This window comes from Strix aluco, chromosome 20 (assembly GCF_031877795.1).
Source record: "Strix aluco isolate bStrAlu1 chromosome 20, bStrAlu1.hap1, whole genome shotgun sequence".
Classification (NCBI taxonomy): Eukaryota; Metazoa; Chordata; class Aves; order Strigiformes; family Strigidae; genus Strix; species Strix aluco.
The window spans coordinates 8,800,926-9,051,283 of record NC_133950.1 but is presented as its reverse complement, the minus strand read 5'-3'; the positions used below and the strand labels follow the sequence as shown (position 1 = coordinate 9,051,283).

At 43.5% G+C, this 250,358-nt stretch overlaps 2 protein-coding genes and 1 long non-coding RNA gene across 4 annotated transcripts; 2 read left to right on the top strand and 1 right to left on the bottom strand.

Moving 5' to 3' along the window:
- The first annotated feature begins 7,963 nt into the window (after positions 1–7,963).
- MEGF9 (multiple EGF like domains 9) lies at positions 7,964–64,692 on the top strand. The gene is made up of 7 exons (XM_074846241.1): positions 7,964–7,968; positions 8,452–8,624; positions 37,893–38,094; positions 50,699–50,838; positions 54,371–54,514; positions 55,384–55,656; positions 59,636–64,692. The coding sequence occupies exons 1-7, from the start codon at positions 7,964–7,966 to the stop codon at positions 60,088–60,090; spliced, it is 1,392 nt and encodes a 463-aa protein (XP_074702342.1). The 3' UTR covers positions 60,091–64,692.
- Positions 64,693–68,056: 3,364 nt separating this feature from the next.
- CDK5RAP2 (CDK5 regulatory subunit associated protein 2) lies at positions 68,057–153,348 on the top strand. The gene is given in 40 exon segments (XM_074845868.1): positions 68,057–68,125; positions 68,128–68,363; positions 68,540–68,601; positions 70,369–70,436; positions 74,986–75,096; positions 76,411–76,487; positions 77,830–77,953; positions 80,330–80,481; positions 82,570–82,732; positions 84,126–84,179; positions 84,593–84,712; positions 85,331–85,423; positions 87,134–87,352; positions 92,988–93,158; positions 93,929–94,102; positions 100,536–100,633; positions 103,680–103,810; positions 105,395–105,510; positions 107,013–107,141; positions 111,822–111,917; positions 112,635–112,682; positions 113,309–113,496; positions 117,769–118,234; positions 121,393–121,660; positions 123,102–123,218; positions 125,379–125,979; positions 127,977–128,209; positions 130,895–130,943; positions 131,719–131,903; positions 133,040–133,165; positions 137,501–137,617; positions 139,485–139,674; positions 139,888–140,009; positions 141,413–141,661; positions 143,310–143,393; positions 143,519–143,778; positions 146,120–146,266; positions 148,275–148,413; positions 151,756–151,802; positions 152,687–153,348. Coding segments are annotated over 40 exon segments (6,141 nt in total). The 5' UTR covers positions 68,057–68,074; the 3' UTR covers positions 152,747–153,348.
- Positions 143,717–155,508, bottom strand: LOC141932383 (uncharacterized). Of its 2 annotated transcripts, XR_012625819.1 has the most exons (4): positions 155,216–155,508; positions 154,715–154,823; positions 154,067–154,214; positions 143,717–143,767 (listed from the first exon to the last, which is right to left on the bottom strand). It is a non-coding gene; the product is annotated as an uncharacterized LOC141932383 (long non-coding RNA). The 2 variants fall into 2 exon arrangements; XR_012625818.1 differs by having other exon boundaries at positions 154,715–155,508.
- Positions 155,509–250,358: the final 94,850 nt, after the last annotated feature.

Sequence of the window (250,358 nt, the reverse complement as noted above, 5' to 3'; positions counted from 1 at the left end):
GGCTGGTTTGGTTCTCTATAAGGACTCAAGGGGGGTTGTAGTGGAGCACCAGATCAATGGAAGCTTCCTGGCAATGTGTGATGGTTTAGCCAAAAGGCTGAACAAGATTCTTGGATGTGTGAGAGGGGAAACAGTGAGTAGGAGCTGGGAGAGGATTTTACCTTTTTATGGGACTGGGGAGACTGATTTGGGAATTTTGCATCCAATTCAGGTGTCTGCATTTAAGAGAGGGTGTTGGGGAGTGTTGAAAAGAGCTACAAAAATGATTGAAGGACTGGAGAAACGGCCTTACGGGAGGGGGAACTTAAAGACCTCCATCTGTTTGCATTATTAAAAAAAGAGGTTGAGAGGTGACTTGATGACAGTGTATAAATACCTTCACAGGGAGAAAAGAGCGGACATTGCAGGTTCTGTAATCTAGCAGGGGGGAAAAAACACAAACGGATGGCTGGAAGCAAGAGCCAGATGTAGTCAAACTGGATATTAATCACCTTCATTGTTTAAAAAAACCCCAACAGGTCCAATATTTTGGAACAAATCCAAAGGAAAACTGTTTTTTTCATTCTTGGTGTCTTGAAATGAAGACTGGTGTTTTTTCTGAAAGACCTGTGTTAGCTAAGGCACAAGCTAACATTTAATAGCTAGGGCTTAATGTGGAGATCATTGGGTTAAAATTAGTGTATGGATACACTCAGCGTTGCAGTGGCATGCAAAAGGATGCATTAGCACATATGTTTGGGCTTATCCACCAGGCTTCTGAGCAGGGCTAATGAAGAATGTTAACTCTGGAACAAGGATGTAGTCAAGAAAAGAAAGGAAAAAAAATCCATCATGGATTATATTTTGCTTATTGGCTTTTGAGAAAAAAAAAAAAATCATAGACAAGCAAAAGCAACTCCCTTGACACAAACATCTACAGGTGTGGAGCGGCTGGCCAGGGTACGGCCAGTCAGAATAACTCACTGTAAGTGGGTGGACGAGTAGCTGTCCTGAATTAATGAAATCTGTTGAAGAAGGGGTTTAGCTGTGCTGGTGTAGAACATACTCATAATGACAGCCTTGAGGCCCTTCCGAGTGGAAATGCCAGATCTGGCTTTCAGAGGGTGGGATTTTCTCTACCCTGGGCGCACATCTGGTCTTTTGTTCTGGACAATAGGAAGGCCCCTTCCTCTGCGCTCCCGCTCTCGCTGCCACGCCTGGCCCTGTTCCCACCTGCTCAGCAGATCCCGCTGCCTGCTCCCAGGTCCTTACATCCACCCGCTCGCCTGCGTCCCTCGTTCCTGGCAGCTGAGAGCTGTTGGGCACAGTTGGGTTTTGGGATGTGGTGGTGCCTGGTTGTGGCTTCTCCTTGTAGCAATGAAGCTCAGTCCCAAGGACTTGAGGGAGAAGCAGAAATAAGAGGTTTGCTTTGTCAGATGATGGATGGTCCAGAGTTAGAGCAGAAATGGCCACTAAACGTCCCACCTGCACGTCTCGTGACTACTGAGGACCTTCTGTCCTGCATTCACACCAAGACTTCCCTAAATCCTGCAGGGGATGCAGGATTTGGCAGCTGAAGTGGTCAAACGCTGATGGTGTCTCATCCCAAATGCTGCGCTTAGTTGGGCTTTGGTCCAGCCTGATCCCAACTCCAGCCGCATCCCCCAGCCCCGCTCCTTGTGCAGTGCTGCAGCACAGGTCCCTGCCGCGAGCTGGGACGAGCCCCAGCCAGGACGGAGCCTCCTGGGGATTCATTAAAACAAACATGTGAAAACAGTCAAATACCAAAATTGGCCTTGAGTGTTCTGGGAGGGAGCTTGGGCTCTGGGGAGAGCACGTGGCTCAGTGTGGCCAGTCCCCTGCATTAGGTAATGTAGGAATAGCTGTTTAATTTGGACAGGCCCCTCAATCCCTTATCCCCTCCCACCCCACGTCCCAGGCAATAATGCGCTTTCAATATTCAACGAAAAAAACCCGAGCCCTGGAGTGAAAGGCAAAATGTATGTCTGTGGCAGAAAGCAGGAGAGATTGAAAGTGTTACCAGTGCTTTAGGGTGGGTAATAACGGGAGATTTGCTAAAGGGATCTGGCCCTTTTTCAAAGGAACTGTATAATCCCTAGTAGCTCAGTGTCTCACGCTCAAGGACTTGCCTCTGCGATCGCCCGTCAAATGACGAGAGGATTTTCTGCTCTCTTCTGTGGATGTGCACTATAGAAACTCTTCCCACACCGCTTTTCTAAATCTTACTTGAAGGGATGCTCCTCTGCTCCTACCAAGTGTCAGGGTTGTCTCTGTTTTGTGCCCCACATTTGCAGAATAGTTAGAAATAGAAAGGGGATCAGAAAGCACCTGCTATGGAGTGATGCCCCTCGAAGTCATGAGTGCAGCATCCCCGGAGCCAGGGACTGGGGAGAGGGGTCCAGGGCGATGCTGGGGGCTACAGGGGCTGCATCGGAGACAAAATATCCAGAGGCTTGTTTCAGGCTTTGTTGGAGGGATGAAAAAACATCTGTGTGTGAGACAAGGCGTGCATGGTGAAGAGGGAATTGGTTGTGGTGTGCAACAAAGACAGCCTGTCTGTGTGTGTCTGGTGTGGGAAAATGTGCGTGTGGGGGGCTGCCTGTCCCGCCTTGGGATGGAGACTGGGTGTGTGAGAGAGGGGAGGGGGTGTGCACACGTGTGTGCTCATGAGAGGTGTGTGCAAGAGGGGAAAGGGAAGGAAAATCTGTGTGTGGGAGCCCGGAGCAGCTGCACGCGGGTGTGACTGCAGCCGTACCCAGCTTCCCCGGGACTGTGTCTGGGGGGTGCACCCGGGCCAGCACCCCCAGGGACAGACTAGCCCCAGGGATCTTGCCCCCATTTGCAGCTCCGCAGGAAGCTTGGCTACAGGCAAAGCTCTTCTGGCAGCAGGAAGGCTAGAAAGGGTTTCGGTGGAAGTGATTGTTATTGGCGAGCGCAGTTTTGCTGCAATCAAACCATTTTGTGGGAACACGTAGGAAATTATTGACAGGGAAAAAAATCTGCACCATTCGTTTTGACCTTCAGAGGATAATTTTTTTCCAAAGCATTTCATTTCAACAAATTGCTCAGTTTAGTTTTGATGTTACCACTCAGATTGATATCATTTCAATCTTCCACGTGTGTGAACTGCTGGTTCCCACATTGCACCCTGGCAGGGCAACGCTGCGCCCCAGCTGCACCCCCGGCACCCAACTCTGCTGCTGGGTTTCAATTAACACGGCAAATGCAGCCCTTCCCAATCAGTGCTTATGAAAACCTTCTCCAGGTAACTTGGCATCGACGATAGGATTTGGAGAAGAAAACATGTTTGAAAGTGCCACAATTGCCCATGGAAGAGAAATTGTAGTTTCTGAGTGATCAGAGTCAGCAACGCAGAGCGTGTGCAGCCCTTTCCATCCAACCTCTCGGAGAGCAGTGATAAACATACACACTAGCCAATTTATTCACTCTTTTGCATTTGTAGGACATGTTTTGTGTGAAAAGGAGCTTAGCTTTACATTTGCATGACCTTGGTGTGCTTAAAGTTAAGCCGCTCTTTAAGAGTGTGCAGAAATGGGACCTATTAGCAGTGCACGTACCACCACCGCGTCCCGCTCCCTGCTGCCAGCGTTCACCCCCTGCAAGAGAGGGATGTCTGGCTGCTAATTGCATTTATTTGAAATGACGACAGACCTGTGCTAACGCAGGGTTTGTTTATGCTCACGGTAGGAGCAGTGGCCGCTGTGGCATGCGGCGTTTTGCAGCCCCGTTGTCCGGGGATGTGACTTTTGCTGCTGTCTGGGAAGTTGCAAGCAAGACGCCAGACGTTTGTTATTTCATTGCTGCAGTTGCTTTACGCAAATCAAAAAGGTGTGGGAGGCCTGTGGAGGCTGCAGGGTGGCTCATGGCCGGGGCAAAGGGATGCCCCTTCCTCGCTGCGCCCAGGAGCTGGGGATGAGGAGGGAGGGGTGCTCAGCACTGGGTGACAGGGCTACCGGAGCCTCATGCCCAGAGCAGTCAGCCAAAGGCACTTTTAAAGCAACATCAGTATTTCAGAGACATGTACGAAGGTAAATTCCCCATGAGAACAGCGTTAAGAGGCAACTGGACCCCACAGAAGGAGGAATTTGTCACCTCACAGAGGCTCGGTGATGCTGCAGATGCTCTTCCCGCGCACCGAGATGTGGCTCCTGGCCTCTGCCCACCGAGCCCCTCCACCACCAGCCACGCGCCTGCAGAGATGACTCTCCAGGCTCTGTTTTTAATTCGTTCACTTTCATTTATATTCAAATCAGAGGATAAATGTAGGCAAGGCGTACATTTCAGCTAAGGCAAGGCTGCCATTTCAGAACAACCACATAGAAGGTGTTTTATTTTTAAAATACGTGGAGAAAGGGATGAAGACACTGAGCTCTGCACTCTGTCATCTTCTTGTTGCTAGTGTTGGCCTGGTCATGAAAACAGAAAGATTTTAGAAAATTATTTGCTTCCCAACACACATGCTGTTTCCTCCAACAGTGAAAATAAAGCCATGACTTCTTGTGTTTTAAGTCAGTCCCTACATCTTGTGCACAGGTTTGCAGGGATGCTCCTGCGGCTTTTGACTAAACCACTCTTTATTTGATAATTTAAACAAATGATAAATATGCATGTGGAATAATGAAAAAGTTCACTGAGGAAGTGCAGCCTAAAGAATATGCTGATCTCCCCTAAATCAGGGCAATGCTTGACAGAGCTCTGCAACGGGAGTGGAGGGTACTCTCCTCAGGGTCCTGTAAACTCCCACTGGGTCGGGCTCTTAAATGAAAGTGGAAAAGTTTCCAGCATCATGTGCAGCTCAGACTCACAGGCTGTGTGCCCTGATAAAGCACATGGGGTCTCATGAATAACCCTTTGCATTTAGAGCATAATTTTGCCTCAAAAGATGATCCTGACATGCTTAAAACCATCAGTGCCCTTTTGCAGCGTGCTTTTTAAGCAGCCCTATGCTAACACCTACACGCACTGGCCAGGCTGTGACTTTCGCTTTGCTCCTCGGTCCCCGTGGCAGATTTGTGCAGCCCCGTTGTTTCTGGGCTCTGCCTACCCCAGAGCACACAGGATTATCAGAAACCACTTAATACGTGTTGACTTAATGGGAGTTGTGCAGAAAAATGCTGCTGGGTGCTTTGAAAACTAAGTCTGAGGAGAGGATTCGTTACTCCTGCATTGCAAGTAATGATAATTAAGAAAAAAAAGAAATTTTTGTATTGTGAGTTATTCTGGTTGTCACAATTAACATCTCATCGAATTATCAAAGCTTTCAAGCAGTGGGTGGTGGAGAGAGTGGCTTGGGGCTTGCAAATAGGTCAGAGAAAGAGCTGGTTGCTAAATATCTGATAGAAACTTTCCACTGGGGAAGAAAATCTTGCTGATTTGATGGAATAGGAACAATTCTGGGGAGGATGTTCATACCCTTAAAACCTACAAAGAAAGCAGGCACAGAGGCTGGGCTGCCTGCTCACAACCTGGGCTCTGTGTCAGCCCTCCTCCTTCCCCGAGGATCCATCCTGCTCAGACGTGCATTTCGCACCTTCTTACTGCAAAATGAAAACATAAAAAGAAGAGAAGCACGGAAATTTTGGTGGCGCGGTGCCAGCACAGGTCTGCTCTGCGCCCTTGGCATCCCCAGCTCAATGCCCTTGAAAGCAGCAGGCGGCTTTTTGGGCGCTTGTTTTTTTCGGGGTCTGGCTGGGGATGGTTTGGGTGCTCAGGGCTGTGGGGCACTTGCAACTATATTTGACATCAACAGGGGGAGCGGTGAGTCCTGCTGAAGCTGTCCCTGTGCAGGGCCTGGGACATGACACCCGCATCCTCCATCCCCTTCGCCCAGCATCTTCCATGGCCTTTCTCCAGCCTTTGTCCCAGCCTTTGCCCGGCCCTTGCCGCACCGACTGGCAGCTTTGGGGGCTGGCGGTGGTTTCCACCAACATGCGAATTCACCCCTTGGGGTTTCTACCCCTGCTGCCACCCAGATGTGGTGTTACCACGACGGCTCTGCGTTGTGTGTACCACTGATGTGGCAGAGACAGTCCATTTTATTTTTGCAGCTCTTTATAATGATTCTCATGATAAGTCAGCGCTGAAATAAGCCAGCTGGGCAGAAGGCAGAGACTCCTTCTGGCATGTGATCCCATCTCCAAGGGGTGGCCAGTCCTCTTTCATGGATCCTGTGGGGACAAGGCTGCCCCAAGGACATCTGACCCAGGCGGGATCTTCCTGTCTCCCTCCTGTGCCGAGGTGACAGCACGGGGCTGCCTGAGCATAAAGAGGTGAAAGGTTGTGACATGCTTCACTGCTGCTCCCAAGCAGAAAGGGAGAATATGATATTTTGGAAATCAGATGAGCAGATCTGTCAGCCTGCACTGTGCGGGCTCTCGTGCCTCTGTGGGGAGCAGCCCTGAGCTGGGAGATGGGCTCAGGGTCCATCCCTTTGGCTGCTGAGGCTGCGCAGCTTTTATTTAAAACCAAGGAATTTCTTTGTTCCAGGTAACTCTTTCCTTAGCAATCGTTGCTCCGCTTGACTTCTTCCTTCCTGTTCTCGTAGACAATAACCTTGTGTGAATTGCTGGCGGAGAGGCTTGATCAGCAAACCATCCTCCCTCTCTGCCAGCTGTATTCCCCCTGGTCGGAGGGACTCTTCGGTCCCGGTGGGGAATGACAGGCTGACGACGATTATAAAAAACAAATCTCAGGAGTGTTTGTCTCAGTGGGGGAAATGGTGCAGCATAGCTGCTGGGGAATAATAATTATATTATTACGCAGGAATAAGGTCCCATTTATTTCTGAGAAGGGGATGGATATGGGGGAAGAGTAATGAGTTATTGCAGAATAATTAGCCCACAGCAGCTATGTCAGGCAGCGTTTCCCTTGTAGACGACCCCTAAATACTGTGCTAGAGAAGAACTTGCAGCCTGGAGCATGCGGTGGGTGAAGGTGGGGCTGTCTAATACCGAAGAGACACTTGTCAGCATCCGCTGGCTCCTGCAGGAACCAGAGATGATGCCAACACTCGCCTGGCAGTGGCACCCACCTACGGGCAGGGTGTCCCCGGCGCTCTGCACCATCCCGCCCCGCACCTTCCCGTGGTGGGATGCAGAGGGACGGCTGCTCCCATACGGCTCCCTGCGGCCCACCCGGCTGCTCCGGCACACCCCGGCGTGCAGCCACGTGCCTTTGTGTTGCTCCGAGCAGCTTTTCCCCACCGCACAGGGCCGGCGGCGCACACCCGCGTCTTGCTTCAACGCGTGAACCAGCGATCGCTGGTTGGTACCGTGAATAATTAATATATGTGTCACTGTGCTTCCTCCCAGCGCTGCCGATCGCTCCTCTGGGACAGGGGGATTTGGCCAAGGTCACAACCAGTGTCCGGCCCCAGCAGCACCGGGGGTGGGGGGCAGCCTGGATGCTCCCCCCAGGTTTCATTGTCCTTATGGCTGGTCCCCGGGTTGCATCGTGCTGGGTGGGAAAGAGCTCCCAGCCGCGAAGATGAGCAGCACAAAGGGGAACGGCATCGCTGCGGGCGTGGGGACGGGACGTGGAGGTGCTGGAGGTGGGCGAGGGGGGGATGGATAGAGGGGGCTGAGGGGGGGGGTCGTGCCGAGGGGGCGGTGACCCCCTCCAGAGCCCTGCAGCGGGGGGTGGAGGGAGGGTCGCTCCGGCAGGGATGGACCCGGCTGCCGACCCGCTTTGTGTCCCGCTGCGCAGCCCGGCGCCTTCCTCATTGTTTTGCAAAATTGAGGCGGGGGGGGGTAGAAAGGCGGATTTAATTAAAAATTAGAAAAATAAAAAAATTAAAAATAAAAATATTAAAAATAATAAAAATATAAATTTTTCGAAATTGTATATTAAAAAATAGAGGCTCTACCTAGACACATAAAAAAAGGAAGGCGGGGACCGCCCCCCCCGGCGGGGGCGGTGCCCCCCCGCTGCCCCCGCCCTCACAATGCCGCACCGCCCCGCCCCGGCCCCGCCCCCGGCGCTTCGCCCCGCCCCTCCGCCCGCCCCCGGCGGCCGCCGATTGGCTGCGCCGCGCCCAGCGCGCTCCGAAGCGGCCGCTGGGGGGGGCGTGCGCGGCGCTGATTGGCGGCGGCAGGCGCGGGGCGGGGCGGGGCGCTGTCAGCCGGGCCGGGGCGCGGCGGGAGCCGCCTGCGGGGCGCTGGGAGCGGCAGCGGCGCGGCATGGCCGGCTGAGGCGGCGGGAGGGAGCCGCCGCCGCCCGGCGCCGCTCGCCGGCCCCTCTCGGTGGGTGAATGAATGAATGAGGAGTGGATGGCGGAGCGCCGCGCCGCAGCATGAGGCGCCGGCCGAGGACCGCGCCCGGGCTCGCCCTGCTCTGCCTCGCCGCCCTCCTGGCCGCCGCCGCCGGGCTGCCCTCCAGCGCCGCGCCGCCCCCCGAGCCCGGCAGCGGCAGCGGCGGCCCCGCTGAGGGCAGCCCCGGCCCCGCACCGCCCGCCCGGTCCCGCGCCACCGCCGCGCCCGCCCGGGGCAGCGCTCAGCCGCCGCCACCGCCGCCCCCCGAGGAGGAGGAGGAGGAGGAGGAGGTGGCGGCGGCGGTGGAGGAGGAAGAAGAAGAGGAGGAGGCGGCCGCGGGCAGCGGCCCCGCAGGTGAGCGGCCCACGCGTGTCCATGACGGGGGGACGTCGGCAGCGGGGCCGGCGGCTGTGGCGGGGAGCGGGATGGGGCTGCCCCCCCCCCCTCCCTCCGCCGGGCGGACAAAGGCGAGGCCGGGGGTGGCTTCGCAGGGGGCGGCGGCTCCCCGGGTCCTCTCCGGCTGCAGCGACCTCCGTGCGGGGCAGGAGCGGGGCGACCCCCGCGGCGTGGGACCCCCGGGAGCATCTCACCAGCCCCATGTGCCCGGCGCTGGGCTGGGGCTTGGAGGCGGGGGGCAGTGACCCCCACTCAGGGCTCGGGTGGGGGGCTGGGGGGCAGTGCAGGGGTGCCCAGGCGGTGTCGGTGCTGTTACAGGGTTACTGGTGGTTCTGGGGAGCGGCGGGGTGGGTGCTGGCCTTGGCTCCCCAAAGCATCCTTCACGGCAGCCGCCCCCGGCGTGCCCCGAGCTCCCCACGGAGGAGGTGAAGGCGCCTCCTTCCCATCACCGGTGCATCGGGACAGGGTCCGACAAGGTGACACTGGCCTCGAGCAGCACCGGGTGGTACCTTGGCGGCAGAGTTGCTCTGTGAGCATCAAAGCTTTCCCTGGTGTCCCACCGCCACGTGCCGGCAGCAGAACAGGGACAGCAGTAACTGGTTGCTGGAGCCCATGTCCTCACCGGTATCTGGAGGCAGGTTTGCAGCTCGGCGGGTGTTGGGAAGAGCCCACGCTAGTGTGGGACCCAACGGGTGCGCGAGGGGAGAAGAGAGCCGTGGGCTTTTCCTATTCTGGGAAACAGGCGTCTGGGTGCAGCCCACTTGAGGCCTGATGCTGCCCCTGTCGCAGCTGGGGGGCTTGTACCGAGCTGAGGACCCGTTATGGCAATGGGAATAAATGGAATTATCCATCAAGAGCGTGAGGAGGGAAGAGGTGAAGGGCAGGCTGGAGGGCTGTGCTTTCAGGTGAAGCTTTCGCTGGGTGTAGTGCTGAGTGACGGTGCCAGGAGATGAAAACACTGATGGTCTTCGAAGCTGAGACTCCAGTTTACTTAATATATAAGTAGACAAAACTCTGCTGGAGTCCGTGGATGGAGCTTTGTCCACTTATTGTACTGGAGCACTCCGCTTTGCTCTCCAAAGCTTTATGTTCAGACACACACAAATGCTATAGCACTGATTCGTTCCTTTTTTTTTTTTGTATTTATTTTTTCTCCTTGCCTGGAAGGTGTTTGGTTTAAGTGTGTTGAGCTTCTTCTAATGTGAAAGGGATATATTCTGCTGTTCTGGTAGCTTTAGCAGTCTGAACAAGTGGATTAATCAACCTGTTTTATTTGGCTAGAAATATAATCAGCTGAAGATCTGAAGTCTCTTGTTTTCAGACTTTAATTCCTTTTTTCCATTGAGGTTTCTGTCTTTACTTTCTCCGGAAGAGACAGAATGGTTTAAGATTAGGAATTGCTGATAAAGATAGGAGGGGTTCAGTTTTCTTAAAGCAAAAGCAATTTTCTCTATCGTGCCACGAGCAGACTTCATCGGCTCAGCCACTCGCCTGGCGTGGGCAGCGTGGTGTGACCCTCTGGGTGCCAAATGGGGGATGCACGTACCTGCTCTGAGTTGTGTGGAGCACATATTTTCCCTGTCTGACCTTGTGTGTTGTGTTTTTTTCTGTCGGTGTCAGAAGGCATCACCTCTCCCATCTTGGGCTCCAAGGGTTTCATCAAGAGCATCCCTCTCATAGGGGCCAAGTGACACATGTCATGCGAGGGTATTGCAAGGCATGAGGTGTGACTGGTTTAGCAGCGGCTTTGGGATGCTCTCGGATGTCCAGTATGAGCTCACATAACGTCCTTTATGTCTGCTGCCACAGGAGGTGTCAGGGGTGCAAGTCGGGAGGTTTTGTGTCGAATCCCAGCGCCACCATGGATCCCCCCACGGGCTGCCCTCACCTCTGCGTTTTGGGTCTCACTTGGGAAATGGGAGCGCCGATGATGAGAACTCTTCCCCACCATCCCTGGGTGTGCTGCGTTGTTATTGTGGAGGCTAGCATCACCCTTTGAAGTTTTAAAGTGCTAATTATTAATGGCCACAGCCGCTTGATCTCAAAATTGCTCTCTGGTGCCTTTACTCTGCGGTGATGGGCAGGGTAGGAAGGCATAGGCAGATTATGTCTCCTCAAATGGCTAATTTGCTATTCGTTAGTGTGGCAGGTTGAGATTAACCCTGGCTGAGGGGGGATTGCTGGCGTGCTCGTGGGTCAGGTGGGGTTTAGGATGTCTGGGAGGGATGAGGTGGCAGCGGGAGGAGATGCTGGGCTCGGCAGCATCCCCCTGAGTGACGTGGGAGCTTGCGGGGGGGGGGGGCACGGGTGGGTGGTACAGCTGTGGTCTGCGTGGGAGCTGGTCTCTGTGGGTGTTGTGGGGGCCTTTTCTGTGTTGCTCTGTCTGCCGAGTGTCACTGGAGTCTTGCACAGAGGTTTGCTCTCAAAGGGCATTAAACACTGAAGGCACAGTAAATCTAGTGGGTGCCATGGGTTTAGCTGAAACTCTCCTTTTGCTTTAATTCAATCATGTTTTCAACATTACTTTTTCAATTCAAAAGGTAATTAATTCATTATATGCTTTATTGCATAAAACAAATGGGCCTTTTCTCATGCATGCTATTAGATAGGCTTCCTTTAATGCTGATGGCATTCCTAGTGATAAGAAATTGGTGTGAGAATCTTCACATCCAGTGTTTGTTCAGCACTACCAAGATTTAAATTCCAACTTCAATGTGTTTTTCTCATTCTGATTTAAGAAGCACTTCAGCTACCACTGAGCTGCCTGCTTGCTCCACTCGCATTCTCTTCCCTTTCCCAGTTTCACGATGTTTATTTTTCTTTCCAAGGCTGTGATCATGTTAAAATCCCCGATTTTGTTTTTAGGAGAAGTAAATTGCTAATCCTCATGTTTGTGGAGACAAGCTTAGAAGTATCCCCTGCCTTATCACCAAATCCTCTAACACCCGCCATGGAGACTCTGCCTCTTCCTTTTTTATGCAATAGTCTGTTTTTAAAGCAAATCTGGAGCTTTGCTGGGGAAGCTGACTTGGGGACAGCTGCTGTTTGGTTGGATGCTCGATGTTGGAGCAGAGATGTGGCTGCTGTGGCCAGCGTAGTCCTGGCTGGACTTTCCCTGCCTAAAGAACAAAACTCCTCTGTTCCACCCATTTCTGTAGGGTGGTGTTGAACAATATGGGTCTCTTTGAAGGACATTTTATTCTGACTCTCCTCCAGCCCCATTCGCTGCAGGTGGGTGGGCTTAAAAGCCCAAACCTCCTTGCACAGCCTTGCTGTCCCCATGCCGTGGCTGGGTCAGCAGAAGAGCTGTACCCAAACTCTGGAGGCCTTTTTAGACTGTACTAAGTGTTTCAGATCTTGAAAGCTGTTGCCTTCTCTCCTCCCCACCGTTTCTGTAGTGTTCCATCTGGCTTCCTGGGTTGCCAAGTCCCAGATGTGACCCTGAGTCTGGCTCCTCACCTCTGCACCTCCTGGGAGGGGACAACAAGCAACTTCTGCTGCAACCACAGGGCAGGAAATGCAGGTGGCCCGGTGGCTCGGAGCAGTTAACCACGGGAAGGTGTCCCGTGATGCTATGGAAATGGGTGAAAGCTGAGTCAGGGTGTGCAATGATGTTTGATGGGCCCTAAGCCTCTGGCATGGGGCCATCTCTTGCTGGGGTGCTCGCAGCCCAGATGGAGGAGGTGTAGCCAGAGCACCCCAATGGGTGGTGGCTCGGCTTTGGGTGGGATTAGCTGATGGGTTTAGCTTATAAAGAGGAGCCTGGCAAATCCCCGGGGCAATGGGGGTGGCCTGACTATTTGGCTGAGTGCAGGGGAGGCAGCAGGGCAAGGAGTGGACCTGGTCGTGAGCACTGACTTCATTTCTTCTTCATCCAGCTGGAGAGGTGGAGGGTTTTGCTTTTGCATAGGGTGTGTGGAGAAAGGTCTGCACACCCTGTGTGTGCAAGAGGTACTATGAGGACAGGTCTTGGAGGGGTCCCTACAACACTGGCAGTATTGTAGGGCAAAAACTTTGGTCCAAGGCATGGAGCTGTCAACACCCAGACCCTGCCACACTGGGGCTGTGGTCCTTGGGGGGTTGGGAGCTCTCAAATCCTGGTGGGACAGAAAATGCCAAGTTGCTGAAGGCAGTTTTGGGACATCTTGGCAGGACTGGTCCCTTTTTCAGCTCTGGGTGACTCCATCCCTCTTCCCGTCCAGCCATTACACCCTTCCGTAGAGGTCTTCCCAGTCAGGTTTGCCTGTCATCAGCTTTTCCCCCGTGCTCAGCGTGACACAGGACTCTTTACAGGGATGCACATAAATGTTTAACGCCCGTGCAGCTGGTTGGGTTTCCAAGGCTGGGGCTGAGCAGTAGGTGTGAATAAATGTTTGCAAGGGACCTCTGCAGCCTTAAAACCCTCCGTCTCTTCAGGTGCAAGTGCAGGTCCTGCCCTTCGGCACTGAGCTTGTACGCAGGCACCTGCCTGAATGCCCCTGCCCTGCCTCTGACCCAACGTGGGGGGAGCCGGGGAGGGTGAGCTGGGGCTGTCCTACAGCTCAGCACTTGGGGAGGCATCTTAAGCTTTCCTCGTTTGAGGGCTTGGGATTGTGTTCAATGTGGTTACCGAGATAGCTTGCTTTCAGGATGTCAGCGGGATTTAAATTTTTTAAAGAAATGGAAATTTCTTTCCTGGCAATGTGCGCTCGAAGCCAAGAAAGCCAACTGTACCCTGGGCTGCATCCAGAGCAGTGTGGCCAGCAGGTCGGGGGGGGGGATTCCCCCCCTCTGCTCTTGTGAGACCCCCCTGCAGTGTGTGTCCAGCTCTGGGGGCACCAACGTCAGAAGGACACGGACCTGCTGGAGCGAGGCCAGAGGAGGCCACGGAGATGGTCAGGGGCTGGAGCACCCCCCTGTGAGGACAGGCTGAGAGAGTTGGGGGGGTTCAGCTGGAGAAGAGAAGGCTCCGGGGAGACCTTAGAGCGGCCTCCCAGGACTTAAAGGGGCTACAGGAAAGGGGGGAGGGACCCTTGATCAGTGGGGTGTAGGGATAGGACGAGGGGTAATGGTTTTACACTGACAGAGGGCAGATTTAGATTAGATATAAGGAAGAAATTCTTCCCTGTGAGGGTGGTGAGGCCCTGGCACAGGTTGCCCAGAGAAGCTGTGGCTGCCCCCTCCCTGGAAGGGTTCAAGGCCGGGTTGGACGGGGCTTTGGGCAACCTGGGCTAGTGGAAGGTGTCCCTGCCCACGGCAGGGGGGTGGAACCGGATGATCTTTAAGGGCCCTCCCAACCCAAACCCTTCTGTGATTCTATGGAATTCTCAGCCTTCACATCTGTAACTCAATAAGGAGGATGATCTTGTTAGTTGGGATGAGAAAGAGAGCAGCCAGGGCAGAGAGAGCCCTTTTTCAATCAAGTAATAAATTGTGGGGTTTGTATCTTTGAGCTTAAAATAAAGGGATGTTGTCCACAGCGGAAAATGTCATTCCCTTGCCTTCCTCCCTGCCTCCACGCTCCCGTCTGAGTCATTCTTGAATCAGATGCATCCAACTGTCCTGACTCAAGATTTTGAGAGTCTTGGACTTAGTGATGCTCATGAAAATCGGGATATTTCTGGGAGGATCTACACAGCATCCAAGGTCTTGTTTGTAGCTTCCCTCCGCAGGGGAACGGTGCTGGGGTTTTGCTTTTTTTTTTTTAAATGATAGCTGAGATTTGGAAATCATCACATCACTGAGCTGCTAGTGGAAAATACTTTATGTAAAATAGGACAACTACTGTGTGGTGTGTTGAAGTTATTTATCTGTCTTGGTATTACCCAAACACCAGCCTGCGGGGAGGCAAAGTTGCTGAAACACTGAATAAAGTGGCTTGCCTGCAGCTCTGTGGTGGGCAGGCGGTGTCCTGGCCCCGCTCGCCGAGCCAGTGGCCCGCCGCATTCTGCAAGGGTGGTGGTGGTCCCCAGGGGCAGCACCCAGCGGTCAGGGTGCCTGAATGTGACCGGGGGGGACAACTCTTGCAACACAGACTGGGGTTTGCATGGGGTGCAAGGGTTGTGGCTGTCTGAACAGCTGGGAAATGTGTGGGTCAGCGTGGGTTTCCCAGCCAGTGGCTGGTTTTGCCCCTGGAGCATCCTCCCAGGGCTGCCTGATCCTGGAGAGGCACCTTGGCCTTGATCCTGTCCTCAGCCTGGTGTGCACTGGGCTGTGCCAGAGGGGAAGGTACTACTGCAAGTAAGGAGCAATGGTGCTGGGCTGGCAGCAGAGCTCAGCTCATGGGCTATGCCAAGGTGTAACCTCGAGGGGTGAGTAACTCCATCCTGGAGGGGACTGTGGTCCTTGTGCTACTCCAGTGCAGCCTTGGAGGTGGCTGCAGCATCTTGGGCTCTACTCAGATGGGTGGTGGTGACAGTGGGCATCTGTACCCGAGTCTGTCCCCACCAGCTGTGTGCGGGTGAGCAGCACGAGGACAGGGGCATCCAGGACTTCCCACACCCCGTGGCTGTGGGCAGAGAAGCACAGAACAAGCTGTCCTCAAGGAACAGAGGCCCCGGACGTGAGTCTGCTGAAGTCAGGGGAAAGATTTCAGAGTTTTTTTTGACAAGAGCCCATGGCCTATAAATATGCAGGGCTAAGTCATTGTGCTGCTGCTAATATTTGCAGAGCTAAGTCCAGCTGACTGTCAGGAAGTGCTGTTGCAGATCCGAGGTGCTCGCTGGTGCTTCCAAGAAGCATCCAATGTCTTAGCAGTGGCATGATGCATCTGCTATCATTAGAAATAAACTCATGCCTATGCTGGGTGCTGAAGGCAGGGATTTCTCTTGCAGCCGTCTGGCTGGAAGGGAAGGCTCCTTCTGCTTTACCTCTGACAAGCACTTGAAATAAAACCAAAAAAAAAATGTGAAGGAGCTGGGTTGCTGTGCAGCATGTAGACTGCACCTGAGACATCACTGAGCTTTTAAATGAAGTTGCAGCAAGGGCTCGGACTTGCTTCAGAGGTCCTGGAAACCCACCGGCTTTGCTGCCCCGGCTTGTGCTGCGTGTCTGAGCTCAACAGAGCTGCCTGGAGCAGCGCGGCACCGCTTGGTGGGAGCAGGGGGCTGGGGGGGCAGAGTCTGGCACTTTATAATTGGTTGGGGATATTAATATGTTTTATGAGCTAAAGGCTAGATTGCAATCTAGCCATCTGTCCTGCCTTGGGGGGTCGTGTGTCTCCACCACCCCAGGAAAACAGAACCAGTTGCAATTCAGTCTCATTAAACTGGCTGAAAACCAGGATTTCTGGTTCACAGGAAATTATTTGCTTTTTTTAATTTGACTTTTGGGTTGGGTCAGACTGTAATGGAATAGTTGTTCTTGCTCTGCTTCTGCTTATGTGTCTAGTGAGCTCGAGGGTCCTGAGCCTTGAGGCTGTCCCATAAAATTGATGACCTCGTTGTGCTTGGGGCTAAATCCATCCCCAGTGTTGAGTTGGGGACTGCTGGGTGTCTGCTGGGGGGAAACGCTCCCAAAATCCTGGCAGGGCTTGTCTGGAAGGGTCTTTTATTGCATTAAAGCTTGTCAGTCTGGAAGCATTTTGAACAAGACATTCTGGACTTGGAATAATTGAACCTCATTTGTTTAGACAGAACTTTTTTTCCCCCCTAATTCGATAGGAACTTCCCAACAGTGCTGGTCCTGGCTCCTCCTCAGCCTCCTCTCCCAGAGGAGCGGTGGAGGATGTCGCCTCTTTTGATGGGGTCACTCACACCCCCATGGCTCCTCTCCCTGCTGCTTCACAGCCAGGGATACTGGAAAAGTGGTCCAGCTTCTCCTACATCCCAAGAGGCTGGGGTCCCGCGGCTGAGTGGGTCGGGGACAGCCTGGCTGTCTCCCCTTGTTTTCACCAGCTATTTAATAAAGGCCCTGCGTGCAGAGGAGGGGTGCTCGGTTCATGTGGTTTTTCTGGATTGCGCCTAGCTGCCTGCGAAGAATAGACCGTCTAAACATGCTGCTGGAGCGCTAATCGGCCGGGGATGCTTTGAGCTGCCCAGAGTGGCTCTTTTGTTGGAGGCTGAATTCCTCCTCTGGCTGATGCTCATCCGGATCTTCCCATGCAAAATTCCTATCGCCCTTTGTCACACAAAACAGTGGGGTCGTGATGCTGGACAGGCTGCCAGCTCTCATATTTGGCAATAGTTCTGCTCAACCTGCTTCAGGACTTCTATTCCCCCCTCCTCTAGAACAGATTTTTGGGGTCTCTGGCTCTGTTTCATACACACATGGGCCCTATTTCAGTAAATGAGGAGCTTCCCTGGAGCTGCATGAACTAATGTGAAGCCTTAGTTTGGTCTTGTGCTGCTTAAAGTAGGATTTTTTTTTTTTTTCTCTGAACACCTGCTGTATGAATTAAAATTTGCCTTGTAAATGTAACCGATTCAGAGTCTGAGCATGAGAGATGGGCGTTTGCTTTTTGCCAGAAAAAAGGAAAAAGCAAAACCTCGAAGGTTTTTCTATTCAGGCAGCTTCGCCTTGAAACCAGAGAGAAGCCCAAGTCACTCTTTTTACCATTTTTAATTCAGTTGCCCACTGTCCTTATAGATAAGCCTCCAGAAACATGACGAGGCAAGCATCTCTGCTATTTATAGCTCACACTGCTCCACATGCCTGTTTTAAAAATCAGCCAGCTAAATGGCTCTGCAGCCTTTCAGCAAAAGGCTTAATGACACAGGCATTTATATGCATGGATAGATGTGTGTATATTTACAGGCTGCTGGTGGTGAGCCTTCACCCCGAGCAGGCCGGATGGTTTCTGCAGCTGGGATATTTCTCCTGGGCAAAGGGGAGCCCCCGGCGCTGCCCTGACTCCGGGGAAGGGGCTCTGGTTTAGTCTGCACCCCAACGCTCGCCCCTGCTCCAGCCATCACCAGCCAGCCCTGACATGGGACTGGTGCCACTGGGGACATTCCCAGTGGGGTCAGTCCTCCCACCTCTTCCCTGCACCTTGGCTGTTCAGGGGGCTTATAACTAGACAAGATATACATTGATACTCTCCAAGCTTTTACAAGAAAAAAAAATAATTTTTTTGAAGCTGCATTAACCCTTTCTTTCCTTTTTTTTTTTTTTTTTTCCTTTTGTGGCATCACCTCTGTATAATTAAGAGGCTGCCGGTAACCTTTACCCGTTTAACTGGTCATGCCACTTCTCAGATGAATCTGCTTTATTCCTGGCAAATTATACTGCTGCAGTTTTCAGGCAGCTTTACTCTATTTTGACTGACTAGCTGACTATATTAACTGATAGTGCTGCTTGGGCTGCTTTGATCCTGTATTATTTATGGAAATGATGGCATATAACTCTGCGTAGCTGATTAATGCTGCATGTATTTTTAATGTGCTAGTTCTGCTGTTTGATCTGTGCTAAATGATTATTCCCTGATGTGCTCCTGGGTTCATTTCGGTGCCTTATGAAAAGGATATTGAAATGGACTGTTTGTTTTGTTGCTTTTTTTTCCCCAGTGGTCTCATCTTGTGCTGGTTTTTAAGCTTTCGCAGATCGTTTTCCCAAGCATGGCTCTGCCGCTATCACGTGGAGCATTTACACTTTATTGCTATTAATTTGAGCGTTTCATTGGTGGCATTACTCTAAATTCATTGCTGTGTGTGTTGTTGTTTGAAGTTTTGCGGAGATATGAGGTGGAAAAACAACCATTTAGGTGATGCTCAATCCTTCCTCCTGTGCAATTGCTGAATCCCAGCTTGGCTGTGATTCAGGTCCAGCGACACTTGAATGAGAAAGAAACCGGTCTAAATTGGAGGGGGTATAATTAATATTTTCTGTGGCCTGTCACAGGATGGCTGGGACCGGTCGATATTAAGAAAATGACTTTAATTGCTGGGGAGGTGTGTGCTTGACCCGCAGCTTCCTCCTCTGCGGCGTGAGATGTGGTCGTGGTTGGGGAGGGACCGGTGGGTGAAGGCGAGGTTTCATCCCGGGCAATACCCACCGCATCCTGTGGCACATCCTGTGGCGTGCGCGGCATGTGCAGTGCTCCTGGTACTGCTGCTGGGGAGGGAGTCTGATGTCCTTCATCTCCAAAATCCTGCCCCATCACCAGATGTGGCCAACAGGGTGGAAACCAGGAGGTTGTTCCAGGAGGACCATCTGTGAGCTGGAGGATCAGCATTTCCCCTCCCCGGGGGCAGAACAGAGTGAGGGGAAGTTGATTTTTGTAAAATACGTTTTTTTCCCCCCCACCTTTTATAGCACCTGCTCATTTTCATGGCACAGGCAAGAGCTGTCTCCAAACCCCTGCCCGCACCCAGCGTGTGGCCAGACACACCTTCTCCCTGGGCACACCATGCTCCAGCAATAACAGGTTTGCGAGGATGCTTTCATGAACAGCACTGTAAGGGTACAAAGCAATGCTAGTTGAAAACCTTTGAAGAGAGGTTTTTTTCCCTCCTCTGAACAGGGCTTTTTGTCAAAATCAGCAAAATGGGTATCCTTCTGCAAAAGGTCCCTTTTGCTTTAATGGACTTTTCCATTGAAAACAGTTTAAACTTGACATTTTGTTCCCTCCCTCCAAATTTTTCAAAGCTCCTTGGTCTATTAGAAATTTCAGTAATTCTGTTTTCCTGCTGTCTTCTATTTCAAATAAGTTGTATATAAATATGCATATATATTATATATAATATTTTTAATATATTTTTATATCAGCTATAACTCTTGCCTTTTGTCACTGGGAACAAAGCAGTTCCTCCCCTGCCCCAAGATGGAGATGTGCTAACCTGAGCACTGCAACGAGCCAGTTATCTAGGGGGTAAATCAGGAGGATTGAACTGCATCAGGCACTGAGGGAACAGGCCGGATTTTTGGATACGGCTCCTACAAACCGCGTTGCTTCCCTGAAACATGTCTCGATTGCAGACGCGTGAGTAATGGGGCAGAGGCACCCACACCTTCATGGTGCTGTTGGATGGGGAAAGAGGGCACAGTGCCTTGCGCAATGCCCGCAGCTGGCAGAGCCTGCGGAGGGGGGGGTCATGTCCATGCGCCCCTTCCTACCCCAAACTGCAGCCCGAGGGGTGTGGGGAGCTGGGCTGGGCTCCAGTGAGGACCCCAGGACATCCAGAGAAGGTGGAGAATCTGCTCCAGGTTGTTTTATCAAAACAAAAAGGTTATTTGAATTGAAGTGGAGCACGCTGACCTGTTGGCTCTTGCCTGGGCTGGGTGTTTGTTCACTTTGTGCCAATACAGGAGATGTCTTCACTGGAGACTCCCCAGCTCGTGCTCTGCCCTTCCCTGCTGTGACCAGTTGGGTTTCTTCCTGGTCCCAGTGCTTGAGGAAGGATTTGGGGGGATTTGCCTTGTTTTTAAGCTCCCCGGGTGGTTTGGACACGAGCGCAGCCATGCCATCTCCCAGCACTCCCCTCCCCGTGAACCACTGCGTCGTGTTAAGATCTGTCTTGCTGGGTTTTCCAGCAATGCCCCCGAATTCCCGGGCAAGGCTGGGGGAGCAGTTTGGGTTCAGGGGGAGCCGGTGGGCTGTGTGGCATCGCCGCGTCTTGCACAAACAACGTCCCCTCTGCCGCGGGGCCAGCTGGCGCAGGGAGCAGATGGGGAGGTGGAGCCGGGCTGCTCGGCCGGGTTTCAGGCTACGATAAAGCGAAGTGACGTAGAGAACTAAATACCTGTTATCGGACAAAAGCAAACAGAGCCTCCACCTGCCTCTAGCCTTTCTCCCTTCAAGGGCAGGCTGCACGCCCGGCGTGTAGCTCCCTGTAAAAGATGTTTTATTATTAACATGCTTGCTTTGGCTTGGCTGTGGTTGAGAAATCCAAGCTTGACTCCAGATAATGAATGACAAACATTTATCAGTACTTAACTATTTTATTCTGAGCATTTTTTTTTCCTCCTGGAAGTTTACAGTAAGTTGTCAACAGCGTGCCCTTTGACGCGGATTAGCGCTGACGCCTCGCAGTTGGATCTTCCCATCCTTTTCACATCTTGGTTGTTTCTTTTTGAGGGAGGCTTCTGTGCCTGTCTAATCCATTTAAAATGAAAAATAAACAAGAAATGGACTGATCTCTGAAAGAGCAGTTGGGTACGAGGGTGATGCAGGCTTCCTTGCAGAAGGTGGTGAGCTTTGGGGTGGGATGGATGGAGCAGTGGTCCTGCTGTGCCCAGGAGAGGGCCGTTCCCCCCAGCACTCCAGTTTGGCATCAGGGGGTTCCTGGAGCCATGGCTGTCACTGTTTTTTGGTTTACAAACCTCTTAAAAGCTTTCCATTAGGTGTATAGATGTGTGTTCAAGCTTGTGGACTGGGGAATCGATGCTTTCCTCTCTCTGCTCCACCACCCTCACTTGGTGATCTCTCTTAGGGACCTCCCGTGTGTCCATTGTCATGTATGTACGTGCCTAGATGGCCTTTGCCTTAGAGCTGATACCTCTCCCATCTATATATACATGTAATACCGGGTAATATCTTTAACAGTGTGTGCATATTGGCCCTGTTGAACTAGAGCCTCCCTGTGCATTGCCAGGGTTGTGTCGGGTACCCGCCGCTCCCCTGGATTTGGTAGGATTTTGGATGCCCCTTTGTGGGTGGGACTGGGCTGCTCCTTTTGCAGAGTTTCTCTTTGGCTGCAGAGCCTGTGGAAGAGGAGGCCCCGCTCTTCCTCCTGCAGTGCCAAAACAGTCACTATAAAGCCCTCAAAAACTGGGAAATGGTCAAGATTGAAATATCAACAAACCTCTTCTAGCTGACCCACTGGCTACAGAGGAAGCTCTGTGGTTTTGAGCATCTCTTTGACTTGGGATCAGGCTTGTTTTTGCCAATGCAAAACTGAGCGTGGTGCCTTTGCCAAGGGTGATTCTCCCTTGGTGATGCCATCCCAGTTGTAAGACATGAGTGGTGTGGTGCTGCTGGGGGGCTCGGCTCTGACCCTGCAAATCAGCAGTTTGGGTTTGGATCTTGGCTCAGACTTAGTCTTAGCTTAGGACCTGTGGGTGAGATGGGGAGCGCTGCACAGGATGCCTGAAACCCTTGTGCCTGGCTGCCCCCATCCTTCCCGTCATGGTTTTAACGGTTTTGCCTATTTAAAGAGGATTTGCGTGTTCTGTGGGACAGGGTTGTTGCCTGTTGTGCTCCACTGGATGGCCTGGTATTTATTGTGGAGGTTTCAGAGAATTGGCTTAGACTTTAAGTCATTGTTTATGGTTGCTGAACTTCTGCTGTTTAATGGAAACATTTTCCTTTTGAAGGTGAGCTGTTGCTAGAAATAAATACAGGCAATACCTTGTGGCTGAGGCAGGGGCCAGGACTGGATGGAGCTACAGCGTCCGTCAGTGTCGGCAGCAGCACGGTGACTGAGGAGAGAGAAATTAAAAGCTGGTGTGCAGCCCTGATTGAAGTCGTTAATCTGCTGCAGGGCTCAGGGGTTTAAAGCAAAGGTGAGCGGGAGGCAGGGGCTGGCAGCTGCCCTCAGAAACTCCCTGTGAGTGGACTCTGCCCCTGCTCTGTGCGGGGGGGGATTTATGCTCTCTAAATTTCTGCTGTCACTGCAGTTGATGGAGAAAGGTCTGGAGTACAGCTTAGATGCACTGAGATGTCCCCTGCCGCTGTCTGCTCCCGCTCAGCAGGTCCCCAGCAGCTGACAGCAGATCTGCTGCAGTTCCCCATTTCCAGTGATAAAGTGACAGCTTTCTCCATCCAGGTGTCTTTTTCCATGACGTACCCTGGCCCCTATCAGTTCCCTCTTTGAAAGGTCAACTTCTCCTCCGTGGATTTGCCAGCAAATTTTGTCTCACGACCAGATCTGTAACCCAGTTTGGCTGGTGCTAGATGAAAGCAAAGGTGAATCAAGTTCTCAAAGAGGGAGTTAAGTCACCTGATGTAAGCTGGAGGTAAATACATCACTGTGTCCTGTGCAAAGTGTAGCAGGGCAAGCACAAGGCTGCATTAGAAAATAAGGGAATAAAACACAGGGCAGGAAACCTCTCTTCCCAGCAGCTCTCCCTGCTTGCAGCACGTTATAACTTACAACTCCTTGTCTGGCAAGAGTTACGGTAACTCCAATTTAGCCCGTAGCACTATGTCATCATAACCTTGAAACCGGACCCAAATGGCAAAACCTGCTTGAAACCAGTTGTGATGACTCATGCTTCGTGCTATCCCTCTGCCCCGCTGGAGTTTCTACTATGGTAATTCTGCTTATTAAGCAAGGAGACAAAATACCTTTATTAAGCTTGGAACCAAGCTCGGGAGCAATGAGAGCATTGGGACCCGCTGGCTTCAGACTCCCAAAAGGTTTTCTTCTCTTCAAGTCCCCTCTCCCTTCTTCTGCACGGTCTTTAAAGTGAATGAGAGAGGAAGAAAGATACTTTGCTGTTTGTGATGAATAAAAGTCTGCATTTAAATATGTTTATTTAGAGTAGGAGAAAAATTAGGGAAGCGTATTGGGAATGAAACCTGTGATGCTGGGGCTTTACTTCATCTCCAAGCTTGAAAATGCAATGAGCTGAGATGGATGGGGGTCTTAGCTCAGGCTCTGTAAAGCTTCTTTTTATTAACACTTTCAGTAAGTGTTTATTAACACGGTGGATAAAAGAAGCCTTTGTTAACGGGTCTGTCCTTTTGCTCCTCCAGTGGAGGAGCTGAATTTTAAAAGGAACTGCCCTGGGCACCTGCTGGAGTTACTGATGAAAGTTTTCATTCCAGATTTTCTCCACAGGCTTAAACATAAAATAGCCTAAAACCCTCTAAAGCAAGTCTGCCCTCTCTTCCTCCTTAAAAAAAGCAAAAAAAGTTGTAAAAATGCCTCTTGCTGCCTGCGTGCAGAGCTGTGCGCGGTGGCCCCCTGCCCTGTATCTGCGGAGAGCATCACTTTATGCTAAAACAGCTGAGAAAATGTGCAATTTTGTCTTGAAAGGATTTCAAGAGTTGCTTCCACCGTTGTTGGCTTTTGTTCATCTTAACTGCCATGGGAGGGACGTCCGCTCTGGAGGAGCGGGGCGCTGGGCAGAGAGGGGGTGTTGTGGTCCACCATGGAAGTGCCCGTGCAGCTGGGGGTTATCTGGTGACACGGAGCAGACATGTCTGCCTGGTCCTGTCGTCCATGGGGTGTGTTGGAGAGGTGGGTCCTGCCCTGAGGTGGGGCTCAGGGTCTGACCTTGCTTCTTGTCTTAAGCAGCGTGAACCCCCTTGGTCCGTCTTCCACTTCTCGTGGATGTCCAAAGTCTCCCTTTGAATGTGTCTCTCATCTTGGGGAGTTATTAGCAGTTCAAAAAGTGCTTCTCTCGCTCGGAGAGAAACCTGGGCGTGATACTTGTGCTGCCCCAAAAGGTGAAGGCCTTCTCCAGAGGTCGTGTGTGCCCCAGAGCTGGCGGGGTGGCCGTGGCAGCCATCCGAGGGAGCATCTGCTGCTTCCAGGAGTTGCAGAGCGCTTCTCGCCTCTCGCCAACGCCTCGCCGGGGGAGGACGCGGTTCCCAGCATTTTCATGTTGAATTCTGGTTTGATTGCACACCTGTGCCGTTGATGTTAGCATCTCCACGCTGTTGTTCTGTCTTCCCTCCCAGTATAAGAGTGACTGCTTTAAATGAGAGAGAAGGAAAGGATGACTTCTTACCACACCCATCCTACCTCGGACTGAGCTTTGGTAGCTCTGCCGGGTGTCGGTGGTGAGGGAAAGCTGCAGCTCCCTCTACTATGTCCATGAAGCACCCGGTTACACCATGGCTACATCTGGTGTAAAGAAATTGGGTTATGTCTTTGCTATCAAAAAAAGATGCATTTTGCAGTGAGATCAGCCATGTGTGTTTGCAGCCTCACCGGGAAGCCTCCCCAGAGCTCCAAGCTCTGCAGCTCGTACCGTGTTGTACCTACGTGGAAGGATGTAGGCAGTGACGGTCCCCAGCAGCTCACCTCCCATGGATGCAGCTGATGGTGCTGAAGCAGATGCATTATCACCTATTCTATGATTTCTGTACTAAGCAAAAAGTGGCTTTACAGCAGCCTGAACTTGGCCGTTCTCTTCTCAAAGGCAGTGTGAGAACACCTGTGGACCTGGGGCAGCGATGGCCCTGCTCGCCTGCACCCACGCAGCTCTTGGGCTGGGTAGTTTGGTGGATGCTTGGTGCTGAGCTGGGTCCAGGGTGGTCTGGAAGGAGGAGGTTGGAGGTCGCATCCCTTCCCGCTGAAGCTGAATTTGACACTGAGAGCATGAGGAGTTAATTGCGGTGACTTGGGAGAAGAGGAGCTATTGCATCTGCAGAGCTGTCAGCAGGCAAGGTCCAGAGGAGAAAAGGCTCTGGAAGGCTGCACGCCCTGCAAGCAGTGTATTTTGGTTTTAAGTAACTTAATTGTGTCAGACAAATGTGCAGGCAGGAGGCAGCTCCTGTAGCTGGGCAGATTATTTCCTTGCAAGCCAGATGAAGTCCCTGCTTTGCAGCCTGCGCTGCTTCCTTGGGAGCGGAGCCCTGGCAGCGTGGGCAGTCTGGGGTGGGATGAACAAGCAACAACCACTGTGTTTGTGCAAAAAAGCTCTTGGATAAGGTGGGGTTGGCAAGCCCTGGCTTCCTTAGTGGAGCAAAGGAGTCCTCCTCTATGTGCTGAGGTTTTGGGGTTGAAGAAGATTTGCCCTTTTTGCCTTTCAGTTTGTAACCATCTTAGTAAGAGACATGGAGAGTGCACGTCTCTGGTGATTCCTTTCTTAATTGCTATATATTTAAGGTATCTAGTGGCTGTAATCTGCATCTTCTTGGAATTCCTTGTGAGGAAGTTTTTATTTGTTAATTCAAGCAAGGAGAAATAATTTGTATTGTTTAACATCCCAGCACACACCTCTCCTGCCAGCAGGATGCTGCCTTAATGTGTCTTGATGTTCACTGGGTGATGGTCAGAGCTGGTAACATGAAGGGGAAGAAGGTGATAAAGTCAGGCCAGGAGTTGTGTCCCAGCCTCGGAGGAGTGGGATGATCTTGTTGGCATGGCGGGTGTGCAGGGAAAAGGCAGAAGCGTCCAGCAAGGACTCACTGTCAACGTGGCTCATCTAGCTACAATGCTGCTGTTGTGTGGAGCTGCCTTGTTTGCAGTGGTAACTGCTTTTAAAAAAAGAAAAAAATCAAAATAAACAAATGCTACATGTTCTATGAATCTGTGAGGTGAACATCCCCGTGTCCAGCTGGGGAAGGACAGCCTTGTTTCACACTGTCGGTGGGGTTTCTGTGGGTGATGGCAGCCGCAGTGTGGTGAGTGGCTGCTGTGCCAGGGGAGCTGGGAGGAGCCGCTGGTGGTGAGCTGGTCCGTTATAAGGGGTTGATCATTGTCTTGGAGGAGTCAGGAAGGAGGAGCAAGGCAGCAGCCCACGGTATGAGTCTCCAGACTGGGCTCTTCACCCCTGCACTGGTACCATCTCCATACCATGGCTGGTGGGTGAGCCTTGTCCTGACATAAACGAGCAAAGGCAGAGAACGCAGCCTTCAGATCTTCTATATTGCTGCTCAGATGGTCAAAACTCATATCCCGGTTCCTGTGTGGCCACCTGCATGAAGATTTACCTTCGTTGATGGTTCTTGGTAGGAAAGTCCTCCCCTCTACAGGAGTCATCTAGAGCAAGACCAGCTGTGATGGTTTAAGAAGTTACCACTGCCCGTTCTCCATCCTCTGCTGGAGGTCCCTGCTTCTCAGCAGGAGACCTGTTCAGTGCTGTGGGGTGAGGCCAGTGGCTTCACCCACCATCCTGGGTGGGCAGGTGATGGATGGGAACTTGTTAGGATGCTTTTAATAAGACAGAGCCCTTGGGAGCCTTGGCTGAGGACACCTGAGTGCTTTGCGCTCGTTCGTACCAGCATCAACAGTGTCTGAATCAGTCACAGTAAATTAATGCCAGAAGAAGGTGGCTCGAGGATGAAGCTCTCCTGTACAGACCCGGCAGCATCACAGGGCTTTCGGCAGGGTCAGGCGGGTCCTGCTGGTTCAGCAGTTAGTGTAGCTGGGCACGAAGGCTAGCGCGGCGTGCCAAACGCTGAGCTGAGCTTTCCGGCGTATTTGGCCGGGCAGCGATCAGATGGTTTCGTGCAGAGTGGTGGAAGATGGGTGTTGCAGAACTGATTTCCCTTTCCCCCCCTCCCGCCAGCTTGCTGGCTTTTGCATTTTATATCCCGCTCTTTGCTTTTATATTTCTTTCCCGTTAACTTTGCCTTGTTCAGCTGCTTTATCCCCCACTGCTCGCCTTGCAGCAGCACCAGTTGCAATGCTGGAGGGGCCACCCCGTTGCCCCAGTGTAGCACCTTGTGACCCCTTTTTAGTGGTGTGTGAGCCCGATTCTGCAGGTCCAGGACCAGCACCAATGGATTGGGTCAACTAATCCCTAGGGAAGGGGACAGAGGGGGGTGTCTTAAACTCCACACCTGGCTGTTCCCACTGCCTGACCTTGGGAGCCTGCAAAAGGTGTTGGGGGAGTGCTGATGCTGTTGGGGTGTGAATTGATCAGGAGAGACATCTGCAACAGCTTTTCTGGGGGGGAGGAGGAGGAGGGTGGCTGTGCAGGCAGGGTTGTCCTGTTGGAGCATCTATCTGCTCTCGGCTGGGTGGCTGCAAAGGAGGATCGGTGGCTGGTGCCAGGGCTGCCTCCGGCCGCAGCTGGGCAAGTAGATGCTGTTGAGTGCGTCAGGAACAGAAAGTTTTGCTTATCTCTACTGCGACAAGCTTGAGTAGCGAACCCAACTGTTATTTAAACAAAAGGCTTTACCGTACCCTCTCCGAGATGTCACCCGGAGGAGTCTGCAGCTTGTCGCTGCGTGAGCAGGATGCACAAATCCTTTTCTGTGCTTAACTTACGGTGATGCGGCGTTTCCCCCTGGGATGTCACGGCACATCAGCACATCTCAGGGCTGTAGGGAGGCAGCTCTTGAAAGGTTTGGACATTCAATGCAGAGAAGCATCTAAACATTTCTGGCTTTTGAAAACTGAGGAAGGAATTGAGTACGTCCCCAGGGCCAGGGCAAACCTCCTTCTGCATGGCTCTGAGCCTGGGCTGGTGTCACCTGCCCGTTTTATCTCAGCATGAGCACTGTGTTGGGCTTTAGCTGATTTATAGCAGCGTTGAGGAAAAGAAAATAGATTAATTCTTTTAATATAGAAAGTTGCAGGCTTAAAAAGGCTTTATTAGCCTTCTATTCAAAGATCTAATGTCGTGGTAGTGTCTTGGCTTGTGCACTGCTGATCTGCTTGAAATGCAAACGTACCTGGGGGGTTTCCTCCTTCTTTTGCTCCAGCCACATCTGGGCCAAAAATAAGGAGCGAGGGACTTCTCCTCATCAGGGTGATTTCTCTCTGGGCTCTCCTGCAGAGTAGGGTCAGTGATGGGGAGGGCCTGGCTCCCCCGTTTCTCTCAGCTGTAGAAGTGGGAATAAGGGGTGGTCATTGCTGTCATCTCCAGATGGGTGGGTGTGGTGGCTTGGGAGATGCTCCCCTGGATGACCCTGCAGACCTGTGGCTTCCCAGACTGCTGAGCAGCAAGGGCAGAGTTTCCCCATCATATCCAATTAACGCTCCTAAATCCTGCCCTGCAGGGTCCGCCCTGGGGGGCGTCTGCCCTGCAGTTGTCTTTCTTCAGTAGGAAAGCAGCAGCAGCGAAGGCAAAGTAACTTGGGTTTTCACGTATGTGCAAGCCCATGCAGGAGCCTGGAGCTGGGCTGGAGGAGCCAGCCCGAGCCATAACCCGACCCCTTCCCTCGCCCAGGCAAGTACCAGCCCTGGCTGCGTGCTGGGAGCCTCGCTGGGCAGGGCGGGAGGTGATAAAAGTGGGGTTCATCTGAGCTCCTCCTCCAACTCATCTCCTAACCCCTGTTTTCTTGCTGGTTATTCATGCAACACAACTTTATAGCCCAAATATAAACAGTTGAAAGGACGATTCTCGCTCAGGGTTTTTCTCCATAGCGCCTTTAAAGCTCCTGTATAAATTAACGTGTTCGTTCATTAGCTGCAATTCCCCAAAGCACGGAGCAAAGTTTGTGATTTTAATTACTTTTTGCAGGGATCTGAGCACATGGAGACTTCAACAGATGATTATAGTTCATATTATTCATGCAGCTTTTTTTAATCCCTTTCTCTGCTAGGGCATGGTCGATAGATACTAAAATTGAAGTCTGCTAATAAATTCCCAGCCCTGTCCCGTGTGAGGTGTCTTGATCTTCGAACGAAAGCATTTTGCTGACAAAATGATTAAATTTCCTGAGAGGTGCTGCAGAAAGTACGTCTGTAAGGAGGGTACGAGCTGCCAGGGCTGCTGTGTGCTGTTGTGGAGGTATTTGCCAAAGTTACATTTCATCCTGTTTATCTCTAAACCCCGAGTTGGGCTGGCTGTGTCACACGCTGGGTGGTAAAAAATACGGAGATTTTCAAACAGAAACAAGGAATATTTATATGGTTGCAGACGTTTGTGGAAATATTAGTGGGAAAATCTAACCAACTAAAGTAAAACGCCAACAAAACTATTTTCAAATTAATTAAAAGGCTTGGATCCATTTTTTAACTGTTGAAATTTTAATCCTCAAGCATTTACTTGGTCTATTTGAAGTTACTGTAGCTTCTTGTATCATAAACATTTTAGGGCCACATTTTTCTTTATATGCAGTCTGCTTAGTAAGAGACTCAGAGGGTTTGTCTGCATATGGAAACTTATTGTTATATAGGAATAATTCTTCAGTGCAGCTGTGTAATCCCTCCTGCACAGCTTTCTGCATTATAACCTGGTTCTTAATAACTACTGGACCACTCCTGCTTCTCCTGACATCTTCTTGTCTCGCTGATGGGAGATTTTACCTCGGGTATTTTGCCCTGCTGTCAGTCCCGGTGGTGCCATGAGCTGGAGGTCTCCCAGTGCCAGAGGAATAAGAGGTTGATGAGAATCTGTGTTTTACTCTTTTTTGCTTATGTTTACGGTGTTTGATCCTTTAGTCTCCCAAGACAGCTTTACACCTGTGAGTCTGACTTCTTTGACGCACTTTTCCTGGGGAATGAGCTGATTCAAAGCTTGCTGCGCAGGTTGCTAACTTGTTTAGCATCAAAAAGGAAGGGAAAGCAACAAAATTTTTTGGTGCAACATGGAAGAGCTTTCAGGAACTCCTCAGAAACTAAAAGCCTGTATGTTTGATTGCAGGTGCAGGGAAGAAATAAAAATAACTAATCCCAGGAGTAAGCAGCCTTTGCATTTGTTGAAGGTCTGAGAGTCCTGGCTGTGGTTAGCCAAAGGAGCAGGGCGGTGGCTTTGCTCGTGGCTGGTAGGGTGGGAGGGCTGTGAACCAAAGTGGGGAGTGATGCTGCATCCCTTTGAAAATGCAAAGAAAAGGCAGAGGGGTGACATGTTCAGGGCTGAGCTAGAGTTTGGCTGAAACCCCAAGTCTGCCTGCTTCGTGCTGATCAAAAGTGCTGGTGTGGCTGCTGGTGACCCCGAGAGTTGGGGCCTTGGCTTTGTACTTCTTTCGAAGTGATAAGAGAGACTTAATCTGATTTATTTCTCCTCAACAAATTTGTTTAATCTTTTAATGATATTACAAGTGATGTATAAGCATTGAGAAATCCGTGTCTTTTCCTGCCTGTTGACCCATACAGTCCTTTTATGGAAGAACACAAGTGACTCGTGTAAAGCTTTAACAGCATTAATGTGAGCGATGATGTTCTCTTCACCAGCAGCATGCACGACTCTGCAGCACCCTGAGCTTGATGGAGTCCGTAAGTGCCCTGAACCTGAGGCACTCAGTAATAAAGTGAATGCAAAATAACAAGACATATATATGTATATAAATTTTTTGGGGGTAGGCAAAGATCCTCTTCCTACCACTTTGGCTTTGCATTGTAGCCTCAAGTGAGAGTGAATTACAGGTCTGAGTGCTTTAATGCACCTTCTATTACTTTGTGCTGAGTGCTGCCTAGATGCAAATGGAGCCTAGGACTTGGCAGCACACCTCTCTTTAAGAAGTTACAGAGCATCAGCTCATCTCTGATCCTGTTCTTACAGGAGCTTTTAGTTCATGGCAGATGTTCCTCAGCTCCCTGCAGGAGAGCTCAACCAGCCCGTACCCTTTCAGATCAGCCCCAAGCCATGGGCTGAAGGTGTGTTGCCTGCAGTGGTTGGAGCCAAAAGCATCCTTACTTTGGAGTAATATCTACTGCATTCATGGTGTCAGTTTGGTTGCACCCAGCTACCCAAGTGAGGAGTGATGGAGTTGAATGCAAAAACCAGTTTTGGTCAAAAAGAGTTGATGCATTGAGGTGGTGGCATTGGAGATGTGGAGGGGACGAGCTGGAGCTCAGTAAATTGCTTTACAAGGGCTGAGTTAAACAGGACCTTCTCTTTTAACAGACAGCAGCTTGTGGTGAGGCTCACTGATGCTCTCGTTATCCTGTGCTGGGACCCCCTGTCCTGACCCTTGTCCAGCTGCTGGGGGAGGTTTAGCACACGGGTGAATTGTACCGAGGGGATGAAATATCTTCTTGGGGGTAAGGGAAAGAGAGGTGAGGGGGAAGGAACAGCGGTACAGCACAGCTGTGCCTTTGGCTGTAATAAGAAAAAAATCCCACTGGAAATAGCTGTGCCTGACTCTTTAAGGGGGATTTGTGTTTGAGGGGAGGACTGGAGCTGCAGCCGTCCCTGAGCATGGAAACAAGGAGAAAATCAAAACTACCAGGCTGGGTCAGAGCAAAGCTTCACCCATCCGAGACTGGCCAGACGAAGATGCCGGGAGGACAGGACATAATCCTGATTTTTTGCAGCCAGTGTTTCAGGGACTTTCCCATCAGGATGCTTCCTCCAGATCCCTGTGTTTAACAACTACCAGTGGACCTGTCCTCCATGAGCTTATCCAGTCCTCCTTTGAAGCCATAGGTATTTCTGGCTCCTAGAACATCCCCTGACGATGAGTTCCACAATTTAATTACAAGGGGAAAGGAAATGGCCTTGGATAGATTTTTAAACCTGCTGCCTGATCCCTTTATTCCTGTGTTGTCAGAAATGGTGCCTTGAGAGGGATTGAGAAGGGGAAATGAGGGAGAAGGGAAAGAAGATAGGGCTTGAATTTGGGAATAAAATATTCCCAAATGGGGGGGGGAGGTGGTGTGATGTGTGTACAAACTGCTAAATTAATACCAAAATGGAGTCTTTCCAGGAATGGGATGCTGTTGTGTGTGGGGAACATACTAGCTTCATCCTCTCTGTGGGAGGATGGGATATTGAGTCGGTGCTGTTTTATATTTGGGAGGGCAGACTGGTGTGAAATGGGATTACGTTGGTATAAACCCAGTGTAACTACAAGCATTTGGTAATCAAGAAGCCAGTGCCTCTAGCCTTGAACTGGGTGAGCTTTTGGGCTGCTCACCCCGAGCCACAGGTGCAGGGGCAGGAATTAGGGTGCAGATGATGCAAGGGAGGGGGTGAGGACATCTGGCTTTGCCTCTACCATCAAACGGCAGGAGATGCTGCCAGCCTGGCGTTGTTACTGCTGTTTTAAATCCTGCAGGATACCTGATGGGGTATTTGGGAGGTGAGGTTCTCACTGAGCTGTGTTTGCATGGTTCACGTGGGACTGTTGGCTTCAGCCCTGCAGCACTGGGCTGTACCTCTGGCTCTCGGCACTGTCAGGCCAGTACTAGCACCCAAAAACCTAACTACCTCCAGGTTATATATATATTTTTTTTTTTTTCTCTCCTTCATTTAGTCTATAGAATAGAAAATGGTTGTCTCCCTGGGGATGCTTCTGAATCAGGACAATAAATAGCATCTCTGACTTCACAGCTTGCTCTTTCAGCTGTGCGTTCTTCTAACAAAAAAATGCGCATCTTGGATTTTCCATGCTGCTTCCCAGTGAGTAGGTGGCTTCATTCAGGATTTGCACTGTTTCGGGATGTCCCCAGCAAATACGGTTTCATATAGACATCTTTGTGTGTTTCACAGTGTTTTCTTTTTTTGCCATTTGTAAATATTTCACCTGTTTTTAAATCATTCACTAAGTGGCTTGAATGGGAAAAGGAATCATGCTTAAAATACGTGCAAAGACTTAAAACACCATAGGTCTGAAAGGATGTGAAAAAATAATCGAGAAATTATTTTTACACCAGAACGAGCCCTACTTAAGGACTAGGAGGGGATGGGAGGTGAAGGGACGCGGTGTCACACCAGACCTGGCTCAGGCTGGGATGTGGCTGGGGTTTGCAGGGTAGGGCTTTGCATCGGGCTGGGATTTGGGGAATGAGATCCCCGCCGGGGGTGTGGGCTGGAGGGGCTGGTGCTGCTGAGCCGGGGAGCCGGTGGCCGTGCCGAGGGGTCGCAGGGCACCGCGCTCCCTGGGTCCTGCAAACCAGGCACGTTCTTGGTTGTATTTGTGCCACTTCCATCCGCGGCCTGTAGCCAATATAATAAAAAATAGAAATAACTATTCTCCAGTTTATTAGTAACCCATGACTGTTGCATAATAATTAATCAATTCAGGGTTGCAGCGAACTGAAATTATGTGTTAAATCTGCCCATACAGCAGCATGTCCCTTGCTGTAGCAAACTGTAAACCTTTTCTCTTACTCTACCTGACTCTAAGCAATGAAAAGTAAAGGTTAAAATGCTGCTCATGAAGGGAGTGGTGGTTTGTTTTTTTTTTTCTTGAAGGAGTAACATGTGGCAGTGATATGCACTTTTATAGTGCCTCTATTCCGGCTTCTCAAAACGTCATCGGGCTGTTAATTAATTAAAGCCTGTCAACACCGTCACGAGCAAAGGTGGTGGTTTTTATCACTGACACCCAAGTGCTTTGAGCAGTTGCATGGTGCTTTATGGGGAAGGAAGGGAAACCTCGATGTTTTGGAAATGGGAAGCAGATGCAGAGATGAGCAGGGCTCAGAGGCCTTGGGGGGTGGGTGGACACCCTGTGGGTGGGGAAACTAAGGCAGAGCAAAGGTGAGTGACTACAGCAAGTTGGGGAGAGCCAGGAGTCGAAGCCTGGGTCAGTGCCCCATCCCTGCGAGGTTTTTTGCCCTTGGCTTCCATTGCTGATGGTGTCATCCCAACCTCAACACAGTATCTCCAATCACAGCTGAGCAGCCCAGCACGGGGCAGCTCTGGGGTTCATCCACCTGTGTTTGTTCCTTTGCGCTTGCAAAAGCTCTCAGTAAGGTGTTTTTGAAGGTTACCTTCAAAAGCAAAACATTTGCTTGAGAAAACTGAATAAAGGCTCCAAAAACCCAGGCTCTGGCCAGGAGCCAGGATAATGTTCCCTAATCTTCTTCTGTAGTGCTCATCATCTTTGCTGTGTTCCCAGAGCCTGAGGTAGATGTTCATTATCGCTTTCCTTTTCTGACTGTGGACTATGCTCACCTTCTCCAACCCGGCTGCCATCGGGACAACAAAGTGTCTTTTAAATTAAGCCTCAGGTTTTCATAGTCTGGTACTTCATCACGTCAAGCCTTGATGCTGTGCTGGGCAGTGGATTTTAATGCTGCTGTCGGTTCTCCTCCGCTGCCCAACCAAAGGGGCTTTAGGGTGTTTTCAGGTTGCATCAGCCAGGCAAATGTGCGAGCCGAGCTGGGTGTAATAAGGGTGGCTTGGGGGTGCATAGGGGGGACCATGCTCCCCTGAAGTGGGCCACCATGTCTCCCCAAAAATCTCTGGGGTGGTCTACAGGAGGCAGGGCCTACAAGTAAAGGACCCTTTTGGGAGATGTCTTCTGTATCTGCCCTGTTGTGCCTTATCGTGCCCTTGGAGGTGATTTCGTCGCTCCCTCAGCAGCCAGGCTCAGCTCTGCACCCCCACCGGCAGCAGAACCAGCCTCCCCCGTCACTGCCGAGGCAGCTGGAGCCGGCGCTCCACCAGCCTGTGAACAAAAAGCTGCTTTTTGCCTGTGTTATTTTGGATTATTGAAGTATTTCTTGCTCTCCCGGGGAACCGGTGTGTGCAGAGCTGGTGGGGTTTGCGTTGCCACTGAGTTTGGCTGTTGAGGCTGATCCACCTCCAGGTTTTGACCTGACTTTGTGCAATTTTGATGGGCAAAGACCTGGGGAGGGGGGGCGGGGGGGAGGCATTGGGAAGTGTCTGTGTGTGTTTTTGGAAAGCATACATCTTTCCAAAAGCGTCTCAGTGCACAAATGGTACTGCTGCTGGAAGGAAAACCCAGTTTGATAGCTGGTACCATTGCCAAGATCAACCCAAAGTCAGCTGCTTTTTGCAGCAAGGCTGTTCATGTTTGCATCCCTCAGATAAGGCAGCAGGGTCCGGACGGATCCTGTCTTCACCTCCCGTTGCTGCCCGGCGTGTGTGGGGCTCCTGTAAGCTGTGATGATGTTCCCAATGAGCTGCACCACGGTTTGGCAATGGCCGGACCCTTTTGTTGGATGATTGAGGCCCTTCGATAAAGGACAAAAGAAGCGTGGGCTCTTGCCAATATACGCAGCTCTTCTCTGACTTCTGGTTTTTCCTTTTTTGCCATGGCTGATTTTCTTGGAAGGTGGTATGCTGTCAACATCAGTTCTCCCCTCTCCTGTCAGTATAATATATTTGGGGACAGCCCTCCTTTTTCCCTTAGTGCAAGCATGGCCACAAAACCCAAGTTCATCAGTCAAGTTCATCAAACCTGCTACAGCACAGCCCTGCCTCACTAAGGGCCTTTCAGGCTCTTGCGGTGCATAAGGCTACTTAATTTTCACAGCAATGTGTCCAGGTACTGGCTGTGCCCCTGTGCCCTTTTGGGCTCTGATGGCTCCTGGCGAGCCACATCCATCAGTGCTGGCTGGCTGGAGAGGGCAGGAGCGGGGCAGTGCTTGTGGATGGTCCCCATCGGTGTGGAGGGACTCTCTCCCATCGCATGTGTGCAGCAGGATGGCAGCATTTTGAATGGGAATTTGACTTGTAGCACCCATCACTTTCCAGCCAAAGAAGTTCAGCTCTCGGCTGATGCTGCTGGAGCGTCGGGATGGACTCAGCGTGCAGCCGGTGGTGGCTCTGGCTGTGATGTTCCTGGAGCACAAGGGTGGTCTCTGTGCAGAGCAGCTCGTTGCTGCGGTGCTGGACCTGCCCTCAGCGCCTCACGTCGCCGTTAGAACTGATACCATGCTTGTTTTCTTTTCTTAATCAAGTCTAGCAAGTTTAACGGCACTACGTGTAATGAGCTTTGAAAGGTAAATTTGTTTTGAAGCGTGTTTGACAAACTCCGAAGTACTTTTGTTCAACAAGTTTTCACAGCTCCTGCTGGCTGGGAGAAGCCCAAGTGCCCAAATCGATAAGGTTCCGCTTGGATAATTGAGATGGGAATTTGGTTCATTATGTGAAGTGGCTGCTGAAGTAGATAATTGCAGATCTTGAGGTGTTTGTCCTATTTGCTAGTTTAGATTGAAGAAAATTTAAGTGCAATTTCACAGGTGTATAGGTACAAAATGACTTCTGTGGGGATACTGTGCATGTACTGATAGAGTAACAAAGATAAATAACTGATACTTCTTTGTGTGTTGGAAGAAAGCAGGTGAGAAGTAAAAGCGCTGGGGGCTATTGAAGAGCCGGGTGCTGCAGCCTGGCTGGCTGTTGGTTAGAGAGGTCCTGCGGCGTCTGTAGGGTCCCTTTTTGGGGAGAGGGCGATCTTTCCTCCCACTTGGCTTGTAGCGTGCCTTGGAAAGTCAACCTATAATGGTGGTTTTATGTTCATTTAATGTGTTTTTGGCAAACTGCTCTATAATCTGCCTCCCCGTTCTGCTGCAGCCCACCGGCGAATGTGCCCAGGGCGAGGGCTGCTCCCCGGGAAGGGCGGACACCGGGGAGCCTTTACAATGCTGCTGTGACGCAGGGGACCTTATGGCTTGTGTTTCCAAAGATGCTCTGAGGTCTTCAGTGTGGTCTGACTTCAGCAGATTACTGACGTATTCAGAAATTAATCTTTATTCAGTCACTGGGTTTTAAGCGTGGTTCTATCCAGGCACCTGCTGAGGTCCTTTCTATTGGATTGGGGCACGAGTGTGCAATATAAACGTTAAATAATCATGTGAAATATTCCTGCTGTCTTAGAGCATTAGTGTTGGATCTTCTTGATGTGATTTGAGCTTTAAGTCAAGTTTTCTTGGGATGGGGACCTGGCCCCACCCCTCTCATGAAGTGCCCTGAATACCGGCTTTTCTCAGGGAATAACAAATACCAGCGGTTGCGTAAAGCCCCCAATGCTTTATGCACTATTTCTGCAAATAATCCTTGTTTATAATTCACTCTTGGAAAAAAAATACTTTAAATTATTAAGGCACTAAATATTTTGCAATGAAGGAACAGAGATAAAGCTCTTGGCAGAAACAAATTGCCGGGGAGAGGTTGTTCTCTTCCGTGCATTTGGTGCTTTAAAATATTATGAGAAATAATGTGCGAGGGGACTGGGAATTCATCACTTGATCAAAAGATTTGCTTCACTCTTACAAAGGTGTCTGCTCAGTGCATGCTTTCCATAACCCCTGTAAATGAGTGTCCCCAAGCACACATGTGGGTCCTGGGGGGGAGTGTGAAGGTGGCCTGTTGTGGTTTAGGTGGTGAAGGGCAGCAGGCAGGTCTCCATCCTGCCCCCAGCCCCGCCGCCCCAGTTTTTAAAGCAGCTTTCACATGGTCAGTGCTCCCCTGAGGGCAGATTTTCAGGGGAGCTTGGGCTGCTGCAGCGGGGACCTCTGCCATCGGCCCGAATGCCTGGAGCAACCCTGGCTCCTGGTCAGGGCATTCTGTGTCTGTTCTCCAGGAGCATCTCATCGTCACGTAGGTGTGTATTGTGTATGTCCTGTGTTGTAACAACCAGCCTGTTGGTAAATCAGGGCTGTTCCAATGGTGTGAAATGGAGGATCTTATAATTAGTGATTTTGCCACCTGTTGCTGAGTTTATCCTAATTACAACAGCTAGCACTTGTCAGCTCCTGGAGTCACATAACCATGTGTGTGTGTATATAATACGTACAGGCATTATATACAGCTACATATATATGTATTTAAGTAGTTAAACCCATAATCTTCTAGCTCTTTTTTGGAGAGAAATTTGAAACATGAAGCATGAAGTATTCAAACCCCAGGGTGCTCCCAACATTTTCTTTACCACCTCAATATTTTAAAGCAAATACCATCCTTTCAGCGATGCTATTTCCAACATGGGGTTAGCAAAGGGGGGGCAGCCGTGCTGCGACAGTGACGCTGGCCCCACTCGGGGTCTTGCTCGGTGCCGTGCCCCCCAGCACAACTGGTTTCAGCTTCTCTTTCTCCTTGCAGGAGTCCTGTGCAACTGCAGCGCCGTGGGGAGCACCAGCGCGGCCGAATGCAACAGCACGACGGGGCAGTGCCCCTGCCTCGATGGCTACGTGGGGCTGCGGTGCGAGAGCTGCGCCCAGGGCTTCTACCCGGAGCAGAGGAGCCAGCGGTGCCGTCCCTGCGGCTGCAGCCCCGCCGGCTCCAGCAGCGCCCAGTGTGATGAGTGAGTAAAGGCGGCGTTTTGCTGAGCCTCCCTGGGGTGGGGACTGTGTGCACGACATTGGGATCTGGGGGTATTTCAGGATTTGGGATGCAGATCAGGCAAGAGTGGATCTTGTCATCTGGTGCTAGTATTAAAAAAAATAAAATAAAAGAAAAGAAAAAGCAGGAAGGAAGCTGGCCTTATAAAAATTCATGAAGCATATTCTTCCTCTCTTTCAAGATCTGGATTGTAAAAATATCCGTAGCTGTGGCAAAAGCCCCAGCAGCCCACAAGGGAGTTAACTTGTATTTGTGAGTTGTATGGAAGCAGAACCTCTCCTCTAAGTCCCTATCAGACGGGACTGCCTTCACGCTTGAGTTCAGGAGGGGAGCAGAGGAGCTTTGCAGAGGTTTGTTTTCCAAAGGGATATTTGTTACACCAGAGGCAAGCGAAGCTTTGTGCTCTGCCCTTGCCGAGCGGCTCCTGCCTCGCCTGGTGTTTAACCCTGCTGCCTCCTCTCCTTCGCTGTGTTAAAAAAGTCACCGTAGCTGATGCTTTGAGGTCTTGTATAATGAATGTGTTCCTCTTCATTTCACCTTACCCACCCTCACATCTTGCCTTTTATAAGCCAGGCACAATTATTTTTTTTCCAGCCAGCGATCCGTCAGTCATTAGAGCTGTGTTGCTGAGTTGAGGGTGTCTGTATTCCTGCAAAGAACGGTCTGAGCAGCAGCCTGACCCTTTGGCTCCCCTTCTCGTGCTCACAGGGCAGTGAGTTGCAAGGTCTCTCCTTGGAGGATACCCCCCAACAAATCACCCTGCAACGACTTCCAGCCCTCCCGGGTTCCCTGCTCCTGCTGCCACCAGAAAGGAGCAGCAAAGGCTCTCCCGGAGCCCCTGACCCTTCTCCAGGGCCCCGCAAGGGAAGCGGTACCTGCGTGCGGGTGTGTTGGGCTTCTGCTGCACTGGCTGCCTTGTGCTGGCATCAGCCTTGTTGTCTTTTAGGGTTTGGTCCAGGCTCGGCGTGAGTCGAGCACCTGCACTTTCCTGCCAAGGCTGGGGCTGAGTCAGAATCGAAATGTTCTGCAGAGACATGCTGTTTGTAATTATTTTATAATTATTTTTTTTTCCAAACACCGAAATTCTCTGTTTATGTCCTTCCTTTTTGTTTCAATGCTGTGTTTTTCTGCTTGCATAAGCTCTGAAAAATCAGAACCTAAAAGCAATGCTCCAGTTGATTAGAGTGACCTTCTTACTAAAAAAGGTGATTCTTGGGGGTGGAGAGTGAGAGTTTTTCACTTTTTTTAGTGGCTGTTATAGGTATGGGAAGATGTGCCTGGAAGCATCAGGGTTTGCCACAGACTAGAAAATCTGAGTTAGGTCAGATCTACAGGAAATGCAAATTGGGCAGAAAGGCAGATGGGGCAAATCTTATCATTAAGGGCTGGGAGAGGAGGGAGACAGTGCTGGAGCAACTGGGTTAACTGGGAGGGAGTGTTCTCGCCCCGACTGAGTCACCAGGCAGCAGGCAAAGCGTGGACGTGGGTGACGTCTCCCCACGTCTCGCTGCGTGGAGCGAGCCAAGAAACGCCCTTGGGAACTTCAGGTGAGATGCTCCAAGTCATGAAGGAGAATGAGGTGGAGTTCATGCACGTAGTGAGCCATCACACCCAACCCCAACGTGTATGGACCCAGAAATGGCAGGGGACCTCCCTAGCTTCTCCTCTTCGTCACCATTTACAGCCTTGAGGGATGTGGGAGGTGTGGATCCTTGGGCATTTTGAAGAGGCAACTCAGGGCAAAATTTGGAGGAAGGTTGGAGAGGGGAACTGATGTTAACAGAGATTGCTCTGTGTTTCTCTTCCCTGCTCAGTGAGGTTTGCTGCAGACTGAGATGACCTCTGGGTGTTTAAAAAGAAGAAAATTAGGTCAGTTGTCTGTGTTGTGGGGCTGGGGGCAGCAGTATGGCTGTGAGATGGGCAGCCTCCTGCACAGGGATGTGTATGGGAAAACGAGGGATGCAAAATCTGGCGGGGCAGGGGCCTGGGCTGTGTCCCTGCATTGGGTCTGTCCCGATGGGCGGGAGAGCCTCATCTGCATTGCAAGGAGATGTGTGTGTGAATCCAGGAATGAGATTTTTGGCTTTTGTTCTGGAAATGTTGGGTCTGGAGCCCTGGGTCTACCTGCTGCCGAGTCCTTGGATGAGTGGTGTGTGTCCCTCGGGGCAAGCCCTGCTTGGGATGAGACATGCAAGTGTTGCCCAGCACCAGCAACCAGCTTCTGTTCCGATGACATTCAAAATACTGTAAGCTGTATTTTTTAATTTTTTTTTAAAGCACCAGTCCAGCTCTAACTTGCACAAGTCAATTCCTGTGTGCTGGCTTAAGAAAAAAGCAACCGCTGTTCAGATGAGTCTCTAAGTAAAACAGCAGCGTAATTTTGGACTCTGACCCTTTTTGACAGCGTCTGATTTGAGAGGCAGACTGCCTGAAGGCTGAGCTCTCGGGGCACACAAAACGTGCCTGAGAGCTTTCAACCAGCTTCCCCAGGCTTTTGTAAAATGGCCTTTTAAAGCACCACCATATGATGATTATTAGTATTATTTCTAGGCGTGCTCTATGGCCGGCCAGATGGCACACCCAAGTACACTGTTTATTAATGAGACCTCAGATGCAGACCATCAAATAAAAATAAAAAAATCCCTTTCCTGAGGCAGACAGTTGATTTTGGGAGTGAACATTGACCTGACATGTTGTCGCTACGAATGGACTCCACGGCTGCTAATCAAAGGTCTGTTTTGGTGGTGTTTTAAATTTGATTATCTGGGGAGATCCACACAGATCCCCCTCTGGGGTGGCAGAGGATTTCCGTGTTCTGGTTTGGGTGATTTTTGTTAGATGAAAAGCCGTGTTTAGTTGAATTTGGAGCCTGCTGCGGGGCTGGATGCAATCCTGGGCTGCGCGGAGAGGGCTGACACATCTCTGAGAGGGGGGAGTGTGTTGTCCCTGTTGCGGTAACGCCTAGAAACCTCAGATAAAACCACATTTCACTGGGTTGGATGGTGTGTAGATGCTTGCTAAAGATAGCTGTGGCCTGGAAGTGTTCATAGTCCATAGAGGAAGGGTGGAGAAAGAAGCTGAAGTTTCAAGGGTCAAGGTCAGAGTAGTGGAGAAGGAGGACAGTGACTCATGTGGGCGCAGGGGCTGAGCTGGAAGGGCTGTGCTCCTGCTGCAGAGCCCCTGGGGACGGTGCCTGGGAGGGGAGGGTGGCTGGTGGTGGCCCCAGCCCATGGCCACATGGCCCTAACTGGGAGCTGCCCCCCTACCAGCTGCATCTCACACCATCTTTTGGACACGTTGTGTGGAAAGCTGCATTGTCCATGTGTCTGTCCTCTGAGGAAGCAAGAACGTCCCTACCTGGTGGAGGAGGCAAAGGTGAAGGTGATGATGCTGGAGAAGGTCACCACGCCCAGGCTGGTCAGCCCACATCTCCCAGGCTTGCACCCCTGTGCATTTATTTTTCTTTTTTTTTTTAATGTGAGCAGAGTCCTGTGCCTGAACTCTCATCTCCTGCTCCCTACGGCTGGGCAAGGAGCCAAGCCAGAGACAGGAAAGACAGTCTAGGGGGGGACAGTGGTCCCCAGCCCTCCTGGCCAGGGGCTCCCCACAGTGTTTCTGCAGTGCCCGGCACACCCCAGCCCTCCGCCTCCTGCAGTGTGGCTTTGCCCAAAATGCCACTCGTGTCCCCAGCTGACTGGTGGCGGGGCGAGAGCCGGCACAGCGGCCACTCCCCACGGCAGCCCCGGGATGTGGCGGGACACTGCCCGGGGCGAGGGGAGCGGGGTTTGGATCGGGGGAAGCCTCTCTCTGCTGCAAAGCAGCAGTCATGCACCGACACGAGGAGCTGCACAGGCACAGCTATTGAAACGCACGCGGAAATAATTTTCCTGTGTAAACCTGTCCTCTGGCTGATTCATTTAAAGGAGCAAGACTGCGCCCAGGCAGAGCCCAGCCTGAAAGAGGCACTGTGTGGTACGCAGCTGGTGAGCAGGAGATTTCAAATGACTCTCAATTATTTTTTAATTTATTTATTTCAACCTTGCTAGCAGCACTGGCCAACCCCACACTGGGCTGCAAATATGGGTAAAAACTGGCCAAGGGTGGCCCAGGGTGACCCAGTGTGCTGCGTGCTGGCACAGGGCTTCCCTGCCCAGCCCTGCCCCTTGGTGCAGGGAGGGAGAGGTGTTACTGCTTTGATGTACCTCTTGCAAGGCATTCATTCGAGGTTTTCCTAGCCCAGCGTGTAGGATGTTGTGGCTTTTCTCCAAAGCGTGGCCCCACAGCCGCAGGGACTGCGTGTTTAGCCCATGTGGGTGCTCTTGCACCCCACAATTTGGGATGTGAACGGAGGAGGAGGGCTGCAAAGCAGAGAAGGTGCTATGAGATGCTTCTGCCCAGCAGAAGGGTTCAGCCCTCGAATCCCTATTTCCCTGGGAGGTTTTGTGTTTTAAACTAACTTACCCTGGTTCTAGGGAAGACAAGGTGATGCAGCCTTCAATTTCTGTTGCACCATTGTGCTAGTGAGCAAGAGGAGAGCTGAAGGCACATTGGGAATTTAAGAATTCCCATGTGGTTTAGCTAAACCTGGATGAACCATCTAATCTGGGTTAGGTTTTTTCAGTTCCCTTAAAAAGCTCTAAACTAAACACACATAATACGCTGTCATTGTTCCCTAAGGAAAACAGGTGCATGTTAAACTGGGGTCTGTGAATCAATTTAAGTTGCTCCCCTTGTCTGTGCCTCAGTTTCCCCACAAGCAGAAGGGTGATGGGAAGCAGAGGAGGTGACATCAGCTTTGGTTCATGTCCGGCACTGAAACACACTGCCCAAGAGTGCAGCTCTCTGCTCCTTCACTAACTGAGCAGCCTTTCCTCACTGCTGGCTGAGGAGACAGCTCTGCAGTGTGTGATCCTGGTTCATGCATGGTTTGTGCTGCAGGCTCAGCATAAGTCATGTTAGAGAGAGCTCCTGTCACTCATTTCCGTTTTTTAAAAAAAAAAAAAAGGAAAAAAAAAATAAAGCATGCATATAAATGGCAAAGTGTTAATTCAGAGATGTTTTGCCCCCTCAAGGGGATCTCATGCTTTGTGTTTGTATTAAAAAGAATTAAGGCAGAGTGTCCCTGAGAGCATTTATACATGGCTGTCCCCTGGAGCAGGGATGCTGCGGGGCTGAAAGAGGAGTGCTGTGAGCTGGGCAGTCTCCAGCCCTGTAAGCCTTCTTTGTAGTGGGCTTCTCTTTGGAGAGGCTGATCTTGTGACCCTTACTCATACGGATTTGCAAGAGCATTGCTGGTGAGAGTAAGGTCAGCAGCACTGGACAGTGTTCTTTGTTAAGGACGTTGAATAAGGGCTGGGGTTTCTGAAGGAGCTCGGGGAGCTGGGCAGGGAGAGCCGCACGCTGGGTTTGCAGAGGTGGTGGGATGTGAAAAGATGCAAAGAGCCCATGGAGGGGGAAAGCGGTAAGGAACAGGGGTCCTGGTGGCCTTGGGAAGCACCCAGCTGGGTCACAGACTAGGCACACCTTGAGCATCATGCGGTATGAAGCTACATGGGGCAGAATTTGGGGGCTTTTTTGTTAGTCAGGAAATACAGATCCATTGAAATTCAAGGTTTTTGTGGAGCTTGACCAGCCTGTGCAGGAAGGGTGCTCGTGGCAATGGTTTGAGATGAGAGGGACCCCCAGGGCTTCTGCCTATTCCAATTCCAGGAGGTTATGTGGGGGAAGGCAGTGGAGTTCTCATTTTGCATTCAGAAAATCTTCATTTTCTGTCTTTAGAGTGTCATCACACTTCTGAAATGTCTCTTCTTTGCGTGGGAACTGTATTTCCATCCTACTGTATTTTATCAGTCCAGTAAACCACATTGGGCACTGCTCCCCTTTGGAGATGAGACCTTGGGAGCCCAACTCCTCAAGGACTTATTTTCTTAAAAAAAAACCCAACCAAACCACAGTCTCCCCCACCTTTTCCCCTATTTTAAAAAGACTGCTCTCCCTTTTATAGATTGGCTGAGCACAAGCAGTGGCTCATTATCTCCCAGTAATGCCTTGTCAGCATCACTCTGCAGAGAACAGATTTATTTTTTTTTTTGTAGCGGAAATTGTTACATGTGGACGTCATAAAAGCAGAAGAATACCCCGTTAGAGCATATTTTTCTGTGTGCTTTAATTATCTAAATCTCTCTGCTATTACAGACTCTCATCCTTTACATCCGATTAGCTCTCCTCCTCTCTTCCCCCACAAGCAGGTAAATATTGTACCTGCACCCATTTTTATCTGGTTGCAGACAGGGATGGGAAATGAATGAGTGACTGGACACAGCGGCAGGGAAAGGTAGATTGTTATCATCTCCCCTACAGTAATTGAGCTTCTCAGAAATCCTGTTATTTTGTTGATTTTTCCAGCAGGCTTTCCCATTCCTGTGTTGTCTGTTGCAGACTTGCTGCTCTAGTAAGCATTGACTGCCCTCAAAAAAAAATATTGGCTCAACTTTTTAAGCTCTTATGGCTGAATTCTGGTTTGGGGAAGGTGGTGCCCAGCCTGACTTCAGGCAGTGCTTGCTGCCTGTGCCTTTTTCTGCTGCCCAAGAAGAGGCATCTGTAGAGATCTGGAGGATGGAGGGACTACACTGGGCAAAACCGGTGTGTCGAGTGGGGACCAGCCCCATCTCCCTGCCTTCCCCATTGATGTGTCCTCCTCTGCGTTGAGGTTGTCTGTCCCATCCCCATATTGCTGTGATCTCTAGGGGATGCTCTGGGAAGTCAGGATGCACCGTTTGGGGCTGAGATTTTGCAGTTAGTTAGGCTTTTGCTGCTCTTCCTCATGCCAAACCATAGAGGACTCCATCCAACCTCCCTCTTCAGGGCCATCGTGGTCTTCCCATCGCTTCCTCCCTCCTGAGCCACCAAAGTCCTGGCGGGTGGTGCTGGGAGGGCACCCAGAGGAGACAGCATAGCCCCGGGCTGGAGTTCCCCGGCTTTCCCAGCAACGCGGGGCATCCTTGGCGGGGGAGACGGGGCCGTGGAGGCGGCGGTGGCCAGACAAGGTGGCCCTTTGACATTTACAGAATGGCCTTTCAGAGCTGTGAAGTGTCCCCGCTCCGTCGAGGGCTGCCATATAAACAGATGCTGTCCCCCGGCACAAAGCGAGGAATGTGGCGCACAATGGCCCAATGTTTGCCGCAATAAAGCCCCGCTTCTTCTGCCTTCCACAAAGGCAGCTCTGAGCGGGGCGGCGGGCGCAGGGCTTGGCCGTGGTCGCACTAACCCTTCCACCAAAGCGTTTCGGCTGACGGTGGCTTTGGTTCGAGCCGAGGGAGCGGGGAGGTGAAACCCAACGACGTGCTACGTGGGGCTTTTTCCTGCTCTCTGCTTCCCCACGTGCTGATATTCAAATTAATTGACCTAAAGGAAAATCAACACGTGGGTTATGAGGGTTCTCTGTTTGCTCAGGATGAGTGTTAACAGTGTTGGTTTTCCACGGAAGTGTCTTGGAGCGTTTAGCTTTCAAATGTTAACTTTCCTACATTGCCCAGAAAAATTTAAAGAGAGATTTATTCCCTGGCTGCTGTCAGACATCACAGAAAATCAGCACAAAAGAAGCTGGGCTCGCTGGAGAAACACACCATTTTTAGCGACATCTCTTCTGAATCCTCCTAATCTTGTGCAGCATCCTTTTGTCTTATTCTATCAAAGTGTGACAAAGCCTTTTCATGAGGGTTGTTTTACAGATGCTCGTAGTTCAGCAACACGGTTTTCCTCATTCATACGGAGCGCTGCTGTTGCTGTTAATTGTGTATGTTACAGGAACACCTCCAGGCCCTGCTGGGATGAATGATGGGCATATCTATAATCCGAGGATTTGAAGGCGGTGGCTGGGAGGGGATGGGGAGGCAGGCGAAGCTGGAGATGCTGCTGGGGCAGGGAAGGCTGTAGCTCTTGCTTTCCGCTTTCCCAGGGCAGTGTGGTTCCTCACAGGCTCTTCTGGGGATGGTTCTGGGAGATGCTGTGGTGTGAGGTGTGCGTACATACGCTCTGGGCTTCAAGGTGAAGACAGTAAATGTATTTGGCAAAGCTCTCCTTCAAAGCCGTGGGGGCTTTTGTGTGGCTCATCCGCATGGTCTGCCCTGCGTTGAGACCCGTGGGAGCTCCCTCCTTCTCTGACTCTGCCCCAACACCTTACCAGTCTTATATGTTTTAAAAATAAAGGCACAAAAGCTTGATGCTGTACCGTTTTGGCTGGCTTCGACTTGGTCAGGCAGCCCCTGGAGTCTCCACACCAGCTGGGCATCCAGGTTTTTCTGGCAGCTGGGAAAACATTCAAAATGAATTTCTCCCTTCCCTCCTCCTTGGAAAAAAAAAAAGAAGAAAATAAACGATTAGAGCTTGCTAAGGGTTTTCTGTTACACCATTAAACCGTGCACAGCATGCCTCCAAACAGCCCTTAAGGCTATGGTCCTCTGTCTTCCCATCCATCTCGTGTCTGTCATGTCCCTGCTAACTTAATGATGTTTCTGTGGAGGAGAAGTGGAGAGCCATTGCAGATGCAACTGCACATTGCGACCATTGTGATCTGTCTCAGATCACAGATATTTTAATACCTTTTTTTTTCCCTTGTGGCGAGGCCTCGAGTTCCCAAGCTGTCCTGTGCTGAGCGGGGCAAGGTTAGGGCATTGCCCGAGCTCCCAGGCGGAGCCCATCCCGTCAGTGTGTCCTTCCCCGGCCATCAAGACCTGGTAGAAAATTATCTGCAGGATGCTCTGCAGCTTCAGGCCAGGAGTGAGGCAGGATTTTGGAGGTGTTACCTGTTTTCCGTGCTTTCCTCGCTTTCCTCCTAGGACACTTTCAAGTGGGGTCAAAGCTATCTGCAATCCTTCTGTTTAACAGTAGCCACAGTAATGCACAGGGAGGGGTGTCTCTGTTGTATCCCTGTAGCTTCTGTAGCTGTAAAGCTGCAGTCCTGTGTAAAATCCCACCACAGGGAACATTTTGTTGCCACTAGTGGCACAAATCACTTGGCCAGTGATGGGATTTCCAGCATCCTGTGGCTGTTCCCCTTGGGTGGAGTGGAAGGGGGCAGTGGGGGGTGGAAGTGAAATCAGACTTGCCTTTTGCAGACACATTTTGGGGTGTAGGCTGTTCCCCTTGCCCAATATTTTGCTTGTATTTGCAGCCCCCTCCTCGGTGTCTGCTGGCCTGCTGCTGCCCGGGGTGGCCGCATCCTGCTGGCGGGTGCTGTCCAGCCCCAGGCTATCACCGGGCAGGCGTCGAGGCAGCGGATCCTAAGGCATAACTGGGAGCCCAAGGTCTGAGGGCGACTGGATGCATGAGCTCCTGGTTTGGGGGGTCCCACACCTCGCCTGTAGCCCTCACCCCTGGAGGGTCGGATCACTTGGTGTCGGATCCGAGCCTTGCATGTGCTCTGCCCCTGTCCCCCCTGGCTGGCTAATTGCTGTCTGCTCCGGCTGCCAGGATCTCTCGTACTGGTGATGTTTTTAATCATTAGGAAATGTATATAAAGTTGATGGATGATGTGATGGTGATATACACTACCTACATGGTCTTTAAAGCAAGTATATTTGTAAAAATCTATTAGAAACCAAGGCTGGCAGGAGACTTGTGTTACTGGAAGTCTGATTTTGTCCCAACACATCCTTCCATCAATTCTTTTGTGAGAGCTAAAAATTGGCTGGCTTCAGTGGAGTTAATAACCATCTGAAATGGAGTTGAGCAACTGATGTTGCTGCATCAAAATGTTTCCCTCTTCCCTTCCCCCTCCTTCCCCCCCACTTCCCCCAAAAAAGAAATTCCTGGCTGATACTCAAAATCCAGTTCAATTCTCACTGTGCAAGTATTAAACTGTGGGTCTTTTCTTTCAAGTTTCTGGATTTTTATGGGCACAATCGGTCTGTTAACAGGACTTTTTTTTTTTTTTTTGGTGGTTTCAATGCATTTATATCATTGACCTTTGCTTTAAAAAGTGTCTGACAGTCTTTACTGGGCTGGAGCTATGAAAAGGAGTGTTGTAAGGGGGCTTTATTCTATGGAAGCAATGACCACAGGCAAAGCTTTATATTTGCTGAGTGATTTAATTCTTGCACATGCAGAACTTGGCTCTGTGCCATGTGTAACATGTTGAGAAAAGGTCTGCTTGAGAGGCATTAAAACCAAACTTTCCAAAACTTTTTTTTTTTTTAAATAGCTTTCTTTCCTGTTATTTTTAAACTAACGAGTAAAATCAAGGGACACTGCCCCAAAATGCTGCATTGAGATTTAGCAGAGTCATCGAGGAAATAAACCTCCTTTAAAGAAATGAAGTGGGAGTCTGGATGGAAGGGTGCCAGCTGGGAGGAAGAGGATGGTGTCATTAAGATAAAGGCTTGATCGAGGGACAGGAGAGAGTAAAATGGAGCACCCTGGATTCCAGGAGGAAACCTGGGAGGGTGAAGGTTATACAGCTCTAGTGCTTGGTCCTGTAAAGTCCTACTCATAGGGCACATCCCCAGAAGATGTGTTTTCAGGCTAAATATCAGAAATATCAGTTCCTCCCCAAATTAGTTGCTTTTCCTTTCTTGGCTCTGCCTGTCCCCTGCCCGCTTACAGGAATATCTGTCTGGTAGCAGTCAGAAGCAAATAAAAACAAACTGCTTTTTGTTTGCTCTTATTTTAAACACTGTGACAACATTTGGATTAATGTTAGGTCTTGTGAAAAGCACTTTAAAAGTCAAACATACTGAGCTGCTTAACAGCATCCCTTTGAATGCTGCATCTGCCTGCAGCAATTCCAGATAATGGTCTGGAGAGCAAGGAAACATCGTATTTCTTTTTCCTTCTCGTAATCAGTCCATTAAATATGCTTGAAGTTTCATATTCTGGAGCTATTTAATTGTGTAGCCACTTGGGCTGAGTTCCGTATTTTCGTGTGCCTTTGAGTATTTCGTCTTCCTTTGGCAAGCAAACGAATAACAGAAATACTAAATTATGTTAATTTTTAACAGAAGCAATGTCTTCCCAAAAACGTTCCAATCTACTGCATTTTAAATAAAAACAACACATCAACAGTGCATCAAGCCATTTGGAGCCTCAGCCTCTATTAGTTTTAATCAGCAGATTTTTCTAGGGGCTTTTAGAAGCAAATTGTGCATTGCTCACTCTTCCCCAGGAGGAGTGAGGGAGAACAATAGATTATCTTTGTGCAGGCACACCGAACCCTGAAATACTGAATTGAAAAAGTGTATGAATGGGGTGGAGGTTATACAGGGGGAGAGCTAAGAGGAGGGTGCATCAGCGGTGTGCAAGGAGTGCTCTGTGGATGGTACCTGCCTTGGCTGCAAATAAATCCTGCAGCTGCAAATAAATCCTTCTCCTGGAGGAGACCGAATCAGATTTATCTGGGTTCCCTGTGCAGCACGCAGGGGTTGAGGTTTCCTGCAGGTCGCCCCAGGGCTGTGGGAGATGTGGAGAGGCATTTCTGTGGCTCTCGCCCTTGGCTCAGGCATTAACAGTTCCTACGTGTGCAGGTGGGATGAGCCACGGCCGGCAGCCGCCGTGCCGGGGGGTTGATGGGAAAGAGCATTTTATCCATTCCTGTGCTTCTTCCAAGAGCTGAGCCTAAATGCTGCTGGTATATAAAGGCGCTTAGGAAAGTGATGGATTTGAAGCCTCTATGTGGAGAGACTGGCATGGAAAGCCAAAGGAATGAGGGTAACCTTTGCTTTTTATAGCCTGCTGGTATTTGCTCATGCCAGCTAACACCAATACCCTCTACTTTAACTGTGCAGAGCTCCACCCGCGGTGCAGTCAGACTTGGTGCCCAAGTAAACAGGCTCCTGACTGGGGTTAGCCGTAGTGAAAACCGCTGGGGAAGCAAAAACCCTCTCTTGTCTTTGCTTGGCTCTTACTGGGCAGGAGAAGTCGACTGGAGAGAGGGGCTTTGCCTGGGCGGCTGTGGAGATGTTGCGTGGAAGGGATAAACAGGATCATGGAGGGAGTGCAGGTGGCTGACGCCTGCCCAGGCAGAAACCTGAGCGAGACACTGGAGCTGCTGTGCCGGCTCTCGGGGGAGCTGGGAAGGCAGGTGGTGAGCAGGGAATTGTCCGCTTGCCCGAAAATCCAGGAGGTGCCGCTCAGCACCGATGTGGAGGGGAGGTGATTATCCATGTGGGTGCTCTTTTATTGTTTAGGTGTAGCCATCACGGGCGTCCCAGTGTCCTGCAGGGCCTGGGGCCCGTGCTTGGTGAAGCTGGGACTGGAGAGGGGCTGTCGAAGCATCTGCTGGGGGCTGATGATGGGGATGGCTTTGGGCCAAAACAAGAACAAGTGATGATTTCTGATGTCCAGCTGTAAATTGCTGTCAGGGCAACTGGTTTTGCAGAGACTCAGCTGTTCTTGAACTCCCCATCACTTTTTGGAAGTGGTTGCCCATGGGTTTCATGTGCCACTTCCAGGAGGCGTTTCTGCGCAGAGTTCCCCGCTCTGGAAAGGGAGTCCAAGCCACTGACCACAGGTTTGTACTTTGGATGCCTTCCAGCACATCCAGATTTCACTGTTTGTTTTTCTCTGTGCAGCTCTGGGCAATGCCAGTGTAAAGTTGGTGTCACGGGCCTGAAGTGTGACCAGTGCAGTGATGGATACTACTGGTTCAACGAAACCACCTGCGAGCCGTGCCAGTGCAACAACCACTCCAAAACCTGCGACAGCTTAACAGGTAACCTTCCTCTTGGGACCACGGTGGGTGCAGACTTCACTTGACTCCTCTGTCTCTGGTTTTTGCCATTTTCATTTGGCAGACCTCTGCGCTCATCCTCTTCATCTACATCTTTATGCCTTGAGTACTCAGAATCTTTACCTTAAAACTGAAATTAAAATGCGGGGCAAGGTTGGAGCTAGTCCTCTTCTCAAGGAAGTCAATAAAGGCTGTGTTATTTACCCCAGGCAGCAGTGCAGAGCCTTTATTCTGCAGTCTCTACTGGAAATCAGTGCTCTATTGTTCTCTGCACTTACCAAAATACACAACACTGGCTTTTCAGGAGCTTTTGTTTAACTGCTGTTTACCTGGAAACATATACTGTACTGGCACTGACGTAATGTGACTTTTATTGCCACAGATAACATGATTAGTGCTGGAAAAAACTGGCAACACTTAATTAATATTGCCCACTTTTTATAAAATTTGCCTCATTCATTTTCCTTCATCATTTCTTTGACTATCTCTCTCGTGCAGACGTTGATGGAGTGCAAATGTCGAAGCACCTGTGCTTGAATCGCTTATGGGAGGGCAGGGGGGCCCTGATTGCTTTCCCATCTCCACTGAAAGGAGAGATCCCGCAGGAGCAATGTTATGTGACTGCCTGCGCACTCCTCACTTTAGCAACAAAACTCACACTTCAATATCCAAATTCTCATCAAAACTTCCAGGCTGAAATGCAGTTCTGTAATATTTATCCAGGAGCTTAGAAAGGAGTAATAATTTTAAAAAGTGTTGCAGGGTTTTTGCATAGCTGGCAGCAAGGCAGAGCTCAGCAAATAAGGTATTTCTGGGCAATTTCTGCACCGGTGTCTGTTCCCTCAGGGCCTGTGTGTTTGCAGCAGAGGAACGGGTGGCCGCAGTGCTGACTGTGCCCAGCCAATGCCCTGATCCTGCTCGGGGTAGCAGCAGGCACCAGATCTGCACTCCCCGGGGATGAATTACTGCATCCATCATCCATTCCTGTACGGAACTTCATGAGCTTATGTCCTACCAATATTGGAGGATGTGAGATTGTACCTAAAGCTGTGCACATATCAGCTGTGTTACTGATTTGGAGCTGGGTGTGTGGGTTTTGTGAAGGAGTAAGATAATCTGCTCTTCCTTTTTCTTCTTCAACGTTTCCCCCTCTCTTAGTTTTGAAAAAAAAAAAAAACAGCACAGACCTTGCCTCCAGGATAGGGCTGTTCAGGCAACTGTTCTGCTGGGGTTGTCCAGTGCTGACTGCAGCATTGCAAAGAAAAACCCTCTTTTTGGCTAATGATCTATTGTTGATTTGACAGAAATCCCTTTTTAAAAATTTTCCTCCATCTGCTTTATTTGCTGCTGGGGGTGGGGGAACCCAACAAAACCAGCACAGAGAACAGTTGATTAAAAATTAGATCTGACGTCTAATAAGTAACGCAGTGCACTCAGCCTGCTCTAGAGACTGCACTTTGTGTGACCTCCCCAGCTTTACATCAACTCTGTGTAGTCTTTGTCACATTTTCAAGGTTTCTTTTGCATTAATTCTGTACTTCGGGCTCCCTCTGCCGGCTCTGCAACTGTCTCCACATGGCCTCGCTCAGCATTGCTCTGCCTAGGAGGAATATTTAAAATTATTGGGCTGGAAATTGGGCAGCCAGAGCTCCCCAGGCGACAGCGCTTCCTTTGACACGACCCTTGTGCCCCGTGTTGTGTTTGTGCGTTGAGTTGGGTAGCTTCTTCCCAGTTGGGGTACTGTGAGGTCCGATCCTTCCTGAGGGCATTATCAGGATGGGAAGTGCTATTAATTATTAAGGCTTTCCACAGTGATACCTGATTGCAAGCCCATACATGGTTTGCATGGCTGAGCAACTTGCTGACTCACTGGAAACGCAGCCATTTTGCAGAGTTGGTGTAGATAAATGCGAGTAATTTCCGCTGATGGGAAAGACATTGGTCCTGAAATGACCAAGACTGTACAGGAAATGCGGGTGTGATTCCAGATTCCTACCACCATTAACACCTGCAGAGCATGGTTCAAGGCACCCTTGCTGCTGATTGGGCAAATTAACCTGCCACGCGCCAGCCTGTCCCAGGCATCCTGCTGAAGCAGCTGATTGAGGTTTTGCTACTGAAGAAACCGAGCCCAGCAGATCATTTTGCCCTCTAACCCTGACACCTCTCCCGCAAAAACCACTGGCTCGTGTCTGACAAGCTGTTGGGTGAAGAGCAAACAGTGTGTGGGAGCTGACGCCAAGCAAGTGTCCTTAGTCATCGGGGTGCTGCCAGCCCCACCGCGCGCGTGAATCAGCCGCTTCCCAAAAGCAGCAGCTGCCAGGGTTTGCTTCCTGTCCTCGGCACGAGGGGCGGCTGCGAGGGCGCGCGGGGCTTGCTCGGGGATGCTCGGCTGCAGAGTCATCGCTCTGGAAAGAGTAGGAGCCGTGCAGCGTGTGGAGCTCGCAAGGGAGCCAAACTGTTCCAATATTAATAAGAAAATCTGCTGTGTTTTTTTTAACAGCCAGCATTAACCTAATTCAGGATTTTTTCTGTGGTTAATGTTGATATGAGACTTTTCCATGCCCCCGCAGCACTGCTGGATTAGCTCAGTGAATCTCCTGTCTGTGCTTATATATGCAGTTAATAAACTGCTCTGTGCTGCCCTGGTTTGTCAGAAGGTGGCTGTTGCCTTTTCAGAGCCTTGTACATGGGATTTAATCATATAAGCTTCCCTCAGGTCACTGCCACCTCCACGAGGAGCCTGCTGAGTTACAGGGTGTTCTTGTTGATGGATGGGCTTTTGATAGAGGCTGCGTTTTTATAACTAGGGAGATTTTTCTTTCTCTGGTCACAATAGTATCAGAATGCAATTTAGAGGGCCATTAAGACGTAGCCTCTGTTAAGACACAGCACGCTGATTTTTTGATTCAGGGGCTAACCCAGAAAGGGGAGGTGGCTCACATGAACCCCCAGTCCCCTCTGTTTCTCCGGGAAGATCAGGAATTGCTGCTGCCTTGTGCCTGTGCCACTGCCCCCACGCTGGTGGGATGGAGCCATCTGCCCCCAGAGCAGGACGGTGGCACTTCCTTACCCCTGACCACCAACTCTGGTGCAGGAAGAGGCTGCACACAAGAAAGGGCAAAGGCATAGACTGGAGGGACCCCTCGTGGGAGTGGGGGATTTTGAAGCATCAAGATCCTGGCTCACTGGCACAGATGCAAACTGAAACCCCTTTCCTGGAGGACCGTTTAATATTGATAGCATGTGTTTACCTGCACTGACCTTTTAAAGTGATGAGCTGTGGGCCTCTCTGCTGGGGCTACCTACTTTTTCACATTATTTGTGTGTGTGTGGAGGGGGGGGACGATCATCAGAAGGTCATGAGAGGCCAGGAGCGTGTTTTGGCCGGAGGGTATCCAAAATCACCTGTGAGCTCTGATAATTGAGAGTGCTCCACGCAGATTCTTGCTCCAAATGTTCTGCTCCAGTTCCTGCTGCTGAACGGCTGCTTGTGCTCCTGTCCCTTCCCCAGGCACCTGCCTGCACTGCCAGGAGAACACCGAGGGAAACCACTGTGAGCTCTGCAAGGAGGGTTTCTACAGGAGTGCCCACCCTGCCCACGCCTGCCATCGCTGCCCGTGCTCCACCGTGGCATCGACCGGCACCTGCCAAATACGTAAGGCTTTCGTTTTGGTCTAATTCCTCAGATAATGAATGTAGCTCTTTTCAATTAAATTGCCACTCAGAGTGCATCAGCCTACCGAGGCGTTTTATAGCCTGTGAATCTCCTATCTGTGGGAACCGGGGCACCTTGCTGGAAGTGGCGTCTGCCACAGTGCCTCCCTGGGGCTTGTGTTGTCTCTTGTGAGAGCATCTGTGCAGTGGAGGGCATCAGAAGTGCTTCGCTACAGGCTGCAGCCTGCTCTGAAGAACCTGTGGAGTTTTTCAGAGAGAAACTGCTGAGCTTGTGGCAGCCAGGAGAGGTACAGGAGATGCCCAGCTGTGCCATGTAGCCATCCGCACCTCTGTGAGCACTCTTCTGAACACCTCCATGGGACTCCAAGCAGACATTCCCCAATCTTCCTGCTCTATTTTCATGTAACTGAGAGAAGTCATAGCAGCAATAAACATACGTAAAACTTTTTTGGATACTTCCTAAATCAGTTTTGCAATCAAGCCATCTCAGGCATTGTATGGGCCAAAAAGTTCTTGCAGATTGCTAGCATCCCCGATATGGTTCCAGCTGTTTTCTGAAATTGGCTGTTTGAGATGGAAATGTTCAAGAGTAATAATCTATTTGCTTAGCAACGTGCTGAGCGTGCTCTGTGATGCTGGTACAAGGCATCAGAAACCCCCAAAGGTGTTTTTTTTTCCCTAGGAGCAGAGAAAATATTCAAAATTTTTATTTTCAGATTCAAATTTGAGATTGTTCAATACTCAGTGGCTGCTGATTTTTGTCATAGTGACTTGTGGTCAGGTCCCACAGAACAAATCCCACAGCAGGTGTTTCTCTGCAATACCTGGTTTGCTTTCTGTATTCTTTAGAGCCTGGCGAAACTGCCCCAAGGTGTGACAAATGCAAAACGGGGTACACTGGTCTGAACTGCAACCAGTGCGACAACGGCTACTACAACTCCGACAGCATCTGCGTAAGGTGTAAATGCAACGGGAACGTGGACCCAGCGCAGTCCCCCAGCGTGTGCAGGCCGGAGAGCGGGGAGTGCATCGGCTGCCTGTACCACACCGCCGGGTTCCACTGCGAGGAGTGTGAGGATGGCTACGTCCGAGACCCCGAGGGGACCAACTGCACCAAGAAAGGTAAAACAGGCTCCTCAATCAGTGTCGAAGCTTGCTGTGCAGCTCAGGTGGGCACAGGCTGCCTGAAGGCAGGGGAGGGAATAGTGTTAATTGCTCAGATTGGTTTAGATTCATCTGGCCTGTTGGTGCAGGGAAGGAAGACAGACCTTTATAACACATTGGTGGCTACTGGCCTTGAAATGTGGGTTTTAGAGTTAGCTCTGCAACCACCCTGATTTCGAGACTGTGGCAGGCACCTCTAGTGAACAAGCTGGAAAACAAAAACTATTTGCAGTGTATTTAAATGTAGGTTTTCAGATTTCCATTGCCTGATATACTTGAACTCTTAGTGCCCAGCGAGTTGTCCTTATTGACTAGTCCATTCAATAGCACTGTATAGTTCCTTAGAAAGGGTGTTTGTAATAGATTTTGTCACTCCTCAGACTCTGCAAACAATAAATATTTGGACCAAGTTTAGGTGTTCTTTTTTTTTTTTTTCTTTCTAAATGGGGAAGCCAAAGCTCAGAGAGGTGAGATCCAAACTTGCACGGCAAGTCAGTGGAAGGATTTACTGGTACCTGCTCTGGGGTTCTCTTATCAGTCTTCAGTCCCCATCTGAGACACTGCATGTAGCATCTCAGATCCAGACTAGCTCTGGTACTTAGAGAGGCTACTAGGCAGCAGGAGGACTTGTAGTAAAATGAGAGAAAATGGTTCTTAAGTTGCTTCTTCAGCGGTTATCAGGAGATTGGTCCACAAGGTGGATCTCCAGCTCCGTGCATGAAAACATGACCAGTGTTATGTATTAGATAAGAGAACCCAGAGTTCAGGAAAGCATCTGGGCCCAAATTCATCCTTGTCGCCAACAGAGATTTAATTCAGATCTTCCATTAGGAGCTAATGTGGTTTTCACTCCCATGCTGCTCTCTGGAGGTGTAATCACAGAGTCCTTCTCTGCACGGGAGATGATCAATACAAAAAAGTTGAATGCTCATTAGCTGTAACTGTGCCGTTACAGGGCTGGAAACGGCACTTTTGCATCAGGTCATCCATTATCTCCCCCTGCACAGCTCTGCCTTTGTGCAAAGAGCTACATGACCTTGCTCCATTAAAATCTATATGTATGGCTTTGCTTGTATACTTGCAGTTTTCACCATTATGTTTTATTTTAATGGCATTGTTGTAGCCAATTCCCGATGTGGGGAAAGACTGTCCCCTTTCAAAGGGACTGGGACATGCTCTTCTATCTTTCCTGTTTCCTTGACACTTGTTTTTTCCCTTTTTTTATTAAGCAATTAAAAAGGCGTACAGTTTATTTCCAGTTTCTTACACACAATTTGCCTAAAAATTGATATGCTGAGGTACTCTGCATTAACTAGTTTTAGGTTAAGGCTTTCATAAACCGCTAGTGCATCTGAGTGCCCTGGTTTTGAATGGCTTCTAGAGTGAAATCATCAATCAGACTCTATTTAAGTGGTCACGGTTGAAATAAGACAGCGTGTTTTGTACAGCCTGGGCAAAGCTAAACCCAACCTTGAGTATCCACAGGGGCTGTTCAGAGCCTTAAACCTGACCAGGATTTTGATGCTTTCAAGGCTGATGGAGAGCCTATTCAGAGGACATGTGGGATGACCAAAGTCAGGGTTTTCGACCCCTGGGTGGATGGTGTTCCTGCTGCGACGGTGAGGCACAGCAGCAAGGACTTAGTGATGCAGCGTGGCACTGTGCCACCCAGCCGAGCATCGCAGCCTTCTCCGAGAGCTGGCGCGTGGGCTGCTGGCGCGGCCCCGGCTCCTGCTGGTGCTCATTCATTGCAGGAGGTAGCAGAAGCTTTGCAGAGACTGCATTTCCATCAGGCAGCTGGATATGACACATCAGAGCTGCCAAAGCGGCCCATTGACTGAACAGCTGCCGCTCTCAAGGAGCTGCTTCAGGACATCTGGAGGGCTGGCACGGCCCTGGGGAGCGGAAACAGGCATCGCCGTGCCACAGCCCAAAAGCCATGATCCACGGATTGTCAGAGCATGGCACTGTTTCGCCGTGACGTTACCATCAGTTCCAGGAAATGTTTTCACCCATGTCCCCCTTGCCAGCACTTAGCTGATGCTGACTCACAAATAAAGCCCAGAAAAGTCCTGTTTCCTTGCTGGTGAATCAGCCATTGTCTCTGTTCTGTTTTTTTCTAATTATAGCTCCTGGCAGGGTTTGCCAAGAATTGAGTGTTGATGAAGGAATTTGGAAAGGATGACTGAATTCCTCATGCCCTTCTCCCAGAGCTGTATCCAGAAACCTCTTGTTCCTGTCATTTTGCTTCCTACTGCAAAATTCTGCCTGTTATCCCACAGAGAAATGTTTCCTGGCATTCAGCATCCTGAGTATCCTTATCAACCTAAGGCAGGACCTGCAGAGAGAATAGAGGAGCTGCTGCAGGGAGGGACTCTGAGCACGAGTCTAAATTAGGTGTGTGATGGCCCCTTCAGAGGAGTTTTTCTTCATTGCCTGAACTGGGAATGTGACAGCCCAAAGTTAACTCGTGGGAGTTCCCCTGAGGGCCCATGGCAGGAGACGCGCTGAATATTTCCAGCTCCTGTTGCCATTGGAGATGCAACTTAGTGCAAAATTAGTCCTTCGGAAGTGACTCTCCTCCTCAGTCATAATTAGTAGACATTCTCTTCAGGAGAGCTGGATCAATACAGCACAGCACCATCAGCTGTAATTGCTGCAGCTGTGAGTGGGTTTAAAATGAAGTTGCATTTCTGATAGCAGAAGGAGAAATGGAAGAGAGTGGGAAAGAGGGTGCAGAGAGTCCTGTGGAGCAATAGGTGAAGAGAACATTTGGGTTGATCGAGGTTCAGCTTCTGTAGGGTTCCTGCTGCCTGGACTTGAGAATCTAAACTGTCAGGTTATTCCTGTGAAGAAAATGGTTTATTACTTAGATTTGGGAGCCTAATACTCAGGCTCTATGGTGCTTTCTGAGGCCTGTAGCTTAACTGGTTTGAAGAAGGAGTAATGAATTTGCATCCCACTTATGAGGGATCTCCAGTGTTAACTTCTCGGTGACTCCTAGGCGCGGGAAGGGAGTTATTCCACGTCTGCTGGAAGCATGGCAGGTTCTTGGCTATTTTGTGCCTGAGAACAGGCTGCAGAGGAGACGGAGCTTGTGGCACGGTCTGATAGTTCCCATGTTCCTGTCCTTCATGTGCGGACATACGCCAGCCACTGAAACCAAAACGGGATCCAAACTGGCTTCTGCTGTGTTCAAAAGCTTCATAAGAACATCCGCAGTCTTTTTTTTTGTTGTGATTTGGCTCCCTTCTGCTTCTGGTTATACAGAGTGGGGGTGTCCGTGAGTTTTATGTTATGACTTCATCATTCAAAAGCAGAACTGGGATTATTTTGCCCTTTTGTGTAAAGCAATGTAAATATTGAAACCTGTTGCTAAACACTGTGACAGCTCATGGTTCATTTTTTCGATTTTGATCATCTTCCACAGGTAAGGCAGAAATAATAATAATGTGAACAAAATCCTACATCTAGTGTACTGTGAAAGCTTTAAGCTCCTGGAGTCGCTGTGTCCTGATGGTGCAGTCCATGTAGACAACAAGCAAAACTCAGCCTTTGTTAGGTTCAAAGTCCAAACTCTTGCTGAGCTTGGTAGGGCCCCATTTTCATGGGCTGAATATGAGCTGGACTGGGTGGCTTGCTTCTATCATGAACTCATGTATCTAACACTGAATCTTGGCTACTGCACCTATCCATCCATCACCAGATTTTTTTATAGGAATGCTGCAGTCAATAAGCACTTAGCACACAGAATTATTTATAAATAGCAAACCCAACCCTGGCTAACCGTTTTTGTAAACTGTTTTGAAAAAATACTAGCTTTAACAGCATAGACTTAATTGCCATAATAACTGTGAAAAAAATGTCAGATCTCTTATGTTTGTGTTTGATTCCATCTTAGCATATTTTTATTGATTGTTTTTTATTTGTTTTGTAGAAGCCACTCTTGGCCCAGAAACAAGGGAGTTTACAACTTCTGCTCCAAATGCCAGCAAGGCAACATCATTTTCAACAGCAGTGATAAACAGTACCTTGTCACCAACAACCATACAGACTATATTTCCTTTAAGTTCCTCTGACAATAGTACCTCTGCTTTTGCAGATGTTTCATGGACTCAGTTTAACATAATTATTTTGACAGTTATCATCATTGTTGTGGTCCTACTAATGGGCTTTGTGGGTGCTGTCTACATGTACCGTGAGTATCAAAACAGAAAACTTAACGCTCCTTTTTGGACCATTGAACTCAAAGAGGACAACATCAGTTTTAGCAGCTACCATGACAGCATACCCAACGCTGATGTTTCGGGGCTGTTGGAAGACGATGGGAACGAAGTCGCACCGAATGGACAGCTAACGCTGACGACTCCCATGCATAATTATAAAGCTTAGAAGACGTGATCCAGCTATTCCAAAGTTGGCTTAAAAAAGTTACGGGGCTTGTTGAAGGGGTATCAGGATCTGTGCCAAGGCTCCACGCAGAGGAATTTGCTCTTCAGATACTCTTATGCTGGGCATGCTGTAGCTTGCAGGTGAACAGAAAAAAGTGTAGTACATCCGAGTTTCAGGTAATATGGTGAAATGCATCCAGTGTCCTGTTGTCCATAAAGATCCATAGAATTCACTGTTAAGGACTTGATTATGCTGATCTGGAAATATTTTTTTTTTTAATGAAGAGGTTGTGGGGTGGAGAATGCAGTACCCCATGATTAATCAGAAGCTACTTGATTTCCAACCAACCTAACTGATGTCTGCATCCTTTAGTTTGAAAAGTAGCTCATGAATTAACAGTGGGTTTTCAGGAGATAGACCTTTGTAAAGGCTTCATATTAGTTCCTGATACAAATTTGTTTGAAAAGGAGGACAAAAAAAGGGAAATAATTGTTGACTGTACTACCAAAAGGCAAGTAGAGGAGTGAGTTGCACACTTGAAAAAAGTCACCATTATCAGTTTCCACTAAGCAAGAAAACAGGAAAATAAATTCATTAAAACATTGGACTTAGGGAAAAGACTAAGCTTTTCCCTTTCTGAGTATTTATACAGGGTGATGATGCTATTAACACATAGCAATCCATTTTTTTTTTCTAGAAGGAGTTAATGAACTTGTATAGTTTCTGTGCAAGGGAAGACGACAAGACATCTCAGGGTTGCCGTGTAAAAATAAAAGCTAGGCTTAATACCCTACCCTGATAGAAATGGTGTGTTCTGTATATAAAATGTAATATATCTTCTTGGAATTGTATTTGTAATTATTTGTAAAAAAGACAACCAACCAACCAAAAAAACCCCAACAACAAAACCATGAGCCCCTCTCCAACCTCCCCTATTCCCCAAGTCATATTTTATCATCTAGATTTTAATTGTACAGCGGTTAGTGGCGTTGTTTAAAAAGAAAAAAAATGAGGATTGTTTAAAATACTGTAAATTAGATGGCAATATTGTTGGAGCTGGGACTCTGGCAAACACCGACTGCTTAAAGCTTTTCTTCTAGTGTCATTGAATAATGTTCTTTTTTAGAGAAAATGTGAGTGCTCCCTACTTGCATCTGTCAAATTTTCCATTTCTTTAAATAGAGAGTGAATACCAGTGTCGCCATGACTAGGCCCTAGTAGGTGTCAAAAAGTCGGATGTACCATTCTGTTACTTGCTTTTAAATCTTTATACAAAACACAAATACACTGTCATGAATGCATTGAGAGCCTGATCTCGATGGCCGAGTTTTTCCGAAGCGGCTGCTCATCATGTGAGTGGATCTCGCTGCCTTCTCCCCCGTGCTGTGATATGGTGATGGGGGGGACGTGCCAGGGGGCTGAGTGCAGCCTCCTGGCCTCTTGAAGGGCAAAAGCAAAAATCTCCTGGATTTGGGTGGAAATGGCTTTCAGCCGAAGAGTCGCAGGAGCCAATCTGTGCTTCTAAGCTTAGAAGCTAAAAGTGCATGGATGCTTTCAGGAAATTTTATGTAGCACAAGGTGGTGGTGGGGAATCATCTGTCAAAAAAACCTACAGGGGACTTTAGGTTTTACAGATTCCCCTGATTTTTGTGGGAGGCTGACAGACTGTTAGCAGAGGGATAACAACTTAATGGGCAGCACAGCACGGGGAGGCTGCAGCATGGAGCTCCTCGCTTGGTACCTGCAGTGTGCCTCGAGGCAGGCACCGTGCCCTCCCTGTGCCGGGGAGCTGCCAGGTCTGACCCGTGAAAATCAATACCATTACATTTAAGCAGGGCTTGAAACACATATTTCACCTAACTCATGACCAACCTCAGAACTAAAGCTGCATTGCTGTGCGTGTTGGTGCTTTGCAAGCGATTGATGCTGAGGATAAATGAAGTACCTGCTAAAGGTCAGCAGGAGCTGACTGATGCATCCTCAGAGCCAGGCAAAAGGAAATATTTCTCAAGATGAGAAATGGTAGGAAGAATGTGGTGATTATTTATTTGCTTTCTGGTGCTGCATGGAGGCTTTTCTTATCATTGGAGACTGGGGAGGGGGGGAATAGGTGCTTTAAACACATGCACAAAGATGCCATTTCTGCCTCAAAAACTTGCTGCCTGATTTAAAGATGGGGCATGGCAAGTAAGAAGGAAAATGCCTGAGGATGACCAAGGGAAACCAGCCACGGCAGAATGCAGAATTGCACGTAGGCCTGAGCTGATGGAGAGCTCCTGTTGCCTGCTATGGGCCTGCGTGAGGCCCCGTAGTTTAGGTAATAAATTTGGCTGATGTCATTCAGAGCAATGTTACTTTTAGTTATAAAACGGGGGAGGACTGGAGGAGAAAATCTGGATGTTGCTAATCCTTGAGTTACTCATCAAACTTTTAAAGAGCAGAGTGGTGACAAAATAGAAAGTTTGCTAAAAATTGTAACTATTTAGCAGTGCTGATTTAGCGATACACTTGCACTTGGTCACTTCATAGGGTGGGGAAAGGTAATTTAGGAAGTGTTAGCTTCTGGGACTAATGCTAGCAGGCAAAGTGAAGGACAGATTGTTCACTTTAATGTTTCCAAAATATTTTAGGAGATCTTTTAATCTTTGCCACAAAACACCTCTTCCGCAAATCTTTGTATGACTGTAGGCTACTGTGTAACAGGAATAGGCTTTGATTTTTCTCTTGCTGTACAAATAATGACTGTCTGCAAAACCAGGGCGTGAGTTCAGATGCTGAACCCTCCTAGTCCGCAGCACAGGAGGTGTTTGCATCTGCACTGCTTCTGACCTCCAAATTGCTCTAAATGCCTCGGGTTTGAAAAGAGGAGGAGGTCAGGATGCCTTACAGTCAGTCTGCAAAGGAGAGCAGACCAGCTATGCTGTTGTCCGTGGGTCGCACATCGGGATGAAGGGATCTGGATGGCCCCCACAGATGTGATGTGAAGCTTGGCTGGGCAGAGGGGACCAGGCTGCCCGGGTTTGGACAGCAGAGGAAAGTGCAGGATGTTCTTCAGCAAGGAAGTGGCACTGGGACAATGCTTGTCAGGTGGCAGAATGACTCGGCAGGAAAATACCAGCCATCTCCAGCCAACCAGGCCTTTGGCACAGAGGAACAACCTTTATAAAAGGAGGTCGATGCCTCAGCAAAGAAAGAATAAACAGCTTCATGTCTGACTTTAGTGATGCGAGATTAGGTCCTCCTTGCACTCTCCATCAATCATGCGGCTGTCCCCTGGGCACCACAGGAGGTGAGGAAGAAGCTGAGCTAGTTATATGTCAAATCGCCTTAGGCTGGCCCTGTAATTTGAGGGGGTGCAGAGCTCAAACATCTGTGCCAGGGTACTAAAGGCCACCAGGACCACTGACCTGCCATGTGTTATAACTTGTCATGAAGCTTCCCAGATGCTGAGGTTTGCCCTAGGCCACGTTGGGGTATGGGTAGCTAAACCAGACATGGACTTACAGGGCTGCATTGAGGCCCAGCTGGGAAGCTGGCAAGACAAGGGCGGGGGGCATCTAGGTGACTTCTAGGGCTGATGTGGCAATACAGATACCTGTAGCATTCCTGAAGGGCCACCATGCATCACCTTCTAACTGGGCGTGCTGCTGTGTGGCTGCCATGGAGAAAGGCAGCCGATGGCGTGGTACGGTAGCTGCAGAGCAGAGAGAAGGTACGACAAGGCAGGCGAGGGCTGGGTGAATTTGGGAAGCCAGCTCTCAAGGCACGATCCTCAAGGTCGTGAGGGCCCTGTGGAGCCAGCTGGTCTGGATGGGGTGAGTTCAGTTCCACAGTCAAGTAACTGAAAGCAAGAGGATATAATGGAGCAGATAAAGGGCAAAAAGCAATGATGTGTCAAAGGTATGGGGCAGCCTGGATGGCTCGCAACTTAGGAGAGCATTTGGTGAGCACAGAGTGCAACAGACGTGCAAAAAAGTGGTTGGGTTAATGTGAATGATGATCTTGAATCTTATGAACCACTGTAGCTAGAAATAACTGCATGGAGTGCGAGCCCTGGGGAGCTGTCAGGAGATGTCATCCATTGGAACAATAATTCCCTTGGACCGGGCTGAGCAAACTTAGCACGCTGGAAGCCATTTCTGAAAGAGGAGGGGATGTATTCAGCATCCTTCAGGTACTCTGGGCCAGTTAACTGCTGCTATACGGCATCTTTAACTCAAATGTTACTTGCAATGTAAATGTGGCAGAAAGTTTGCACAGTCTCCTTTAAATAAAGGATATAAGATTGAATCCTAAAAATACATTTCTCTTTAAAGTGAAGTTTAAAAATGAGCTCCCACAGGACTCTGCTCTTCATGTGTCAGAGGGAAGGATTAAAATAAGAAAAATGTGGGCCTTAAAAGTTGTACTTGCTCCCAACTGAAACCCATCAGTCTTACTACACATCCAAATAAGGAGTCTCCTAAGCATATGCTATGCTTACAAATGCATTTCTAAAAAAAAAAAAAAAAAGTGTATGATTTGAATATATGTCAGAATTTATACAGAAGAATGTTATTTAAAATGAATAAAAATAAATGTATATAATTTGTATCTATGCCACTTGGATTTTTGCATTTGTTTTTTGTTCATTAAAGTTCAGCAGGAGTCTTTTCACTGATAGCAACTGGAGCTGGATTGAAACCTAAAGGGTTGAATCTGATTCTCATCCCAGTAGTGACATTTGTTCCAAGAGAATTATTCCTTCATTATACCCCTGTATGTGAGATGAGAACTATGGCACAAAAATGTTTTTTAACATCAGATATTCATAAGTACAGTTGACATTCTGTGTCAGATAATCCATCTAAAAAATGAGCCCCATGATCTCTTGTGTCTCCTTATTAACCATTCCAGCTTTCAGCTACTTTCATTAACATGTTTGGTGGCCAGACAGTCAATGTGTATTTCCGCAGTATTGTCTGTAATATTCACATGGATATATTTTGTCAGAGATGTATGCAGTCATTAAAAATGAAACCTACAGAGCAAAGCTAGAAATTGGAAAAGGATATTGTATCAGATTTTTCTTCATGACCACAATGGGTCTTTCAAAGGAAATTTATATTTTCAGATACTCTGAAATCCACATCTGCAGTGTCAATAGTTTTGAACAATTCTGATAGTCTCTGCAAAAGGACCTATGGAAAACTTGCATTTTTTTTTCACTTGTCGGTGTTAGGAAATTGATTTTTTTGGCGCAGAAGCAAATACAAATGCTAAAGGCTAGTCTTTTTTGCTGAATGTTATGTCTAACTCTTTGGCCCTTGTTAAGTAAAGAACTTGAGGAGATGTTAAGTCAGCATCAATTAAGCGAGCGCTTGAAACTTAAGCGTTTGTTCAAATGTTTAACTGAGCCAGAGCTATACAAGGACCACACTGGTGAAATTCTTGAGTTTCTTGAGACCTGATTTGCATTAGCAGAACAGTTTGATTGTGTATGACTTAGCTTTGGAGGAATTTTGCTCTGAACTGTAACAGGAGGAGACATAACTGAATGCTCAACCTGGTTCCCAGAGCAGGGACTTGAGAACAGGGCGGCAAGGGGGACCCGTGCTCAGCTGACGGTGACATCCGTCCTCCTCGTGCCACCATCGCACTTCAGACCCAGCACACCGAGCAGCTGCTTTCATCCTGCTCCCTGGGAGTTTGTGGTCAACTCAGCCATGCCGCTACACTCACCATAAGTATTTCTTTTCCCAGACTCCCTTTAGTACTTTGTTTCTGAGGTGGTAAGGATCTCGGGCTGCCTTGTAAAGTAGGAAAGTGTCATTCCAATATGGTTTCGTAGTACAAGGATTTAGCATAATCTCCCCAAATGTTAAGATAAGGTTAAACAACATTAAACAGATTATCAGAATGCAAGTTGTTAACTGCTCCTAAACAATACGTTTCCCAGCCCTTTCTGCCCTTTGCAGGTTCTTGGTGCTGCTGCAGACTTTAAAACATTGGGCAGTGCAGCAACCCAGGGAAATTTTCCTTCATGTCAGTCTGTATATACATGTATATATCTACATGACTTTGTCCATCAGATAACCATTTCATGAAGTGATAAACTTAACAAGGCGGGCCCTGCTGATTTCCTTTTGAAAGATAGTATGTTGGGACATAAACCATGGCTCTGCAGACACAGAGGTGCCGTGCCAGCCCATAGCACGCAAGCAGTGAATGATTTGTGCTGTACTTGTGGCTGATGGATGCTGATTTAATGGCATGCATCAAATATGTAATGCCTTACTGTAACCTTAAACAAGAGCAAATTGGTATCATCCTTTCAGTATGTGGATTCATTCATTTTATGAAGATCTGCTCTGTAAACAAGTGAAGCCACGTTTCAGACTGTCTGATCAGATCTTGGTGCCATGTGGCAGACCTGATTTTGCAAACTTAACTTCAGCTTGGCAGAAAGTGAGGCCATTGCAAAAGGGGACCCAGTCACATAAGGTGACAAATGTCTCTCAAGGGCCATGGAGGAGTTGAAGGGACCAAACATCTCTTAGGGTCATCAGACCCCAAATGCAAAGCATGAGTCATGTTCAGTTGGATAGGAGGTGAGATTAAGAATTTAGTCGTGCTAAGTAGTGCCTGACATTTCCTGGCAGTCTGAGCACGAACAGCTGCTCCATCGTGCACTTGTACACATAAAACTGAAAGACAGGAGCCAGGATGGGAAGCCCACCATGACCATAGACATGGCTGCAATGGCCACTACCACCATTCTAGGGCATTTTACAGGCTTACAACTTTCATCTGTTCTGAACAGGAAGCAGAGGTGGTGCAGGTACACGGAGAAAATGGAGCTAAGAGGGTACCGTGACAATCTGGAATAATAAAACCACAAAATAAACATGGGCCATGGTCAGCCCTTATCTGTGGCCTATTTCCTGGTCAGGTAAGAATCCCCTTGAGACAGCAAGCAAGTGAAACCTGACACACTCAGTACCGAAGAGGAAACCAAATCTAACGCTTAAGCCCATGGTTACTCCTGCGGGTGAGAGCCAGGCAAGTGTCTTGCTGGAACGGAGCTTCCTCACGTTACAGGTAATGCTGAGTGTAAGTCTTAGTACGATGTGCCGGTTGAGGTTGTAAATATTGCAGTAAAGTATTTCAATCCTACTCACAGGTTTCCAGTAATGAATTAAAAAAGTGGGTGAAGAGCGTGAGAAGCACGGCAGGGTTTGGAGCTCCACCTGCTCCCAGTGCCATCAGGCCAGGCCAGGCCCTCCTCTGTGCTCACCCGCAGGGACAGCGGTGCCTGGGAGGGGAAGCAGTGACAGTATTTAATTCATTTTAACATTTCCAACTGCCGATGTTCTGAAATGTTCAGCATCATTGCATTTTCTCCCCAAAAAAGCCGGAGAGCTGCAACACTTAGATGGTTTCAAAATCAGCCTGTTACAATGCAGGACGGATTCTGACAGCAGCTGGCTTCCTGGATTTTCACCTCTGCCAGTTACAAAGAATAGTGACCAGAATTTGAAACTAACGCGTAATTATTTCTCTTTCCAAGCCTGATGGCAGCGTGGCGCCGCGGAGGACATGGAAACAATCAGCTCCAGCGGCTCTGCCAGGCCTGGCTGGAGCCCGGGGTCCCGGCGCACCCCAGCAAAAGCCTCTTCCAAATGTGTGTTTCTTGGAGCAGGGCCCGAAGGCACCGAGGCGAGGCGGGGGCCGCTCCTCCTCGCCGCCGACCGGCCCCGCTCGCAGCCCCGTCCCCCGCCCCGGCCGGGCCCTTCAGGCGCCTCTCCATAGACTCCACAGGCGCGCTCAGCTTGCCCTCAGCAAAGATGGCAGCTGCGCGTCGCCTATCTTCCTTTGATAAAAGATGGCGGCTGGCGGACGTCGCCGTTGCTTCCCTCACTCAAGATGGCGCCCGACAGCTTTCTCCCCCTGTGCCCAGCTGGGAGTGCCCACCATACCCCGCCCCACTCTGCCCTCAGCCAACATGGCGCCTACTCCCCCAACTTCAGCCACCGCCCAGAGCAAACATGGCGGCTCCCCTTCAGTTTCCATTGTGCCCGCCTTGTACGCTCTTCCGCTGTGGCTTCAGCGGCTTCACCTCCGCCGGCGCAAAGATGGCGGAAGCGATTGCGGCCGTTTGAATTCCAGCGAAGCCGCCAAAGCCGCGCACAAAGGAGCCGGAGCTCTGGCCGCTGGCGGGACCCGCGGCCCGGCGCCGCTATGGACTCGCTGCCGGGGGAAGACCTGACGCTGCCGGTGGCGTTTGAGGGCAGGTAGGCGGGCGGGGCCGTTGGGCGGGGGCTGGCCCCACCGTGGGCGCTGGGCTGAGGGGCCCGCCGTCCCCCTCCCCGCGGGTGCATGTGGGGCGGCTGGACCCGCCGCCCCCCTCCCCCCCCGCCCCTTTCTCCCGGGCTTTCGGCTCCTCAGCGCTGTCCTCCTCTTTCCTCAGCGTCTCCCAGCTGCCAGACGTCTCCCGCGGGGACCCCCGGCCCGGCGCGGCCGGCGGCGAAGGTAAGGCCGGATAGCGAGCGGGAGCCCCCCGGTGCGGTGCGGGGAGGCGCGGTCAGGCCCCTGCGGCCCCGGCAGCCCGGCACGGCGACTCCCCGCCCGGCTCGGGGGGGCCCGGCCCCTCACCGCGCCGTCCCGGCTGGCGGCGGAGCCCCGCCCGCCTCTGCCGGGGGCTCGGCGCTTCGTGCGGCTCTCGAACCTGAGGAAAAAACTTGGTACCTGAGGAAAAAAAGGCAGAAAATGTCTTTAAGTGATGCAGCTCTGTGTAAGTTATGTCTTTTTAAAACGCCGGCAGCTGCTGCAATTACTACTGTCTGCTACGTTGCCTGTGGTCATTATGGCTCCGAGTCTTATATAAGATGATCAGCGGTTTTGTGGAGCATGTACTTAAGATACGTAGAATATCCAGCAAGGCAATACTACAGTTTCATATTCTGGTTATTTTTGGGGAAGTTGTATGCTGCGTATCATCAGGTTTTCCAGTTCAGCTATTCAGTTACTTCCTGCCTGAAGACCTGGTCTGGACTCAGTATCTTAGCTTTTAATTATTTGTGCATTAAGACGCCTTCCTATCTAGTTCCTGTTGAACAGAAGCTGCAGCCCAGTATGTTTTTCTCTATGATGATCATGTAACTATGTTAATCTTCAGGTGTGAGAAACTTGCTTGAAACACTTATTTTAAAGTAAAATGGCTGAATAGCACTATTTTGAAACCTTCTGTGTTATTAACTGTTCTGTGTTCCACTCTGTAAATTTGGGGTGTGTTTTTGATTTTTCTTTATGCACGCATCTATCCAGCAGCATAACTTGGCTGAGTTCGTTGTACTGATGACGTAGGTAGTTAACTAAGACAAATTAGATGGTTTAACAAGAAGATCTGTTTGCTCATGAAAGGAAGCAAATATGAGAAACATACCCATGCCACAAAATAATGTTACTGTGTTCTGCATGTGCTCTAGGAAAGTTGTCTTGTGAAATGAATTAGAGTGTCAAGGTTTGAAAACCACTGGCTGGCATTCTTTGGGTTATTTTCAAGACTGCTCTACATAGTTGCGTAACAATTTTGGAAGTACTTTAAATGAAATATTTTCTTTTAGTTAATGTGAGAGTTAGTTTAGTTAGTCTGAGTCCTCAGCTACCTCTTCTTTCTATTTAAGATGATGTGCTATATGTTTTATGCAGTCTTGTTATTCTGATTAAGAGTTTACTCTCACAGATTTGAGTGGAAAAAAGTTATGCAGCCCTGTTAAATGTGGCTGTTACAGAATGTGTGTCCAAACTGAAGCTTAAGTACGTGTAGATTCAGGAGGGATTACATTTTAGGAACATAGATACTGGCCATTTCCTCTGTCCGTGGTTTCCCTGAGTGTAAGGTGGAGGCCTGTCCCATGACCGCTGAGGTACTGGAAGATTTTAACTGCTTTTCAATAGTTTAGTAGGACTTAATTCTAATACGGGAGTCCTCGATATTTGCTCTGAGGACTTATTCTTGAAAGTGCACCTTGCAGAGCTTCATTTCAGTCTACATCTTGGTTTAAACAGATGGTACAGGAATTTGGGAGCTTAAGTGATAGACAACTTACTGTGATCAGAAAGAAATCTAGATACTAACTACTTAGTAGCACTAACACGTAATGTAAACAAGGGGCCAAAAAATGCCCCTTGTACTTTTATTATGTTTAGATTAGCATATGCCTTTGCTGTTTCCAGATTGAAGCCTAGCTTAGAGATTCTGCTGTCTGAACGTGTTCTGTCTTCTTAAATGTCTAGTGTTACCAGATGTGGCAGAAGATACAGTCTCACCAACTAGAGCTCGGACCATGAAGGACTATGAAAATGTAAGCAGATTTTTAATATAAGACTTGGTGACAGATTTATGGCCACGGTATTTCTAACATGCTGGCTAAAGTGTTGACCCTCTGGGTCAGGTTCTTCCTTGTGTCAATCAACACAGATCTGTTGAAGTGTGACCAGCTGGCTATCTGTGCTTTGAACCTCCATTTCTTAAGTATTGCTGTTAAAAACAGAGGCAAAAATTTGTGGTTGAGACTAGCCAACTTCTGCTCTTAAGTTATGAAACAAAAATTGGCACCCTCTGCTCAAAAGTTCATGCAATCACCAGAAAACATAAGAACTTGATTTGCAAGTCTGCAGTTGATTTATTTCAGGGAAACACCAAGTTTATTTTCTTTTAGACTAATAGAGGATTTGGCTTTTTAATTAATTGACTGCTGTATAATACCTTTTACCTTTATAATTATGTATGAGTGTGCTTGGAATACTTTTGTTGTAAAGGTCTAGTATCATTGTGACAATTCTGTAGATAAAGCTGGTTTTGGCATGTACTAGAATGTAAAGGAAAACATTAGATTTGTTTTTTTTTTAATATATTAATTGTATTGGTTATTTAAATTGAAGAAGCCAATAGTTTATAACTGCTGAATGATGATTTGGTTGGGGTTGCAGGAGAACTTCCCTGTAAAAAGTTCTAAATTGTTTAACTCAAGTGCTTATGGTTGTGTGAAGAAACTGTAGAGGGGAAGGCAATCAAAAATCTCCGAGGTGATTGCTACAGATAAAGGCTGTGGCATGTCATCTTCAGGATGTGTTCAAGTGTCCGCAGTTCTTAGGGTGCTTCTGTAACTGCTGTTACCTTTTGTAGCATTGTTATGTTTGAAATGAGTGTTTCTTCTAAACTTTTTCAGTTTCTTGTGGCCTTATATCCCTCTGAGGAGCAAGCTATGCTCTTTGCTCAGAATTTAAAGCTTGTTTTGGAAAGCCTTGGTGAAGGATGTTTTTTACAGTCTGTATCTATTTCACTTTCTCTTTTGCTTTTGTGTATTGATGGGGTAGAAAGACACTGCCCTGGCATTAGTATGCGCTGAAAATCTTTTACTGTGATACGTGCCAAAGACCTCAGTCTAGAATATACATTCTGCAAGTGGTTTATTATCTGCAGTGTTTGTTTGCACAGGGGAAAAGTTGTAGAAGGGAGGGAAAAATCTGTTTGCTCTGTGTGATGTAGAGGAGAAAGGGTCTCCCCACAGATCTCTGGCTTCCTGGTACGTACAGACCCCTTATGTTAAACTCAGCTGTAAAACTTACATAGGGTCTTATGGATGCCAACAGTATAATGAAGCTCAAAAATCCATTCAAGTAAAGGAAGAAGAATCCATTAAACACAGAGATATTTCTATAACTTCTGGTTTTGAGTCTTTAAGATTGCTGGTAGCTGGAAGGCTAGACTTAAGAAGGGGAGTGTTTACTTTCCTCATCCTTTTACTATTCACCAAGCATTCGGTTGTAGCCATGTTTAGGTGCACTTTTGGACTGACATCGTAAGGCTGTTCTTAGCCCACTTGGAAAAAAAAAATCTAAATTAGCAGGTAAAGTTCCTGATATGTCCTGCTTGGAGATGGGTTGTACATATATATATTACTGCATGAGTTTGCTGATCTTTGAGGCTATGTTATTTATAGAGGATATGAGGAAGTAATAAAAAGAGTGGGTTCCTTGCCTTGCAGCTCAGAGAGAACAGGATGGATCTAGTGACTCCTGAACAGGCTAAAGGGTAGATCCATGTAGGAAAGGTCCATTTATGTTTAGACGTGGAGAAGATGCTGAGCTAGATAATATTAGAGGTGTAGATTTTTTTTTTTTAGTATTTACGGTGTGTCCTACTTTCTTGCAATATGGGGAGGAACCACCTTGTGATAGAAAATGTGATTATGTGGGCAAAGTGGAAGGCATCTCTAATTGAGAACCTTGTTAGGATTTATTAGATGTTCGTGAATAGAAAGTGTGATTGGTATCAAGTTAGGGAACTAAGTAATAATATTTGTGTGTTTTTTCTTGTCTCCCCAAACTCACTTAGAGTTTTGCTGTCTTGTAAAATGGCCTCTGCTGGCAAAAACTGTGCTGCGCTGTGAAACCACAGCGTCTGCTGACAGATGCCATTTTGCATAAAAGTGGCTCTATGACTTGGAAAGGAGCTAAACCAAGCTCAGCAAGTGGTATTTGCTACCATGCTGTTCGTGGTGTGGAATATTCTGTGTAGAGTGTGTTGCATTGTCCTGGTTTCTCAAGAAGTGTGTGCTGTTTCTCTTTTTTCATTCCTTTTTTAAATACAGAAATCAAAATGCGTAAAGGAATTAAGACCAAGTCTTTAAATGTGTAAGTCGAGAGGATTGCCATTAAAATCTCTCTGCAGTGTGAACTTGTTCACATTTTACGTGTTGTCTTTTATTAAGCTATAACTTTTTAATTGTAGTCTGCCTGAATTAACTTTCCTCTGAGAAACTGAATGTCAGAGACAACATTTGTTTCACTTCTTGGTTTATGATTGTGTAGTCTGTTTTGCTTGCCTTTTGAAAATAGTACCCTTAAGCTCTTTGGTTTAATTCTATTGCCACTGAAATACATGTGAGTAGAATTAAGGTATGCTGAGTTCTTTTGAAATTGTTTTTTCATTTTGACTCAGACATATTGAATGGGTGAAGACTAACTAGAAGTTCAACTGATACAATTTCAGTGTCTTTGGCCCTTGAACTTTTTCTGAATGAATAAACAGAGACTAACTGTTAGGAATGATCTACTGACAGCTTAAAAAAACACCAAACAACCCCCAAACCAAACCAAACGCTTTAAGGCCTGCTCTCACCAGTTGAACATTGAACTGAATTTGCCAGCAAGACATGCAGGATCTAGCACAGCCTTGCTTTGTTTCAGAAATCTTTAATTTCTTTGCTTACTCTGAATAAGGATTTTGGTTTTGAGCCATATTCTGCATTGGGCTCTGACTTGAACTACGAAGTTGCATTGTTTTCATGCTTACATCTGTTTGAATGTTCCAAAATAGTCATTCCAGTTACTCAAGATATACCCTGTGATACTTATGAGGTATCATGCTTTAAGCCATTACTTGCATAGTTCAAGTTTATATCTACTACTATTCGCAATCATCCAATTGGAATTGTAGGGAAACAAAGATAAAGTTAAATATATGTATTGCTACTGCTTCTAAAGACAGGCTTCTTCAGGATGTGTGAATGGACCACAGAGTTTATGTAGTCAAGCGTATTTTAGTTGCTTAGATGATATTTACTTGTGTGAATAATGACAAGGCATCTTGCTGAGCAGAGATTATTAAACTGAAGAATTGTTTGCAGATGCAAGTTCTGAGTGCAGCTACAGAAAATAATCTTGGGTTTCACAAGCCAGATATTTTAAGAATTGTATAGCTAATAATTTTTACAAGTGGTACTATACTGTTCTGGAAAAGCCTACATAAATATTTTATTAGCAGCTCTGTAACATATTAGATTTCCTTTTGCAGAAAGCAGATGGCAGGGGACGCAAGTCTTATTTGGATGAAAGTTTTATGCTTAGTCTCCTAAAAAAAATTTAGAGGGAGACTCCTTTCATTAATGAAGCCATCAACTATGTTACTGCTTCTATGGGGAAGGTTGAAAATCATAAGCAATTTTTTCCCAGAGAATTGCGCTATGAAATATGGCATGGGATAAAGGTTTTATTGGTGTTCGATTGGGCCCCCGTGCTTTGCGTGCTTGTGCTTTCCTTCCCATGAATAAGGCTATCATCCCAAGCTTTTGCTAAGAAAATACTTCTGTTTCAACATGACATCTTGTATTTTGTTCAAGTTCTATAAAATAGAGGAAAGAACTACTTAATGTTTTTAGATTTTAAAAAACTCTTGGATTCTTTTTGTGTAGAGTCAATGTTTTAGTACTTAAGGAATATTCTAAAGAGCGCTGTCTGCACAACAGCATGTATTATATATTTTTAAACAATACTATTTTGTAATTGTTATTTGCTTAAGTGCTAGTGTTTCAGAGTTTTGCATGGCTAAAAATAACCACAAGCTAAATGATAACATCTTATAAACACACACACAAAGTTTGTGTGTATGCCAGTGTGCCTACATATCTTAAGAACTGAAGAACAAATCCCAACACATTCAGAGGGGGTAGGCTGGAGTGGGATTTCTTCTTGTTTGGGTGAGGCATGGAGATGGGGAAAAAAAAATGTTATGGCTGGGATGGTGGGAGAAAAATATGTTCTGTGATAGGTGCTGATGCTGTAGAAGATAGAACCATGTTGAAGGGCTTGGAGTATTTGCAGCTCCCTGGGTGACACTGTCTTGGAGGGAAGGATGTTTCATTTTGACTTGGCTGTCATGCCATTTGAAAATATGTATGTGTGTGTGTATATCACCCACACATATGTATATGTTTAACTATGTCCAGTGGGTTGAATTCTAATCTTGCACTGTGGAGAGCAAAACCAAATGATAGTAGTTTTCACTCTTTATTTTACTTGGTTTGAAAAACATGACATAATTTGCTCATTTTCTTTCTTATTTCACAGCAAATCACTGATCTGAAAAAAGAGAACTTCAACCTGAAGCTTCGTATATACTTTCTGGAGGAGCGAATGCAGCAGAAGTTTGATGGTCCCACTGAAGAAATATACAAAATCGTATGCGTCTAGAATAATTTAATAGAACTGTATATCTTCTTGAAGAGTTTGTTTTGTGGGGATGTTACCTGTTTTACTTAACTTTTGAGTCTTTTTTGTTGTTGGAAATTTTGGTATGATAACTTTATTTAAGTCTGGCCTAATCCTTTTTGGTAATAACTAAATTAAAACTACCATTATAAGTGGTTATGAATCTTTGGTAGCTGTCCTACTGAAATCATATGGGGAATAGAAGAAGCAGCATGCTTCTCCTGAATTTGGTATGTAGTTTTTCTGCTTTCTACTATTGGGCAGTTCATTTCACCCCTCTGTTCTTTCCTGGGTTTATCAGATGTCAGTACAGCTACTTGGAGGTTGTTTGGGCTGTCCAGCTCAAAGCTGCTTCCTCTGAAGCACGTAGATAAAGTTGTGTTAGGGTTGTGTATAGCTTCTAGTTTTATTGCTCTAAATTGAAAGAATGTGTATTTGTACAGAATTCAGGAAATCTGTTTGATTCCTGTGTCAGTTTGTAGACGAAACTGGTATCTTTATAAGTTGTAGGAAGGATTTGAGTTGGGTAGTCTGCCTTGCATCCTTGTTATTTTGCATTTGCAGATGATAGGAAGCATTTCTTATGCCTTTTGGTGGCACCTGTGTTCTAGAAGGGAAAACAAGTAATTTTGGTAATGCAGATGCTTGCATCAGTTCTCTTTTCTGAAATAGGATAGAAATTTAAGTCTCTGTTGATGCTTGTCACAGCAGTTAAGTACATAAATTTATGTTTAGCTAGGTCATGGTTTCAACTGAATATTGCTGATTGGTCTTCTGTCCTGGTCTTCTACACTGGTGTCTTTCTTGTAATTGCTAATTTGTTGAAATGGTATCTGTCAACTTGCAGACCAAGTAGTTCTTTGTACTTAGAGTAGTTTTCCCAGGCTATGACAAAATAATTTAAAGATTATTAAATGCTTCAATAGTTGATACAATCAGGTCTCTAAAAGAAAAGGAAATATCTCGTAGATAAATTAAAACTGTGCATGGAAGCCCTAGAAACTCCCAAGCTGATCTGCAGTACTCCCCATTATAGTAGTTGAGTGTGTGTGTAGGGGGTTTGTGTTGCTTGAATATGGTAGTTCTAAAAGCTTTTTGAGATTTCTGAAAGTCTAGAACTTTGCAAAATACGTCCTTTAAAACCTAAAATGTCTCTATGCTATTCTTAGCCCAATGATACTTTATATTTGTTGGTCTAGGCAAAAAGTATCTACACATTGGCAATAACTTTTGGGTAGGGTGACCTCTGAATTCTCTCCAGACACTTTCATTCTTTTGTCCTAGAACATTGAGCTGAAAGTTGAGATAGAAAGTCTGAAGCGTGATCTGCAAGAGAGAGAGAAACTACTTATCAAAGCCTCGTAAGTACCCGTGTATTTCTTGATGTCTGTTACTTAGGATTTCCAAGATTTTGCTTCTCTTCATTTTACTCCTAATGTTTTAGGAATATAAGGATACCAAAGTAGTATTTTAAGGGCACTTATCAAGAAATTGCTTCATTCATTACAGAAATTACATGTGTGAATTCTTAAATGCACAGTGATGTTAATGTAGTTATACTGGATGGTGCGACTTTGATATTATCCTTCATTCTACTGTGTTTTTCGGGTAAATAAATGACTTCCTAGTTGTGAATGGCTTAGCATTCCTATTGTAGACTTTATGCTAAGAACTTAGTTGTCTTAACAGGTGAAGAGGTGGCCTTTTTTTACAGCACTGGATTGAGAAGATATTACACAAACCACTTCTCAGTAAGGCTGAGAAAGCAGTTCAGAACTAATCTAGAATGAATCTTGTGGGTTTTAATGATATAAAAATGAATACATTTAAAATGTCTGCTTTTCTGTTAGGACCTCTTTTCTAAATAAGTATTATTTAAAAATAATGTAGTGCTACCTTGTCTTATGGTGTGGGCAAGGTGGAATATGCCTTGGGGAGTGAATAGGGCTGACAGTCTGTTAAACTGCTTCCTTCTAGATGCCTGGTTCAAAACTAATCCAGGCTGGCAGTGACTGGCAGCTACTGACTGCCACATGGGCCTCAGTCTCAATGGAATTTTCTTTGTGTGCCCTACCTCCCATGGCATTGAATTGTCACCGGTTGGTCTTTTTCAGTAGTTCAGAGGGGCCTAGTTTCAAGTAGATCCTGAGGACCAGGTTAATTTGTTTGGTCTCTCCAGGTAACTGTCAAAGGGTATTGCTGGACTTTGAATGGAACCTTGCACAAGTTCATAATAAGAAGCAAAATTCAGGGGGAAATCATAAACAAATGATCATCCTTTGTTTAGTAAGGAAACACTAGCTGTTCTTTTCTTACAAGGTATTAACAATTACTGAAAAGGCAGTTGGAGAGACCTCAGCAGCTACGTATCTTCAGTTTATTCCAGTGCTGCTTGCTGTAGAAAATACATTACAAAAGGCTTGATACTTTTGGAAGCTTTAAAAATGTGAAGGAAATATTACACTTTTCCATTATACATACCAAGTGCTTGCTTATCCACTGTGACAAGGCTCATGTGTGGAACTCCCGGACTATACCGCCAAAACTGCTATATAGTGAGTAGATGTTTGTATTTAACCTTTAAGGGCAGGTACAGATAAAGTGGAAGGCACTTGCTTGTGCATAATCTATCAGCCACTTGCACTTTGAATGTTTTCCACTCTGATATGCAATGGGATTTCTGTCTATATTATGGTCTTTCAGTAAGGCAGTTGAAAGCTTGGCCCAGGGTGGTGATGCTGAAATACAGCGTGTGAAAGAAGAGGCACAAAAGAAGATGCAAGAAATGGAAGAAATCCTGACTAGCCGAATAAACTTTCTGGAAGTGGTGAGTGGCCAAAGGAATAGTTAGAAATAGTGAGATATCAGTGCTGTTTTTGTTCTGTCGTCTGAGATTTGATACTGTGATCTATCTGTGTTTTTGAAATTGTTTCAGCTTGCCTGGAAAAATAGTCAGTGTGGAACAAGGAAAAAATAAAAGGAAAAAAACAATGAAAGGGAGCAATATGAGGATAGCAGTTCTTCAGGAAATTTGTACCTGTTGGTGGTATTTAGGTACATTCAGCACAAACCTTTGATTCCTTAATCCCAGTGTGAGGAGGCTACATTTTCAGAACTGCAATCTCTATTTAGAGGAAGAGGGGCTGGATTTTGAACACTTCTACCGATAAGGTCTCAGCTTTGTAAATAGCTGGAACCACTCTGTAAGCACTCCTGTAATTTCCCATCTTTATAGGGGACGGCAGTATTGCAGTATCAGTCTGAGATTCTGTAGCTTTGTACGTCTCCCCTCTTGTGTGCTCGTTACAGGCTGAGAGGGGCCGCCTACTTATGGCAGCTTCTGGCTGGGTGAACTAGCATTCTGCCTGCATGCCTTACACCCTGTTGTTAGGTTGACCTTTATCTGCCAAATATTGTTGGCTTCTGCTGTCACTATCACCTTTTTGCATAACATTCTCTTGTTCCACAGAGTTATTCTTAACAATGTCTTTTTTTTTATTCCTTGCTGTCTGTGGTTGAGACAGTTTATTCCTATATTTATTGTTGAGCCATTGCTGGTATCTTTACAAGGGAATTGCTTCATGGTTTCCTCATTTTGTAGTGTAAAGGCAAAAAGAATATTTATTTCTATGAATAACATGCTTCCTCAGAAGAAGAAGTTCAGTTTCTTGTAAAGAACAAATTTGGTAGTGAGTGGTCTGTGGTGGAAATGTTTGTGTCAAGTTCTAGAAATACATAAGCTCATGATTGTTTTGCATCATGATATACACTTGTCTGGAGGTGTGGGATTTTGTGTTTGTGAGGGGGATGGATGTCTGGTGCTCTTTCTGTAAGTAAACAGAAATAGAATAGCAAATAGAACAGTAAATACAAGTGGGTATATTCCAGTATTTGCTTTCCCATCCCTAAAGACTGAATTGGTCATGGAAGGTATTGGTAGCCATCTCCTGATGGTATTTTCTATCAGGATGATTTGACACTATTCCTAAAGCAGTGAGCTCCTTCAGGGAGGAGGAGCAGGGGGGAATCTCCATGACCTTTTTTTCAGTTTAGTGGAATTGGGATTTCTCAAAGCATTCTTCATGCTTTGAATAGGTAGAAAAGTTCCTAAACTACTTACTCTGTACCAAAACAGCCAGTCAGACTGGTGTTTCCCAGATCTGGCAGGTAGATGGGCAAATATTCTAATTCCATGGTGGTACAGTATTTTCTGTAGCCTGAATATAGTGTTGGCCTCTGACATTAATTTTGTTTATGAATGTAAACACTGCAGAGTAGTATTAGTCACTTGTTTAGGTAGCACCATATAATTACATAGATCCAGATAATGCTAACAGAGATCAATTTCCTTCAGAGTTTTTGATTTAAAGATGGATGCTGACAGAACAGCTTTTCAGGAGAGGGCTTGAGTGGTGAAGTCAAGTGGTGAAGGATCTTTTCCTCATCCTCCCCCAAAGAGTTAGTCTTTTTAGTATAGGCTTGAAAAAGAAGGGAGAATTACTTGTTAGGCTACAGTGGGGCTTTTATTTCATAGAAAGCAAAATTCAGTGAGCACAGCAGGGAAGCTTACAATTAAAAATGAAGACCTGAAACAAATTTTATGTAGTGTATGACAAGTATGTTCTATTGGTGTTCCGCATTTCCATGAGTTGGGTCACCTAGAGGAAGTTGACTGGAATCTCTGGGTGTCACCTCTTGTTTCCACTGCTGTTCAAGAGAAAAATGTCTGGTTCATACTTTATCAATTCTTGCAAAATATAAATGATGTTGGGAAGAGTTCCTGTTAGCTACAGTGAGCCTGTGAATATTTATTTTATCTCTGGTTGAATAAAAAAGCCTTTCTTTAACCTCTTTAAGTGTAGCTAATTATTGTGATAGTGGGAGGACAGTGGGACAAAGCCCCACAAATAGCTAAATCTAAAGCCATAGCATAGGGGCGTTTTCATTTCTAGTTCTGCTGTCAGTTAGGGTATTTGTTTTATTCCTTGGAAACAAACTTCCCTTTATATACCACAGAAATGGATTAATCTTGAAAATGCAGACACAAAGTGTTCAGAAGCATTTGCAAAGTGCTTGAACTACTTGGTGAAAGTTGCTAAATTAAACATACCAACATATGTTTGGTAGAAACAACTTCAGTATGTGAACATTTTTGTGAGCATTTTGTTCTTAGAGGCGTCAGGATTGTGTGTTTTAATTACAGAATCTTAAAGCTGCCCAAGAAGATGTGGAAAAAGCCGTTGCAATGACAGAGAAGGAGAAAGCTCTGAGAATAGCTGCTGAGCAGAAACTTTCTTCAATTATGAATGCTCCTGCAAAGGATGTGGATATGATTACCAGAGCTGAGAAAGACAGGTCAGAACTCTTGCTGGTGATGTCTCTAACTACTGGAATTCTTTATTGCTAAAGTGCAAAGAGTCGACATGGATATAGGTTTTAATAGTTTGATCCTACCCTCAGATACATGAGTGAGCGTTACTGGCCATTTTATCTATTCAGCTGCTAAATGAATAGCAACACAGCAACCAGTTTACATGTTGCATGATAGAAAAATCATCTTTAAAAGTTGTCTGAAAGTGTAAAAGAATCAGTATGTGTGTGACATGAGCATGTCCTACTTTAAAGCATCTTTGTAACTTCGACTTATCTCCTGCTTGCTGCTTTCTTGAACCATTGCTGAATAGAACTTGTCTCTACCATTTGTGTTCCCTTACTGCTTTCACGGTGTTTGTGTACTCTTCAGTCCCAGTGATGTATCTGTTGGGGTTGGTAAATCTAATGGGAAGAGAAATGTAGTGTGTTTGAGCTTCGTGGGTTTGATTGTGCTTTGCTTTGTTTGGCAGGTAGTTGGAAAGGTGTTTGTTGTTCAATAACGTTAGGTGGGGAAAATGTATAAACTCAAATCTCAATACTTTGGAGGATTTTTTATTTTTTTAGATACTAAGGTAAAATACATGCCTGGCAAGCCTTCCAGTAAAGCTTAGTTAGTTTGGGGATGTGAGCCTGGAGTGGAGATCAAAAGATTGTTATGATTCCTTATACTTTGGAGTATCCTTCCCTGTCTGTTTGTGACTGAACCCTGCAGGTAGCTGCTCTCTGAGTAACTGAATAACTGTCCTGCTCTAGTAACAGAAAGTTATGTTGGCCTGAGGCTTTAATTTCATAGGTTTTATATTACAGTAGGACCAATGCAAGGTTTGCAGTGTTTTCCAGACAGTTTTTGTAAAAGCATACATATTGAAAACTGCAAATCTGAAATCTACAGTGGCATAAAATTATGAAACTGTTCTAATTGATACTGCACCTTATGTGCCATGACAGTAATTATAACCTGGCTCTCAAGTTATCTCCTTCCTTTCCCTTTTCCCTTTCCTGTCTCCCTCTTTCTGTCTGTTAGTCATCTGTGTTGAATACAGTTGCTCTTCTGAGTGACTTGAGCTGGGAAGGAGTTATAAAACCAGGCCTTTCAGAGGTACTTTAGTTGCCAGCTCTATAGCTTGTGTGAAAACAGTGCTTAAGGTGTGGAAACAAATTGACAGAAATGAATCACTGAAGTGAAGGCCGTGTGGAGTATTGAAGAAGAAAGTTTTGTTGTTCTTTTTTTTTTTTTTCCCCACGTCCCGCCTTGTGATCTGGTGTTAACAGGATCTTCTATAATTACACGCTGGTAGATCAGTGTGAGTATTCACAGGACCAGAAAAACAGTGCAAATGGAAGAGGAGAATATTTGACTTCTTGAACTGAATCAAATATTAATGTGCAGTGCTTTAAACTTGTTTGGGAGTAGCACATCTGGAATTCATATTGTGTTAAAAAGATACTTTCATCATCTGATCTACAAAACACTGAGAGAATCACAGCTGGCATCTTATGCCAGGAAGTGTTCACTTATAACCCTTAATGTCAGTCAGAAAACTCAAGCATTGTTGTTTTTATCAGTTGGAATACTGGAAGTGCCACGATGTGTATTGACCAAAGAAGGTAGTGCTGACTTAACTTTTTTATTTTTGCTTATGTGAAATGAGAACCAGCTTAGGTACAAATATAGATGAATCTATGTACTTGAGGGGCACTTAGTGATGGCATGTAAGGATATGCTGTTGTATGTGCTAAGTGGAATAGATTGATAAGCTTTTTGTGTGTGCTATGAAGGACAATGTAACTAAAATATTGAAGCTTAAGCGTTGACATTTGAAATGGCACTGGAGGAAAATAAGAATGAGCACTTTGCAGATAGCTCAAGCCTGTTTGTTGCTTCCTGTAAAGTTATGGGCCTTTTCTGGTTTCTCTGGAGAGAGAAGGGGCTGTGAAAGCACTGCCCTAAGTTTTTCAAGTATCGTTTGGAGTCTTCACCTAGGAAAGTTGTCTGCAAGATTTACTGCAATGACTGGAGAATTGGTGGTAGATGATCTAAGATTAATATTAAAAATCTTTTAATTTTAGACTTATAGAGCAACTGAATCTGTCATTGAAAAATAAAGAAGCTATAATTCAACACCTTGAAGAGGAAAAGTCTCAGAGTGGATCTTATGATGGGAACTTATCAGCAGAAAAATTCAGAGAACTTACCATTGCTTTGAGGCATGAAAAAGATAGTGAGATAGAGGTGAGGAAACTGAAGTTATATGTTATCTCATGTGGTGTAGGATTTTAAAGGTTTTGTGCATGACAGTATGTGAGTGACTTAAGCCAATTCTTTAAAATTGGTTATTCCCTCCCTCCCTCCCTTGTCCATTTCCTTAACATTCATTGGTTATATTGTGGTTTGGTGGTGAGTGTTCATCCATATTATCCATTCTTACCATTCATTCAATGAAAGGTTATGTTTCCTATTGACTTTATGCCTGTATTATTGATACTGTGCAATTGCTTTACAGAAGTATATATAAAAAATCCTAGATGTTAATAGATCCCACAATAGATGACGTAACTTCTTTAGAAGTTACAAATGTGACTTGAGAGTTTGTTTTTGGGAAGTATCTTTACTGTGATGGTCTGGAGAAAAAGCTGTGGTAAGGGAGGTAGGCATAAAAAATTCTCATTAAATAAAGTGAAAGTCTAGCTTTCAGCTTACAGAAGGTGCTAAGAGTCAGTCTTATTTCATGTTGCTCTTAAACAGGAAGACAGATATTCTGAAAGCTGAAATGTAGAAACTGGTCTTAAGACTTGTCTTCCTCCGCCCCCCCCCCCCATTGGTTTTTCAAACAATAATTTAAAGCTGGCAGAATTAGAACGTCATGGAGGCTGTCATGCTTCTGAAAGATTTTCTTCCCTTTTGTTTTGGAGCTTAATATTGATCAGTATCTACACACTTTCTTTTGTTGATGTCAAGCATAGACAAGAGAACCTTCTGCGTTTGGACTTTATGGAACTAAAATTTTTCAGTTCTGGGTCTTCTTGCAGTTAAGTCAATATGTGTCAGGAAAATCTACCCTGGTTTCACAGAAGTATTTGTGTGTCAAGGTGAAAACAGGGTCATCTGTAATCATTTCATAGGAAGTGCACTGACTGTATGATCATTTTGGGATGCAATATTGGAGAGAAAAATCTGATGAATACCTCTGCACAACTCTGGTTTTATGATTACTTTTTTAAAAAAATAAATCTGTAACCTCCCCAAGGGAAAGTGCTAATTAAAATCTCCCTTGCTAAAAGCATCTTGCTGACATAGATAAATGTCATATAAAAATGCATTTTTATTAACTCGGCAAGTACAGTTGTCCTGTCTCATGGGAAAATGTGTTGTGTGGGTTTTTTTGGTTTGTCTGCTGTCTTTTTTTTCCTTCTTAATTTGGACAGGTTCATGCTGTATCCAGGTAGATTTGTAGACTTCCAGGAAGCAGCTGATTCAATATATTCCTGCCAAAAGGCATATACTAAGTTTTCCCCCTCCACCCCAAAAGTTTTTGAGCACATTTTGCTTAATTTTAATGCTTAATGAGTTACATTTGTGTTTAGAATGAATTTACTTGATCATAACAACTGTTTTGTTCTTACAGGCTATTAGAATGGAGCTTAAAAATGAGAGAAATTTCTTTGAAAAAAAAATTCAGGTAAGTTCTAGTTTTGTTTCTGTTTTCTCGACCACTTACAGTGCATGTTGTTATGCATTCAAGGATACAGAGAGGCCTTGACTTGAAAGGAAGCAAGGCAAGTCCTCTGGTAACTTCTCTTTCATGCTGGATGACTGGCAGGCTCCCCTTGTTTTTGAAGCAACTTTCAGTAAAGCTGATAGGCACGCTCATCAAATATTGAAGCTGATACTCATGGCCAGCCCACGAGATGAGGCTTCTTATACTGTATTCCAGGCACATCTTTAAGATGATGACTTGCATTTTGGGACTATATTTTATATTAGTAATCTCAGTAATAAGATATACGAACTCTGAGAGAATGTACTTATTAATGTGCAGTTACAGTATCTCTTAGTAGGAAGTTAATGCAACTTTCACATAATCTAATTTAGTCACTTCAAGAAGAGCTACAAGAGAGAGAAAATGAGCTTGCTGCTGAAAAGAAGAATGGTTTGAAAAGGGATAAAACCATTCAAGGGCTAACTGTTGCATTAAAAGCAAAGGAAAAAGAGGTATGTTGATTATGATCTTGCTGTTTTGTTGAACTATCATTGGGAGGGTAATGTGTGCGTTGTGTACGTGGCAGGGCTTGACTGATCTCACTGTAACCATTAGGAAGCTTCTAGTGGGTCCTTAATCACTGCTGTCATATCTGTAAGCAGTTCTGTTTATCTAAAGTTTGGGGTCTTGGACTGGAGGACAGAGGAAAAAGATACTTAATTGATACTTTCTCCCTTAAGAACTTTGAGGAAAAATGTTTTCAGTTGTACACTGATTTTTTAACAGCTCTGAACACTGCTTAAAAGGTATGAGAAGTATTTTATGTTGCTGAGTAAGTGGAACTGTCATAAAGACAGCTAAAACGGGAGAGGTCAACGTCAGCTGAAATTCAGATTTTGTGGAAGAATGGGAAATATTTAACTTGGACAATAGGCAGTCTAGTGAGTGTTCTATAAGAACAAGAATTTCTTTATACAAGATTTATTATGATGTATTTGGTGTTTTTGTTCTTTAAAGTATTTGTTTTGTGTAGTTGGATGAATGGATAATGAGATGGGATAGCTGTTACTGAATCACCATCACTTGGAAATAACTCTTTCTACATAGTATTCATTTTACTTTACTTAAAGAACGAGGAGCTTGGTTCAGAAATTGAAGATCTAAATGCTTCATTGGCTAAGGCAAGAGAGGCAACTCACAAAGCACACATCCAAAAATTCAAGGTAAGAAGCAAGCAATTAACGTGGCTTCCTCTATCCATAATTCCACACAGTGGGTAGTCCTTTGTGTCTTTGAAAGTGGAGGAATGAAAATTAGTTTAAATGTTTAATTCTTCTTACTTTGAAAAAAATTGCCCAAATTAAATTATTTAAATGATAGACTGTTAAAATGTCAGATTACTTACCTGATTCCTTGAGTTTTTTCTTCTATAACAACTGAGAATTAAGGGAGAAATGTCTAAAAGCCAAATGAGTTAAAAATAAAGACAGAAATAGTTATGGAGCTGAGATGATGTCAAGCTTTCTTTGTTGACCTAAGAATGTTTTGGCTTTTCTTCCAAAAGCATGGTAACAGCACACTCTTCCTGTTAGCAGAGTTGAACTGGGTATGAGATGCTTGTTTGGATTTGTTTATATAATCAATGTGAAACCACTGTTTATAAAATAGTGGAATGTTGTTTGTGAAAATGTGATTTAGTAATGCTTTCATGTGTGTGGAGGAGAAAGTACTTCATGATGACAATTTGTGCGTTATAAAGGTCTTAAAATGTAAAATGGGAGAGAGTAAGAATTTGATATTAAAATAGACAACGTAATGTCTCTTGTAATGTTTTCAGACTTACCTAAAACTAAGTCTGATAAAATTAACTAATACTGATTAGAGGCAGTGATGAATCTTCCATTATGATGATTGTACATTCGCTTGGTCTGTTAGCTCAGCAGGAATGGAAGAGGTTGTTGATACGCTTGCATCTGAAGTGTACACACATAAAGCTTTTGTGACTGACTGTACTCTTTTTTGATTTCAGAGTCTAATGGAGTAGTAATGTTTACTTCTCACAGAGCACCTCCATTTCTTCAAAAGCCATTTATTTCACTTAAGCCCAAATTTTAAGTGTGTGCTATTGAGAAAAGTATGTCCTATTTCTTCTTCAGGTCATTTTGGCCTGTGTGTGAATCTATAGCTTATGTTTGGTTTTTCGTACCATGGAAGTCCTGCTTTGAAATATTACTCTAATTTTAACCCTTTCATTTTTGAGAGCTTGATTATTTTTGAAAAGTTCTAGATTTAAAAAGTGTGCAACTACTCCCTCCTGTCCATAGAATCCATATTGCACGGTGGGTGACAGAGCAAACCTTTCTCCTCATTGATCTGCTACTTAGCTACAAACTTGAGTTGAAGGCAGTTCTGTGAGTAGATCATGCTGTGTAGCCCACTACTCCTGTCATCCCTGTTGTGAACTTTAAGGCCAGTTGTAAGAGTATGTGATGGGGAAGAACACAAGTCAGACTTACTATTTCATATAAAAAAGATATGCTTATGACTTGGTAACTCCTTGACCTAGTCTGGATTCAAATTGACCCAAAAGTAGAAAGCTTTCTGTAATAACAGCTTTGGGAACCAATAATAATAATATGATCCCATTTGCATTATGGACTCCTTTGCAGGTCAACCTTTATCTAATTCTTAGTTATTCAAGAATCTTATCCTGTGCTGGATGTCACTGAAAGCTGTTACATGAGTTGAGAAAATTTTCAGTGTAAGATTTTCCCCTGTTGTGTGAATAACTGTCATTTCACTGTATTTTTGCACCACAATTTTGAAGTACTAGAAAGAGGTGCCGGGGAACTGGGTTTGGATGCAACAGGCATAAAGACTTCCAGTCTCTACGAAATACCCTTATAGAACTTGAATGCTGCTTTATGTTTCAGGGTGCTGAGGATTATCAAGCTCTCTTGATGGAAAAAGAGACCCTCTTAGCAGAGCTGCGTTCAGAAAACCTTACAAAGGATGCTGAGAATCGTAAACTACAAAGGAGGATTAAAAGGACCGATCAAGAGCTAAATGATTTGAATTTAGAAAGAGAGAAAATGGAGAAGGAGCTGGATGAAGCACAACTACAGAAGAGCAGAAGTGACAAAACCATTAATGTTATTATCACTTTTTTCTTTTATTTCATAAAGTTTAAAAATAATTTAGCACTTCTAGTGAGGCCTTTTCTAATAAATTTAGCCTTTTAATTTGAATAATTTTTGGAAAGGTTAAACGCATTTGCCTAAAGCCACCGTTCAAAAGAATGTGGCCAAGAAGATTGAGGAAAATTCTGGCACATAGTCTGCACAGAAAAGTATTTTAAAATAAATATAATTTTGATAGTCTTAGTTCCTAGAAAAAATCATTAGCCATTTTAAGTGATAAATGGTATCTATTGGCTTCAGTTTTTCTGATGGGAGAATATTAATGTGCACAACAGTGTATGTTTTATTTCTGCTGTGTTTGTCTTGTTACATGTCTATACATTATCTTAAATGACAGTACTTAAATTAAACTTTCTTCTAAGTCTTAATGCACAACAGAAGTAGCCAGTTGTTGCAACCTTAAGTCAAACTTCAGCTTGCTTTTTGCTATCATAGCAGGGTCACTGTAAAGGCTGTATATTTAATAATTTCTGCTTGTAAAATTCCCAAAGTACGGGATTAGTTGATAACAATTCCACATAAAAATGATGCGCTGTATCTGTTCATTAATTTTGCTTGCTTCATATTCTGTTTAGGGTTTTTTACCTTGCTGTAGGCACTTAGATAAGCACTTCTGCTTCCAGCACGCACAGCTCATGCAACAAAGGGAATGATCAGGTTTCTCCTCTTCTTCCTTTGAAAAAAGGATGCACCTTCTGCTCAGTGTTTGACATAAACATACTTCTCACCTGTATGTCTTGTGGATTTTTCTAAAGTCATCTCACAATTGCTTCCATTAGGGCAACATTTGCATAATGAGTAGAGTCCTGTGTGTAGGCAAAGTCCGGTCCTCTTCAGTTAGGGATTAGTCTCCTGCTATATTAAATTACATAAAAGATTAAATGAGCTTGTCTTTATTCAGTGGATGTTTTGGTTCAATTATTAAATAAGGACCTTTAAAGCAGGTATATGTAGAAATTGCTGTTCCTGCAATATCACTTAAAACCAGTAGAGGGATCTCTTCACCTACAAACAAATAAGTTGTTCTCCCCCTTTCTGCCCCCAATTTAACTTGCATTTTTGGTTGCTTGTCAACTGTGGTTAGGCTGCCGTCACAAAGTCTCTATCTTTGGTGTGCTTTGAAATTTCTTCAGGGTGTTGAGGTTAAGGAGAGAAAGAACAGATCACTCCTGTCAGTAAAACAGCCATAAAGAACATGTTTTATTGATTTGAAGTATTTTATATTTAACTGTCTTCTCTATTCAGAACTTTTTTCATCTTTCAGGGGAGCTAGAATATAACTATGTATAGGAAGGACAGGAAAAATAGGACCAAGTAGGGAGTTGCCAGGGGATTCAATGTTACTTGTGTTACAGAAGCCTATTTGACTCCATTATGTCCAAGTTTTTCATGTAAATGACTAGCTCCTTGGGGAAAAGCATTCCTGCCAAAAGATGAGCAGTCTTATAAAAATTATATCCCTAACCTATTTCCTACTCCTTGCAGAACAGCTGCTTCAATTTCAGAGTTGCCAGTACATTTGGATATAGCAACATCGCCTGTGAAATGTTGCCCATTAAGTAGTAGATATGTGGGAGTAAAGAAAATGCTGTGATATTTTGCTCTTTGACAAATAGAAAACCACTTCAGTGATCTGATGAAAACTTTTTGAGACAGCCTTAAAAATTCTGTTCTATTTATGCTCTAAGATACCTATTTATCAGTGTTTCTATTTTGTTAGAATAAAACTAGCAAGAATGTGTAATAAACTGTGGAAAATGCCCTCAACATGTGTAATGAATAGATGTCTTAGCTCCTCACAGGGAAATTTTCAGTGACTTTTCATATACTGTGATTGGGATAATCCAAACTTTTGCATAAATCTAGTTTAAAAAAAAACAAAACAAAACAAAAACCCCAAAAAACCCCAACAAAACCCCCAGAATCTTAGAGATCCAGAAAAAGTACTTCTGCCCTGTTGTAAACCTGGTTTGTCTGGAGAGGATTTGGGCATTACTGTCCTGGAATGGAAGAAGGTTAAACTAAATTAATTAAGACTGCTACATGTGAGCTGGTCATCAAAGCACTTCTTAAGAGTCTTCTGGAGCAATGGGTGTAGATGTTCTTGAACAAGGTCCCTGGGTGGCCAGGTGCCCTGGCTTTTTACTAGGTCAACTTTAAAAGCGAGAACTCTGAGTTCTGTAGCTTCCAGAAGCTGCTGTTAAGCAGTAGTTCAGCATCACTTTAAGCTCTTTGAAACAAGAAGATTTGGGCATATATTCTTACATATAATTGATGAAGAATAAACATCAACTCATCCTTAATGTTGCTTGTGTCCACCATGTTACTGTGTCTATAACAGATTCAGTGCTTCTTGATCAAAGAGTTTATTCAAATTTACATGATTAAACACTTTAAGTATCCATTCTCTCTCCAGGCCTAAATGTAGACAATTAGAGTGTATTTACTAGGTATTCATATTTGATCAGTTGGTTGGGGAGATGCAGAATAACTCATTAGGCAGAATTTATTATTTAGTTTTCCTACCTGTAGTTTAGCCTGAGATGGAGTTTTTGGAACTTCACAACTTAATTATTCACCAACCTGTTTTCCATCTGACAAGGAGGGGGAGGCATCTGCTCCGGTCTTCTACATTATAGTGTTTCACATTCATTTTTCTTAGTTCAACTATCATTAATCATAAGAAAGTCTCTTGGGGAAAAAGGTTGGCAGAAAGAATTGCAAAGTTTATGCTCTGAGAACTGTAGGTACTACATTATCCTTGCAACTCAATGTATAGAAACCAATAGATTTTCTCCCAGACAATTTGAGTGGTCAATGAGTTCAAGCAACCTGCTACAGTGATGGATAGTTTTGTGTGTTGCAGAATTCTAGCTCATGCAAAGAAGATAATTTTCAGTCTCAACTCTAGCTTGTTTTGCGAAGGGTTTAGGGAACTCTGGGGCAGAAATAGTCGAGGCAAACTATCTGCAAATTGCAAGTCTCTTGCAGGCTTTCTTGCTTTTTCCACAATTGTATGCTTTCTCACCTCCTTCCGCAAGCCTAGCCATAAATGTTTGTGCTGCTTTAAAGGCAGAAGCATAGTTTCTGTACCCGAGCAGTGTTGTACACCAAGGCGACTGAGATTAGATAATAGGGGGTGTAGTACTGTTATTGCAGCAGCGTCTTTTCTATCCGTGCATGTCTACTGTCTTTTGTTCTTAAAGCTGTTTATGGTTTTGATAAAGAGAAGTCACAGAGTATTGGTCACTTGGAGTTATAGGAGAGGTCAAAAGTCTTCCTTTGATATCAGTTTAATTACCTTATGGGTAATGTATTCACTTAAAGCCTCTCGGTGATGTAATAGTATAAAAACAATGTAAAAGTAGAAAGCTAAGGAGTGAACTTTGCAATGCAGTGAAAATCATAACACTGCAGTTGATCCTTTGCTTCCAATTCACGTGTTGTGTATGAATAGGCTTAATGTGGCTCACTTGAAGAGCTCCATAACTCGAAGCCAAAAGACTTTGCAGTTATCAGACCATTACACTACTTCCAAAAGAGCTGCACTCCACTGCAGTTTATATGCACTACACTGCAGTTTATATTTATAGTTAGTAGTTAGGAAGAAATAGAAACATATTTGGGAGACAAAACCTGGACCTGATTCTACAGTTCTTCAGTTTTCTTAGTCAAGCAAGTAGTTCTTTTGGTCCTGAAGAAAATTACATTTATTAGGTTGCAGAACTGAAGTCCAAGCTTATTCATTCTTTGAATAACATTTGAAGGTTTTTTTGGGGAGCTATTAGGGATTTCTTAGCTGACTCCTAGTAATGAAGCTAACTAAAATTAAGCAAGTAAACCAAAAGGCAATGCAAATGACGATTTGTATTTAATGTGCAAAATAAACGGAAGTAAAACTGAAGTAGCAAAATGATGTTAAGGAATTGATGTGAACCTGCATGAAGCAAGGTAATTAAGTCAAGCAAAGGACATAAAACAGTTTGTAAAGAGACTGCAATTAAAGTGTCACTAGTGCTGTTTCTTTGTACTTAGAATAACAAATAACTATTGAATTTTAAATCCTAGTGGAGGCAAGTGTAAAGTTTATAGGTGACTACCATATGTGCAAACTATTTAAAGGGCTTATGATACTTCACAAATGGGCCCTTTTTGGGAATAAATGGAAAACATTTATTTTAAAACGTAGGCTATATTACCTGCTTCTTTGGGTCTGAAGAGAAGTTTAGGTAGTATAAAGTCTATTGTAAATTTTAATTGTTTAATTTTAGACAACAGCTCCTTTGTTACAAGTTTCTACTTCCGTTTTTCCACATGATCCATGCAGTAAATGCTCTAGATGTTCTTGCAGAGTGAAAGCTTTTAAAATGAGGCTGGTGTATATGCAAGCTATGCCTCCTTCAATTGACAGTGTTGAAACTTTCAACAAATCAGCAAAAAGTTTGAAGTGACACAAACAGTGGTGGTGGGAGAGAAGTTGGAAGGATAGAGAAGACATGTTACGAATTTTTCTACTGCCCTGTGCTCTTGCATGTTTTCAGCTCTGTAACTAGGAACAGTTACATGCTAGTAATTGCATATATATTTCCATTGATATAGTGATTATCCCAGTTCATAGCAAAATATAAGGAATAGGAATTGTTTGATGTTATTGCTTGGAACCCAAGGCTTTATCAGGTGGTCAGACTTTGAAACCTTAGCTACATTTTTAGATGGGGGATTTTCAAGTGCAGTGGCACTGCATCTATAGGAAGGCAGAGGAGAAAGCTATAATTGTGGTGTGCATCAAGTGTGTGACCTGCAAGCAAGGAGATACTGCTTTTTACATTGCAGGAGTCCATGCTGATCCTAATAGATCTCAGAGTCCTTCGGACTTGCTACTGCATAAGGCTATTGAAAGAGATTGTTTCTGTGTTTTAGAAGCTTTTAAAATGGACAAGTCTGTGTTTCTCTGATGGGGAGCTGTGGAGATGATGCAACTAATCTTGGAGCTGTAGGAAGTAATTAACAGAGCCAGAATCAAGATCAAGTTCTGTGCAACTTCTAATCATGAGACTGACCTGATTGGTCATTTGAAGTTTGTGCTCTTGTCAAAAGAAAATGTTTTAACATTTCTGACCTTTTGTTTGGTGCAAAAGTAACTAGTAGTACAAGTTAGTGCAAGAATTTCCATGGTGTGATGAGAAAAAGAGCAAATGAGAAACTGAATCACCCATAACCAATTTCCTCCTATTCCTAGCAAGGGCGTAAATTAACTCTAAAGTGAGTGTTCATTCTGACAGCAACAACATCTACGTGCATGATACTCCCCACAGCCTTCCAGGCCAGTCATTCTGTAAGGGAAGCATTTCAACAATAACAACCTAGATTTTTAGAAGACAATACTGACACCTCATCTATAAGTTTTCTTTCTTTAATTGTATTCATTGATGCCAAGAGAAAGACACTGGCTTAAATGCATTCTCCAGACTATTCGGTGATATGAGTAATTTAAAGCAATGGAAAGTTAAGCTGATGATGTGGGTTGTTAGGCTTAAACTTTTTTTAAAGTTGATTTGCTAAACATTCAGTTTCATTCTTTTGATAGGACCTTAGAAATCAACTAGAGAAATTACATGGTGAAATGACGGAGAAAGAAAAAGCAGTTGAACATCATTACAATATTCTTTTGAGTGAAGGCAATCAGAAATTGCAGAGCCAAGAACTAGTTATCAAGCAGCTAACAGACAATGTCAATCAAAAGGATCTACTGCTTCAGGTAGGTAGACTTAAGTTGAAATGAAAAATGGAAAGTTATAATTTGATTTTGTATGAGGAATTATTACAAAATCACATTTGTGTTTGGAATTACTGTTGATTTTGATGATAATCCTTCAATTTTTATAATACTGTATTTGCAGAACAGACATGTAATTATAGAGTGTGTGGCATTCAACAAGATTTCTTGTTAGGTTTTTATGAAGCGTGTGGACAGAAGAGGAAGGAAGCTTTACTAATACTTATGTAGAATTTTCACTGTTGTGGTAAGATATTTTAAAAGCTCTGAAGTGCCTATGATTTTCAGTTTATTGTACAGAAACTAGAAGTTGAGGAATAGGTATAGATACTGAAATATTTAATCTTTTTTTGGAGCCCATTCAAAATGACATATGTGAGAAGGGAGCTGCCTGAATGTTAACGGACCCCTGCTCAGTTTTTTTATGACTGGAGGTATAACCCTGAAAAGTACTGACGGTATTCAACCAGCAATGCAAAGAGTAATAGCTGAGGTACTCTATACCTGGAGACCAAGCTGCATGCCTTGACTTATTTTTTAATACTTAAAAGACTGTATAGCTGGGGAAAGCTTCTGTTCTATCTTTTTTTTGCTTCTATTATCTTAAATTGAGCTCTTCTTTTGTGAGGTATGTAAAGAACATGCACTGGATCATCCTTGGATATTCTCCTGAATTTTGTTTGTTTGTCTATTTTACAGTATAACAGTAGAGTAAATTTTGTAAAACTGTCTCATTGTTTTCTTCTGTTAAGAAACTTGATGGAACAGTTAAAGAGAAGGATGCAGAATTGCAGGAGCTCCTGAATAAGTACAAGAACCTTCTAAGAGCCAATGAAGAACTTGAACTGAAAAATGAAGGCTTAGTAAAGGAAAAATGTGCTGCACAGTCTCAACAGTCAATCATCAAGATAGTCAGAGAGTTAGAGGTGAGTTTTTCATACCTCTGATCATTTGCAGATGAATACCTTGACTTCGAATTGAAGAGAATTTTGACTTTGGCTTCAAAGGTGTGGACTCATATACTTTGTAAGGGGCTGGTTTTCCTTCATATCAGTACCATATGAAAATGTTCTGTTTTATTAAAAAGTTAACAATGGCTTTATTCATAGTTGTCATATGATTTGTATGACTGTGGTGGTACTGGTCTGGCATCATTAGAGTACATAGTATTGTACTCTGATGGGTTTATATGGCATCACTAAACTCTTTACTCTCAGAAAGCATGTGAAATATTTTGCTTGCCATAAAGAGGTAGAGTTTTGTGGTCATTAGGGCAGACATATTTCCCTGAGTGGGAGGGTATCTGTGTTTCTGAAGAGAGGTGCAGAGGAGAGTTTGTGTACTTCTGATAGATAAGGGGAAAGATTGCACAGAGCTAGTGACCACAAGAGATATATGGAATGTGAGGATAAAAAATATAGGTGGGTGTGAAGATATGTCTAGGGCAAGGAGAAAACTACTTCAAAGCAAAGAAGAAAGGAAATAGTACAGAAATGTGTGTGTATATATATATGAAAAAAGGTGGACAATATATGCCATTATTTTATTTGATGCCATAAATTGAAAAGACTTCTTAGTACCTGAAATCAGAGGTCAAAATTCAAAGTCTTAAAATGTAGAGTTAGTTCTTCCCACCTTCACCTCCCGCTTCTGTACTAGCAAAATAAAGAAAAATTCAGGTGCTGCTAAGTTTTTTGAATCACTTGCTGACTCCATCAGTGCATTTTTTTATTATTGAGTAAGATTATTGAACAAGTAAGCTGCTTTTGAAGGTACATTTCTTGTCTTTTTGTGTTGTTTGCAGCCTAGTATGTTAGTCTCCAAAAGCATCAGGCAAAGTAAAAAGAATTAGACTAGTATGTACTAATGATGGAGAAAACTATTTTGTTTCTTTAATAATATATCTGTCATTAATGAGATTTTTCTCAAGAAGTTTAAAATGAAGTGAGCCAATGGCAAAGGAAACACGAGTGCTATTTCTTGTGTCACGTTCTGAACACTAGTGATGAGATGGTTAATATGTTGTGGGCACTATTACTAAACAAGGTAGATGGAAGCAGACGTTGGGTCACGGGTTATATGACAAGCTCAGAGTAAAGGAGCTGCATTGCTGTTTGCAGGGTACAAGTGCAGAGTATATCAAAGTATATATGAATATACATGCAGAGAAAATAAAGTCTGTGAAAGGTTGAATAGAAATTCTGCCTCTGTAAAACAAACTGCAGTGCATGCACGTAACTTCTGTCACAAAGGGACCGAAGAGTGATGGAGAATCATACAGAATTAATGAAAATCAAACACTAACTTTCCTCTGTACACCCCACTTCCAGTACAGGTGTATAACCAGGAGAGAGAATAGTGCCAAGTGAAGCCATGCATGGTAATGACCCAGTACCCACCTTCTAATCACAATCTATTCTCTATTGCTGATTCACTTAGTGATTGTGAACAATACCTAATCACAACCCATTGTCCTCTCAGCTCAACCTCTGTGTAAGATATCTCCGGTAAGAACCCACTTCGGCATATTAATCAGAAGTTTTTGGACACAGATTATCCAGAGCTCTGCTCTCATTGCCTGCCTTGGACTCTTTGATGACTTTACAGTGCTGCACCAACTCTCAACAAACGCACAGCTGGATCCTCCCCACCAGAGAGAACAGAAACCAAGCTCTTCTAGCCTCACTGATCTTTAAAGTTGAAGAAACGGAATTGAGAGATGCAGAACTTTCTCTCTTTCATCATACCTTTTTACTTTATTTTAATGTAATGATAAATTTTAAAGAAACCAACATCCAAAGCTCTGCTGGGTGCCTTGGCCAGGCCAGAAAAGATAAATGACAGTTTCTAATTAGAGTTTGGATTCTTGAGCCACTGTCATGGGCTAGAGAGTGTGCGAGGGCACTAATAATTAGGTTAGTCATGCAACTGCTGATTCTGGTATCTGTGAAGTCTCGGAATGAAATATATTTTAGAGCCAAGGAATTTACAAATGCAGTGGACTCCATATAATTTTGGAAACTTTAGTTGATTTTGTGCTTTAATGCTCTTCTCTCACAACCAATACTCCTATGTTTACAAAAAGCTTTTTGTTGGAGCATTGGTTAGGTAATTATATTTCTAACACAGATTTTTAGACCTTTGTGGTTTATTTTATTATTGAGAAAAGCAGCAAAATTGAGAAAAGCAGCTCTTGCTCAGTCCTCGAGCTGTGCTTCTGGGTTCTGCTGTGCTGCATGTGTAATCTCGCACATAGCATACACTGCAGTAAGGGGCCACAGTGATAGAAGTTTTAATTCTAAAATGATTTCTCTAAGTGTAAAAAATAATTATCGGATTTGCTGTTATGTAGCCTCTCTGTGATGTCTGTTTTTGGGAGGGGGAACTTACATACCACTTGAGGGTGGAGTAGGAAATGTAGTTAGCTCATACACTGCAAGGCAAGTGTGACGTTTCTGCAGACACAAGTCACTTTCTAATTCCTGTATGATCAGCACATGATTTGACTTTGGTTATAATTACGCCTGTATTTAGGGAGTTAATGCTGTGCAATCAGGGAACTGAAGAATAGTTGTGATGTAACTTGCTGCAGCTGGAGAAATTACAGTCAGTGCATGGGAGTTACTGATGTCGCCACAGCATTGCAGTTGATGGGTGTCGTGAGAATTGGAACTGGTGCAATTGTTACAGTACTGCAGACATGTCTTAGCTGCCGAGATTGTTGCTGAGTCTTGATTAGGGGAAAGTGATGAAGTTGACGGGTTTTAATACAAATATCCTGTCATTTAAATAGCGATCAGTACATTGTAGTTGTTGCTTTCAGTCTCTTGAAATTGATGTTGTGAACACAAACGGGGTGATAGTTCAATTTCTGGTTTGATGAGATTAGCTTATAGTTGAAAACAGCAACCCTTTTTGTCAATATCTATGTCTTCACACAATTTAAACATGATGCTTTTTACCTGTGACACTGAGCATGGCCTGGTGATGGGAATGGATGTGGTTGGTGTGTCTCACCATTTCTGTATTAGCAGAAATTCCATCTTAAAGGAGTTAGTCTGATGAAGTGGTATTTGGAGATCTGTATATAGTCCACTAGTCTTGCCTCACATATCAGCAAGAAGGGCCATAAGTTCCTCAGAGCCAGCGGCTTTGTGACATTTTCTGTGGTTGACATGACATCTTCTAAAAGTCATCAACAAAGTCTTTTGCTATAGTAATTTTTATCTTTAGATATATGACTCAGTGGTCTGTAACAATTTTAATCTTATTAGCGGTAGTTTCATTTATGGTAGACCATACATAAAGTTTACTGCAATGTTAGAAGGAATTACCAAGTTCTGGTACTGGTGGATGGATGGATGGATTGGTGATGAGGTTAGGTTATGGCCTTCTCTCAGTCAGTCATCCTCTAACCTTCAGAGATTTTTGAAATCCTGATGGTCGTTGTAAGCAAGAGAGAATTCAGTGAGGCAACTGGATAGTCTTGTGACTTTGCCAATAAGTTATTTATTGTGGAGGTATAAACCTTTTACTTTCATTGCTTACAATTTGAGAAACCTTTAATGACAATAAGTTATGTTTTCCACCGCTGCTGCTTAGCAATAGTATTTCAGACTTAAATATAGACTTTAATGTATTAGATTGCCTCCTTTCATGGGAATATAAATCTTTCACTGCAATATGGTCCTGGATGTCTTGCAGCTATCTCCTCTAACACATTTTCCCTCACACCATGTGTCAAGAGGTTTAATGTTTCATTAACTCCCACAGCATTATGGTCTATTTAAGTTACAGAGCTGCCTTATGTTTTGTGTACCGTTGGGGAGTTGATTGGAATAATTCACTCCTACGCTTTATTTAGAAATGACAGTAATAATGTACAAAAAAAAATGATGTTCATGCTGTATCTTCTCATCCTCATTATTCATGAAAGATTCTCAAAAATCAAGAACACTTCTTCATGATTTTGCTAACCTCTATCTAACTAGTTGAATTTAGAATTTAATAATTTGTGTATAGTCTGTGACATTTGGAATTAAGAAACCGCTCATGTTTCCTGTTATGTGGAAAAAAAAAAAAAGAGTTGGGAGGATTTCATGAGCTTACTGAGATTTTGGTGCAAAGGTAGAACTAAATTAACATGTGAATTCTAAAGAAACATAGGAAACCAGAGCATGGTTCTGTGTATAACACTGCTTTGTTAATACAGCAGCCATAGACCCTGAACAATTGGTGACAACCGTTATCTAATTTGTGTACCGTAAACTCTTCAGGGTGACATTACTTTGCCAGTGCTTCAGAAAGAGCTTTTAATTAGGATAGAGTTCCGTAGTGTCTTCAGTAATAATTGCAAGGCTTGTATCAGACATATGGAAGAGTTCACTAGAACTTTTAACAGACTGTTAACCAACTAAATTAAGTCAAAAGATTTATTTCTTCCTGTTGCTTTCTGCGTCATTGATAAGTGTCATTGTGATCAAACTTTTTCCAAGTTAAATTGCAATCTGTGTGTTTTATGTTTAGTGATTGTTTTTGAAAGGCTGAGATTCCAACACATTGATACGACTCCAAATTAGGCTGTAAGATGTACTTTTTACATGGGGTTTTTTGTGAGATTTTTTTATTAATGGACTCTGGATCACCCACCTCCATCTGTTTGCCTTTGTTTTTCTCAGTACTCAAGTCAGCAGAAGTCATTGCTGTGTGCTCCTCCTCTGCTCATCTAGATAACAAACTTGATATGAAGCCCAGTATTTTGTACTTCATATGCAGAATAGTATTTAATGTATAAATTGCACTTTAATGTATAAATTGAACCTGGAAACATATGTTAGAATACAGCTACCATTAGGAGTGAGGGTAGCTGAATATGATGCACATGTACAAACACAAGGTCACTTCTTCAAAGAATCTGTAGTGTTAGGTCATAGAAGCTACTCTTTCTGCAGTAAGATCTGACACGCAGTTACCTTAATGGGAGTAATTTGATCAAAACTTGATTACACTTGCAAAATATTATTTAACGTATTTGCTAGCATACTGTGAAGTATGAGTGTAAATAATTAAAAGCAAACAACAGTTGTCCTTGCTTTTGTACTGTTTACTTTGCAGAATACTGAGTTTTTCAAATTAACAGAGTCTTTGCATCGTTAGTGTGAATTAACGAGATTCTACTGTAGCTGAATTTTTGTTGCAATTCCTTCCTTAGGAATTGCAATTGGAGTAATAACAGCTGCTTAAAACTCCTGGGTGTAGATTTCTTTCTTGTTAATGATCTGTTCACTAATGATTTAGTATCTCTTGAGAGTTCCCTTAGATGAGATTCCCTGTTAGCTGTGGCGCTGTTTTTGTTCTTCATTTCAGTTTTCTGTTGAAATTCAAAACTGAGAGAAGCAACAAGGCTTACTATTCTTCTCAAACAGAGGCAGAATGAATATATATCTGACATTAAGACATCTGTATTTGCTATAGATACCCCAGTTATTTTCTCTTCTGAGATAGCTGATACCTTAGATATTTTTATGTAATAAGTGTAAGCAAATACTCCTTTAAATAGCTGCATTTTTTTGCCTCCTGCTGAAAAAGTGTCTGTGTGGTTGTTTTGGAGTGAAAAAAGTCTTGTGAAATTAGTGGATCCGTACTGAGAATGTAACATAAGAGTCTGGATTTATTCTAGTAATAATAATACACTTTCTGTGAGCAAGACTGCAGGTAAACAATTTTCTTTTCTTTGCACAAGTGAAGCAGCAGCTTGTAGTGACCCAGCTGAGTGTGCAGAAAGCTGACTCAATGAGTACGTATCTGACATACTCATCCTTTATTTGTCGGCTTGATACAGTTCATTTTGTTCAGAAATGGGACAGAATTTATTAGAAACCTCTCCCCCAAAGCAAGCCAATTTTATCCAGAACACCGAGAGGACTGTTGGGACAATGTTGTAAAATGTGTGCTTGAAGCTTGGACTTGTCTGTTTTCCCTTCTCTCCCTTCCCCTCCTCTGAAGTAGCTACCTGCCATATTGTTGAGTTGTAAGCTTTGGAAGTGAGGATGCCTGGGGTTGGGGAGGGGGAAAGCTTTTTAGACTGTGATAAAAATGATGAACCACTGTTTAGATATGTGACTCACTTATGGTAGGTAAATAGTGAAAGAGTATTTGCCTCCTTTAGTAATAGCTGGTTTTAGGTATCATGAATAGTTTCCAGATTCACATTAGGCTTTGGAGGTGGGTAGTCCTGTTCAGCAAATTTTGATTTCTGCTTTGTTCACGTTATCTTCAGGACACAGGTATGCACATAGTTGTGGATGTGCAAACTTAAAAACTACATTGTAAGTTTAACATGTTCTTGTTTTAATTTAGGAAAATAAGGAAGCTGAATATGAAAAGCTGATCCTTGCTTTAAGAAAAGAACAAAATATTTATTCTACTCTAGTGAAGACCTTCAAAGAATCAGATAGGTAAGTACTTTTTCTATTTTGGTGGATAATCTAAACTCAAAAGGGCAAAAGTCAGAAGTTGTGAAAAAGAGGTGCAGCTTAACTGGAGTGCTGATTATTTTGTACTGGCCAATTGTTCATAAAGAATAAACTAGCTGTAGTAGTCTCCTTAGAAGATAAATATTTCTGTAAGTGAGGTTATATTATCTAAATTACTTAAGTATTTCTGAAAATATTTGTTTGGACTGGAATCTCAGATGAGCCAGATTTCCATTTAGGTATCAAAGTAATCAGCTATATTTTCAGGAGTTACGTGTCCTGTGTTGGAATATAGGGGAAAAATCAAATTGCAGTGAACTTCTGGGTGCTGAACGATTTGCCATGGTTTACTCCTAAGATACAGATAATGCTTATCTTAAAAGTGACACTGTGAGAATTTTGATGAGAACATAAGCCAGTGAGATTTTGGAGAAGGTTAAACAAAACAGAATAATTGAAGTTTGCATAGTATGCTTTCAATGTAAAGCAATCAGAAGCATGGCAGGAGCAAGTGTCTTTTAACCTCTTAAAATCAAAGAACACAACATTTTAGAAAGAAATCTGTGGCCTACTTTGTATCCTATAATTGCTTGGCAGATGAGGAGGAGACATTATGATAAAATAAAGAAAATTTTTAGCCTTTAAGTAAAATAAATGTAAATGTTTTATAAAAAATTTACTTCTATGGTTATAATTACAAATATCTTATTTAGGTATTGACAGCATTTGAGCTAGCTTCTGACTCTTCAGGCCTGAAGGCAATGCTTATACCTGCCAACTTTGTGGGAATGTGTGTTTGTATTTTGCAGTTGGTTTATAGACCACTATAGTTGGGAAACCATAAAATGAATAGCACTAGAGTAGATGAGTTCTGGTATTTGAATTAAGCGAATTAATAGTCATGCCATCTTGTCCTTGGCCACAGCTCAGAAGCTGTTTTAGATACTAGAATCTTTTTCATTAGAAATAGTGATAGAAGTCAGATTATGGAGATTATTTCTTATCTCTGGGAAACGAGCAATGGCTTTTGCGAATTCGCTGTTGAACAATCACCAAATGAAGGAAGAAGCCAATTTATTTTAATATTTCATACGGAGGGTGTGACCTGACATTGGAACATGTTCTGTGGTTAAGGCGATTGTCAACACTCTGTATAGTCATGACAACAAAGAAACATAGCTCTGATACTGGTTTTTCTTAAAATATCTCTCAAAGGAGGAAAATTATAACTGTAGTTATAACCATTAGGGTAATAGGAGTTTTGCAGTTAACTTCTGTAGGATCAGGATCATTAGTTCTGTTTTCTTGATACGGAGTTACAGCACGCACAGAGCGTACTACATGTCATGCAGCGATTTGCAGAGGATGCTTAGAGATTCAGCCATAGAGCTGGAAGTTGGAGTCAGGACTTTTTATTTCTCCACCTCTAGTTTTGTGGGCTGAGATGTGCTGTAAATCTCGTCAAGGAAGACTTGAACCCCCAGAGTTCTGGGGAGCTGATAAACAATCCCTGCAAATAAATTCAGCTTCCTCATTTGTGTAATTGCCATCAGCAGTGACATGGATTTTAGGCAAACCTCTGTTCTCTTGCTGACATATCTTCTTTTAGGCATTATTTATTTTAAGCAATCTGGATGGTTATTTTTCAAAATAAGCTACTGAATGTCAGGACCGAGGCATTTCTTGTCTCTCCAAACAGGGAATCAGTGCTTTTTCTTATAAAACCTTTAACTTGTGAAAAGGAGAAAACGTGCTTACTTAGCTTCTAGTAATGTGTTGGTTTGTTTTTATCTTAATTTTTTGCTGACCATTTAAGAGACCTCTCTCTTCAAAAACACTCTTGAATGAGGAAGAATTGGTTAAAGCGATTCTGTAGGAAACACTGACAACAGCACACTTGTCAGAAGACAGAGGGTCTTTTCATACATGCTGCCTTTTAATTAACATGTTTCTACAATATGCTGTTATTCTCATGCGAGTAGGATGTGCTGTATGTTCCTGTATAGTCTCTTGTATGATGGACTTAAATTTTTGTTAAAGATTCTTGAATTCTCTGGCATTTAGTGCAGTGGATTGGAAATTCCACAGCAGCTTAATTTATCTTAAAAAACTGAGGTTCTGGGTGAAGTAAATGTGAAAATACATAATACAATGAGTTTTCTAACACCTTGTTATTTATTTGTTATTCAATCCAATTACTTTCATTTTATGACAATCGGTTTTCAGTGTACTTAAGTCTTTTTATGGACTGATCAGAACTGTCTTGTCAACGTTTGTGAAGGGTATGGGGAAGGTCTAGCAAGGAACAGCTCGAGGTGCTGACGCCACGGGGCCTGAGGGGCAGTGACTGATGCTAAAGAAAGAGCTTCAGTGGTCACCTTGGAAGAAAACTGCTTAAAGAATTAATTCACCTTGACAAATTATCATTTCTAAGTTTTGGTATTTACACCCCATTGATATAATTGAGACAATTTAGACCTTAAAAGGTCTTTTTACAGACTGTTGGATAAATGGAGAAATAAGCCAGTTAGATGTGTCTGGGTCGTACTTTCAACGAAAGGCGACTTTAAATTTTTTTTCCTAAGTGGAGCATTAGATTAGATAGTACAGTTCTGTAGCAAGGGAACAAAGTTTCACGGTCACTGTATAATGGAATATACAGAGCCATCAGTATTATGTGATAATGATATTTTTCTAGCATACTTTTCAGAAGTTAGTAATTTTGATTATCCTTAAAAAGAATTACACAGAAGTTGGCTGGCAGAATATATCTGTCATGTTTAATTTGATTTACAAGCAGCACAGCTCAACAGAGCAAGAAAAGGCCATATATGTAAACGTTTAGTCTTGTCTTTCTAGGCAGGGATTTGTTTGTGCTTATGCATCAAAATGATGTAACTGTGTGATGAACAGCAGCGATGGCTAATGTGAAATGGGTTCTTTGAGGAAGCCCGGATGTATAAAAGATGCTGAGGTGCACAACAAAATGTTTTGAATTGAATCTTGAAGATTTTTTTTTTCTCCTAAGTATAAATAGCCTGCAGACGGAACTAAACAACATTTTCATGTTGCGAAAACAACTAGAAGAAGACATTTTAGCTAATCGGAATCTGCAGAAGGTCTTGGAAGATCAGATTAAGGACATTAAAAACCGACAAGGTCTGTATACATGTGCAGCCCATCCCTTTTCTTGATCTTCTTGCACAAAAGAAAACTATCCTTATTGCAGTCAGTTTGCTGTGATGGAGAAATGTTTGAGAGTAGAAAAAGTTGTGAAAAGACTTCTTTTCAGCTTTCTATACTGAAAATTATTTGGGGGATTTGTAACAGAATGTCTTTGAGCAATCAGGGCATATACAGAGGGACAGCTTTTCTCTTTCCATGCAGCAAAATGTTAGTAATTCTATGGCAATTCTACTGCAGTGATCATTTCAAGCTGCCTACAGTTTTGTACCCATAGAATTTACTGTTTTCTGCAGAAGCCAGAGATTCCTGGCTTTGAATAAATCTGTGGCCATGGGATCACTTTCTGACCATGGAATATAATTATTTTACAATACTTTGGTAAAGAGCTTGTGTCTCAGGAACTGGCTAGACTTCTCCTAACAGAAGAAGTATTTCCAGAGAAAGAAAAAAGAGCCAGAGGCTTTGTTATTTTGTAATTCAGAAATTGTAGAGCTTTTAAATATAACTTACCTTCTAGCTTTTTTATTGTACTTCTTTGGAGGTGTTTTTAGTATGTACTTAGATACAGAAAAGAATCATGTAAGTGGACGTTGTTAAATATAGTTTACTGCATATGTACAGATATATCTGTTTTATTCCATAGGGGATATATAAATAACAATAAAGCCTGTTCACTTACCCCTTTCAACTTAGATTTTCAATTTTAGCATCACTCCCTTGACAGCTATGATAAGTGACAAAAGGTAAACTGCTGCCGTTTCAGAATTTCCAACCTCAAAAGCAGAGAGATGATGAACAACCAGGGTAGGCCAAAGGGTCTTGTACTCCTGGGTTCTCAAGAGCAGTTGTGTTGAGGGCGAGGCTGATAGGAATGAAGGCTCTGAAAATTAGTAATCATTTGTGAAGCTTTGGGTCCTTGCAGCAGCCCTGTGATCAGTGTCAGAGCTGGGAGTAGGGTTTGGATGTCTCTTCTTTGTCCTGCTTTCTCCCTATCTAATGAAATAGAATTAACTGTCATCTATATTGTAAATGAACAGGTGTTTATTGAAACATAACAAATAATTTCTGCAGTTACAGAGGAAATTAATAAGTAGTTATTTTCAATTCAATTAATGCAATCTTTTGACCCAAAAGCAAAATAAATTTAATAACTTTCTCTAACCCAGCTTTTTGCCTTGGGACCTTGAGTTCATGTTAATAAAAATATAGTTAAAACAGAATAACTATTCATGCCTTACTTATCCTTCCTAAAAATGATTTCTAATTGTAATGCTAAATATGCAAATTATAATTCAGAATTCACAACTCATGCTGATAACCACAGAAAATACAGGCACAGAAAATTCAGCATGTCTACATGTCAGAAGCACAAAGAAATATCAGGACGAAATTTGTTCAATTAAACAAAGCTTATTTTGGGGGATGAAACATTTTAACTGGCCTCCCACAGACTTACTGCTAGGTTCTTATTCAAAAAGTCCTGTCTTTGTGTTTTATGCTGTGTTTTCCTGCAAATGGAGTTTCTCAAATAATTCCTGTCCTTGGTTATTTTGACAGATGAAACACTGTCTTTCTGTGGAGATCAAACATCGTATATGAGTATCTGTTTAGGAGAGCAAGATCATTTAAGCCTACAGATAGATCAGCTGACTCTTGAAGAACTTAAGAAAAAGGTATTGATCTTTTTTATTATTTACTATTTCTAATGGCTTGATTCTGCTTCATTTCTAGTTTGTGTATCTCTCACAAAAAGGTTTATTTAGGTACAGTTGGGTAGTTTGAAATGATTTGAAGTTCTTATCTCTGTGGTTTGTGATCCACCTTTTATGAACTATTTGGTTTTTGTTACACCACATGAGCTTCAGAATCAGCTGAAAGATAGGTGGCTTGCTGCAAAGGTTTTATGATAGTTAGGCACCTGGATTCAAGTTTCAGACTCGATACCATATTTTAGTCATCATGAAGTATACCAACTCCAAAGAAAAGTTTTTGCATTAAGTATCCTACGGTGTATATTTCATGCACCTTTATTTATCATGAACATGGTAGTGGTGTCAATAACTTACACCTCTGTATAGCACCTCAGTCCCAGGATTTGCAAATCTTTTGGTAAATGTGGTATGTTACAAAATAACCCTGAGGTAAGTTAGTGTTGTCTGCATTCTACAGAGGAAGAATTGAAATTCACAGAGATTAAATGTGCAGACCATTGTCCTACAATACATCAGTATCGGAGTTCAGAAACTAGTTCTTCTGACTCCTTATCCTGTGCAGTGACCTCTGATCTATGCACCAATTTATGATAAGGAACTATTTTGAATATGGTTGTTTGGGAATGAACATAAGTGAAGTTTTATATTTCTCATGGCCAGCTGAACGTAGGCAGGTGTCCAAAATATGGAGCTAGGTAATCTGAAGGCAAGAAGTTTGCCTGGCACTGAACAGGTGTCAATAAAAAAAGCCCCAGATTGTGTCCCAGTCCCATTCTGGGGTTATACCACTTTATCTCTGAATATATTCGCTTTTGTACGTTCAGGGATGATCTTTAACAAAAGATTTTTATAAACCATTTCTTACATGAAAAGGGGTTTGTATACCTGAAAGCTGATCTGTTTTTTGTAAATATATTAATTGGTCTAATAAGATTTCACTTTCTTCTACAAACATGGCCTTCTTGATATACTTACATGAGTCTGTGACAGTAATGTCTGTTCAAGAGTTCTGAACATGATTGTCCATTCAGAGTTTGTATCTGTGAAACTACTTGGAAAGACAGTGGCTTATAAAGGATGTTTGAGATAGAAGAATGGGTTGTTTCTGAATGCTGCTCTTTCCCTGTAATGCTGGTTTCCCTTGCACTAAAGTGTTTCTTCTCAAATCAGCCTGTTGGTGTGAGGTGCCCTCAGGTTTCTTCTTGCTACTGAGTGAAACTTGATAGCTCAACTTAATAACGTGGCTGGAAACTGCAGCCTTACAAGTTAAGATTTCTTGCACATTAACTCACAAATATATAGTCATGTTTTCATACACAGAGAAATTGCCTCATGAGCAGACACAGAAGCTTGGGCTTTCCAACTCTGCAGTTTAGATTTAGCTGGAGATTTATATATCATCATTTGTGTTCATACTAGTATGGATGTTACCAGTTTTGCTTGTTCTTCCTTTGGTTATTTAGGTTACTGACCTTCTCTTGATGGTTAAGGATCTGCAGTCAATTAATCAAGAACTTAAGAAAAAACAGCTTGGACTTTGTACAACAAATTCTCAAGGGAAGGAAGCACTAAAAGTATTAAACTACAGCGAGGTAGGTTTTCTGTGTTAAAGTAGTGGATCTGACTCTCACATCTAATATACCTTGTGGAGTGATTTACATCAGTGCAGAATGAGTGTAAAACCCTCAGGGCTTAGCTTGCTAATTCCTTATAATATCTTTTTAAATTAATGATGTAAACAACTTTAAGATGTTAGTGCAACAGAGAATCAGCTCAATGCAAGTGCTCAGTGATGTGTCAAGTTGATTTTAAGGAAACAACATACACATTAAAATATTAATTGGGGCTGTGATCTATTTGTTTTGGCAATTGAAAGGGGAGGAAATAGTTAATTTTACAAAGCAAGCAATATCTTATATAACATTTTAGTTGTTACTGGAAGTCTGCTTATCTACTGTTCAAGAGTCATTCTCACGCTGTGTCTAATTCTGTAAGAGCTTAGTTTGTATCTTTGCATCTGCAAAACAACTAGGGTTCACTGTAGCCAAAAAAGGAGAGCAGCACCTCAGCTCACTTAAACACAGGCTGTTCCTTCATATAGAATATAGAAATACATGAAGAAGTGGCTGGCATTGTGGTAGATTGCTGAGAGGTGCGAGGAAGTAATCAGCATTGGGTGTTTCATTCTTTTACCCAAAGCTAAGACTGGTTTTAGCTGTGGAGAAGAAGAGGTCTCGGCAAAATACTTCCTCTGAGAAGTATTTTGGGTTTTGGGTCCCCATGTGTCGTCTTATGTGTGAATGATGAAAGATGTTCAGGAGGCCATGGTAGATTCTAGCGAACCTTCTAGCTTGTTATGAAGTATCACTTGAAATGTGGCTGGTAGTACTTTTCTTTATATTCTGTTGTGGTTTTTGCTTTCAGTTACATTGTTGTTGTGCACAACATATTGAATAGGATGGAAAAAATACAAAAAGGAATAATGATGGTGTTGGTATCTTCTGTCTCGAATTTCTGAGTTGAACTCAAACAGAAAATTTGGGATAGTTTGAATCAGTTACATGTAGGGATTGTCTAATTCAAGAACTGGAACTGTGATATTGATGATTTTTCTGCAGGACTCTGGAAAAAGGGTCATGTCTTTTACTGTATGTGCTGCAGATGTGCTGGGAGCAATCATTGAAAGTCACAAAATCTTGCTTTTTCATTTTTAAGACGTACTCGTGCAACTTTTAATTGAAATATGTTTTAAATTACAGATTGACCTTTAGGGGCCCCATGGCTTTTATTAAAATAATGAATTTACAACATTACTGTAATAGGTTTGCATGAAAAGCTTGTGGGCAATCTGTTTCAGAGTGCATGCACTTTCTATAGATTAATATTTTTAGCAATTTGGCTCGTCATCCTGCAGAGGGTGCTGCACCCCCACGGATGCCATAGTTAGCACAGGACACGAATTCCTTTGGTATTAAGATCATCATGACAAGATACTGTATGCTCCTGCATTTGTCTCGGCATGAAAAGTACATATGGGGCTACTTACTTAAAAAGCTGTCAACATGAAATCATGAAATTAGATGTACAATGACAAAGAGCGAAGCTTATAAAATATAAATAAACCTCAAAATTCTGGTAAAGGAAAGAGCGAAGTAAAATATGGTATTTTAACCTGGGCCAGAATGATAATAGTATTATGGAGCTCAAAAGTGAAAGGATCTGAAATTAAAAGTTTTTAGTTTAAAAGGTACTATTTTATCAGTCTTGAGCAATAAATGGCAACCTGGATTTTGGATTATGGATTGTGACAACAATGTGTTTTGCATATTAATAACCATTGTCAAAACCCCCTAAGTTCTATTTTTTGTGTGTGTTGTGGGCTAGAATTTGTTGGCAGGTAGTGCAGAGATGACACTAACGTATGTGGTATAAGGGGAATTTGGACAGACACAGGAAGATGTGTCCTCGGGTTCTTAAAATGAACCCATCTTTCTTTTCCTTTACAAAGCCGGAGCACAAATCCGATAAATCTGCATGTTGGTGCCTCTGCAGGGCATCTCCCAAAGGTCTGACAGCCCCAGCCCCTAGTACTCTGTTTCTTGGCTTCATGTTCAGAAGGGAGGGAGAAGGAGGAGAGAAAAAGGTTGTTTTTGTACTGTCCTCTGAACATCTGCTTTCTCTGAGAGAAGCAGCCTCAGTGATTTCAGCCTTCAGGGCTCCAGGGATCTTTGCAAACCAAGCATAGCAGTGGTTCATTTAGGAAAAACATTCTCAAGGTTTTCAGTCTCCAAGGAAATACTTTAAACAAGCAGCTTATTCTTGGTAGACTTTTTTTCTGGCCTTAAGACACTTATTTTCTTTTAATATTTTGTTGAACATTAGGTTGTATTCCTTGGAGCACAGAAAGTTTCTTTTCAGCCTCTCAGACATAGGGCCATAGAACCAGGCTCAAACTACAGTCGTTTGTTGTAATAGTGTTCTATAACCTATCGGTCTTATGTAATAGTTTCATTCTAAGAATCATCACTTATTAAACCAAACACTTGCCTGGGAAAAGCTAAGTACTAAAAAATGTTGAGTCATAAAAGGTGGTTGCATTGGGTGGATAAGTTATATGTGCAAGTAAGTTTATTTTTAATACACAAATGCAGGGTTTGTCCTGAATCTACATATGGAATATTAAACCTTAACAATTTTTTTTTTATAATAGCTAGCATTATTGGACTTTTGGCATCCTAAGATTACAATAAAATGATCTTTTTATAATGCATGCCCTTGCTATATACCACAATCCTCTCTGTCTTCCTCCGGTTTTCAGATTGTCTTTACTTTGTGTTATCCTAGAAAACCAAGTCTGAGTGAAAATACCAAAATAATTCAAATATGACTTGAAGTTAGTTTTCAATAGAGATTTCTAAGAGTAAAAGGCAAATGTATTAATATGCTGCACCATCCGGTTTCTGCCTTTTAAAATTCATACTTAAAACCATTAGAGTTGCTTATACTGCTAGGGATTGGAAGATAAAAAGGCTTTTCTCATTTATTTCATATAGATATGCATACATTCTGTGCATACTCAATTAAAAAAAATCAGACCCCACACATGCATTCAATTCCCAGGGTTCATGGGAAGCAAAAAAAATGCTCATTGCAGAATCCTGTTTGTCTGCGATTGGACGGACATGCTGTGAGCCAGGACGTTCCAGTATGTGATACTGGGGAAGGAGGTTTCTCTTTTCATGCTGTAAGTTTCAGCACTGTGCTCTGTATCCATCGAAGCTATAAATATGACAGCCATGACCCCTAGACACCAGTTCCTTTCCTTCCAGTCTGTCTTCTGAGTCTCTGTACCTATAATCTCAATTTTTGGTAATTAAGCTCAAGATTCTGCTTTTCTTGTCTTAAGGTAATTTTTCTTTAGCCCAAGTGACACCAAAACATGACTGTTACACGCAGCAGTGCTATATTATTGCCACAAAGCTTTAAGACTAAAATTTTTACCCAATGCAGTTTGAATCCTGTGTGTCAGTGCTGTATCCTACCTATGGTTTAGGCATATTAGGCATAGCATTGTTGATATTTACCTTTGCTTTTGCACTTTTCTACTATTTAATGAGATTTTAGCAGCAAAAATCTTAAATAACTTTCATTTTCTATTAGTAACGTTCATTTTCTATTAGATTGGGAAATGTTGCTATAAACCAAGATGATATTAATGTCCAGTCTGGTCTTATCACAGGGGAGTGGTGGCACGTGGTAACTGCAGGTCGCTTGTGGTGGATCCCAAAGTGGGATGAAGGACTGTCCTTGTACTCATGTTGTTGGCTGACAGGCTGTACCACAATGCGGCTACTGAATATAATAATTCTTTGTAAATAAGAGATTTTCTTATGATCAGTATTAAACTGACATAGGCAAGGCTAAATTCTGTCCTTACCTCCAGAGCAAACTGAGTAAAGGAAGTGAGTTGTAAGTAAAGTGAAAATATTTTCTGTGAACCGTGTGTAAGTGCAGCTTGCTCCCTGTGGTCTTTGCTGCTATTGAGAGCAGCGTGTGCGTCTCGTCCCTTGCTTGCAGATCTGTTGCTGGGATGTAACATCCAGCAAACCAAAGGGATTCTGGTCTCACTGTCCGTAATGCTGATGTCAGGAACTTGGGTTCTGCTACTAAAAAAGCTGAGTCTTCCTCCTCCTCTTTGCTCAGGAAATATAAGTGATGGGAGATGGATTGGGTTCTGTGGAAAACAGGGAGAAAAAAATTATTTGGCACCATTTGCTACAAAATGGCAAAGTTAGGCAAGACACAGCAGATTGTATCCTTCAGTGTTACAGTAAATCTTTTTAGTGTATAGCAAGCTATTGTGCTTTGTTTTAAAAGCGTCTATTTCTTGGATGCTGGGGAAGAGCCTAAGTTGTGTTGCAAATGAAAATAAATTCTGGGAACTGGAAAATAAATTAGGCACAAGGAGAACATGACTGAAAATAGAGAGGTTCTTTGTCAGAAGAGGTTAAGTGATTTTTATATTTTTTGTGAATTCTGAGAAGAAAGAGTTAAATAAATGAAGGAATGTATAAGGTAAATTTCCACTATATTTGAGTCATTTCTGGGTTTGATATTAATTTTCTTTGGTTTTGTTGAAGAAATCTAATTCAGTGTTTGTTACTTTGTATTACAGGCTTTTTTTATTTTTCTTTTAAGACATATTTGTGCATGTTTCATATCACAGTATTTTTTTTGTGCTACGTTTTCACATCATTCCATACTTTGTGTAGTGTCTTGAAATAACAGAGGAGCCTGTGATGCAGACTGAAGATGGTGACAATGACAGGAAGATGCAGAACAGTCAATTTTCTGAGAGGGTCAGTCAGGTAGGACTCCAATCTGGGTACATGCTGTTACAGTACTCTTTTCTCTGCATGCACTCGAAGATTCTTATTTTCTTAGAACACAAAGTCTTTTGCAAACAAAGCATACTTTTCTTGGTATCTGATTTTGCTTTCAACTAATTGTTATCCTAAAGAGTTTCTGAAAGCTTTTTCCTGTATTTTTCTGCTGCTAGGGTTTTGCAGTCAAGACAGCTTTCGTTCTGGTCCTTGTTTTCTCTTGTTCGAGTACTTATGATCTTCCTTAATGGGGATGACGGAAAGTCCCTTGGAACTGTGTTTCTTTACATACACACTCACTGATCTTCAGCCTTCATTGCAGTCAGGCCTGTAGTACAAATTGTGTAAGATTCACTTGCTGTTGTGATTGAAGAAAAATTACTGTAGATCCTTCTTCGGGGTTGAAACATTTCATATCTTGGCAACTTGTCGACTACATTTTCATATATACAGGAATCTGCTGTCCTCCTACTCCATCATTCAAAAATGATGTAATATAAAGCATTATGGAATCATAAAATAATTCAGGTTGCAAGGAATCTTAGAGGGTCGTGGGGTACAGATAAAGTTGAACATTTCTGGTTTAAAATTCATAATATGCTAAAATATGACACGAAACAGGGCATTTTGGTTAGTAATGTTGAAGAATAATGATCTTCTGTTCTTTGAAATTCATAATTTCTGTGTTGCTCTGTTTACTAGGTATGCCTTCAAGTATCTTTGGATTTTCCTTGTGAGGTGGATAAGCAGGTAAGCGTTGTATTGTAAAGGTTCTCTTGACTCTTAAACATCTTAATCTCTCGCTGCTGATGTCTACTGATGGAAATTGTATCGAGATGGGCCCAGTTGGAATTCTCATGTCAGAAGACTTTCATTGTTTTAAATGGGGGTTGAATTACTGGAGAGATCCCATGTAGAAATTTCCTAAGGCACATCTGCGGTGTTGCATACAAAAAGTTGGCAGTTTGTAAATACTTCAAGTTGTATCTTGTCCTGGCCATCAGGGCTTGCATCTGGAGATCCCAGGACAGAGTTTGTACTGTAAAGGCAGATGATTCAAAGGTGAACTAATAAAAAGTTAGCTGCAATCTTCAGGCAACATTCCAGAAGTTTCATACCTCTTCACAGATAAAGACCTTCAGGGAAATCTACTTACTACTTACTAAACAACTGATCACTATGAATTAATCATATGAAATAGATGTTAATTAGTTTTTCTATTAATAAAAAGTAAGTGAAATGTCTGTGGATGCTTCTTAATGTAGATAAAGAGCATCAGGAATTACTAAACCAGATTACAAAAAGATTATGTCCCTGAATTTAATAGAACATTACATACCTGTGTAATAAGAAAAATGTTTGCAATTTTTTAACAGATAACTCCATCAGGCTATTCAGAGAGCTTCTGCAAAGATAGACATTACAGGAGTCCAAATAAGCCTCAGTTTGAACACGATACAACTGGCAAACAGTTTGGCAGAATAGAAATGGGTGAACATGAAACAGAAGAGAACTTGCTCACATCTCTTTTAAGAGAAAATAGAACATCTGTACTGGAATCTACGTAAGTATGAGGGATACGTACTGCTTTTGACAGTGTTTCTATTTGAGAAGAGAATAAAGTGATTTTGCTAAAGTGAATTTAGATAATGGCACTGTCTAATTTACCTGAGAGATTGGCAAGGCGCCTTCAGAGCCATTTTAGTCTATCATGCAATTAAGTAATTAGGAAACATACTATCAGTAGAAATCCTTATGAAAAACCCATTACAAGAAAAAAAACTCTCCAAAGTTACTGCTAGATGGAGCTTTACTGTAGGGACTGATTGTTTTCAGGATGGGGTCTAGCAGTGTAAAGGGCTCAGATGATAATAGGTGGTACTTTTTTTAAAAAATAAAATATCTGAGAACACAAACCAGTGGAAGGTGGTATGATGGAGAGTATGATACTGTACTGCTGTAAAAATTATATGTGTAAGGAACTGAGGATGGAGGAATTGGAGTTACAATGACTGTTTTACAGAGTTAATTTTTAGTGGACATTACTGTACGCGCTGTGGCCTTTGCCATTTCATCTGAACTGCTTGGACAGAGGTTTGACCTCTGGCAGCGGTTTAAGGAGTCTGGGCCCATGTCCTGCAGTTGACTGGTTATTCCAGTGTAACCACTTGTAGGACTGTGCTGAGATGAACCATGTTTTAAGTACTTAGGTCACTTTTCATACAGGAGAAAACACTTGTGTAACTAAATCTGTATAAGCCCTAGTGTAACCAGTGATTTTCAAGTGTGTGTGTTACACTATGGTTTGATCAATTCCCAGCTGAAATGCTCATTTCCATAGGAACTGGACAATACCAAGCAAGAATAGGGTGTACAGGAAAACCACCCCCTGACTAGTTCTTTCCTGAAATTTCATGCTTAAACCACTTAATCTCCTGCTTGAAAACTGGTTTAGAGCTTCAGTGGAGATCATCATAGAATAGAACCCTAGAATCACAGGCTGGTTTGGGTTGGAAGGGACCTTAAAGATCATCCAGTTCCAACCCCCCGGCCACAGGCAGGGACACCTTCCACTAGCCCAGGTTGCCCAAAGCCCCGTCCAACCCGGCCTTGAACCCTTCCAGGGAGGGGGCAGCCACAGCTTCTCTGAGCAACCTGTGCCAGTGTCTCACCACCTTCACAGTAAAGAATTTCTTGCTTATATCTAATCTAAATCTATCCTCTTTCAGTTTAAAACTGCTACCTGTCATCCTATCCCTACCCTCCCTGATAAAGAGTCCCTCCCACCTTTCCTGTAGCCCCTTTAAGTACTGGAAGGCCACTCTAAAGTCTCCCTGGATCCTTCTCTTCTCCAGCTGAACACCCCCAACGCTCTCAGCCTGTCCTCATAGAGGAGGTGCTCCAGCCCCCCGAGCATCTTTGTGGCCTCCTCTGGAGCTGCTCGAGCAGGTGCATGTCCTCCTTGTTGGTGAGAACAAGGTCCAGCATAGCACCTCTCCTCATTGGCTTCTCTATCACTTGGAGAAGGAAGTTATCACCAATGCATTGCAGGAACCTCCTGGATTGCCTATGCCCTGCTGTGTTGTGTCTCCAACAGGTATCGGAGTGGTTGAAGTCCCCCATAAGGACCAGGGCTTCTGAATGTGAGGCTGCTCTTGTCTGTCTGTAGAGGGCTTCATCTGCTCGGTCTCCCTGGTTGGGTGGCTGGTAGCAGACCCCCACTATAACGTCTCCTGTCCCTGCCTTCCCTTTAATCCTGACCCATAAGCTCTTGGTTGGCTTCTCATCCATCCCCAGACAGAACTCTGGGCACTCCAGCTGGTCATAGAGGGCAACCCCCCCTCCTCATCTCCCCTGCCTGTCCTTCCTAAAGAGCCCGTATCCTTCCATTCCAACACTCCAGTCATAGGAGCCATCCCACCACATCTCTGTGGCTCCAATAAGATCACAGCCCTGCAGGCATTTGCACATCTCTAGCTTCTCGTGTTTATTGTCCATGCTATGTGCATTTGTATAGAGGGATTTAAGTTGGACCCTGTGAAGCTGACTGGCTGAAATTCCTTTGTGGTGCTCTTCGGGGGCTCTCCTGCTGCCCTGTGATCCTTCTCCAAGCTCTGGGCATCTATTGCTGGCACTGGCATCAAACTGCTAGGAGTGGCATGGAGTGAGGTTCCCCTTCCTTGGCAACTTTAGTTTAAAGCCTCCTTGACCAGCCTCGCAGGCTATGGCAGAAGATGCTCTTCCCCTTCTCTGACAGATGGACCCCATCAGCCCCCAGCAGACCAGGTTTCCCAAAGTGAGTCCCATGGTTGAAGTAGCCGAACCCCTGGCTGAGGCATCAGTCCTGTAACCAATTGTTGATTCACCAGATTCAACTGGTCCTTTCAAACCCCTTTCCTTTGACCGGGAGGACTGTTGAAAAAACTACCTGTGCTCCAGAGTCCCGTCTGGCTGCTCCCAGGGCTCTGTCATCCTTCCTGATACTCCTCAGACTGCTCCTGGCTGGATCACTGGTGCCCACGTGAAACAACAGCAGCTGTAACAGTCAGTGGGCTGTACGAGGCTCGGCAGCCTCTCCATGACAGCCCTGACAGGAGCCCCTGGCAAGCAGCACACCTCTCCAGAGAGCACCTCAGTTGGCAGATGGTGTCTCCGCACCTCTCAGAAGAGTCACCCATGACTGTCACCCATCGCCGTTCCCTAGTTGCTCTGGTTGTCATACAGAGGGCACACTGGGCTGCTGTGCTCAGCCCTGGTGCCTCTGCTGATGGGACAGGTCTTTCCTCTTCCGTCCACAGAGCAGTGAAGCGGTTGTGCAAGGGCACCTCAGGTGCTGGGGGAAGTCTCTCCCTCCTGCAGCTCCTTGCTGTTGCAGCTTCCATTCCTCTGCATTATTGACCCCCCCCTCCCTCCCCTGTGTGCCGGTGGGGGAGTGTTGACTGTGTGGCCGTGGGCCTACTGCAGACTGTGCTTGGAACCAGCCATCTGACTCCTCCTCAGCCTCCCTGATGCTACGCAGCCTCTCATCACCTCCTGCAGCTCAGCCACCTGCTGCAGGAGATTTCTCCTTTTCCTTTCCTAGTTCTCTCTGCACTGTAATGACCATGTACGGTGTTATGTGACTTTTTTCAGTTCCCGTCAGTGCTGTTCCTTCAGCGAGCTGTAGTGGTTTCTGGAGAGTAATGGGAATGACCTTTCATATACATTGTGCTCAGCAGTGCTGGTAGCAGAGTATCTTGTGGGGACACGAGTTCAGATCCTGTTTTCTGTGTTCAGCATGCACTGCACTTGACTTTATGCAAAGCAATTCCTTATTTTCACATTATTATTTAAAACTCTCCAAAAGGCATAAATGGTCTTAGTTGTCAAAGCACTAGTAAATGAGGAGATAGGAATCTCCTCGAAGATGAATAGGTAGCATTGTTTTATTTAACTTTACTTAAAAGTCTGCTAATGAGTATTACTGGGACCATCATCTTTAGCACTATAGTGTGTAATCTTTTCTATGTTCAAGTATAAATGACCAGATTGACTGGTGATGAGCCTGTACTTTGCATAACTGAATCCTCACTAATGACATTAGATGCCAGAGAAAGACATAAAAAGCCTAGTTAGCGTCTACCATTTCAAATGTTAGCTATACAAATGCAGGTGTTTTAAATGCTGGTTTACATGTTTAGTGGCACGAACAACTCTCTGGTGGATGTATGAAATCATCTGTAGAATTTGAGGGCTTGCTTATGCTTTAAATGTCTCTTATTTGGCTTAATTTTCACTTAAAACCTTGCTTTCCAGACTGCTGTCCGTGGACTGCTAGTTATCTGTGGGAGAGTTTGGTGGTCTGTAATGAGCTGTTTTGCAGGCTTTTGGCTGTTTTCTCAGTTTCCATCTTCCCAGTTACATTAGAAATACATGAAGGGATAGATTTTCAGAAAAACTTGACATCTAGAGTCTCCTGTGGTTTTGGTAGGATTTTATTTTTAAGGTAGTTAAATCAGAGAGTAAACTCTTGAAAATCCCTTCCTGTTTCTTCTATTGCTATGTTATGTAAGCAATTGATTTAGTTACCAGAGGTTTAGTATCTGTTCATGAATGGGGAAAGGGGCAGTAGAGCATATGCAGTCATACGTAGGAGAAAAGCAATTTATGATGTAACACATTATATGTGAAAAGGTTTCCTAAAACTGTTCATTAGCAATTCATTAGTGAGTAAAACAGAATCTCCTGGGAATTCCAAATATGTCAAGACATTGCAGAAGTGTTTCTTAGAAGGTATTCTGGTTTGCTTAAATAAAAATAAAATTCATGCCTTTTCTTTCCTCCTTCCTGTATATAGCAGACAAGAACAAATGAAAATTGTAAATGAACTGTTAGATCATCTGAACACAACTGAGCAAGAATGTTCAAGTGAAGATATAGAGAAAAAGGATGAAAAAGATCTTAGGCAAATGATTATTCAACTAAGAGATGAACTCAAACATTTCAAGCAGGTCAATAAATTCTTAAAGCAGCAAGTAGAATTGAAATCAACTTTTGATGGGAGAGAGAAGCTTTATCCAGATGCAATGCCACAGATTAATAAGGATATTGAGTTGCTGAAAGTGGAATTGAAAGATGCAGCTACACAAACAATTACTTTAGAGAGTAATGCCATGAGATTCAAACATGAAGGCAAAAAAGGAGCCTCAGAAGAAAAACCAGAATTTCCAAGATTAAATGCAGAACGAGAACATCAGCAAGAAAATGTGTATAAGAAGGGTGAACAGCATGAAAGACTTTTTCTTACAAAGAGAACAAATGATGTAAGTTTATTTAAGATTCTCTTTTTGGTACTTAGGGAATAGATGTATAAAAGGAAAAAATATGTTTCATTTCTAATATTAAATCTCGCTTTTGTGTAATTTTTAAAATTAGAAAAAGAGATGCAAGCCAAATATATTTTAGATAATTGTTCTTAATGTTCAGAGCTTTTCATCACATACTTCAGTGTGCTTTGGAACATTAATTAATTGAATTTCAATCCTCACCGGGACCAGATACTAGTAAATATTGTAGTTTTTGGAAAAAGAGATAGTTTATAGCATAATGATCTGATTCTGTACAACCTTATATCTCTGCATAGATGTTTGTAACATGCAGAACCAGGGAATTCTGAACTGATAGCTTATTAAGTCTAAATGGCAAATGTGTTTTAGAAAATTGAAGACTTGCATAATGTCTGAGAGCATGCTGGTGAAGAGTTAGTGGTAGATTTCAACAAACTCAAATCTTAATTTTAGGCTTATCACTATCTTGCTTCTAGAGAAGTATGACCAGTAGTACTCTATAAACTGTGGGGGCATTTCTTCATATTTGTTTGGAACCTAAATGTAGTGACATAATTTGCTTGTGCCAGGTAAGTTTTCAAGCCTTTTGTATGCAGGCAGTCTGTGATCCCAAAGAGGTGGGAAAACAGTGTCTCCTAAAGAGTTCATATGTATTGTTTCAGTAGCAGTTACAGAAGCGAAGTTGAAAACTCTTTGAAGATCTTAGCTCTTGCAGAGCAGATAAAGGAGAGTACTGCTTTTGATTTTGTGCACTGCTAATAGAGAATGTTGTAGCACCTTCTGCAAAGAATGGTTTCCATGACTTTAGCGATCAAGAGATTTCTGTGAACTAACAATTGGGAACAATTCTCTTTTATTCTGCCTTGTTCTTGTTGGATTCATTTTTCTGAAGGAAGAGTCTTGTAAACCAAGAGATGTTGACAAGACTTTGTTCTGTACAGGCATAAGCATCTCAGTTTAGTTTGGGATTTTAAGGAAGAGATTTTGATATGCATGGTTGGTCCCTGGCAACCATCCTAGCAAATTCATGCCAGTCTTAGCAATAGGTTATGATACCCGTGAAAAACCAAAACCTAAGTCAGTCACAAAAACTATGTCTTGTTTCACCAAACAATTTACATGTCATCAAAATCTGTCAGAGTATCTTTGGGTGCATTCTTAGTCTTTTAAGCTTTCCCTATTGGCAATACATTTTCTACTTTGAAAAAAAATATGTTTGGGGAGGAAAGAGGATAATAATGAAAAAGTTCTTGGGCTGTTGTTAACGTTCTTAGTCTATTAGGCATTTGGGTGGTCGTGTTTGGCAGGCTGGCTGCTGTGGTAGCTGTTCCTGCATCTTTGGGATGGTTGAGACAAAGGAGAGGCTGTGCTTTCTCATCTGTTCGTGCTGGTGCTATCCAGGGCAGCTGACTCCAGGAGCACATGAAGAGATGAGGGCAGGTGGAAGTCAGGAAGAGTAAAGATGGGTAGTAGAGGGGGAAGGGGTTTGAGGACCTAGCTGGTCTATTAATGAAGATCTACTTGTGATGGCTTGCTTAAGAACTCTAATGATGTCTTTGGGTTGCTGGTCTTACTTCTCAGGAATGAAGGACCATCTCTCTGAAGGCACATAAAGGCCTGTCTGCCCTCCACAGGGGTTACCTAGAGTTCTTTCTGCAAATCTTTTTTTCAAGTTCCTCTGTTTCTGGAGTTTCAGTGCACTGTTTTGATTCATTAGTTTCCAGAGTCCTCTCTAGTTTAATCAGCTGCAACCTCAATGCAATCTCTGAGTCAATGACTTTAAAAGCTTTCTTGTTTGGACTAATGCAGTGTATCTTTTGCTTCTGAATGTCTTTTATAAATAATTTCATGTATCCAGCTGAACTGGACTTTGGATAATCTGGGTGACGTATATGTCTCTACAACAGCCCTGAGACAGCTGGAAATTGTTTGATGTTATTAGTGCAGTTTAGTAAAACTAGCAGGAAGTTCATTCCGCCCGGATTTATTTTTCAGCCTGCAGATGATGTTGTATTCATGTATGTACAAAAGGAATTGAGTATGTCATTAGGAAAATGGAACTTGCTTTTTATTATTTTACATTGTGTAAGGACTATAATTGCTAAGAAATGAATGTGGAAAGGTATTTCAGAATACATTGGGTGGTAAAAGAAATTACGAGACTTATGACACTGGTGGAGCAAATGAACAGCAAAAAAATAAACTAAATCTATCTGAACATGCCATTATTGATTTTTATTATTATTGCACACAATTCCATAACTCTCATCAACATATAGCATGTTCTTATCTTTTTGGAGAGAGCACTATTTTATGCTCTGTGGTTTAAACATGGAAACATTTATTTTATGCAGTCTTCAAAAGGTGAGAGGCTAAAATGTAGCAAGAAATTTAACTTCTCCCCACAACTCCAATGATGGAATGCCTGTTACAGTAGGAAATGGGAATCCTGCGGAAGCAATTTATAGAGTGTATGGGTGAAGAAGCTATTCTTGTTCATAAAGAATTTCTCCGTGCTAGAATAAATTTCCTCTGTGGCTGATGCAAAACTATGTTGATTTTCTCAAAGGTATGAAAGAGGGCTGGTATGAAGTAGGGTCTGGTGGGTGGAGACAAAAAAAAAAAAAAGAAAGGAAAAACATTGAGGAATTAGTGAAAAATTAGGAGGATCCTCAATTAAAAAAAAGGATTTAAAGGAAACAGTTACTGGACTGTCAGACATGATATAAAAGAGGAGAGTGGGAAGTAGCAGTTAAGAGAGGTCAGTTTGAGAAACTATTTTCCTAGGGCATACACAAACTCAGAGTTAACTAATACGCCTACTGATTAAAAGCCTTTGCTAATCAATGGTGAATTTGCTGTCTTGCTTCATGAACTGGAAGCTGTTCACTGTGTGCCTGTGGATGCATAAGCAGCAGTTATAGAAAATTGAACCAGTGGGATAGGTTTTTTTTCTCTCTGAATGTTTGCTTTTCATGTTGCAAGGGTATTGCAATCTTATTTTCAAAACTAATGTGACAGCTGACTGATCTTACAGGAAAATTTTTATTTTTCCTGGAGTGTGCTTATACTTCTTTTACTTGACTGTTACATGTGAGCCACCAGCTCTCCATTTTATTCCATGCCTTTTTCAGACTGATTCTGCTTACCTGCCCAAGAAGTCCCGTCTGCCCGTTCTCTTAAAATCATCCAGACCATTAGGAAATGTGTCTCTGAACTCCTGTATGCAGAAGTCAGATTCAAAACTACGGCGTTGTACCAGAGCACCTTCTGAAGGTCTGAAAGCATGTGAAATACAAACCAAACAATTTCAGCCACAAACAAACGGAGAGTTATTATTGACTGAGTCTGTAACTGAAAACCTTCAAGAAAAGCCTGTGCAGGAAAGCACATCAGTGAGAGGTAAATAAAGAGCAGACATAATGACTTGTAATACTGCTTGAAATAGTGGCTTCTTTTCTTGTAGTAGAAAGTAAAACCAGCTCATTTTTACGTCTGTACAATGCTGCTTAATCTTATGATTTTCTTGGGTAGGCAAATATGTCTAGGTCGTGAAAAACACCTTTTTTTTCTTTTATCTTTGCCGCTAGAATGTAAAGCAGCTTTATATGGAATAGAAAGTGCTGTGTGTACGTGGCATAAAGTATATAATAAATGACAGTTTCACAGGGTGCCCACACATGCACATGTATATGTCGATGTTTAGGTAAATGAAAAATTTCCTTTATAGGATGCCAAGTCTAATGAAAACTGTCTGTAATGGAGACAGGAGAGTATAAAAATACTGTATTTGTTAATGCTGCCTAAAAAAGTTTTTCCAATATTCTACTGATCAGTCAAGTCATCTGTGTCTGTTTCCAGTGTGGCTGGCTTAATATAAAATCAGTTGTTGACAAAGTGTCTGGATCATCAAAGTATGACAAATTGTAAGGCAGAGAACAATGGGTATTATATAAAGATTTGGAGTGGTAAAAAAAAAAAATAAAAATGAGCTTAGCAGTTAGATTAAAAACTGAGTGGAGATCTAAAGGATAGATGAAGGAGAGAGGAGGTATAAATATAAGAAATAAGATTCAATCAAGTAGTAAGTGAGCCACTGTCAAATGCAGAGGTTGCAGAGACTTAGTTAATGATAACATTATTGTGGTAAGAGACAGATATGGCACAACTTTATTGTAAATACTTAAGCTGCTAGGACTGCAGCAATTAATTTTGGTAGGTGCAGAATCCATGGAGAATTCTGAGAAGGGCAGTACTTTTGAATTGAATCCTGAAATGAATCAGAACCTGTTAGGAACGCAGTCCTGTGATTTCCTTTCCACACTGATTTCTTTACCCTGGATAGCAGTTGTACTGCACACTTAGTAATTCTGAGACTTGATGCAATGGGACGTTGCAGAAGATTAGTTTATGATCAATACTCATATTGGAGAAACTTTTTAGTCTTTTCTCTAAGCTTAACATAAAACACTTTAAAATGCAGTAAAAAATGATTAACTGTTACATTGCAAAGGAGACTTGCAAATGTTTATCTTCGTTTGTTGGTAGGAATCCTTTGCAATTCACATTCTTAGTAGTTATTTTTAAAATACCTGAACTAATTATGAGGATATGTGCAAACACTGTTCCATATGACCAGTGATGTTTCTATTACATTTTCAATAGTTGTTCTTGCTTAGATGATTTTTCCCGTTCCAAATTGTTAGAGAATCAGGTTTGGATTTGTGAGGTGGGGTTTTTTTGGTTTTTTTTTTGGTGGTGTGGGGGATTTTTTTACCTATTCGACTTAAATTTTTGCAATCACTTACTGACTTATGTTATACCTTCCGCCACTATTCTCCAGTTGACTCATTGCTCAAACTGGATAATGGTGAAATCCAGGTGGAGTTGCAAGATGTTGATCTGGGTACAGGAGGCAAGAATGAATATATGATGGACAAAAATCAGCAAAACTATCAAGGTAGAGCATTTATATGGTATAGTATTAAAAAAAAAAAAAGAAATTTTAGAACTCTGGTTTCTTCTGAATTGTGCGAAATTGTAAGTTACTGCAGGCAATTGTCTCCCTTGGCATTATTTGTGGGTTTTAAATCTTGTTTTCTTGGATAGTATGGATTAATTGCTCTAAGAATCCAAGTTGGTCTTTTAAGGGTTATGCTTTCAGAAGGGCCACAGGGATTTATGAGTCTGGTTTCCAGTAAAAATAATGAGTTGTATGCCTAACTCTGATCTCTATTGCTAATGTCCTCACTTCTGAACTCTACTCTGAATTAAATGTTTGTTACTTATTGCTTCTGCATCTAGTTATGAACTATTGAAATGAAGCAATTGAATGATAGAATTTTGCTTATCTGAATTATTTGAAGGCATTCAACTAGGTTGAAACGTAATGGAATCATTTAATGAAAATGTAAATAGGCTTAATACTGTGTATTACGTGTTTCTGCATCACCCATTAGTCTTTTTCAGGAAGGCTGGAATAGCCTGGTGAACATGTTGTGTATAGAGTAGAGAGGATATGGCAGTTTTGTAATCCTTTGTCACATCATTAATTTTATTTGTGTAAGTAGTTTCATTGAAGCTGGTCAGTTGGTTTGAGGGTCGTGCTCTGTGTGTGCCCTTTGTGTGTGTGGACAGAGAGCTTGTTAGTTCTCTTTTAATTAAAGGGCAGTGTTTCATTAAATACTATAACCACTATTCTAATTGGAAATATATATTCCCTAATATCTGTTTTTATTTCCTCTTTTTGTTATCTGGAACATTTGCATGAAATCAGGATTGCAGAGTTTGAGTTCATCTAGTATCTGGCTTTTTTCCATCTCAGTCCTCAACCTTCTCTGACATCTGTGTTACTGCAGCAACCAACTCCTAGAGAAGGAGAAGCTAATAAACTTAAGTGTTGCATTCCCTTATTCAATGTGTCTACTTGAATTCATACACGGGCATTTTCTTGGAAATATTTGTCCTGTGGTTCTGTCACCTTTCGAATGACATACGTAATGGTGTGCAGAAATCTGTGTACTGCAGAGAACATCATCTAGCCTTAATTTCAAATATGTTGATATCCCAGTATTGTAGCTTCAGTTTTTTTCCAGCTTTTAGGTTATATTTGTTTTTATTTTCTTGTACTTGGGCTTGACTTGGGCCGTCATGTAGAGCTGCCCCCCCCCGAGATTTTGTACTGATTTAGAGCTTGAACCTGGGCATTTGAATTCTCCATGGAAACCAATTTGAAAGTATTAAGACCTCTGCAGGATCAATGAATGACTCCCAAAAGGGAAGTTCTAATTCGTAGTAATCTTTTGCAGAACTAATAGAAGGGGAAAATTTAATTTACTGGTAACCTAAAAATAACCATTTTCCTAGATACTTACACATACAGCCCTCAACATACACAGAACTATAAACATAGAATAGATGTAGGAATATATAGTTTTTATTGGTCTGAATCTGGGGTGATTGCATTACTTATGAATGGCAAAGTTAACTACAGGGTGTGATGTGCATGCCAAATGAGTGCCAGTAAAACCTTTAACACCGAACATTTTTATGGATTTTGCTTAGAACACATTTTAAAAAGAAGTTATTAAAGCCCCTTTTTCAAATTTTACTATTTTGTTGATAATCTTTTTAAAATTCCACTGACTTTATGCTCCAATTGGTTTTGTATAGATTTTTGAAGTGAGGAGAAAAGGAATATTTAATTAGAAGTTTTAGAAAGAACCATTTAAAGTCATAGATTCTACTTTTAAATCTCAGTGCCTTATGTTTGAGGTTATCATCTGTGTGGCTAGAAAGGTCTGGGCTTCATCAGTGTCTGATTCAGGACTGCATATAGCAAAAGTAATTTTCAATCATTTGGGAAAAGAAAGCGGGTGTATTTTGAGTATTGTTTATTTGAAAGGTGATAAGGGGCTTGAAATATTTGATGTGCAAGTTGAATTAATGGGTGAATTATAGAAGGAGGCCAGAAGTCCAAAACTAATACTGTGTGGTTCATAATTATTCTGCATTTTTATTCGGTTATTACAGAAGTAAATTAATTCATTCTAGTGCTGTTAAGAACAGAATGTCAGATAAAGAAATATTAACATTCACACGCAAGCCTCCTGTTTTTCAGAAATGCAAAATCATCATAAGATTAGCAACGTGAATATCCAGCATTCATTAAAAGAGATAAATGAAGAGTTTTATTCCATGGAACATGAGGACATTGACTCAGCCACTGCATATTCAGGTTCCAAGTGCCTGCGTTCTCTCAAATTGAGTGTAACAAGTACAGATGCACTTGATGACTGTGAAGTCATAGATGATAGAGAAGAATTGAAACAAAGAATTAAGAATATGAAGTCTGAGCTTGAAAAGTACAAAATGTTCGTGTTTCATTTACAGACCTCTGACCAGCTTTTATCAAGTGGTATTTCCAATATAGTTTTGAGTGACACAGCCTTGCCCATGGAAGGACGTGTTACACAAGTGCAAGATACAGCTATGCAAGAAATCAAAACATTTTCTAGTGTCCATCAGCTGATGGATTACGAGATCCACACTGAAGACAGGAATTCAGACGCTTCCAAAGCACCTGATACATGGACAGCACAAAACCTTAAGGAACTACTATCAGCAAATGAGGCAGAACTTGAAAAAGAACAAATGGCAAATATGCATCTTGATGAAGTGTATCATCTTCAGAACAAACTGAGAGAAACATCACCATTCAAGTGAGTAAAGCTGTTACTGATTCAGGTTCCTTTTTGTAAACAGCAATACAAAATAACATAGGAAGGTAATATGAAGATAATTTTATTCGCATAGGAACATGTTGTTATAGCAAAGGCTAAATTTCACTAACATTAGCATAAAGCAACTGAAATGTTTAGTTAAAAGACGCCTTGAAGTGCAAAACAGCATTTCTCTCAACAGAACTGCTCCTGATAAGCTCATATCATCCTCAGTAACGATTCTGTGTCAGACACCCGTGTCTCTCCCCACACCTCAGGTCCACAACTCTTTGCTGCAAGACGTCCAAGTCAGATCTCCTCAGGTTACTCTGTGAGATGAGCTGACCTCTGTAATCAAAGTATTACAGTTTTGCATCACTTGCGTTTTTTTTCAGGTGACAAGTGTAAGAAAATGGTACATCCCATTTAAGATAGAAATGTTTCTGTGGGCAGTTGGCTGGCAGATTGATGCTAGCCCTTCTGTTTGTGTGACCAGACTTCATGTGTAAAATCAGAAGTTTATGCTCTAGTTATAACTTATTTTGCAGTTGAGTGCCATAATGCCTTCTTTTGAATGATGTGAAAGTAGATATATCTAGAAGTTAATGAAAGAAATTTTATAGCATAAGCTCATAAGCTGAAAAATCATTTATGGGAGGCTGGCAAGTATCAGTCTTGGGTTTTGTATGGTAAGACTGGGGGCAGCATTTTGGCTAGCATATATACAAATCACAGACATAGAATGGGATCCCTAAGACCAAACCTGTTTTAAACTCCCCCCCTGCTGTTTTTTTCCCCGCTCTAATATTGTTATTGTCTTGAGGGCCTATAGAATGGCAGAAGGAGTAAGAAAGTAAGTTATTCAGTCTCTTGGCTGCTTTTGGAATGCTTGGGTAGAAGTAGTTGGAAGCACCGAGCAACCACCAACGTGGACTATTGTGTATCTCTCAGTATTACTATCATAAAACACAATTGTGCTACATAGTACATATAAATTTACATACCTTGAAAATATACCTCATCCATTTTACAAAGGAAGATCTAACTGTAAATTAAGGCATGAGACAGTATGGATTGCTGCAAAGTTTTTATGGCCTCTGTCTAGGACAACTGCATGAGTCACAAGTGACAGACCCAAAACAGAGTTATGCATCTGTTCCTATACAAATGACAATAAAAATTCTGTAACAACCCACACCATCATAGATTTTGTTTATGCCCCGTATTTTGTTTGATTCCCTGTATCTTTTCAGATCCTCTCCCTTTTCCTCTCCACTAGTGTTATGATTCTGTAGAAAGAAGTCTATCTGTGATACAGACAGTGTCAGTATAAAGGGAATGTCTGTATTTGCAAGTGCAGAATAAATTCAGTTGATCTGAGTTGAAATTTATATCTTGGCTTGTGGAGTGCAAGAGTTTGGTCACTGCAGTGTCAGTGGTCATGTCACTGGTAATAAACATGCAGAGACATGCAGAATTTTGAGACTGGGTGAAACCATCAGCTCAGAAAGTGCAATATTGTGCTCCTGGCAGGAAATACATAAAGTTTCAGAAGAAGGGACAGCTCTGTCTGTTCTTCCCTAGTGAATAATAAAAAAAGAAAAAAAAAAAACCAACAAAAAAACAACCAGTCAAGAAAAATACGTGTATTCTTAAAAATTGTTTTCATATATTCGCTCTTAAGTACTTTAATTTGGCCCTTTTTCATGCCATCTGGGTTATTTCCAACCAGACAAACAAGTCATCACCTTAGTTTCTGCCCGTCTTATAAATGAAGCAGTTAAGTGAAGGATAATAACCCACAAGTTATGCCCATAAATACAAAACTCAACAGTTAGAGACAATACATTTCTCACTGAGGCTGTAAAAGCATTTTAAAAGAAAATTGAGTCACATAAAATTATAGCTTAGGAATATAAGTTTAATTCACTTTTTATTTATATTTAAATGTTATTTATGGTCAGAAAATTACTTTAAAGATAATTTCATTCCCTCAGATATGATTCATTAGTTCATTCACAAGCTCGAGAACTGTCTGTTCAACGCCAACAAATGAAAGAGATCCGCAGTGGTTGTGTTGCCTACCATCAACATCTGACGAGCCTTATTAAAGCTTTTGAGGAACTGCTTCAAGCCAGTGATGTAGATTATTATGTTGCTGAAGGCTTCCGTGAGCAACTGAATCAAAGTGTACTATTGTTTGAGAAGCTAGAAAGGAAATTCCTCTATGGTAAGTAGCAGTATTTTGTGCTTATTGTCTGAGATACATTAACGTTCTTGAAATTTGAAGGTTTGGGTTTTTTTCTTTTTAATGAAAAGGAAGCTTTACTTCCTCTTGGTTGCTTTTAAATGATTTATAGGGAGATCTGTCTGAGAAGGTAAAACTTCAGTGCTCCAACAAGACTGGATTTTGCTTTTGTAGCTGTCCTCTGTATTGACACCTTCCATTTTGAGTTGTTTGTCTTAGCACATACATGTTTTAACTGTTCAAAATATAGCAGTTGTAGTTTAGTAAAAGTTTAGTTACAAGTAGGCTTCAGGATTTTCTGTTGAGCCTAAGCACCAGATATCTCCATTGAAGGGTTCTCATGGGCATAGCTCTCAGTTGTTTTTTAACACAATCTGTGTTTAACTAAAAAGAAAAAAATCACAGGTTCCTGAAGTTTTTCGCCTAAAACACAGTCGTTTTCAAGAAGGGTAAATGCAGTGCAGAGATCTGGGCTGTGCTGTTAGAGTGAAAGAGGAAATTATCATATAGTAGTCCATCTAGGAAGTTTTCTACGGCCAGTGCAAGGACTCCTGCATTGGACAGTTGGAAGATAATGCCATGCTGATTTGCACATGAGTGATATTCCTGTGGAAATAACACAAGTTAAATTGTATGCAGGTGTAAAATCATCTGTCACTGGATGCATCAAGAAAAAGAGCCATAGGCTTTATGGAGAAACCCACCCAAATGGTGCACGTAGAAAATTAAAATGGGGGAGAAGAAAGGGAAGATCTATTTGTTTAGATTGCAGAGAATAATTCCTTTCAGAATTTTGAGTAGCTCATGAATTTGAGAGGTTGGTATTGCAAATCAGTGTGTATTTGATGGTTTCTGTAGGGCATAATAGTAGAACAAGAGCCTCCTGAGCAGGGGTCCTAAAAGTCAACCAGTTGTCCTGGTGTTAGAGAAAGCTGAGTGCTGAATGGACTGTTACTCAGGAAAGGACACTGTAATGTGTACCAGTAAGCAAAGCCCTTTTAATTATCAGTGAGAACTGACATATTGTCTGAAAAATGGGAGCTTACACATCTGAAAATGCTCTTGTCCTTTGACTGTTTATCCCGGTTTCCCCACCTGGTGTTTGGCAAAGCATTAAACATCTTAAGAAGTAGGACCATATCAGATGTATTATTCCTAACATTTCTCATTATTTTCTTAAGAGATCTGCATCTTGCTGCCAAATAGTCTAGCTAGTGCAGAAAAGCATGCTGTCTTTCATAATAGAGAGCTAAAATGTAACCATGTTTTGTAAAATGAGCATCAAAATCAACTTCTGTCACCTGAAGGAAGAGTCTATCATGCATATTGCCTTCAGTCCATAGTTTGAGGAAAGTTAGCAGCAAAGTGATAGAAAAGGAATGCTAACATGAGTGAAATTCAGCCAGAAAGACTTTCCTGTCATCGCAATTGTTGCTCTTTCTGACCCAAACAACTAGCAATACTTCCACAGGTGTCAGCTGCAAAACTGACATCTTCAGCAAAACACTTGAGATGGCCCAAAATAGGGACCCCCAACAGGGCAAGACCCTGACGTCTTCCTGAACTTGGCACTAGAAGATCACTTTGTTCAGAAACACTCAGGGCCCAGCCATACGATGAACTGTATTCTGCCTTTCATTAAAGATAGTGGCAGCATGTTGCAGTTTCGATTGCTCATATAAAGGAGTTGTATATGAGAAAAAGGTATTACGGCTAGTATGTCATACAGTGTAATAAAAGATTGAGTGTATTCAATGATTTCAGTGGCTACAGAGATTCCTTGCATTACAAATGAGAAGACTGTGTAGTGAATAAACATTAAATGCCTTTAAACCAACAGATGGTATCCTATATACTATGAAAAGTCACTGACAACCGAGACAATTCAATATATCTAACACAATGGTGTTGCATTGAATCACACATTAAAATAAAATGATGTTTGTAGGGTTATAAAGAACATCCAGCGTACTAAGAATTGACTGTAAAGAAGAAGCATAAACAACCGTCTGTCTCTGCATTTCCATCCTGACCTTCAGTTCATTCCCCTGAAATTTCAGCTGTGCAACTCTTGCCTGCCACTTTTGCTTAATTGCACAAAAATTTTAAAACATGGGGAGCCAAGGTGACACCATGAAACTCATATTTCTTTATTCAAATTAGTGTCTGAGTCCAGGTCTCTTGCACTGAATTGTACTTGCGCTCACATACTCTACCACTGAGAATACTGCAGACAAAATCCTGTGTATGTCCCTTTATTAAGAATAACTGGTTAGCCTGACACTGGGTGGACAAAATCCAAGTGTGATGGAATTGGTTTTATGTAATTTTTATTGAAGAAGTAATGGCATGTACCCCTAATTCTTTTGCCATATAGCACAGTATTTTACATCTGTATGCTAACTAAAACATCAAGGCTGTAAAATCTGGCACCTGTGGTACCTAGTAATTTTTCTGAACTCCAGAGAAATCTATTGCTTTGTTGCTGGGCTATAAATAGTTTGGCTCATGTACAGCATTTGACACTAACACACAGTGTGTTGAGTATCTGTTGACTTCTCTAATTTCTCATTAATTTACCATTCTATATTTAAATAGTTTAAGAGGAAGGGGGAAAAAATTATAATTCTCAGTATCTGTTTTTAATCAGATATTTCTGCTTTGCAGGAGAATCAATAGGTACAGAAGTTACTATTCTTTATGAATTAGCTCAAAGGTAAGAGTGCGATTGGATGTTTATCAAACATACGCTTGACAAGTTGATAAGGATGCTCTGTGTTTTCCACTGTTTTACTGTTTGAGGGCTTTGCTTATGCTGCTTGTTTCATCAATATCCATTTTGTTAATAAAATATCCATAGAAGACACACTAAGGCTTTTTTCCCCACTTCTCATCAAACAGCTGAGATACTGAGAGGAAGCATCATGCTGCCAGGATTGTTCCTTTCATGAACAAACAAAACGTGTGCCATAATGCACGGTTGTGTATGTTTAGATGTTATCCTAATTGCAGCTGGTAGGAGGGATAATCCACTACCTTTCTGTTTCTGCAACCTTGGGGGCTGGCTCAGGATCACTGAAGTACAGTGCGTTGAAGTTCATTCTCAAAACACCCTTATGCTGAAGGTGAAGAGAGCAGGTGTTGTTATGCTGCATATGTTGGTTTTATGCCAGCCTGGGATTCTTCTGCGCTACAGAAATCCTCAGCTGCCTGTTCAAGGCAGCCTGAGGTCCCCTTAACGCGAAGGTGACTGCCTAGTGCTGGAACGTGACCACTAGGCTGGAGGTCCGTTGCTCGTTCCTGCTGACTTCAGTGAGGTCTGAATTTCAGTCTTGATATATACCGCTGATGCATAGTGGTTTGTCATGGTCTGTCGCATAAATTCACTTGCTTTACCTGTGTCCTGTAAATTTGACACCATGCTCTCTGTTCGTGCTTCCAAAGTAATAAAATAATTTTTATGTTTTAAAATGTTTTGTTTGGCACAAAAGGGATAATGAAAAGAACACCACAATGTACCAGCAACTGAAGGATGAATCACCTGTACCATCTGCTCTTCATAGCTTGTCTGACTTTGATTTGTCAGAAAAGTCGTCTCTTGCATCACCTGAGCACAGGCATGACCTAGAAGGACAGCATGGCACACTGGCGCTTCTGCCAAACAAGTTTCCCCCAGGTAATTTTTTTCCCACTGAAGATTCGCTAGATATTGGGAAAATGTGATAAAAAAGACACAAGGGAACTAATTAAGAAATAATGAAGAATGTTTGTCTGCTTCAGCTTTCCAGTATCTTGCATAATCATTGCAATTTCAGTAATAAGGCATACAGAGATGACAACGATTTGAACTACCTCCCATTTGAAACAAAATTAACTGTGTTATTTTGTGTCTTTGTTGTTTTAGACTATCATCTTTTACAGTACTCCAGACGATCTTTAAATAGACAAGTTATAAGGGGAAAATAGACAGTTGTCAAGAGATTATTACATTGAAAAAGAGAGATTTTCTAATTTTATAAAAGCCAGTGTTGTGTTTCCTTGAGAATTGTAAGTGCTGCATAATTAATAAGTGGTGTCATGTTTGACCTGGATAGTTTCACTGAGCACAAGTGATGCTTGCAGTAGTTTGTTATAGGCAGCGATGAAAATTTAATAGCTGAGATAGCACGTACTGTTCAAGAGAAAAATATTGCAGGGTAAACCAGGAGTGTATGACATGGATAAACTGACAAATAAGATAGTGACAGTCAGAACAGATAAGTTCCTGAGTAAAGCTGAAACTTACAGCCAATGGAAGAAAAATTGTAGAATGGCAAAGCAAGAAGGAAAAGGTACGGTAATGAAACTTGATAGAACAAATTTATTATGGTATGCATTGTGTAAGTCAAAGTCAAATTTATATCTGAGTTACTGTGGTAAGCTTCCTATTGTTATAAGGAAAAATGTATACTATTGGTGCGTTGAGCCTGAATGTGAAGCTGCATTGCAGAACTTTGGATTCATTTCCCAGTACGGGGAATGTTTTAACTAGATAAAATTGTTATCTACTACAGTTTTGTAGGAAGAAGAAATTTAAAGAGTCTTAAAACTGGACCATTGTTTAAGTTAAAATGTAGGGTAGACGTTTTCACTAAATGAACGGTTTGGGAACTATATGAAAAAAGACTGTTGTGGAGTCAGATATTTAATGTCTGCCATTTTGAACAGCTCTGTATAATTTTTTTAGTATTAACATACATTAGATTTGACAGGAGAACATAGTGTAAAGGAATACAATCATTTAAATAAGTAGTGGTCTTTTGGTTTATTTAGAGTTATTAATGGAGCATCTGCAAGAAATTAGAATCCTGAGACAACGTTTAGAATACTCCATAAAAACTAATGAGAGACTGAGGAAGCAGCTTGAGAGACAAGTAACAGACAAGGAACCAGATCAAGGTAAAAATTTCTTTCATGACAAATTAAATTCACCTTTCCTGCTTTAAAGCCTGAGGGATCAAATGCTGCTGGAGATGTTTTGTGTGCTTTTTTTGACTAAATCCCACCCATTTACAGCTGGAAAATGATGTGTCTTTCTCTGAGTACTGCTGCATCTTGAGCTCCATCAGCAGACACAGCTTGTCCACGCTGCTTGTAGGGTGGCGTAAATACAGATCTAATATGCCTCTTCCTGTCCTTGAGTCCATTGCTTGAAGCGTATCCAGTGCACAAATCTTTTATGGGATACGGGTACACACAGCCTCAGACCTGCAATTGCATATATTGCGAAGAGAGAGGGGCTACCAGGTAGTTTTATGACATCTGGTGATGCTGTCGTCAAATTTCATACAGAGAATTGAAAGACCCTTCTAGTTCTGTTATTGGCAAACAGCCTGCTTTCTTTTTTTTTTTTTCTTTTTTTTTCTTTCTTTTGTGCCTTTGGGATATCATTATTGTTGTAACGGTCTTGGATTTTAGGATGTCATCCTCTTAATTCTCTGCCACGTCCAGCCAGGGACAGTTGCAGAAGAGGAAGCCCATGTTATCAATGTAATTTCAGTGGGACCTGGGCTCAGTATGAATATAGGAGGTGGTGCTTTGCTCTAAATCACATTGCTGCTATTGATCCAAAGTAGGAATTTTATGGAATTAGCTTTCCCATACCTACTCCTGGAGTGGTCAGTACAGCACCACTGCTAACAGGACTGTTGAGGTGTCTTCTCTGAAATTTTCTGACTGCTTTAAAGCCAGCTTGTGTTTATACACAGGGACGAAATATCTGTAAGACAGAGCCTAGGCCACGGTGTTCCGCTTGTCACTTGAATGGATTGGTGTGATAAATGTGTTCTACACAAAATGACATCGTGAGTTTTTAATGAGAAATACCTGACAGAAACTGATGGAAATTTTAACATAGAGTTGGTTTTCATTCCAAACTCTAATATAAAGCAGTGCATGAAAAATACTAAAAATAGGTATGCAAATTCAGAGTCACTGCTCTCTAATAGTGTTTAAGATCTTTGAAAGCCAAGCTCTGTGGTGCGTTCAAAACTTTTCACAAGGAGGTAGGCAATGAAAGTCACAAGACTTTCATTAAGGATACTTTTGTGGCACCTTTCAAGCACACCATACCAGGCATACTTTCCTACACTTTACTTTGTTCTTGCTCTCCTTCCCATATTTCCCCCCATAGGACAGTTGATTAATATGCAATATTACTCAGACTGGAAACAGGCAATAAATACATACATGCTTTCCTTTTACTCAGTTTCACTAATATTGACATTAGATTCATTATGTTTTACGTCATCCCCATGATCCATTTCTGTTGTTGTTTAAATGGAGACTACCTGCAAATGGCAGTTTGCTTTCAGGAATAATTTACAGTGATGGAAAGGTGTATAAAAAGCATCCATTTCATTCATGAAGTATTTACGCTGCTGGAAAGGCATACTGTTCTCATGAAATAACCACACTGAAACACTTCCAACTCTTTTACAGCTTCATAAAGATTCTGGCAAGGGCATACATTAATGCAGTGAAAGTATATTTTCTTTATAAACTGTCTTATGCCTTCCATCTGTCTTCTTGTTGCCTTAGTACATCTACCAATGCATGGAGGAGAAATTTGGAAAAGAAAGGAAAAAAGCAACTACCTGTTAGAGCAGCTCCTTTTTGTTATTATGTTCTTTCATGCTTCCTGTTTCTCCGTTTTGAAGATCTCTTTCACGTTATCAAATATGCATATTCTCTCTTCTAGTAGTGATGGTACTTTTTTTTCCTAATGGATGGTCTTTTTTTGACTTTGAGTGTAAAAAGAAGTTCCTAAGTGAAGTTGAAGTGGATTTTAGCTTTGGGAGACAATACTTCAAAACAATTTTTTTCCTTAATATCCTTAGTTTGTTTTCCTTTAAAAAACAAAACCAGGTTGTAGCATATTTAATTGTTGATGAGCCTGTTAAATTCATGTGATATTGAGTTGTTTGTTCAACCAAAGTTAATGCATAGAATTATTCTTGTCTGGTAAATATTACATGGAAATATATATACACATATGCCCACTATTTTTGCCATGCTATTTTTGGTATTTAGATTCTCTAAGTGTTTAAATGCCTTTGGGCTTCTAGTATTCTATAAATGACTCAAGTGCTGGTAATGACTGCATCGTTACTCTAGAGCTGAGGTTTGCAGTGCAAGTAGAACTAAAATAATTGCTTCCATCATTTCAAATGTTAGACTTCAAAATAAAATCAAAGGTTTAATTTTGAGTTTCATGGGTTTCAAATGTTATTAACGGCAGTTAACATGAAGGGGGTTTTGTTTGCATTTTTAACCCATAAGTAACCAATGTATTTACTCAGACTTATCTTCAGCTTTAGTATGCCTTTATTTTGCTTTACCTGGGAATGAATATTTCCTTCCTCTGCTGTGATTTTCAATAGTGCCTATCTTTCAGTCAGTGTTTCCTTTGAAACCTTGAAGGTACGCTTCCTTAGCACTCGCTTTTTCAGCAGAAAACATAATGAAAACTCAAGTGTATTGCAATTGTAGGCCCTGATGCTTCACTTTACTCTGGTTAGATGGACCTTTGCATCTATGGAGAGCGTAATTGATGTCAGCAGGGCTCTGCACAGAAGTAGTAGTCTCAGTAGTGGGTCAAATTGCAGGATTGTGGCCTTATTACCACTGGCTCTACATTATCCCTTATTATGTAAGATAACTAATAGTTACGTTCTAAAGCCTTTCAGTAGAACTGTGATAGCATAACTTTTCAAATAGGATAAAGCTGGGTGATGGGCAATAAATTAAATTAGAATCAAGATGAGACCATCAAGCCTTGCCACTTCAAGTTGAATTGCTTTGTTAAAATCTGAAAGGAAAAAGCCTTTTGAGTTCACATAGCTACCTCAACTCTTTAACATATAGATAGTAAAATGCCATTAGTGCCAGGCTTCTAGAGCCTTTGAGTCTTTCAGTAACGACAAGAGGTGCATATCATGGCACACTACATCCCAGTTAGGTAGTGGGTAAAAGCTTCAATTGGGATTACAATAAAATGAGATTACTCAGAGGAAGTGCAGCACGTCAAATTGAATTGAACTGCCAGAGCTGAAAGGCATACTCCTCATACATTCAGCTAATTTTTTTGCCAGCTGGTTATTTCTCTATTAACCAAATAGTTGACACTCATGTAGTTATCTCAAGCTTTAATGCTTGAGACATACTGGGATAACCAATCAGCTGAGAAATACTTCTAATAGTAATGTTAATTCTGGTGGGTCCTGAAGTGTTTTACTGACTATAAGCAGGTTATAAAGGGCAATAACAATCACTTGACTTGCATTTCAGAGGCAGTCACCTTGAGAGCGGAATGTGGCACTTTTCAGGCTGTACTGTAACATTGCACATTGCTGTGGGATGAGTAGCATAAATACAGTACATTATGAGGATTACCTAGGCTGGAATTTGACTGACTGGATACACCATTTAACACTTATATTCATAGGACTAGTGCAGTAAGACCCTCAGAGTAGGATTCATCACCTGTAAGTTTCTAAAAGTTAGACATCTAAGTCTGTGCCAGTTTCTCCAGTGCCTCCATGAGAAGCTCTGGGTGAAGTACATCTCTGCGGAGGACAGGGAATCTCATCCACAGAGAGGGGGGTAGAGGATGCATTGGGTGAGTCACTCTCTGGAGGTGCCCATTTCTCCCCATGGCTATTGATGGCTGATAACACTGGCTCAGGTATCTAAATTTTAGATACAAGAATTTAAGAGGGATGAATCTTTATCCCTGTGGTCATGGCATGGTAACAAATCTATTACCAGACTATTTATGTTACTTCCTGCATTAACCACCATGGATTAATTGGTAGTATCTAATGGTCCCCTGCAATGGTGTCATTAAATACAAGAGTATTCAGCAAGACTGAAATATGTGGTAAACCTTCCTACAGTTTGCATTATTTTTAAAGAACAGCAATGTCACAAAATACTCCTGCATTTTGTCCTGTTGGAATATTAGTTGATAGGTAAAGACTGCCAGGGATAATTTTGCAATTTTGGTAATGGTTGCCCAGCAATGAGAGGTACTTGTGATGCAGGGCTTTGGATTACTTGGCATTAACCTGAACTGCCTTTTAGTCTGTAGGGATAACCTTCAAAATATATACGGGAGAAATATCTTTCATTACATGTTTTTCTGCAATTTTTTAAATTGTTCTTGTCTGGAAAGTTTAATCTTTAATGACCTAGAGATGACTCATAAATCATCTTTTATGTATATATTTATAGGTTCTGCAAACATTTTTATCCATGGCTCAGAGCAGCATAATTCCCTGACTTCTGAAATACATTTCCTGAGGAAGCAAAATCAAGTTCTGAATGCAATGCTAGCAAAAGGATCCAGAGGTAAAAATGTAAAACTGCTTTACAGGAGTAGACTGCAACTCATTCCAGATCAGAAAACAATAAAATGTTAACAGTCCATTCATTAAACTGACAACCATTCTTCCTATCCCTGACATTCCATGCTCAACCATAAGCATTCAAACTGGGGTTGACAATGATAAAGGAGTAGCAGTAATGCTCCTTCTTTCTGTTTATTTCTAGCATTTTCCATTTGATACTCACTTCCGTTTCTCCATTCTTCTTTTTGCATTCCCTTCTTTTTATACATTCTTTTTCCTCTTCCCCCTCTGTCTTTTATCACCATTTTCTTGCTCCTTTTTTCCCATGTGTCCATTCTGAGGACCTCTTAAAGAAAAAAAGCCATAGAGTAGCATTATTGCTGAAAATGAAACCATTCGGTACAGAAGAGTTGCAAAGAGAAGCAAACTAATTACACTTAGGTTCTGAAGTCTGCTACAGAGGTTTGAATGGACAGACCAAATCATCTTCTTTTTAGAAACACTTTAGAAGAGGACAGAACTGAGGGAATCCATTTGGAAGTAATTGTAATCTCTGAGATTAATTTTAAACTTTCCTCATTTTCACACCTGTGAAGAGAGAATTTTAAAGTCTTTCTTCTTTTTTTTCCCCCAAGAAAACCAACAAGTTGCCAACTAGGTTCTTAAAAGCAGTTTAAGCCACGATTAGGTTCTAAGTCTCTGTATTTTCAGACTGTGTAAAAGCACTGGTGCTTCTTCCAGAGTCATGTATTCTCTCATCTGTTTTGGTGCATCTTGGTGCTTATCAGTTTGTTCAAGTTCTACTTTTCAAATTAATATATTCACACTTTTATTTGTTTCCATGGTTAACAATATGATCTGATAATATCAGGGTTTCTTTTTTATAAGAGCCATAATGAATAGAGCATTGTTGCCGTTGTGTTTTAAAATAACGTCGGTATCTCTGAAGTTTGTGAGCTTCTTTTCCTTTTATTCCTGGGTGCACTAGAGAAAGTAAAGCCTCTTGGGATACCTCCTGCATGTTTTGGTCTCAGGTGCTTTCTGTCTGTAGTCTTAGCTTTGCCCTTCAGTAGTGAGAGGCTGGTGACGTGCATTTCTAACAGCACGTGGGGATTACCATTTTCATACACTTTCAGCAAGACTACTGAAGATGAGGGAATGATTTTCTAACTGTTGGGAGATGGAATGTTTCCTTCCTGCTGTTTCTTTGCCAAGGTTGCCGCCTCCTTTTCCAGTGCTAAATGTAGGGTCACAAAAAACTTGGGGTCCCCATAAGCCTCTCTGATTGCAGCTGTCTCAAAATGCTCAGTTGCCCCTATCAGCAATTCCTTGTCACAAAACCAGTCTGGGGAAACAGCTTGTACCAAGGAAAGGAGGACTGATATGATACATTCGGCAGATGAATAGGGCTGGGAAGGAGAGGACAGAGGGATTTCTGTGACACAAAGAGGAACATGGCTGCAACATGCCCTAGAACAATCCCCCTGAGTTCTTTTCTTTCTAAAGAGAAGTCAAATCCATTATTTTGTGAGGATTAGCAAAATTCATGGGCCTGCCTTGAGATCCTGCTGCCTCTAGTTGTTGAATACTATCCTTCTGACCAAATTCCAAGAGTTGTTGGGGACATTTGGCATATAAGGCTGTACACAGGTTTTTATTGAGCCTTTGTGAGTCCTGGGGGTTAAATGTTGCATGTTACAGAAAATGGATCTAGCAAAAGTCATTAGCAAATTGCAATACTGAAATCCTAAGACTCACAAGAGCAGCTGTTGTTTTCTGACAGTCTCTGAAAAATCTGGTTTTGTTAAAAAGCATAGCTTTAGTGGGTTGTGGACATTGCAAATGCCTTGTGTTTCTTCTTGTTTCAGATAAACAAAAGGAAAATGAAAAGTTAAGAGAATCTCTTTCTAAAAAGAATGCAATCATCGAGCATCTTCATGAGGATTATGAATGCATCAAGAGAGAAAATGAAAGGTTGCAAAAACAAATTGGCCAAAAGGAAGATGAAACCAGATATCTGACATGTCAAATTTACAGCAGTCGTAATGAATTAAACAGGTATTGATTCTGTCCACATTTAGACATTCATTTAGAGAAGAAAATTGTCAATGTGACAAGCATGTGTTTAGCCATAGCCATTAACATTAATAAGGTGCATAGATCTATTCAAAAGGCAAGGGAAGAATTATGGAGGAAAGGGGAATGGATTTTAGATTTTGAAACAAAATATAAGAATTTAACTTTTAACAGCCATTTATTGGGACTTAACAGGTTGCAAACAGAAATTAATGTAAAGCAGCGTCAGCTCTCTGAGAATGAGAAGTTACTGCAGTCACTCCGAACTGAGATGAAGGTTTATGAAAAGTTGGAAGAAGCAAGGAGGAAGAGGACAGGTATGAATACACAATTGTTTCTATACCCTTAGCCCTTGCAACCCTTCCCTCTCTGAATATGATCTTGTCAAAGGATAGTAGGGCTAGGTCAGTGTTTCTTTGTTTCTGCTTGTGTCTGCTATGCAAAGTAGAACTGACAACTTGATGATAAAATGCTGCTTTTTACTTAGGAGTGTAACTGCGAGGTTGAGATGTGTGATATGTTCTGACTGGGCACACCCAAGTTTCCTTTATCTTTTTAGCTAAGCTGAAAACAAATATTGAAGATTCAGTGGCTCAGGCTGGATAAGCTTCATGGGGATCTTAGATATTTACTTGTGATCTAAATACATGCTGCTGCATCCTTGCAGGTAGTGCTTACTCAGGTAGCTTGTGCTTTCTCTTGTCTGAATATGAGGGTAGTGTCTTCTCCCTAGGGCTGGGGAGAAGTGCTGGCACTGCTTTCTGAATGAGACATTTAATAATTTCCTGTCTGCTTTTCTGTCACTAAAGGTGAGGGGTAGGAATGAGACTGAGTTGAGTTCTTCCTACCCCTTTTACGGAAGCTGTACCACCACACGGCTGTTGGTAGGGTCACATAAAAAAGTGGAATGCTGGTCATTGCTGCGTACCTGTTACAGGATCCAGCAAATCTTCCGTGGGAAGTTCATGTAAAAGTTTGTTTTTTTTCTTCCTGCTACTTTAAGTAATATGCCCTGCAGTCACTATTTCATGCCTAGCTGCAGCAGAAGAGCCCTGTTGGCATAAGGCTTTAAGCCAAAGTTGACTCCGGGATGGCAGTAAGTCTCCTTGCAGAACGGGTAATGTAATTAGAGAGTAGCAGCACCCTCCTCATGTAGTTGAGCCCCTTCCCACTGTCTGGAGAACAGTTTGATTTCAGCATGAAAGAATACATGGAATTGTTTGTGTATTGACCTCCTTCTATGAAAAGACGAACACAGCCCTTGCTTTTTTTCAGGTTCAGATTTGTTCCTCTGGTTGCCAGGTGATCACTATTTTCTTTTTTCTTCTGTGTATAAAATTAAACTCCCAATTCTACTCCATCCCTCCTCCGCACTCCAAGATTACCCATTTCTTTTTCTTTCCCCAGACTGTGCATTAATGCACTTCAAATTCTGTAAATACTTTTAATTTTCTTTTTATTATATTTTTTTGCTTTTGGCATGAGACTTATTAGCTTTTATGGACAAAGTGAAAAATAATTTTCGGCTCTTTAAATCTTTTGAGGGTAGAAGCAATTAAGACATGCTTTTTTTGTCAAACCATTATCTTAATGCTGTTTGTAGTTAATTCTTAATATTGAGGATAACACTGACTATAATTTACTTGCTCAGCATTCTGATAATGGCTAATATTATTTTATTTGTTAAAGATGTTAAGTGTTTCTTTTGAAATTGTCTCAGATCCCAGATGTGATGCGTCAGAAGAATTCCGAAAAGATCAGAATAATCCACTTGACTTACATGAACTCTTGACTGAAATACAGAGTTTGCGAGTGCAGCTTGAAAGAAGCATAGAGACAAACAAGTCTTTGCATGAAAAATTAGAGAAACAGCTTTTAAAAGAAAAGAGAGAGGAAGTGGGATCAGTGTCAGCTGTAAATATCAACTATCTTTTCAAACAAGAATCTCAGCAGTCTGCAGGAATGAATGGTACTGTGTCATACATGCTTTTGTTATACCGTAGAACCTGTGCCTTGTTCTTTAAAGATGCTCTTAAGACCTTACACAACATCAGCTGTAGGTTTGGGAGCTGCCCATCAGCCTTTCAGATCCCTTTCCCGTTAGAGCTATTAGTGCATGGGGAGGTGAAATGCACACTGCACCGTCTTAAAGCCTCCAACTGTCGCTTCCTTTTCATTCAAGAAAAGCATTTGCAGACAGTCTCTGGGATGGAAGGATGCCTACATTAAATTGCCATAAATATTGCTTACCTGGGATTTCTTTTTTTAATGCAGAGCTCTGTAGCATTTTCTAAGGGTGAGTATGTATTACTCAGGAATGATCAATAAGTGCACTAAATGGTCTTTGTATAAATCAGTTGTCCCCTTTTTGACCTTGAGGAATATTTTACCTTTATTTCAATCACTGTTAAGTAATACTGTTTTAGCAAATCAGGGAAAATGTAGTGTTTATGCTCAGGGTCAGATTATTGTCCCAATACAGATGTACATGGGATACAGAGGGCACAAGAATGTTCTTCCTTGCTGCTAAAGTACTCTGCATAATAACAGCTTTCCATACTTCCAGCATAAAGCCACCTCTCCTGCCGCCTGTACATTGTGTTATGGGAATCAATAATAATAATAATGCTTTTTGGGTCCATACACTTCACCTGAACGTGCCTAGTAGCTAAATCTTAAGCAGCACCAGCCAGAGGGTTAGTGTGAGAGCTCGTGAGGCACAACAGGGTGTTTTACCACCTTCCTTTGTGGGTCCATCGTGTCCAATCAGAATCACACTTCAGGTGAAGTACATAATGAGCATAACTAACTCTGTGGTACTTTGTACAAGTAATAAAGATGTTGAATGTAGCAAATAGCTTCACAAAAACCAGTCGCTACCATTGTCTGTGCACTTTATACTTGAACACTACTGTCATGTGCTCCATATGGGATGATTCCTTATGGCCAGTCATGATCAAGTAGGTGTGGAACAGCTATTGTGGGGAATCTGTACCACCAGTATCCCCAAATTACATTTGTTCCTGATTAGTTTCTATCTAGAATCCTAGATGTTGCTTTTGATTTGCATCAGGTAGAGTAGATAGGAGCTGGAGAAGCTTGTATTTCTTTAAGAAAATGTTGTAATAGCTTGGTTTAATACGAACCAGAAAGACTCCTTGGAATGTCAACAGCTGAATTTGTTAGTTTTTTAGATGTACTGTGGTTAGTCTTTACTCATAGGTACTTACAGAATTTGGAAGGTCTAAAGGGGGGGGGGGGGGTGTATGATCTTTAGTATGGTATAGCCCTGGAGAGTGTCATACTTTCTGTGGAGTTAATGGGAAGCTTACGTTTGTTGATTAAAATATATCTTAATCAGGATGTATTTTAGATTTTCTACTATGACGTGATTTTGGGAGATATCTAGTACTTTGGATAGGTGCTAAAAAGATAAATGTAGGTAAATGCTGGAAGATACATGGTGTGGTACTAGAAAATTAGCTGTGTTTCCCTCCTTCCTGAGTCCAAGTGCAGCATCAGCCAAAAAAAGGAACAGAAATAAAGCTAGAAAGTTTTTTTTTAATGCACGTTAACTTCTACTGATAGGCTCTTCCTTGTCTCATTTTTATATATAGAAAATCTTTGCAAATGCCCTGCTGCCAGCAGAAACATTTGTGAGCTGCAGAAGCATGGACGTTGTATTTCTCTAGCGCAAACAGGTACATCCAGAAGTATCTTGAACGTGCATGTTATCGGTATCCCAGTCTTGCTGTTTAGAGGAAGTCTAGTGTCAATTAATTCTACATGTAAGGATGAAAAAAATTAAACTCTTTTTCTGTCCCAGGTACGCATTCAGCCTCTAAAGACGATTTAGAGAGCGCTTCACACTGCGGTAGCACTTCATCTTCCAGTACGGCGTGTACCCCTCGTCTTGTGCCTGGACATCGGATGTGGGCAGACAAAAATGGGCGCCACGTTCTTGGCCTGATTGAGGATTATAATGCTCTACGGAAACAGATTTCAGAAGGGCAACAGGTTTTAGCAGAAATGGAGATTTCTTTAAGAGAGGTCACTGGTACGAAACTGCAAGAGCCTGGAATAAAGGTAAACAGTGCAAGCTGTTAAAGGATGGTGAATTTTACCTAGACGTGCAAAATGTATAGCTTACAAAAACAAAGAACTAGGTTAACGGTGCAGCAGGCACCATTAACTGAATAACTGTCAGAACACCTCAACCTTGACAGTCCAAGTTTCATCTAGATTGCAGGCACCTATTTGTGATTCTGGGTTAATGAGGCTATGGATAAATTAGTTAATTCTAGTCCTTTAATAAGCAATCTCGCTTTTACTTGCAACTTCAAATGAGGTGAAACTACTTGCTTTTACTATGGAAATCGGTGTTTGTTACACTGGAAATGATAAAGCCAAACAAAAACAACAAAAAAACCCCAAAACCCCAGATAAAACTCTAAAATGCTTTAGAAAGGGCTTAAACTAGGGATATGTATCAGTAACCTAAGGATAAAAATAATTAAGGAGATTTTTCTTGTATTTCCTGGGTTTATCCCAAGCCTTCATTACAAGACAGTTAAAAGAAATCTGATACACACTGAAAAAGTTCCCCACTTATTTGTATTCAGCCCTTTAGTAACACCAGGTGATAACTGTACATTAATGATTGATGTATGCTAATGAAAGTTGTTTCATATTAGGGAAGCTTTTTAATATTTTTCCACTTCCTGGTATCAGTTGAACACTTTAGCAATAACAGTAGCTGGTCTAGAAACTTGAATATCTCATTAATGATCAAATATTGTCTCCTAAGACATAGTGTCTCATCCTTTCTGCATCATGTGTGACACAGCGATGTCATGGTCCTTTTGCTGTAGTCTTAAACATAATAATTCATAAACCAGTAAAATGTTTGCCTTGTATTGAATGTCAGTGATTTTCCTCTAGAATCAGGAGACATGTCATCCTTTTCCTCTAGAAGCAGGAGAACTACTAGTGTTTACTTATGCTAATTTTTTCTTATTTAATATTGTTAACTTCTGGATACAGTTAATGATAGCATATTTGGGGTGGACTGAATAAGACCTGCCTTATAAGCTTCCACAAGAGGGGAAGGAATGAACTGTGCATGTCTGTGGCACCTAATAAGGAACTAAGAAACTCAAACCACAACAGGAGAGGCTTGGATCAGGCATTTTAAACAACACACCAGTGGTGAAAATAATGAAACACTGGAATGGAGGCTGCTCAGAGACACTGTTACCGGAGGTGCTTGTAAGAACAGATTATGTGAATATTTGAAAAATTACATGTAATGCTTTCCTGCCTTGGAGTGGGAAAGTAAACTAGGTGACTAATGAAGGTCCTTTTCACCCCTATGATTTTATGATAATATAAATGTTATAAAAAACCATGCTCACTGCTCTTCAAAAACCAGAAGGTCTTAACTGCATGGATAATTTTGTGCTACTTATTTTTCTAGTTATAATTAGTAAAGCTGTTGAAGATGCAGTCTTCAACAATTATGAAATTCTTTTTGTGGTATCACATGTGTGCTCACAGTAAAATGGTGTCTGAATGACACTTAAGACTCTCTGAAGTATCTCATATTTTCAAATGACCTAGTTAAGATACTGATAATGACTGAAAAAGTAATCTCTCTAAGTTTTTAACTTGTTTTGTTGGTGTAAAGATGAAAGCAGTAAGTTTCACAATTTGCAGTTTCCTATCAAGCTTTACATCACTGAAGTTTCAGACTCCTTAGCAAATGGGATGTTTTATGTGACAGGAGGATTCTGGTTAGATAACAATACTAAATAAGTATTCAAATGATATGCTGCATGGGGCAGGAACTGTGAATGCTTTTCTTTCATTACCCTTCCCCCTTCTGTATCACCATTGCTTTGGTAATTCATTTGCTTCCCTTGCATTCTTTCTCTCCTTTATTTCACATTTATGCAATTTCTTCAATTTGGTTTTCTCATCTGTCAGCAGAGGAAAACATTTTATGTGTGTCCTGATAGTTATTTTAGCATTAAATGGAACAGTTTAAAGGGTCTGCTAAGGAAGAAACATCTATATTGCTTAAATTGATGTCTGTAATCATTTGACTTTCAAATAACATGACACAAAATGCAAATGGAGAAAGAAGAGAGTTGCCAACTATTGCCGTGTGGCACAGCAAATCTAGTAAATATAATCTATTATTAATCATGGTTATTGATTAGGATGAATCCCCTCCCTCCCTGAAATTCTCAGATAATGCATAATTCAGCAGTCTTTGTAAACTAATAAATTAGCTTTTGTGGCACACAATAGCTGTGTACATCATCTTAAATATGAAATCGTACCAACTCATTTAAACCATTAATTAAGATTACATTTTCATAATGTTTTAAGCATCAAATATAATGTCTCTAATCCTATGATACAGGTACCAGACCAGGCATCACTGCATAGCTTTTCTGCAAATATTCACACAGTACAGCAGATTTTAGAAGAGGCTGCACGTTTACTGAAACTTCTGTGGAGAGTTTCCCTTCCACTGAAAGCTGTACATGGTACTACTCATGGCACTCAGGTACTGTTAATGTTTCATTTTGGGGGTTTTTTGTTGTTTTGTTTTTGTTGGTTTTTTTTTTTTTTTTAAGTGTTGAAATATGTCAAGGAAGATGCACCGGTTAGGAGCATGTAATTTGAGGAAAATCTTTTGAAAATCATGAACCCAGGATGCCCAGGCTCTGGACACATGGATTTAGTTAGCTCTCATCACTGAAAGCAAAGGCTGAATGTGTGCTGGCTTTCTATCCTGGTCATGTTGTATACTGGGGTGTTCATTCACAAAATACTTGATATTAAAGATGTGCTCTGTAACCTGTTACATGATATTCAGGAAACCTAGGCAGGTGGCAAATGTTCCATTTCAACAAGAAAAGATTTGGACTTCTGTTACAGAATCAAATTCAATTTGATTATGTATATACTAGTAACAACAGGAACTTCAGCAACTTTGTAATCTGAGCTACATTTTCCTTTTATGTTTTTGATGCCTAAGCTGTAAAATAGGATGCTTTTTTTAAAGTGTGACAAAACCCAGAGACAAGTTTTATAACATTTTAACTAAAAAGGATTGCACTATGCAAATGAATGGAAGTAAACTGAATGAGGAATGAATTATCTATACTGTCATAATACCACCACTTGGTAATGAAACTGTTTCAAACTCTGGCTTTAAAATAAATCTAAAGTGTTTTCACTGAGATTTTTGTATGTTTCTTAAGTGAGGCAGGATATTGCTGGGAAAAAAACAACTTTAGGAAAGCAAACATTTTATATATTATTTTAATAACATTTTTGTTGTTGGCTTCAAGCATCCTTAAATGTGTAAAAAGACAAAAGCAGTAAGACCGAACTGTGCTGTCTAATATACTTCACTGATGTTTCAGCTCCCTGTTTGGGATGTCTTGACAAGTGTGTGTACTTCCATTTTTATCCTTATGTGTATATTCTATATAGACAGCCATATGTTGGCCTGGATTGCAGTATCTGAACATACACTCACACACGGGTTTTTCAGTGTATGTGTGATGCATCTAATGCTTTACTGTCATCCTGATCTAAACCTTCTTGATCTGGATCAGTTCTCAAAATCTGACCTTAACATGTGGGGGATCTGAGTTCCCAGGATGGCACCTAATTAGAGTCTAATAGAATCTTTTCTAGAGGTTTTTTTTATCCAACATCCTGAGATCTTAAGGACGTTAGATTGCTTCTGATATCTTAATTGCAGTATATGAAAGAATATCTCTTGAAGCTTGATTCTAAAAGATACTGAGCACTCACTGCCTTCTCTTCAGCCCCACAGGAGTTGTGAGTAATCAGCTCTTCTGAAGAGCTAAATGCTAGGGGCGAATTCCAGAAGATACTATTATTTGACAAGTGGCACAACAAGAAGAAAAATGTACAAGCTTAAGTTTGCATGAGGATCCAGATCAGTGATACTGGCAGACTCTGTCAGGGCTACTCATAGTCTTGTTTTAAAAGATACCAACCATAAGTTAGTTGGAAATGGTGGTGAAAACTGAACCTTAAATAATGGTACTGTCAAATAATTGTGCAATAAAACTGTCCCGGTCATTTGTACAGTGCCTTTTAGCCTTTTGACAGGGGCAGTATCATCTATTGCCAGAACACTGGCGAAGGAAGCTGGAAGTTCTGAACCTGGCAGACAGGATACTTGCTGATCCCATAGCACTGCCCTGCCTTATATTTTCTAGTTTGGGGGGGCGGGGGGGAGGAGGAACAGAAGTTTAGAAACAAAAATAGGCACTGGTGTTAAGACTTTTCTCAGACTAACAGAAAAATTAATTGCACTAAAAGCCAGCTAAGAATTGTAGTTGTCTCTTGGCAGCTGTCACAGAATCATATGTCATCGGGGATAGGAGTGTGGAAGGACAGGCACTCAGGGATCTTTCACTCCTTCAAGTTGTTTATACTCTAAGGAAGCTTGAGGGCTTTTGTACAAAAGTATTTAGCAATTCACAATGTACAAAGTACTTTTTATATAATATTTTATTCTCTAAATTTAGGATGAAGGAATGAAAGCAGAAATATTTAGATTACGTAAGAAACTGTCTGAGCAAGAGAAGAAGTTACACAGCATAGTGAAACGCTTACATTCCACAAACCAGCTGAAGGAAAACATGGAGAAAGTCATCATTGACCAGTGTAAGTGTATGCTTTATTACTAGTTCTTATTTTATTTTTGTAGTCTGTGACCACCTCTAAAATTGGAGAAACAACAAAACGAGTATAGGCACCTGTTCTTTTGCAGTTGCTCTGGCTGGTGTTTCCTTGTGCACTCTCAGTTGTTAGTGACAAACAGTTCAGGAGGTTCAGACTGTACAGAACTGGTGGAGCTTCATTCAAATGGAAGTTAGTTCCCCAACTACAAAAGGCTGCATAGAATATCATGAACAGCAGTTCGTGGTTCTACACAACCCACTGATAATGTGTCAATCCATGCAGCTGCCACTAATTGCCACTAATTGCTTGAGTTATTCCATTTCAGTACTGCCATTCCCCACCTTTCCTGTCCTACAGCAGTTCCCTGCAAAGGCAAAGTTACTGTTGCTATTGTCCATTCCAGCCAAAGTTTTTGACATTGTCCTTCTCAAAATTGTGATTTTGCCTCCGTCTTGATAAATGTGGAATTAAGCTTTTAGATTTTCTGAGGTGCCTGTCTGTTGTGTGAATCACACTAGATGGCTGAATACTGGGAAAAGCCAAAGCAGCAGCAAAGGAGATTTGTCACTCTACACCAGACTGAGAAGTGCAAGAGATCAGAAGGCTCAGAACAAGGGAAACAAAAGCTTGCTATGAATCATTTTTTAAGAAAAATTGGGACATGCTGTGAAAAGATATTTTACCCTTAGCAGCTGTATCTAGAAAATTAGCGAAACATGAAAACAAGTGGGACATGGGCTATATTGTAGCTGTGTTAAGCCAGGTGTCTGTTTGAAGAGATCCATCTCTTCTGATTTCATCGCTCATCAGAAGAGATTTGAATGGAGCTAACCTGTTCTCTACCTTCATGCTATGACAGGATGTGTATTGTGGGAGGAGGATTTAATTTTCTTAAAAATCTATCCTTGCCTTCTCTTGAGAGGTGGGACTAAATGACTTGTATCAGTAGTTCATCTAAGACTGTAAAATGTTACACATCATACAAAGTTATGAAAATGTCCATAATACTATAAGTTACTCAAGTTGTTTAAATGCAATGTAGAGGAATAAATATTTTTTTGCTCAATAGCCTGTAATTTTTATATCTAAGGCACATCTATCTTCTATCTGCAGATTTATTTTTTTAAGCATTTATGGGCTGTTTTTTGGTCACTTCTTTCAGAATTGTTACATTAAATGATGTACAAGTTACTTAAATTCAAAATTATGTTTTGTTCAGGTTTTAAACAGCTCAGTTTGGGCTTGTCATATAAAAATCAAAGCTGTTCTATTATGTCTGTCCAAATAAAATCCCTGGGGTCGATTTACTGGTTTAGTTTGGTCAGTTCCTGGTCCCGGTGCCATCTCAGACATACTCGATAATTTCAGTAGGGCTGGGCAGAGCATAAATCTGTAACAGAGATTTTACCCTTATGGCCACAATGTTATCACCACAGCCACTCCACCCACCCGTATTTCAGAAAGAAAACAGTACATCTGCCCCTTGTTTTGCTCGCTCCTTTCCAGGGCATTCAACCTCATCTGAACTAGGTCCTAATAAAATGAAGCCTGCATTTTCTGAAATCTCCTTAATGCAAAGTACTGCCTGGCTAGCAGGAGCTTTGCTGTTAGTGTCACATCCTCTAAATTCTCTTCATGTACTGAATTTAATATTTTTGATTTAGAAAAATCTAGTTTGCCAGGTGAAATGAATTTACTAGCAGAGTTCTTTATGAGCAGAGAGCACAGAAAGAGCTAGATACGATTTTCTGTAAGTTTCATTGATTATGGGAATTATGGATGTCAAGTTACCTTTGCCTTAAAGAGCAATTTCAGAAATGTCTCTAAATTGCATCTGTACACAAATTCCTGACCAAGCATACAACAAAACTGGTGGATCATATGAAGCTGCTGGATTTTGTTAGGATGCTTACACTTGTGTTTGGTATTTCCTCCTTTCTCCTTTTGCTAGTTAGAAAGCAAAGGCATTGCAGTAGGTGACCTTGCCTGCCTTCATTCTCCAAACATCCTGTTAGCTGGCCACTCCACTGAGGATATTCAGGTTCCCTCTGTTACTTAGTTGAGCAGTCCTAAATATATTTGGAGGCAGAGACTGGAACATTCTTGTGGCTCGGTCTTCTGTGTGCTTTCTCTGGCGAGAGAACTCATTGCTTATAAACCTCATCTGAACCTCTGAACATGTAACAATGCAGTGCCAAATTGCAGTAAGCTGCCAAGGGTATAATTATCTCATGACAGCTATACCCTTGGAGTTGTTGGGTTCTTATTATTGTAATGAAAAATCTTTTATTATGGCTAAATTGTTTATTTTTGAGACTGGAATATTAAATTGGTACTTGTGAATGGTATTTTTCAGCAGTTATGGAGCTGACACAGATTAGAGAATCACATATTTAACCTGACATTTCTAAATATCAGTTTTGTTTAGAAGCATCCCCTCCTCCCTTCACAGGTCTTGTGCTGTCCCCACAGAGGCAAGCTAGCTGGATGAATAGAGAAAACTTGGAACCCTTCAGAGCAAGCCACTGACATGATTTCCCCTAAGCATATATAGGTTGCTTTGTCCTTGAACTGCTGGAGGATCTGGCTGACTTCTTTTGCCATCTGTCCTCTTCCCAGCCCATCGTCCCCCATAACCTCTCCACTGCACAATTTTTCTCCCTCTCCAGCTACCTGCCTGCCCCCCCCAGCCCAAGTAGGCTACCTGATAGATCAAACTGTAGTTAGAGCATGCACCATCTCCCCTTAAAATTAACAGAAAGTCTTCCTTTGATGACTTAGATCAAGGGAACCAGGTGACCAGTATCTCGGGGGGTGTTCATATCTGTGATGTTAAATGCAGTGATGAGCTATGTGTGTTTTCACATGTATCGTTTGTGGTATGGTAAAAGAACTTTAAAACCACTTCCCTGATGTTTAGATTTGAAAAGCAGATGATGTGTTTCATGGAACATAGGCCAGGGGTAGGAAATGGCATTCCAGTGGTGGCACTGCTTCCGACCTGCCCTGTGGTCCTGAGCAGCTCCTCCTGCCCTTCCCTAACGCTGTCTGCTCGTGCAGTGTTGCCCCTTAATCTTGGGTTGTTGCAGCTGGAGGTTTGTGCATCAGCATGAGCTGCTGAGCAGGGCTCGGGCAGGAATAACAGTTCTGGGCTTTGGTGAGTAAGAAAGTTGAAGTGGTGGTAGGGGGCTGTGTGTGATTGTCTGGTCGTGGCCCATCCTGTAGCTGTGAGTTCATATTTTATTTCATATGTGGTCATAAAACTCAAATACAGGGAATGGAGAAAGACTGCAGTATTCTTTTTAATCTCCTCTTTCTTTCCAGTGGTTTTAACTCATGACGTCTTGAAGAAGGCTAGAGGAAACCTGGAAGTAAGTAAAATTTTTGCTTGCATTTAATTCCTTGGTATATACTCATTAGAAATACGCGTTGCTGTGTCAGTAGTATTTTGCAGAATTAGTCTGATTTTCTTTATGTTTGCCGCCTAACCAAGTCTGACAGCAGTTTAGTATGATAAATATTCTGCAATGTTTGATGTTTGAATTAGAGTTCTGTGACTGACCACGTAAACAGCTAAACCCTCTCCTTTCTGATGCTTTCCCTAGATGAATATTCATGTCTGTCATCTTCTCCAGTAGTTTATTTTCAGCAGATCACAGTCCAATAACCTGTGTACGGAATAAGTTCACAAAAGGCACCCTTACTTAAAGCTTGTGTATGTGTTAATAAGTGGTGGTGCTTTTTTTTAAATATAGACCCAACAGGCAAAGCTTTTGCAAACAGCTCTTTGCTAATGCAGTGTATTGAATTAGTTTGAGTGTTTAAGTGATCACTGTTCAGATTTGATTTCTCCCAGAAGGTTCAGATTTTACTCCCAGAGATGTAATACACTTCTTGACTCCTGAATCCCATCCTTCTCACACCCCTCCACTCTGGATGATTGTACATTTCCCCTCCTTAAATTTTCCTCTAACCTTTTCTGAGACTCTCTTCTCCCTTACCCCCATCAGCAGTGCTGCCTTGAACACTTCCCAAGGTAGATGCTGTACTCTTGTCTCAGCCCTACCTGAGTTAGAAAGTGATGATATAAAAAAGTCTTTCTGCTTAAAGAAGTCTTAATCAGTTTAATTTGAAGATCTGAACACAGAAGCTTGTATTTGTAGATCCTTTTGCAGCATTATGACCCAGGGGTAGGGACAAATTGTCTGCATTTGAAGTACTGTAAAATAGTAATAATTATTGCTTTTCTAACCAGGTGCCACCAGCTGAGAATCAAAAATCACCTTCCTATACCAGCAAAAAAAGGATTCTCTGAAGGAGAAAGTTTGACTAATAGAGACTGTTCCTGTGATTGTTGTTTGCTTCTATATGCCTTACTATTTATTGATGTAAAAATGTTTGTTCAGCTCTTTTAATGCAATCAGCCTTTGACCAAAAAAAAAAAAAGACAAAAAAACATCTTTTGGTAAATAACTTATTTAACTTTTTCTGTAATGTAAAAGATGGTTTTTAATATTTATTACAGAAGCAAGGTACTGGAGGTATTGAAGAAAAATCCAGATTTTTTTAAAGTTGGCTCATTTGAAATTTTATATTTGTACTTGTCATGTTATAAAACTATTTGTTGTTATAGTCAAACAGGTCCTGAAAGAATGAAGAATGTGATCCACCTTCCAAGCTGTTTCTCTACTGCTAAAAGAATGTAGGTTAAAAAAAAAATAATTCTGCCAGTTGTCATTGTTTTGTAGCAATGTGAGAAATGTTCAATATTTTAAAGCATTTTAAACATATCTGGAAGATTTTTCTGGAAGCTGCCTGATGCTGAGCTTTCTTATTGCCCTATTAGAAACTTAGATTGATGCTAGGTCTGAAAATGTTACTTAGAATCAGACAATTAAAATGAAAAATAGTCACAAACATGTTTGTGTAATTTTGTTTAAAACATCAGACTTTGAGTGCTTACTGAACAAAGAAGTGTTTGTTTCCTGAGTTCAACTAAAATGAATCCAGCCCTCCTTGCAGCGTTCGTAGGGCAGAAGTGCTTGTCCTGGCTAAGTGGGGATGTTGGAAACCTGCTTTCAAGAAGCCACAATCGAAAGCCCTGGTGTTGTTGGCAAAATGTTAGTGTCCCCCCAGCCCCCCTCCCTCCCCGAGAGTGCCGAAGGCCCCGGAAGGGACACAGCTGAGCAGTTTGGAAATACATTTTCTGCTAAAAGCTCTGAAGAATGTTTCTTAAATTTAAAAAGATCTTTTACTCTGAGTTTTTATCTCCCGCATTGATACATGTAATAGTGATATTTTGGCAAGGCCAGAGAACACCAGCATAAAACATGACTTCTTGTGCTCCACCCAGCCCCCCTGGTGCCTTTTCAGTTTGCCTCTGGTTTGAGCTGCCCCAGCACTCGGTTCCTCAGCAGAGCTGACTCCCTGCCACCTGCCCTCAGTGGCACAATCAACTGGGAAAAGAGCTTTGTTTAACCCTCACAAGACCAGAATTTAAAGTGATTTTTTTGGTTACAAAAGTAGATGTTATGGTACAATCATGGCTTTGGTGAACTAAATGAATTTCACAGTGTGGTTATTTCCACACACCCCCCCCCCCAAATTGATGATGTCCCCCTCATGATGAACTCACCCTCATCATCCCAGAAGGTTAGCACCAGGCCTGGGAAATCTCAGTGCAGGATTGTGGTTATATTGGGTCCTTGGATATTGCACTCTAGGGAATAACCACTGTGCGAGAGGCTTTCACAAAAAATGAATTTGTGCTCACTGAAACACAGCTGTGGAGATGGACGGACAGATTAGATGATAACTAGCTAACTCTTACCCCAGGGAGTCAGCCAGGAGCCGTTCTGGCAGGTCAGGTAGTACAGACACAACACACCAAGGCTAAGACAAGCCCGAGTAGCTCCCCTCCTTCCACTAAAGCTTGTGTTTCCCAACAGTTTGGTGATATTCAGCTAACTCTGAATACCACAGTGATGCTCTAACTCACTTTGCTTCTAAATTCCAGCTTGATATTAAATGGTGGGAGCTGCTGCATCCTCCCTTTGGGCAGACCTGCACTCCCCTGTGCACGAGGTAGCGCACAGGTCGCAGACGGGCTGGTTTGTCACATTCCATTCTCCCACACAACCCTCGTGCACATGAGTTTTTATTAATGAGCACCAACATAAAGCCATGCACTGTCAGGGTGCCGCTTTGGTCCCTGCTAGGACTTGGTTTTTTGCAAGTTCACAGCAATGGCCCTTCCCTGGAGATCCCAACCCACGGTCCTTACCTGGGCTGGCCGAGTACTCTCGCACCTCTCCTCCATCAAGGGAAAGGAAAACTCAGTAACAAAGCGTCGTTGCCCTTAGCTGACAGCAGGGGGAGGCAAACTCATTTGTCTGGATTAGAGGAAAGAAGTCAGAAAAAGTGGAAAAGTTAAAAATAAACTTTGCAAATTGGAAAAGGGGGAGGTAAGGGAAGAGCATGCAGTCAAACTTGTTCTTCAGGCTCTTCACACATTATTGTCCTCACAGCTCACTAAAAACGTCAAGTTAATTTTACTAAGTAGCTAAATTATAGACACTCAGATGTAATCAGAATCTGCTATACATTTCAACTTTCAAAATTAATCATCTTACGTTTTTGAGTTACAACACCTGAAGGAAACAGCTGTACATCTATATATAGTACAGCCATGTCTCTTGGTCTTGCAGCCTTCCCCCCCCCCCCATCTGTACTTAAAAATAAATAAATTAAAGGTTTCCCTTTCCTGACATGATTTGCCAGTTACTTCTTAATGGTCCCTGCTGTGCCTTCTCAGAGCTCTTCTCCTGACCCCTTCTTTCCTCTCAGCTCCGATTGCTGCATCCAGTTCACAGCAGAGTGTGTGCTGGGCAGGTCAAGGGGACGTATTCACTAGCGAGATTTGGTTAACTGGAGGGAAAAAAATGTAATATATCATTACCTCTTTAAAAACAGATGATCCTGCGAGATCAAAGTATTTCATCTTAATGAGAAGTGCCTCTTAAACACACACAATTTACTGGGCCGGTTTAAAAATAATTACAAAAAAGGAAAAAAGCTTACCAGATGGAGGGCTGCAGAAGACAAAGCTTATGGAGTGTTAAACCTTGTTCCCATTAACCAAAATTAAATTTTCCTTTAAAAATAATTATGCCAGAGAAAAATAAGCAGTGTAAGCAAATGGAATTAAAGGAGGGGTTCATTTGCTTAGTGAGTCCTGCCTGTACTTTCATTATCTGTACAAGGTGATTTGGAACATTACTGGGAGGGTAGTTCAGGAATGAGCATTCGAGTAGGTAAGGGGAGACCTGTGGGTCTGTTGTCTTTACCTGTGACCTTGAACCTCTCTGCTGTTTTCCCAGGCTTGCAGGCAGTAAACAGTCTTTCTCCTGTAGGATGCTGAAGGCCAGTTGAGATGATTAAGGAAACCAAAAAAAAAAAAAAAAAAAAGCTTTTTCCTTCTCTTTAGGCCCCCCAGAACATATATAGCTACATAGGAGCACTGAATAAAGGAACTATTTCGTGCCATTGGGGGCAGAGCAGCGTACCACCGATACCCACACGTACCCGGTGCCATCCCTCCAGGGCAGCACGGCTGGGAGCCTGCGGTCGCAGCTTAAGAACAACATTGTAATTACCTCTGCCAAAGAGAACAAATAGAAATAATATTCAAAAATCACAGGTGGTTGGTTGTATTAAGAATAAATCAATGCTAATGCATTCAAGCGTTTAAAAACAAAAGCGCAGCAGCCCTGTGTGGTATTTTAATCTCGACAAAAGCTGCCAGTTTCATTTTTACGAGGGAGCCGGTGAAGCTTTGCCGGCTGCTGGGGCGGAGAGGGCTGAGTCCTCACAGGGCTCCTGGGAGAGGGACGGGGTAGTTATTGTGGGGACGGGGCACAGCGCTCGCTGCCAGCTGTGCCCTGACAAGCCAAGCAGAGGGCAACCCGCCGTCTTTACATTTTGGGTTTATTTTAAACACTCCTGAACTAGACGGAAAGCAAATCCTGTCATCACTTCCAAATTCAACAGAAATGACAATATGGAAAGAAAAATATAAAAAGAAAGCAGCAACACTCTTTGGAATTCTATCGACACCAAAATCCTGATTTACAAGCAGCGGAAGCCCGAGCCCCAGTCACCCACGGACACAAGCTGCGTGAAGCCGTGTGCTCCCAGAGCTTTTCCACCCCGGGCCAGCATGTGCCGTGGGTTAAAGCACGAACCTGGACGCAGCCGCGTGGCTTTGCTGTGAGCAAGATCTCCCGCGAGCTCAAACCCCTCCAGTGCGAACGAGCCCGTACTGCTACTCATATGAAAGCCCTTCGGTGCACCCCAGCACCCCCTTTAGGTGCCTGTGCGCGGGGATTTGTACCTCTGCGTGTGGGTTCTGCTGCTGGCGGGGGGCGTTTGGCCTCTGCACGTTGCAGACACACGCAGCCGTGTCGCACGGCGGGTGCCACGCTCCGGCTGGGCCTTGCAGGCTGATAAACTCCAGCACTGACCTTCACCCGCCAGCAGCGTGCTCTGCAAGGCCTGGCGACTGTTTTATGTGTGTAACAACTTGCAAAAAAGCTGCTTGAATAGCACAGATACCCCTCCATACATTTCTCCTCCCCTCTTTCCCTTCCTGACCTCATCCACCTCCACCTTGGCTCCATCCGGACCCTTTCGGGGTGGCCCCTTCCCCCTCCGCCTCGGCTCCCCAGGTCCACCCCGATGTTTTTGGGGACAGCCCCTAGATGGCAAGAGCAGGTTGTGCTGGCAGGGCAGCAGGTCCATGGCCCTGCGAGCTGGTGGTGGACGAAGCTCTGCAGAACCCAGCACGTACCTGCGGCCGCAAATCCTCCAGCATGAAGCTGCTGCTGTGCTGGGCTTGTGCTCCTGCCCATCTCGTACATCTGCTCACGGGAAGCTGAAAGAAACCCAAACACACCTTGCTGGATCAGGCCTGGGCTCACTAGTGTGAATGGCATTAAAAAGATGAGATTTGGAGCTTGGGCTTACTGACTATTTATTACTCAAATTAAAAAAAAATAAAAAATAAATCCCAGTCTCAAAGTGTGCCCTGCATTGAATCTGAACATGAGCCAGCAGTGTGCCCAGGTGGCCAAGAAGGACAATGGCATCCTGGCTTGTATCAGCAATAGCGTGGCCAGCAGGGACAGGGAGGGGATCTTACCCCTGTACTCAGCACTGGTGAGGCTGCACCTCACTGACTGTGTTCAGTTTTGGGCCCCTCACTCCAAAAAGGCCATTGAATGACTCGAGCGTGTCCAGAGAAGGGCAACGGAGCTGGTGCAGGGTCTGGAGCACAGGTCTGATGGGGAGCGGCTGAGGGAACTGGGGGGGTTTAGTCTGGAGAAGAGGAGGCTGAGGGGAGACCTCATGGCCCTCTACAACTCCCTGAAAGGAGGGTGCAGAGAGGGGGGATGAGTCTCTTGAACCAAGTAATGGGCGATAAGACAAGAGGTAATGGCCTCAAGTTGTGCCAGGGAAGGTTTAGACTGGATATTAGGAAGTATTTCTTTCCAGAAGGGGTTGTTGGGCGTTGGAATGGGCTGCCCAGGGAGGTGGTGGAGTCCCCATCCCTGGAGGGGTTGAAGAGTCGGGTCGACATAGCGCTGAGGGATCTGGTGGAGTTGGGAACTGTCAGTGCTGGGTTAACAGTTGGACTAGATGATCTTCAAGGTCCTTTCCAACCTAGATGATTCTGTGATAACAATAATTGCACCCTGACGATAACACCCGTGGATCAGCACGTGTAATCCTTCCTGAAGTTTTGGTGCTGCCCTTTGCCTATGGTACCGCTCCCCTCGAGGCAAAACCCCCCCGCCCAGCCTCTCTCAACAGGCTTTGGCTTCCAGGGGGGGAAGCGGTCAGGGGTGTCTCGTCCTCCGCAGGGTGCTGCAGGCAGTCCAGCACCAAACCACTTGCCTCTGCTTGGGCAACAGGGCCAACCCCCTCACCCTCCAGCATAGAACAAAAGCAAACCAAACCCCACCGGCTCCTAAAATGCCATTTTTCTCCACTGCAAAGTCTGACACCGAGCCCACAGCTCAGCATCCAGGTTTCACACTGCACTGACCACGGTCGCTGCTGCGGAGGGAAGTGCTCTGGGAGAGGGGCAGGAGGCTGCTGCCTCTCCGTCCTGCAGTGAGTCGGATTTAGCAGGGAATGAAGGACGCACACATGGGGAAGGGGCTTGGTCACTGACTTTATGCCTTTTTGCAGAGGGAAAGGTTATAGCACGTTTGCAGAAAACGCCCCTTGCAGGGAGGAGAAGCTGCATCCTCCGGCTTCTCCAGGCTGCAAAGCAGCAACTGGCAACAGTGGGAGAAGTCAAAGCTGCTCCTGGGCTGGTGACACCAAGGAAACAAAAAAGATTTCAAGTTACTTTAGTGGCCTATTCCCACCTTTCTCTCCCCTTCCTCACCATCCTCCCACACATAAAATCTATATTTTGCACAGCTTGCTCCTGTCTCCAGAGAAGCAACACAAAAATCTAGCTTCAAGCATCAGCGCAGAGTTGCAGCATGTCTTTGCAAACCAGCAAATTGAAAGCGATAAATAAATCAACAAGTAACCCCTTTTCCTACCTATCTACCCAGGAAATCACTCCCCTAGTAAGTTCCCAACAGCACAAAATTCAAGCCCTCAGACCCCTCTGCAGGCAGCTCTGGGCTCTCCCCATCTACCCAGGGGCTATGGGACCCGCTGCTGCCCCAGCCCCATCCTGTGCTCAGACCTGCTGCTCCACACTTGGCAACCACATAATCTTTATCTTTAATTTTTGAATTGACCCCTCTTGAGAAAAGCTCTGCATGCCTATTTTTTATGTGTTTATCTTGTCATTTCTTTAGAAAGATACTTGTTACAATATTTTTTTTTCCCCTCCTTCCCCCCAGCCCCGTCGGAGGAATCTACTTGGGTAATTTGTTGAAGCGGGTTGCTGGGGCATGCATTATGCATGAGATGCAATCTTTATTTTTGCACTCCACTGTGTGCATTCTGAAACAGGAATGGCATCACGTGCCCACACGCAAAACGAACATTAGCAGCTCAAAAAAAAAAAGAAAGAAAAAAGAAAATGCCCATTTATTTAAATGAAAGCAAAAAAACCCAAACCTCCACTCTTTCAAGCTGTTCTAGCTGGGATTGCTCAGAGCAGCTAAACAGCAAGAGCAGTCAGGTTGTTCCCACTTAAACTCCGCTGTTGAATAAACCGTCTCAGAGCTGCGCGACACATGTGGGCAGCGCTGGTGGTGAGCCCAAAGGGGTTCATGGTGCAACATCACCAGACACCCGCAGCGATGGGGCTCACGTGGCACATCCCCTCTCCTAGGAGGAGGCCCACTCTCTCCAGCCCTCCTGGTATCCATACGTATATATACACACACATATGCGTGTACTCTTGCCTGTATTAGCCACTCCTGTTCACATCTTCTGTGCTGCAACAGCTTTTGAAGCATGTCATGGGGCCAAAGTTTCTGGGCAAAACCCCGAAGGCCACATTCACCAAGGCTTTGAGCCTTTTCACCAGACCTGCCCTTACTGATCCACCTCTCCCCCAACACACACGCCTTTACCCTCTCCTGCCCGAGGGCTGGATGCCCGACTCCTTGGCCAGTTACACTGGGAGCAGATGGCTTGCTATGCAGTGGGGATATGGTGACACTGGAAGGTCAAATGTCTAAGGATACATGCTGCTAAGCACGGTGTCAAAAGCCTTCGGGTTTAACGCATAAAACAAGCACACAAAAAAGATGCAGAAAATTCACAGGCCATCAAGGCTACCCCAGCCCCCTGCCTCACCGTATTTCATGCTTGGAGGTCATCTACTATTATTTTAGAGCAATAAGATGTGTAGCTCATTTTAAAGCCCATTCAAAACCCAGCTGCGACACTGATGCCCTTCCCAAGCTCCGCTGCAGTGCAGCCCTCAGCACCTCCATCACCTCCCTTGCGCAGGACCACAGCAGCCACGGTGGATGGGGGGTTCTCCTCCAGCCCCCCAGGATGGGCTATGGCCAGCACTGGGTCACCCTGCACCGGGGGGAAGGCGAAACCTCCTGCTCTGTGGTTGGGGTACCACTCATGGGCATGACAGCTCAAAACGGCTGGAGGAGAAAATGAAGGACAAGAAACCAGGTCTGTTAATCCCTAGAAGAGCATGAGGAGTGGAAAAGAACCAGAAAGTGGCCCCTGAGAAGAAATAAAGGGGAAAAAAAAAATGTCAGAGAATGAATAAGAGGGAGAGAAAGAAGACATGTGGAAAGGAAAAAGGAAAAGGATAAAATGGAGACCAAGATATAAGGCCAATTATTTTTGATTCTTTGGCCTAGGGGCTAATTTATTACAGCAGTAAATCATGTTTAGGATAGGTAATACAGCGGCCAGAGCCTGGACATTATTTAGACAGTGTAATCATGATATTAATGCTCAGAAATGTGCAAAATTTTAACTGCCTACAGGCCATGTCTCACTCTTTATGGTCTCCCCTTCTGCTCAGCACAAAGAAATATGGCACTTGCCCAGAGCCACGGGGCTTCATGAGGGGACAGAAAGGTTTTGTGGAAAGGCACAGGGTTGGGTTTCCTTATCTTAACATCCCACCCCTGAGCAGGGCCAGGCTGCAACACCGCATTTTCCTCTCTCCCTGCCCCCATGTGCTGGGGATGCGCCCACCCACACATTAACCCTGGAAGACTCTTGGGCACCCACCAGGGCAGATATAAAGATGTTAAAGAACAAAAAAACCAACCAAACAAAAAAGTATATGCTAGCTGGTGTATGTCCCACACACTCACAGGTGAAGGGGAAAATGTGGATACAAGAGCTTCAGCCACGATTTCTGTGGTGGAGATGGGCTGTGTAAACTAACTAGGTGAGGCTGAGCTTTTCATCACACCTCCACAGCGTATCTCAGTTGACAGGGAAAAATTTTTACACTATATAAAGATGGTGTATATATAGAAAGAAACTTTCTAGGGGTTAGAAGATGTGAGGTGGTTCGTTACGGATATTGCGAAGTGCAGGAGCCGCCCCATCCCCGCCGCCCTCCACCACCCGCTCGTGGTTCAGCAGGGAGAAGCGCACTGAAGCAGCAGTTCGTTAGGGCTTCATTAAGATACCTGTGCTGCATAGTGCTGGCACAACTCCGAGAAATCACACCCTGACACTTTGCTTGGCTCTACACCAATTTAAGGGGTGCCAGGTCCATCCTGTGCCCCTCTCCTCCTATCCCGGCTGCAGTTTGACCCGGGGCGAGCATCCCACCGCTGTGCCCAGCACTCCCGCGAGGTGCAGCCAGGGCAGGTATCTGAGTGCTCAGCTCTGAACCGTGCTAGCCCTCAAGGCAGCAAATGATGTTGGCAGCCTTGAAAAATGATGTCAAAGACATGAAAAACCAACCTGATTTGCCTCAAGTCATCAGAGTAAATTATGCATTCTCCAGCAGTCATGTAATATGAAATTAAATAACTGCATTGTGCACCGATCTTGCTGCAAATGGGAGAGGCAAGTTCTCCGCTTCCCCTGAGCATAATTTGAGCCCATTTGCTCATGATTTCCCTTCAGTGTCACTTGCTGTGAAATCCACATTGTGATCCCAAGGTACTATTTGGCAAACAGATACAGCAGCATCCCCTCCTGCAGCCCTGCCCATATTCTCCTGCGCTCAAGGCATGAAAAAAAAATGTAGAAAGAGATTGTACCATCCCACCAACCCATACCAGTCTTGCCTGTGGTACACACTGGTGCTCTGACAGTCTCCACCAGTATTCTGCTTGCCTAAAGCCACAACAGGATTTTTTTTTTTGTAGATGGGAATATATTTAAGAAATGTGTTTACTTATATCCCGTAAAAGCACAATAAACTTATCTCCAGACATTGCATTAAAGAAATACTGTGATTTTAAAAGTTACTTTGTTCTAGAACTCCTCCAGGCAAAAAAGATAATAAAAAATAGCAAGCCACTGGTGGTTAAGGGAAAAAAAGCACCATGCAGTTATAATTTCTCAGTGGCCTATCCCTAGCAGAGTAACACACAAAATGCGTGTGTGGGATAAGTTAAAATATCTTGGAGAAATCTATTAATTTATAACAATGGTAAATAAGGGTTGATGGGGACAGGGAGGTGTTTTAGACTGCAGTTTGTGTTATTGAGTCCACCAGATGTCATATTGGCACTTAAAAGCCTAAGGTGGTTTGAAATGCAGTACAGATTGTCTCGCATTTGATCTTCTAAACCTGTCTCCATCCATCATCGTCAGCAACTGTCAAGATAACAGGGGACAAGTTTTGATTGGAGCCTGATTGTTTTTTGTTGGTGTAAAGGCAGAGATGCATATGGTCCTGAAACCTGACATTTCTACCTCTTCTGCTGGAAAAATGTGACTTTAAGTAGAAACAGGGCTAACTTCCAGCCCAAAACCAATTTGTTTGATGGAATTCAGCCTGCAGAACAAGAAGAATATTTGTATTTATGTCCGCTTGAATGCAGGCTTGCATACACTCTCTCCTTGATTGTTTTTAGTTACATCTGATGATAATGCAGAGAGAAAGATCAATATGAAGTGAGCTGGCCTGGTAACCTCCACAAACAGTGTAGAAATTACACTGAGACTTGACACAGAGAAACTGAGAAACACCATGAAAATTTTATGCAGCCAGAGATGCTTTGTAATGATCTGCTCTCCGTGGACCCTCAAGGTCTTTTGCATCGCGCTGGTTTTCCCTCTGGGCTCCACTTTTCAGGAGTGATTTTGCAGCTCCTGCAGGAGTTTGTCAGCAGTGTTCTACTGGCTGACGTGTGCCCTGGAAGACCTCCCAGCAGCAACCTCAGCGAGACGAAGAGTGGAGTCTCACCAGCCACCTCCACACTCTCCCACACGGAGAGGTGAACCCTGGAACTTCTCTAGTCTAAATACACCCTCTGGGCCATCCCATGCTGCAGTGAGTGGCCACCTTAGGCATTGCGTGGCCACCACCCTTGCTGCAGCTCCTCCACCAGAGACTGCAACCTCCAAGCCTACTTGACTTGATATTTCTACAGAAACCACACGCTTTGCCTCAACGCAAAGAACCACCATCTTGTGCAAGAGCATATTCCAGCCTAGGGAAAAACAAAGCTTTACAGCTGCACCACTTATGGGGTGGGGGACCTGCCCAGCCCACCATGCCCATTGGCTGGCACAGTGCTAGCGTGTAGCTGTGGAAACCTCTCGGGGCTTTGGCTTGGCTCCCTCCCCAGAGAGCCCCACCAGCTCCCTGGGGATCAGTCGCAGGAGTGATGGCAACAGGATTTGGCTCAAGACACCATAGTAATATGGTGTCGCTTAAAGGTTTTATTAGCATGAGCTTGTGTGAAAATTGCATCGCTTACAAGTGCCAGTAAAACACTTATACCACACTATTAACCAGGCTATATATGCCACATCACTCTTCTGTAAAATACTTCATGAAGTGTTTTAAATTTTTCTGTCATCTTTTTCCCTTGTACCTCTTGGCTCTAAAACCAGGCTGAGTTTAACAGCTGAGAGCTCAGCTGAACAGAGCTTGCTGGGAGGGGGAAGCCACCTTCACTTTTTCACTTATTCTTAAAAAAAAAGTCTTAGCTGTGAAAGCATAAAATGAAATCAAATTATGCAATGTGATCTCCTGTGCAAAAATATGCAATCCGAAGTGATCCTGTAATTCCTTATGAGTCTGATGGTAAAAGTCCAGATTCACTGTTTATGGCTGGTGACTTCACTGGTTTCACAGAGAGAGGCAGAGGATGCTCCTGACAAACTTGGATTTTAAGTCCATTTTTACTGAAGACTCTAAAGGACCAATTCAAACACATGTGCATGTAGAAACAGGAGGACTCATCTCCAGCAGTGATGGAAACTATTTACAAAACGTCAGGGAAACAGACCAAAAAACACCCCCAAAACCCAGCCCAGTGCTGAGCTGCGCACACAATCCAGCTGACATCTTCCCAGCATTCATCAGATGAGCACTTAATTTTTGGAGGATCTAGGAATGAAAAACTCAAAACCCAACCTAAGGTCAGTCAAAGCAATTTGACTTGTTCCTGAGGGCCAATGAGGGAATTAACATTAGAACAAAATACGTTCACTTTAGCATAAACCTCAGCCAGGATGTTTTTCTGTTGACATGGGATAAGATTGACATGCGGTCACTCCAAAATCTCTTAAAAAAGGAAAGCTTTACAGGGCTGGCAATGGGGATAACACAGCTGTACATTAGACAGCCCCTATTATTCCTGAGTAAACCCCACAACCGCCTCTGCAGTGGTGGTAACCTTAAAACCTGCCCTGCCCTCCCCACCTTCTTTGCCTGCAGATTTTTGGTGGGGCAGAGGGCCAAGGAGAGACACGATCCTCCCCAGAAAGTGCTTGAATACACAGGTTGGGGACTAGAGTCGGGCAGGCTCAGCCCTTGACTGAGGTTTCTGGCCAGGAGGACAGACACACAGACACCTATCACGTCCCGTAGTGCACGTGCAACACGACCAGGGCAGCACAGAGCATCATCTGTGGATGTGAGCCATGCAGGTGTCCTGCGCCAAGCTTTCCCCCTTCAGACCTTCACACTCTCCCTGGTCTGTCTTGCCTGAAGTTGAGACATATCTTTTCCAAAGAACCAATTTCAAAACACTTCCTTTTTCTAACCTTGGACTACTGTTCCTAGTGTGTTGCTTTAACTATCTTCTTTTTTTTTTTTTTTTTGTCCCTTCAGGAACTGACACAGTTGAGAGAGCAGAGAAATTAAACTGTGCAGGATTGCCTCTTGCATTGATAGACTCAGATTCTTATTCACACAGAGACTAAAAAAAAAAAAAATTAAAAAAATCATTGGGATCTCTCTTTGCTCAGAAATCTGTATTCCATTAACTGTGGCATAAGGCACAATGCAAACCAAAAGAAAGAGAAACTCACACCGGTGGGTAGCTGGAAAACAGAGGCAGAGTAAATTAGCATGCTCAGTGTGCAAAGTGAACGGAGGATTTCGACTCATACAAAATGATCCTGATGGGAGGAACAGTCAATCCCTCCTCGGAGCTGCAATAAAAGCCCATGGCCAAGAGGGTCTGTGTGAATTTGGCAGCAGAGATAAGACAGAGCCAAACTCCAGCGAGCATCACTTTCTTGCAATTGATTAGCTGCTCTACTTGAAGCTGGAAAACATGTGCACCACACTTGGAAAAAGAAGAGTCGAGAGCACCCTGACAGAAAACCACCATGCACAGACATCTGGAGGAAAGCTGGTAAACATGGAAATGACAATAATCCCATTATACACGATAAAAAGGTTGGTTCTGTCCCTCAGAGGGAAGACCTAGGTGGAAAGCAGAGCAAGGTCCATCCGGCCCTGGTGAGACGCCAGCTCCGGTGGTGGGGGCTGGGAAGCTCAGCACCAGGAGAGGCTGCAGGAGCAGCCCCAAGGCACGAGCGTGACAAACCCTGCTCAGCAGTAATTACCAGCCTCGCTGGCACCGGCCCCTGAGAGCTGCTGGGCATGGCGCCCACAGCGGGCACGCAGCACCGCTGGGATGGGAAAGTTCAACTGCAGCTCTCCAGCTCCTCCGGACACGGCACGAGCAGCGTGCGAAATCCTTCCTGCAGCAAGCGGAGCACGGCGCTTCCCAGGGAGGCCTTTTGGCAAAGCAAAATTGATGCTCCCTCCTCATCTCATCCAGGAATGAGAGCTGATGACTCTCTGGATGCTGAAACTCCCTGAACTGGATGAGCACGATCAGAAAATAACGGGTAGGCAGGTGGCAAACCAGGTTTGGCTGTGCACAGCTACCAGTTGTGCTCACAGCCAGCTCGCTCAAAAGCCTGCCGGCAGCAACGGGCTCCCCTCCACCCCCCAGATTTCTCCACCTGTTAGTTCACATTGGTACAAGCATTAGCGCAGAGGAGGACGATGCTTATCTCCACATCTGCACGGTGCCTGGCACAACAGGAACTCACCATGGCCAATGGGTAACTACAAGTTCACCTGCTGTGGCAGCAGCCAGGAGTTAAAGCTGGGACCCCAGGCAGGTCTTGGTCCCCCCACACCAGACCAGCGGCCTGGAGGGACCAATTGACACATTTGCCATACAAAACACTCTGTATTTTCTCAATGTGGCTTAAATTGGAAGCATTGCCCCACCAGCGCTGGCATTAATGAAGGACCATTTCCCATGGATTTTGTCTTAAGGCAGACTACAAGATCTGATTGAAGCTTTTCCCACAGCTGGGACATTCATAAACGTCTTTCCCACATGGACACATTGGGATCTAATGAACAGCTCAGCTTGTGGGGCTGCTCTTTCTTCAGCTGAGCTATGAATATTACACCTTTCTGCAGCATGGCTCTGCCTGCACAGGCATTGATGGGGTATAACGATGCGTGATGTTTGTGGGCACTCAGCAAGGTGCAGAGCGAAGGAAGGAGGCTGCAGTGGTAGGGAGAGGGAAGAAGAGGGAGGTGTGAGGTGGTGGGAGAGCAGCATGGGGGACCCTCAATGCCTGTGCTGGATTCTAGTCTTAAGTAATTTTAAAGCTAAGGTACCAGTTTGCAGAAGCGCACCCATGATTTGTTCACATGCATTAATGAAAACATATTTAGGACATCTCTGTCAAATTGGGTTGAAATCCAGAAGAACAATTAAGATGTGTATATACATACATGTAGAGGCTGATCACATCAGCTTGTTTCCTAATGACATCTGGCTGTAAAAGATATTTAAAAAAAAAATAAATTTCCCCCGGGTGTTGCAGAGTACAATTTCACTGTTAACAAGTTCCCTTCATGCGCAGCACATAAGACTTAGAGCAGTTTGATGAAGTTCTGCACAGGGGTGAATTTCACCAGAAGAGAAAGGAGGAAAGAAATACTGCAAATCCCAGAAAGACTCTCGCAGCCCCAGCAGCCCTTGTGGGAGCCCTGTCAGAGACTAGCCAGAAAGTAAGACCGGCACGCAAGCCAAATGGCACAGTTTCTAGTGGTCCACACGGACAGAGGTGATTATGTGATGCATACACGGATCTTTCCAGCTGGAGGTATTTTAAACACATAGAAAATAATGTCAGAATCATAGGACTGCAATCTTTAAATTATATTCAAAAAAGATGCTCAAAGCATATATCATTGAATTATGAACAGCTTTGGCAGCTTTATTGATGATGTTGAATCTGGTTGACAGATGCATTTACACTGCATAAGCATTTGAGATGCTAGAGTAATTGCTTATTAGTCTTGTTGTGAGGCAAAACACCAGATTGAAATAAATAGGAGCTCATGAACACAGAATTTTGCTGCCTCTCTGATTATTTTTTCAAGCTAACCATCTGCTAAGCATCTGGGATTCTTAGAATCCAAGATCCATACCACACACAGGTGGGAATTAAAAAGTACAAATAGAAGGAGCTTAAAAACCCAAACAAACTATAATATAAAATTGTCCAAAATGACTAAGGAGTTTCTTTTCTAGCTTGCATACAAATGTAGGAAGTTAGGTTCTTACAGGATGCCCTACACACCCAGCAGATGCACAGCCAAGCAACTGCGTCCGCTTCATGCACTAGTGCTCCTCAACACGTGCCAGGGCAAAAAAATGGTCTGTAGCGTACCCTGAGGGGCTGCAGAGAAGCAGCTGAGCAGGGTGCTCTGCAGCAGTGGTCTTCTCCACAGATGAGGCATACGAGGAGAATCCACATTCCCCTCCCGAGAACAACAGAAAGACTTCCAAGACTCTCTAGGGCTTTGCTTGCAAGAATTTTGGTAGACATCGTAAGGCTTCAGGTTATGTCTCTGTGCCTTGCTAACATATTTTTAAGCCTTCTACCAAATTTTAAGCATGTCTGACAGAAAAAAGAAAAAAAAAAGAATTGCCCATAGTGGGGGCGAGGCTGCAGTGTCTTTTCAATACTTTACTTGGGTTGGTCATTTCCTCTGGTGAGGAGAGGGCTGTGTGCCTACACACCATCCATCACAACGGAGACCCAGCCTTTTATACCAGCTGCCCTTCCCTGATCCCGAGGCCTCACAAACACACACGTCCTTTCCTCGCCATGGCCCTGTGTCATTACAGCCACCCCGCAGAGGACAAGAAATACCAGCGGCTGAGCACTCACCCTCCCCAGCCTTTTCTTTGTGGCCTGAAGAGACGGGGGAGGGAAGCAGTTGGTACCTCAGGAGCTGCAGCATCAGCTGAGGTGTTGCAATCCCCACAATAAACAAAAATAATGATCCGAAGTCCAAAACTCAAACAGGACAAATTCAGGAATCAGAATGAAGTTTGCTACATGGTTTATTGTAGCCTGTGGGATGGCAGCTTTGATAAGAACATAAAATTGATATTTGAATTTTCCCCAGCTGCCATTGCACTTGATGCTGAGAACATGAGTTAATAAAAACAGCCAGTTAAATAACTGTCAAACTCTAGCAAATACCCATAAAGCAAATGTTCTTTTAAAAAAAGCAAATTAGACATGCATTTTTCTCCATGAAAAAGTGCAATTAGAGAAGCTTTATAACTAATATTTGTTTTTGGTTCTAAAATATTAAGGATCTTTCCTAAACATAGCACAGTGAAGAGTTTCAATTAATCTCCTTTGAACACACACATTCAGGTGTTTAAAAAGGAAAAAGAAGAAAGAATGTTTTGTGCATCGTGATCTATCATCTCCAAAAAGCTGTAAACAGTATCTTAGAAAGCAGAGTTTGTGTGACAAATTTGAGATTAGGCGGATTCCGATCTAAAAATTAAATTGCTTATCAGAGAAATAATATTAGAGTAAAATAAATTAGAATCTCTACTGAAGACTCTAAAAGTAATTTTTAAAATTAATTAGAATCAAAAAGATGGATCTCAAAGGATAGGACAACTCTAATTTAGACAGACGGTAATTAATTCCTTATTTCAGAAATTCATTAACAGGCTGTAAGAGCAAATCATTCCTTTGCTGGAGTTAAGCTCCAGAGAGAAAGATTCATCTGGAAAGGGGATACAAGAACTCCCCTGCCATCCGTGGGCCAAGGGCAGGGAGAGCCTCACCAGCAGCCTCTCACCACGGGCGCATGGTTGGGGCAGTAGCTGGCTAAGGGGGGGTCCCAATGATTTATTCTGGGTGGGCAATGTGTGCCCGGGTCCCCCGGGTGAGCAGGGTTTGGATCTACAGCTGGTCACACTCCTGGTGGGGTGGTGAAGAGGCTGCAAGCACAGAGGCTAGGATGAACCATGGCCCTTGCAAGGATTTGTGAGTGGGGAAAATAACACACAAAACATTGCTCTTATTTATGTGACAAGCAATAAATACAAGGTGCTTCCCCTCTCCCACTCTTGGTTGGAGCAGGAGGTTCCCCCATCTTGTTTCACCCTTCACTGAGGTCCTGACAGACGAGCACAGATCCACCACAGGTCCTCAGGCCCTGGTGTGGAGACCAAAAACCTAGAGATTTGGGGGAGTTTTAGCATAAAACTTTGGCATGCAGCAACAGGGAACTGAGCTCAGAGAGGACATGTTTCCATCCTCTTTCTCTGCTCCTACCTAAAGCCAATGTTTCACAGCTCTACAAAATAAACAACCCCACCCAATTCACAGAGCAATATCCATGAGGAAAATGGCTTGTGCACCTCAATGGACTTAGTGCGTGAGTTTCCACTGCCAATAAATAAATGCACGGGCAGCCTGGTCTACTGCCAGCCCCCATGGAGCAGCTTCACCACTGCCACTCCACTCTACAGTCCTTTGGAGAGGCCAACGCGCAATGCCGGTCCTTGCCAGAAAGCACACTCGGCTAGCTGGCATCTGGATTCCTTTGATAACCAGTTGGGCTTGGAGCTTATCCTCCGAGCTGGAGGGTTTGTCAAGGGGAGGCTAAGCAACACACAAATCTGTTGCCTGTACCCAACTGGAGAGAAGCCCAAACCTAAATCCTTATCTGAAAAGACCTGAGCTCTGGATCTGGACCCGAGGAGCATCCTGCTAGCCTTCCCATCTGCGAGGGAGGCAGCCCAAGTCCCGGATCTGCAGCGTGGTGGGAGGGAGAGCCGTGAATATGGATTTAATCCTCCAGTCTGAACCCTCTGGGCTGAGGGCTGCCACACACTGCACAGCAGCAGGAGTCCTGGGCTGTGCTGGCTTCTTGGCCCTACTGCAATAGAGAGGATTAAGCGGACATTTCTCCAGGGAAGAAGCCTAGTGACCTGTGCAGCGCACGGACAGACGGCTCCCAGGCTCTTCATCCCGACACCGGAGAAAGGAGATAGAAATACAATAGGATTAGCTAGTGCTGGTTGCAAAATAATATCCCTCTGTACTTTAACTTGTGGTCCTCAGGTCCTAATGGGAGAAGCAGCTTCCAGAGCAGAGGACAGATCACCTGGCAGTGGGACTTCACCCTCTGGGACCAAAAAGGAGCCATGCAGTAGAAGATATATAGCAAAATATGCTTAATACAAGATCCCACACCGCTCACACTTCTCTGTCACAAGCTTAAGGGCAAGTTCACTCCCCCTCACCACGGTTCATTTGTCAGACAGTGGAACAGGCTGCCCAGGGAGGGGGTGGAGTCACCATCCCTGGATGTGTTTAAGGGTCGTTTCGATGAGCTGTTGGGGGATGTGGTGTAGGGGAGAACTTTGTAGAGAAGGGCTGATGGTTGGACTCGATGATCCCAAGGGTCTTTTCCAACCTGAATGATTCTGTGATTTAAGCCCAGTTTTGTTTTGCAGGAACTGAGGGGGTTACCCAAAGCTGAAACCCGCCCTCATTCTGCACTTGTGTCTGTAGTTTCTGTTTCCCAAGTCACAAGTCAGCCTAAACCTACTTTGCTGGGAAATGCAAGTTGCTCCTGGTTGCAGAGCACTCAGCTCTGAGCACTGTACCTCACAGTCTCCAGAAAATAGAGACAATTAGTGGTTACTTCTGAAAAATTAATTTAAGTGACAGCCTATGAAACTGCCAAAAACTAACAAGCATGTGAAAACTGACTTTTAAAAAAAATAATAAAAAATTATGGCACTCTTGTCTATTTTTGTTTTTTCCTTTCACAGAGAACCATTACTACCTTGAAAGTCCTTGCTCAAACTAAAAAAACCACTACAAAAAACCAACCAAAAAGAAATATTAGAGTTACTAGGTTAAAGAGCTGATTTAAAAGGAAAGCAAAGAAAGGATCTCTTTTCTCTCACTGCTTTTCTCTGAAGTTTCCTGGGATGTTTTAGCCCGAGGCAGTCACATCAGCACAGACTGGTAAGGGTGTAAGATTGATACAAAGCTCTAAAATAAGGAAGTTTTGGGGATAGATGGCACAGTCTCATCTGCATAGCACTACATGTTTGAAGAAAGGTTTGTATGCTGCATAGCATCTTTTCCTTCCCCTTGGTGGCATTAGCAGGTTAAAAAAGTCATATTAACTTCCTCACAAGCCTTGTCTCTTTTCTGTCCTTAGAGAAGCACAGCTACAGGAATCATACTGCTATAATAGTATACATGCTTATGGATAAAGTCACTCTGAAGGGAAAATAGGAGCTGGCCTGACCATCAGAGCTGTGCTTGGGGTCCTGACAAGTCCAGGCTGCTGCTGTGACCTGGGTCCTCTCATGGCTCCTGGAAGGAGAAGAACCACAGAAGACGCTTTAGTTGGCAGAGGTGGAGATTTACAAAAGAGCTAAGAGAGAAATTAGGTATTTGCTCTCATCAAGAGTCCCTAGGACTGCATAGCTAATATCCTCAGTTTCTTTGGAAAAAGAAAATTAAAAGAATTCTAAATTATTGCTTCTAGCCAGTGCCAGCAGTTCCTGTTTCATTGCCACATGCAAGATAGAGAAGAGCAGTTTGCTGCCCTGAGCCTGTGAAGGAGTTTTGATGGGGTTTTGCTCCAGCTGTGCCTCGACACAGAAGCACAAGCCACAGCCGAGCCGAGGAGATCCAGCCGACCCCACACCTGGCCCAGCCTGAGCCACACGCCCCAATCTGGGGCATTTGGGGAAGAAAACCCAAAGGCTTCCCGGTGACCCCAGTGCAGCAGGCTTGCTCGCAGGTGCCCCATCACTATTTCTTGCTCCTTGAGAACCAGGCACACGCCACGACTTACATGGGAAACGGCGGCTGCAGCTGGAGAGCTGGTGCCAGAGACGCTCGAGACATCGTGTGCCACCAGCACAGACCAGGTGCTGGCTTAGAGGCCACCCCTCCGCCACTCTAGCTGCAGCAGAAAGCCATTTATATCTGAAATATGCTGCCAACCTCCAGCCATAGAAGGAGCCTATTTTAAACAAGACTTGTGCCACAGATTTAACATTTAGATACATTTGACTTTTAACTTCCTCTGATGCCCACCCAGCCCCTGCAGTGTCTCAGCACTTGATGCACCAAGCAGTGTTGGGGCCCACCATGACACTCTTCTCCCTCCTCCTCCTCCCCCAGGCTGCTTCGCTCAATTTTCTTCTCGACGAGCACTTGAACGTGGTGTTGCAGGCAGCTGCCTTTACAGCTCAGTGAATCAAATGTTCTGCCTGCTGCCGCATTGTCTTTTTCATTTATTGTGTGACAAATGCCTGGAAATTGTTTGGTTTTCTGTCATTATAACCCAAGGATATTAAATTTACATCAACCCAACAACAAGAGCATGGCTAGAGAAATGAAACATCGTCTCCAGAGTGAGGAAGGGACAGACATCCCTTCGAACACACAGTGTGGGTCTAGACTTCTGCTTTTCCTCCTGCCTCATCATCGTCTCCCATACTGAGCACAAGCAGCTCAGATTTCCTTGGAGAAGAGACCTTGTGGTCTGGACACAGCAGGAGGTGGCAGAAGAGATGATGCTGGAGATGCCTCTATCTCAAATATCTTTCAAGCCCCCCAACTGGCACCACGCCACACCTGTGGTGACCGAAGGCACAGCTGGCACCTGCCATCTATTTGCTTTCCTATAGCTGTGACTCACGGGCTCATTCCCCATCCACAGCCTCTGGGGAAACATCCGTCCAAGCACAAAGAGCTGCAGGTGGCTGGTTTCTCTCCACCACAGCCACGTACACTCCAGAGGTGTTGCCACACCAAGAGTCCCCCTGTTCCCTTCGCAAATCCCTGGGTAGCCACTTAGCTGCCTCCCAATCATTAGGAGGCCTCTGGATCTCTGTATTGATACCAAAAAGCATTTCCACTTCAGCGTAAGCTCCTTATCTCACCAAAGAGTGTGCTCAATGTCTCTTATCCCATTACCAAATATGAAGAACTCCCTTTCTTCCACCTACCAGAAAAATATTTTTTTTTGGTGGTTTACAGCTTTGTTACCCAAATATCTCCCTCCCACCCACCTTTCCCTGATTGTTGATAAATACGGAAATCCATTTCCCTCCTAGCAAGGGGAACAGGGGATCTTTTATCCTCCCCCAATAAACAGTAATAAGCTTCTTATCCTCTTACCAATAACCGAGAGCATTGCAAATCCTCTATCAGACACACTAGGGTTAGGGTTGTTTGCATTACGTGAAGAGATTTTGTAAAGTGGCAAATAAAAGGCATATCATTTTGTTCTTTTATCTGAAACTTCCTTCTAGGAGGGAAGGCAGAGTTGTTTAGAAGTACATTTAATTGGGTATTATTCAGTATCAGGTTGAGGCAAGTTCTCCTGTCTCCCACAAAGAACTTCTGCACTAATTTGTTCCTACTTGTGGATGAAAGGTCATTGTGCTGACTAGGAAGTTAAGTAAACAAAATTAGCATCTGATTTAAGAGACTTCTTATTCCCTCTGGTGTAAATTAGTGTAAAAATTAGCAAGACTTTCAGTTGTTTCTGTTTTCCGCATTTGAAATGCATCAGTTCCCTGAATTTAATGGTGTGGAGGCTTATTATTTCTTTATTTATGCAGTTGCATACATATGGGTGGTGAGATGGAAGGGACCGAGTATATCAGCTTCAGAAATGAAAGTCGTTCAAGGTTAGCAAAAGCAGGACAGAAGAGCTCACAGCAGCACTGACACCCAGACGCTGAAGGAGTAACAACTCCATGCTCACAGATGGAAAAATATTTTAGAAATGCAATGTGGACTTTAGCTGTGAAATTCAGTACCACACAATAACCCAGGGCAAAGCAAACCCAGCTTACAGGTTGCTTCATTCAAAGATTTTATTTTTTTAAAAAATTGAAATAAAAAAGTAGTCTCTCAGTTGTTCCTATCACATTCAAATCACTGAGTACTTTCCAGAGATTAGGAAAAAAAAAAAAAAAAATCAGCCACTGCTTGGGATTAAGGTAGAAAAATCCCAACAAATATGTTCCAGAAGCAGGTTCCTGATAAGTTGTTCATTAAAAACCTTTAAACTTCTTCCAAATCATCTATTATTGATTATTGCTGCCCATTCCAATAAATAACCTGATGTTACTGCAGCTTTCCCTGACAAGCTTATCTTTGTACTGCATTCTTGAAAAGAACTTCATACAGAGACAGAGGGCTGAAAAAATGTAAACATATTAGAAAATAATCTCAGAGAAGGAAGGTGATCGAGGTGTGTTTTTCCATCCTGCTGGGTAGAACAACCTTCCAAAGGGGCAATCATTCCCGGGGAGGGAGGAGGAGTTGAGCTGGCGGTAAAGGAGCACCTGAACCTTGGTGTCTTCCAACATAAGTGTGGGAGAGGTTTTCTAATCACCAGCTCATTGGTTTAAAGAGTTCCCAGCATATCACACATTGTATTTCAGCAGCGGACAGGAGGTATGAAGACACCTATTAAATTGGAAGGCTAGAAAGAAAGCCCAGAAATGGGTTTTTTTGGGAATGCCTCTGGCAGAAACCTTCAGCTGCCTCATAACAAAGTGAGGATCTGAACCTTCGGGCCTTCCAGGGCCATGGGACTCACATCTGTGGGACATCTCTCCCAAGACATGCTTGCTTGGAAAAAATTATCAACCAAAACCCCTAAATCAGGATTGGCTGCAGATATTGGCAAGAGGTACTGGAGGTTTGTCATTTCTGTCCACCTGCACCTGGCCCTCTGCCACTGTGGTCCCACTGCACTGACCCCATAGAAGTGTTTCTCCTCCAGAGTTACACAGGCTGCAGCACTGTCCAGGAACGATGCTCTGTCCCTGTCAGAGCCATGAGCTTCCCCAAGGACAAACATTATGTGAAGGGAGCAAAACCAGCTTCCCCAGACAACCTCACTGAGGTGGGGGTTACACTGGTCTCCGGTGAGGTCCTCCTACTGTAGTATTTTTAATCTTACATGCTACTAATTTGGATGTTGATTTTCCACTGTGCAGTTCAAACATATTTCCACTTTAATTGGTAAAACTCAGTCCCCAGATCCCAAAGAGAGGTGCAGCATTTTCAACCAGGCTCATAATTTTGAATCTACAATTGCTTGTTAAACCAAAAAGATGTGGAACTGAGAGCAATATGTTAAACTTAATAATATGAATATTAATTCCCTGAAGAGTTATGGAATATATCTGTTCTACCAGCTAAGTAAAGGTAACACTCCCCCAGCCCCGTAAGAGAAAGGCAGTCACTGAAGTAATAGTTTGCATTTCTTACTGACTCAGTTTAAAACGTGAGCAGAAACGCTGGTTTTCTAGTTAAAAAGAGCAGCTATTGCAATTACCATGAAAGGCTTGCTACAGGAGAGGGTTGGGACCTCCCAGGTTTGGCTGGGCAGCCTGGGGGAGGACCACTGAACCCTAACTTAAGAGCAGAGCTGAGAGACAGCCCATGGGCTAAAGTTAGGGTATTCCCAATATCAGAGTTATCAGAAAGCAGACAGCTACTAGCAAACCCTCAGGTCTGAGTGCCCAGGTCTGGTTTGTGCGCCAGCAGGTCCTTTGCTCTCCTTGCAAAACAAATCCTACACTCCTTCCTTGCACTAGGACACCGATTCTCCCAGGAGAGCCACACTCTGAACTTTTTCCTCTGACTACAGAGGAAATTCCCATTTTGTGGGAATACCAATTTTTCCGAGCTTCATTATGCATGCAATAAAAACACCAGCCACCTCAGACTTAAATAAGGGCTTAGTTCCTGGATACAATTAGATGTAGAGACAGGGTAAGCACAGAAATATTTTTCTACTGAAAGAGATCTCTGGAAACACAAGGGCCCCAAAACACAGGGTTCAGGCACCTCTAGGCATAGGTGACAGCTGAACAGGGGTTTCAGGAAATGACCTCAAGGAAAAGGGATCTGAATCCTTCCAAATTATCCTTGAAGGAGATGTCTTCCTGGAGTCCCACATCCAGAGTCATCATATAAATAATTTCAGGTGCTAGAAGACCCAGCTTAAAAACAAAGCCAAACTGGTCTTCTCCCATGGGTAGAGCAGCACACGCAGCTGGCTCTGGAGCAGCTGGAGTATTTTCCCCCATTGCCCAGATCATGCTTGGATCTAGCAGCTCTCTCCAACAGGTCTGGCCTTGATCCCACCTTGACTAGCCCTGAGCCAGGACTTCTTGTTGTAGGCATTTTCCCCACTATTGCATTCTACCTTAAAGTTCATCATTCAAAAGCAGTGCTGGAGAGGAGGACAAAAGTTCAAAACCTGACAGAAAAGGGACCTCTTACAAAAAGGTCAGCAGACCTTACAGGGAAGAGACAGTTTGCGACTGCTGTGGCCAGAATGTCTTACAAAAACAGAGATTAAAACCACAGCTAAAAAAATGAGCAGAAGAGCCATTAAGCACATGTTGGGTACAAGTTAATAAACACATAAACAACAACAACTGCTAGTTAACCACAGGCGGGAACTTTCCACAAGCTGCAGGTACTAGGCACAAATTGACAATAATCAGGTTTAATGGGTTTGGTTTACAGTCTCACTGGTTTGCATGTTTTATTCTTTTCTGCAATATTAGCCAGTAAAATAAAGTCTGTCTGTACTTGCAAATCTGTTGGGGTGGGAGAGTCCCAGACTTTGGAAGAGTCATAGTCAAGAGAGATCCCCAAGGACTGGGAATTTTTGTTCTGTTATAATGCTGAGGCCTCAGGCAGAGTGTGAAAAGTGCAATAACAAGGATGAAATTTGGATTCAAACCAGAAGTGGTAACTAACAGAAGTGCTTAAGTCCAAGGGAATAAACTCAAACTTTTTTTTCCATTCAGATGGAAAGCCTTTTGCACTGGAAAAATGCAAGAGGTTCCATACAGAGGGACATTTAAAACACAACAACTATTTTCAGAATAAAAGTTGAAGCTCTGCTTTGAACGGACTAGAAATAGAAACAAATAAAGCTCATTTGGAGAAAAACACAGCAGCCTTTTAGTTCAGACTCTGAAAGAGGCTGCCCAGACCAAGACAAGCCCTAGCTGAGATCTCTGGAGCAGCTGCATGCACTTGCATCTTTCCTCCAGGGTCACACCAAAACTGGACGCGCTACTCTACCCACTCCAAAGGGGGAACGAAATCATCATCCACTTTCCGTGCACGTAGCAGAGCTGCTTTCCAGAGCGAGTTACAGGTATCTCCGCAGAGGCACACATGTGTGCCCAGCTCAGCACCGCTGGGCATCAGAGGCACCATACTGCCCGTAGCACAGGGAGCTTGGTCGCTGTGATCAAAGCGTAGAGAATGCACCATAAGAATAGGAGCTAATGGCACACAAAATTATTGCTATTATAAGACATTTCTATAGCACCAGGAATTTAGTTTGTATCTCACAGACAAGATCAGAGACTCTGTCTGACCCAGACTCTAGTCAATATAGGGCAGAGCACACAAGCAAAACAAAATACAGGTGTAAGAGCAGTTGGGAGAGGGACTTAAAAGAGAAGAGAAGAGGGAGGACCAGGTATTCAGCAGAACCTGACTTAGTAAGAGCTTTCAAATTATTTACTTGTTTTATCAGTATCTGTCACACAGTTTTGCTAACAGAGTGCATATGAATACCCTCAACTCTCTGATGAGGAAGCAGAAAGCAATGACATGACTTACCTATTTCCATGAACTGAAGACAGGTTTCAGGTAGGTCCTTACTCCAAGTCAACCACAGTACCCATAAAATGGGGAAAACCACCCAGACAAACACCCCTCCCACAGAAGAATCACCTTTCCTCACCCCCATCTACCCCTGATTTGCCCTTTCCTTCCTGATTGGCCCCAAGAACCTCACACAGCAGTGTGTGAGGAATTAATTACATCCTCCTTAAAGACTCCTGATTAACATTTCCATCACATACTAACAAGACACTTCCTGGCTTCAATTTGCTTTCCATCATTATAGCTTTCTGGAGACAAACTTTATATGTTTATGAGAAACATTAAACGCACAATCGTCTAACTATAATTTATAGCTGTCCTGGCTCTGTAGAGTTTATGTAAAGACTCAATATATTATAGTATGAAATCTGGAATGGGCTCCTCAGAGGTAGATCTCCATCCACAGCTGTTTCTTAGGTCACTTTGGAGGTTGTCATCACCTTAAAAAACAGGAGCAAGCCCAGAAATGTGGATTGATGCAGCCTAGCTGAGTCAGCAGAAAATGGAGGGGAAAAGTCCACCCAAAAAAATAGCAGCAAAGTGATACCTCCAGGACTTCCAGCAAAAGCACAGGGTGATCTAACTACTAATTGTACTCCAAAAGAGAGAGATTATCGGGAAAAAAAGTTAGGATTGTCATTTTGGGCAACAGGCTAAAAAATGAGAGAGAGAAATAATAAGCGAAGATGACTGAGCAATATGTATAAAGATGGAAATGAAGGCGGGCACCTAGACTATTTCTTGGTTTTATGCAAGAGAAAGGTTCCGAGGTTTGTATAAAATGACTTGACGCCTATCAAAGGTTTTGCAGTTATACTCACTGTAATGCTTATGAGCCCTTGCATTTAGCACATACATTCAACATCCAGCGTCTCACTCCAATACATAATACAATAAATACACAAGAAGCTTATTGTAATAAATACAACACTGCTGCAAATGAAATAGTAATTAGAAGCATAATTCAGGCAGATTTTAGTTAATACCTATTTACTAGGAGGTGCTAATCTCCCAAATAGATGTCCTAAGTATACAGAATGCGCCTCCATGCTCCCAACTTCCTCTGTCAAAACCTGTTCACCCGCTAATTGGAATTTAAAAAATTGCCCCATTTTTTGGAGTATGTTGGCAACAGCTGTACCAGTTTTTGGAAACTAAACACTGCCGAGTCGAACAGTTTAGCACCTCACTTGTGACAGCTAGCGTGAGCAAAGCAATCCATCCCCCTGGCCCTCCTCCAGCTGGGTTGGGATCCATCACACCAATACTCCCACTAATGGGAGTCGATATGGCTAAAAACCGCTGGCAGTACCGTTTCATCCCTCCTTCATCCCTCCTCCAGTGCATGCCCTCTCCCAGCCAGCACATTAATTCCCTACAAGGCCAGGGAACAGGGGATGGTGCAGGGGGACCTGCGGGCTGGAGGGGACCAGGGAGAGTGTGACACTAGCCCAGCACATCTCTGCCTGTTGGATGGACGAGCAACAGGAGGAACAGGGGCTCCTCTGCTCATTCCCTGTATTAAGACCCTTGCCTGCGTGCTGCACTTCTGCTGCATCTCTGGGGTGGCTCAGCCTCCACGCCTGAGCTTCGTTGCGAGTCTGGGAATTATTTACAAATTTGGAGTAAGAGGCAGTAGAGGGGAAAATTGTTTATTCATACTAGAGCGGAGCCTGGAGGTCCCGGTGGAGATCAGGGCTCGCCTGCTCCTGTCGCTGAACAAGGCAGCACCTGCTCAGCCCCACACAAACAGGCCGGGCATAGGCAGAAACAAGGATGTTCAGTTGCCTTCATTTGCAGGAGGAGAAGGGAGTCAGGCTTCTGAGACTTGCCTAGATGTGCAGATAGCCTGTGGCAGGGAGGGAAGCAGCTCTTCCAAGTCTCAGCACAGTATTCACACCTCCGAATTATTCAAGACCTCAGTGAAGCAGTGCTGAGTCAACAAAAATGAGCTGCAGCCTTTGCCCAGGACTTGACCCTTGTTCTCCAGAGAAAAGATTAAAAAGAGTAACAAAGATTAACTTTTACTTCTCCTTTACACGTGGCTCTGAAGCCTTGCCCTAGCTGGGGATGAGCGCACGGGGTGCTGATGTGGCCAGAGGAAGGCTGTGCTTGCAGAGCTGCATCCTTCCCAGCAGAGAGAGCAAAGGAGACCCTAAGGGAACTCACCAAAGCTCCTGGGTGGTGCACACCCCCAGCCCTCTGGGATGCACTCTGGTCAGGGAAAGTCAATCAGTCTTATCTCCCACTCTCAACACCTGGAAATCCCCCAAGATGCTCAGGTGGGAGAGAGAGCAGGCTGTGCTACAGAGAAGGTCTCCAGACTCATGGACACGTGTGCACCAGCAATCGCTGCCGCTTCTCAAGCTGGACCCAGAAGTGCCTGTCAGCCCTTGAGGAAGTAAAAGAACAAATTGCTGTCAGCTGTGGCAGCCCAGGGATTGATCTGGCCCTAAGGAGACAGCAAGGGGGAAAAGTGGAGAACGTTAGCCTACATGGTCCATAATTCTGCAGCCCCAGGCTGTGCACTCGTTGCTGTCTTTTCTCCCTCCATCACTGAGGTCATGTGCAGTAAGGAATTTTATCCTGCGGGGCTGCCAGCATTTTAATCCAAGCAGTTCATTTACTCCTTAGAATTCATCTTCTGGACCAGGACACACTAACTGTGAGCCTGCATTTGTGATAAAGACCATGAGACATAAATATTTTACACTGGTAATGAGATATTTAGCATTGATATACAGCTCAAAGCCCAGTGCAATTCCAGCTTTGTTAATTATAATGAACTATTGTAGGACTCGACTTCATCTGCTCCTTGTAAATCTTGCAATGCTGGTGTGATGTGCTGGTGGCTTCTTTCCAGGGTGAGACTGGAGCTCAGCCTGGAGAATGTTTAATCAGATGTTCAGGCCCACCACAAGAGCAGTGTGAATGGTGCGTGGGATGTGTTATGCTGCTGCCTGACTCCCTTCTGGAGATCAAGATACGGTCCTGTGCATAAGGCCTGAGTACAGCTCTATTGTAAATCTACCATTTTTCTCCTTATAGGTCTCAAGCAGGGACTGAAGCTGATAACTATGAGGACTGTCTTCTACCACTTGAACTGCCATGACTAGTAGGAGAGTAAGCCAGCTTTGCTCATGTAACTTGATCTGGAAGAGGATATGAACCTTAGCCATCATTTTTTAAAGTCCTTTGGACACCTCCTGTCAGCTGCCCTGTCTTCATGTGGCAATGAAGAGCTAGTCTTGTCACTCCTCCCAAAGCCTGTGATAGACAGCAACTCTGTCCCCATCCTTTAGCTCTGCATCTGACACATCCCATCCCAATTTTGTCAAGCTTAAAGCTCACATTCATTGATAGCGTGCAAATAGATAGTGCAGACATGCCAGGGATTGGGTTAAAAGATCCACATTCAAAGCAAAGGCCACCTAAGCCCCCCTGGATTTAGACTGATACCAGACTGAGTTCTAGGAGGCAAAAGCATCCTCCCTTGCTGAGAAGGGAATGTTCTCCCACATTTTCTTTTTGTTGCCTGATGAGGAGGAAGGGTCTGGTCAGACACAATGTTTCTTACACTAGATAACATCCCTGAAGGGGAGGTAGCTGTGGTATCTTCCCCTCCTTCCTTCCCTAAATGCCTGGGAATACCCACCAGCTCCTTTGTTTCTCCCTGTGTCTCTTGGGGGAAGCGTCTCTCTCGGTCCAGTCTGATATGATTGCTATGGGCCATCGCCTGGCAGGAGCTGCTCTCCTCCCCCAGCCAAAAATGCTGCAGAGCTTTTTATCCCGAGAAATACTGAGCTTTAGAGCTATGTTTGTGTGCCCAGAATCACCCAGGATCAATCAGGCCCTTTTCCCCAAAGCACGTGTAGGACACAGAAGGAGCAGAGGAGAACACACTTTTGAGTTGATTTGATACTGAAAAGTCACACACCTCTGTCCAAACAGACTAGCCAGCACGGATCAAGCTCTGAATAAATCCTGCCTCTGCTGAAGCACCTGGAAATGGAAGATATCAATGGTAGGAACACCATCAAGTTAAAAATGTGATGGAGTGTGAAGCTGGCATTGGGAACTGCCACGCAGGAATGGCACAGTTCCGCCTTTATTTAGAATTAGTGGATACTTGAAAAACTAGCTTAACATTTTGTCAGATGCTAAGCATAAATCTGGATAATAATTCACGCTACACTAGACTCTTTATAACAGTAGTTTGCTAAAACAAATTGAATTCAAACCTATATTCATTTACTAACTTAATGCATGGCATATCTGTGAATAATTTTTCATAGTCTAAAAAAAATTCTAGGCACAGACTTAGTTGGAAAAGGTCCAGCAAATCTAAAATTAATGTACATTAAAGCATAACTGGTACTCTAAGTGCATTTGTTATATGCAACAATAACTGCTTTAAGCCCTTTTTTTTGAGAGAGAGATTATTGTGTAATAGCTAAAAGAAGTTTAGATCTGAAAATCCTGGGGTAGAATGACAAATCAGAGCTTCTTATATTTCAAACTGAGGTTGTACAAATTTGGGAGGAGGGAAAGACCCAAGCAATTTGGCACTTAGAAGATGCAATGGTATTAATGGAACAACTTAAAGGAAAAGTTTGTCTTTTTCTTTTTTAAATGGTTACTGGGGGTGGAGAAAATGAAACTTCTTTGCTTTTGAAGATGTGTTGAAACATCTCTTCTCTCTCTCCATCTCTTCCTCACTTGAAAACATATGACTTCAAAAAAACCCCAGAAATTATTCCACTTTTACGCATTGCATTCCAAAACAGAAGCAGTTCCTTTTTGGCTTTTTTGTTTTGTTTTTTTGGTTGGGGTTTTTTTTTTTTTGAGGGGTAATAGGGAAAAAAATGCTAAGTTCTGTAAAGTGAGGGCCCACTTCTAAGCCCCTCTTGCAAACAAATGATCACTGCAGTCCTGCAAAAACAAACGCAGGTAAGGTTTGACAGCCATACATTTGCTTAGCAAGTGAAAGCCTGGTCCTCAATGTGACCTGCGACACAGACAGGACCATTTGGACAACAGCGGTATAATTTATCAGGGCCACCCTGAGCATGAAGGATGGAAGACACCCAGCAGTATCTTGTGTTTTATGTTACTACCTCTTACAAAGATTCGTATTTCAGAAAGCAAGAACACTCATTGCACACCATCCAAAGGCTTCCTCGCATTTCACCTCTGTAGCATCCCATTCAATGCACATTAATATTAATTTCTTCTTCCTCCCCCATCCCAACAATTATTTACTTTGCAAAGGATTTACTGTGACACTTCAGCTGAAGGCAACACGTATAAGCCCCACTCCTGCTGTACAAGAAATAATTTTTAGAATTCTTAATTTATTACCAATTAACTTCTTCTAAATTATGGGAGAGGCAACCTGCTGTAGGTAACTGTTCCTTTCTAATGCCTTCCTAGAAAATCTTTCATTAATGAGCCCATTAATTTAATGGTGGCAGGGGCAAATCATCCAGAGAGAACCCTTCAGTTGCAATCTGTATGTCCTGCCTCATATTCTTGAGAACATGGTAAGAAGAAAGCTGGGTTTGTTTGCAATAAATGCTGGTATAAAATATGCCTGTATATGTATGTATGCAAATAGCCTGATCTAGCATCATTAAACCTCTTAAGGAAATATGAAGTTTTGAAGCCATTTCCCACTTTAGAGCTCAGGCAATGACTGGAGCATCTGCATTAAATGTTTAATGTTCAGCGGAAGTGCAAATCACCATTTAATTAACTTCTTCCATAAAATATGATAGTTTAGTGAAGTGAACACAGATGAATTATCATTATTCAGGAGGATGCTGAATATGTTGGTGAATACCAGACTTTGCAAAGCTGACAACAGCAGCTCAGGGGGTTCCTGGTATCTAAAACAAAGTGGGTTTTTTTAAGGGACCATTTATTAATCATGAAACTACATTTTTCTACAGTAGCCACTGCTATCAGACACAGGCATGTGAATGCACAATTAAAGGCAAAATAACTACTGCCAACAGCCGGAAAAAAATAACTTCCTTGACCAACCAATTCATTAGCTTCTGAGCTGGAGCCTCTGCAAAGCCACTGTTTGATGCTAAAAATGAGTGTCACTGTATTTCTGTCTTGAGGGCAGTCACTGTTCATGCAAATCATTTGATACGTGTCACTGAGGTATGATGTGGGACAAGCCATTCTTGACTTCCCTCTGACGGGCATTGTTGCAGTCCCGCAAGAGGGACCACAAGGAGAAAGAGTGCTAGAAGCCTCTATGCAGAAAGCTGGGTAGAATTCCCTCTTGGTGCCTGCTAAACATTGGGTTGCTGCATCAGGCAGAGCATAGGCTGCAACCTTCCATCCACTGTGTAGAATCCATGGGACGAAGTCTTGGGGCACTGGTGAGCCTGAATATACAAATGGAAACCAGGAGTTTTGCCACTAGATGCTCTGATGCTGCCTGCTTTAGCAGTCTTCTGTGAGACCTGGGCTGTCCCAGCCTGTTCTTGGGCTTCCCGGAGGGTCAGAGATGTGTCCTGCCCCGCGAGGCATTGCCAGACCACATCACACTGCTTTTCTAAAGGTGTCCCTGTTCCTCCATGAACTATAAAGTTAAAGGATGTTCAGCAGTCTCACCGGTTTCTTGCTGAAACTCCAATTTTGTGGACTTCCATTCATCCCCTAAGCCACCTGGAAAGGATTAGCCACTTTGAATGGATTCATTTTATCTGATTATTGCCATCTACCACTATCCCACTCATCTATGCTCCTCTATAGTCCGTGGAGATGAGGACAGGTCTGTTGAGCACTCTTACCGTAGACATATCTCATGGTGAGTCACACCCTTGAAATACCTTTCCCTCTGTTGTTTATAGATGGAGCCTAGCTGCTCATTTTATGTGGACAGTTAATTATTATTTTTTAAATACTACTGCTGTGCTATACACTGCCAAAGAGCCAGGCCAGACAGCACTATGTCTCATCTCTGGGGAAGAGAAAGCCTTTCCCACAGTATGTTGGTTTACAAGGCAGCACAAACATGATGTAGTGCAGAGAATGCCCCCGTGGAATAATGTTCAAAACAGGAGAAAAAAAAAAAAAAAACTGTGTGAAGATGACCTGAGGCACTTCTGATTGTTTGAGAAATGAAGAGTAATGAAGCCAAATGTTTCAAAGTTGGAGTTCTCCTATTTTATTTTCACTCTTCCACTAACAATGATCCTGCACTTCATCTCTCGGGTTTTGATCTAACAGTGCTTCTGCTTGCCGAAACCTTGTTTCCCCTTTTGATAGATGTTTCCTTGAAACAACCCTTCTCAATATAAAAACACATTCCATTTGAGCAAACTGTCTTAATATCTCCGCTCTTCACCTGAAGAAAACCCCAGCCCCAGCGAGGTGATTCTCTGCTTACATAGAGGTAAATACATCTGTGTCAAAAACAGCTTAATTTAATGTCACTTCAGCAATCATTTAACTCTGGTTGGCTGTCAGAAGCCATCTCCTTTGCCTTGAATACCTGCCATTAACTTCCCATCGATAACTCCCTAATATGTAACAATTTTTCCTTTTCCCCCCCTGCTCCTATCCTCAGCTCTCCCTGGTGCTTTCTCCTGTGCTCGGTGATGCCCACCATAGTGGGGTCACAGCTGACAGGGGCTACAGTCTGAGAAGTGGTACTGATCTTTCAGGATAATTTTTCATTGTGTGTGACATGCTCACACGTGCACACATATATAATCACTGCTTCTTCTTGGAGGATACGTCACTGAGTTGCCCTTTGCCATCTTTAGCTGGGTTAAGTCTGAAGTTAGAGATGGTTTCTATTGCAAAAAGACAGGCAATTGGCATACATGGGGGTAAAAAAATGTTGGGTTTTTCTCAGTTTGGAAACAGGGACAGATGGAAACAGAGTCCTACATCCAGAAACTAAAGTGTTGGAACAAATGTGTATTGCAGTGCTTAGATATGAGTGTCCAAGAGAATCCTGGATGAAGTTTCTAGAGGCACACAAAGCACAAGGACAGTTAGCTGCTTGCAGAAGGGATTTACAAGACCCAATATGCTAAACCTGCTTCCCACTGCTCAGCCCAGCCAGGTGAAAATACCAGAATTTGACCAAGTGCAAGTCAGGGATATCATGACACAGCAAGTCCACCCTGATCATGACCACGAGAATAAAGGATGTGGATTTTCTACAAATACAGATCAGAACTGCATGTTTTTCAGTAGTCACCATCTTCAGAGAAGCTCTGAAGATGCCATGAATGCAATCGCCTGAAAAGAGCACGAGAGTGTTTATGCAGGTGGTAGTTTATCAATCGATCATCACTTTCATCAACAGCTTTTCATTCCTTGTTCCCATCAATAGGGACATCTCTGAAGGTTCGTTCCGATCAGGACAGTCTAATTGGTACTAGAAAGTTCAGTGTTTGAAGATTGTATGATTAGGGAAATGTACAAATTCAATTTCTTTCAACCAGATTCAATTCTAATCTAATCAGAGAGATAGAAAACTCCAGTGTAATAATGACAAAGAAAATGACTTTGTTTCAGGCCATTTAAATGTCCCTTACTGCAAACACTCCAACAGAAGAGGCAGTGTTTTGAGTCAGAGACAGGGTATTTGCCTTGAATTCAGCAGCAAATGGGCCATTTTCTGTGTCTAAATTAACATTTTCTCTTTTTGAGAGAGAGAGAGAGAGAGAGAGACCATCTAAGTCAAATGAGCATTTGTGACATTTAATAAAGCAATTATATCTAAAGGCATGGGGCTTGAGATAGAATAGACTGGCTAATGTTGTCTCGGAAAAGTCTCTCGGTAAAGGAATGATGCTTCTCTGCAGACTTCCGATGACCTTGAACAGATTAAAATTGGTAATGGAGAGCATCTTCCATCAGCACTATTCGAGTCAAAACCAGATCTGAACAAAAGCAGGTTCTTCTGTGTTCCTAGGCAGATATTTCAAAAGAGCCTAAAGGATTGAGGAGCCTTGTCTCCCAGGCTCTGAAGTACTTGACAGCAAGGCCAACCAGCAACCCCAAAGTGACTGCACCGCCTCTTGGCTTGCTGTTGGCTAGCCTGCTTGGTGCTGACTGTATCGTAGGTGGCTTTTATACCTTGAACTGAGACCCAAGCTGTGCTGCTAGACTGCTGCAGACACCTGAGCTAGCTAGTTTAAAAAGAGCTTAGGTCTATCTAAGCTTCACTTGCTCCTTTGACTTTCTTGATAACTCAGTCCTAACACTGACCTGTTCAAGAACGTTGAAGATGCACGTTCAAAGCCTCCTGTTGGTATTACAGTAACGCCTGGAGTTTCTGAGCAGGGATCAGGGCTCTTGGAGCCGCATAAGCATAATGAGAATAAATCTGGAGGTAACATTTTGCAAAAGCCTGTTTGGTCTAGCTACTCTCCTGGAAAGAAATTCCCACCAAGCACCATGTCAGCAGAGCAGCATCTATATTGAGAGCTGTTGGAGTGTCTCGTTGGGTACTTGTGCTTGACTCAACAACAATAAAAATCAAGGAGGGGCCAAATTACAAGATCATGTTTGAGAAACTCAACATTTAAGTGACTCAGAGTTGGCTGATGAATCGGTGGCACAGCTGGAAATAAACTCTAGGAGTCACGGCTGTACAACCACTCTTTCCTTGATGTGACACTGCTTACTGTTAGAGCTGTAAAATTCCTTTCACTGGCCTCAGAAACAGCAGCTCATTTACTCACTGCACATTCAGCCCAAATAGGCCAGCATCGCTTCAGAGCGATCTCATCACAATACACCTCGGCGTCGACTGGAAATACTTCCACGCTCATAACAATATGCATTGTCTTGAGCTGGTGTGCAGCCAGGGTCAGCAGAGCATTTCTTTTTCTTTATACATTTTTGAAGTGAATTTTCTGCTTGTGAGAGGTTCTTGATTGACAGGTCTGAAGACTGAAGTCCTTAATTTAGCAGGAAAACAGGGGCAGAATGGTTACAATATGAGCTTTAGTTCTGTTCCAGCATTTTGTTGGGCCTCAAATTTGGGCTGAACAGAGCAACACTAAGTATGAGAAAAATTTTCCTTTACTTCCTGGCCTGCCCACGTACCAAAAAGTTGGCTAATAGGAAGCTTGCTGGTTTTATAGGTGACACTGAGGTTTCATTTCAACCTAGTTGTTATATCAGCTGAGACTTTAGTGACAAGGATCTATTCTGGTACTTTCTTTTTCCAGCTAATAAAAACCCTGGCCAACAATAGTGACCCAGCTGTGAGAAGTTCAGTGTTTTTTCTCTGCTCCTAAAAAACAAAGCACACTTACTGCTTCTCTTGGTCTAGCCTTGCTCACACCAGCTTGCTCACCAAGCACCAAGGCTGGGGAACCTCAACAAGGAAGGCCATCTTGCTCAGACAACTGCAAGGACAAAAGGATGAAGCCATCATGCCTGTGATGACAGTAAAATTGAAGTGTTTAGATGGCTCATGCAATGAGACCTTAGTCCTTGTACGAAAATGCTCCTTTTGGCAAGCAGCAGCTACACTCTGAAATTGGCAAAAGGGAATAGGAATTTAGATGAATGTCAGAGATTTCCAAGAAACTGCTCCGTATTTATCCTACTGCACTACAGAGCCCGTGCAGGCATATATGATTATAAGCAGCAATAATCAATAGACCAACACCTGGCAGCCGTGCAAGGCTGTGCAAACACATGGAAACGTGGTCCTGGTCATTAGCAACCTCCATTTTAACTCAAAACCTTGGCAAAAAAGGCTTTCCCTGAGTGATCTTGTTATTTGCTTGATGACCTTCGGTTTAATCCCGCAGATCCTCACCACTCTGCCTCACTCTGCAAATCCCACCCTGTGGGCACCACGCTCACCATCAGAGACCCTTGGAAGAGCCTCAATCCTTCCTAAACTCATCCAGCAATGAGTCTCCAGCTGTGTGAGATTTTAGGAGCTTCAATTTGTGATAAAGGAGTGAATGCTGTTTCCATTGAATTGAGTGGAAATTTTCTGAAAAAATATCCTAATTCAGTACCATGAAAAAGCACCTTCCAGTCAGAGGGCAATTTAAATCAATAAATATTACCATCATTTAATGACACTAAAAAAATCATTTCAGAAGAGAAGGTGAACCAAAACTAGCGGTCTTTTAAATTTAATGACCTATGAATGAAACCAGATAATCTGTGCATTTGACATAATCGTCTGTGTTTTATTCGATTCAATTATTTGTTAATAAACACAGGCCCCGCTATTGTAAGTTAATACTCCCAAATTACAGATGAAGGTAGGGGCTACCTGTCTTTTGAGTCATTAAATTATTAGGTTTTGGTTAAAGAGAATTTTATTACCCCAATAATACCATTTTCAGGAGAGGTTTTCATAAGCTTCATTTGCATGTTGATTTTTTATAGTAATTATCAGTAAAAGGTCAAATATTTGCTTTATCTATATAATTCAATTTTAGAAATGCCTTTGGGATTCAAATTAACTCCCTTGTAATATCTTCATTGAAAAAGAAGATTAATTATGCTTACAAGAAACCTAATTTGGCTTATCAGACCTTTAATGTTACAGGGATCGTTAATGCATTTAAATTTAGGATTAGTAGAGTGATCTGGTTCCATTATTTTGGTTACTTTAATATTTGTCATTATTTTTATGCATACAGTTTCTTTTCCCTAAAGTGAAATTATAATGTCTATTATAAAGGAAATAAACATTATATATTGACCTTAGTAATTATGTTTCTGGTTTTTAAGAGTGCATAAAAAGATGTATTTGTGACTCACATCTCAATTCAGCATTCATACGTTAAGTGGACTCTGGGTGGTAATGCTGCCAAATTCATAATTGGAGGAGGACTTGGGAGGGCTGGGGAGTGGGATTCGGGGCAGCACGGCAGTAGGGACCCCCAGAAGGAAGCACTGAGCTTCAGCCCCACTGCACCATCCTTCCCCTCTGCCTGCGCTCAGCACGTTGGGGAGCTGTGAGGGGGCTTGTGGGCTGCTGGGAAGAGCCAGAGGATGCTCAGCTCTGGGGCAGTCGCTCCCACAGGAGGTTTTTCAGTTGCACTGGCTTTGGTGGGAGCAGAATTGGAGAACTAGCAAGTGCTTTTGAGAATACTGTCTGCAGGCCTGGGTTCATCCCACCTCCTTAAAAATACCCCAAATCCACCTCATTTCCTCTACAGGTTTTCATCCCCTCCAGAAATATGGTGCGCACAGCCCATGAATCTGATTTTGTAGGTGGCTGCAGGGGTTAACTTTGCTGGCTGCATGGGGAAGAACGGGGAGTGCTCCAAAGCTGCTGTATAAACCTCTAACTGTATTAATAAACACATATCAGTGCTCTTCTACCCGTCCTCTTTCTGCCTTAGTTATGCTGTGGTTGCTGGTATGGGATACGATTATTCATGCCATGCTGATTGCCGGGATTTTGGGTTATTTATGCCAGGCTAATTGCTGTGGTATCGCAGTGTTCATGCTAAGCTAATCACCATGGTATTGGATTATTTATACTGAGCTCACTGCTGTGGTATTGGGTTATTTATGTTGAGCTCATTGCTAGGGTATTGTGTTATTCATGCCGTGCTCGTAGCTGTGGTATCAGGTTATTTATCTTGCGCTTATCCCTGTGATATCTGATTATACTGATTAAACCAGTTGCTCCTTTTGGTAGGCTATTCTATTGTCTGATCTAGTATCAGAGAGGAAAATCGTCCCTTCTCTGCTCTTCAGATCAGGTTCACATTAATGTTTTCTTTTGGTTGACTCTGTGAAACCTCCTGGCAGTGTAAATCCAGCAGAGAGCTCGGCTGTAGAGTCTCTAAGTGGTTGCACAAGCAGTGAAGACGTGTTAGCGCTGTCGAGGCTGTCCTCTCTTGTACCAGCTCTGTCTCCAAATTGGCATTTCTATAGCAGCTTGATGGGGCTTACAAGCTTGGCCTCGCTGATATCTGCACAAAGACCTCCAATCTTTTTCTCGAGTCCTGCATCAGATTTGCCTCTGTTCTGCTGTTTTTGGCATCACGACTCCTGCAAGGCGTTCTCTTCTTAGAAATTTCTGAATATGCTATGTAAGGTCATCTATTTTTGCAATTCATTTGCTGCCAGCTCCAAATCCATTCCTCTTGATCTGACTAGCACGGCTCTCTTCTGCAGTTGGTTTACTCATTTGGTAGAATCCAACGAGTAAACCAACCACCCCCGGACCTTGCTGGTTAGTCTTTTGGCGATGGGTACAGTGCATAGCAGAGAGCCAGACTTGTCACCCTTGTAGGACTTGAATCCAATGGTTGCTTAGAATTGGGCTATTTCCAACTTATAAAGTAGCAGGACATCCACATGCAACTGAGGTGTAGGAGTCTGGGCCGCGCTGGGAGAAAGTTAGTGCAGACAGAAGAATGCAAGGACGAAGACAAGGCCAGCAAAATAAGGCTGGCAAAAACACACAAGATAGCAGATAAGTGAGAAACACCTGTGGTCAGCAAAAGCACACAAGTCTGAGCAAAACAGGGTATGAGATAAGGGAGTTTTGGCAAGTTTTGGGCTTTACTTGCTAATTGCAATTAACCAATGCAAATGCTTGTAGAGGCGTGTGAACAGCGCGTGTAGATGACCTGTAGCCTATTAGAAGATAGATGAGTGCGTGTACGGAACTTAGTAGAATATAAATGTAACCAGAAAAGGAATAAAAAAAAAAAGATGGATGACCTGATCATCACATTGGTGTTGCGTTGTTTCTGTTCCCGCATGGAGAAATAAGGACCCCGGCTAATGGTGACCCTGACACTGAGGTATGCGATGCATTAACCCCTTCAGTACCTGAAAAGAAAATATGGCCAGGGCTTTTCACCCTTTCATTTACCAGGTGTCTTACATCCTATACTGCCTACTTATATTGCATACTAGAGACAAGATATTTAAGTTTGAGTGAGTCCAGTGGTAACATGAACATTGTCATATGAATTTGCAGTGCCTGAGTGTCCAATGCAGCTGGGGGACAGATAGTCATACACTTTTAGGGTCAGATCTACCATATTCTCAACCTTCAGACATTCTATTCCTTGAGTAATGACTGTGTTACAGACCCACTTTGTAAGTGATGATGATCCTTTGGAGGCTTCTCTGAGAGTGACCAAATCATTACACACTGGTGTAAGTAGGGACATCTGACATAGTCATTCTGCTCCTCCAGCTCCGCACACGCAACAGTAAGAGGGAACACGCTGTCATTTGCAGTTCCAGGAACAGGGGATGCTCTCTTGGCCAAAGGATTTGTATTTGCTTGCAGGACTGCAGTGGCAGTAGGGCTTGTGCCAAGCAGCAGTTGTTGGGCCTGAATGATGCTGTTAGATACCTACACAGATAACACTGGCCCAAATCACTTCATCTAACCTCAGCCACCGAAGCTCTCCTGGAAGATGCTGTTCTCTGCAGTGCTGTCCTTTCCTTGGCTTTGAGAATCCTCACTGATTAGCCTCAGCTGGATGCCCAACTTCAGGAAGAGATGAATTTCATCCCTAATCGATGTGTCCAAGGTCAGACAGAAAGCTTCCAACCCTGCTACACCCAGTCCCCTCCCAGCCCCCTACACTCCTGTCCATTGCGCCAGCTTGAGCTGTGACTGCTGCTTGTCTCTCCCGGTTACACGCACAAATAAAAATGATCAGCTTAGTGGCACCTGCTTTTCTTTAAATTGTTTCCAGGACTTTGTGCATCAGTGACTCAGTACTATCTATGTTTCAATACTGCAAACTTTAAAGGTGCTTAATACATCACAAAAAATAAATCATTGCAAGAAATAAGCACTGATGTTAGCTTAGGAGAAAATCTTTTAAAGTGTTTTTGTTTTGCTAACAGAATGCTGCTATGTATTATTCATTACAGCCTTTAAGATTTAATTATTATTAGTGCTACTGATGATTGCTAGAAAAATAAACTGTAGCAGAAGGTGTCCGTCATTGTGTGAAGGGCATATATACGTTGTATAACTTAGTATACCCATTTGCATTAATCTCATTAGTTGCTCACAATGCAACTCCTGAACTGCTTCTTTCTGGGGAACTGAGAGAGTACAGAAGTGAAGGGACACATCTGCCCTACCTGCTTTGCCCTCTGCGCCCGGTCCCCCCACGCCTTCCTGGGCTTTGTGTTTTGTAACACAGAGTTGAGGATGAATTAATTAAGTCCATCTCTGACTTTTTGCCTACACTTGGTCTGTACCTGGGATTCCTCTTGTGGGACTGAGAGAGTTGGGGTTGTTCAGCCTGGAGAAGAAAAGCTCTGGGGAGACCTTATAGAAGCCTTCCAGTACTTAAAGGGGCTACAGCAAAGGTGGGGAGAGACTCTTGATCAGGGGGTGTAGGGATAGGATGACAGGTAGCAGTTTTAAACTGACAGAGGGGAGATTTAGATTAGATATAAGTAAGAAATTCTTCCCTGTGAGGGTGGTGAGACACTGGCACAGGTTGCCCAGAGAAGCTGTGGCTGCCCCCTCCCTGGAAGGGTTCAAGGCCAGGTTGGACGGGGCTTTGAGCAACCTGGGCTAGTGGAAGGTGTCCCTGCCCGTGGCAGGGGGGTTGGAACTGGATGATCTTTAAGGTCCCTCCAAACCCAAACCACCCTGTGATTCTAGGATTCTATGGTTGCTTGAGCATTTTCAGCCCCTCTGAGCAGCCCTTCCCCACCCCACACAATATCATCTGCAGTATTGAGGCACTTGCAAAAGGGAGGATAAAGTTGTTCTGTCAGGAACAACCCCTGATATCTGTCTGGTGGCTTGAGGCAAACACAGGAAAGCTACTGGAATAAGCTTAAGAGGAAATCTTGATACAACAAAAAGAAATGCCTTTTAGCCTGCTCTAAACAAGACACACAACCTCACAGGCAGAGCATCTAAAGGCTCTGCCATTCCACGATCTCTCCCACCCTCAATCATTGAGATTCATAGATGATTGGTATTTTCCTCACCCCACTTCAGTGTAATACAATCCAATGTAACTTAGTTCAGCCCTGCACAGTACATCGTTCGTTATCACGCCAGCCACACAAACAGCATCTTGCAGCATTTCCTGGGATTAAACAGCACAGGGACATAGATGCTTGTGCCAGGAGCTGTGGTGGTGAGGGAGGGGGTAGCACACCTTTCATCCCTCCCTGCTGTGTTGCAATTCTGCATCCACCTTTCTCATTCACCCCAAGCCCTTTATGAAGCTTGAAGCCTCTCTGCTGACATCTAATTTACCCACTGACTCAAAAGTCTCATTAATTGGCTGCTAGTTCCTGCATGGCCTCTCTCAGAGGTGCCAGAACTATGTGTGATCCCTGTGCAAGGGTTTTGACAAAATACTGATACGTTGTCTTTCCATTTAGTAACACTGGCATCCATGGCTCCACGTTTGGGGCTCTCATTAGAGTCCAGAAAGAGGACGAGAAGAATGTGAGTTCTTTAGACTTAAATTCAATCTCTGTCCTTTCTATCTTACATAACCTTGTTAAACCACTAGATCCTTTGAAGATTCAATTTCTCTATCTGCTCCATTAGAGGAGAGGGAGCCAGTTATGTCAGGCTTAGCATACTGGAGTTTATACACTACTTGGGCACAGGCAGGGTGGGGATTGAATAAGGACTGGGACAGTGGGACCACTCTGTCCTTTGAATATCTTCAGGCACATGGGGCAGCACTGTGACACATCAAGTCTTTGCACTTGGTGTTTCCTACCAGTTGGCACTTCTTGCTCAGCCCTCTTCTTAAGCCTCTTGTAAGTCTTAAGAGACTTGGTCTCTTGGGTGGTCTCATGCCTGTGTTAAATCTGTTGCCTCCTCTTTAATCCCCATTCCTTCTCCCTTCTTAAAATCATCCACTCTAAGGGAACATGTATGTGGGCATGAGGATGTTAACAGATCCAAGCACGTGCAGTCTCTAACCACAGAAGCTGAACAATGTTCAATGAAATCTAGAGGCCTACAAGGCTCCAAAGAAAGGAAGTGTATTCTACTAACTTGCTTTTCCACTCCAGCTCTTGTTGTGAGATGACTGCGTTAACTGCATGGAAGCATATCAAAAAGAGAAAAAGCAGGAGCTGAATCTTTCAGAAGAGACAACCACAAAAGAGACCATAGGACAGGACTAGACTGAACCAGGTATCCATCAGGGGGGTAGGATATGGAAGAGGTTTGATGTCCTTGATTTGCAAGAGGTAACTTGAACAAAGACACGTATTGAAATCTTAGGCAGTTCAGTGTATCTCATACAAAGACAACACAAAGTTTGATACTATTTATGTTGTGTGATTATAGAAATGAGGTCTCTATATATCCTTGTCTCCTACATGCAGATACCACAGAGTCATTTAGGTTGGAAAAGACCTTTAAAATCATCAAGTCAGCCATAAACCTAACACTGCCAAGTCCCACTGACCCATGTCCTTAAGCTCCACATCTACACATCTTTTGAATACCTCCAGGGATGGTGACTAAATCACTTCCCTGGGGGGCCTGTTCCAGTGCTTGATAGCCCTTTCAGTGAAGAAATTCAACATCGATGGTCCTTCTCCTGCATTGACCCAAATTATTTGGATCCAGTTTTCTCCCCTCTATGTTTTATGTAGGTTGCTGCCCTGGCTGCTGTCTTTAGCCTCCCCAGTGGCAGCATAAAATCTTTACTGGATTTTACATTACCCTTATACACGCAAAACAACTGCTATCTTCAGCAAAGATGGAATGAAGATCTCAGGATTTAGCCCAGCAGTTTTCTAATCTGCTTCTGGGACCCTTTACAGTGGAAGGCAGTAGATAAATACGGGACGGATGGCTGAGTGGAGCACAGGCGGCAGGAGAATGGGTTGCTACAGGTCATAACTCAGTGCTTCTCTATTGCAGCAAGTAGCCCACTCTGTCCTTGGAGCCACAACGCCAAGTGTTTTTATTGGGACTTGCGTGTTTAAAGGCTGGAGATAATCTCATAAAATGGACGTGTAAAGTGCTGGACATTTACACTTGGATTGTTGAAAGCATATGGTCATGGGGCCACAGAGGGTGTTTCTCCAATTCTAATGCAGAAATATGCATTACATCTAAATTGACACTGAAAACTGACCTAAGCCTGGTATTAGAGAAGATTAAATTAACCCCCAGCAATAGTTCCATATTACAAAAATGGTTAGATCTTAATAAATTGAAAATGATAACAGCGGCAAAAGCTGTACATTTTCCCTCATGTTCCTTTATTGCTGTAACACTTCTTTCCAGTTTGTTGCTTCCGTGGGTTTTATTAGCACATTTCAGTGGAGTAGATTTGCTCTGAAGTGATAAAAGCCGACTGTAATCAGAAAGCTTTATGTTATCTGCAGCAAACAATGGTAAATGCCACCTGAGAAGGGCTCCGTTCAATGCCTTCATTACTGTGATTAGTCTAAGACGCTAGAAGATAGCAACAAACTTCAAACTTGCTGATAAGAGACTTTGTTAAGAACACAATAAACATCGAACACCCTGTACTTCAACCTAGTAAAGAGACAACTCCGCTCCAAACGTACCCATGACTAATCAATACGCCGCAGAACTGGCAGTGCGCAGGGTGTAACGAGGTCTCCTCACCTGCGGTCGTGGAGAATCCACCCAGAGCAGTGAAAGGCTGCGGACCACGCGGGTGAGAATCCACGCTCCGATTCAGCAAAGCGCTCGCTTCAGCCCAACTTAAGCCTGTGCGTCAAATACCGCGTGTGCTCCCGGGCTGTGCTCATCCCAGGCACCAGGGAGGAGCAGGAGTTGGCCGCTGCAGGGACTTTACGTTGATCCTCTGCAAGAGGGGCAACGCTGCTCCCGGCCATTAGGAGGTTTGAAATGAAGCAAGATGTGCCACTATGTTGTACTAATAAATGCTTCATCTCCTTTTGCAAAACGTCTGTCGCCCCACGCTGCCCCCAGCGTCTGTGTCAATACAGAAAAGTTTTCTGGTAGTTTTTTCTTTTGGCTGAAAGCCACAATCATTCCAGCTGAAAGTGTTGCAATGCTGTTTTACAAGAGATGTGGTTTGGCTCTGGAGGAAGAAGACCAACCACCAACAGAAAAACTTTCTGGATGGGCAACCAGCCCTACAGGGCATGCTGGCGCTTTGTGCCAGGGGTGGGAGGGCACCCAGGGTCCAGCACACGGCAGCGTGGAAGCCGAGGCTTAGCTGGGGAGCCCTGCTACTGAAGGTAACACAAGCCAGCTGGGCTATCGCTGCTCTTGGCACTGCAACAACCTTTCAGAATATAAATACACTAACTTTCAGCAAGGAAAATTAATTTTGTGCCTAATTGCTGAATACAAAATTAATATTTCCATAGAACAGATAAATCTCATTGAAATATCCCTTAGAAAAAACAGCAGTCAAAAAGCTTTTTGGAGAAAAATCAGTTCTGATAGAAATATTCTGCTCAGGCTTAGCTACAAGCTGCTCAAAAACATTTCCCCTTAGCCCAGGAAACAGCATTTGGCTTTCTAGCCCGTGCTGTCTGCATGGTGGAGTTTGGACGCTTACTGCAGGTAGTCAGAGGGTCTGTGCCTACGTGTTAAGAATGGCACATTTACCCTTATTGAAACACACTTGCTTCCTAGCTCTGTTGACAAATGCAAAAGGCAGAAATCTTAAATAGATCCGGGAAGAGCAATCCTGCTGCCAAAAGGTTAGTTTTGAAGTGTTTGACATTTTCTACCAGAGCTGAGCAAATCATTTATCTGATTAATTTAGTTTCCTCTCTGTTCACAAGTTGTCCAGGAGCTGTTGCTGAGATTTGCTCAAATTCATTTGTTATCTGAAGTTCCTGCCTAGGTCTGCAGCTTGTTTATGGGCAGTTTGTTATAAGCAGTCACAAAATTCAGAGCTGTGTTGATTGCTCTTGATTGGGCATCCATGGCAGGATATTGTTTTAGCTCTCTGATGGGATGATCTAATCCTTTCAATTAGATTTCTGATGTGAATGCAAGTGAAATTTGTTTCCTACAAATAGTCTCTGCTGTTTGCCTATAGGTCACTGCAGCTGTGAACACGTCTGCCAGTTCCCAGAACTGCTCTTAAGACTGCAAAGGGCTGCCTTGATAGTCCAGTCTGACCACGTAGCACAGACCGTAGGAATACCATTCAGCTAGCTCTGCATCAACGCTGAAACTTTAACAAGAGATTTCTTAAAAAAAGTCCACCCTTGAGTTTGAAGACTGTGAAGTGGTGTAAAATAAGGTACATGCTATTACCCAATGTGATAGAGGTAACTGGGGCCCTGGAAATAAACACAGTTTGGATTTTAAAGTACTAAAGCAGATGAAAAAATATTTAAGAAAAAAAAAAAAATCACATGCCTTTTGAGAAGGAGAAAGTATTTCTTAGTCTTCTGCCACATTATCAAAACATACACTCCTGCTAATTGACAGGTTAAATTTCTACACCCAAAATACCGTTTTCCATAACAAACTAAAACATAATGCCATGTGATAGGAGGAATTACAGCAATATACTTGTATGCAGTATGACATCAAAGTGGGAATAATGAATCCAGGGTTTGCATAATTGAGATGTTATATACTTGGGCTGGAGGGCTCATCTCATTGTTCAACACTCAGCAAATAATTTTATAAAATTACATCCATATTTTTCTGCTTTGTAAGAATAATTTGAGTAACTTTGTTTATCCTTTCAGTAGCTCTTGGCACGTCTTGCTGATCTATGCATTCCTACAGACTCTGCGCCTGAGCATTTGGGTGTAGGGGAGTGTAGGCTGAGGTACTTTGTAATAGAGACAGAAAGGAATGGGAATTTCTGGTCTGTGGAAAAATTCTGACATTTTGAAATAAATAACTATTGCAAAGCATGATGAACAGTCACACTTGTGAAGTTTTCTGCCAACATTTTTGTCAGGAGTCTTGGTTCAGTGCCATCAAGACATGTTTTTTCAATAATGTCCAATCGCTTTAGTTTGGTAATACTAAACCAAAATGAACAAAGTCCAAGTGAAAGCTGCAGACCTTTTAATTAAGATATGATAGATTATAGAAACCTGCTACACTTACTGCATTACAATGAGCGTGCAAGTAGAAACTAGGAGAGTGGCAACAGATTAAAAACAGAAAGCTTTTCCTTTTTGAGAAGCGAGTAGAAGTCGAGGCGATGCCTTTGCATGGAGCTGCCTCCTGAGACAAGCACCCCCGTCGTGCCAGGGGCTGCACATGTAGCAGGTGGCAGAAGCAGCACCCTGAGCAAAGTCACGCCACGGACCCACTGCACTTGGGTCTCCCCAGGTGCCATGCTGGTGATCAAAACAGAAAGATTACCTCTACCTTACACCACAGCTCTGGGTGGAGGTAAATTTTGCCCCAAATGATGCTGCTTATGCGTTTCTATCTTCAAATAGAAATTGTGGATCCCTGGAGCTTCACAAAGAATCATCATTAGAAGGTAAATTAGATCTTTTTCTTCTGTTTCTTTTTTGCCTCTTCTTCTTTAAAGATCCCATTTCTTTGCTTCACTAACTGACATTTTTCATGCATTCCCAAGGATATAATACACCACAGGCATTAAAACTTGGCAGCTTCCAAAGACATTCACAAGTACCTCCTTTTTACAGCATTCAATGGGACTTCATCCAGCGACGGGGCTTTTCTAGTGCAGCTGGTTTTATATCCAGAGTGAAAGAGAAGGTGTTTCAGGCTGCTCTAGCCATATGGGGAGGATTTCTGTGAAAAGTCACAGCTGGACTGACCCTATTGCAATACAAAAGCTGCCTGTTGAACAAAAAAAATCCCAGTAAGCATGCAGTATATTACATACGCAGCGTCTCTCCACCTGCTGTGCGTTACTCTTTTGCTCTGTGATATTACTAATATCAAGAATCTCATATGAAATTTTTTATTGCTTGTGTAATACCAGTGGGGGAAAAAAAAATAAAATCCCTTGAAGACTCTGTTAGAGGTGGATCAGAGTCTTTGGCAAAACCAAAATCACTGTGTATCTAGTTTGGCATATATCTGAAATCGTATTCACAATAGGTTATACGTACTTATGGGAATTGCTGACACCTCTCATTATAAAAACACTTTTGTCAGTTAAATATAGTTTTGCCAAACTTCAGGAAAATTTGGGCTGAAATTTTCCTTGCTGTCAGTTTTCCTGAATCAAGTTTGTATCTGATTGCTTTGCTTTGAAATATCAGAAAATACACTTCCAAAATCTAAACCAAGGAAATATACCTCTGCTTCTGCCAGCGCAGCAAGGAAATTTTGAGTTTTCCTTGTGTGTGTGGACGGGTGTGGTCATGTGTACGTACACCCTGAGGACCTGTATGTTAATGTAGAGCAGTAACCAAGAGCCCAAGTCATGGAGCAGAATCCTATTGTAATAGGCAGCATATAAACACATAACACAATGGTACTTGCTTCAGGCGAATTATAGTCTAGGCAGGGCATGCAAAATGAGTGAGATTTTAAAAAATGCTTATGTCCTGGGAGCCCAAGTGCTAAGTTACATGATTCTGAGTCAAAACAAGATCTTGCTGGCATGGTGGGGTGTAAGATGGTAAATGATACACAGCCTTTTTGCCTCTTGCATGCCTGCCTCTTACTTCTTATCACACATAGGGTGTGTAGATGGGTGCAGAGCAAATACCATGAAGGACCTGGGGGGGCTGCTTAGGAAATCAAATTCTTCATCTTGTCCAATTGCAATTTCAATTTAAGATTTGGCCTAAGTTTAAAGGATGGTTGGGATGAAGGATTTAGAAAATGTTAAATAAGGTTAAACAACCCAAAGCCAAAACTTCCCCCCCTTATTTGAATATTTTGGGTGGAAATATTTTTATCTTGCTTTAAAAAAAAGCAACAACAAAAAAAAGCCCCAGAGCACTGCCTTCCATTCTCTTGTTCTACTTCTCCTTTCAGGTCCCCTTGCCTGTCTGACTCCCCCCTGCTTGTTTCTGGAGTGGCTTTATCAATCTCTGCCTCTTTTCTTTGAAGTCCTCATTGCCTCCTTGTTGAGCACACTTTGAACAATAGTTCTCTAATTGCTCTTCAGAGAAAACTCGTGAACAACCTGGAAGGGCCCTCTAGCTGTTTCAGAGGAAAGGGACTTTTTTTCAGAAAAGGTTGTCTTTTAAAACTGAAACCGTTTTTCTAATATTCAGACTGTGAGTTATTTGTGTCAGTGACAGACTTTTTATTCTGCATACGTACAGCTCCTAGCACAACAGACGTGGAGCCACCATGGCTAGAGATTGCCAGAAAAAAAGATGCCACGTTTTCCTTCAGCTGACCTTGGGATTGTGAAATTAGGGCACTCAGGAGAATATTTTGGGCATACTATGTACTTCTTTTTCTTTGATCGGGACATCAAAGGACACAATGTCGAGCGGTGCTGCTCTAATATCTGATTGGAGCAATCAATCATGCACATACAGATTGAGAAGTGCCACTCCGTTGTTTGATCACCTTTGTCTGACCTTGAAAATCGCCTACTAAGTGCTGAGAGGAAATGTCACGTAGTGACTAATATTAGAGTTTCTTAGTTAGGTGACCAAGCCAAAAGAAGAGGTTTTTCTAATGGCAAAACTGAAATTAACCATCTTTGAAAATTCTCTGCAATGGAAAAGTGGAGGAAAATTGCACTTCCATCAATTAAAAACCCCTCAAGCTGATTGATTTTGGAAAGCTCTGTTTAATACCTGCATATTTAAGTTTAAATTTGATGAGGCTAAACTTAGACTGGAAGCGTTATTCCAAACAAATCCCCTTATAGTATTTTAGCATATTTATCCTAAGTATACAGTAATCTGCAATAAATTCCCTGATCCCCATAAGAATTTGATGCCCCCATAAAGCTCTGAAACAAGACAAATTTTGGCTCCAGAGGGCTGCGAAGAAGCCTCTGCAATTGGAGTATTTCTTCAGCTTCCACTGGAGGTCAGTGCAGCATTACAGTTCTGCCTGGAATAAGATGTCCTTTTTACTCTGATCTAGTGCTACAGCTAAACACAAACCCCTGTAGAGCTGTTTTTAAACTAGATTTGTATAGTAATAAATATGGGCTTAAGAACTGTGTTTTGTGGTTATATTTGGAACATCCTAGCAGGGATGTGAGAATCTAAACTCGTTTGGGTGTTACTTTTTTTTTCTTTTCTTTTTTTGTTGTTGTTGTTGTGGCAGTTGTTTTTCAAGAGCTTAGGGTTTTTTTTTTTTCTTGCAAAGTAAAATTACTTGGAATACAAAAGGAACAGATTTTATGACATGTTTTCATAGCTCCAGAGAAAGCATATCTTCTAGTTTCTAGCCTGCTAGAGGAGTGGAGATAAGTGCAGTCCAGCACATGACCCATACACCCCGGGGCTCTGGACCACACCATTTTTTATACTGATTTAAAGGTGAATTTGCTCAAGTCGATGCTTTCCTCTCTTTGCCTCCCTTATCTTTCTCCCCTTTCTGGTTGTAGGGCATCCACACACTGTGGTCACTTCTCTTGACTGCAGCTTGCATGGAAAGGGGGAGACACACCTGAGTGAGCTCAAAATTATCCCCTTTGGGTTCTGGCCCTCAATACAAGTGGTGAAACAATCCAAAAAGCTGCCAACAAAACCCAAGGTAAATGGTTTAAAGTTAGTTCAGCTATTGGGGCTGTGGGTGAGCCCTTAGGGCTTGCTGCATGTTTAAGTTCCTGGGGAACGTGCTGCTCCTTTGGTGTGGGCACAGAGTGCCAGGCGGAGATCCTGTCTCCCTGTGGGGCTGTAGCACAACAGAACCTTGAGCCTACAGTCCTGTTCTCCTACTGGACATCAAAGACAGACCCTCTAAAATACAAGAGCAGAGAAGAAAAAAGAAGGGAAATCTGGATCCTGGACACTACAACAAATGCTTCATCTAAATGCTAGATACATATGGGATGCATTACAGGAGTGATGGTATAAAAACACTGACATCATCACAGTAAAGAAAACTCTTAGCCAAAGACTGTGGAGTCCCAACAATATAACCTGTACCAACCAGTGGTCACCATGGTCTAGTCCAGCCAGCAGATGTGTCAGCCCTGCTTCGGAAAAACCCAGACAACACCAACCAGGTGATACAGGACCTGGTCTACCTCGGCGTGGTATGACAGCAAGAGGCTTGCTCAGGCGTGTCGGTGCTCTGCCCAGAGGATGTCTCCCTGCTGCCCAGGCAAGGAGGAGAAGGAAGGCAGGAGGATTCAGCCCATGTTCTGGCTCCCAGATGCTCTCTGGGAGCAGCCTGGGCACAACCCACTGGCTTTCTGCAAAAGCAGCCTGCAAAGAGCAGAGTGGTTTTGCCCTTGGGGTCTTCAGGCAGGTCCCCAATCCAAAGTTTTACTGTTTCTGTTCCAGCTGCTTTGTTCCTGCTCATTGATTTTTCAACTATATTGGCCAGAGAGCTCATTAGGAGAAGGGGCTGCAAACATCAGTTTTCCCCCCATCCTCAGTCAAAACAAATGCTACAAGTCTTTGGTTTTGCATCCTTCCTCCCCTTCTTGAAAGGAGATGGAGGTGGAAGCTCGTTCTTGACTGAAATGGCTATAAAGGACACTATGTCCAGAATTCTTAAGTTTCAGTTTAATTCAGGGTACATTTAGTTGAGTCAAAGCCATGTTTCAGAGTGCTAGATTAGACAGGCTCAACCTCCTTTATAGACTCAAACACAGATATTTCAGAACACGCTGTTTAGACCATAGAGGATTTCTTGTGCTGGAGCAATTTCATAAAAGAAACGCTGACAGCTGTATCTACTGGTTAATTTAAAACCCAGCTGGAACAAGGCCTGGGCAAAATATTATTGTGAAGTGACTCTCATTCGCTGTTGTTCCATTACTGAAGCAACAAGTTTTACCACAGGCTGCCCCCCCCTTGTGTCCTTGTACCCTAACTTAATTTCCCTCTTGGTTCCTGCAGTAATATACTTCTGCTCCAGAACATCATATCCCTGTACCCCCTCCTGCTCCGAGCCTGCTCTGCTCAGCCCGCTTTGCATATACAGACCTTTGGAGTCCCCTCAAGCCTTCCTTCTGTGCAGTGCCTCCTTTACTCTGCTTTTGCACGTGATTTTGCAGCTCCCCTCCATCCCCATCCTCCTGGCAGGTTACAAACAAGCATAATGCCTCCTCGCCTGCATTTTCCTGCCCAGCCGAGGAGGCTTGGCTCCATTCCCTCTCTTTGCAGCTGGGTTTAGGGCTCTTTGGGGAGCAATCGTGTGGGTTCCCAACCCATTCTTTACCCCTTCATTCACCGTCTCCCTGGATCTGTCTTATCTACCAGTGTCATATTTCCCCAAAATAAAGGAACTTTAGCGAGTGAAACAGATCATCTCTCCTAGTCTTACAGGTCTCTGCAACAGCAGTATTTTCTATTCTAAATCCTATGATTCTCATGTCTTTCTCATGCTTTCATTCAGCAAAAAGCTCCTTATAGGCCAGAATTAGGAAAGCTGGAAGCTTTGGCTTTGTTTTGAGAATTAGCAAGTCTCTTTCTCCCAAGTAATTTTGCACAATATATGTTTTATACTTCCCTACCTCTTTCCATGACTTATTTTATGCTAATAGTTCCCTAAGTATTATTAATTAGATTTTTTTTTTTAAAGAAAAAGTTCTTGAAAGTTAATTAAAAGTTGCATGCAGTAATTGTGCAAAAGTAGCTTTTCCATTCTGAAAATTAAACCTTTATAATTAAAATCCGATACTCATTTAAAGATTCAAATGGGGTGTTTATTACTCATTTATTATTATTTATTTTTTGCCACTTCAGAAGTGTAATTGCTCCAGCAGAGGGAAATCAATCCAGTCCCAATGCTGAGGTGCCCCCTCCCTCCTGTCCCCTCTCTGGGAAATAGGACATTTCCATCATCCCAATTATGTCATCCTGCTTGGGGAAATGATTGAATCCTGGATGGAGGGACAGGGACACGTGCTTGCATGTACCTTGATCTCCTCCTCTGTCACTTTTTTTCCCTCAAGATGTAAAAAATTTGTTGTCTTGTTATTTCAAGGATGGAATATAGATTTCAGAAACTATCAACATCTCATATTTGCCAACAAGGGGTTCCTGACTGTACATTCACATGTAGCACCGAGGTTGCAAATCAAAGCAGATACTGGCTCAGCAGAGCCAAAGTTAAAGAAACATTAGGGGAAGGGTTCAGATGCTGTTGTAAATACTGAGTGACTTCGTTCACCAAAGTGCATCTGTCAGTGGCACATCTGGGTGGGTGTGGATTGCCCCCGTGCCCCCAGTGCTCTGGATGGGCAGGGGAGAAGAAGCTGCGCTAAAGCTGAGGCTGTGCTCCCAGGTTGTTTCCAGCACTGAAGGGCTCAAAGGGATGCGGGTGAAGAGGGTCAAGATTTTCAGAGGTGACTCCTGTTTAGTTGTCAACCTTCAGAGACCACGTAAGGGACACAATTTTCCCTACTTTGCATTTCTTGGACATCAAGCCTGCTCGAGGAAGCCCAGTTGACTGTGTATGGTTAGGCATATCTTTAGAGTCCCTCAAAAATCCAAGTGTAAAATCACATCGCAAAAATCCAAGAGGCCCAAGCCCAGACAACCTCCACTGATTAACAGGGACTAATTATCGTCTCCTTCTTTTGGCTCTAGAAGTGGCCCAGTCGGAGTGGCAAAGCTCTATCCCACCCAAAACCAGGACGCAACGTCACCCCTTCACATACCAGGGTGTGAATGAACTTGCATAGGACTTTCTTGTGTGTTTCAGAGCTCACTGATCAGTAGATATACATCATTATCATAAAGTTATTAATCATTGTGCTGAGCTAATGTCACCCATTTCTCTTAGAACGGCTTTTGCCTTTATAAAATGCATAGCATGCCAACAAAACAAGAGCATGCTGTAATAACCAGCATATAATTAATAATTATCAATAATGAATGCATAATCAACACAGAACTTCTTGTGATATGTTTAAGAAATGGCTGGTCCCCTCACGCACATCCTTGTGTCACAACGTTATCACAAGCTATTTTTACTGAACAAGTATTTTGGTGGTACCAGAGACATAACAAGGAAGAAGCTTTGCTTAAAAGCTAAGAGGAGTCACTAGGAATTACTTAAACATTTTAAAAACTGGAAACATTTAGGTCAAACACAAAAAGAAAGGCTTTAGCAGCAGAGTGTGTGCTGTGAGCAAACAGAACAAACTCCAGTAATACAAGTATCACCAACAGAAATAAAGAATAAACAAAATCCTTGTTGAATTAGCACAGAGGGAGATCTCATTTGTCCTTGGGCTGGATGATATGAAGAACTTTTCTAATGATATTATTATTACAATGTACTCAAGCAGCACACTGAGTCCCTCATCAAGATAAGGGCTGTTTTTGTGGCACCTTTCTAGGGTGGTACGTGCAAGTATTACAAGAGACACCCAACTTAAAGAGCTCACAGTCAAAACAGACAAGGCTTTAGAGGGGGGGCTGTCATCTCAGCATGGGGAAGCTCAAGGTTGCAGTGGTACCTGATCTGGGAAGGCAGGGTGCATCACTGTGAGCATCAAGCACACCGCCCTCCTCCTCCCGGGGATGCGCACAGCCCTGGGGTGACCCTTGGCACCATCGCAATGCAGCACAGGAGTCACCAGTATCTGCTGCAGGCTTGGTGAAATGCTGGCTGTCACCTTGACCTAGGAAACCACTCTTCTCCCATCTTGTCTCTGGGAGGTGGTGATTGGAAATGGGCTGAAACGGCAAAATCAGGCAATTGCAAAGGCGTGTTAGTGCAGACCTGCATTTTAGCTCAAATCAGGTCCTCTGGCTTAGCCACTGCAGCAGAAGCCCAGATATGTAGACTGGGACTTACTACACCTGACTTTAGCCCTTTTAGGGTTGCAGGTCTAAGAGCTGTCTCCAGAAATACCTCCAGAGAGTGGCAATTCACCCCAGAAATGCTCTGCAGAAGTACTTGAGGACTAGACACCAGTTTTTGAACATCACATTTAGGTCTGCAGAATCCCAGCCTTAAAATCCTTCCCTGTGTGATTTTGGAGAAGCCACTTAACAGCCCTGGACCTCAGTTTGTCTCACAGAGGCTGATATTTCTAACTTTTGAAAGAGAGAAGAATCATTCCTGAATATTAACCACTGTGTAGCAAGGACTCTGATAAAGGCGATTACAGAAATAAACCACCAGTTGATAACCAAATGCAAAAAAAGAGAAATGATTATTCCCCCAGCATTATCTGTGTGCTCTGCACCAGTACATTTTAAGGCAATCTCAGCTGAAAAGATAAAGACATAGCCATCCTTATAAACAAGGATATTTTATTCAATAGATAGAAAGCTCCAAAGGGTTCCAGCTTTGCTGAAGCACTGAGACACTGAGAATTGAAAGAGGTGGGAAGAATTAATTAGACTTCTGATATTATCCTGGTAAATAAAAGTAATAAGCAAAGCTCTGAAAAGGAAGACCTGATTCATATTCAAACATTTACAGAATAAACAGATGCTGATTCTCCTATCTAGCCCAGTCCTTATCCTTTAAGGCTGCAATAAGTGACCTCTTAATCCCAGGCAAAAGACTGCATGAGCATCTGGAATTGAAAAAGAAAGCATATTTCCTTCACTATTCCAATTTCCACTCAATTTCAGTATAAAGTTGTGTCTTTTTTTTTTTTTTCTTTCAGTTCCTACAGCAATGTGTGTTTGATGATGAGATTTTGTGCATCTGAACACTTTTGCAGCCTTTTTTTTTTTTTTTCTCTAAATAAAGACATGCCTGACCTCCCTACATCGAGCAGGAGGACTGCAGTCCTTCAGCTTGGTTATATCTCCATTGTACTGGCCATGCTCTTAAAGCACTTATAGCAATAATTTCTTGGCATGATGGACAGACTCAGCAATAACCTGATCCTGCAATGCACTGAATAAACACTTTAGCATTTAGAACATGGACACTAATGTGCTGGGAAGTAATTGCTTAGAGGTTCCCAGCTTCAATATAATAATGCAGGGATTGCATTTATACAGCATAAGAAAAAAAATTGTTATTGGCCAAACTTCCTCTTTCCCATTTTGATTAGTGCAGTAGGAGAGAGATGAAGGTAAACACGAGGTGATCCTAGGTTACCAGATCCTTCAAGTGCTGGGGGCTGTAGTCACATGCGGCTATACTTAAGAAGTGGAGAAATTCCACTGACTTCAGCCCATTTACTCTGATTTTACACCAGCGTTCCCGAGAGAAGTGCCTGACCGTTAATATCCTCCTTCACAACAGTAATGCTGAAACGAGTGAAAGATTAAAAAGCCTATACTAGCTTAGCAAAAAAAAAAAAAAAGAAAAAAAAAGTATCTTCTACAGTAAATACATAAACATGCAGGCTGCAATTCCCCGGGTGAGCTGAGCTTAAAAAAAACTCAGTGGAGTTAACAGAAGTAGAATGAGCTGTGTAGAAGCACCAAAGTTTTGCATTTCCACTTGTGCAAGTAATTACTGTAGCCCTCATCAACATTTCTCTGCTTAAATAGCGTTTATAAATTAAAGACACCTAAACTTTAAATGGAAACTAATTTAGGTATTTTGTTTATTATTAAAAAGTTTTTCCCTGGACACTTTGGGCTCATAAATGATTATGAGACAGTTTTGCTACTTTTTTTTTTTTTTCCACCTTTCCCCCTTCCTAAGCACTGCAAATGGCTCCTTAATGACACGCAGAACGTGGTTACCTCTAGGATACAGAAATGCTGTTTGAAAACATTTTCTTTTTTAAATATTTGATTTTAGAGCTACCAAAAAAGAAATAATTCAGAGGACCAAAATAAAATAAAAAGAACAGCTTTCCCAATGTATTATTAATACCAATAAATGGGAGCTGGCGGATTTAAAAGCCAAGATGTAATGCATTTTCCTGGAGCAGTGAGCCTTTAAACAAGTTCCAGTTATTGAGATTGTGTAGTAAAAACTGGTAAAATGAAATATCTTTTCAGATAGGATAATAAAGACAGGCTATATTAACATACCCTTCCTGGGAAACACAAGCACAGAAGAAACATTAGCTGCTACTCTTTATAGACTTGGTTGTGGGAAGGTTGGCAAGTGACCTGCAGAACTTCATTTTTAACTCCCTGTTGCAATCTGAAAACACCTTCATGAAAATATGCGGACAGGGAGAGCCATGGCTCTGCTCGGCTTCAAGTTGTCTCCGGGGAGACATTTTCTCAACCGTGTGAGGTGCCTCTGGGTGGAATATTTCTTCTCTGTCTGAAGAGTTGATACGAAGCTTTGCATCATGCTGATGCTTTACACCGACACTTTCATGGGGCTTCAGCGTGTCAGTCAGTCACCCACTGCACAGAAAGGGATGAGCTGAGCACCTTGTAGGAATGGTGGGAGCAGGATACCAAGCGTATACCTGAGCCAAGAATCCTTGCTGCCTCGTTCTTCACTGAGTGAAGACCATACTCCTGTGCCCTGACCCAAAACAGAAGCCTGAGCTGGCACTGTCTCTCTCCAGGGAAACTGAGGCAGGAGGATCAGGGCACTGGGATGTACCAAAGACTTTGAATTAAACACTTGTTAAGCCTTTGTGAGATGCAAAGCTGTCAGGACTAGTGCAACCAATGAGTGCTAGAGGAAGTTATCCCAAGCCTGTGCAGAGGCACGACTTAAGGATGAAGGAGTGTGGTGTGGAGTGAGGGAAGAAGATGCCAGTGATGGGATGCGAAAGGGTCAGGTGCCAGTGGTGGAGTGCAGCCCTTGACCGAGCTGTCGGTGAGAGTAGCATGGCTTGTTTTGCACTTAATATCTGACCTGTCACACATTAAAACGCCTGTTCTCTAATTGTCAGTGTCCCCCTAGTAATTTGACAATTTGTTGCTCTCAAGTTTGTTAGTTCAAACATCATTTATGACATCTTATCTCTAAAAACAATTTTTATTTTACCTCCTGCAAACCCCCCCAGTATCTACACAATTTTGTCTCCATTAAAGACTGCTACAGAAGTATTGGTGAGTTACTCTGTGCTTCCCATACTCTTCTTAATTACTCCCCCTCCTTGCAGCCCATGGGAAGCTCAGAAGGGACAGACTGTTCTTAATGAACTAAATTAATCATAGAATCATACAGAATGGTTTGGGTTGGAAAGGACCTTAAAGATCATCCAGTCCCACCCTCCTGCCATGGGCAGGGACACCTTCCACTAGCCCAGGTTGCCCAAAGCCCCGTCCAACCTGGCCTTGAACCCTTCCAGGGAGGGGGCAGCCACAGCTTCTCTGGGCAACCTGTGCCAGGGCCTCACCACCCTCACAGGGAAGAATTTCTTCCTCTTATGTATGCGTATGTCCAGCACTTTTTCTACACTTTTCCAGGCAGCCTTTCCTGTTTTCATGACATCTTTCCTCTTGGCCTCACTAATGAATCTAGTACAGGTTTGTTGTTGCAGGAGAGGGCAACTAATCTCTTCTAGCTGAGGTGTCCACCTGATGGTGCCTCTCTCCCTCCTTTGGCTGTAAAAAACCCCTCAGCTCACCAGGTAAAGCTGGTACCAAACATAAGCAGCTAGGGTTTGACAAGAAGTATCCCACCCGTTATCACTGTGGCAGTCAGATGCCTGGCTCTTACTGAAATGCAACTGCTTTAAGCACTTGTGAAAATCTCATCTGTGGTTGCACAGGGAGCCTTCCTGCCGAGCCTGAGAAATGAAATCCATACTTTTGAGACTTTAAAGACCTTTTTGGACAAGTTTCTCCATTTTTTAAACTTATTATTTTTTAAGCTCCTTTAAAAAAAGTAGTGTCCTGCTGCTAGTTTCTGTTCTAATTCTACCTCTACCGTGGGTGGATGCAGTGCCACCGCACACGGTGGTGCTTAAGGCAGAGGGTCACCAGCATCCAGGATTGCATCCAGGGTGTGGCGTGTGCTATGAGCAACCTCCCTCTGCTTCCCAGGTTGTTCGGAGCACAGTGGTGATGATATGTCTGTAACTGCTCGGGGAAAGAGCATTTTAAAGGTAAAGAAAGAGATTTAAGGAAAGAAAAACATGAGCAGAGATAAGGCTGACACAGTGTCAAAGAGACGGAATATTCATCTCAGAGAAAATCTAGAAGCAGATCATTACCCAAAAAATACTAGCTGTAAGCAACAGTTTGAAGTGCAGAAGGAATATTTATCCACCAATGTTTTGATAGTCTTTCTATTTCTTTCTGTTTGTTTCCACTGATGTGTTAATATTATTCAGAGGTTAGAAATGAAGGTATGGAGGTGGTTGTAGGATGCTGATGTCTAATCTTAATTCTGCCCTTGCTACATGATGCTAAGTGATTAACCCCACTGCGCATCAGGGACTGGGCGCCGTTGTGCTTGGAGCTGCACAACCCCAAAACAGAGGGAGTACTTGAGCCAAAGGGTTTGTATGCACATGGGAATTAATTCGGATAACCAAAGACCAACTGCTTGGGGTCAAAGTCAAGGTCCCTTTGAGTGTCTCCTCTCTAACGGTGGGTGCATTGAACAGGGTATTTATGGAACACTCCCTCCCCTGCTGAAATACTCCAGCTTCCATGACTTCATTGCTCAGGGGCCTCTTTGACCCAGAAAAGGTATTTTGTGTTTAAAAGCAAGAGATAGGCTGTGAATTTAAATTCTGTGGTATCTTTTCTTTGGCAGTTGGCATGCCTTATTCCTGTTTAGTTTAGCTCACTTTCAAGCAGATTAAACTAAACTGGTACACAGCACTCTTATTATAGAATAAGTGCTCACAGAGACCGCTATTCAGGAATAATTATTCTGATTTAAACGTTTCTAAATAATTCTGTGCAAAGGCAAGCTCTGAACAGAGAGACAGCGGGTTGATGTGGCACACAGATGGGGGAGCACAAGAAGCCGTAATACAGTGTATGAGTATTCGTGCTGGAGCCCCTATTCTAAATGTTAACACATCCAGTCAGGAACTCACCAGGTGATCAGTATGTCCAATGAAAACTAACACGGTCATAGTGAATTCTGACCATTAAATACACCCAGCTAACTCCTCCTGAATGAGACACATAGCAGAGCTTACTCCCCCAAATAATTTAGCAAATAGATTTGAATAATGAACGCAATCCAGAAAAATCACCATCTGCTTATGGACAATTTGCAAACAGAAAAAAAGTAGCAGCATTCTTTTAATAAACGTTCTGTTATGAATTATTCACGCAGCTCTAATTAACATTAGGATTCCTAATTTCTCCAGGCAGCCCTAGTGCAACAATACTTTATGATCCTCTGCATTTTCCATCCAAGACCCTCTGGGCACTTTCCAGACATTCAGGAGATAAACCCCACAGCCCTCCTTTGAAGAAAACGCTGTCTTCATTTGGCAGGGAATGAAATGGAGACACATCTAATGATGTATTGTTCTGCAACTTTCACTCATCTATATCAACATGCATGTCAGCTTCTGCCCTTTTCATTTGCAATCGTTTTGGTTCTTGTTTTTACACTGATGCAAAAGAACCCTGCAGGTGAGTGAAAGTAGCAATTTAAGGTATGCTCGAGTGTCACAGGGACACAAGATTTGTCCTTTGTATCTCATTCGGCAGTGGATTGCCTTAGCTTTAACTGCAAAACGATCACTGTAATGTCTAAGGTCCACATTTTCAAAGGTATTTTGGTACTGGAGAACACAAAATAGGTGCCTAAATTGCCATGGCAATGCAAGTCACTAATATAGTTGGAAATAAATTCAGGGGAAAATAGAATTTTTCCAATTTTTGTGGATACAAAACAGGTGTATCTACCTACATCCTTTTTACCACCACCTCAATACAAATGGAGAAGTCTGGATTTGCGACAAATTGTCTCTTTTCACAGATCTTTTACTACAGCAACATTTTTAGCAACAGTATCCCCAACAATGGAAGCTGCACATTTGTGGTCTGGAATTATGCAGTATAATGAGTTATGAGTCAGCATTACCCACTTATTATGGTAGGGAGATGGCTCCTATATTGCTATTTGAGCAGAGTAGATTTACACCATAGCAAAACCCTAATGTGTAGAGAACACTGATGTTACAGTCAGCCTTAATTCTAGCTGTATGGAAATTAAACGTTAGGGTTTTTCATTACAGACAAGTTGGGCTAAAAATGAATCCTCATTAACAGAATGCTGTGATATACGGTTACATCTTCCTTGCTGGCCAGAATGTACCGTCTCTGAATTTAGCTTAACAATTTCATATGGCATTTTCCTGCTCACTCCTCCTCCTTCACAGTTCAAGAATAGGAATAGCTCTCACGGCTGAAGGACAGAAGTTGTTTTTCATTAAAGTATCATATTTTAGAAAAAACAACACAATTCATCTACCCTCCCTACATGTCGTTAAACACACTCAGCATGCAGCATCTCGCACGCCTTGCAGGTGACGTCCTCAGCCATCTTCAGAGTTAAGTTTGCTGCTTCCCTCATCTCTCAGACCCCTGGCTCCCCAGCACTTCCATGTTGCCTTCTCATTTCCCAATCAAACACATCTTTATTAACCTCTGCTTTCCTGAGTAAACCCTGATGTTTCCCCAGGGAAATAAAAATCAAAGCCTTGTCATACTTCAAGAAATATTTGCAGCTGGTAAAAAGGAAGGCGCAGTCTTGGTTTTGTAGCTCAAGGACAGAGGGTCAGAAAACTTCATAACCTGGGTGTGTACCAAGCCACAGTGTATCTGAGGCAACAGCCTGGTGTCTGTGAGTGTTACAGCCTTATAATACAAGGCTGCCTGACAGGGAAGTCGAGATGATAAGTTCTGTAAGATAGGATGGAGCCTGAAGGTTATGATTTGTAACCATCAAAGACCTATCCAAGTAATACTTTATTTGGAAACAATATTTTTTACCTCTTGGCAAATCTGGGACTCTATCCGTGCTGGGGACCTTGAGCACAGTTGTGTTTCGAGCCAAATGATCGGTACTAATTAAGTAACAAAAGCCTCCCCAGAAGAGGCAGTGTTTAAAAAACAAAACAGTTCAGCAAAAGACTTTTCCCCCTGGGCTACCGAGGCAGACGTCACCAGGAGATTGCATTCCAGCCTTACCTGGAAATTGTAACTGTATAGAATAACTCTTCTTCCCTCCAGACTTAGAAAAAGTAAGAGAGCAGAATGTAGCTGTCAAGGACAGTAACTATTTCATATTGTCATCAGCTTCATGGATATTTGGTACCATGTATGAAATGAGGGCAAGGGAGTAGCTGCGTGGCTGCTGCTGCTTTTGCATCTTGCTGAGATTTTAAGCAGGTGAATGTGGAGAGACTCCATCTCCTCATCCATAAAACTGGAGTAATGCACACAGCGATCATCACAAGGAAGGCAGAGAGTGAATTCAACATCTTAATTTTAGTACTCATCAGCATTTCTAGCTGGGCGACCCTTTATAGCTTGGGCCATAGGATTCAGCTCAAGGTGCACACGCAGATGCCTTTTTATAGCACTGGAGTGACTCTCGCTGCCTTCCCATTTTGCTGGGATCTTCCTGTACCCCAATGCTGGGAGAGGCTGCTGTCTCTGCTACCATACTGCCTCACTCGGTACCTTGGTGAGGATGCTGCAGCTGACTGAAGCTGGGGCTGTGAAGTGCTGTCTCCTGCCCCATCCTCAGGACTAGCCCCTGGAACGATGGAGATAAGTGGTCTGGCCAAAATGGTGCCCATTGAGGGAGGACTCCTCCAGGGCACCATTCCTCTAAATCCTGCGCTCAGATCCGAACATGACCCGATATGCCCCCTACTCAGGTGCAGCTCAGTGTGATGCAGTGGCATGGTCCCAGCGTTTCCACATCCCTGTGCCTGGCGCTGCGCTCTGACTTACAAGAGAAGGAGAAGAAATAACCCGTCTCCCCCTCCCCAGCTTCTCTGCTCTGTGCACAGCGAGCAGGTCCTGGCAGCATCCGAGTCGCCTGGCTGAGTCCTGTATGAGTCTCTTCTCCTCGCTGAACTGCCGTGGTAAATCAGGATTAAACTACAGTCTCTGCTGCACCATAAAACCTTTAGCTCTTTAGTTGAGAGGCAATACCACTCTCGGCCTCATCAGGAATGGTTTCCTTTTACAGATGTTCACTGACCGTAACTGTCCCCATTGCCTCTCTTCCCTACCCGCACTCACTGCATCCAGCCAGCATTGTACTCTGAGGACAAGTGATGCTAGAAAGAAGTGTGGTGGTTTTTTTTTTTTTTAAAAAAAATAAAATAGACAACAGTCCATAAATCTAGTTCTCCTGCCTGATCTCTGCTTCCCTCCATCTCCTTCTGGCATTGTCGGAAAGTGGCTCTTGGAACAACCTCTTAAAAATGTATCGGCAAGAAGAAGGGAAATTGTTCTCAGTGACAACAATACTGTACACATATTTGTATATTTATTCTGAAGATCAAATTGATAACAACAGGTCCCTTCATGCTTGCTGATTTATCTGCTGAACAGGTATCTATGCCGTATGCACCGCATGGCTATAACTGTCATGGCTGATATAGGGATAAGATGAATAACCTCTACAGATTTCAGGTACAAGTAGGAAAATGTAATCATAACTCACTTTAGAACCAAGTGATACATATTTATACTTTGCCTATCACAGGCTAGCAAGCCTTTCCCTTTTATTTTGCATTCATGGACCTGTGATGCACATCAATCTTTTTTTCAGTTTGTTAATATTGTTGTCACTCAACTGAAATTTATCGTCACATGACTTATGATTGGGAGACAGTTTCATCTGAGGAACATTCTCGTAATTTAGTGGTATTCAAATTTCCTCTCCTTGACTGTGCATTGCGAAGACCGATACTTTGTTCCATTCAAACCTATTCTGCTTTTTTTCTACCAAACTAAAAGCAGTAAACGTCATAACTATTTATAAACGGATCGAGAGCAGAAGTCAAAGTAGCAAAATAAAACGGATATAAACTCTTGATCAGCCCCACAGGATTTAATGGATGGGCTCAAATGCCCGTGGCTGATTATTCTTGGGAGACCTGGCCTTGAAGGATCCTCTTTGGATCATGATTGTCTTCCCCATGGCAAAAAGAGTAGAAATGACTAAGTGCAGCAGCCCTCTGCAAAGGCAGTCAGAAAAGCAGCTTTACTTATTTTGGGCAATTTTTTAGGTCTTTAAAGGCCTCTTCATTTCTAAGTCTCACCATGCTTCCTCTGGATTTTATGCCGTGAGCGCAGCAGCAGCAGGGCTGCCTTCCTGGAGGGCTGTGTGTGGGGACGCAGCTCCGCTGGCTGGGCTGGGCTCTCTGCACCTACGTGCATCAGGGGATGAGGGTCACCCCGAGCAGAGCCAGCTCTGCTGGGCAGGGTGAGGCCATTTCTCCTGTGCCAACCCCAGCTCCTGCAGCTCATGCCAAAGAAAGGATAGACCTGGCCGTTGCAGAAAAGTCTCCACCGTCAAACTTCACTGAGGGAAGAATTTAACTTTTCTTTCTTTCAATCTTTTTTTAGAGATCATAAATATTTATGAAGAGCCTGTCAGTCATTTTTAGGGTTTCTGACTGAGTGTGTCACAAGAGAAGGGCTTTTATGAGGATTTATAGTAAATTGCAGTAAATTGTATTCCTGTCAGGGAGCACAGAGGAGTTACACGATGTCAGGGGAAAGCAAGCAATCTCCACAATAGGGCAACAATGCTATAGGGTGAATCTGTCCCTGCCCCAGGGGTCATTATGAAGCCTGTGCAACTTCAAGTGTCACTTCAGTCCTCAAACTTCAGCGAGGCATGGTCAGGAGAAACTCCCTCCTTCTTGGGCAGAATTCACAGCAAACCATCCTAATCTAGCAGGCCAATTGCTTGACATGATTTCTCCATGGCAAGATACTACCTCTACAGAAAACTGCAATGCACACCAATGCCAGATAGTATCTCCAACTCTAGCACTCCTTTAACTGCATCCCAACAGGAAAACAGTCCTGAATTCTCACACCAGCAGGATTCTGGAACTTTAAGGGATGTAAAAGTGGGCCTGAAACATCAGTACAACAGCAAGCATTAAAGAGACACTATTCCTGCAATAAACCAAATCAAGACAAAGCCAGAGCCCCTTACAGGAGTACATTATTGCAACTATCTGTCGTAAAGTGAGAGCAGGAGACAGGCTGCTATAACCCTGTACTTCACCAAACCACGCTGTGACATACTTATCAGACAGAAGTCCTTTTTCCACAGAAAAACCAAGATTTTAACAATAGTTCCTCAAAAGCTACATGCAGTACAGTCCTTGCACCAAATCTGTTTTTCCATCACACTGTTACTTCCAGAAAACAAGAGCAGGATAGCAACAGAACTGGCCCCTGGTATCGTAACCAAAGACTCTCTCCCCCAAGCTACATCCCAGATGCACTGAAGTGTAAACTACTCTTTCTCTCTCTCTCTGTGCCTCAATCCTAGCAACTTTAAAACAAATGAAAAAGTTAAGTACAACATTTTTTTAAATCTGCCACAATTTCATCTGATTTTGATGCTCATCATTAGGACTACAAAAGATTAACGGAAAAACTGATGGCACCCCAACACTGAAGCAAATCCTCAATGGATCGCAGCACATTAACCTGAAAGCACTTGATTGCATTATCCTACCAGCTCCAGAGCTATGCTATTATTCTTTGGCTGATTCCATCACTTTATATTTTGCTCATTAAAGTGGGGGAAGAATGTCAAGATCACATTTTGCCCAACAAGAAGGAAGTGTGAAGATGGGAAGTGCTTTTGCATTAATTGAATCAAGGATGACAGTATGAGCAGCTTTGAGCCCCATAAATCTAGACAGGCTCTTGTCAGATAAAGTATCAATGTGCTTTATCAAACTTTGTCCATAGATTTATAGACTGCTCAGACCACAGATCTGTAGTTCCTCAATGTAATCACTTCAGCATTTTCTAGCTATGCTACCAACCTTCATGTGAAATAATGGAATTTATTGACAGAGAAGCAGGCACTGCAATTTTGCTGTTGTTTAGAAAAATTGCCCATCAATGAGGTGTCGGTGGAGAAAGACAAAAGATATTACAGTAAGATGACTATCTTCTGACTCCTGCTGAATTGGTAGATGAGCCATTAGCTTCCATGGAGGGAAAGGGGTGGCCACTCTTCCAGAGAACTGCTCTGTTTTTTACTTACAAATTGTACTGCTCCAGGACAAAAAAAAAAAAAAAAAAAGTCAAACCTAGACTTGTTCCAGTCTGCTGAATTACTTCAGTCAGATGTAAGTCGGACATCTGGGTTTTGTCAGTGTTGTTTTGGTTAAGCTATCACAATATTTAACCTCTTTGTAATATAGGTCTGACTTTGCACAATTCCTGTTCTCATTTCACTGCCTATTAAAATGTGTAACTTCCACTGATCGCATTAGGTAAATGTATATTATTCCTCCTCTCAACATTAGGGGATACAGAGTGTGTGACTTTGGGAAGGACTGTTGAAATAAGGCGAATATAATATATTTTTTTGCACTGCTGTAAGTCCCCTGACTTCTTGTTTGGTTTCAGGAAGGAAATAGAGGAATCTTGCCAGGAATTCTTAGCAAAACAGGGTTTACATTTACTGCAGGGAGTGGGAATGCATGTTCATGCGGGCATCAATTTATAATGCACTGTGTGTCTTGAAGCATCCTTTTCAGAGATGGCTGCATGAGCTGGCACATGGTCTAATGCTTTGTGAGCAGGACTTACTGGGTCTTGCTATGATAAAAGGGACTTCAGTACGGGACTGTGAGCGTTCCTCCAATTGGCTTCAGATCACCTTAATTTCAACAATTAGTATGACCTCCCTCTGTATCCACTGTCCTCTAAGAGTGCTCAAACTATCTTAAAGTCTTTCCTTAAAAAAATTTCTATTTTCCACCTGCCAATACCTGAAAATATTTTATGATTGAATGATGGTTAGAGCTTAAGCCAGATGATGAGCCCCCCCTGGAACACACCTATGCTTCTGTTGAAACGTCCTAATCATGTCATCAGCAGATAATGATGCAACTTGTCTCCCACTGGGTTCTATTAATCCTTCTTCCCCCAGCATACTTTGATGCCTATTACTGCTCCAACTGTTACTGCAAGGTGCTCAAACGTATCCACGGACTACAGGCTCTGCTGCTATATGAACACCTTGGGATTCCAGACAAGAATCTTGCTCCTTTATTTCCAGAAATACAGAGTTGGCGTGCATGAACTGAAAGGCATACCTGGTGAGTAGACACATCTTGTCCCTCATTCTCCCTTGACATTGACTGCAAGACAGTGTTGCTTGCTCATTAAATGCCACTTCATTCTGGTACCAAAACACTTTGCGGGAGAAACAGAGGTGGGAATGAGTTCATTCTTCTGTGCTACAGTAGCTCAGGCCCCAAATGAAATCAGGGCTCTGTCGCTCAAGGCAAGATATATGTGCTTAGAAATACTGCCTGGCCTCAAGCACACACTGTTCAAGCACATGAAGGAAAGGTGGAAGGGGAAGCAGAAATCCTGAAGAATGAAGTGACTTGCCTCAGGCTGCAGAGAAGGTCAGTGGCAGAGGCAGAGCCCAAGGAGCTTTCTAAATGCTATTCCTGCTAGCAGGGACCTTGACCTAAGAGATAATCAAGAATGAAGTATAAGCAGTCTCAAGCCTGTGTCTCAGGGCTAGGATGAATTCCTTACTTTGATGTGACATTTTAAATTGCACAAAACTTCTGGCCTTCTCACCATGCCTCAGTGACCCTTAGGGAACAAAGGGGGATATGCAGTAAAGGGCAGCCCGAGCAATGAAGACAGGCTGAGAAATAAAATACTAGAACAAAGCATCATGGTTTCCTAGCATCAGCAAAAAAACAAGTTCCAGCCCAGCCACACACAAGACGTTCAGTCACAGACAATAAATAGTGACGAGGCCCATTGCATAACGCTGTCATGTAGTAGGACAGGTACATAACACAGAGGGGACTAATTTCAGGAAGAAAGCTCCTGTTGGAAGAGAATGACTGGCTTGTAACATAGCCCTGCTACATGAGCATTTCCCAGTTGTGAGGCCATTTGGAAGCACGCCCTTCAAATCTTGTCCTGGCACAGTAGGATGTCGTGCTTAAAAAGACATCGTGCAGCCAGGGATGAGAGTGCTGCTCAACATCTCACAAGTAAAGCCTGTTCTCACAAGATTTCCAGTCGAGCTGAATAAACCCAAGGTTCAGAGAACTTACACACAATCAAACTCCCTGTACACAAGGACAAGGCACATCCTACATCCCACCTGAAGCTAATTCAGAGGTAGCATCCTCTTGTGACCCTGCTGTGCTGGGCTGCCATACACTAGGTCTGCCCTAAGGATGTGGACAGACCTTCACCAGCAGTTAAATTAATTAAAAACAGTTATGGACCTTCTCAGGTGAGGTGTTATATCCGACTGTACAAGCACACTCTATTTTTGTGTCCCTGCATGGCCCTGGTGAAAAGTCCCATAGGCAACCAGTACCCTTCCAGTGGGGCAGTGGCAGCTACAGAGGCAGTAACACCTTAAACACACTCAGCCAATGCCTTGTGATAGTCTGGCTGCACCATAATTTCCAGAGCTCTCCTTTAAAGTAGCATATTTGTCTCTATTTACTATTAGTCAACTTATTCTCCTGCCTCAGTACCGCCTGTAAACCCAAACCTCCTTCCTGCTCGAGGAGGGAAGACACATTGCCAAGTCCCCGTGGGCGCTCAGCACAGCCCTGCAGGCAGCACAACGGCCCAAGGCAGCCATCAGGATGAGACACCTGAGTGACAGCGTCTTCAACAACTCGGAAGCTATTTGCCATTTAGACACACTACCTGTGCTTTCCCCACTTCAGTTATTCTGGCTCCTTGTGCCTTGACCCACCAGCAAACTAAGCCAAGTGCTCAGGTTTAGGAAAAAAAAATAAAAAAATAAAAAATTAGCAGCAAATGACTGCAAATGCAGCCAAATTATAATGTGACTCTATTCCTGCTCAACCAGTGTGTGCTTGGGGGGAGAAAGATACAGATGAACCCGTGTCTGTTAGTTCCTACAAGGAAATCCACCCACCGATTCTGATTTTATTCTGATCAAAATGCATTTGCTTTATCATACGTCCACCTGGTCATAGTGAACCAAAGACCTATTTCTCCTTCTACATCTCCTATGACCTTGCTGAGTGACACTGTATAACTTCAGCAAATTTTGCCTCTCTTTTTCCTCATCTGTAAAGACATTGCGGGTGATGCTGGCACGTAGAACGCCACGCTGTGCGGTCTACAAATGAAATATAGTCCTGATGATGTTTAGCAAATGAAACAAGGAGAGAAGATGCATGCTGGGGAGAAGCATAGAGAGAAACATCAGACAAATTAACAGAGGTCTGACATGACAATGAGATGTCGAGAATTTGTTACCAGAGAGGAGATTGCAATGTACTTCCAGACAGCGGTGAGTTAATGCTGCTCTCATTTGGTTTCTGAGGTCTTTTGAGACATTGTTAGCCCAGAACAGCACAAACACACGGAGGTGGGCAAGTATCAAAGGAGAAACTGTGCTGCATATCTTTACTTGATTAAAGTTCCTCAAAATAAGGAACAGCCAACTCGTGTCCTTTCATTAGCCCAAACTTCGCTAAACAAATAAATTAATGGGAAGAAGTTGTTCAATAGGAGTTAATTTCTTGATTTAGCTACAGTGTATAACTGCTTCTCACACTTAATGGGTTTAAATGCAGTATTCAAAATACATATTGCAAAGAGATATTACAGAATATGAGCAGCGCTTCCAGGCACACACACAAATGCAGTCAAACATGCAGTAGATTCCTTCTGCTTCATCATGACCCTGACTTAATTCTCACATTAACTGTGTACTTCTTTAGAACTAGTCTCGGCTCTTAAGAGATTTGCATCTATCTGACTGGGGCTTATTATGTGTTTCCTAACCCTTCTCCATGCCTGAAGTTACCACCTGGGTCTGTCCACCACTGTACTCAGATTGCAAATATCCAGAAAGGCTTTTGCCTGGCTTTGCTTCAGCACAAATTGGGGTTAAACATGATCCAAACAAAACAAGAACAGTGCAGAGGTCACCAGCTGTGATGGTACAGAGAGGTTTGCTTTAGAAGACAGTTGATGCTGAAATGCTATCCAAAAGCTACGGTCCCTTTCAACTTAATTTGTAGGTTTGTAACAGTGGAGATGAGTTGTTAATTCACCCTTGACAGCTTTATTCAACAATCAATGTATAGTCCTTGGAAATTAAATAATGAGGATCACTGATGTCTCATATTTATTTTTAAGGGTATGAAAGGACATTAGCCATCATTTAGTAGAGAAGCAGAGTGATTTCTATAATCAGAGACATGAGTAGAAACAACTTGATCCCCTGACAGGGCAGGAAACCCCCAGAGCTCAACTGGGATAATATCTCTCATCTAATAAAGAAAACTGGCAGTTCTGCAGGACAGCTGATAGGCATCCGAGAGCTGAACTTTGCTGGAAAGAAGGTGCACAATACACTACAGTGACGATCAAAAATGTAGTATTAACACATTGGCCAGTAAAAAGGTCTGGGCCTTCTCTCATGTAGGTTCTAGGTCAATGTGGTATTGGCAGACTAATATGTAAACTGGTGTACATGAAAGGAAAACTGGGCAGAGTGCTGAGAGCTCTCCATGTGATCTGGTCTCTGGTGTGAAATCATCTTCTGAGCCTAACACAGCTCCTCTAACCCCCTTGACTCCAAGCCAAATGAATACAAGAGCATTTTCTGACAAGACCATTCCCCTCTCCTATACTATGTGGTTCTGGGAGAAATTCTGTCTTGTCACCAATTAACCATCCAAACCTGAAGAATAAAAATGTAGTGAAATTTTCTTTCTGTCCACTCTCTGTTCTGCCACTGCATGCTATACATATCTCTGATATTCTCAAGAGAAATAACAGGCTTACGTTACTTGTTTTAATGTCCATGATATCACAGCATTGTAGATGAAATATCCAGATATGCCAGTGAAAAGGCTCAGGAGAAAGAAGAGTTTGTGAGGTGGGGAAGGAAGGCTGATAATCTCTACTGAAGAGGGGAAAGAAGTAAAATTCAGAAGGGTGAGGTGCAAATTAACTAATATTAAAAAGAGGAGGTTAATTAGTAAAAGGTAGACTGACCCTTTCATACTAAGTCACAAGATGTTCTCAACGTCATACTATCTTACACAGTGCACATCAAATAGACTTGATCTCCTGATCAATAGAGAGACATGGATTAAAGTGGAGCCATTTCCATTAAAAATTTAAAAAAAAAAAAAGAAAGAAAGAAGGACATGACTATCAGGGGGATTGGACGGCTCAGGGGTCTGTTAATAGGATAGAGCGTTGTTCACATTTCAAGGTCTCTGGTCTGATTACAGACCAGGTCAATAGGGAGAATGAAAGCCATTGCGTTTAATGGCTGGTTAGTGATGGATGTGAAATGAATTGATGGTCTCAATCCAGTTCAGAGCAGACTTCATGAAAATACCTTAACCTGTCTTGCCTTTTTTTTTTTTTTTTTTTAAATAGAAATGCAGAGATCTGAGGAAGGAAAAAACTGAGATTAAAGTACCCAACTGGAGCATCTTTTGTCCTTCCCACCTCTGCTCTGCAATTTCTCCCAGTTCCAGCAAATCACCTGGTTTCTCATAGTCTCAGCTCTCTATGTAAAACAGAGATGACATTTGACTGCCTTTTATTAAGACATAAAGCTAAACACCTTAACTTTGAGGCCAGGGTAGGGCAGGCTTGGGTACGCATTACGTCCCAAGGGGATCCATGTCTCACGTGCTCCTCTGCCTTCAGAGATCACCCCTTTGCCTGGAGGTCAGGCAGCAGAACAGTGTTCCTAGACGCTGCTTCAGAAAGCCTCAGTCCTCAAGGCCATCAATCAGTCACCTTTCTCAAGCACTAAATTCATTTAAGGGAGGGAAAAATAAAAAGTAGAACAAAGAAAGAACTAGATTTCATGATATGGGAAGACTGTGTGTGGGAGTCTGCCTTTGATGCACCTACAAGAGAATCTAATCAAGGCATTTACTATAAACAGAGAAAATCGATCACAGAACATTTTTAACATTTAAAACATGTCTCTGTTTGGACAGCTGAGACATCCCATTACTGTGAATGACACTGCCGGATCAAGGGTCTACACAATTTGAGAGAGCTGTAAATCATCCCCAGACCTTCGGGCACACAAACATTTACAGGATTGCTTTAAATTATTTGTAAATAATGGGCCAAATTCATCCCTGGGCACAGAGTGGGTATCTGCCATTGGCTTCCATGGAACCGCATTGCCAAGGCTGAGCTGGGCAGGTGGATACACGGGGGCAGGTACTGGTGTGACCAGGGGGAGTTTGAAGATGACAGCTGCCTGAGGCCCTGCACACCCCCTCAGCAGATCACAAACTGATGGGCAGTGGGAGTTGTACAAACATATGTCCAAAAGACATGGGGGTAAATGCAAGTAGGGGCAGTGAGCAGCTTTTGTGTGTTTTTACATCCTTGTGAGACACTTGTCCAAAGCTTTGATGAGCCAAATGCAAAGATAACAGAGCAGGGAATAATTTACAGACTGATAAATGAGGGCAAGTCTGAGGGCATATAAAACTTGGATTACACCAGCATGGGTGGCCTCTTCATTCACTGAATGCCAACCTACAGTCATGTTGGAGGCAGCTGGTGCCTCCCATGCTCCCTGGTAGCTGGTTGACAGCTACTACGTTGACACGGTTTAAATGATCACAATCACAAAAAAAACCCCACTAGGTCTCGGATACTGCTGCTCTCACAACACTTTCTCTTCAAGGTCAGTGTCATTAACTGAGTTTCACGCATGGGACATGGTAAAAGGGTGTGTCTTGAACAATATCATCCAGCAGGAGATATGGGGAACAAACACAGGTCTCCTGAATACTCTGCTGATTGGGTCACCCTCCCTGGTGCTCTTCTGGAATAAAAGAATTAATTGGGGGCTAAATTACCTCCTTCTGCATGTGAAAGAGTCAGGATCTCAGGAGCTACCTACTCAGCTCATGCAGAAAAACAGAGTCAATGGCAGTGTGCTCTGCAAACAGGGATGCACCAGCACCAAGGACCTTGGTCTCAGATCTCCAGGGGGAGGAAGAAAAAAGGCTGCAGCTTGGTAAGAGCTGGGACATGGGACAAAACCTGTACGTTCTGAAGACACAGTCTGTGTGACATCTAAACACACTCAACGGGAGCCAGTGGTGAGACTCCACAGCCTGGCCCTCACATCCTTGACCATATCTTGAGGTTTCAAATTAGAACTTTTAATAGCAGCATGTTATAGTGTGAGCCAAGATGGGATCAATGGGGTTACCAGGACGTTAGAGCGGTATTAGGGAAGGAGCCCTCCTGCTCGGCTCATTACTGCTGGTGGAAGTTGGTCTCTCCAGATTCGATGAGAGTCACATAAGCAGTAAGTTAAAGCACTGCTGTTACTGCTGCCTCTCGTGTCCAGGTCTGTTAATCTCAACAGGAGCTGTGCTAAGGAAAACCCTATTAAAGAGGATTTTAATAAAGGGCTGATTTGTAAACACATATGACCCCGGCCTCATTTGTAACGTAAGGAATACGTGCTCTCTTGCCTCTTGCCTGTCTGCTAAACTTTAAAAAGGCCATTTGCTGTGATACATTACCCTCAGAAATCTCAATGGAATTTCCTAGAACGTTTCCTACATACTTTCTATGGAAACTAAATGGAACTATCCATGTTGGATTACTTTATAAAATCTCCCTAGAATTTCCTGCCTATGCTTTATAGGCAATGCTTGCAAGCAGAAAGGAGAATAAAGAATTGCTGCTCCCCCTCTGCCTTCCTATGGTTGTTGCCAAAGATGGAGGCAGTTTTTCCTCTGTGGGGAGCCTGTGGAGTTTCTCTGACTCAGAGACATCTCAGAACATCTGTAAAGAGCATTTATTGATTTGTATTTGCACATTTGGAAAAGCAAACTCCAGAATGGATATTAAATAATGAAAAGGTTTTTTCTTTTTTATTTTGTACAAATATTAAAGGGCCATATTCTAGCCTGAGTGACATCCCAAGCAATCTTATTGGACCTTCAGGAGATTGCATTGAGGAGGTATAAACCAGCAGAGAATCTGGTGTGCTGTATTTACTTCTGGTTGAAATCAATACAAGATATCAAATTTATCTTCCCCCCCCCGCCCCCCCCCAAAGTGCAGAGGCTAAACTCCATGTGATAAACTAAGCACATGGACTTGGCACTGAAAAATCCAGAACTTGAAAGGTTGATAGGTGGCCCCATTCCAGTGTCCAAAAACCCTTTCCACACCAAAATATAAGCTTAGTATAGTATCTTAAGTTGCAAAGATCAGGATTTTCTCTCAGACCAGAGAAAAAAGGCCTTAGAACCAGTCTCTCCTGTGACAGCAAGCAGAGGGATAGCCTGCACTGGTAGTGCATGAGCAGCTCCTGTCTGTTGGGCAGGTGAAGAATTCTTCATAGCAACACTGACAATTTATTATTTAAGGACTAACTTAGCAATAGGCCGTTTGAACACTAACACATAAAATGCAATCCACAGCATCTCAGCTCTTGGTTCAGAGAAATTCCAGTGGACACTTAAAATTAGCATCATGCTCATTTGGGAATTTATAAATAAAGTGGAAAGGATGTGTCTCTTTCCATGGTTCCAAAAGAGAAATAAAGCATCATCACTGGATGGATAAAGCTTTGGCAGGCTGCAACACTGTTGCTTTTGTCTGCATCTACTACAGTCAGTTAGGGCTAAAAACCTGAAAGTGAGGGATGGATGTTTCATATGTCCAGATATTTCACTGGTGGGTGCCTGGCTGTGTGGGTCTGGGAGATGCTCCCCATCGCACCTCTGTGGCTGCCTGGAGGGTGGATGAACCACGCTGCTGATGCAGCTTTGTAGTGCTTTCTCCCCCAGCCTTTTGTTTTCACTGCACCTGTGACTGGCACAAATATGGTGATGGAGGAGAAAGACAGCAACCTGCCAGGACAGCTCACCCCGCCTTCAGTTCATTCCCTTCTTTCCTAGCAGGGGCACCAGCACCTTCCATATCAGGCTGCTAATGTGCACCCACCACCGACCAGACCAGGAGCCTTTGGGGGAAGAGGTGGCAAGCAGCACTGGTGCTGGAGCCATGCGTGGAGCAAGGCACTCAGCTTGCCTCCCCTAGCTAGGCACAAAATCTTGCAGCGATGGCATTCCTGCTTCCAGCCATGCCCCTTCACGGGGATTCCCCTGAGTGAAGAGCTATGTGCCTGCAAATTGCTGGATGTACATGCAGGAGCAGAGTTAATATGCTCTGCATGCTCAGTAAATCTAGAGTGCTCTGGGAGAGCTAGGCAAGCAGCATATATGTGGTTTTCAGGGAGAAATTGCCCTTTTCTGACTCTGTCCAGAAGAAATGGCTTGCCCTGCAGTAAAGGCTGGGCTCCTCTGATTTATGGTAAAGACCCATCTTAGTTATAAAGCTCCAGCTCAGAGTTCTCCTAACAATCAGAAAACACTGCAGTTATTTTTAATTTGTGCCTAGGGAAATGTTTTGTAGGGGAAAAAAAAAAAGGAAAATAGAAAATAAATATTTTTTAAAGAAATCCTCCTGTTGCAGTAATGGTGAAAAACAAATATGGCTCAGTTCTGTCCAGGGAAATGATGCCATGTGTTTCTTGCCACAGGGGATTGGGTTGTCAATGCGCAGCTTGATAAGTTTGTTAGTATTAGTGCTACACACATTTACGCTGATGGAAAAGTCTTACTTGCCCTTGTGCAAGAATCTATGCTACAGATGACCTTATTGAATTTCCAAATATGTGGGAAACAGTGATTCCTGCAGGCTGCTGGTTTCAGCCTGGTGGAGGAACAGTCGTCAGAGCTGGATCAGTGTACGCGACCTAGCACAGCTCAGTTGAAGTCAAAAGAGGGATGGCACTGCAAACAAGCATCTGACTTCATTTACAAAGCCAGCAAGTTGGTCCTTTCTGTTCGCACAATCTGAATGGCATATGCTTCAAGAAATGACGAACTGCAGATTAGTCTGTCTACTTCAAGAACAGGAGCACAGACCACATTAGGCCTGTGCAATCCTCATGATGGACCCATGGATGGATCATATGATCAGTGGAAGTGAAGGTCAGTAGGGGTGATGTGGGAAAAGGCATCATTTACACCGGAGCATGTAAACAGATGGTTGGCAAAAGGGTATAAAGTGACTTGGAATGTTCACAAAGGGGAGTGGGATCATATGGCGAAGCTGTAATCGTTATTAATTATCTATTACCAGATTAGAGGTACATTAGTGACCTGCACCACTTATCCAGCGCACTAAACCACGCAAAGGTTCTCATAGCATAATAAGGTTAAAACAATAATGAAATGGTACAAGAACATGACAACACCATAGCACAGCACTGTGGTGTTAGTTGGGCTCCTGGAAGAGCACTTTAGCTGAATAACATGAGTTCCTGTGGAAGTGAATCAGGTTACATTACGGAGATGGGAAGGGGAGTGGACACCATACAGATAATTGCTTACAAACGTACCTAGTATTTTCCTTGGGTGATACTCAGGGTTATGTGAATAAAACGGTGAAGCTAATCAAACTCCTCTGAATGCTCCCATTAATTTCTGTGGCTGAACTCAAGCTGCAGAACTTACTAAAGCAGAAGGTCATTAAAACAAATAGCAAGCTAGGATAAAATGAGAGGGTCTGGCCCTTGACTGAACCTTGATCACTACAGTGGCTTAAGAAGATTTTGTCTCTCTCTCTGTGTCCTTTGGTAAGGATTTGCTGAAAAGACGATGGAGAAAAGTGGCAATCTAGCCATTAATGCTAAGTTACACAGTGCAGGCTTGCAGCTATAGGGTGCAAGCCTGGTCATCAGCCCCATGGCTCAGCAAAGGCTGCCTCTGGGCTTGCCTTTTGCCTCGTTAGGAAATGCCACCTTCCCCTTCTTCCACACCACTCAGAAGGAAGCTTCCAAGCAACTGCTGAAGCATTTCGTTATTAGCACTGCTGGGCTCCTGCCTAGAGATCCCTATCATCACCTAGGAACCTCTTTTGCCCAGCTCAGTTCTTCCTCTGGAGAGCTGATGGTCAGTGGAGCACCTCCACTGAGATTTCCTTGTGCTCCAGAATTGCCTCCCTGGTGCTGTCCTTAACTTGGAGGAGGAGAAAGATGGACTGGAAAGTCCCAGATCTGTTTGAAAACAGCACAGACTGCAATTCCTACCACATTAATGAACATTTCTAATGAGATCTCCCAGTGACTGAAGGAACCTCTCTTCCTGACACAAACAGGTATGATGTGCACAGTCATAGGTGTCCAGGGGAAAAATAATTTCCAAAAAGATCATTTATAACCCCAGACAGTTGGCACTAGCTGCATGTCAAAAGCCAGCTTGGTCTTAGCCAAAGATTATGATGCCATTGGAGGAAAAAAAAAAACCACCCACTTTTTTTTTTTTTTTAATTTAAAGTCTTAACCTTGTCTCAAGCCAAAATTAAAAAAAAACACACAGAAAAGAAAAATCAATAAATCTTAAATTGTATTCAGCTGGGACAGATGGCAAAGATATTAAATATTTTGGCATTTGGCCAAGTGCACATTTAATGCAAAAATTGATGCCAGTGAAATAACCTTTTCTCCTTTTAAAAACCCTCTCCAAGTTGATTATTATCCACCAAAAAAAAAGAAGAAAAAGAAGGAAGAAAGGAAATACAGGGAATCTAGCTTAGAGATGCATTAACAGATCACTCCGAGTAACAATCCAGCAGAGTTTATGGCACAAAACATGAACCTTATTTAGAAAGCATTTGGTTGGGGTAGATAATACACGGTATCACCAGAGACCAGGGCAGCCTGCTCTGCTGCCTTTGGCTGAACTGTCTTCCATCTACTGCTGATTTAGTGTACAATTAAGACAATGTCTACGAGATCTAAAGCAAGTACCTGCTTCCAGGGGGATACTCCTAGATCTAGTTATTATCATGCCAGCACATGAAGTATCTCTTTCCAAATAAGCACCCAAGCCCTGCTGACAAAAGGCACAATCCTGCGAAGTGCTGAGGATGCTCAATTCCCCCCGAATTCACTAGAGGATGAAGGTGCTTATTGCATTGCAGAAGGTGTCCAAAGGCTAACACTCAGAGCTCAGCATCTTGCAGGATCTGGTCCAAAGCACATTTCCATTCAGAATTAAGAGCAAATGATTTTTTTTTTTTTCCCCTTTTCTTAAGAGTGAATCAAATGGACTGAGAGTTATTTCTCCCCTGAATATCTTTCGTGCTTTTGAAAGATTCTGCTGGCAGACTGATTGCTCTGGAATATTTATTTAATTTACTTATTTTTTAAATTTATGCTGCATGTTCATTCACTATTCTCTAGGTACACACATGAGGAAAATATATACATATCTTTTTTGAAATATACCATGTCACAGATGTAGACAAACAAGAATAATGGGAAGGTGGAACTTATGCTGAAGGGAAAGGCAGAGACATAAGCACAAAAATGCTGGGATCTTCTCATTGCTTGGCAAATGGTGTCAATATAAAAAAACCTGCCACTGCATATGGGGAAAGATGCACAGAGTATGGCTGCAATCTACTTAACATCTCTGAGCATTTGGAACGGCATTAAGGGTATATATCAAGACCTCGTTTCTCCCCCCCGACTCCATTAGAGGATGTGATTAGGCCCTCTGAGACTTCCCTATAGCCAGCCTAGGAATTATCTACCTTTTCCAAGGCTCCATTGACAAATTGCTCTAGAAAACCAAGCTATCTTTTAATTTTGCATCTGTTATAAAAGGTAGGTACAAATCAAGATGGTTGCAAAAATATTGGCTCTGTAACATAAATACATAGATGTTTAAAATCCATGTTTGTGCCAATCATTGATTGCCAAAAGAAAAAAAGCAAGTGAGTTTGGATAGCTAAACCCTCCTCCCCCAAACAAAACAAAACCCCTCAAAAAACAGCCTTCAAAAACAACTGCATTTACTTCTCTAGTAAATTTTCTTTTTTTTTTTTCCCCCAGATAAAATTAGCAACGCACTTATTGATTTTTGTGTAGCTCGAAATGCATAGGTTGAGCTAAAAGAAGGGTAAATAAAACATGATGGACTCTCAGGGTTAGATAAAAGAAAGTGCTTATAAATGCAGAAGTCCATGAGCAGAACAGAAACTGTGAATGGTTCAGGCAAGAGGCCAGGAAGCCGATTACATGCTGTAAGCTATTATTTGTGTTGAAAATCTCCAGGAATTGACTGAGTATGGGGTTTCTTAAGCAAGACCTTTCGCCAAGATCTATACAGTTATAATCATCCCATATTATTTATAACGCAGGAATTTCCATAAGCATTATCCTGCCTTGTCTTTGCAAACAGAGGTAAGCAAATTGGTTAACAAGGGTGACATGATGTAATGTTGTTAGTTTAAGTGATCTCTGATCAAGAGCATTCATGACAACAGGCAAGTTTGTCCTTAATGCCAGGTGGTATTTTACCACTTCAGTAGTTTTAAAAGTAGGGGACCAAGTCCAGGGAAATCAATATGAAAGTAAAAATCTAAGTTCATAGTGGATCTTACAAAAGGTGGCATGTAAAATGGTCAAAAGCTCAATAAGAGTTGGGACTCCTTGGGTCCGCTGCACGATCACTTATTCCTTCTTCATGTGATAGGGGACAGGTCACCCCTCTCTCCTCTTATTCTCAGTCTACCCACTCTCAAAGTTGATTTAAGAAATTAGATGACCTGCATCAGTGCAGTTGCATCAGGCTGATCATATCTAGGGTGAGATTCAGTATCTGAAGTAGACCCAAAACATGCAGGGATTTAAAGATCTTTATCACCAACATACGTCAAGAGCAACAACTACAGTATGTAACAAGCCTCAAAACTATATAGAAATTTATGTATGCATATGTATGTCTATTTAAAAGTATAAATTATCTTCATCGAAACCGACATAAGGAGAGAGCTGACTGTAGCAGATAGTTCTCATGGATCAATGTTGCCTTGACCTTTGCATGTCATGTTTCTGATGCTGTTACATTTTTTTCGCAGAATCAGACAAGCTCATACTTCTGCAAAGGAATTTACTGTATCTCAGTGATACAGACTGCATAGCATTTAACCTTCCCAGCCTGAGTTTAAATGGGGTTGTGCATGCACGTGTGTTTCAGCATTGCTGGGCTATGGATAATTTCTACTTTGTCAACTAACCTCATAAGTACAAGGCAAATCTTGCATGGAAGGGACGGCAGAGTTGGTATACAAAGGGCAACACAAGCCATAATGCATAGAAATTTGGTAAATGAACAGTTGAAAAGGTTCACATAATGAAATAAACCCCACTATTCTTACATTAACCAAGAAGGCCAAGAGCTGGAATATATGATCTATTGGCTTGATTGCTGTTGCGGGATATAAGAACACAGGATCATATACCCAGCTCTCAAGAGACAAAACTGAGTGCAGCACTCCTCTGCTTTCTCTTGTCTACTTTTTCTACACCATCAGAAGCCTCTTGGGATGCAGACTGCGGCCAGACAGGACACATGAAGGACACATGGAGATATGTCCATTTTTGGGCCTTTAGGTGACTACTCTCATGCAAATAATTATTAACACCATGAATAAAGTAACAAACTCAAGCAGCAAGCTGAAATGGGAAGTGGTCCAATCCTGCATATATACCCTCACTCTGCTGCAGCTCTGCTGGGTGATGCTGTGCACACCGCTTGTCCAGATGCCTCAGTTTCCACATCTGTAACGAGGAGATAAGTGTACCAACCGGCGTGCCTTAAATACTTGGAGATGTAAGTATTAAGAGCTTTGAGATGTAAAATTTGCACGGTAGACTGCAGTATTATTCACCAACTAGACATGATCAGCAAGAAGGATGACTCAGATACGGCTCTCATTGCTCCAGAGCAATAAAAAATATCTTCCACAATAAATTTGAAAAATTAGTCTGTGTCGTTTCTGAGTTACTGGAAAAGTAACTTTGCTTGTTCTGTTCTTATAAATAAAATGCCATCAAATTATCACAAACAGCATGAAACATGATGTTCAGCAGAGACAATCCATAGTGAGGGGTCTTTTTTTGTTCACGGACTTGGCTATGTGGTCCTACTGCAATTCACCTGTGAATTGCACTCTCTGCAATTAACTTAGCCCTGCTAGTAACCAATAGCTATTAAATTCAGCCATCAAAAACATTTCCTTATGTAGACCATCAAGTGTTTAATCTCAGACCTGAACAACAGCACCAGAAGGTTTTATTTATCAAATCAAGTCACACCATAAGTGTCAAAAGAAAGATTTAAAAATAAGGTTTTAAGACTATCGGGAGAAATTGGAGCGTTCCAGGTACAAATAGAGAAACACAGTCTGTCTGTCACATGGCTAGCAACAGAGAGAAATGTAATCTACAGTAACAGCACTGCTTTCTCTTTATTTTCACTTTGCTCAAAGGGCACTTTTCATCTGCAGTTCCCTGCCTGGTGGGTGGCAGCTGTAACATGGGCTCAGAAGTCAGACCCAAAAATAATCCATACCATCCCAATTTCACCCTGCAGGACCTTGGCTCACTGAAGAGGTGGCAGGTGACTACACCTGTCCCAAAGCAATTTACATCTATGTAAGGAGGAATAATATAAATATATAATGTCCCTGTAATGAGATCTTCATGTGCCAGGTCTGGGCTGCTATGACCTGGGCTGTCCCATATGAGACCTCATGCAAGTTGTGTGGCTACACAGGAGGGACTGTCCCATGAGTCCAGGTGGCCTGGGGCATTGCTCCAAAGCTGGCACCCTGTCTACGGCATTGCAAAGGCTGATCAGTTCTGGTCCTAGGCATTTAAATATGTTCATTTATTCCCTCTGGTTTTTTTACTATTTTCTCTCTTCTCATAGGAAAGAGGACAGAGTTATGTCCACGAAGGTCACCCTAGGGCGCTGGGACTGATTTTCTTAGTAGGTCAGATTTTAAATAAACCATCCTCCACCATGTTGTGCCCCCTGATCAATCCTTATTCTAAGAAGTGATGCAAGGGGCTGCTGGTTGCCCTACGGTCTTGAGTCTCGCACCAGCTCTCCCCATTTCTTGACAGTAGATGTTGTTGCAGGTTCAGCTCTCTCCCAAGGCCAGAATGGGTTGCATTTTGTCCTGAAAGTTGAGCGTGACTTTCAAGCTGAAGCTACTGTTTGGTTTGTAAGGACAGAAATAGGACTGTGGATATTAACTGCTAGCAAATAATTGTCTGATACAATAAAGCAGAACATCACCTGCTCCCTCTGCAAACTTCTCTTTTTTTCCTGGTGCCGTTGAAAATAGTCTTTTCTCCCCTATTTCTGACAATGCAGCAGAGAAGACTAAAGATTTGCTGTCATAGGGTGGATACCAGGATACATTTATGCCTTCTGTGGGGAATGGGGTGCTAGAGGCTGCAGATCAATTTGAATTAGCAGACCCTTTAATTCTGAATTTCCAATTTATTTGCTGTGCAATCAGGGCAAGAACATAAGGGGAATGAAATAAAAATCGAGGTCTCCACTCAACAGTATTTGGTAGTAATGTGCATAATTTTCAATTCCTTATCTGTCTTCCCCAGACAGGTGACCCAGAGTTATTAGCACTGTTTATATCATTAAGCATTGGGCTGGGATTATAGTCCAAGTGACTGCACAACACTGGATGCGAAATTCAGATCTCCTGAGCACCCGCTAATCAAGTTCAGTTGGGCTGATCTTCCATCTCCAGTTCTGGCTAATCTAGGATTTGATAAAAAAAAAAAAAAAGCAGGTAGCCTCCTCCAACTCCTTCACAGCTTAATCCGCATATGCAAAGACCATCAAAAGCAAGCACACACTGTGAGGGAAGGGGAAATATCACCCCAAGACAGACAGAGCCAGGGCAGGCAGTGAGACAGCACAAACTCATTTCACCACCGCCATGTAAAATGTTTTTAGTGACGTGGAACTAAACTAGAGGAGGAAAAACATGCAAATGCACCTGAGTGGAGGAAAAACGCTCTCTTCAAGCAGAGAAGAGCAGCACGACATGTCAGCATGTGCCATTTTGTACGTCTGGTTTATCAGTTGGAGGTCAGGCAAAACAGGTAAATAGTGCTTATCAGCAGAGATTCATTAATGCCTTTTCACTGCTGCCTCAGATGCTCTCCAGTGCTCAGGAATGTCCCCATGTTGCACAGGAGGCAAATATTTGCAGCGTGGGATAAGAGTGGTTTGTTTTTTAGCGAAGCGTGCTGTGGCAGTGATACCACTCAAAGACACGTCCCCGACTCCCTGTCTGGTCCCACTCGTCCCTGGGAACAGGGGGAAGGAATGGGCCATTTTATCTGCTGCGTCCCACTAAGTGAGGGATGTACCTAAATACCTGCAGAGATTTTAAGGTCAAGAGAGTGAGGAACATATTGGAAGACTTCTGGCTCCCAATTTAGGCAGCTAAACGTGGTCTTTTTTTCTCCTTTTACAACAAATACATCACCTTTGGACAATGAACAGCCTGAATTGCTTATAGCCCCCTTGAGCTATGATGTGGTTGGTGGATAGTTCTGTTTTAGGGACCACAAAAAGCAGAACGGCTCCAGGCACCGTGGCCCTGATCCCTCAGTGGTGGACCAGGGCAGAGTCTGCACCACCCAGCTCACCTTACTGATAGCACTGTCTTCCTTGCATAGGATAGCCAGCTCTGGTTTTGTTAAGAATAAATCCTGCAACTAGCATCTATTTGCCCCCCTATTTCATACATGGATTAATTTAAAATAGACTAAACATCATACTACTGTTACTATAGTGATATACCAACATATAAGATATAACAGCAGGGTAGTGCTGTTTATCTGAGCAAAAATATTCTGTGGTTAATAATCAATGAAATGTCAACTAACATATTATGTTTCCAGAAAGTCTGGGGTATTCCACTTCAGGCCTGCCTCTGATGGCTGAACTCTGGTGTCCTCCACCCGTGTTGGAAAGCATCTGTACCTGAAGCTACTCAAGATATAAGGTGCTTCTGAGAGCAATGATATCACAATATTAACACCAAGCCTGGTACTTGGAACCACTGATATCAGGAGGTGTACTTCAAGAGAAGTGTTTAATCAAAGATGTAATGAAAAGAAATGAGGTGTGAGAGTCTGACCCCTTGGTATAAATTGATTTGAATGCTGATAGCTGGGCAATGAGAAGTGCTCTGTACACGGAGCCACCTTGGTGAGCAGATTCACTCCCTTCTTCCTCTTCCCATTGCCACTGGGGAGCCAAAGCCACCTGTGCCACCTCCTACCCTGGGAAGGGAGGGACTAGGGAACAAAAGGTGGCCAAAAATAAGAGACTACAGCAAATCTGAGGGAGAGCAGAGCAGTCTCAAACCCAACTGAGAAATGGAGCTGCAGAGTCAGTGATCATGCTTGGTCCCCTGAGGCAGGGGGACTCTGCTCTGGGAGAGAGCTTGGTGTGCTCCAATAGTGGGATCTGTGGTTTGGGGGCTATATCCCTCCTGCACTTGGTGTTGACCCCTTCAGCGCCAAGTGATGCTGGGTGCACACGTGGCTAATCTCATTTGTGTTAATGTGGGAGCTCCTGTCACCTCCTACGTGAGCCCTATCCCTGGTAAGGGATAACACCAAGGAGGAGAGATCTGCATCCTGAACAGGCTCTTGGCCTGGCCATGGAATAATCAAGCTGCTTTTGCAGCTCTTGAGAGGCTGCCGTGGACTCACACTGGGCCCAAGACATGGCTGGGGAAAGAAGTTGACACTTCAGTTGTTTCTGTGCAGATATCAGCTCATTGCAGATGTACCTGGTAAAGTACCCACAACTCTCACAGATGGTTTCTTAGTGATATGAAGAGTCTGCCTCAATGGAGATTGTAGTTATACTAAGGATGGCTGCACTCTAGGTGCTTTGGTTTTAACTAGTTGAAATGAGTCATCTACCACACTGCACACACAAACTCCTTCATAGCCGATACAGAAAAGAAAATAACAATAACAAAAATCTCATGTGCTGTTTCCTCTGAAGCAGCCACTGCCTGAACAGCTCAACAGCCCTTCCTTGGTCTAAGCTCTTATTTCCATGCTCGAGGACAAGGAGGGGTTTGCCTGTGCCTCTGCCCAGCAACGTGCACAACACGGCACAGAGCTCGGTTGTGACGGCAACCACACACAGCTCAGCTTTCTTCAACAGCAGCTTGTGAGGAAAAAGGTTTAGGAACCCCTAATTTAAAGTATTTCTGAAGCGCAGTCCTGGGCTTCCTCCCTTTCCCTGTGTGACTGCCCTCTCCAACACAACCAGCAACGCCAGTGCCGTCCGGGAAACCAACCCCTCCACACGAGGGCTCTGAAGGGATGCCCAATTCGTGAAGAAGAGCTTGCAAAGGCAGTGGTGCACCTTGAAAGCAAGGGGTTGAGGATGGGGGCTGTGAGCACTCAGATCTCTATAGCAGAGCTGAGGAGCTGAGGAAGAGGGGCAGGGGTGCATGTGCCCACTGCTCTCCTCCAAACCAAGCAGCCCCTCTCCCTGCATGAGGGAGGCGTGGGCTGTGCTGCTCCCTCAGCAGTGCCTGATGCATTTTGGCAGAAGCTCCTCACCCCCAGGTGCGCACAGCAGGAGGGCAGATGAGCCCAGCACAGATGTGCTGAGGGAATGGATGTTGGCTAAATAAACAGATGTGCAACGCTCAGCTGAAGATGGACATGTATGAGAGAGATTCCCTCCTGCCTTCCTTGTTTCTGAAGTTAAATAAATAAAACCCTGTTCTTGCCCTAGGCATGTTTCTGCTGGATGTTCAGCTCAAACCTTCTCAGTGATTCACTTAACAGTTGTGAGTATGATAATAGCAATAATAAAAAAACCCAAACAAACAACACAAGAAAACCACAGGGTTTTGCAAGACGTCATAGCTGGTTGCTCCAAATATCTGAAATGCCATCACATTTTCTTGCTTGGTTTATAGGGACGAGCGAGTTGGAAAGAACTGGCTTATTTCATTCCTATTCTCTTACTTATTTGACATTGTTTTGATTAGAAAAGAGAAGCTATTGGCACTGGGTGTAATAGCTTTTATACCTCTCCTCAGTGTCAATATTAGATGCAGAATTCTGCTCGCCTACCAGCACAAATTACTCTAACTCACTGAAAAGAAAAAAAGCCATTTTGGTAGAAATATTGCTCACTTGGAAGTTATTTTTTATGGATATTGAAAAAGTCTTCATCTATGCTGCAATCCCCCAACCTACAAAGACTTCCAGTTTGAAACAGCTAGGAAGCAGCTAGTCCACGGTCAATGTAGTAGATCTAGTTTCTCCCTGAAGTATCCAGAGATTCACAAGTCTTAAAATAAATTATAGCTCTAAGTGTTATGGTTCCAAAAGAAGTCACAAAAATGTGACAGGGGAGCCTGCAGAGAGTCCTGGGACAGTGGCTACGGGCTGTGAGACCTGTTACACTCATGCTGGGGGATGATGCTGGTTATGAAGGTGAATGCAGAGGTCCCTGCTCTGTCCCCTCTCCAGCCTTGACAGATAGTGCTCTCGCAGTTCTGCAACGCAAGTGTTTGTTGAGCCATGTGTGTCCCAGAAACCAGTGGGGGCCTGGGAAGATAAGGAATTGTTATATGGACTTGGCTACTGGATCAACGTGAGGAACCTCATTCTCAGTTGGTGCCCTGTGAAGTAAGTCCAAGCTGTTGATCTGGATGCTACTTTTACCATTCCCATGAAGTAGGAGATGGCCTCAGGATGAACTCTGGCTAACTCAACAGGAATGTGGTCCACTGATCCCCGCTCTGAGCAGGAGCAAATTTGATACCATGATGGACAGAGTTTCAAAGTCTGCAGTACTGCGGTTGGTGCCAACACCACACCTGTGGCACAAAAAGCCCAAGACAACTCACACATCCTATCTGCTATGTTTCAACATTATCCCGAGAGACAGCTCTTCATGCATCCCTGGTGCCTACTTGTTATTTATCGCATCGCACTCTGCAAATGTGTTACCTGTTGCCCCATGTATGCTGATTCTAATGGGCTGTGTGTTTCATCTGCTCAGGTGCTCATTTTGAGCTTACCGGGGCTGACATGTTCATAGCTGCATTGGAAACACCAGATCTGGCAGGATACATTTCATTCTTCATAAAGTGTAAATGCTGACACCTTCCCAGCCTAGACTTTGAGCGATGTAGTTGCAACTGTGGAGCAGATGAATGAAGTCTGCATATTCACCAAGGTGTGTGCTCATTTTCCCAGCGCGGTCCCTCTCCCTGCATGTCATTCTAAAAGCAACAAGCATCGCTGCCTCTTTTGGGCTGTCAGTTTAAAATCTCACTCAGGTAGGTGCTCAAACACAGGTGATAAAAGGGAGCCCCTTTCTGAGCTGACACAGCGTGGCAGCCCCTAACAGAGCTGCATTGGTGAGAGTGCAGATCAGAGGCAATCAAAGCCTTGCAGCACTTCAAAGAGTTAAGATTTACCAATGATGGCAATGGGGAAGAGTCCTAAAAATAATGGTGTGGAAAGGGCCATGTTACCTTGTTATACTGTATGCTGGGAACAGACTAGTTTTAAAAGCAATTTGCATAATTTAGCTTCTCCACTCTTAGAATAGCAAATTAACAGTTCATTTTACGACTCTACCAATCAACACCTATAGCCCATTAAATTTAACAACAAACTTGCCTTATGAAGGAGGTTGCAGCTGAGTCTTTCAACAAGCCCTCCTTATCACTTATTCTTCCCCCTGAATTGTGTGTTGCTTTGTTTTATAAACTAGCATTTCTATTTTCTCATTAGCAAGGGTGATGCTAAATTAATTCCAGGTGTTAATTTACACACTGGATGCTCAATTCAAAACTCAGCTCTACTGGTGTCACTGGAGACTAACCTTACTGTTACTTCAGCTCTCCAGAACAAATCCAGAGCAACCCTCTGCTGCTCTCAGGTACTGCAATGCGAGTCTGGGCTAAATCCACCCTGTACTTTCTGCTCCTGCAGAAAAAAGCCCAGAGTAGCTCCACTAACCCCATTCTGTCCCCAGTTAGTGCAGTGTAATTTGAGAGTAACTTCACAGAACTAAAAAAAAAAAAAAAAAATTACTCAGGGTGCATGTTGAATATAACCAGAGGCAAAAATTGGCACAGGAACTGAAAATATGCAAAAGCTTAGTTTAAAGGTTCATTTTCAGGACCAGCTTCCGAATATGGGGTCATTTCAGTAAACAGATGAACATGCTGCTAATTGAAGGGAATACCATGCCACATGGCTTCATTTGCAAAGCCATTTGGAAAGAATTATCAATATTTTATAAATACGTTAAGGTGGTAATGAAAGATGCATGATGTAGTGTGTAGGTAGGAAGCCCTTCTGAAAGGAAATGAAGAAATTATAGATAACCTTGACATGTCGAAGTTATGCAGTTGGAATTGTTAAGGAGAAGGGGTTTTAAGATGTTTCAAGGTAGGAAAGTGATAAGAATTCTTTAAAGGAACAATGTCACTTTATTGAGGCTTAAAATCTGGTTTGCCAGTAGGGAAATGTTTGTATCATCACTTAGAGGGATACACTTAATCTGTGAACTTTTGATGGGCATGTTTTCACTGCATTCCCCATTTCATCCAGATATAACTAATAACTCTTGTGCTTCTTGCAAAACCTGTCCAAAAGTCTTAGGACAAAATTCTGCTTGTCCCAAAGTTTGGATGGAGTGACAGTAATGGGGTAACACAGCACACTCTTGTACTAATGGGCAGTAGTGAAAATTCTTATTTCCAATGTTCTTTTATTCTCAGAAAATGGGAAAGAGTATAATTCCTGTGGAGCAGGGTAAATTTACACTGGGTCCTTGTGAACTACAAGGAAATTTGCTTAGGCTCTGTGGCTTTCACATCTGAATTCTCGCCCCAACCCATTTCTGCTACGATGAGCGATGTGGTTACAAAGACTACACAAAGCTGTGTTTGCTATAAAGCCCTTTACAGCTGTAACCTCCACCCTTAACCTCCAGAGACTGGAAAGAAAGAGGCTGAATCACTTCCAAAAATCACAGGTCAAAAGGACATGCTGGAGATTGAGTTAGGACAAGCTGCAGAATAAGGACTGTGACTGCCCAGCCATCCTTGTGTAAAGAAGGGAGGGAGAGGTGGATTTTGGGAGGCGGCAGAGATCTGGCTATCAGTTGGGAGCTGGTAAACATCTCCAGGTACTTGTTTGCAGCATGTGTAGATCTGCATATGTATACAGAGACATAAAGAGGCATGTTTGGACTGTGCCATGGCTGTGTTTGCTGGGGTAACACACCTGGGATTGGCTCCCTGTTGTTCCCTAAGACAAGAGGAGGCAGACAGGTCCCACGAAGGAGAAAACAAATTTGGAGACTACTAAACACAAACACAGAGAGATGCTCTCTGCGGATTTCTTGTAGGTGGGAGATTGTAGGAGGGAAGGTGCCCTGCCTGGCCCATGTCTCTATCTGAGGCTGACCAGCCGGCAGCAGGGCTCTTGCTTGGGCTGTTCTTACGCCCTTGTGCTCCCAAGTGGGACCTTTTAAGTTTAGGTCCTACACTACATTTTTCCACAAGAAGCAGCTCAATTAATAAATGTGTCCTTCTATCAAAATGATGCAAACCACACTCTTTTTCCACCCATAGACTGAGCGTAGCTTTGCTTGAAGACAAGCCTAGCTACACGTGCTCCAAATTAGCAAATCCAGCGTGGATGGGGATTAGAATTTGGAAGCACGTTACAGCTTCCCTGAATTTTGAGCCTTACTGCCAAAGATTTCTGTAAACAACTTCAGCTTTTATCCTTCTATCCTTTGAACATACATCGCAGCGTGCTTGACCTGTATGTTTTAAAAGGAGGTAGTGTGCTTGGTGAGAGCCTTTGCTGGCACAAGCGCATGAAGCCAGATCTGAGCCAAACTGCACTGAATTTTATGACTTCAATAGCAAGATAGCCACATTATTTGTTGAATGTCATATATACGTATGTATATCATAAAAAGCACAAAGACATGCTTCCTCCTTGGTCTAATTAATGACATCTCCTGGCCCAGGGAAACACTAGAAGCTGGTACCCTTGCCATTTGGCCAGGCTTATTTAAAATTAAATCAGGGATCCATGTAACACCCTCCTTACATAGAGAAGCAAAACCCTGAAGTATAGTTCCTACCCTCTCCCCCTTAAATGTATTATCCTTAAAGGAGATTAAATCTGGTGCAGTATCATTTATAGCCACCAAAACACCACAAAGAGGCAGCACCCTGGATTAAAACAGCTATTCATAATGTCAGAACCACAATGGAGAAAAAAAATGGATGAAAACTGATACTATTTATTTTGTGTAATAACATTTGACAATTCTCCATTGTATTTCCAAATTTTCTGCATTTTTTTCAGGGAAAGGAAAATCCTTATCAAAATATTTTAAGTATTTAATTATAAAAAAGTTAAACAAATATATTTCTTTTGAAAAAAAAAAACAAACCAAACCCATCATTTTAACCTGCTCCAGCACAGACAAAAAGTAATCTCCCCCTTATGCAAAAGCATAGGCTTCTACTACATGAGTAAAATGCTGTTAGCATTATAGAACAGATGATGCAAACAAACACAATGAAGTAACTTCATATCAAGCAGCGGGGGGCCATGGTAAATACACACCAGACAATTTGTAACCATGCTCATGTTTAAACATTTTATGGGTCTCTGAGCCCCCAGTTTTAATTTAAACAAATACACACTTTAGTGTATGTAGATAAATAAAATCAGAACGATAGCTCTCAATCTGACAGGGCCCAAATGTGAGATACAGTCTACACTAAATGAAAGAATTATTTATGTAGTTAAATAAAATATGGTTGGATTCCTTCTCTGTATGCAGATAACTCTATCCGTCACTTTTTCTTATGATTTTTTTAGTTCTAATGTAAACAATCCTGAAGGAAAAATAATGGGAGGGACATTGATTGTACATTGTAATTTTGGGACTAAAATGATTGACATCTCTAAAAATGAGAGATATGTCTGAAGTATGTTTCCCGTAATTATTTTTCAGCATCCTTGAGGCATTTATTTCTTTTTCTAAACATAGGGAGAAAAGACTGAAGCACTGTTGCCACTCTGCAGCTATTACAGGCAAATGGTGACTTTTTAAATGCTGCTGCGTTGGGCACCCTTCCAGCAAGGTGGCTAGAATTATACATTTCCCTCTTGGGATTTTTTTTTTTTTTTTTTTTAAGTCCCTAAACACATTGCTAGAAGATCCCTTTCTGCGCAATTAACTAACCCTGAATCTGAGTTGCAAGAATGAAATGGCAGCATAAGAGACCCCCCTCCATGACGCTGGGATAATGCTGACCAGGTATTAAATTCATGCAAAACACACAGCAGCCAAAGAGATTAGAAATTGAGTCACTGAACCAGGAAAAGTGCTGAGGAGCAGAACAGGCAGATCAGAGCCAAAACCAAAACAAAACCCACAACAAAAAAACCATAAAAGCCCAGAGTAAAAAAAAAACTAAAATCCTCTAGAATTGTGCAAGACAGCTTCTGAATGTTTCAAAATTTGCCTGCCTATATATAAACCCATAATGAGATCATTCCCATGTCTATACAAACACAGCAGCACATAAGCATTTCCTTCCTGGAGGCACACATCAGACGAGGTTCCCATCATGCTGGATATGGTGTAAACATATATTTTACATGATCCTCCTCCCCAAAAGCTTATTTAATTCAAGGTCCAAGTTTTCCCTTTCTGCAGTGCTTTAAGCAAATGATTGAGCTTACTCTGCAGTGTTTGTCTCCAGTTTTTCATATGATACCAGAATCCCTCACAGGTTTGGTACAACGTGTGTTATTCAGGGTGGCTGGGGCAGAATGTGCATCCAAACTCATTTTACATTGGGAATTTCAGAATTTTTAGGACTATCTAAAGAGTGATAAGTAGGTGAGACACTCTTGGGACTGTTGGGCTTTTCTTTTTGAAAGAGCAGCTTTGGCAAGTCTTTCCTTTCTCTTTTCATATGTCCCTACGGTGCTAACTGAATACATTTGGAGATGGAGGGAGGTAGGAGTCAGAGCAGAAACTGGGTTCTTTGGGCTTCACTCCATCCGTAGCAAAAGCAGGGCCAAAAAGGTGAGTGTGTTTCTTATCACACTCTTGAAGAATGGTATTTTTGTTGGGAAAAAAAAAAAAATAGATAGGACAGCATTCAGCTCTTTTTTTTGGTATACTGCTTCTTCAGGCGACTTTTCCTAGAGTCCAGATTCTACTGCAGCTAAAATCCCCAATTATAGTAAGAGGTACTTGCAATACAGGTTATTTTGATGGACATAATACCCAAAACTAAGCTTTCTACCATCTGTTCATCCCTAAAATTTGAAAGCAAAGAGAACATATTTCACCACTACGTCAGTGAAAAGTAAGATAAATGCTATTTAAATGCATGTAGAGCATATGTTCTTTCTTCTATGCCACATTCATCTGTAATGCTTTACTCATTTCTCTGGAGACACAGATCAGTGGGAAAAAAGAAAAAAACAACCAACCTTCCCCCACAACCAACCCCTCCACAGAACCAAGTTTTCTGAACACAGGTAGGTTCGTGGGAGACAAGAGTGCTATTCAAACTGCAAGTGAGACTGGACTATACAAATTACGTTATTTATTTATTCCCCTCTCCAATTCTCTCTCCAGGTAGCTTTAATGACATGAGATAGGAGGATCTGGGGGGCTTGGGAATCACAAGAGGATAAAACTGTGACGGGGTGGAAGGGTTTGTGTTATCTATTTGAATGGACAGTGGAAAGTTTGTATTCCCAGCAGATACTTTAGCATGTCCACCAGTTTGTAGCTGCAAAGTAGAAGGGAAATAAGCATCACAAGTGTCACTGCAGAGCTATCAAGTCTTTCACCACTGATAATTTACTGATGGCCTGCAGCACTACCAGCTCAGGACACCAGATACAGAGCAGGGCTTTGTAGTGCCAACTGGCATCTGGTACACAAGACTGCTCTTGTCCCAGACAAAGCAGAAGGAGTTAAATACCTAAAAAATACTTGAGGATGCTGGTTTGACATCTACCTGGTGCATCCTTACCTCTCCTTGCACCTAGCAGTGTCAGCATGCTCGTTCTGATGCGGGCTGCTTCACAGGAGGGGTGTGAACTCAGAGACATTTGTTCTTCCCTGTTTCCAAGGCTTTTGCACAGCTCCATTTGCAGAATGGAGCCTGTGGCTGGTATGCATGAGAATTTTCTAGGTACCTGACTCGTGTGATAGGTATGCAACTTGCATAACAAATCTTGCTATAGCAGAGCAACTATGGTACAAAAATCAAAGCTAGGATGTGACCCTGGAGTGATGATATGTTGACTACTAAACAGTGTTTTCCAAGTCCTTCCCCCTCTCTATCATGTAGGCACCTACTGCAGCAGGTGGGTCTGATCACAAATCTGCAGGGAGCTCTGGAGGAGGCACAACTGCTGTTAGCAGGGAACGTGAGAGGAGGAGCTCCTGTGCAATGTGTTTAATAGGTTTGTCTTTGAGAAACTACTCTCTTCAGGCTATATAGCTGTGGGTTTGTTGAAGCATTTGCATCCCAAATCACTTGTCAGTGTTGAAAATGTAGGTTGATAAGATGAAGGAATTTTTGTTATTGCCTCTATTGGGAAGCAAGAGTCTTTGTGTTCTGCCCATTATTTCCTAAAATCTGCAGGCTCATAATCTATATGCAACAGCTTTGCCAGGAGTTTTAAAAGCAAGCCACCTCCTGGCTACATACGTAAGTGCAGAAAGATTTTTGCACATTATTTGGAGATGCTTCAGCAAATCCTCTTTGGTTCACTGACGAATGCTCTGCTTTCAGTTCTTGGTGATTTCTCACTTCTCAGACTGCTGATTGTGTCAGAGACATGACTGCGTCTGAAGTCTGGTTACTACTGGGTGGACCTCAAAAGTTGCATTCAGGAAGGGACTCTCAGAGATCCAACTGACAGAGCCTGGTGAAACATTCCTGTTATCTCAGTGAAGTGCCCAGCATTCATCAACTTGGGTCCTTCTTTCAGTTGTTGGATTGAATTGACAAAGAAATGCTGAGGTGCACCAGATCAGAATTCTGTTAGTTTTAAAAGAGTGGAAGGAAGAGAACACAGGGCAGATAAGGGCTTGCAAGGAAGAACTTTTTTTTTAAAAAGAAGAATTTTTCTTAAAAGAAATCTAATGTGATTATATATTTCTAGCTCCACTTCCCATCTGTTCACCTTCCAAAGTGACATTTAAGGGAGCTGAGTTTACGATGCTAGAGGCATCAGCAGCACTGGATTGAGTGGATCAGATTCCAGGCTGACTCTAAAGCTACTCAAACCTTGCCTAAAGCTCAGCTCTTATTTATTTGTTCTCCTACAACAGAGGTGCCTTGATCTCTGGAAATGCTGGCATCTGCCCTTTTCTTGCTTGCATCCCTTTCTGCTGAGAGCATTATTTGTCTTTTTACAGTGTATGACTTGGTAGAACTGCCCAAACCCCCCCTTACATGCCTGAAAGCACTTTGGATGAGGTGGAAGGTACCTCTAACACAGTGTCTGGAGTTTAGGACCCACAGATCAACATGGTGAACGAGTTTCAGGGTTACTCTTCTCCCTAGGACACACACAGGTGTGGTCCAGCACAATACTCAAGAGTTAATGACTACAAAAAGGATGACTTGGGGACATGCCTGGACTCCTGCACCCTCTGAAATATTTGTGTCTGGTGCAAAATGGGAAACAAGCATATTCACCTGCTCTGTAGTCCAAGCAGGAAAGGCTGAGCTGCAGTTGATATGACCAAGGCGTAGCTTCTCAAACCCTAAAATGAACTGCAAGCACTGATACTAACATGTCTTTTGCAATACAGAAAGGTCCACCACAGATTTAAACTAAGGGATCACTAGGAACGAATGACCGAGGAAGACAGAAAACTCACAGGCAATGTAAAAGGTGATAACAGAAGACATGCCTGGATAAACTGATGCTCAGCGCAGGAGGGCAGGGAGAAATAGCCATGTGAGGGCAGAGGCAGAAAGGGAAAGAACATCTTTACACTTAGCAAGCATAAGGGCTGAGGAACAGAAAGTTCTCCTTCCTCAGAGAGTCACCTAGCCTAACATCAAAGGAGAGGATTTAACCAATAGGTACTCCATGGGGAAACTGTGTCAATGCTACCATGGCCGTCTCAGAATCCTCTTCAATAAAATGAGAGATTCACTCTGCACCTTCTTTGGAAAGCATTTGTGACTACAGGTACAGACCTCTCTGCAGGAACCCGAGCTCTGAGTTTCCCTGTGTGCATGTATCCTAATCCTACAAGTGCCTCTACAAAGGTTTGGTTTTATTGACTAATGACACAATTAGGGGAAAAAAGGAAGCAGCCACCCACACTGCTTCTGTCTCTGTTCTTCTGTCTCCCACAGTGGCAGGGCTCTGGCAACATTTATAGGCCTGTAATTTCCTGGAAGTTTATATAGCATGAAAATAGAAGAAGTGATAAAATATGCAGTTTAATTGCAAAAAAACCATGTACTAATCTCACTAATGTGCTAGATTAAAACTGTAAATGCGTGAGGCTTCAAGGTGGTTACACAGATTTAAAGCAAATTTTCCGTCTAAGTGTCTCTATCCAAACTCATATTTTATGGTATCCTGGACCTTACAATTGACTTTTATTTGTTTTATTTTTATGAATGATATTCAAAGTATAATATTGTCACAGCGGATTCTCTTACTCTGTGGATTCTTTTATCATGCAGGATTTCTATTAACTTCTCTCAGAAAATTTTTGTCACACTAGGCTGCTTTAGTGGCTGCAAGCTCTATTGTGTCACACTGGGTTGTGTTAATAGCTCAAGCTGGAGTTTACCCTTTGTGTGGAGGGCTGGTACAAGGATTCTACATGTTGAAAAATCTGCTAAAGTTCTGTTTTGAGAACTTGATACCAACTGGAAGACTTCTGCATTGCTCCTGGGAGATGCTGGTGACCCACGTAACCTCAACTTCCCCACTTTTCCTGTTTGGTCACCCCCCATGTAAAGTCTTTGGCACATGACATGCTCCTTCTCCTATGTTTGTACAATGCCTGTTACAGTGATCTTTAAGCTCTGTTTCCTAGAGATAATTAATAAAATAATCTACAATCAAGTAGTGTCTGATGGGGCTCTACTAACAGAAGGGGCCATAGAAGATAACTCCAGTCCCAGAAGATACTCAGACTGGTTCAATATTAGGAACTCTGAAGTAGGATTTTAGTGGACTGCTTATACCAAACTGCATTTTTTCTAGAATAGTGGTTAAACAGTTACTCTGGAATAAAAAGGACTTTCTTTGAGCAGTAAGTGTACTATAGATATGCTGTTTAGTTTCTTTAGGAAGGAACTGGTTAATCCTTCTCTGTAACTCTTAGAAGTTCCAATGCAATTATTTCACAGAGTTCAGGATGGACAGCAGACTTATTACCAACCTCCAGGATCATCTCAGAACAAGTCTGTGATTAAGATAGCTACGGTCCTCCAAATGGCCACTGGGTCAAGGGAACGGGGCAAGGGAGCAGGCTAAGTGTCTCCTTGCCACTCACCCAGGCAAAGCCTTCACGCACCAGCACATGGCATGGCTGAGCTCCCAGGACAAAAATCTGTCCTGTCTGTGGCCAGAAGGAAGCCTGTAAGGACAGCTCTGGACCCAGAGCTCATCACAGTGACACAGCTGGGGACTGGAGAACACCCCTTGGATGCCTTGTTCCTGGAATGAGGACCATTTATTCTCAGAAAAAGCAGACATCTGACTTTTTTTCCAAGTCCCTAAAAATCTCAAAAACCTATAAACCCCCCAACTCTAGTGGAGCTCTCACACCACAGAGGCCCCTCCATTTGCAATGCACTTTGTGCATCCACAGTTAGGACACGCTGAAGTGTATGAGAATTGACTTTGGGACCTGGAAGTCCTCCACAGATCTCTCACATTCACTATATACCAGTTATATTTTAATGCTAGGAAGGAAAAAGAATCTAAACATCATTTTGCAAATGTTAAGCTATTAAACTAGCAAATGATTTGAGACAAGAGTAAGTATACGGGGTCAGCTTCTCTTTCAAACACTTCTAGGGTACATTATGTGTACCATGCTTCATGCAAATACCATGGCCTTGAGGTTTTTCCTTGTGGCTTTGTTCATTCTCTCATTTCTGCAAGGATGCAGGAGGAATAAATAGATGTTTTTATCACCACTTTTTTGCTTTCAGAAAGTTCACATATTGCATTTTTGACATTATGTAAATTAAAAATCACCATGGCATTACCTGAAATAAACTATTATATCACTCCTTTCACGCTGCTCTAGTTAAGATACTGTCAGCACTTCCATTACTAGCCCTTATTTCAAGGAGTTCCAGACTTAGTTGGTAGAAAGGTGGGGGATTTTTTTTTTTTAAATAGAAACTTATAACAAGTTCCCAGCCTGGGGAAGAATTTAATTTTCTTCAGATTTGAGCAAAAACTACTTGTCCATTTTATTGTTCAAATGTAATGAGAAGATTAACCCTCCAAAAGTTTGAACATTAAGCATAATCCTTATGAAATATTTCCTGAATGTTGAAAACTCAGCTGGGAAGTTTCTTTTGAGCAGTCTGTGGTAGAGGTTTAGATCTCAGAGTAGGGCACACAGATCCATTTGTAACAATTTATTTTCCATAAAATTACACCAACTGGAGTCTGACTGAAGCTCTGATCAGTGGGACGGATTGTCTCATGTGTTGGGAGTTCAGGTACCCCAGGAATTTACTGTGTTTAGATCAATGTTTACTTGTGTCTGTGGGATTATAAACCCCACAAGGATGAACAGGCTCATCATACCAGCCTGTATTTAGTCTACCTAAGCAGAGATTTTGTC

Excerpts from the sequence above, each read along its gene's own strand:
- MEGF9 (XM_074846241.1), top strand. Across the intron at positions 8,625-37,892 it reads CGCGGGCAGCGGCCCCGCAG|GAGTCCTGTGCAACTGCAGC; the intron begins GTGAGCGGCCCA and ends TTCTCCTTGCAG. Across the intron at positions 54,515-55,383 it reads GACCGGCACCTGCCAAATAC|AGCCTGGCGAAACTGCCCCA; the intron begins GTAAGGCTTTCG and ends TGTATTCTTTAG.